This window comes from Peromyscus californicus, unplaced genomic scaffold (assembly GCF_007827085.1).
Source record: "Peromyscus californicus insignis strain IS unplaced genomic scaffold, ASM782708v3 Scaffold_5__1_contigs__length_169319896, whole genome shotgun sequence".
Classification (NCBI taxonomy): Eukaryota; Metazoa; Chordata; class Mammalia; order Rodentia; family Cricetidae; genus Peromyscus; species Peromyscus californicus.
This window is the reverse complement of record NW_026294573.1, coordinates 20,226,798-20,494,130: the sequence shown is the minus strand read 5'-3', so window position 1 is coordinate 20,494,130 and position 267,333 is coordinate 20,226,798. Positions and strand designations below refer to the sequence as shown.

Genomic DNA, 267,333 nt, shown 5'->3' with positions numbered 1-267,333 from the left:
GACAGACAACAAGCATGGGTTGATACACAGGGCGTGTACTTCCAGCCTGTTAGTCTCTGTGATCGCAAGAGAAGATCACAGGTCTTTGTTTATTTTTGAATCAGGATCTCACTATGTAAACCAAGTTGGCCTTGAACTCACAGAGGTCCTTCTGCCTCTGCCTCCTGTGCTGGGATCAAAGTCATGTGCCACCATGCTCACTCTGCCAAAGAGCCATCATGGGTGCCACAGCATGGCTGAACATACAGGCACTAACACGCATGCGTGTGCACACACACACACACACACACACACACACACACACGCACACGCACACGCACACACACACGCACATCCATGGTTTTATTCTTTAAGGTTAAAATGAGAGTTGGAGTCATTGGTGACAAATGTGTCTTCCAGAGCTGAAATTTTGAAGCAGGGTATGTGTGTGTGTGCGTGTGTGTGCACGCGCGCATGTGACCCCATTCCTAACCACAATGAGAAACAATCTGTTGTCACCCCATGCTGTCATCCTCATCCCGCTCCAGGGACCAGCGCTTCCTACATCCATCAGGGCTGTGTACCTCTCACCTCGTAGGCCTGTTGAATTGGCAGGAGCACTAGTCAGGGGACCCCCCCCTTCCTTCTTTCATCTGCTCCCCATGCTGGCCCTGCTTCACAGAGCAAGACGCCAGGCACTTGCTTTCACCAATAATGGCTTCATTAGATTGAAAGGAGACGAAAGTGACCTCAATGAAATAGACTTCCTGACCCCAGCTGACCTCTGACCCTCACCCTGACAGCCTCTAAATCTTTTCTTTCTGACACGTCCCCCACAAGAGAAAATGATGAGCACGTGATAGCCCTCTGTCCAGGGTCAGTCCTGCTCCAGCTATCCTCTGCAGCAGAACTTCTGAGACCCAGCTGGGTTTTGCCAGCTGGTTGCTGCTGCATTCATGAATCCTCACCACAACTCTAGTCCAGACTGGCGTGGGGGGGGGGGGGGGGGTTGGGGGGGGGTGTCACAGCCCATCCGGCTGTCATTCACATGCTGTCCATTTGTCTGTATCCAATGGTTGTCATGTACCGCAGAGGCAGGAGGCAGGGTGATGACCAAAGGGTGTCATTTCCTAGAAGCAGATCTTGAGCCACTCTCCCGAATCGGCAGTGATTGTTTACATGTGAGACTATGTCACACGCTCAGTGCTCACTGTCTGTTCCAGTCCTCAGCCATCCAAACGTGACCCCGGTGGTACTGGACACGACACAGCCTCAACTTACAGATCACAAAAGAAGATATATTCCTCTCTATCGAAACAGATAAGCAGTTAATGCACAGCATTCACCATCAGTTCGTGTGGGAAGAATTACAGTAAGAGAGTACCCTGGCCTAGCCACTCTTCCTTCCCTTAGGCTGGCTCTCTTTGAGCCATTTCTTTGGAGGATACTTCTGTATCTCTAAATATTATACATGGATGTCTATTCCTTGATTTATTGGTTTTAGCTTTTCTCTATTGATTTCCTGTTATGATGGATGAGATCTTACCCCCTACAGGGCCCTTTCCCTTTCCTCCCAAGTACAGATAAATCACCATTTTCAGCTAAATTGGTGACCGATGTTTACTTTCATGACTGTGGAAATGTCCCACAGTGTGTTGCCAAGACAATCCTCTCCTTATTTGGCTCCTTCCTCTCCTTGGACTCTTTAGCTGCCTTTTCCACTGATGTACCCTTCCTTACTCTCAAATCTCCAAATCTCTCATTTTCTTTTGCTGAGCCCTTTCTGGAGCCTCTTCCTGCCCCTCTCCCTGCCTGCTCTCCAGGCTTGCGTCCTGGTGCTCATCCTGGGCATTCCTCACTGCTTTTCAAGTTAGAACTAATGTTTTTGGATCTTTTCATTTTTCTTGGACAGGGACTCTCTATGTAGCCTTGGCTGACCTAGAACTTGCAGTGTAGGCCAGGCTGGCCTTAAACTCACAGAGATCTGCCTCCTGCGTACTGGGATCAAAGCCACGTATCACCATACTCAGCTCTCTGACTCATACATGAATGGGTTTTGGGTTCAGCATCAAAGAGAATATCCTCTAGTAAGTGCCCAAGAAAAGGTTTATACTGGAGTAGGCTGGGATGACAGCCTGGTGGGGAAAGTGTTTGCTATGAAAGAATAAGATCCCGAGTGGCTTCCCAACACCCACATAAGAAGCCAGGCATCACAGCATCTGTCTGGAAACCCAGTGCTGAGGGTGGAGGAGACAGGCAGGTCCCCTGTGTTCCCCAGCCAGGCAGTAAGCTTCAGGTTCAGTGCAAGATACCTGGAAGCCGGATATAGTGGTACGCTCAGGAGCAAAGGCAAATGGGATCTCTGTGAGTTCAAGGCCAGCCTGATCTATATAACAAGTTCCAGACCAGCCAGGACTGCATACTGAAACTGTCCCATTTCCCCCTCCCCACCAAAAAAGGAAAAGCTATTGAGGAAGACCCTGAGTGTTATCCTCTGCCCTCTATACACAGACAGACAGACAGACAGACAGACAGACAGACACACACACACACACACACACACACACACACACAAAGAAAGAAAAAGAGAGAAAAGATTCCTGGCAGACCTTTCATGTCCAAGCTTGCTCCACTATCCTTTGTTCCTGTGTTTTGTTTTCCCAGAGCCTTGGACATCCTTCGAGGAGGCCAGTGCTCAACTGCTGAGCTGCACCCCAGCCTCCTCCCTTAGTTTATGATTAAAGAACGAGTGTGTTCTTTAATACCGTGCTCGACACACTGTAGCTACTGAAGGACACTCTGTGGCTCGCTTTGAGGACGCTGAAGTTGCAGATGTCTTTTCCAGATTCTGAGTTGTCAATGGAACAAAACATATGACTGCTAGCCTTTTTGAAGGCTCACCATTTGAAGGGCCAGGCAATGTGCCAAATGCTGTACATAAGTTATCTCCTCCCTCCCAACAAGCTGGGCAAAGTGGCACAGCCCTTGCATCCCAGCACTCAGGCGGCAGAGGCAGGCAGATCTCTGTGAGTTCCATGCCAAACTGGTCTACAGAGAGAGTTCCAGAACCGCCGGGACTACACAGAGAAACCCTGTCTCAAACAAAACAAAACACAAACCAACCAACCAAACAAACAACAACAAAAGTTAACCCTACCAACAAATTTCTGAGCTGGGCATGGCTAATATTGCCATGTTACTAATGAAGCAGGGAGACGCACAGGTTAATTGGCTTACTCAAAGTCGTGGAGGAGGCTAATTGGTTGGTTCTGGAATTGTCATTTTGCGTCAGCACTCTCTGCCTCTTCCATTAGAAGAGAGTTAAAGAGCCTAGAGAGAAGGCTCAGCAGTTAAGAGTACTTGCTGCTCTTAGAAAGGACCCATGTTAGGTTGGGTCCCAGCCCTCAGGTCAGGTGGCTCACAACTGCCTGTAACTCTAGCTCTAGGGGACCTGACAACCTATCCTGGCCTCCATGGGTCCCCCACACACACGGCATAGACTAACACAGACACATATATACATAAACACAAGTAAAAAGAATTCTCTTCAAATAAGAGGAGGATTGTTAGAGTCGTGTGTAGTGTACACAGCTGAATGAGCTCCAAATTCAGTAATCCCAGCACTCGGGAAGTGGAGGCAGGAGGATCAAAGGTCAGGATCAACCTGGGCTATGTGAAACCCCATCTCAAAACCAAAAAAAAAAGGCTTGGGTCTCAATGTTGTTACACTGTCTCCCCTCCCCCATTTAGTAAATGTGGAGATGGCCTGCTCTCTCCAAGTCACTTGATTGAGGTCTCAGCCAGTAGACAACTAGAAGTAGACATCAGGTGTTTCCCGTGGGGTATCCTCATCTTAGAGGGATATTGTCCTAGTCACTGTTCTATTGCTCTGAAGAGACACCATGACCAAGGCAACTTGAAAAAAGAAACATCTAATTGGGGGCTTGCTTATAGTTCAGAGGGCTAGCCATGGTCGTCATGTGGGAAGCATGGTGGCAGGCACATATGGAGGTGGACAGTAGCTGAAACCTTACATCCAATCTGCAAGATGGGAGCAGAGGGAGACTGGGCCTAGCATGGGCTTTTGAAATCTCAAAGCCCACCTCCCGTGACACACCTCCTCCAACAAGGCCACACCTTCTAATCCTTCCTAAACAGTTCCACCAACTGGGAATCAAGCATCCAACTATATGAACAATATATGGTTACAATTCTCATTCAAATCTTCACAATGTAAGATCATATTCACATTCTCCCCTCTGTGTTTAGTAGGGTTAAAACTGGTAGAACAGACAGAAGGATAAACACACAAACTCACCAAATTGTGATGGGGACACAGTAGAAGCTCATATGTGTTGTGTGTGATAGCAGACTTCAAAGAGGGGTAGCATTGAGTGAGACCTTGTATAGAGTTGGTTAGGTTTTGCTTTTTTTTCCTAGATAGGGTTTCTCTGTGTAGCCCTGACTGTCCTGGAACTCCCTCTGTAGACCAGGCTCATCTTAAAACTCACGGAGATCCACCTGCCTCTGCCTCCTGAGTGCTGGGATTAAAGGCGTGCACCACTGGTATTGGTTTTTGTTTTTTTTTTCAAGACAGGGTTTCTCTGTGTAGTTTTGGTGCCTTTCCTGGATCTCGCTCTGCAGACCAGGCTGGCCTCGGACTCACAGAGATCCGCCTGGCTCTGCCTCCCGAGTGCTGGGATTAAAGGTGTGCGCCACCACTGCCCAGCCACCATTGGTATAGTTTTGAAAGCTAAGGAGGATAGAACCTTCCAGGAACCATGACAGCAAAGAGGCTTAGCTCAAGTCAAGTCATTCAAGTCAAGGCCGCCAAATTTCAGGTGTGTTAGGGTTTCTATGGCTGTGATAACACACTGTGGTGGTTTGAAATAGTGCCCCCCAGAGGGAATGGCACTATTAGGAAGTGTGGCCTTATTGGAGGAAGTGTATCACTGTGGAGGTGGGCTTTGAGATCTTTTCCTCAAGCTTCACTCAATGGGACAATCAATTGACTTCCTGTTGCCTCTGAGTCAAGATACAGGACTCTCAGCTCCAGCACCACCTCGCCTGCTTGGCACCATGCTCCCTGCCATGACAATAACTGACTGAACCTCTGAAACTGTAAGCAAACCCCTCAATTAAATGTTTTCTTTATAAATGTTGCTGTGGTCATGGTGTCTCTTCATAGCAATAAAAACCCTAAGACACATGCCATGACCAAAAACAACTGGGGAGGAAAGGGTTAGTTTCCTCTTAAGACCCTGCCCAGAGGTGGCACTGACCCTAGCAGGCTGGGCCCTCACAAACCAGTCATTATTCAAGAAGCTGTCTTGCAGGTTGCCTGCAGGCCAATCTGGTGGAGGCATTTTCTCGATTGAGGTTCCTTTTCCCCCGATGACTCTAGCTTGTGACAAGTTGACCAAAAAAAAAAAAAAAAAAAGGAAACTGGGGACTCTCTTGTTCTTCTTTTCTTTTAACCTTGGGGCATCTGTGGATCTGTGGTTTGAGAAGGATCACAGAGAAGAGGCATAATGCTGCCCACTCGTCCCTTCAGCCTCTACTGAGTGTTAACGGCGTTGTGACGTTCTGTACACTGACGTCCCGCTCCTGTCCTGTCAGGAGGAAGAGGGTGGACAGGAGATGGTCACACTCCATGGTCCTTGCAGACAAGACTTTCAGACCTCCTGCAGGTCATCTGTCCTGCCCCCATGGGCTCAGCTTGATGTCCACCATTCTCTAACAGACTTCTAGCTACAAGGAGCTAGCACACTGCTACTGAGACCTAGTCCACCCAGGGGTAGTGATCGGGAAAGTTGCTTCTTCCATGGATTGAATCTGATCTCTGGAGACTACCCACAGGCATCCTTAGGATGAGTCTTCTGCAAAGACTTGGGGTTGAGGAGCATGCTTTGTGTTCAAACCCTGGTCCTACCCTTCCTTAGTTGTATGTCTGTGCACCATGTGCATGCCTGGTGTCTGTAGAGGTCAGAAGAGGGTGCCAGACCTGGGAACTGGGGGAAGGTTGTGAGCCACCATGTGAGTGCCGGGAACTGAACCCCTTGGTGGTCCTCTGCCAGAGCACCGAATGCTCTTAATGGCTAAGCCACCTCTCTAGCCCACCTCCTTGGTTTATTTTTGAGACAGAATTTCACTCTATAACCCAGATTGTCCTGGACATTTGTGGCAATCCTCCTGCCTCAGACTTCTTTTTTTTTTTTTTTTTTTTTGGTTTTTCGAGACAGGGTTTCTCTGTGTAGCTTTGCGCCTTTTCCTGGAACTCACTTGGTAGCCCAGGCTGGCCTCGAACTCACAGAGATCCGCCTGGCTCTGCCTCCCGAGTGCTGGGATTAAAGGCGTGCGCCACCACCACCCGGCTCAGACTTCTTTTTTAAAAATTCATTGTATTAACATATCATAATTATTAGTGTGTGTGTGTGTGTGTGTGTGTGTGTGTGTGTGTGTGTGTAGGGACATGCATGTAGAAGTCAGAGGACAACTTTTTGAAGACAGTTCTGGGGACTGAACTCAAGTCCTGAGGCTTTGCGCAGTAAGTGCTTTTACCAGCGGAGCCCCCTCACGGCTCTGCTTCGTCCTTCTAAGTGCTGGCATCGCAGGCATGGGCCGCCACATCGGGCCACTGTTCAGTTCTTAGTCTTCAACACACTGTCACTCCGTCCGCCACATCTGGCCACTGTTCAGTTCTTAGTCTTCAACACACTGTCACTCCATCCCTTCGGGGATCTCTTTGCCCCGCCCCTCACCTATCCCCCACCCTTATCCAGTGTTCCTTCAGTACTGCACACTTCTGTGACAGGACACTTGTCCCACTCTGTTCTCTTCCCCATCAGCTCTTCCAATATAGACTCAAGAAGCTAGGGTCTGTATCTGTATTGAGTACACACACCCAGCCGACGACTTGGCATAATTCCTTGTTAAATGTTTGCTAAGTGAATTTGCCTACATTCCCACAGTTAATAATGGCCAAAATTCGGATCTACATTTTTAATTCCAGTAAAATCTTTTTTGCCATCTCCTAACCTAACCTTTTTTTTTTCTTTTTTTTTTTTGGTTTTTCGAGACAGGGTTTCTCTGTGTAGCTTTGCACCTTTCCTGGGACTCACTTGGTAGCCCAGGCTGGCCTCGAACTCACAGAGATCCGCCTGGCTCTGCCTCCCGAGTGCTGGGATTAAAGGCGTGCGCCACCACCGCCCGGCTCTTTTTTTTTTTTTTTTTAATTTATTTTGCAATACAATTCAGTTCTACATATCAGCCACGGATTCCCTTGTTCTCCCCCCTCCCATCCCCCTCACCTTCCCCCCAACCCTAACCTTTTTTATTATCTCAACTCCCGCCTGCCTTAGAGTCAGATGTGGACTGAGGGGATGGCCCAGCAGGTAAAGGTGCTTGCTACTAAGCTTAACGACTGGAGTTCAATCCCAGGACCATTTGGTGGAGAGAATTTACTCCTTCAAGTTGTCCTTGGATTTCCATGTACATTCTAGGAAGTGATTACCCACACACATACACATATAAACAAGAAATATAATTTTTAAAAGAATCAGATCTTTTATTCGTGAGGGACCTTAAAATTCCGGGATTCAATCCCTTGTTTTGTGGATGAGAACACTGAGACCCTAAGGTTCGGTAGCTTGCCAGAAGCCACGGAGCAGATGCAGCTGTCCCCCCTGAATATGAGTTCGTAGCTTTCCCTGTCGTCATCTGCTTTCGTAACCACAAAGTGTGTTCAAGCGAGCTCATTATCTCACTGGATTCTAGGGAACAGGAAATCGTGGATTTCCAGGCCTTTGTCTTTCGGGTGAGGGAGCAGTAAATTAATCCCTTCAAGTCCAGGTTTTTGTTCCCTGGACACCCCAAGTGCAGATATCCAAAGTCTACTGAGGCATTGCATCAGGATGGGATTGAGGAGGGCCGGGCCGCCGTGTGGGTAAGAACTTGGGGAGTTGAGGATTCAGAAAACCAGGTGCTGCCGGCCCTCACTGTCTTGGGGTCCCTCCCGCTCCCGTAGTGGCAACACAGTCCCGCCCCCGCCCTGACCTGCGGGGCCAGAGGTCAATAACCTGGGCTTTGGTATCAGCCCCCTTTAGCTCGTCAGTGACCGCGGGGTGCTCAAAAAGAACTAACGGGACTCCGGGTCATTAAGTAACTGTCACTCTCCCCAGTTCCACTCGGAGGCATAGCTGGGGGAGGGGATAAGGGTGGGGAACCGTATGGAGAGACACAAGTGTGGCCCTTCTACGTGTCCCTACTGCCGGCGGCGGGGAAGGCGACCTCTATCTCCCCTTGACCCTGCCCCTGTCCGTCCAGCGTGTTTTGTCCTCGACCCTCCTCACTCTCCCCTACATGGCTCTCAGATGCACCTCCTCTTTTGAGCCCCTCCCTCTATTCGCACAAACTCAGAGTGTATAAACTGGGGGTGTTAGAATAAGCTGACTCCTCAGGCAAAAACAGTATGTGGCAGCTCCTCATTCACCTTTGTCTAAGTAGCTCATCACATGAGTCTTTATCCACTGTGCCCCTCAACACCAGTGAGCCGTTCGTTCCTATGATTCGGCCAGACTTTCAGTATTTCAGACTTCCGTTATTCTTTCAGTAGGTTCTTGTCTCAAAATAAATAAATAAATAAATAAAAATAAAAAATTAAAACAACCCACTACACCTCCAACCCCAACCAACTTCACATACTGCGGCCCCTGTGTCTCCCCCACCCCCATCCCAGTGCCTCAGCCAATCACTCTGATTGATTGATTAGGGAAGAGGGAGAGCGAGGATCGATGGAGGAATCTGCTCCTATTCTTATTCAAAGCTGAAGGCCCAGGAGGGAGGGAGGGATATTAATTGTAGGTAGGATTGGATGGAGGTCACTGGAGCTTGGGCCATTGGAGTCTGCAGTGTGGGGGAGGGTGGGGATAAAAGCCAAACTATTGGGGGTCAGGACTAGACAGACACCAAGAAGGTTGGGAGGACAGTGATCGTGGAGTTGATGAAGGAGAACCGGCCTAAGTCAGGAATCTGGGCGTGAGATGAGGGTTCCCAAGACTGCGCCTCCCAGTTTACTGAGGCTGTTCTGGGCTCCTGGCACCCTGTGTCCAGCAGGGGGCGCTCTTTCCCCACGTGGCTCCTTTCTTAGCAGTTCCTTTGTTCATTCATTCATTTGAAAATGTTTGCGTGCCACTGTGTGCCAGGCACGGTGCGCCAGATCCAGTGCGCGGGCTGGAAAAATACAAGCACAAAAAGACACACAAAGTTCCAGACCTCATGGCACGTGCAGGGTAGGGTGACAGCGAATGGATAAGTATAGCGATTTAATGTCAGGGATAGGGAACCACACAAAGCTCCTGAGAAATGGAGACTTAACAGATGCCTATCTCTTGACCAGGTGGAAAGTGGGGAAGAAGGTGATGGTGATGATGATGAGGATGCGCTTGGGTGTTGGGGGTCAAGCAGAAGGAACAGTTTGCAGAGACCGGAGGCGGGGAAGATTTGGGCCCTGTGTGTGGGGCCAGGTGGGCAAGCCAGGCAAGGCTGAATTAAATTCGGCTGTGGCCAGAGACTTAACCCTTTCTGTGGCTGGGACTCCTCAGCCTCCCACCATTCCATTTTCCTGGCAGGTGCTCCCCACTCAGCAGATCTTGGGGGCTTTTCTAGGGTAACCGAGTACCACAGACCTCGTCCTCCGGGTGAGTGGATCAGAGGTGTTCTCAATGCCAGCTTTGGCCCTCCTTCCTGGGAGGGATGGGGGGGCTAGGCCTGGGTGACATTTTCATTACTACTGGAAATTTAATATCTAGGTAGATAGCCAGCAGCGAATGACTCGGAAAACAACGTAGCGATGTGCCAATCAACAGTATTATTACTGTTGTAATATTTGATAGTGCTATATATTTATGTTAATTTTTTAAATATTTATGGTATTTTCAGCTTTTAATGTTTGTCCCTTAAGACTTCTACATAAACGTTCACTCCGGACACATGTGTCTATGATCTTGAATTCTTTTCCTTATCTTTCTCAAAGGAAAAATAGTTTATCAAATGCACTGCAAGAGGCCAGCAGGCTGGGTAGGAACCAGAATACCACCCCCGACGCACACCCTGTGTGTGTGTGTGTATGGTGTCTCTGTGTGTATGTGTGTGGTGTTCATATATGTGTATATGGGGTGTCCGTGTCCGTGTGTATGTGTGTGTGTGTGTGTGTGTGTGTGTGTGTGTGTATGGTGTCCATGTCTGTGTGTGTCTCTGTGTGTGTGTGTGGTGTCCGTGTGTCCGTGTGTGTGTGTGTGTGTGTGTGTGTGTGTGTGTGTGTGTGTGTATGGTGTCCATGTCTGTGTGTGTGTGGTGTCCATGTCTGTGTGTGTCTGTGTGTGCGTGTGTGTGTGTGTGTGTATGGTATCTGTGTGTGTGTGTGTGTGTGTGTGTGTGTGTGTGTGGTGTCCATGTCTCTGTGGTGTCTGCATGTGTGTGTGTCTATGGTAGAGCAGAGGAAAACATGGGTGCCTTCCTCTATTACAGACTGCTTCACTCCTGAGAGTTTGTTTCGGAGCCTGAAGTTTGGTCAGGGAGTTCCAGAAATCCACCTCTTTCTGCTTCCCAACACTGGGGTGACAGGCACGCATGCCCAGCTCGTATGTGGGTGCTTGGGATCGAAACTCAAGTCCTCCTGTGTGCACTGCGAGTGCTCTCACCCCGGGCTCTCTCCCCAGGCCCTCTCCCCAGGCCCTCTCCCCAGGCCCTCTCCCCAGGCCCTCTCCCCAGGCCCTCTCCCCAGGCCCTCTCCCCAGGCCCTCTCCCCAGGCCCTCTCCCCAGGCCCTCTCCCCAGGTCCTCTCCCCAGGTCCTCTCCCCAGGCCCTCTCCCCAGGCCCTCTCCCCAGGCCCTCTCCCCAGGTCCTCTCCCCAGGCCCTCTCCCCAGGCCCTCTCCCCAGGCCCTCTCCCCAGGCCCTCTCCCCTTGTGGAAAATAGCAACTTCCGAGTCAATGAGGATGGACACAGCCTCACAGTGGAGCCCAGACTGACTTTGAACTGCCTCTACGTCTGTGAAACACCTTTTCCACTGAACTACACCCCAGCCTGGGTTCCCTGGGGGGCAGTAAGTCTGTGGGACTCAAGATGCTGTCCATCTGTCCTAGTTAACTTTAACTGTCAGTTTGACACAGCCTAGAGGGCTTGTCCAGATCAGATTGGCCAGTGGACATGTCTATAGGGAATTGTCTTGTGTGGCCTCTTAACCGCCGGCCGTCCCTCTAGACTTCTGTTTCAATGAGTTCTCTTCCTTTCTTCCTTTTTCTTTTGTTCTCTTTCTTTCTTTCTTTCTTTCTTTCTTTCTTTCTTTCTTTCTTTCTTTCTTTCTTTCTTCCTTCCTTTCCTTTCCTTCTTTCTTTTTTTCTTTTTTTGTTCTGTAGACCAGGCTGGCTTTGCACTCATGGAGATCCATCTGCCTCGGCCTCCCGAGTGCTGGGATTAAAGGCGTGCACCACCACTGCCTAGCTAATTGAGTAATGAGGTTTTTTGTTTTCTTTTTTTTTTTTTTTAAGATTTAATTGTTTTTATGTGCATCGGTGTTTTGCCTGCATGTGTGTCTATGTGAGGGTGTCAGATCCCCTGGAACTGGAGTTAGAGTTGTGAGCTGCCGTGTGGGTGGTGGGACTTGAACCCGGGTCCTCTGGAAGAGCACCCTGTACTCTTAACCACTGAGCCGTCTCTCCAGCCCTCAGTTAGCTTTCTGTTGCCGTGATAAAACGCAATGACTAGAACAACTGGGGAAGGACCGTTTCCGGGACCTGAAGCGGAGGTCATGCAGGAACGCTGCCCACCAGCTGCCCACCAGCTTGCTCCCCAGACTTGCTCAGCCTGCCTTTTTTCATGTAACTCAGGACCACCTGCCCAGGGGCACTGCCTTCCTACATCAATTATCCGTCAAGAAAATGTCCCCATAAACCTGCCTACAGGCAATCTGATGGAGGCATTTTCTCAGTTAGAGTTCCCTGTCCCCAGATGACCCTAGCTTGTGTCAGTTTGACAAAAACCAAACAAAACTTCCTACCAGCACACTCCTGACTAGTCCTTTTAAATCCGCGAGTTAATCGCGGGCTAAATCTATTATTCTCAATCATGGTGCTGGGGACAGAACCCAGGGTCTTGTACACACTGAGCACACATCCCGCCCCTGACCTACACGACTACTCCTTCAGTTTACCTTGTTAAAAAAGATTTGTAATTTGATGTGTTTGGGTGTTTTGCCTGCATGTGTCTGTGCACTTGTGTGTGCTAGTGCCCATGGAGGTCCGAAGAGGGCGTCAGATCCCCTGGAGTTACAGCTGGCTTGAGCTGCCATAAGTGTTGACCATCAAACCTGGGTCTTCTGAAAGAGCAGCCAGCGTTCTTAACCACTGAACCATCTCTCTGGCCCAGTGACTGTTTTTATGGTTACCAAATGGTGGTTTATTTTCCTTTTCCTCCCTCCCTCCTTCCTCCTTCCCTCTTCCCTCCCTTCTTCCTCCCTCCCTCCACCCCCCTCCCTCCCCCTTTCTCTCTCCTTCCTCCCTCCCCACTTCCTCCCTCCCTCCTTCCTCCCTCCCTCCCCCTTCCCTTTCTCACTCCTTTCTCCCTCCCCCTTGCTCTTTCCCTCCCCCTTTCTCCCTCCCCCTCCCCTTCCTCCTCCCTCCCCTTTTCTCCCTCTCCCCTTTCTCTCTCCCTCCTTCCTCCCTCCCTCCCTCCCTCCTTTCTCCCTCCCCCCTTTCTACCGCCCTCCCCCCTTTCTCCCACCTCTCTCTTTCTCTCTAGGTGTGACCTCTCTGAGTAACCCATGTTGCCCTCATATGCATAGACACAGCTTGGTGACTTCCTAGATACATTTTTCCTCTCCGTGTATCAAAAGAAGCACTTCCGGTATCAGAATGCATTCATGAGTTCCCTTTTTCAGAGGCTTATCATCTGTCACTCATCATTGATTCATTCTTTATTCATTTATTTATTTTGAAGTATGAGGGATGGAAGCCGGGGCCTCATGCGTGCTAGGTAAGTGCTCTACCACTGAGCACCACCCCAAACCACAGTCAGGCATCTGATGTTTAGACTGTCCCAGATCTATCCAGTGTGGACCACCTTCAGACTGGTTCCTGGGTCTTGTGACGTGTCCTCCTCTTCCTTTGATCTTTCTTTTGCTTCCTGTCACTTCAGGTGGTCAGGACTTCTGATGATGTGACGTGGGAACTGGATTTGGGAGGATGTGTACACACAGGAGGCACAGATCTCCACAGCATCCCTCACCTGACACAGGCCTGTGAGGGGGGGGGGGGCTCTCTGAAGCAGCTGTTGAGGAAACCGGGCAACAGCTGTAAGAAGTTAGCTGTGCTTGGCACACAGCCAGGCAGCCAGAGATGGGCACTCTTATCTTTTACTGGGTGTGACCAGTCCTGTGAACCAGTCTTGTGTGGTCAGAGCTGGACTTAATTCTCAGGAATGTGCTGTTAACGAGTTAGCCGGAGGTTTCTGCCCCGGGTAGAGGGTGGGAATGGACAGACAGAACTAAACCTGGCCTCGGTGTGCTGAGAAGGAAGCAGAGGGGAAGTCCAGAGGGAGTGGGAGGCTGGACTTGATGTGGAGGACCTGCAGGGAGGTGGGAGGCTGGACTTGATGTGGAGGACCTGCAGGGAGTGGGAGGCTGGACTTGATGTGGAGGACCTGCAGGGAGTGGGAGGCAGCAGCAGTCGTGCAGTCCGACTTCCTGAAGATGGAGAGAAGTTGCACACACAGCGAAGAAGCCCAGGTTTTCCTGGTTGTTGATTCGTCAGTTTTTTTTTTTTTTTTTTTTTTTTTTTTTTTTTTTTTTGGTGATTCAAGACAAAGTCTCTCTGTATAGGCCTGGCTCCCCTGGAATTTGCTCTGTAGACCAGGCTGGCCCTGGACTCAGAGATCTACCTGCCTCTGCCTCCCGAGTGCTGGGGTGAAAGACAGCTTCATTTTGAGGTTCATATAAAATTCCTAATCTGATAGAAGATGTAGAACCTACCACATGGGGCCTCCTTGTCTCAAGGGGAGACCATGAATCTGCCATCAGAGAACCTTCAGATGGGGAGACACAGACCTTTTGGCCCATCTGACCCCCCTGACCTTTTAGCCATTAGTCTTGCCCCCTCCTCATTCCTCTCCCTGACCCCCTCCAAACCTGGTGGACCCTTTAGACTCTGGGCATGTCCCAATCTATGTAGGAAGTCTTGTGATTTTGGACCAAGGCTGTTAGGAACTTCTGGGGGTTTCTTGGAAGTGGGGGTGGTGAGAGTCTGCTTCTGAGTGGCCACCACTCTTTCCTCAGAAGCTATTTAGGGAGGTGACACCTTCCCTTGGCCTACCACAACCCTCTCAAAGATTCCCCACCTTGCTGCTCCCACAGCTGCTCTAAGAGCTGAGGGAAACCACAGACCAGAAGCCGAACTTGTCTGCTCAGGAGAAGCTAGTGGTGGAGGGCTGGAGAATAAGGCCCCTGCTCTACAGGCCCAAGTGGGCCCAGAGTCAGGTGGAGGTCAGAGGCTGTGACTGTCCCCTGCCTAGCAGGCTGTCTCTAAGAAGATCCTGAAGAGTAGGTCTCCTTTTCCTTGTACCTATTTGTAGCACAAATTGTTAGAAGGTCTTAATAATAAAATTAAACCTGAAGCCAGGTATTGGGGTGAACGCTGAAAGATCAGAGAAGCAGAACAAGCCACAGCTACCTCACCTTGCCAGTTCCTCAGCTGATCCTGTTTCCTCAGACTGGAAGCCTCTGTGTCCTCATCCGAATGGATCTCACCTAAACTGCTGCTTAAAAGCCTAAAAGCTTAACCAGCTCTAGTTTCTGGTTTTCACGCCTTATATACCTTTCTGCTTTCTGCCATCACTTCCTGGGATTAAAGGCGTGAGTCACCATGCCTGGCTGTTTCCAGTGTGGCTTTGAACTCACAGAGATCTGGATGGATCTCTGCCTCCAGAAGGCTAGGATTAAAGGTCTGTGTGCCACCGTTTTCTGACCTCTGTGTCTGTCTAGTGGCTGTTCTGTTCTCTGACCCCAGATAAATTTATTAGGGTGCACGATATATTGGGGAACAAAATATTACCACACCTATTACGTTTTTCAAACATTTATTTATTTAGTGTGTAAGCATGTGAGGAATGTGTGAGCACACACATGCATTTGAGTGTGCCACAGAACTAGTAGAGAGGTCAGAGGACAATTTGAAGGAATCAGTTCTCTCCTTCTATCTTACAGTTCTGGGGATTGAACTCAGATCTGCAAGCTTGACTGCAAGCATCTTGTCAGCCTCTCTTGCACCCATTTGAAGATGTGGAAACCAAGCAAGTCATTTCAAGACACCCCGATGGCACATTAAGGTCAGAGAGAGACTAGAATCAGGATGTACCTGCTCTGTCTTGTTCCCTGTATCTACACCCCCAGTTGCCCCTCAACCGGGAATCCATGGACTTTATAATTTTCCAAAATGTTCCCAAGAACTTTATTCATGAAATTGGGTGCATCTCAGTCTCTTTGCCTCCCTCTCCACCCCTCCCCCTCTCTTATCCTTTTTTTGTAGATTTGCTTTATTTTACATGTATGAGTGTTTTGTCTCATGGATTTGTCTGTGGACCATGGGCATACTTGGTGCCCATGGATGTCTGTAGGAGAAAATGCAGGCATGACCTAGTGGCCAGCCTACCTGGCACACTGCACTTCTAAATAAGAAGCATGGCACAGAACACTGAATTCTGAAGTAGCCTGAGTAGCCAGTAGCTGGCCTGTGGTCCTGTGGTCTCCAGGTCTCTCTCTCTCTCTCTCTCTCTCTCTCTCTCTCTCTCTCTCTCTCTCTCTCTCTGGTTTTTCAAGATGGGGTGTCTCTGTATAGTTTTGGAGCCTGTCCTAGAACTTGCTTTGTAGACGAGGCTGGCCTTTGTGGTGATGTTGTGACCCCCAATATATTGTGCACCTTAATAAACTTATCTGGGGTCAGAGAACAGAACAGCCACAATATTAAACATAGAGGTTAGGCAGTGGTAGGTAGCACACGCCTTTAATCCTAGCATTCCAGAGGCAGAGATCCATCCAGATCTCAGTGAGTTCAAGGCCACACTGGAAACAGCTAGGCATGGTGACACATGCCTTTAATCCCAGGAAGTGATGGCAGGAGGCAGAAAGGTATATAAGGTGTGAGGACCAGGAACTAGAGCCTGGTTAAGCTTTTAGGCTTTTAGCAGCAGTTTAGGTGAGATCCATTTGGATGAGGACACAGAGGTTTCCAGTCTGAGGAAACAGGATCAGCTGAGGAATTGGCAAGGTGAGGTAGCTGTGGCTTGTTCTGTCTCTCTGATCTTTTAGAATTTACCCCAATACTCGGGCTTGTTTTTATTAATAAGACCTTTTAAGATTTGTGCTACAGGCCTTGAACTCACAGAGATCTGCCTGCCTCTGCCTCCCGTGTACTGGGATTAAAGGTGTGCGCCACCACTGCCCAGGTCCAGGTCTGTTTAATGTCCTTCTTCTGCATAGAGACCCTGATGGTATCACTGCTCACTGTCCAATCCGAGATAATGAGCTAAGCAATCACAGTGGACAGGCTTCCACTATCTAAGTGGTTGCTCATGTGCAATAAAGCAGACACTGTTCCCTGAAACCGTCTCTGGAGAGGTTCATCTCCACATCATTTCCTGACCCACGGCATTGCTGCCTTGTTGGGGGACACCCTGGTAATGGCAGCTAATGTCAGAAGAGGATATAGATCCCCTTGAACGGGAGAAACTGAGGGTCATGAGGCACCATGTGGGTGCTGGGAGTAAAACCCAGGTCCTCTGGATGAGCAACAAGTTTTCTTACCTGCTGAGCCAACGCCCCAGAGCTCTTCTTCTAAAGTTCACTGGAAAATGATATGCGTAATGAGCACCATTATACACAGCTGGTGTTGCTGTCCCTCAGCTGTCGTCTTAGGAAAGCGTTGGTCATCTCCAAGTGCCATGCCTATCTCAACTGTCACCACAGTCTCTTCAAGGCCACGTTTCCCACGGGCTGTCCCGAGGGAGGGACACAAAGACAGCTTTGGTTTTTGTTTATTTCTTTTTGGTTTGTTGATTGGTCTGGGGATAGGGTCTCGTTATATAGTCTAGGCAGGCTGGAGTTCATGATCCTCCTTCTTCAGCCTGCTGCGATGGAAGGCGTGTACTCCACATCTGCTACAAAGGCAGATTTGGGCAGTGGGCTGTTGGTTCTGCCTTAAGTTACATTATTATTGTTTTTATTATTTTGCTACTTTCTTATTCTATGTGCTTGGGTGTTTTGCCTGCATGTGTTCCTGTGCACCACATGTGTACCTGTGCACCACATGTGTTCCTGTGCACCACATGTCTGCCTCTGGTGCTGGAAGAGGGTTTGGATCCTCTGGAATTGGGGTTACAGATAGTTGTGAGCTCTTCCTCATGCTGCTCAAAAGCGATAGACTTGAGAGCCTCCTGTAGCTGGGTACTTCGAAGTCAGGTACTGCTGTGACCACAGTCAGCGCCTGACCACCCAGTCCCTAAAGGTGAACCCTCAAGTTTCGTAGGTGACCTCTCCTCTACTTCCCCCGACTCTTCCCCCCCCCTTTTTTTTTTTGTTTATTTTTCAAGACAGGATTTCTCTGTGTAGTTTGGTGTTTGTCCTGGATCTCCCTCTGTAGACCAGGCTGGCCTCGAACTCATGGAGATCCGCCCGGCTCTGCCTCCCCCGACTCTTACCTTTTCTTTTTTTTTTTATGATGTGGGAGACTGAACTGCAGTGGGTAGCCGTTCCAGAACTCAGGACCTTGTATCAGCCCAGCAACTGGTCCACCACTGAGCTGCTCCTCACTTCCTACCCTGGGGGTTTCGATCAAGAAGAAATTATTTTGTTAGCTCGACAGGACAGATACTTGCTTAAGTCTGGCTTGATGGTGCGTGCCTGTCATCCCGGGACTTGAGAAGTGGAGGTGGGAGGGTCAGAAAGCTAGAGGTCCTTCTCAGTTACAGCATGAATTCTAGTCCAGCCAGGGCTACAGGGGGACCGGGGTCAGTCTGGGGAGCAAAGCCAGAAATGGTGAGACAAGCCTATCAGAGGCAGGACTATCTTTGTGAGTTTGAGGCCAACCAGGGCTACATAGTGACATCTTCTGTGTCTCACATACTCACAAAAACAAAACAAAACAAAACAAAAACCCCCGCATGGGAGGTGTGACTTGAGGGACAGCTCAGTGGTTAAGAGCATTGATTTCTCTTCCAGAGGACCTGGGTTTGATTCCCAGCACCCACATCGTGACTCACACCCACGTAGGAGCCCAGTTCCAGGAAAACTGAAGCTCTCTTCTGGTCCCCATGGGGACCAGGCACTCAAGTGGTACACATGTAAGCAAAACACCCATACATATCAAATAAAATATCCTAAAAGCTATAGAGAGATAAAGAAATACGTTTGCCCCTAACAGTGCCTCCAATTGTCTTGAATACCCTCAGAATTTTTTTAAAGTGTACACTACCATGCCCACCTGTCACAGATGGTTACAAAGTATTCCCATCTGTGTTTTGGAAGAAGAATGTTTGAAGTATTTATTTATTTATTTTCTTTTTTGAGACAGGGTTTCACTATGTGTATAGCCCTGGCTGACCTGAAACTCCCTATGTAGACCAGGCTGGCCCCAAACTAGCAGAGATGTGACTGCCTCTACAGACTTGGTATTTTTTAAATGTTCAGTAGAAGCTTTCGGGCTTTTGGAGACACTGGACAGATGGTAGGGCTCAGGGACCCTGGACAGGGGCTGCTGAACCTGGTACACAGGTCTGTCTGATTGGCAGGAACATTGCTTTAAGTCACTCAAACTGATTTTTTTTTTTTTTTAAACATCAAGAGATGCTGAACACAGTGGTGCACACCTTTAATCCCAGCATTTGGGAGGCAGAGACAGGTAGCTCTCCGGGAGTTCGAAGTTAGCCTGGTCTACATAGTTCCAGGACAGCCAGAGCAACACAGTGAGACCCTGTCTTTTTCTGTTTTGTTTTGAGACAGAGTTTCTCTGTGTCACAGTCCTAGCTGAGACCCTGTCTTAAAAAAGCAAAACAAAGTAGGGCGGTGGTGGCTCAGGCCTTTAATCCTAGCACTTGGGAGGCACAGGCAGGTAGATTCCTGTGAGTTCAAGGCCAGCCTGGTCTACAGAGCAAGTTCTAGCACAACCAAGGCTACAGAGAGAAACCTTGTCTCAAAACCCCCCAAAAAAACCAAACCAAACCAAACCAAAACAAAAACAAAAAAACACCAATCAATCAATCAATCAATCAATAAAAAACAGAACAAAAATTGAGAGATTTCCCCATAAAAACTGTGATCGTCCTATTTTCCAGAACAATGAAGACTGGTCTCTAATTACGGTGCAGCATGGCAGTTCCAAGATCGGCCCCTGCTCCATCTGCGCTGTGCCTCAGTCCTGTGCCTCCCTGGTGTAGCCTTGACACCGAGACTGAATGCCAAGTGCTGTTTCATCTGTTTCTCCCCGGCTGCCTCACCACTCCTGGAGTTGAAGCTGTCTGCTGGACCCCCAGGCTTTGACTGCTCAGCTGTAAAATGGGACACTAATGGTTGTTACTGTCAGCTCCTTGGGGGCTGTGGGGAGATGGCTCAGTGGATAAAGCTCATGTATGCCAGAGTGAGGGTCAGCATTTAGACCCCTGGTTAGGTAATCCCAACTCAGGGAAGGTGGAGAAAGGGGATTCCCTGGAGTGAGCTGCCTAGTGAGACTAGCCATATCCAAAAGCTCTGGATTTAATTGAGGAAACCTGCCTAAAGGAATAGAGAGCAATGAGGAAGACTCCCTTGATGTCAGCCTCAGACCTCCACATATGCATTTGCACCTGCACACATAAGTGTGAACATGCATATACATATGCATGCACACCACACACATTCCGATGCATGCACACCACACACATTCCTGTGCATGCACACCACACACATTTCTGTGCATGCACACTACACACATTCCTGTGCATGCACACCACACACATTCCTGTGCATGCACAACACACACATTCCTATGCATGCAAAAGAATAGGAGGAGGATTTGAATCCCAGCACTGCGGCTTTTTGTTTCCAACCCTTGGTTGAAGTGAGAGGCTTGGTGGGATGGCTTTGGGTGTCGCTTGAAGACATGGTTGGACTTTTCCATACCCAGAAGGAATGGAAAGTCAGCGAGGGTACAGGGGAAGGATGTAAGAGGCTGCATGCCCTTCTGCAAATGTGAGAGCTGAAACACCCTATCTCAAGATCTCTTCCTCACCCTGGGGTGTGAAGTCAGGGCCCACTCAGTGCATCTGACAGACTGACAGCTGGGCTGTCCTAGGAGATAAGGAAGAAGGTGTCAGGCAGAGGGAGGAAGGTGTCAACCACAGAACTGGTGGGGAGCCCCGGGAGCCCAGTCTTTTTTTTTTTTTTTTTTTTTTTTGGTTTTTTGAGACAGGGTTTCTCTGTGTAGCTTTGGAGCCTGTCCTGGATCTTGCTCTGTAGACCAGGCTGGCCTTGAACTCACAGAGATCCACCTGGCTCTGCCTCCCAAGTGCTGGGATCAAAGGCATGTGCTACCACCGCCCTGCATAGCCCAGTCCTTAGCATCGTGTCCTACATATCTGCTCTCCCTCTGGGCCAGCCACAGTGGCAGGTCCTCTCCTGACCTGGAGTGCCAGCACAGTACCCCCCAAAAATATCCACATGGCACAGCTCTTGGAGCCATGTGCAGAGCCAGCTGGCCCGAGGCTACTCAGCCTCAGCTCTGGGTGTCAATGGTTGTGGGATAAAGGGCTGTGAGGGGGAAGCGGGGGGTGGGGGTGGGGTGGGGGATTTGCCTGTGCTGCCATGGCATCCTTTTTTAATGTGCAACTCTGCTTAGCTTTGCTCCCCAAACCCACGCCCTAACAGCCATTATGTCTTGATATCTACACCAGTATTGACTCCACAGCATCCAGCAAGTCCTCTGTTAGCAAGTCTGCAGACTCCAAGGTCTGGGCCTTATTCCTGTGGGAGATAGTCCCAGGAAGTAGTCCAATGCCTGATATCTCATTAGCAATCAAGAAAAATGTGAGTGAGGACTGGGTTAGCAGGGTGCTTGCCTAGTATGGACGAAGCCCTGGGTTGGGTCCCCAGCACCACAGAAAACCAGACCTAGCGACACATGCCTGTAATCCCTGCAGTTGGGTCTCGGGCAGGAGGATCAGGAATTCAAGGTCATCCTGGGCTAATAGAGAATTGGAGGACAGCCTGGGCTGCATGAGACCAAGTCTTAAAGTATGTGAATAAGTGAGTGGCAGGTTCTGGAGGGATACCAGATGCTAATTCCACAGCTCTGTCCATCTTGATTTTTCTGGGTGTTTTATGGTTGTTCTTTTTTTTTTTTTTTTTTAAAGATTTATTTAGTATACAATGTTCTGCCTGCATGTATGTCTGTCTACAGGCCAGAAGGGGGCACCAGATCTCACTACAGATGGTTGTGAGCCACCATGTGGTTGCTGGGAATTGAACTCAGGACCTCTGAGCCATCTCTCCAGCCCTGGTTGTTCTTACCATAGCAAACCTCCTTACAGAGCCTATATGTTCCTTCTCCTAGAGGACTTTTCAACCCTAACTTAGACCTTTATATGCATAAAGGTTTATAACAAGTTTTTTTTTTAATATTTTATTTTTTTTATGTGCATTGGTATTTTGCCTGCATGTCTGTGTGAGGGTGCTGAATCCCCTAGAACTGGAGTTACAGACAGTTGTGAGCTGCCATATGGGTGCTGGGAATTGAACCTGGGTCCTCTGGAAGAGCAGCCAGTGCTCTTAACCGCTGAGCCATCTCTCCAGCCCCATATAACAAGTTTTTTTTTATGTGTTTGTATACATACAAATTCATACAGTGAAATGATTACTGCAGTTAAATAATAGACATCAACTCACCATTAACATAGTAATCACTTCATAGTGACCTTCTCTCCAATATTCTTAGCCATCCTTCTAATTCCATCTCTAGGTGTAACTACATCTTTGTACCCTTTGGCTCACCTCAAACCCCTGCCAAAGTGCATGCCTTTAATCCCAGCACTCGGGAGGCAGAGGCAGGTAGATCTCTGTGAGTTCGAGGCCAGCCTGGTCTATAAATTGAGTTCCAAGACAGGCTCTAAAGCCACAGAGAAACCCTGTCTCGAAAAACCAAAACCAAAATAATAATAATAATAATAACAATAACAATAACAACAACCAACAAACTCCTTTCCACCCTTTGTTCTGCCTTCAAATTTGGAGTTCTGTGATGCTGAGTGAACCACTTTCTCTTGGTGAGTGTCAGTTTTCTAGCCTGTAAGAGGGGAACAATGGTGTCCATCTTGAAAGTCATGGTACTGACGGGGTGGGAAAAGCTTGTAGAAATATCTAAATATCTTACCCAGTTGCTGGCACACGATGAGGAATGCCATGCCATGAGGTGCAGTGTAGCTGAAAATTTTCCTGTGTCCCTCCTGGTCTGCATCTGCTCAGACCCAAGTAAACACACAGAGGCTTATATTATCTAAACTCTCTGCCTTTAGCACAGGCTAACTATTGACTAGCTCTTACACTTAAACTCAGCCCGTTTCTGTTAATCTATATGTTGCCATGTGTTCCGTGGCTTTACCTGTGTGATATTACATGCTGCTCTCCTGACTCAGCCTTCCTCTTCCCAGAATTCTCCTTGTCTACTTATCCTGCCTATACTTCCTGCCTGGCTACTGGCCAATCAGCATTTTATTAAACCAGTGTACAAAAGCATGATCCCACAGCAGTCGGCATTGCGCAGACTGGACTGGGACAGACTGCATTGCATGAGAGCAGTAGTCCCCTGCCAGGAAGGGGTTAAGGAACAAAGCCATAAAACAGAACTCAGGCTACTCAAGTGCATGCAGCCCTGCCCATTTGAACCCTCTAGGAAGCTGTCTTAGGCCTCTGCCTTACAAGACAAAGGGTGATGTAAAACACCAACAGCTACTCGCTCCTTCCAAGTGCTTGCTGGGGGCCAGGCCCATCCTAAAGGCTTTACACTGATTGTTTTGAGTAATCCTGGACAAAGCTCCATGAGGCAGAGATTGACAGATGAAGAAACAAGAAAGATCGGGGATTTACAAACGTGGAGTCATCCAGCTGGATGAAATCTAGCAGAGCTGGATTAACAACTCCACATGTTGACTCTGGGGGCATTTCCAGCTTCATCTCCGTGCCCACCAATAGGGAATGACATAGAGGAAGCTTCATCTCCGTGCCCACCAATAAGGAATGCCATACAGGAAGCTTCATCTTCATGTCCGCCAATAGGGGAATGCCATACAGGAAGCTTCATCTCCATGCCCACCAATAAGGAATGCCATACAGGAAGCTTCATCTTCATGTCCGCCAACAGGGGAAGGTCATGCAGGAAACACACACACTTCTGCAAGTCATACTACGAACGTGTGTGGGACAGGGGTAGGAGACTAGTGTGCTGGGGCACAGCGTGAACCAAGAGAGGCACAGTAACCGTGCTGGAGAGAGAAAGAGCAGCCGACATGCATCATATAATTACACACACATTAAAATCAAAATTTAGGGGCTGGAGAGAAGGCCCATGGGTTAAGAGCACTTCCTGTTCCCAGTGCCCATGTTGGGTGCCTCACAACCAGCTGTAAATCCAGCTCCAGGAGGGTGCTCCCGGCCTCCTCAGGGACCTATGCTTACTTGTTCGTTTGCACATATCTGCACATGTACACACACAGTTAAAAATAAGCCTTAAAACAAAACAAAAAACAAAACAAAATCAACAATGTCTGTTCATCTGTTAACTGGTTCATTTGCCCCAATTTCTGTTTAGAAATTGCAAGTTTCAGCAATGGCTGGGCCTCTGTTAAAAATGTTAATAAAAGTTTTGTTGCACAGTAATCAAGAAAAAGGCAGGGCAGTGGTGGCACAGGCCTTTAATCTCAGCGCTCGGGAGGCGGAGGCAGGCGGAGGCAGGCGGATCTCTATGAGTTCGAGGACAGAGTTCCAGGACAGCCAGGGCTACACAGTGGACACCTGTCTCGAAAAACCAAACCAAATAAAAATAAAAACAAACAAGGCAAGAAAAAGAAGGCAGTGGTGACAGTGGGGGCTGGAGAGATGGCTCAGAGGTTAAGAGCACCGCCTGCTCTTCCAGAGGACCTGGGTTCAATTCCCCACATCTACATGGGATCTGATGCTTTCGTCTGACTTTCCATGAACACGGACACGGCACACATAAGGTTCGCAGGCATCCATGCAGGCAGAACACTATACACATAAAATAACATAAAAAATATTTAAAGGGTGGGGAGGTTAAACAGCTTGGAAGGTCTGACCTGAACCCTGTTCCTTCATTTTTCTAGTCAGAGTGAGTGTCACATGGATTCCTGGTTGTCACAGCTGCAGTGGGAGAGCCTTTTGCCTCACCCTGCACAGAGGTCAAGTTCTGCAGCAGACAGACAAACAGAAGGCCAGCTGTGGAAGTGCATGGCTGCAGTCTCAGAATTTAAGGGGTGAAGGCAGGAGGATTATCAGGGTTCAGAGCCAGCCCAGTCTATAGAGGGAGTTTGAGGCCACCTGAGCTCCATGAAACTCTGTCCCAAAAGAACAATAGCAACATACTGTATCAGTAGAGGCTGGGGACAGTCACAGCCAAACTTCATACCCCAATACTGGTGTGGTGACATTGGTACACGTGCCCCTAATACCATTGCTCGGGAAACAGAGGAAGGAAGATTGGAAGTTCAGGGCCAGCCTTGGCTGTGGGAGACCCTGTTTTCTTCCTTCCTTCCTTCCTTCCTTCCTTCCTTCCTTCCTTCCTTCCTTCCTTCCTTCCTTCCTTCCTTTCTTTATTTTGTTTTTTGAGACAGGGTTTCTCTGTCCTGGAGCTCATTCTGTAGACCAGGCTGGCCTCAAACTCAATGATCTGCCTGCCTCTGCCTCCCGTGCCAAGTGCTGTGATTAAAGGCGTGCGCCACCACTGCCTGACTGAAACCCTGTTTCAAAAAGAGAAAATCCAAACAAGAAGACCATGCCCTAGAACCAAAGGGCCCTTGCAGCCCCCTCTGAACCCTCTCTTTCTTTCCTGGAGGCCTATTTAAGGCAACTTCAAACGCATTACGTCTTCCTGTCTTCTCTCACACCCCCGGGTGGCTCAGACACAGGCACCGTCTGCCCGCCTGCCCGCCTGCCCGCCTGCCCAACCTCCTTCCTTCCCAGCCAGAGAGGACTGCTGTAGGACCAGGTGAAGAGCTCACATGGCCAGCTGGTGCCTTCCAGGCCATGGTATTTGAGACCTAAGGCAGGGCTGGGGAGAGGGAAAGAGGAGGGTATTGCGGGGCTGAGACCCTGGGTTGAGGGTTTTGGAGTCTGAGGGGCATTTGGGGCTACTTAGGACGGGAGGGGTGAGGTGCCAGTCGCCTGGCTAAGTTGACCTCTGTATTGTGTGGCCTCAGAAGAAGACGGCAGAGCAGCAGGGTGCTGATTGGCAGCCAGCCGAGCACTGGGAGATCTTCTTGTCAGGGGGCACCTGGGGCCTCTCCTTTCTAGGGCCTCACCGCTGCTGAGGGAGTTGACCTGAAACAACTAAGGTTCACAAGACTCTGGTGTTTCCCAGAAAAGCTCCTGGGTGTGCCTGGATGGTAGGAGCCTCTGGTTGCTGTGGTCCTGTTCTCTATGGAAAAGTCAGGCTCCTCAATTCCCGATGGCCTCGAGGAATCTGGAATGTTCCCTCAGAACCCCCATAAGGACTTTGCTCTTCCTTTAATATCCTTTCTGTACCTTCCAGGGAAGTGTCATTGGCTTCCAGATGTCAGGACTAAGACAGCTGTCACACGTTAACTGTGACCATATCCATTTCTCTTTACTATTTTTGGGACAAGGTCTCACACAGCCTTGACCGCTCTGTGTAGCCATGGATGACCTTACAGTCCCGACTCTTCCTCTTCCACCTCCCGAGTGCTGGAATTAGTGTTCTCCACTATGCCCAGCTTAGGCGTTGCTGGGGATCGAACCCAAGGCCTCACACAGGCGAGGCATGCACAAAGGACTCCATCTCTTGTCCTTTGCCCTTCATTTCTCATAGAGAGACACTGAGGCCAGGAAGAGAGTGACCTGCACACAGCCTCATCTCAGTGAGTGTGCCTCACAGCTCACCTGACTCACCCATTCTCCCCATCTGGGAGTGGGAACATGAAGGGAAAACCAACTGCCCAGTTGGGTGGTTACCACAAGACTTCTGGGTGGTTCGGGATACTCCCTGTCCCCCAGCTTGGGCTTTCAGCTCTGTCTAGATGACCAGCTAGGGTGGGACATGCCCTTCTCTCTGAGCATGTCTGCCAAATTAAGAGGAAGGGTGAAAGCCTGAATGGGCTAAGCCCTCACCTTTCTGCTCCAGGCAGAGATTCCAGAGTGGACACGCTCTAGGGGCTCAGATTGTCCTATCGGCAAGAAGAGGGAAAGGCCACACAGAACGTGTGGATGACCATGGCCTTGAACTTTAGTGGGGGCTCAGAACCATTCTGTGGCCTCTGCAGTCTTGGATGAGGATTTTCCCCCAAGTTCACTCTGGTCCCATTCAGAACCAACACAACAGAGGAACACCAGGGCAATCGGGAGTGGGGGTGCGGAGGGAGAACGGGGCAAGTTATGTAGGGAAGAGGGGACAGTCTAAGGTCAATGAAAAAAAAAAGCCCTTGGAGAAGGAAACCTTTGGAGGAGGGAAGGGGAGCCATTTGAATGAAAGATATGGTGAGTGGGTATCCATGGCTGAGCTTCTTCCCTTTAAAAACCAAGCTGGGGTGTCTGTGCAGGAGGCTCCCAAGTCCTGGGCCCTCAGGCCTTGTCCCTGCTTCCCAGGTCTTCTCGCCTGATACTTCTCAGCCATTTCCAGACACAATGGCTACTCACGACCTGTCCTGGGCCAACTGGATGTGTCCCTTGCCACTGGTACCAGCTAAATCTTCCTTGCCGGACTGCCCACAAGGCTCAGACCTGTATCCTTATGCCCTGCAGAAGACACTCCTGAGCATGACCCCACAGGATCTCAGAGAGGATGCCTCAAACATGAGTGAGTCTGGGGCCTGAGGCTGGACCTCAGAGCTCTGTTGGTGGGTTGAAAGGGACATGGGTTTTGGGATGGGGATGAGAATAGAGTCTCAGGCACACTTTCCTGCCACATTTAGTGTTGGGGTTCTGGCCAGAGTTGTCTGTGGCCTTTCAAGACAGCAGTGTAGCAGCTGGTGTAGTCGATCATCAGGGTGGGGGTAACTGTTGGCCTAGAATGTTTGGGCTAGAGCAGGCTTTAATTCTTTTTGCATTTATTTAGTGTACAGGCATGCGCAGAGGACAGCTTACAGAAGTCAGTTCTCTCCTTCTACCTTATGGATCCTGGGAATCAAAATCATGTTGCCAGACTGGGTAGCGAGTGCCTCCTCCACTGAGCCTTTCTGTCTACATTCTTCAATATAAATGTGCATTTTTGCCGATTAATTTTTGCATGTGCATGTGTATGTGGTGTGTGTGTGCACGTGTGTATGTAATTGTACGACACATACCCATGTAGAGACCAGAGGAGGACGTCCACAATCCTACCCTCTGACTCTCGCCTTAGTCCCTTGAGCCAGGGTCTCTCACTGAACCTGAAGGTAGGCTGGCCAGCAAACCCCAGTGATCCTGCACACGGCCATGAAGGGCCTTTTATATTGGTGCTGGGATTTTTTGGAGGGTGGGGTGGGCAGAAGTTGGCCTGAGGATTTGAATTCAATTCTCCATCTTGTGCAGGAGGTACTCTTACTCACTGCTCAAGTCTTTTGTTTGCTTGCTTGTTTGTTTTTCAAGACAGGGTTTCTGTGTGTAGCCCTGGCTGTCCTAGAACTCACTCTGTAGACCAGGCTGGCCTCGAACTCACAGAGATCCGTCTGCCTCTGTCTCCTGAGCGCTGGACTAAAGGCGTGCACCATCACACCTGGCTGAGCAAGTCTCTTAAGATGGGTGACAGGAGCACTGGACGGGGCGCACAGCTGGGCCTGAGTTCTGCCTCTGCCCTTTCTAGTTCCCCGGCTTTAGGCGCCTCCACGAGTTTGCTTGTCTACAGAGGCAGGGTCTTTTTAGACCTCTTCCAGGTTTGTTGTGTGGGAATACTCTGAGACCGCCTGGAGGACAGGGACTGACCTGCTCTGTCTTTTACTTTTGGGGCCCCAGCAGAACCCTAGCACAGAACACAGAGTGAAACAGCACCTTAAAACTGATTGAGGGGCCGGGCGGTGGTGGCGCACGCCTTTAATCCCAGCACTCGGGAGGCAGAGCCAGGCGGATCTCTGTGAGTTCGAGGCCAGCCTGGGCTACCAAGTGAGTTCCAGGAAAAGGCGCAAAGCTACACAGAGAAACCCTGTCTCGAAAAAAACCAAAAAAAAAAAAAAAAAAAAAAACCAAAAAAAAAAAAAAACTGATTGAGGGGAGCTGGAGAGATGGCTCAGTGGTTAGGAGCATTGGCTGTTCTTCCAGAGGACCCAGGTTCAAATCCCAGCACCACATGGCAGTTTACAACTGTCTGTAACTCCAGTTCCAGGGGAACTAACACCTTCACACTAATGAACATAAAATAAAGTTAAATAAATTATTTTTTTAAAAAAAACTGATTGAGGGAGGCCGGGCGGTGGTGATGCACACCTTTAATCCCAGCACTCGGGAGGCAGAGCCAGGTGGATCACTGTGAGTTCGAGGCCAGCCTGGTCTATAGAGTGAGATTCAGGACAGGCATCAAAACTATACAGAGAAACCTTGTCTCATAAAACCAAAACCAAAACCAAAAACAACAACAACAACAAAACCTGATTGAGGGAGCCAGGTCTGGTGGTGCACACCTTTAATCCCAGCACTCAGGAGGCAGATGCAGGTGGATCTCTGATCTGGAGACTAGCCTGGTCTACACAGCAAGTCCCAGTAAAGTCAGGGTTACATAACAGAGAGATCCTGTTTCAAAAAAGAGTTTTTGATTGAGGATATAAATGGGGGTCCAAGCAGGTAATCAAATCCCCCTTTTGGTATTATTCCCCCTCACCCCATGCTGGGGATAGAACCCAGAGTCTCCCACATGCTGGGTAAGCACTCTACCGCTGAGCTATGACCCAAGCCCCAGGCCTAGTATTTAAATATTTATCATCCTAGCCTTACCCACCCTGCCGCTGCCCTGCCCTGGCTGTGCTCTTTTCATGCCTGGTCCTGTTCTTACCCCGAAATGTTTTCACAGCTCACAGTCGGTCTTCAACTGTCTCCTCTACCCCATGTCCTCTCTTTTTCTTGTCCCCAGTCTTCCCGTTGTGTCCTCCATCCCTTCCTCATCTTCCTTTTCCTCATCTCCTGCCTTCTTCACTCACATCCTCTGCTTTCTCCTTTCTCCAGTCCTGTTCTCTTTATCTGGAGTAGTACTGTTCAACGGACGTTCATGCAACAACGTGGATATTCCATACCCTGCTGGTCAATGCCTGGTGGCTTTTTTTCCTCACTGTATCACTCAGGCTGACTTTGAACTCATGCTCCTCCTGCTTCCTCCTCCTGAGTGCTGGGGTTACAGGTGTGTGCTACCAGGCCAGCTGGGTTCACAGGTATGTGTTACCAGACCAGCTGGGGACACAGGTGTGTGCTACCAGACCAGCTTGGGTCACAGGTGTGTGCTACCAGGCCAGCTGGGGACACAGGTGTGTGCTACCAGGCCAGCTGGGGTCACAGGTGTGTGCTACCAGGCCAGCTGGGGACACAGGTGTGTGCTACCAGACCAGCTGGGGTCACAGGTGTGTGCTACCAGGCCAGCTGGGTTTACAGGTGTGTGTTTCTGGGTACCTTACATGTGGCTAGTACTAGTACAACTAAAAAACTAAATTTGTGTGTTTGGTTTTGTTTAATCTTTTATTACATTAAACATTTTTTTTTTTTTAATTTAGTAGCAGAGCAAGGTGGTGCACACCTTTAATTCTAGCACTCAGGAAGCAGAGACAGACAAATCTCTGTGAGTTCCAGGCCAGGCAAGGCTGTACAGTGAGACTGTGTGTGTGTGTGTGTGTGTGTGTGTGTGTGTGTGTGTGCACATGGTGTACATGTGGAGGTCAGAGGACGGCGTGCAGGGTTAGTTCTCTCCTTCTACCCTGTGGGTTTGGGAGCTTGAACTCAGGTCGTCAGGGTTGGGAGCACCTTTTCCTGCTGAGCCATTTTGGGGTCCCTGTTATTTAAAATTTTTTTTTGTTCACTTTTATTGACACAGGGTCCCATGTAGCCCAAGCTGGCCTCATACTTACTGTGCAGCCAAGGATGACTTTGAATTCCTGATTCTCCTGCCTCGATATCCTAAGTTCTGTTATAATAGGCATGTACCACTATGCCCAATGAAGAACTGAATATTTTACTAAAGTTACTTTAATGCAAATTTAGTTATGTGTTCAGCAGCTGCCCCTTGCAACCCTTGTGTGACCTCCTCTTGACCCGTGGCACCCAAATTTATATATATAATCTGGGACCTCTACCTTAAACTTCATTTCATCTGTCTACACCTGACCTCTACTCCCCATGTCTAGTGGGCTGTGCACATGACCTCTACTCCCCATGTCTAGTGGGCTGTGCACATGACCCTTCTCTCTGATGTCTAGTAAACTGCTTATACAGTTTTTTCTCCCTTAAATTGTCAGGTGTTCCCTGCACACTGGTAGCTTTTATTACAGGCTTAGTAGTGGAGGGGAAACTGAGTCTCAGAGGCAGAGGGAAGTGCCCAGCCCAAGTTGCCTCATCGTCTTGCAAGTTCTTTCCCAACTCTGAACCGGGCAGGCTTAAGAGGGGCCAGATGTTCAGTCCAGACTGTGGGGGACCTGATCATCTTCCTTTCTGATTCAGAGCACCGGCCACCAGGCCTGCACGAAGACTCTATGGATAATGAGAAACTGACAACCAAGGACTCGGTGAACAGAGAAGAGATGGGAAACCAGCCAGAAAGAGGCTTCTGCCTCCCCCTCCCTCCTCACAGCAGCCCCTCCCCAGACGTCAGGCTGGACAGGAAGAGCCCTAGTCCCTTGACCTTCTGGCCCTGGCTTCCCCCCACTGTCGTCTCCAAGGAACTCCCTCTCCACATCTACCCAGTCTTCCCTGGGTACCCACTTCTCTTGCCTCCCCCTTACCTATTCACTTATGGGGCCCCACCCTCTGTCCAGTGTCCGCAACTCCTCATGCTGTCCCCAGACACCTCGTACACCACCATGGCCACATCCAGCTTGCTTACGACAGCCAATGGTGCTGGACCCCATATCACCCAGGAGAAGCCCCCGCTTCTCACCTCAGGGGCTTCCCAGAGTGCTGGACACACCCTGCACTCCCAGGTCAGGAGTCAGAGCTTTAGAGATACCTCATCCTTCTCCCCAGGACAGGCTGGTGTGGCAGCTCCTGCAAAGCGGCCAGGCTCCCAGGCTGGTGTTCTAGCCCTGCCCTACCCTCTGAAGAAAGAGAATGGTAAAATCCTATATGAGTGCAATGTGTGTGGCAAGAACTTTGGGCAGCTCTCCAACCTGAAGGTATCAGCGCTCTGGGTCCTGCTATCCCCTCCAATCTTCTAATGAGTCTCTTGCCTTTCCCCTTGCTTCTAGAATCAAGTCCTAAAACCTGGAAGCCACTCCTGGGCATCTCCTAGGGCCAAGTGGCCTTGAGGCTCACCCAGGTAGAAATACAGGACAAGCTGGGTTTGGTGGTGCATACTTTTGGTTCTGTCATTCAGGAGACTGAGGCCGGAGGATGACAACAGAAGTCCAAGGCCAGTTTGGGCTAATGAGACTACACCTGTCTTAGGGTTCTGTCACTGTGAAGAGACACATGACCACAGTGACCTTTTTTTTTTTTTTTTTTTTTTTTGGTTTTTCGAGACAGGGTAGCTTTGCGCCTCTCCTGGAACTCACTTAGTAGCCCAGGCTGGCCTCGAACTCGCAGAGATCCGCCTGGCTCTGTCTCCCGAGTGCTAGGACTAAAGGCGTGCGCCACCACCACCCGGCCAACCACAGTGACTCTTATAAAGGAAAGCATTTAACTGCGGCTGGCCCACAGTTCAGTAGTTTAGTCCATTATTCGGGAAACACAGTGACATGCAGGCAGACATAGCACTGGAGAGCGAGCTGAAAGTTCTGGATCTGGATCTGGATCCACGGGCAGCAGGAAGAGACAGTGAGCCACTGGTTAGGCTTGAACTTCTGAGACCTCCAAGCCTGCCCCCAATGATACAAGCCCTCCATCAAACCCACACCCACTCCAGCAAGGCCACGCCTCCTAATAGTGCCACTCTCCATGAGCCTATGGAGCCGTTTCCTTTTTCTTTCTTTCTTTGTTTTGTTTTTTGAGACAGGGTTTCTCTGTGTAGCCCTAGATGTCCTGGAACTCCCTCTGTAGACCAGGCTGGCCTTGAACTCAGAAATCCACCTGCCTCTGCCTCTCAAGTCCTGGTATGAGTCACCACAGCCAGGCTCTATAGTGCTGTTTTCACTCAAACTACCACACCATCTAAAAATAAAAATAAAAATTAAAAAAACAGGTATGGCAGCTTTTAATCCTAGCACCTAGGAGGCAGAGGCAAGCAGATCTCAGTGGGTTGGAGGCCAGCCTGGTCTACATATCAAGTTCCAGGACAGCCAGGGTTACATAGGGAGGTCCTTCTCAAAAAATAAAGGGTGGGTGTGTGCACCTCAAAGTCTCCTCCATCCGGAAAGATTGTCTGTGAGATCACTTTATTCAAGTTAGAACAGGACATCGAGGCCCCTAGCAGACAGGAATCCAAGGTAACCGCAATTGATTAGTGGGTTTGAGCTTGTATTTCAGTCTCTTGTCATCAACTGTTAAGTTCTTTCCCAGACAGCATCCTCTCTGGGTCCCCAGCTAAGCCTCCTCCTTACTTCTGAAGATCAAAAAGGGGGAATGGCTAGGTTTTGGAGACTCGAGACCACAGTCTTACAAACAACCTTTTTCAAGTGGGATCCCACAAATCAGGCCTGGTGCTGTAGGTGTGATCATGTACATCATCCAGCAGGGGATGGCCACGGGGGCCCTCACTGTTAGCCAAGACCACAAGCTGTGTGCAGGTTACGGTTACTGGGGAAACAGCTGTACTGGATCCTCTAAGCCTTAACAAACCTCAAACCACTCAGAGAGCTAACAAAACCTGCAGATTCCCGAGCTCCAGCCTCAGCTCGTCTAGACTCTGCATTTTTAAAAATTTATTTATTTTATATGCATCCGTGTTTTGCCATAGGTGTTAGGTCCCCTGGAACTGGAATTACAGGCAGTAGTGAGCGGCCATGTAGGTGCTGGGAATTGAACCCAGGTCCTCTGGAAGAGCAGTTGGTGCTCTTAACCACTGAGCCATCTCTCCAGCCCATAGACTGCATTTTTAATATGCTCCCAAGGTCATACCAAAGCTGCTGGTCTATAAATTGTACTTTAAGTAGCTATTCTAGGGGATATCTGGGGTACCCCTTATCTATCTTCCTGAATCTCTGCTACAGGGCAGACCAAATAATGAGAGTGTCCTGGGTATTGGTAGTGTCTGGGGGAGGTGATAGAAAGGCCTGGATGCCAGCAAAGGATCCCGCAGAGGGTGTGGGCGGAGATTTGGAGTGGACTCTGAGCCCTGTTAGATGTTCTCGGCAGCTGGCACTATTTCTTCTAGGTCCACCTGCGTGTACACAGTGGGGAGCGTCCATTTCAGTGTGCCCTGTGTCAGAAGAGCTTTACCCAGCTGGCCCACCTGCAGAAGCATCACCTGGTACACACCGGAGAGCGGCCCCACCAGTGCCGGGTGAGACCCTTTTCCCCCTCACAGGCATACTTGGAGCTGGGTGAGGAGTTCTAGGTCCCTGGAGGGATGGCACCTGGGCCTCTGTTTCCCAATCCCGAGTAAGTAAAGATGGAGAGGAGAGGGTAGAGAGCTTGTGTGTGTCTGTGTGTCCGTCTGTGTACATACTTGAGCACGGGGCGGGCCACTAGAATGTGTGGTGTTGAAGGAGAAAATACAGCGGCACGTCTGTGCATGGAGAATACTGAAGTTGAAGATCTTGGAGCATGCACACCCTTCCCGGCCTCCCTGGGTTGTTGAAGGAGCCATAGCACATGCAAAGAATCTAAATAGGCAAACAATTGGCTCAGTGCAGCTCCTTGAGTCTGCCCTCATTCTTGGGGAGGGCAGAGGCGGTGGGGGGACACTCTTCCTTTTACAGGGGCAGAAATGAGAGCAGTGTAGTGGTTCTGAGTCTAAGCGACTAAGTCAGACCGCTGTTCAAATCCTAGCTTCTCCCCCCAACTTGTGTGGCTGGCCGTTGGCTAGAGGCTTCCTTCCTCTGAGCCTCTGCTCTCTCCCTGGCGTTTAGTTTAGTCATGCTTCTTGGGAAGACTATGCAAGGTCAGTTCCTGGCTTGACCAGCTCCCCAGTAAATGCTGACCACACCCACTGACGCTGCAGCCCCTGGCATCAGGTTCCTAAGTGACTAGCCTTATTTGGTCTTCCCTAACTAATGAGGTTAGGAATCAGTGCTCATCTAGTACTGACAGAGAAAGAAACTCAGAGGGAAGTCACTCACGCAAAGTCACACGGGAACAAAAGGAGAATGCCAGCCTCAGCCTGCCAGGCTCTAATGTGCCCTGTCGTGGGTCCCAGGGAGAAACAGTCAGAAAAGCTTCTGATCTGCGTTGACAGGGAAGTGGGTTAGGGGAGGTGTGTCCAGGATGGGTGGGGGTGGGGAGGGAGGCCCTGAGCCGGCTGGAGGGCAGGGATGACGTGAGTGCCCATCGCTCTCAGATATGCCACAGACGCTTCAGCAGCTCCAGCAACCTCAAGAGCCACCTTCGCCAGCACTCGGGTGCCCAGCCGCTTCAGTGGAGCATCTGTTCCGGTCACTTCACTCCGCATGTCCACCTGAAGCTGCACCATAGGCAGCAAGCTCCTCGGGCCCTGGCCCACCCCCACCTGCCCCTCGCCTCTCTCACCTGCCTTACCCAGTGGCACCAAGGAGCACTAGATCTTGTGGCAGCATCATCAGAGAAGATGGGCTGGGATGTGGGCAAGGTCAAGGTGTCCCCAGTGTCCCGGGGAAGGCAAGGGCAGCCGGGCTGAGCAGTGGTGCACGGGTTTCTCTGGGAACGGAGTGTTGGCAATTAAAAGATTCTCTCAGTGCTGAGTCAAGGCCCCCTGAGCATCTCTGGTGGAGGGGAATGTCTCCATGCACCCTGCCAGATCCCATCCCTCACCTGGGAGCAGGGCAGGGCACACAGCCCCTGTGGGGTGGGTACATGCAGCATCTTCCTCAGGCCGGGTTTGGGTTCCACTCCCTGTCTGTGACCTGTCTGGGACTGAGCTCTCCATCTCAACTCACCAATGGACAGTGCTGCCTTTCAGGACTGGATGAAGGCAGTGTCCTCAGAGGCAAGAGGACTTGCAACCATTAGATTATTATCAACCACTTAATTGCCAGGTCTGATGGACAAAGAGCACCTGGAAGTCACCGGAGAATGAAGCAAGAATTGATTTGTGTGCAGCCCAAGCACGGGACACGCTGCCCTCCTTCCTGAACACCTCACCCAACACCTTTCCCATTGTCCCTGGGTCCTGCCTGCCACTTTCTAACTCAGTTCCTACTCAGCCAAGGGAGAGAGGTCAGCTGGTATTACCTGCCATCTCCACGGGATGGGGGTGAGAAAAGACACAGACATTCCTGTCCTCTCGTGACCCAGAATCATGATGTCCCGTGTGTACTGGGACCAGAGGGGCAATGGGGTATCCAGCCAGTTAGGACTACAGACAGGGAAGAACCGGCGAAAGAGTGGGGTAACAACCCTACCGATGGCCCATCTCCAGGGGATCCCCTTAGATGTGCAAAGTGTACCCTTTCCTCCACGCGTGAGCCAGGCGGCGTAAGGTGGGAAAGCGAACTGCCGAGGAGGATCAGGTTAGAGCCACCATAAAGGAAGGCTGCGATTAATGACTCATTTTTAGCCACTGTGAGGTTCCTTTGGCCGACTTGCGGCAGAGGGCGCCAGTCCCGCCTCTGTTGGTTTCGTGTGGCTTCCTCATCTCCATAAGAAGTGACAATCCTACTCCACGTGGTAGGTGGCTCCAAGACAGAGAGAACCCTCCTAGGGAGTCCCTCAAGCGATGGCAAGGTGGGCTTCGGCCGCGCCGGCAACAAAGGTTCGAGTTCCGCTCACCTTTGTCACACCTTTGGGGAGCGGGGACGCCAACCCCTCGGACGAGGCCCCTCCTAATTAGCAGGAGTCTACCCGCTTCCTGTCCGCGCTCCGCTCCAGTGCAGTAGCAACTCCCAGACCTTCCTAAGCTCAGTCCAGCTCCCCGGCACCAACGGGTCCCAGACTCCTTTTGTCTTTGCTCAGGTCTAGCTCCCCGAGTGCTCACACAAATCCACCTCCGACATCCCCAGAGGCGTGAAGTTGCAGGGCGGACGGAACAGAGAGCAGGAGCTCGGGAGGGGGAGGTCTGTGTGGGAGTGATCTGGACTGAGACCTGGGGTGAGCGTGATCCTCTGAAGGTGCATCTGCAGGCCCAGGGCACGGACAACATATGGATCAGGTCCCCGCCCGCGGCCCATGCGAGCGAGGCTGCTGTTTGCTCAGGGGGACGGGCCGGAGGAGGCGCTTCTCTGCTTGGACAGCGGATCCGGGTGGCACCTGCAGCCAAGCGCCCCGCCGGCTCAAGCCCCAGACCTCGATCTCGCCATGAGAGAGCCGCGCAGGGGCTTCGGGGCTCGCCTAGCCCGGCTCTTGACTGGACTAGGGGGCCGAAGGGAGCGCAGGGGCAAGATCTCAAAGGAGGCCAGACTCCCGGATAGGTGAGGGGAGATGGAGAAAGGCTGGGTGGGGCGTCCCTGGCTTAGGGATATGCGTCTGGGATTAGTGTGTATAAAAATTTAACGGGAGTTCAAATCAGCACGCGAGTATCTTAGAGCACAGAAATATACGTGACAATGTGCTATGATTTGGGTCTGTGAACTGTGGAATTTCTCCGTGGACTTTTTAATTTTCCTTTTTAGAAGATAAGGTATCCTCATGTAATGAATTGTGTATAGAGCAGCTCTGGCTTCAAACTTGTAACAATCCCCCTGAGCAATCTCCCAAGTGCTAGGATTTACAAATATGCTCCATTACATTGGACTGCCCTTGTGCCTTTTTTATTTTTATTTTTTGGAACTTCCTGTCAGGCAAGCTGCTTGCCAACGATTTTCTACCCAGTTACCTCCTCCTTCTGTCTGCTGTGGCCATCTGCTGTGGACTTTGGTTCTCACGTCACAGGCCAATGTTTCTCTGGCCTTTGTGGTCCTCTGTTGTGAGTGTGACGGGTTCTGGCACTGCCCTCAGACACCACACATGGGTTTCCCCGTCATCCTGGAATCTGGAGATGGCTCTAGGCTGTACCCACAATGAGCCTTTATATGCATGCCCCTTGCAGGAAATGAACCTTTATATGCATGCCCCTTGCAGGAAATGAGCCTTTATATGCATGCCCCTTGCTTCCTGCTTTCCCTGAATGATCTGAAGCAACCCTCCCAGCAGTCCTGTGAGGTGTGGATCCCCTGTGACTCAGATCCAGAAGTAGAGTTTCAGAGATGTGAAGTCACCTACCTAAAGTCACACAGTTGGGAAGAGGTGAAGCCTTAGCTGGCTGACTTCTGAACTCAGTTCTCCAAAAGCTCTGTTGCTACGGAGATGGCCAGATGGGAAAGCCCTCATGGTAGGCTGCTACCCATAGTTGCCTGCTGGCTGAGTAACATGAGTGAGTTCCTTCGCCTCTCTGAGCCCTTCATGGTAGGTTGTGTGAGTGCAGAACAGCCTGCCCTGTGGATGGCTGAGCCTGAGGGCTTCCAGGGGATAGTGAAGATCCGAGAGGACCCTGGAGCTCACAGGCCCTGCGTGAGCAGAGTGTGTGGGTGTGCTGATAGTACTGGGTGTTGGGTGTTTATATGTCTATGCAGTTACTGGGCAATTTGTCTAGATCTTATCGTGACACAGCTGTCTTCAGGCCCTGGCCCAGGAGGGATGAGGGCGTGGTGGGGCAGAGGGGAGGGGTTTGTATTGCTCTCTCATCCTACAGAAGGGAGGGCCCAGCCACCTTGTGCTTGGAAGCCTGAGTGCCCTGGGGTGTCTACACCCTACCTGTGCTCTGCCCACCCCCACCTGGAAGACACACCCTTCCCTTACCCTGTCTGGCAGAAACCTGCCCTATAGGCCCGATAGGTTCTCCCCACACTCCTCCACACTCAGCGAGGAGGCTGACTTGGGGTGCGGTGAGTCAGGAGTGCGGAGGGCAGGAGAAGAAGGCAGGGCCAGCGTGATGATACATGCATACTGGGTATTCAATTGGACCCCATTCTTACCAGCCGTGGGAATGGGACCCTGAACTGAGGCACAGGCCTCAGATCCCTGCTGATTACTCAGGAGAGGGGCCGACGGTTTGGTAACACACTTCTAAATCTTTCTCCCATTAACGCAATATCTAATCAAGCTTTGAGTAGGGTAGTCATGGCAACCTTATTCTAAGGCTCGCTAGCTGTGTACTCTGGAATAAGTGACTTGGACTCTCCGGGCCTGTTTTTCTTATCTGAAGTACAGAGGCACTGATAGTTTTCTGAGACCTAACAAATAGGCACAGACCCTAGGGTTGAGCCTGGCACCCAGAGGGTCCTGGTAAACATGAAACACTAAAGTCATCAAGGCACTGTTCTCTTGTTGGGTGAGTGTGTGTGTGCATGGGAGTGTGTGTCTGTGTTTGTGTGTCTGTGTCTGTGTGTCTTAGAGTGTGTGTGTCTGTGTGTATGAGAGTGTGTGTCTCTGTGTGTATGGAGTGTACATGTCTGTTTATGTGTGTGTGAGTATGTGCTGTGTATGAGAATGTGTCTGAGTATGTGAAACTGTGTGTGTGTGAAAGTGTGTATGAGTGTGTGTCTGTGTGTCATGTGTGTGAGTGTGTGAATGTGTCTATGAGAGTGCGTGTATGTGTCTGTGTATCTGTGTGAGAGTGTGAGTGTGTGTGTGAGTGTGTGTGTGTGTGTGAGTGTGTGTGTTGGGGAAGCGATGAAGGAAGCAGAGGAAGCTGTTGGTAGGCCTTCTCCAAAGGTCTGAGTGGTTCATCCTGCAGAGTTGTAGGCCCTGGTGGGCGAGGGCTGCTCGACTCAGTGGGTGTGACAGCAGGATTCTGCTGATTCTTTGCCCCTGTGCTTCCTCCCCAGGCCCTGGGGCGGCCAGAGCTGCCCTGACCTTGCTCAGGATCAGGGCAGCAACAACGATGTCAGCCTCAAGGTAGGATACCACAAAGTGCGGGAGGTGGGTATGTGTGACGGGGGGCAGGAGCTCTGGAGGGCTGGGCAGGAGGAGGAACCCAGACTTGTGGGCTCTCCCTCTGCTTCCACTGCCTTGTGTGGCCCTGGAGATCTGTCCCCTCCTCTGCCAAAGGGCACAATAACGCCTCCATCAGAGGAGGAATTCAGTAATAGATGCAGACGGCCAACGCAGGGTCTGGGTGTCAAAAACATGTGCATTCGGTGCTGGCGAGCCGGCTCTTCGGTTAAGAGCATTTGCTGCTCCTCCAGAAGGCCTTACCTCAGTTCCCAGAACCCGTGCCTGTGACATTAGCTTCAAAGAATCCAACACTCTTCTTCTAGACTCCATGGACACCTGCACGTACCTACACGCAGACACATGCGTGTACACATAATTTAAAAATAAAATCTATATCCAATGAGTAAAAGGATGAAATGTTTAAAAAATAAATAAAAGTGTACTCTGGGGTGCTAGGGGAGGCATGCAGCTACAGGGCTTGATTTCAGGGCGTCCTGCTCCTTCGGTGCCCTTGACCTTCCTTCCTCTAGGCCTCCTCTTCTTCGCTTCCTGCCCTAGCCCTAAAGATGTGATACAAGGCCTGTGGCATAATCTTTTGGATGGTTTCCCTCTCTGCAGTGGGGACCTGAGCCATGAGTAGGACAGTGACGGTCCTTTTCTCGTCTTTGTATAACTGAGTGCTCCTGTGCTTGGGGACTCCCTGCAGATTATCTTGAACCATCTGCATACCACCTCAGGAGTCGGGTACAGCTATGATCACATCCAGTTTACATACTGACATATCAGGAAGTCTACCTATGAGTCTACCTATGAGTCGTCTACCTCTGCTAGCAAGTGGTGGAGCCGGGATCCAGGCCCAGGTTGCCTCCATGATCATCCTGTCCTCTGTGTCTCCGGGTGTCTAGCCCCTGGGGAATGAGAGGCCATATCTATTTCATAAATGAGTAATTTAAAGATGATGGAATCAAGCTGGACAGTGGTGGTGCACGCTTTTAATTCCAGCACTTGGGAGGCAGAGTCAAGCAGATCTCCGTGAGTTCAAGTCTAGCCTGGTCTACATAGTGAGGACAGCCAGAGCTGCATAGTGAGACTCTGTCTTGAAACAAACAAAGATGAAGGAATCGAAGGCCCCTGCTAGGTGGGATTTTGCCCTTGATTTGGTTCTCCCAATGCCAAGGACACAAGTCCATCCTTGAAAACTAGGGGTGTGATGCCAGTGTCCATTTTGGTCTGGGTCCTTACCCTCTTCACCCTTGTTCCCACAGCCAGGCTATATCCCAGGGAAGACCAAAGACAGGTCAGGGGTTGTCGCCTTTTGGCATTGGGTTGGGGGGCTCTCCCTTGCTTCCCTCATGCCCCGTGTGTATCTCTATGCCCACATGCGTCCTCCCTGGCATAGTGTGGGAACTTGGGACTGGGAGGATTTAAGGGAAGTGGCTGCAGGCCTTTTGGTGGCTGGGAGCAGGCAGAGGCTGTGTGCAGCTGCGCCAGCTGTACCCACACATTCCCTAATCCCTAGATTAGGGCCAGAGGCTGGGGACTCTGAGAAATCAGCAACAGGGCTGTGAGGAAGCTGAAGGAAGGGCAGGTATAGCTGGGCCCAGCTGCTGTCCCTTATCCATAGGGGCAGAGTGTGGTGCCTGAGAGTAAGGAGTCCTCACCTCCCTGCTGCATGACTGTCTCCTCCAGGCCTCAGTTTCCCCCAGTATAAGATAGGAGAATAAGGGCTTGGCCAGGGTCCTGCCCCATTTTCTAGCTCTGAGAATCCTACTCAGTTTCCTGTGGGTCAAGGAGGTTGGCCCAGAATATCCAGAGGTACCTAGATTCCAGAGGGGCGATGCCGTCACTACGTCCCTCACTCTGTCCCTGCCTCTGCTTCCCACCAGGTCCAAACCCAAAGCCATTCAGAATGGGACCTTCAGGTCAGGAGCCATGGTGGTTTCTGGAGTCAGAAGCGACTACACATCTCAGGAAGACGCAGTGAACCCCTGGGGAGGCTACAGAGGCCAGCTGTGGGCAGTGCCTGTGACTTGGCCAGCTGTGGCTCGATAGAGCAGCAGTGTCCAGCATCACCAGGCTCTGCTGAAGCCATTGGTGGTCCCAGCCATATCTCCTGCCCAGAGCCTGCTCCTCCTTGTTTGAAACAGGAATCTCCAGGGTATACCAGCCAGCACCCCCAACACAGCACCTCAGAGGTTCTGCTGAGGCCAGAGCCACCCAGCAACCTGGAAGACGCACCCCTACTGCCCCGCCCGGTGTCCTTGCTCACAGAAACAGGAGCAAAGGGCAAGCCTGACACCCCAGGGCCAGCCCAGCCAGGGCCAGAGACCTTGTGTACTCGTCCCTGCGTCAAAAGGACCCGCTACCACATCACTGTCACCCTGCAGGGGTATGGGCAGACACCTGGGAAGGAAGGGAAGGAACCGGCCAGACCAGCTCCCCACCCCTGTGGCCCTGAGGAATCCAGGGGCTGGCAGGAGCCTCCCCAGGAACTCCGCCCCGTCACCAGGTGTCCAATCAACCTGCCTGAGGAGCCAAGGCTGAGTGTCCCACAGCATCAGGGAAGCGAGGCCCAGCCGGAGCTCAGAGTGGGCTGGGAAGCTGGGTCCCCACACAGCAGGTGAGTAAAGGTTGGAGCCCGAGGGACTTGATGGTGGGAGGGGTCGTCTGGTGTGGCAGCTCCCGCTTGGGTCTCTCTGTCTTGTTCCCGGGCTTCTCAGGCGTGAGGTTCCCATTCATTTGGTACCTTGAGTGTGAGCCAACTCTGTGCCCACCCCCTGATTCTATCCTTCTCTCTCCCAGGCTGCCCCCTAAGTCCCACCACGGCTTTCCTCCCCAAATCTCCATCAGGAGGGGGAAATCGATGGGCTAGTCAGGGTGATCTTCCTTTCAGCAACTGTTGTCACTCCTGGGTTCTTTGCAAGAGATGGCAGACCCGGCCTGGGAATGGGCTCCCAGCCAAGGTGCTGGGTACTGAGGCATAGGTTACTTAACCTCTCTGGGTCTTGCTTTGTTGAATGCGGATGGTAGTGAGAGGTGAGGAAGGAGGAGGTGGCTAAGGGAACATGCTTTGAACTCCACTGAGCTGGGCTGCTAAAACAGCAGGGATGCTTATTAATTACACGCCATTGGCAGGGATAATTATCCCACCTGGCTCTGCTGCAGCCACAGGAAGAGGCGCCAAGACTCCCAAGCTTAGGTTTTTATTTGTGTTGAAGTGAGTCTCCTAATCAGCCTAGTAGGCTCAGAGTGGGGATGTGTGAGTTCCTCAAAACTCACTGAGGAGGAAGGACATGGGACCTCACTAGGAAAGAGTCCCGGGCCACCAAAGGTCTCTGAGAAGCTCCTACTGATGGTGGCGGCAGCTGTCATCAATGGTTGATCTTTTTAAGCATAATTTTATTTAATCCACGAAATAGAGGCTGACCTTTCCATCACCCCCAGCTAATTAGAGCAGGGAACTGGGGCTCAGCCAGGAAAAGTCACTTGCCTAAAGCCAACTGGACAGTCAAGCCCAGGTTTGTCTATGCCCTAGTGGACTTCCCCATTCCCCCCACTCCCTGCAAAGTGGCCTCTGTGGCTATGTAGAGCTCGGCGTGGCCTGTGGTTGCTGTGTGGAACATATTGTGGATCTGATGATACCCTTAACGGAGGCAAAGGCATGGAGACGCAGGTCCCCCTGGGTAGGAGTTTCTGTGCCTGGTTCTGTGCCTAGGGAGGGGGACGTGGGTGGTTCATACTGGCCCTGAGAGCTACCAGGGTACCCCAGCATGGGAAGACAGCCTGTAAAAGGATGAGGGGGTGAGAAGTGAGCTAGGCTTAGAGAGAGGCAGGGAACAAATGGTAGGGTGGGCTGGGGAACCCAGGGCTCTGGTTGGTTGGGGTCTAGGTGAATAAAGACTGGAGTTGGAATCTAGGACCGACTTAGAGATGAAGGAGGGTGATCCCCAGAGACATTATCCTTCTGTACCCACTTTCTGCTGGAAGGTTCTCAACTATTCTGGGGGAAGGGGCAGAGAGCAGCCAGGCAGCATGTGGGAATGTGTAAGCTGTGTGTGTACCAAGTGTACATCCCTGACCCAGGGCAGTGGAGGGAGCACTTGTTTGTGGCTGTGAACTGCATGGGCACGTGCTGGGGATATGTGCACATGTGTGTTATGGTGCCTGTGTGTTTCCTGGTGGAGCATGTGGCTTGCATGCCTATTGTGCCTGAGGGTGTCTCTGTGTGCCTGTGTCTCTTGGTGTGTGCCCTTGTGTGTGGTGGTGAGTGTTCCTGGCTGTGTTTGTCTAGGTGGGTGTCTGTGTATTTTTGTGCTGTGTGATGCAGTGGGTCTTTGGCTCTGTGCATACCTGTTTGATGCAGCATGTGTTTGGCAGCATGTGGGCCTGTAGACTGGTTTGGCCTAGTTTGGGGGTGACTCACAGGTAAGCAGAGAGAATCCCAGGACTTGTTGGGTTAGATGAGATTTTTTCCCACACTCCCCCCCACTCCCTCCTCAGCCTCTCCCTTCCCATCCCCACACACCTTGTTTAGAGGTCATAGGTCACCTTGCTAGCAAGTCCACTTGTGGACTCAGGCCCTTGAGAAGAGAGGGCTCTGGGAACGAGGGCTCTGGGAATGGGCTGTTCTGTTTGCGGGGGAGGTAGCTAGGTTCCTGGGGTGTGTCTCCAGACAAAGACAAAAATGGGGAGCTATAGGCAGGCACATTCCAGCACATGTGAAAAACACTCTAGCCGTCGTGACTGTCCAGGGATGGGACAGGTGAACGATCAGGAGGTGACCTCCCTGTCCCTTGAAGTATGCAGGCAGAAGCTGTGACCACATGCTTAAGGAATGAATGGCCATCAGGGGTGTTGTCTCAGGGTTGGGCTGGGCTGAGAAAGGCATGGAGCCGATTGCTGGGAGGTCATCGATAGTCTCTGAGCTGACCGCAGCCGACTTCTCTTGAGCTGCTTTCCTGTGACTTTGCCGAGCCCATGGGACTTTCCAAACAGCTGACCATTTAGCTGTGGATTACTAGGATGTCACCGTCATAAGAAAGCTAGCTTTGGGTGAGTCTTCCCAGTGCTCGGCCTTTGCCTCAAAAAGTTAGCCCCAAATGAATGAATGGATGAGTTATAACTCAAGCTTTGCCATTCGTCATCAGTGACAAGGGATGGGGGGGAGGTAGGCGGGGTGGGGGGTGTGTGGGTGTGTGGGGGGGATGAAGGTAGCGGCTGTCCTCAGAAGTGGAGAGTGGGACTCTGTGAGGAGAGACTTTGGCAGCTGAGTGAGGGACAAAGCTCTGTGGGGGAATCCCAGCAGAGAGGACAACTCTTCAGTGAGGGTTGTGTGTGTGGGGTCGGGTTGGGCTTTTGTGAGGAGCTGAGTTCAGGTCTCAGGTGTCTAGGTGCATCAGTTTTCAACACAGTCTGGCTGGAGAAATCTTGGGGGCCATCTAAGCCTCCCCATCACCATTCACAGGCTATTAGGGGCCCCATGGGCTCTATCCTAGGCGCTGTGATAGCCACCAGTGGTCCTGGGATTGAGTCAGGCATCTCTGGGCCTCTCACCCTTTCATCTTGGCCCCTCATAAAACCTGAGTCACTGCTGGGGCCACAGGGCAGGTCAAAGTTCTGGTTTCTTCCAGTTTCTCAGGAAGGAGGGAGGTAGAGATGGGGGAAGAGAATTAGGGCACTGGACCTATTTCTCACTCAGAGTATAGCCTTCCTGGGGCTGGCTCATGGAGATGAGGTACAGGCTGGAAGATGGGGTGGCCCAGGTTAGGTGAGCAGACAGACCTCTTTGGACTCTTCAAGCCCCAAAACGGCCTTTCCATGTCGTGCTTGGAGATAAGTGGTTAAGAGTGGATTGCCCCTTAAGGTCTGATGAGGGCTCTTTTAAAGGTGAATCCCAGGGCTGGGATGTACCTCAGTTGGTAGAGTTTTTGCCTAGCAGGTATGAAATCCTAGGTCGCATTCCAACTCTGTGAAAACCAGAGTAGTGGTGCATGCGTATAATCCTACCACTCAGAGGAGGTCGAGGCAAGAGAACCACAAGTTCAAGGTCATGGCTCGGGAGATTAAGTGGACAAAGGTGGTCTGCTGTCCAGCCTGACAATTGGACCAGTCTCCTCAGTCCACGTAGTGCAAGGAGAGATCCGACTCCCACAGGCTGTCTTCTGACCTCCTCCTGTACATAGTGGGATACCTACACACACACACACACACACACACACACACACACACACACACACACACAAGCACACAAGCACACTCATTTACTGAATGTAACTTAGGAAAAAATGAAGTTCAAGATGCTCTTTGGCGACCGACATAAGGAGTTCAAACCAGACTGGTCTACATGAGGCCCTGCTCAAACAAACAAACATACCTCAAAGTGAACCCCAGTCAGCCATGATAGTACAAGCATATAATTCCAGCACTTGCTTGGGAAGCTGAGAAGGATAAGTATGAGTTAGAGGCCACCACAGTACACAACTCCTACCAGGCCCACCAGAGTTACATAGCAAGACACTATTTCAAAATATTAAAAAGGGCCAGATGTGGTGGTGCACGCCTTTAATCCAAGCCCTTGGGAGGCAGAGGCAGGTGAATCTCTTTGAGTTCCACAGAGGCCAGACTGGTCTACATAGTAAGTTCCAGGACAACCAGGGCTACATAATGAGACTCTCCCTAAAAGAATAAAAACAAACAAATAAATATTAAAAAATTTAGAGTAACCACCAAACCAGAGACTTGGTTTACCAGATAAATATGTAAACCTATATATACATATGGGGAGTTTGGAGTGTGGTTAAGTTCTTAGAATTGGGGTGCAAGTCTCCACACTCCAAGGTGTGACTCTTGGTCAGAGTTATCTGAACCTTTCAAGTCTCTTTGGCAAAATAGAAGTGTTTGTTTACAATTTAGCAATGATTTATTCTTTTAAAAAAATAATTTATTTTTATTTCATATGCATTGGTGTTTTGCCTGCATGTATATCTGTGTGAGGATGCTGGATCCCCTAGAACTGGAGTTACAGATAGTTGTGAGCTGCCATGTGGGTGCTGGGAATGTGGGTCCTCTGGAAGAGCAGCCAGTGCTCTTAACCGCTGAGCCATCTCTCCAGCCTCTATGATTTATTCTTTTTAAAGATTTATTATTTTAATTATGTGTATGTGTATATCTGTGTGTGGGTATCTGCAGGTGCCCTGGAGGCCAGAGGCATTGGATCTCCCAGAGCTGGAGTTACAGGTGGTTGTGAGCATCCACATGGGTACTGGGAACTGGATTTGAGTCTTCTGCAAGAGTGGCATTCACTCTTAACTGCTGAGCCGTTTCTCTAGCCCACACTTTATTCTTCATGATGTCCGGTCTCCCAGATTCAGGCTCAGCAGGACAACAGATAGCAAGCATTCAGCCAGGTGCCCCAGAGGGTCCCTCAACGTGTGGCTGCTGCTGTAGCTACCAAACCAGGAACCCCCGAACCCAGAGTTCAACTTGGCAGCTGTTATTCACTGCCTCTGTTAGTAAAGGGGGTAACAGAGACTCGGGGAGATGAGGGAGGGGCGTAGCAAGAGGGCCGAGAATACGACTCAGCCATAGTGTTTGCCTAGCGTGCTGAAGTCCTGGGTTTGATCCCCAGCACTACAAAACAAAAAGAAATAAGATCCGGGAGTCTGGAGGGTTGGCTCATCTGTTAAGAACACTTGCTGCCCTTGAAGAGACCTGGGGTTCGGTTCCCATGTGGTGCTTCACAACCATCTGTAACTCTAATTCCAGGAGATCCAAAGCCCTCTTCTGACTTCTGTGGGCTCCTGCATGCGTGTGGTGTACAACAGGCACATACTCAGACACACACACACACACACACACACACACACACACACACACACACACACGTAGCAGGGTGTAACGGCACATGCCGTTAATCCCAGCACCTCTCTGTGCCTCAGTTTCTCCATCTACCCAGGAGGAAGGAATGGCTTCAGGGGAGAGAGATCTGAGGCAAAGTGCGTTGTGAGGCCCAGGGCACGCACGCGTAGGGTCTACTAAGACCCATGAAGTGGTGATGGCTTGTCCTCTGACCACTTCTCATGTGAGTCACGTGCACACCTGCCAATGGATAGTCACAGACCTTCAAAGGGCCACAGGGAAGCTCAGAGCCAGCGTTAGTTTACGAAGCTAGTTTATGTTCTGTCTCTTCTACTTGATCCTGACAAGCCCTGTGAAGCATGAATTTAGTCCTCCAGGCCTGAAGTTGAAGAAAGCTTGAAGGAACAGAGACAGAACAAAGTTTGAGGAGGGCTGTTTCCTGTTTCTTATCCTTTAGCTCCCTGGGTAGAGACCCAGCCTTCCTCTATAAGCCAGTGGGCCAGGAGTTTCATCCTCTCTTCTCTCACCTTCTGGGCTCAGGCCTGAGCTTCGCCTTTTGGGGACCTGGACAGAGGCCATCACTTGGAAGTGGTTGAGATGAGCATCTAAGAGGCTCTGAGCGGAGAGTCTCACATCCATTTTACAGACACGGAAACAAATACCCAAAGGTCTTGTGACTTGCCTGAGGCTACTCAGCCAGGTCGGGGCCTGGTAGTTGCTCTGCGTTTTTGGGGATCCTGCCTTCTACTCCATAGTGCTCACCTTTCTCCCTTTTTATCATGCACAGGGAGCCAGGCCACAGTGTGACAAGGACATCTCAGGTTTTGCTGGGGCCCAACATGGAAGAGACAGCTGGGACCCCGGCTGGAGCTGAGGCCCGAGTGGTAAGTGCCACGCTGACCTGGCGCCAACGGCCTCCTGTCCAGGAAGAGACCAGACACCGTTTTCACAAAGTATCCCTGGTGTCAGGTGCCCGGATGGAAGCCCCACAGGAGGACGTGTTTGAGCATAGCTTCCGGAGAGAAATCAATGGCTTTGCTAAGAAGGAAGAGGAGACTATAAATTGCCAGGGTTCTGGGGAGGAGCCTGGGTCCGTGAACTTTCAGAGCCACGGGCCCATTTTTTCCAAGAAATATATTCCACCCCCCAAGGAGAAAAGGCCAGTGGTGAGGCTGCAGGAGGCTGTGGACTGGGGTGATGGAGGTGCCCAGGCTCCCAGAACTGAACCACCAGGCATGGGATCCATGGCTAGGACTGAGTTATTGGTGCCCTTGCCTGGGCCACGTGAGCCGAGTCCCCATCCCGGGGTGGGTGTCACAAGCGGGGGTTCCAGGAACCGTGAGGAATGGCGGGTGACGCGCACAGTGAGGACCACCACTACTGTGCTAGGAGGGCAAGTGGACCGCCGAGTGAGCAGCTCTGTGAGTGTGGGGCCGTCGATGTCCGGTGAGGCCCTGACAAGGGGCCGCAACGTGACCCGAACGGTCCGGGCAGTGGTGGTGAGCCCGAAAGCCGAGGGCTCACCCAGCCGCAGCCAGGCCCTGGAACTGCTGAGCAACCTCGTACCAGCTGAGCGCAGCCCTCCTGCCAGCCGAATCCCAAGGCTCACGGGCCTTACTTCACGGAGCTCAGCCCTGGGTGGCACGGTGGGAACTACCCTGGGACAGCTACTTGAGACTAGCGCGGCTGAGCTGAAGAACAACATAACCTTGGCCCCGGTAGCCATCCCTGTGGTTGATCACCCCACTCACAACCAGAATGTCCCTGTCGCCCACCCAGTCCAAGACCAAGGCAGTGTCTCGGATGCCAGGGCTGGGGAATTTTCGAGACTGCAGGGAGCCTCCAGTCCTGTCCTGCTCCCCAACCAGACTTCTCAGAACCATATACCAGCACCCTCACCTCCCAAGCCCCAGGCTCGTGCCTCCTCCCTGGTCCATCCTCCAGAGCAGCCATTGGTACCCATACACCTCAAAGCCCAGCCCACACCTCGTGTCCTGCCCCCTGTGGAGGAGAAGGTTGCCGGTCTCCCCATGGCCCCTGTTCTGCCCGTGGTGAAGGACAGCGTTACAATACCGGAACAGCCTCCTAGTCCATCCTCTGTGAGGAGGAAAGCTGTCCCTAGCCCACAAGGCCTTTCTGCTCCGGCTTCAACAAAGAGGAAGTTTGTTCAGGACTCTGAAAATGTGCCTGTTTCTGTTCTTACTCAGAAAGAGGTACTTCCCGGCCCTAGTGTTCCTGCCCACTCCCATACCCCAAAAGAGCTTGTGCAGGCCTTTGGTGCTTCTGCTACCTCATCCTCCGGGCCAGCCAAGGTTGTCCAGAGTCTAGAAGAAGGTCCTTTCGTCAAGAAGGAGGATGGCCAGGATCCTCAGGATAGCCCTTCCCATTCCCTTCCTCGGAAAGAGACTGTTGAAGGCCCTGCTGCCCCTAATCCCCTGACCCCCAAACAGGATGAGGTTGTCCAGGATTCTCAAGGGGACTCTTTCTCATCACCTACCCCAAACAAAAGTTTCCAGAGCTCTGCCATGCCCCTTGCTCCGTCCTCTTCAGAGGTCAATGCGTCCCTCAGTCTAGAAGGCTCTCCTGCCCCAAAGCCAGTTGGAGCAGAGGCCAGCATGGAGTCCCAGCTCATCCCAGATTCCACTGAGGGGAATGAGACCTCAGAACCATCCAGGGAGGAGGAAGAAGCAGCCCTGACTGCTGACCTGGAGATTTTCCTGGACACACTGCGGAGCATGGAGCCCCCTGAGATCCTCCGAACTCACCGATTGCCCCGGGCTCCTCGCTCATCCTACCTGGCCATGTATGCCACTCTGCCCGCCATTGAGGAGGATCAGCTGGGGCCATCCATTCCAAGACCCCAGGAGGGCCCTGCACTGGAAGAGAAAGAGGAGGAGGAGGAGGAGGAGGAGGAGGAGGAGGAGGAGGAGGAGGAGCTGGAGAACCCCTATCTGAGCGATGATGAGAAGCTCCAGCGCAGGCAGGGGAAAGCAGGGCCCAGCCCCTCTCCAGATCCCCACCCACCCAAGCCTGCCAAGGTCTCCTGCTCTCCTCTGGAGATGATGAAGAAGCACATAGCAGCAGGTCAAGGCCCCGAACCTCAGCCCAGCAACCGGCCGACTTCGCGCCTGGGAGGCAGCCTTCTCTTTGGCAATCTGGTGTCAGCCAACAAGGACACCCCTGCGCTGGAACCACTAGGGTCAAAATTATCTGCTCTGCCACCCCATGGAGCACCAGGGGTCAGGAAGGTGCCCGGTCAGTTGCCCCTGCTCTGCAGTGGAAGGCCACCACCAGAGATTCCAGCACCCACCCAGCCCCCGGAAGGGTGGGTGAGTGAGACCTTGGAGGGGCCTGGGAGGTACCCGGCTTCCCCTTGAGTGGTTGAAGAGAGTGGTGTTGGGAGGCCGGGTCCCAGGAGGCAGAAGGCTTGGGTCTGAGCTCAGTTGAACCCGACAATGCACATCACTGGGGCCTTGGTGTCCACGATAGTATAGTGGGAATGTATAGATTCCAAAAAGCTTGCTGGTTCTCACTGCCTGGAAGCTGGGGAAGGAACATCTCCCAGCTCCTAGGACAGGGTGATGAGGTCCTGGGAGCTGGGAGCAATGATGGTAGTCTCTGTGGGCTGTGTCCTTGGGGTGGAGGCCAGGAGCAGGATATGGGATTCTCAGAAGAGCAGTGTGGGGGAAGCGGTGACCCCCTAAGATTTCGAACACCCTCTCTGTTCCAGAGCCCAGCACTGAAGACCCAAGGCAAGCTGAACACCAGACCTGGGAAGGTAGGAGAATGGGGGCAAATGGAGGCTGGCAGGGGGCAGTGCCCAGTGACAGGGCCTGAGGACTCCCGCTGTGTTTTCCCAGGTGACTCTCTTCTCAGAGCCTGGCTGCCAGGGCAGAAGCAGGGAGGTCTGGGGGGACACCGCAGATGCCTCAGGCTGGGCCCCTGTGGCCTCCGTAAGGGTGGTGCGAGGCTGGTAAGTGGGTGTCCAGGAGGGGGGCACTGGCTGTGAACCTGGGGGTGAGGAAGGTGGTGAGGCCTGTGGGAGCCCCACCAGAGACTGGGTACAACCCCCTACCCTGTGACCCTTGGCTCTCTGGGCCCACAGCTGGATACTGTACGAACAGCCGGAGTTCCAAGGCCAGAAGCTTGTTCTACCTGAAGGAGATGTGGAACTCAGAGCCCTGGTATCCACTTGGAGTACCCCAGGCATCGGCTCCCTGAGGAGGGCTGTGCGGGTGAGTAGTCGGGTTCCTGGAGTGGGCACCGGGGGGTGATGGGGCAGAGGTCAAAAGGGGGTCAGCATCGAGTATCTCCAAGTTCCTGGCCTTGGAGGCACTGAGAGAAAAAGGCATTTGGGGGTGTGTAGGCAGATGGGTAGGTGGGGGCTGTGCCTCTGGGTAAGCAAGCTGGCGAAGTGTGAGCTAACGCTAAATCAGAATTAGGTCAGAGGAGCAGAAATCGGCCAGAGGCACCCACCACTCTGGGCAGCGTGCCATGGAGCTTATTTATTTACTTGTTTACAGACATTTCCCTCTCTCATGTTTTTAATTAAAAGTTTTATTAATTTATTTATGTGTTTGTGTGTGTGAGAGTGTGCGTGCACGCACCCACTTGCCTCAGCATGAACGAATGCAGAATCGAAGGACAGCTTGAGAAGGCCAGTTCTCTCCTTCCTCCGTGCGGGTCCTGGAGTTTGAACCCCGACCATCAGGCTTGGAAAGAGGCACCTTTACGTGCTGAGCCATCCTGCCAGCCCCACAGACATTTCTCTTATCCTCACTAGGTGCCCGGCTCTGTGCCAGGCAACTGGGTAGGCGGTTTCCCACCAAGATTCATAGTCAGACTCAGAGAGCCCGGGAGAGCAATAGGCTAGACTGGGGACTTACGAATCTCTACCACAGTGGTCCTCAGCCTGCCTAACGCTGCGACCCTCTAACACAGTTCCTCAACCCCCAACCATAACATTACGTTTGTGGCTACTTCGTAACTGTGATTTTGCTACCGTTATGAATCGTAATGTAAATAACTGATATGCAGGACAGCTGATATGTGACCCCTGTGAAAGGGTCATTTACTCCTCCCAATGGGGTTGTGACCCACAGGTTGAGAACCATTGCTCTTCCAGCTTCCAGGAAGAAAAATGATGATGAGATTAGAAGGGGTGTGATTTCTGGCCTAGAGATGGCTCATTTTTGTCTTTGTTTTTTTGTTTTTGTGACCAGGTCTTAGATAAAATAGATTAGTCTCAAATTCACAATCCTCCTGCCTCAACCTCCCAAGTGCGGGGGTGACAGCTGTATGCCACCACACTTGTCATTTTTGAGACACAGGTGTATGGTTTGAAAAGCCAACACAACTTGGTGTTTGTAAAGCGGAAAGGACAGCATTGTTTTCATAGCACAACTTTATAAACTACTGATACTGAATTGGACAAAATGATATTGACCCCTGGAGAGAGGCAGAGCAATGCTAGACCCTTGGTGCTGTGTGTAGGGGGGTGGGTTTTGTTTTGTTTTGTTTGAGACAGGATCTCACACTGAGCCCAGACTTAGAATTTACTACATAGCCTTGGCTGGCCATGGCCTTGCAACAGACCCTCTGCCTCAGCCTCCCACTGCTGTGCTTACAGGCCTCCAGGCCTCCAGGCATGAGCCAACACGCCTGGGGACTTTTTTTTTTTTAAGACAATGTCTGATGTTAGCCTAGGCTAGCCTCCAACTCACCATGTAGCAGAGGCTGATCTTGAACTCCTGGTCCTCCTGCCTTCACCTCCCAAGTACTGGGGTTCCAGGTGTGCGCTGCTGCACCCAGCTAGAGCTCAGAGCTGTTCTTCTCTCTCTGGTAAGGGTGTTGAGGTCCTAAAGCTCAGGACCTAGTACTAGGTTGAGAGCTGGGAGAAAGGGGCGGCAGTCATCAGAGGCTCTCCAGATACACACATGTTGGTGGGCACACTCATGGTCAGTTCATCCCTGTGTAGGAGGGCATGAGACACGGGAGACAAACAAGAGCTCCAAGGTCACACAGTACTGGAACCAGATGATTCATTCAGCACTGAGTTGGCACCTACTGTGTGCCAGGCACGTGGGAGGTGCTGGGTTGCAACACTAAACAAAACTACCCTTCTCTGTTCTCAACTGTCTGGCTTATAGGCTGCGTGATCCTGGGCATGTTTGCTTAACTTTGCTAGGCTTCACCTTCCTGTCTGTTTCTATGTGGAGAACCTCCTTTGAGGGACTAAACGGTCCCATTTAGGTAGAATATGGCCTGAGCACAATGCAGATGATTTATCATCTGATGAATGAGTGAGCAAATGAAAATGCTCCCAGTGAGGAAGAAAGACCCAGAATGCAAAGAAACCTGCCACCTCAGGATGAGACAGCCAAGGCTAGGCTGGCTATGGAGTGGGAGGAGAGGGCCAGGAATGTAGCTCATTTGGTAGGGTGCTTACCCAGCAACTGTGAATCCTGATTTGGATTCCCCGCCACCACATACAACCAGGCAGGCATATTGCCACATGCCTGTAATCTCAGCACCCAGGAGGTCAAGGCAGAGGAATAAGTCGAAGGTTGGGACTGATGAGATGACTCAGTGACTTGTCACCAGGCCTGACAACCTGAGTTTGACCTCCTGGACCCACCTGGTGAAAGGAGAGAACCAATTCCTGCAAGTTGTCCTCTGACCTCCAAACACATGCTGTGGTATGCTTGTGCCCTCTTCCCCCCACAAACAAATCTAATTTAAAAATAAAGAAGTTTAAGGTCAATATCAGCTACATTTTGAGTTCAAGGCTAGCCTGGACTACATGAAACATTGCATTAAAAAAAAAAAGCCACCCTGGAGCACGGGGTGTGGTAGAGACCTTGCCTAGCACCTGCAAGGGCGTGGATTCTAGACACAGCACCCACAGGAACAGTAACAAAAAGCCAGTCTGGACAGAGGTCAGTACTGTACATCAAGGCAGAGTCAGGAAGTGGCTATCCATCTTGCCCCCTCCAGCAAGTGGGAAGTTGGCCACTCAGAGAGGGGATGACCTTGACACTGTGCAGATTCTGGGAACTTTAGTTTTGGGTTCCAGAAGTCCAACAAGGTACCACTGAGAACTTTGGTCTGGGTTTAGGTTTGCTGGCCTGGTAGAGGACGCTCTTCTGGTTTCTGAGAACACAACCAGCAGGGCTTTTCCAAAAGCCCCGGGAGCCCCACCAGGCTGGAGGACCAGGGAAGCAGGGGGTGCCGAGAAGCGTGCAGTTTTCGCTTGAACGTCCCTTCTCCCTCTGCAGGACTACTGCACCCCGGGGATCAGCCTGTTCTCTGAGGAGGGCCTCAAGGGCAAGCAAGTGATGCTGACGGGAGACTTGAAAGACTCTCAAGGACTAGAGAGACCCCTACAGGTGGCATCTGCCGCTGTCACTGCAGGACTGTGAGTCTTCTGGAATCCCTCGACATTGACTGTGCCACATGCTGGGGACACAGGGCAGACAAGATAGACAGTCCTCCACAAAAGCATTCAGTCCGAGGCTGGGGTTCAGGGGCACAGGCCTTAAATCCCAGCCCTTGGGAGACAGAGACAGGCAGATCTCTATGAGTTTTAGGCCAGCCAAGCCTACATAGTGAGGCTCTGTCTCAAACAGAGAAACAAAAAGCTCACTCTTGGGCTGGAGAGGTGGCTTAGCGGTTAAGAGCACTCACTGCTCTTCCAGAAGGACCCGGGTTCAATTCCTAGCACCCACATAGCAGCTCACAACTGTCTGTAACTCCAGTTCCAGGGGACCTGACACCCTCGCACAGACATACATGCAGGGAAAACACCAATGCACATAAAATAAAAATAAATAAATAATTTTTAAAAAACCCTCACTCTTCTGGTGGGGACAGGCAGGTAAATAGCCAGCAATAGCACCTAGAATGTTCTGGAATGGGGAGGGGGGCACAGGGTTGCAGGAACATGCCTATCAAACCAGCTGAAGAGGTGGAGGTGGAGAGCTGGGTGTGGTCAAAGAAGCCTTCCTGGAGGAGGTGGTGCCTCAGTTGGGATGAGCTAGCCGAGAACAGAGGACAGGAATTTGTATGTTCTGTTGACCCGATCTGGTACTTTCAGAGTGGTGTGGTCTCAGTGCGTATGTTTTAGTCAGTCCTGTAATCCCGGTGGTAGAAACAGGGGTCGACCCTTAAGTACTTGTGCACTACATGATTGGAGAAGGGGTCCATCTGGAAGAGGGAACAGCATGTGAGAAGTCAGTAGTCAAAGCTACAGCTTCGAAAGTTTAGGCCCATGCTTGTAATCCCAGCACTTGGGAAGTGGAGGCAGGAGGATTGCTGGGATTTCAAGGCCACCTTGGATTGTGTCTCAAAAAAAAGGCTTGGCCTGGGGCTAGGAGTTATTCAGTGGCAGAGCGGCACTTTCAGCAAGTATGAGGTCCAGGGTCCCATCCCCAGGATCAGACTACAAAAAATCCAGCCTGGCCAGCATAACCAGTGAGGGGAAAGATAGGAGCCACCAAGGAAGGAAGATCGTGGGCCTGTGTGTAGCTTGGGGTTTGAACTACCGGGGTGTGTAAGGAAGAACTCTAACTGCCTTGTGTAAGTGGAGAAGGCCAGCCACAGGAAGGGATACCAAGGACAGGCTGTTCTAGAATGGAGAGAGGACTGGGACGTCTTCTCTAGTATTCCTGTGCAAGCCTCCTCCCTCAAAAGCCTGTCCTGCCGGGCGGTGGTGGCGCACGCCTTTAATCCCAGCACTCGGGAGGCAGAGCCAGGCGGATCTCTGTGAGTTCGAGGCCAACCTGGGCTACCAAGTGAGTTCCAGGAGAGGCGCAAAGCTACACAGAGAAACCCTGTCTCGAGAAAAAAAAAAAAAAAAAAAAAAAAAAAAAGCCCGTCCTTCCCTCTAAACCCTCTAAACCTGCCCTTCCATTCCAAGTCTGTGTCCCAAGGAGTTCAGTGGCTTCTCTGTTTTTCCCCCAGGTGGCTGCTATACCCCAAACCATTCTTTGAAGACACTCCCTATGTCCTAGAGCCTGGAGAGTACCCTACCTTGGAGGCCTGGGGCACATCAGGCCCCACTGTGGGTTCACTAAAGTCCATGAGATTGGTAAGGAGTGGGGGACACCCACAAGCCACTCTGTCCATAGTCCCATATGGAGCGGCCCTGCATCTGTGGGCAGGAGATGGAAGAATAACCATAGGTCAGTTCCTTGGAGACTCAGTGCCCCAGAGCTCCTATTAGGAATTGGACTAGAGGAGAAGGAGGATTAGCCCAAGGTGTGGGACAGGGGAGGAGATGGGCTTGCAGTTTTTAGGAGTCTAAGGATCAAGAAAATCCTGGGTTTCCAGCCTGTCTGTGTTTAAGCACTTCTGGGCTAACCTTTCAGCCATGTCTCCCTTGCAGGGCTGCCCAAGCGTGGAGAAGCCAGGCGAGCCCAAGGTAAGGGGACAGATTCAAGGTCAGAGGGTTATTTGGGATGTCTGAGGGGTAGTCACTGTAGCCTGGACAAGAGATAAGGGCCCTGTGGGGCAGAAGCTGGGCCTAAGGGGGAGGCCTGACGGGCTCACTAGACGCTGGCCTTGGTGTGTGAGTCAGGCCAGAGGCTTCAGGCTGGTGTTGTGTAGAGCTGTTCCTAGAAGGCCGGTCTCTCTGCGTCTGGGTCCAGACGACATCTGTCACCCTGACACCCCTTTCATCCAGGCTGTGGTATATGAGGCCCCAGGTTTTCAGGGGCAGAGCTGGGAAGTAAGCGGAGACATCTACAACCTTCAGCAGCCAGAGGACAGCCAGAGTCCCCAGCTGACCTCGGTGGGGTCCCTGCGAATTCTTGGGGGCTGGTGAGAACTTAAGAGATTTTTTCCATCTGCCCTGTCCCTACAGGCTTTTCCTGGAGGGTGGAGAGTGACTTAGGCTGTCTGGTGTACAGTGGACTATCTTATGCATGGGTGCCTTGCTCATCTCTCCCTTTCCCCCAGCTGGGTAGGGTACGAGAAAGAGGGCTTCCGGGGCCACCAGTACCTGCTGGAAGAGGGCGAATACGCTGACTGGTCACACTGGGGAGGCTACGATGCGTTCCTGACTTCCCTGCGGGTCATCCGGACGGTGAGCAGGAGCAACTGGCTATCTTTCTAGCTGGCAACACCCCAACTTCCCCAGCACAATCTAAGGGAAGAATTTGCACCTCTCTGCCCGTTCTTCCTGGCAGGGCTCCCCCATCCACCCCCAGAGGTGGTCTCTCTCCCTCTGAAGGCTCTTCCCCAGAACACACCTGCCCCTCACACCGAATCCCCAGGGTGGGCTGCTTCCTTGAGGTCTGGGCACTCTCAGGGGTTTGCATCAGAGTACGGCAGAAACCTGACTGTCTCTGGGGGCCCAGGACTTTGGAGACCCGGCCGTGGTGCTGTTTGAGGACATGGACTTCCAGGGGCACTGCGTGGAGGTGAGTTCCGCTTTGCCAGACGTGGAGCTAGCTCAGCACGGACCCAGCACGCAAGCCATCCACGTGCTCAGTGGCGTGTGAGTAATCCCCGCCCCAGGCGCAGGGCGGGCCCAGGAGCAGTGCCGACCCCGCCCTCGCCGACCCAAGCCACGCCCTCCCTGCAGGTGGGTGGCCTATGAGCAGGTGGGCTTCTCCGGCGAACAGTACATCCTGGAGAAGGGTGTGTACCGCAACTGCGACGACTGGGGCTCCGGCAACTGCGCCCTTGGCTCCCTCCAGCCCGTTGTGCAGGTGTGCGCCAGAACGATGGGTGTGTCGCCTCGGGGGCGGGGCCAAGACGGTGGGCGGGGCCAGGCTGGCAAGCCCCGGCTGCTTGGCAAGGCTGGACAGAGGACGGGCGTGGCCAGGAGGAGAGGGGATAGGAGGGTGGGCGTGGCATTGAGGGCCGAGACGGGAGGGCTTAGACCGATGTAGTCGCCTGTTGGACTGACTGGCCTAGGTGGAGGAAGAGGCTAGCCGTGACACTCACCGGTGGCGGGGTGAGGAGGGCGTGAGCTCTTGGGGGCGGGGCATCTAGGAGGGGTGGAGCTTGTAGCTGCAGGACGGCTGTATAGCCGCAACGGTTTTGAAGCTCAGGGGCCTAGGCTCGAGGCTGGCCTCCTCCTCCAGTCACAGCGTTAATCTCTCCCTTCAGGTTGGGGAGAGCGATCTTCACTTTGTCTCGAAGGTAAGGAGGGGGCTGTGCGGGGATCTGGTGGGATCTTGACAGCCTGCCCGGCAAAGCTCTCTTTCTTCCCTTGGCTGTTCCCCCTACCCCACTCCTCACCCTTCGCTCTCACCTCTTCATCTCTCTGTCTCCAGATTCAGCTTTTCTCAGGCCCCAACTTTCTGGGCGACCATATTTCCTTTGAGGATGACCAGGCCTCTCTGCCCGCTTCCTTCCATCCCCAGTCGTGCCGGGTCCATGGTGGCAGGTGAGCAGGAGGTGGGGTTGGAGCACGGAGTGCTGGGAGAGGCCAGGGACGGGGAGGCGGGGAGGAGGAGGGTGAGGATACACCTTTCGGATGATTTCCTTCCTTAACATTAGCTGATTAACTGTTATGTCCTGAGTCATTCAACTTTAAAACAAATAGAATAACATTTTAATACAAAATATAGCTCTGGAGATACTAGATAGTATAAAGAACCCCAAGTTGAGCAAAGGGCACATGCCGGTAATCTCAGCATTTGGGAGGTAGAGGCAGGAAGATCATTTAAAGCTAACCTTAGCTCAGTTACGTAAGGGGTTCAAGGCCACCCTGGGCTGCACGAGACCCTGTCTTAAACAACAACAAACATTTTGTTCCATTTATAACTGCACTTTAAAGAAATCCGAGGCTGGTGGCATAGCTCAGTGAGTAGAAGCAATTGCAGGTGTGATTGCCTAAATTCAATCCCAGGATCCCACGGTGGAAGGAGAGAATCAAATTCTGAAAGCCCTCTGACCTTCACATGAGTACAGTGGCATGTGCATGTCCAAACACACAGTGTCTCTTTTACACACACACACACACACACACACACACACACACACACACACACACACACTTGAAAAAGAAACCTGACCCCTTCCAAACTTTCTGAAACTTTCTGGCTGGAGACGTGGCTCAGTGGTTAAGAGCACTTGGTATTTTTGCAGAGGACCCAGGTTTCATTCCCAGCACCCTCGTCAGGCGGCTCACAACCACCTGGAACTCTAGTTCCAGGAGATCTGAAGCCTCTGGCCTCCTCAGGCACCTACACTCACATGCACATAACCCCCCCCCCCCCACCACCCACACACACCCATATACAGATAATTAAAAACAAGGGCTGGAGAGATGGCTCACATGGTTAAGAGCACTTGTTGCTACTGGAGAGATCCTGGGTTCTGTTCCTAGCACCTCCTTGGTGGCTTATGACCATCTGTGACTCTAGTTCCAGGCGATCCAATGCCCTCTTTTGACCTCTGAGGTCATCAGGCATATACATGGTGGCTGTCTGTCTTAGTTAGGGTTTTTATTGCTGTGAAGAGACACCATGACCATAGCAACTCTTATAAAGGAAAACATTTAATTGGGGCTGTCTTACAGTTCCGAGGTTTAGTCCGTTATCATCATAGCAGGAAGCATGGTAGCACACAGGCAGACATGATTCTGGAGAGGTAGCCAAGAGTTCTACATCTGGATTGGCAGGCAGCAGGAAGAGACAGTGAGCCTCTAGGCCTAGATTGAGCTTCTGAAACCTCAAAGTCTGTCTCCTCAGTGACACTTCCTCCAACAAGGCCACGCCTCCAATAATGCATTATAATCTGCATGCTAAGTATTTCAAAAGTATTATGCTCTTATTGCTCCCCAGAATGGAGCCACTGAGATCTGTGGGGGTTCCCTGTGGTTCTTTTTGTCTTTGGGACATTCTCATACAGCTACATAGTTCGTAGTAGTCAGAAAACCACCTTTTAAAGACATCTGAAGCCCATACAGTAGGACACCCCTTTAATCCCTGGGACTTAGAGATGGAGGAGGCGGAATCATGCATGTGAAGCCAGCCTGGGCTCCGAGACCTGATTTCAAAAGAGCAAAACCAAGCGGACATGGCTGAGCATGGTGACACGTGACTTTAATCCCAGCACTTGGAGAGCAGAAGCAAGAGCTCAGGGTCACCCTTGCCTGTGTTGGGAGCTTGGGGCCAGCCTGGAACATGTGGGAAAAAGAAAATCTGAAAGAAGTGTGAAATAATCTTTTTAAAAAAGATTTATTTTTATTTTATGTGTTTGAATTATTTTGCCTGCCTGTATGTTAAGGTATGTGTATCACGTGCATGCAATGTCTGTGGAGACCAAAAGAGGGTGTCAGATGCCTTGGAGCTGGAGTTCCAGGCAGTTGTTGTGAGCCGCCAGGTGGGTGCTGACAACCAATCCCAGGTCCTCTGCAAAAGCAGCCAGTGCTTCCAGCCTCTGAGCCGTCTCTCTGGCCCCTGAAATAGTCACTTTTGTCTGTGATGATGTCACAAGCCTGTATATAGTTAGATTAATTTAACATGGTTTTAATCTTTAGGAACACTTTCTGTATTTGTTTGCCAGGGTAAAGGTTGGTCCCAGGGCCTCACATATACTCGGCAAGCATCCTACCAGTGAGCTACACACCTGAGTCCTAATTCTCTGTTGTTGTTTCTATAGTCCTTTTAAGATGATAAATTTATGCAAATAAGCAGGCATGGTAGTGCACACCTTTAATTCCAGCACTCAAGGAGGCACAGTCACTGAGTTCGAGGCCAGCCTGATCTACAAAGTGAGTTAGTTACAGGACAGCCAGGGCTACATAGTAAGACCCTGTCCCAATAATTAATTAATTAATGCAAATAAGCTGAATAGTTTTATCTGACGAGCTATAATTCTGGATGCGCAGGAATGCAGGAGGAAGAAGGTCTGGAAACGGAGGGTTGCCAGCTGGTTTGGGGCTAATGGCCAAGGCCCTGAGGTCAGAAGACAAATTTCAGGCTTCACGACTCAAATCTTTTAGACTACATGAATCTGTCTAGCTGAAGACATGGCGGGGAGAGGTCTGGCAGCCTGGCCTCGCTTTGGAGAACACACACAAACACCACACACAGTTGGCAGGAACTTAGTAGTTTTTTGTTTGTTTGGTTTGGTTTGGTTTTTTGAGACAGGGTTTCTCTGCGTAGCCCTGGCTGTCCTGTGAACTCACTCTGTAGACCAGGCTGGCCTTGAACTAGGTTCTGGTATCACCTTCCCCTGTCTGTTCCCTTGCAGCTGGGTCCTGTTTGAGGAGAAGAACTTTGAGGCCGACCAGCACATTGTGTCAGAGGGAGAGTTCCCCACTCTCACAGCCATGGGCTGCCTGGCCTCCACGGTCCTGGGCTCTCTCCGGAAGGTTCCCTTGGTGAGTTCTTTATTCTGTCCCCGCAATGGCTTCCAGACTCTCAGGGTGACCTTGATTCTGAGGCTCCTAAGCCAGCTCAACTGACCAGCTGTTTACTGAACATTCACTGAAAACTTAATTAGATACGAGACCTAAAGGTGACAGTGGTGTATCCAGCTCAGTGACAGTGCTGGGGTGGGAGGGGCTGACACTCAGAGTGGCTGAGAGGGAGGGCAGGGACAGCTTTTGCCCGGCTGGTGGCCCATTCAGAGATGGTTGTCAGGGTCAACTGGGAAGCTGGCTCTGCAGCGGAGAGGCAGGAAGGGCAAGGCAGGGGGAGGCTGCCTCAGTGACCCATAATAGAGGTAATATGCTGTTCCTGGGAGGAAGCCCCATGTACACTGTGATGGTGGAAGTGCCTGTGGAGGCAGGAGAGTGCTGGCAGTTGCTGGGTGGCCCTTTTCGAAGCTTTGTAAGGTTTGTTGTCATTATTTTTGATGTGGAAACTAAGTCCCAGAGCCAGTCTGCTTTGCTCCAGGTTCCACAGCTGGGAGCGGACAGAGTAAGCTGCCTGGCTATGCAGCCTGAGCCCCTACCACCACATACACTGGGCTCTGAGGCCGGTTAAGGTAGACCTGGGTCTGGAGCCCAGACCTGGGCCTTCAAGTCCTTGGTCTCACCTTCTCCAGCCTCGGTGTCTTCTCTGCTAAACAGAGATCATGATAGCACCTGCCTCTTCGGGTTGTTGAGGGGCTGGAATGAGATTGGAAAAAGTGTTCTTCCAAGGATCTGGCCTGCAGTGAACCACAATTAAAGGAGGCTGGTTATTAATTGATGTGATTATTAGTTATCATCATTGAGATGATCTCAACAAGAGATGATGTCAAATGAGCCCCCAGTTTTCCAGCCTGGCCGTTAGTTCTTAGGGGTGCCGGCACAGTGATGCCGGAACCCCAGGACTCACGAAGCTAAGGCCTATGCTAACACGCTGGGTTCCAGACTAGTCTGAACAATTTAGTGAGATCCCTGCTCAAAAATACAATAAAATAATACATGCGAGAAATGTTTCAAAGAGAGGATTTTGGGTTGAGCAGGTGCCAGTCTGTCACGTGCTGGGACTGAAAATCTGGGGATCTTGCTGATAGTAATATCCTCAGGAGCTAGGAGGCCTGCAGATCTGGGCCTGGGGTTGGGATTGTAGGACAGAGCCTGAGCTGGTGGATTTCATGGCCTCATTTCTCCTTCTCTTGGCCCCAGCACTTTTCAGAGCCTTCCCTGTCCCTCTTCGGCCTGGAGTGCTTCGAGGGCAAGGAGATCGAGCTGACCGCGGAGGTTCGAAGCCTTCAGGCTGAGGGCTTCAATAACCATGTGCTGTCTGTGCGCGTCAAGGGTGGCGTGTGAGTGGGGGGGGGCAGGGTTGGGTGGACGGTGGGCTGGGGACCCCACTCCAGGCCAGGAAGGAGGGAGAGTAGTGTGGACTGAGGGCCTCTGGCTCTCAGGGCTTGGTTGGATGCTGGGTCCCCAAAACCCCAAATCTACTTATTAGCCTCTTCCTCCCACTGCGGGCCCTCTTCCTAGTGTGAGGGAAGAGGAAGCAGTGCTTCTAACACCTGTGCCTTGTCTGTCTGTCTGTCTGTCTGTGTTCCTCTGTGTCTCTGGCATCGGCTGGGTGCAGCTGGGTAGTGTGTGAGCACAGTGACTTCCGGGGACGACAGTGGCTAGTGGGTAGCTGCGAGATCACCAACTGGCTGACCTACAGTGGTACCCAGAGGGTGGGCTCCCTCTACCCCATCAAGCAGGTAGGTAGCAGTCAGCGTGAGTGCCTCTGGGGATGCCTGTCCCCATGTACCTCTGGGTGTTTCAAAGCTTGACATTTGTGTCCTTCTGTCACGGTTTGTCCTTAGCTTCTTCGTACATTGTCATCTCAGTAGATTCCTCTAAATCAACTTGAAAACGAAACAACTTTGTCCTTGTCCTCAAGGACCATACGATATATGCAATAGGCTGATTGACCCAGAACTGAAAATCATCTCATGTACCACTTACCAGTGGTTGGCACATTTGGCTTTGGGAAGCATGAAGCTTGCCTGTGAGGGTGCGTGTCTGTACCTGCTTGTCAAGAAGTTGACTTCATTTCTGCACACATATATTTCTAGGATATGGCTGTGGCCTGTGTGTCTGTGTGTGTGTATGCACATATACATGTGCCCATCTAAGAGTATGTCATTTGAGGTCATGCTTCTAAGTACTCTGGAGGGGATTTGTATGTTTTTGTGTGTATGGGCATGGGTGTGTGTGTGTGTGTGTGTGTGTGTGTGTGTGTGTGTGTGTGTGCCTGCTCATGCCTCTGCCTGAGAGCCTTCTGAGCATATACATCCATGTATGAGGGCATGTGTTTAGTCTGTTTGTTTACAGACTCTTAGGACAGCAATTCTGGAAAAAATCCTAGCAAATATGTCTGACTTGGGGGGAAATAAAGGCCCAGGGAAGTAGACAAGGAGTTGATTTGCAGTCTTGGGCAAGCACTGTCGCTCCAGGGATCGTGGTTTCCGTGTGTGTGTGTGTGTGTGTGTGTGTGTGTGTGTGTGTGTGTGTGTGTGTCTGTCTGTCTGTCTGTCTGTATTACAATCAGCTAGCTGTACCTGGAGCAAGCATAGGTACTTGGCACCGAGCAGACTGATAGGATCTGTGTCAGTTATGATGTATGAATGTGATGACTGCATGGACCTGTGGAACTGCTCGTGCCTTCTGTAAACTGTGCCTCCTTGCGGACTGCAAGTATATCTGCAAGGGTCCCTAGGTACATGTGTAGGTGTCTGTGGTCACAGAACTATGCACATGTGTTACACATGTGCCCTCAGTATGAGTGTGTAAAAAAAAGTATGACTTAGAAGCAGGGTCGAGAAAAGTTTGGAGGCAAGGAGGGTTTGGGGGTGTGGGTCTCCTAGGGGGTCCAGGGTTGGGGGGGGGTGGGCATCCATCCCTGGCTGCATTCAGTCTCTCAGCCTGTCTTCACCATCAGCGCCGAGCCTATTTCCGCCTCTGGAATGCAGCGCTAGGAGGATTCCTGGCAGTGCCTGACCACGTGGAAGACATGAAAGCAGGCCGTGTAGTGGTCTCTGAGCCCCGAGCCGGGGGCAGCTGCGTCTGGTACTATGAAGATGGACTGCTGAAGAACCAGGTATGATTCCGGAACTGGTTCTGCTCAGCTCCAGGTTTGCCAACCTACTTTGGGAAGTTGAAGGCCGATTCGATCCAAGATGCATGGAGGAAATAGAGAATGGGGCTCTTTTCTTTTTCTCACGCAAACTGGAGAAATGGCACACAGTTCAAAGCACTTGTTTTTGTGAGGACCTGGGTTCAGTTCCCAGAACAAAAATGATGCTTGTAACAAAAATGGAGTTAGCCATCCCTAACTCCATTTTCCAGGGGATTTGATGCCCTCTTCTGATCTCTGTGGGCACCAGGTGTATATGTAGTGCACAGACATACATTCAGGAAAAAAAAAAACACTCATAAAATAAATTTAAAAAGGGATAAAGAGACTTGCCTAGGACCACAATTGTAAAAGCAGCATTCAAAACCAGTTTATGAGCTGGGCATGGCAGTGCATACCTTTAATCCCAGAATTCAGGAGACAGAAGCAGTTGGATATCTATGAGTTCAAGGCCAGCCTGGTCTATATAGTAAACTCCAGGCCAGCCAAGGCTGCAGAGTAAGACCCTGTCCCAACGACAAAACAAACAACAACAATCCAGTGTATGAAGGATTGCTTGAGCATGGGAGGTTTCCTGTGGGGAATGCAGAATCTGATGATCTTCTGGGGCCTCAGATGGCCCCCACCATGAGCCTACAGGTGATTGGACCTCCTAGTCCAGGCTCCAAAGTAGTGCTATGGGCCGAGAGCCGCCTACCACGCCAAACTTGGAGCATCAGTGAATTGGGTCACATCTGCAGCCAGATGTTTGAAGGCCAGATCCTGGATGTGAAGGGTAACGTAGGCTATGTGTGTGGGAGGGGGCGCCCAAGGGGACTGGGGAACACTGCTGTCTCCAGCACCCTAACCACCTCTCAATCTCACCCTCAGGTGGCCGAGGTTATGACCGGGACCATGTGGTGCTTTGGGAACCTACCAAGGACAGGCCTTCCCAGATCTGGACTGTTCACGTACTTTGAACAGCTTCACTGCCAGTTTCCTGCTGCAGGAGACTTTTGCTGGGATGAGATGTTTTTTATAGATTGTTGCTGTAACATAAGCTGTTTTCTATCACGCCGCTGTCATCTCTCTTTGCATCTTGCCAAGGAGGAAGATGGCCCTCCACCCCCCTCACCCCTCCTACCCCCCCACCCCCGTTGCCCTTCTGGCCCCTCCTCAGGTTGGTTTCCCTCCTTGCACGGCCTCCCCTCATCACCAGAGGGAGCTCCAGAACCAGACTAACTGGTGTGTCACCCGGTTCGGCTTCCCTGGCTGTGGGGGCGGGGCACAACCATTAACTGAGTCCCTTTTGCCCATCTCAGAGCAGGATTCTGATGGGTGTTCAGGGCGCAGAAGTGGAAGGCTTCCTCTCTTGAAGAAGCACCCTTAGCTGACACACAGGATGAGAAGTTAGCCAAGTCAGACAGAGGAGGCAGAGCAAAGTATTCTAGGATTACAGATATGTCCAAGGGTGAAAACTTCAATGTTCAGTGTGTGAGTGGGCATGGCAAGAGATGAGGGGGGTCGACACCCCAAGAAGCCTTGTCCTTGGGTTCCTCCCTGCTTCTTCCAACTCAAATCTCAAAGCCTGAAGGTTTGGCCTTAGTCAGAAAAGCCAGGAGAAGGGGCTGGGTCCCTAGCTAGGTGACAGGTCAGGTCATCCTAGTTACCCTTCCTAGTCCTCCGTTGGCCCAGGTTCCTGGGAAGACACAGAGGCAGGAGCCTTTGGAGACCAGTCTGGGCTTCCTTCTCGCTTTTCAGCTCCAAACACCAGCCCCAGGCCCAGCAGGGGCGCATGGTTAGAGGAGCTGCTTGTCCTTCCTGCCTTCTCTGGCTGTGGGTGTGGGTGGTGACTCTTGCCTCCTCATCCTCTAGCCCTGTGATAGAAGACATGGGGGCAGGTGACTCATGAGATGCTCTTCCGTGAACCTTCCCAGATATAGGGGTGCTCCTGGGTCGACAATACTCCAGCTGGGAATGTTGAGAGAGACAGAGCCAAATAATCTATGATTTCCCCGCATCTGTCATTATGAAGACACCTAGGTCATGGGGTGGGAGACTGTCTGAACCTGAGGTGTCGAGGGCCTGAGAAGTGTGTGTGTGTGTGTGTGTGGGGGGGTGTTGGGTTCACCCCTCCCAAATACTCAGGCACAAGTGAAACAAAGTTTCCTGTCCTTGTCCCTGCAAGGTGACTCTAAGGTAGGAACCTAGGGGAGTGCCTTGGTAGCACCTTCCCTGCCAATGACCACACAAAGCTCCTAATGCTGCTGCACACGTGACTCCTGGGATCAGTAGTGACCAGTGACCACATGTGGGGTCCCTTCTAAGCATAAGCATAACTTTATTGAGCCCCAGCTGGGTATTACTTGGCCCCTTCCATTAGTACCTCCCCATTTTGGCCATTGGCCATCAATTTTAACTTCCTGGGATCTCTGGTGTCAACCCTTTCCAAGGACTGGGTTGGGGGGTCTCTTGCTACTGATGGTGGTAGCTGTTTGAGGAGCACAGGGCTGTAGAAGCGACATCATCACCTCAGCCGAGGTAGACGAGACACATGAAAGTGTTGGCGAAAAAGAAGAAGCTGCAGGCACCCACATTGATGAGTGATGGGGCTCCACCCTTTGCAGGTTTTGCAGGGAGTTTGATAGTGATGCCAGCAGCAGGAGTCGGAGGCTTCGCTTGGGTATCATTCTGTCCCAAGACTCCTGTTTGTATCTACAAGAGAATTGTGGGGCTCAGGAGGCTTTGAACCTCATGGAAAGAACTCATCCCCCCTAGTGCCTTTCCCCAACTCTAGGCCTCCAGAAAGCTTCCATCATAGGCCCTGTTGGGATGTCTGGCTTCCTGCCTCATCACAGGCAGTGATGAAGCCATCTCTGGCCCTGTCATTCTCCTATCCCCACAGAAATTTCCTGTCATGTTTCAGGCCACCAGGTTCTCCAGCACAGAGAGAAGCAGAAACCCATCCTTGACCTGAGCCTGAGGAAGGGTTCCCCCTACCAGAGACATGGGGGTGCTTCTGGGTCTGTGGTACTCCAGTGTGTCTCCTGTCAAGAAGAGTCCATCATAGCCTGGAGTGTCACATGAGCCAGGGCTGGGTGAAAAGGGCACTGACAGAGTGACCAGATGTGACAAGTTGTCCTTGATGCTTGATCGGGCAGCAACTGAAGCTGCTCTTGATGGGAATCAAACTAGTTTTGGTGCCAATCAAACTGCCCTTGATGCTTGATCGAGATGTTCTTGATCAAGAACTTGATGGCTCCATTTCCTCTATTAACCAGGTCCCTCTGGGCACACAGGTGCCACGAAGGCTGCCTCCCAGAGTGCTTCAGAGACTGACTGAGAGATTTCCGTCTCTGTAGTCCCACACACGAAGGCTTCTCCACAGCAGGGGCAGGGACCGCCTGCCTCCTGCGGTAGTCTCTCAGCCACCTCCTCACCCCTGCTAAAAGGACTGTTCCTGCAGCTCTCCTCAACAGAATTGCACAGTACCCTTTGAGGGCCTCCATGTAGCTGACATCCTATGAGGTTTCCCCACATGGGACCATGGGCTTCCCCGAGGGCAGTCTGTGGTGGCTAAGAGGAGTGGAAGGCCAGGCATACAGGCCCTCCTGGTGTCCCAGGTGGTCTCTTGGTGACCATCTAGCTCTGTCCTGGTGGTAGAAGACTAGCTCCCCCAGGGTCTTGCACTCCCTCCCTGACCCTAGCCCAGCCCATCAGTAGAGGCCTGGTGTTGGAGGCAGGGGTCTAAGGAATGTCCTTACCTGAACTGCCACCAGGAGACTGATGGTGAAGACGAGGAGGAAGCCGTTCATTCTGGATCTTCCTGGGCTCCGGTAGCAGCTTTGAGAGATGAGCTCAGGGCTGTCTGCAGGCCTCTTTGAGTTTGGATGCTTTTGAACTAGGAGGCAGAGGAGACAGGGAGGGTGAGGGGAGGAGCAAAGGCGGGCCTGGGGGCGGGGAAGGGAGCTACCTTCTTTCAAACGTGTGGGTGGATGGAACTAGCCTCAAGCTTCCAAGACTTGGTAGCTGAATTTTGACTTTTCCCAGGCAGGAGATGAGGGTGAGAAGAGGGCAGTGCACAGCGTTGCCTGGGCTTGGAACCATGTCCGGGCCACGCAAGTTTGCTTTCGTCATTTGACAACTCGACCTCAGTCTTTAACGAGAGAGAGAGAGAGAGAGAGAGAGAGAGAGAGAGAGAGAGAGAGAGAGAGAGAGAGAGCGCGAGAAGATGCTGGGGGATCAAATGCAGTGATAATCCTTATTTTTATTTATTTTTTTTATTTTTTTGAGGCAGGGTTTCTTTGTGTAGCCCTCCCTGGCTGTCCTGGAACTCCCTCTGTAGACCAGGCTGTCCTCAAACTCACAGAGATCTCCTGCCTCTGCCTCCCAAGTGCTGGGATTAAAGGCGTGGACCACCACCACACCAGTGATAATCCTTAATTTTATTTATATATTTTAAGACATGGTCTCTATCACTCTGGCTGGGTTTAAATTCAGGATCCTCCTGTCTCAGACTCCTGAGTGCCAAAATTACAGGCCTCCATCACCCTGCTGGGTGATAACTTATTTTAAAAAGAGCCAACAAGGGGATAGAGAAATGGTTAAGAGCCCTGGCTGCTCTTCTACAGAAGCTGGGTTCAATTCCCAGCACCCACATAGCAGCTAACATCTGTAACTCCAGTTCCAGAAGATCCAACAGTCTCACACAGACATATATACAGGCAAAACATCAATGCACATAAAATAAAAATAAATCACTAAGAAACAAAAAGAGACAACAAGCCTGTCTCTGCTTCCTGAATGCTGGGATCAAAGGAGAGTGCCACACTATTTATTTTAAAGAGTACTAGCCAGGCATGTGGAAGCATGCCTTTAATCCCAGACCTTGAGAGGCAAATGCAGGTGGATCTCTACGAGTTCAAGGCTAGCCTAGTCTACATAGTGATTTCCAAGACAGCCTGAGCTAAATAGTAAGATCCAGTCTCAAATCAACAAAACCCCCTGTGTAGTAATAATACCCAACACTAGAAACTGTTAAATAAATGGTAGAAAGACTGAGTTCCTGTAATATCAGGACTCGGGGAGGTAGAAGCAGGAAGAGGGATCAAAGGCAGCCACAGATAGACAGTGACTTTGAGGCCAGCCTGTGCTACTTAGGCCTGTCTAGAAACAGACAAAGGAACTAAGAGAGTGGGGTGGATACTGCCATCAGTTTTGCAAAAGCTCAGGATCACTTAGATTCAGGACAGGGTGTTGAGGATGGGTTAATTTTAAGTCAGGCCTTATTCCCTCTGGGCCTCAGGCTCTTCACCTCAAGTGGATTATTTTTCAATAAATATTTGAAAAAATAAATTAAAAAAAAGTGTTGGGGGGGCTGGGCAGTGTTGGTGCACGTCTTTAATCCCAGCACTTGGGAAGCAGAGGCAGGTGGATCTCTTGAGTTTGAGTCCAGTCTGGGCTACAGATCTAGTTCCAGGACAGCCAGGGCTAGAAACCCTGTCTCAAAAAAACAAAAACAAAAAGTGTGTGTTTCATTTGCATGTACATATGTGCATCATGTACATGCGTGGTGCCTGGGAAGGCCAGAAGAAGACATCAGATGCCCTAGAACTGGAGCTAGAGCTGGCTGTATGTAGGTGATGGGAATTGAACCCAGGTCCTTTGCAAGAGCAGCCAGTGCTCTTAACTGTTAAGCCATCTCTCCAGCCCCTTCCTGAAGTCTCTTAGGCCCTCGTGTTTTGGGATTTGGGTGAAGAAAGGAGCCAAGTTATTCATGGCACTCTGGGAGGGATGAGTGGGCACCGCCGTGAGGACAAGCAGGCAAACGCAGGCTAGCACCCAGGAACTAGGATGAGGCAGCACTATGGGAGAGTCCCCCAGACTGTTTGGATAGTGCTCTAACTTATTAAAAAAAAAAAAAAAAACAACAACAACTGCGGTCTCAGTGATGCTGGGAAAGAATTATCTCCATTTGGCTGATGAAAAAAAAATGACTTGTCCAAGTTCACAACCAATGTATCATTTGAACTTGAGTCCAGGTCTGTCTGATGCCTAAGCCATGTATGGAACTTCCAGGGCTCTTCTCGAGTGCACTGATGGAGTCCTTTTTGTGGTTTTGTTTGCCCTTTAATGTGATGCTGAGGCCCTCACACAAACTAGGCGGGTAGTTCCCAGTCCCTGATTAATTCTTGACTCCCTATCCTGATTCCTTGGCTCAGCAGCCCAGCTCCTGCCTCACCCATTCTCTCTGGCTTCGTCTATTTGGCGTTGTATTTGTGTGCCACAGGGTGAAGGGGATTCCCCTGGTCTTGTCTTATAGGGTCAGGGCCTTCGTCACAAGCCTAGGTAAAACCTGGGTGGCTTTAGGGACCTTGATCTCCTGTGATAAAGCTAAGAGGAATAAAAAAGTGAGAATCAAGCTTAAGGGAGAGAGGCAGGAAGTGGAGGTGGGGTGTGACAGTCACCCCCTCCCATAGATCTCCTTCTTTGCTCTTTACCCTCAGTCCCGAAGGTTCTCACCTGCTCTCCCAGGGAGAGGTGACTCCTGGGATGCCTGGGAGCCAAGGAAGTAGCAGGTACACAGCAGCAGGAAATCAGAGGCCCGTGCCAAAACCCAAGAGTGTCCTGCCGAAAACTGGCCACCGACTGGACAATTTTCTCCTCACTTTTGAAAAGAAGCTAGCAGGGCTGAGCCCCAGTGCACTCTTAACCGCTGAGCCATCTCTCCAGCCTGGATGTAAACTTGTTAAAAAGTATCACTGTGGGGCACACACGTGCCACTGTGTGTGTGTGGACGTTGGAGGACAGCTTTCAGGAGTTGGTTTGCTCCTTTGTACAGTGTGGGTCCTGAGGATTGAACTCAGGTCGCCAACCTTGGCGGCAGGCACCTTTACCCGTCCAGTCATCTCACTAACCCCTTAAACTTATTTATTTTTTTCTTTTGGTTTTTCAAGACAGGGTTTCTCTGTGTTAACAACTCTAGCTGCCCTGGAACTCACTTTGCAGACCAGGCTGACCTTGAACTCACAGAGATCCACCTGCCTCTGCCTCTCGAGTGCTGGGATCAAAGGCATGCACCACCACTGACTGGCTTATTTTTATTTAGTTATTTTTAATTAATAAAAACTCATTTTTATTTAGTTATATTTCCAGCCCTGGGTATTGAACCCATGATATTTGATACCCAAAGTATCCTTTTCAGATCCTGAGATGTGAGGTCTGAGGTGACGCTACCGTTGGTGGGGGTGTAATGTGGGGTGGGACGGGACGGGACGGGACATCAGGGTTCTGGGAACATCTTTAAGGGTCATGAGGGCTTGGACATGGAGAGATGTCTGCTGTCTGTCCATAACCAAGAAAAGAAGTAAGGTTTCAAACATTTCCTCTCTTGGCCTCTGAGCAGCTACATTCTGTCTTGACAGTATTTGAATAAACAGAAGACAGGTTGCCAAGCTGAGAGGGCTCTAAGAAAGCCCCATTTGACAGATGGGAAAACTGAGGGTAAGGCAAAGTTAGTGCTAGAATTACAGGCTTGACCTCCCAATAGCTGTGCTCCATCAGACACCTTATCTAGGTGGACTCCTGAGCCCTGACAAAGCAGGAGAGTCCATGCCTCTCCTCAGGGATGGAGACCAAATTCCTCAGTATAATGACCAAGCACCCCCTACCCCAGCCTTCTTCCTCAGCTTCATACCTCATTTGGTAACATCCTCCACTACCCTGTACATACATACCACTTCCTAGTTAGCCCTCACCTACCCCTGCTTGTTCTTGCCCTGGCTGCCTCAGCCTCAGGAAATGACACCAGGCATTTCCTCTGCCCTTCCCCAGTATTCACACCCAAAGCCCCTGCCCAGAGAAACTTTCCGCTTCCTCTGTGAAACTCCCTCCAAGAGGGAGGTGTCCTTTCACCTTCAAGAGCTGCTTCAGCTATCCTGAAGACTACTGTGCTCGGAAGATACTCCCCTCAAAGACCTAAGAGCTTGGTTTCCATGCCCTGCAGCACATAAAACCAGGTGTGGTGGTACAACCCTGTAGTCTCAGCCCTACGGAGGAGGAGAGGTTCGAGGCCATCCTCGCCTACATAGTGAGTTTGAGACCAGACTGAGCTACAGGAGACCCTGTCTCAAACAAAACAAGACACAGATCAATAGACAACCGCAGAAGATTGTACTGCCTTTTGTGATCTGGGCTAGGACTTGTTACCTCTCCAACCCATCAGAGGGTAGGACATGGGACTAACAGGTGTCAGGGACCACTGAAAGAATGAGTGAACGTTAAAGTGTCCACTTTCCCCCCACTGCCAAGCCTTGGCACTGACTGGTCTGGTTACTATGGACAAGCCCTGGCTCTATACTGAGGAGTTACCAGTGTAGAAAAGAATGCATGGGCTGAGAGCAGGGAGGCTGCATTTGGGATGTTTCGCTCCTGAAAGTATTTCTCTCTTCCAGAAAAGATACCTAAGAAACTGAACAGACCTAAGCAGTGGCCCACGCCTTCAGTCCCGGCATTCGGGAGGCAGATAACTCTGAGTTTGAGGCCAGCCTAGTCTACAGAGTGAGTTCCAGGACAGCCAAGGCTATACAGAGAGAACTCCTGTCTCCAAAAACCAAAAAAAAAGAAAGAAAGAAGAAAGGAGACCCAAACAAGCAGGCAAGCTCACCACTTGGCCTCTGGGTGGCAGGGTGAAGGTATGGTCTTAGCTGGGGTTTCTATTGCTTTGATGAAACACCATGACCAAAAAGCAAGTTGGAGAAGAAAGGGTTTATTTGGCTTACTCTTTTACAGAACTCACTGTTCATCCTCAAAGGAAGTCAGGACAGGAACTCAAACAGGGCAGGAACCTGGAGGCAGGAGCTGATGCGGAGGCCATGGAGGGGTGCTGCTTACTGGCTTGCTCCTCATGGCTTGCTCAGTCTGCTTCCTTGGGATGGAAGCACTCACAAAGGGCTGGGTTCTCCCCTATCAATCACTAATTAAGAAAATACCTTACTGCTGGATCTTTTTGTTTGTTTGGTTTTTGTTTTTTGGGTTTTTTTTGGGGGGGGGTGTTTGTTTTTTTAAACAGGGTTTCTCTGTGTAGCCCTGGCTGTCCTGGAACTAGTGCTCTAGACCAGGCTAGCCTGGAACTCACTGGGATCCTCCTGCCTCTGCCTCCCGAGTGCTAGATTAAAGACATGCGCCACCATGCCTGGCTGAACCTAGTTTTAATGACATAACTGTTTCCCTGGTTCCTGTTGTAGCTCAGGTTCATCTAACAGGATGCCATAAACTCTGTACCTTCAAAAGAGGAAAATAATCATTTTTGTGGTTCTTTTTTCTCTCTGCGTCCTCCCTTACTATAGAGACCAGGGCTCTGGTCTCTTCCTGTTCTTGAGTCTGGTACCTTAAACCCCTTGGTCATCCCAACAGCCCTCTTCCTGTTCTTAAAAGGACACTCATCCCATCCTGGGGCCCAACCTCCCAACCTCTTCTAAACCTAGGTACCTCCCGAAGGCCACATATGGAGAACAGAGGTTGGCCCTCTCCCTCCACCATACAGGTTCCAGAAATTGAAGTCAGCGAAGTGGGTGCCGGGATTAAAGGCATGTGCCATCACCGCCCAGCTACAGCCCGATCTTATGGAGGCATTCTCTCAACTGAGGTTCCCTCTTTGCAGGGGACTCTAGCTTGTGTCAAGTTGACATAAGATTAGCCAGCACAAAAGTGAAACAGGAAACAACAGCCCAGCCGTCACAGGGATTGAGGACAGCATGACAACAAAACAGAAAAGGACAAACATCCAAGAGGAGGGTCTAGATAATAGAATTATCAATATGAGTTTTCAGCAACTGCACCTGCACTATTCAAAGACATACAAGACAAGATAGCCGAGCTGGGCGGTGGTGGAGCACGCCTTTAATCCTGGCACTGGGGAGGCTGGGGCAGGCAGATCTCTGTGAGTTCAAGGCCAGCCTGGTCCACAGAGTGAGATCCAGGACAGGCACCAAAGCTACACAGAGAAACCCTGTCTCAAAAAACCCAAACCCAAACCAAAAAATAGCTGAAATAGAGAAAAGAACCAAATGCAGATTTCAGAACTGAGAAATACAGTGTTAGCAGAGAAAACCACAGTGGACAGGGTTAACCTCAGACTGGATACGAGTAATGTGGAAGGCAGACCACTGGCCATACGCACTGTTTCTCAACTACCTGCTGTTGCCTGCTCCTGGTGTCCGTTTAGGCTATGGGGCTACAGCAGTGAGCAAAAAGACGAGGTCTCTACTCATGAGCTGATGTTCACAGGGGGAAGACAAAAAAGACTGGCCATTTCCGGGCTCCATAAACATTGAAGAAATCAAGATGCAAGAAGAGAGAAAGGGAGAAAGTGCATCCAGATGAGTGGTCAGGACTGGACACTGAGAGGAACTGTTCATGTTCAGACTTGGTGGAGACCTGTGGACACAAAACACCTTAGATTGCCGCCCCATCCCAACTGCACAGCATTCTCTCTCAAGGGTTAGGGGCAGGGAGAGGGGCAGGAGAGAGGAGATGGGGGAGGGGGAGAATACCTCTCCCCTGCCCCTCTCCTCCTCCCCAATCCTTCTTTGAGACAAGGTCTCACTGTGTAGCCCAGGCTGCCCCTAAACTTGTGATCCTCTCCCCTCTGCCCCGTGAGTCCAGGATCACAGGCATGTAATATTATGCCACCAAGCACAGCTGCACAGTGTTCTTTAATAACTGTCCCCAGGGCCTAGCACAGGCCCACACAGAACAAGTACTCACTATGTACCTTGCTTGTCCATGATGAACTGGGATAAAGCAGGGCAGGGTGTTGTAGCACACGTTACCATGTGATCATGTGATCTGCCCTAAGATTTTAATTTTCACGGAGAGAAGTATAACTAACTTAATAGCACCATGGAACAGTCAAGGTAAATCTTTGTTGCTGCTGTTTTTGAGACAGGATCTCACTCTGGTAGTTAGACTAGCCTGGAACTCACAATGTAGCCCAGGCTGCCTTCAAATTTCTATTAAGGTAAATCATCCATCCATCCATCCATCCACCCATCCATCCATCCATCCACCCACCTTTTTGTTTACTTACTCTTCCAATCTATTGGTACTGAAAGGGAGAAATTAGCAGCCATCTTGAAAGATGTTTCTCTCCACTTCCCCTTCTTCCTCTAGAGGTATTTACTGACCAGCGGTTTTTGAATTGACCAAAAGTTGAACCTATGGGAAAGATAAGGCTGGGATAATAAATCTGTGTATCCTAGACTTGGCAAAACAAGATACAAGGAGTAATGGGCTTGATTGACCAGAAGTTGAACTCAAGAGAGTGTAGGACTGCAACAATAAATCTGAATGTGTCAATAAAAGCAGGACATAGGGAATAAAAATTTGTGTCTCTATAGATACCCTGAATCCTGTTAGCAATTAGTAACCTTATGTTTACCTCATCCCTAGCCCCCGAGATATGTAAAATTCTGCATGTGACCCTTTCCTATATAAACCCCTTAAAGTGAGTGCTGGGGGCCTTCCCTCTCTTCACCTACTATAAAGTGGTGTTGGGGAGGTCCCTGCCTAGGCTGGAATAAATGAAACCTTTTGTTCTTACATAGGAAGTTGGCTCCTTGGTGGTCTTGTTGTGGGGGGTTGCTCACTTGAGGGCATTACAGTACTCCACTAGCTGGGGCAAGATGAATGAGAAAGGGACTCTTCCCTCAGGTTTTCATAGCCACTGCCTATGGGAGGGGTCACTGTAGTTCACAAAACTGAATGGGAAGGTCATCATGGTATCAGGCTTTAAAGTAGAATATAGGTCTGCTTAAGGGCAGGGAGAAGGACCTAAGCAGGTTCCTGGAGGAGGGGCATCTGAGCAGGTTCCTGGAGGAGGGGCATCTGAGCAGATTCCTGGAGGAGGGGCATCTGAGCAGGTTCCTGGAGGAGGGAGGGTCATCTGAGCAGGTTTCCTGGAGGAGGGTCATCTGAGCAGGTTCCTGGAGGAGGGAGGGTCATCTGAGCAGGTTTCCTGGAGGAGGGTCATCTGAGCAGATTTCCTGGAGGAGGGGCATCTGAGCAGGTTTCCTGGAGGAGGGGCATCTGAGTGGACTCTTGAAAGAGAGGGATTCTAGAGGAGCAATGGAAGGTGTCCCACACTTGGGAAGGAGCATGCTGCTTGGAAGTAGAGGAGAGTAGAGGACAGGACTTAGAACATAAAGGCTTCATCGGAGGTGGTGGCTGTAGGGGTGGCAAAGAGGGGGAAGGAGATTTAGCGCTAGTTTCTATTTATTTATTTATTTAGGCTTTTTGAGACAGGGTTCCTCTGTGTAGCTTTGGAGCCTGTCCTGGAACTCACTCTGTAGCTCAGGCTGGCCTCGAACTCACAGAGATCCACCTGCCTCTGCCTCCCAAGTGCCAGGATTAAAGGCATGTGCCACCGCCGACCCAGCTGCTAGGTTTTATTCTAAGGGACTCCATAAACTTAGAATTAGACTCCCTCTCTTTGTTCACTTCCTCCCTGAGTTGCTAGCGTCCAAGAAACTTAACCACAAAGGAGCCAGACTTGATAAGCATCTTTCAGGAAATGACCTAAAAGTCAAGTAGATTCTGTCCACTCAAGAATAGAAACTCAGCCAGTGGTGGTGGTGGTGGCAGCAGCGGCACATGCCTTTGATCCCAGAACTCAGGAGTTCAAGGCCACCCTGGTCTACAGAGCGAGTTCCAGGACAGCCAGAGCTACATAGAGAAACCCTGTCTCAAAAACAAAACAAAACAAAAACAAAAAACAACAAACAAAAAAAAGAAAGAAAGAAAAAGAACAAAGAATAGGCACTCAGACTGTGGACGGGATAAAGAGGCAGCCAGCAGAGAGAGCAGTGGAGCTCCATCCCAGAAGTAAAGAGGGTATGCTGGGCAGTGTGGCAGTTATGCAGATGGGTCTCCAAGGTCTCCTAGCTCTCAAGGGTTATTTGGAGCTGACGACCTCAGAGATTTCCAGGGTCTCTAGGATGGTACACTGAGTGACAAGGGTTGGGAAAGTGACTCTGAGGAGAGCTCAGCAGTGATTCTCAACCTTCCTACTGCTGTGACCCTTTAATACAGTTCCTCATGTTGTGGGGACCCCCAACCATCAAATTATTGTGTTGCTACTTCACAACTGTAATTTTTCTACTGTTATGAATCATATTGTAAATATCTGATATGCAGGATATCTGGCATTAGACCCCCAACGGGTGCTCGATCCACATGGCTGTCCTGGGACTCACTCTGTAGCCGAGGCTGACCTTGAACTCAGAGATCCAGCTGCCTCTGCCTCCAGAGTGCTTGGATTAAAGACCTGTGCCACCACTGCCTGGCAAGAAATACTTTGGAAAACATCTGTTCGGGTGTTTTCTTAAGTACTTTGCATTAACATCACTCAACCATCCCAGCAACCCTGTCAGGTAGGCAGTATCTTCATTTTACAAGCAAAGGAAATGAAACGCAAATGTGTCCAAGGTGTCCACACTGAGGACAAAGTGTGCGGTCCTAAATAAACTGTCGCTAGTTCCTTTTGCGTCGGTAGCATTAGGATATTGCACTGGGACCCTGAGGGTATCCTGCGCGGTGCAGGGAAACATGCTGGCATGCAGGGCAGATGCAGAGGTGGGGGACAGGCAAGACACACCATGCAGGCATGGCGGCAGTGGTGGCGACAGCGACATTCATTCACAACCAAGGTGCTGCATCTGCGGGGAAAGAGTTTATTATAATAGAGAGAGAAAGAGACAGAAAGGAGAGAGAGGAAGAGAAGAGAGGAGATGAAAAGCAGAGGTGTGCGCACCTCACGGCAGGGAAGAAGGAGAGTGAAGAGCCAGAGGAAAGGGAGGGTTTTTCCTTAAAATGAGGTTTTTAATGTCGGGATGCAGGGTGGTGCCAAGGGGCGGGATTTCAAGAGTGGGATCAGAATATTAACAGTCTAATTTTATTTCTTATTTAATATTTATTTAGCATCTTTTTTTGAGACAGGGTTTGACTGTGTATGTAGCCCTGGCTGTCTCACTCTGTAGACCAGGTTGGCCTTGATCTCACAGAGCTCTGCCTGCTTCTGTGCTGGTGCCCCAGCCAGCAGGGCTTCAACAGGGTACTCGACCACCCTAAGGACGGAATGTAGGGACAGGAGACACAAAGGAATACACCAAGTCAAGATTCTGATCAAGGTGCAACTTAATTTTTCTCCAGGAGGGTTTATATAGTTCCTGCATGGTGGGGGGAGCAAGAAGCTGTTATCTGCATAGGGTGGGGCAAGCTAACAGGATGTTTGTGTAGGATGTTTACAGGGTGAAAAGGTCAAGGGCTCTGACTCAATGTCCTGTTGCTAGGCAACCTGAGTGTAAGATGATCTAGTTCCCTGCCCTTTGGGGGGGGGGGGGGTTCTGTATTTTTCCACTAATTAGAGATTCTGTCCTTGTCCCTGACATGCTGGGATTAGAGATGTGTGCCACCACCGCCCGCTTTAGTAACTTATTTTGTGTGTGTGTATGGGTAGTGTCTGTGTGGACGTCAGAAGACTACCCCCAGAGTCGTTTCCTCCTGCCATGTGTGCCAGTGATCGAGCTCAGATCTTCAGGCTTGGCGGCAAGCGCCTTTACCCGCTGTCTAGCTGTGAGGCTCAGGGGAGTGGAAACTGTTTACAAACTGGGAGTGGGGTATGTTTCCCAATTCTTCCACATAGGAACTAGAATTAGAACTTTCCTTTAGGGCATCAGCTAGTCCATAAATTGGAGGAGAAACTCAGATTTAAATATTTATTAAGCACCCTGCATCAGTCCAATTCATCTTTGCGTGATCAGATGGAGACACAAAGGAAACGTTATTCTCCCAAGATTCATTTAGCCCAATATTGACAGTGTCGGGCGTCATACCTTCAGATCCAGAGACCTGAACTCAAATCTAGGCCTTAAGGAAGCTCTCTGACCTCTGACCTCGCAGAGCGATGCATTCTGGGATCTGAAGTATCCCGGAGCAGCTCCTCTTCACCGTGGGCCGGTAGTATTCGGCACAGTCGGCGGCACCCGCTTTCGTCGCCCGCTGGTTCGTCAGCCAGCCTCTCGGAGTTAGCCAATGAGAAGTGCTCGGGTCCTGGTCGCCTGGGAAACCGCGAGACAACAAGATGGCGGCGCCGCGGGAAGGCTCGCTGGGCCCGTGGTGAGTCTCGGCTCCAGGCCTTTCGGCCCCGCCAAGTCTTCCCGCAGGCCGGAGCCCTCGCCCCGACTCCGAGGACCCGAGGCCTGCGTGGCTCGCCTCAGGAGGGCAGTGGGGGACCCCGTGGGGACCCCGCTTTCTGTGTCGGCGCGTGGAGGCGGAGCAGACGGCGGGCTCCCGGGGCGGGGCTTGGGCGCGGTAGCTTCGTTCTGCCAGCGTGCCCTGCAAGGGGTTAGGAGGTCGGCGCGCAGCCGCCCAGAGCCCAAGTGTGTCGGAGGGATGAACGCCTAGGGCAGCGCTGAGTTCAGTCCTCAAGATGGAGAGGCATAGGACACGTTTGTAACCCTCACCGGAGGCGACAACCATACCTTTACAGCCTTCATCCGTTGTGGCGGGCTGAGGCAGGAGGACTGCGAGTATGAAACCCAATCTGGGTGACATAACGAGTCCCTGGCCAATTAGGGTGATTCAGCGAGACCTTGCCTTAAATTTAAAAAAATAAAGCAAGGCCAGGTGTGGTTGCACACGCCTTTTATCCCAGCACTCGGGAAGCAGAGGCAGGAGAGGATCTCTGGGTTTGGAGGCCAGCCTGGTCTACAGAATGAGACTGTCTCTAAAAAACAAAAACCAAACAAGTAACTAAACAAAAGAGAAGGCTGGGCCTGGTGGTCTGCAGGCCTGTCTACTCAGGAGGCTGGAACAGGAGGAACACATGTTCAAAGTCAGCCTGGACTTTAGAGTCAGTTCAAGGCCATCCTGGGCAAAGACTTTTCTTTTTCTTTATATATAATTTTATATGTATATGTGAGTGTCTGCATCTGTGTATGTGCAACACGTGCATGCTTGGTGTCAGAGGATAGAGGAAAGGCATCAGATTCCCTGGAACTAGAGTTACAGGAGGGTTGTGAGCTACCATGTGGTTGCTGGGAACCAAACCTAGGTTCTCTTTAAGAGCAGCAATTGCTCCTAACCTCTGAGCCATTTTCAAGCCCAAGACTTTATTTCATTTAAAAAAAAAAAAAAAGACCTAGATATAGCTCAGCAGTATACACTTGTATAGCATGTGTAAGACCCTAGGTTCACTCTCCCATCCTGAAAAAGTTAATTAATTAAAAACAAGTTTAGGGGATGAAGAGTTGGCTCAGAGGTTAAGAGCTCCGGCTGCCCTTCCAGAAGACCCAGGTTCAATTCCCAGCAACCACGTGGCAGCTCACAACTGTCTGTAACTCCAGTTCCAGGGGATCTGACACCCTCACACAGACACACATGCAGGGAAAACACCAGTGCAGATAAAATACAAATAAATAAATCATTAAAAATAAGTTCAAGGGGGCTGGAGAGATGGCTCAGAGGTTAAGAGCACTGGCTGTTCTTCCAGAGGTCCTGAGTTCAATTCCCAGCAACCACATGGTGGCTCACAACCATCTGAAATGAGATTTGGCACCCTCTTCTGGCCTGCAAGCATGCATGTAGGCAGAACACTGTATACATAATAAATAAATAAATCTTTAAAAAAAAAAAAAAAATAAGTTCAAGGGCTGGAGAGATGGCTCAGTGGTTAAGAGCACTGGCTGCTCTTCCAGAGGTCCTGAGTTCAATTCCCAGTACCCACATGGCAGCTAACAACTGTCTGTGACTCCAAGATCTGACACCTTCACACAGACATACATGCAGGCAAAACACCAATGTATATAAAAGAATAATAAATAAATTTACAAAAAGGGGGGGCTGAGGTTATTGCTCAGTGGTAGAGCACTTGTTAGCATTTCAACTCCAAGTCCAGAAACAGCAAGAACAAATTGTCTTTGGCCCAGGGGAAAAGGCACAGCCCTGCCCAGGACAAACTACTCCCCGACTGCTGAAGGCGTTACTGTATCCCCAGGGCCCAGGGCTCAAAGGACACCACCAGACTGAATGGGAGTAAAACTAAGAACGGGGCGGTAATAGCCCCAAAGAATCTCATCCAGAGGGTCCTGAGAGGCATGGGAAACAAGAACCCACTGTGAGAGACATTGCACAGTCTAATCTGAAGGGTTTCGTAGTTGACCAGATGAAGAAAGAATAAAAGGGAGAGAAAAACAATGGGATTGGAGATGAGGTCCTATAAATGAGGGGGAAGATGGAGGAGCTGATTTTGTGGCACATTGTTGAGTTTGGTTAGGGGAGTCTGCTTTTTCTATAACAATTTACAGATAACAATTTACCCAGTCTATACATCACCCTTCACTGTATAAATTCGAGTCATTTTAGTGCTCCATTTATAGGAACTGTCCAGAATGGGCAGATCTATTATAGCCATCTAGGGTTGGCTGGGAGAAGTGGGACGAACTGGAGGATAAATGAGGGTAAGCTATTAAAGTGTACAGGTTTTTTTTGTTCACTTTTCTTTGTTTTTTTTTTGAGACAAGTGTTTTTCTGTGCAATAGCCCTGGCTGTCCTGGAACTCTCTGGAGACCACAGACCAGGCTGGCCTTGAACTTACAGAGATCCGCCTGTCTCTACCTCTCTGCTGAGACTAACGGCATGCGCCACCACCGCCGCCCAGCCCTTCATTTGTTTTGTAGCTAGGACCCCTGACTGTCCTGTACTTGCTATGTAGCCAGTGCTAACCTTGAACTCAGCCTTCCCATTGCTGCATCACAGATGTGCACCACTACACTTGGCTTTACAGGGTCTTTTGGTGACTCATGTCTGTAATCTCAGCACCCAGGAGGCAGAGGCAGGAGGATCTCTGTGACTTTTAGGCCAGCCTGGATTATACAGTGAAATATTGTCTCAAAGTAGCAAGGGGCTAGGGAGACAGGTTAGTTGGTGAAGCGCTTGCTTTGCAGGCTTAGGGACCTGACTTTGATCTCTAGAACCTATTTTAAAACAACGGGGGTAGGGTTGGTAAGACGACTCCGTGGGTGAAGGCTTCTGCTGCCATGTCTGACCACCTGAATTCCATCCCCAGGATCCACGTGGTGAAAAGAGAAAACTGATTTCTTCAGGTTATCCGCTGACTTCCACATGCTCACTACAGTGTACATGTGCCCATACACACATACAGATAAAGAAACTAATAAATACATGTTGAAAACAAAACAAAACAACCCACACGTGGCACAGGTAGGCTCTTGTCATCCCAGTGCTGGCAGAGCGGAGGCAGGGGGATCTCTAGGGCTTGTTGCTTGCCACCTTAGATTGTTTGACAAGTTCCCGACTAGTGACAAGCCCGATCTATATGTTTAAAGAAAAAAAAGGTGTGGCGAGTGTCTGAGGACCGGCACTTGAGGTGGTCCTCAGAGCAGTCTCTACCACTGGTACTCGGGAGGCTGAAGCAGGTGAGCTCTCCGTGAGTTCTAGACCAACCAGGGCTACATCCTGAGACCGTGTCTTAATAAATCAATAAGAAAAGAAAGGAAATTCTAGAGATAAAACAGTGGTGGTTGCCAGCGGCCAAGGCTAGTGAGGAGGCAGAGTGTGACTCAGGCTGCAGGAGAAAAGCCCATGGGGATGGGAAAGGCTTGCATCGTGATGGTGGTGGTTAGACCCTCTCCGTGCAGTGATCAGAAGGCACCCAGCAGTACCCACAAACTACAGAGACAGCCAGTTCCTGCTCCTCAGGCTCTGTTGGGGTCATGGAAAACGATAACTACACAGGGAAGCTGGGGGGTGGTTCTATAGGCCTCTCGGAACTGTTCTCCTGTGAATCGCTGATAATTTCCAAATGAAAAGCTGAATGATAGCCAAAGAAGAAGTAGAAGGGAAACGGAGGGGTTAGCTTGGCCAGAGGAAGGGTCTGGTTCGGAGGAGGAGACCGTTCCAGAAGAGGAGGCTGGAGAGGTGGTTCAGCCTTCAAGCCTGGGCTCACCACCAAAAGTAGAGGAGTTTGGTTCCCAGGAGAGGAGGCTAGTGCCGAGCTCTGTGCTCAAGGCATGGCTCAGCTGTCTTCAGTGCAGGGATAACCGGTTAGGGGGGGATAAGCTGAGGAGGCAGACAGGGCCAGATCACCGTGGGAATTTTATTTTATTTTATTTATTTATTTATTTTTTTTAAGATAGCATCTCACTGCCGGGCGGTGGTGGCGCACGCCTTTAATCCCAGCACTCGGGAGGCAGAGCCAGGTGGATCTCTGTGAGTTCGAGGCCAGCCTGGACTACCAAGTGAGTTCCAGGAAAGGCGCAAAGCTACACAGAGAAACCCTGTCTCGAAAAACCAAAAAAAAAAAAAAAAAGATAGCATCTCACTATGTAACCCTGGCTGTCCTGGAACACACAGAGATCTGCCTCTCCAAGTGCTGGGATTAAAGGTATGCACCACCAAGCCCAGCTTTTGAGTTTTTCAAATTCAAGGGTGTAAGGAGCCCTTGGATAGGTTTGTTCAGGGGTGTGGCATGTCGTTGTTGCTTGTGGGCATCAATGAAAGAAGCCACTAAGGGCTGTCCTAGTTAGCTACACACATTATGAGGGAGCCCAGACCCACAGAGCAATGCAGGAATATGGTGAGGAGACTGGGTGGTGTGAGGGAACTCTGGTCCCAGGCCTCGGGAGAAGCTGCTTCTGAAGAAAGGGTGGGGCGTGAGTCCCAGACTCCAGAAAGAAGGTGAGAGAGAGAGAGAAAGAACGGAGTCAACATTTTCGCGTGTTAGCCCCGTGTGTGTGTGTGTGTGTGTGTGTGTGTGTGTGTGTGTGTGTGTCTGTGTGTGTGTGTGTGTGTGTGTGAATAACAATGGCCCCACACAGCCCGTTTAGCGGGCAGGTGCCTGCCTTTGAGCTTGGCACTGGGCAGAATGCTTCGGGACTTTGAGTCCCTGTGTCCACCCTCTACCCCCATCCCCCCACACTCCCCCCCCCCCCCCCCCCCCCCCCCCCCCCCCCCCCCCCGTCACCTGCCTGGTAGGTGCTGATACCATGCACATTATACAGAGGAGGAAATAAGGTTCCAGTCAACACTGTGGGCAGCAGAGCATGGGCAAGGGCCCAGGTGCTTGACCTCCATGGTACATGACTGTGTCTTCAATGAATCCCGCCTGTGGGTAGCCCACTCTGCCTCTGAGATGATGTGGGTGGCACCTGGGTCCTGGCAGGAGGACAAGACATACCTGGGCTTTATGCCAACCATCTCAGTGATGGATCCGTGAGAGTACCAGCCTCTTCTCTATGCCCACACTCCAAGCTTGGGGAAGTTGCAGGCCCTGCACCCCACCAGGCAAGGGTTTCCATGTTCAGAACAGAGAATCAGCTGCTCAGAGGAGCCAACAGATGTCAGGAACTTCAGCCCACATTGGAGGAGTGAAGCCCGCTTCTCTGGACAGTGCTCCCTCCTCCTGACCTGAAGCCCTGGGTCTCCCCTGTCCCCAAGAACTGACTTCCTTCTTTCCTCTCAGGAGTCCCTGACAGTCCCTCTCAGGAGCTAGCCTCAAGACTGGAGCTATGAGCTCACCTCTGGCCTCTCTTAGCAAGACACGGAAGGTGCCCTTAGAGTCGGAGCCTGTGAATCCTGGGTAAGGAGCCAGCTGGCCTCTAGGTCCTTGTGCCCCTGCCCTGTCTCCTCCTTGACCCGCCCCTCACCAGAGGAGAGGGACTCCTGGTGTCTAGGGGAATACAGGGAGCAGTTAGTGACTTTGTGTCCCCCTTCCTTCTCTTTATGCCTTCTGGGAACTCTGCTTTGTGCTGACCAAAGATTGGATGGTGCTTTCTGTAAGGCATGGCCCTGTGAGGGTGCTTGTCATTCACTGTTCGCGCACTAGCTCTGCAGACGTGTTGGGCCAGCCTCTGTGCTGGGCTTTTTTTTTTTTTTTTTTTTTTTTGGTTTTTCGAGACAGGGTTTCTCTGTGTAGCTTTGCGCCTTTCCTGGATCTCACTTGGTAGTCCAGGCTGGCCTCGAACTCACAGAGATCCGCCTGGCTCTGCCTCCCGAGTGCTGGGATTAAAGGCGTGCGCCACCACCGCCCGGCCTGTGCTGGGCTCTTAAATGCCAGTGCCTTAGGTCTTGTAGCAATCCTCTTGAACAACTTTTTCTTTCTTTCTCTCTTTCTTTCCTTCCTTCCTTCCTTCCTTCCTTCCTCCCTCTCTCTCTCTCTCTCTCTCTCTCTCTCTCTCTCTCTCTCTCTCTCTCTCTTTCTTCGTTGTTTTTTCTTTCTTTTTTTTTTGGTTTTTCAAGACAGGGTTTCTCTGTGTAGCTTTGCGCCTTTCCTGGAACTCGCTTTGTAGACCAGGCTGGCCTCGAACTCACAGAGATCTGCCTGCCTCTGCCTCCCGAGTGCTGGGATTAAAGGCATGCGCCACCACCGCCTGGCCATTGTTGTTTTTTCAAGACAGGGTTTCTCTGTGTAGCCCTGGCCATCCTAGAACTCACTCTGTAGACCAGGTTAGCCTTGAGCTCACAGAGATCTGCCTGCCTCTGCCCCCAAAGTGCTTGGATTAAAGGCATGCGCTACTGCACCTGGAGCAAAGCTTTTTCTACCTCCTGTTTCCTTGTTACTCTTCTAAACACACTTAGAGTCTTGCTTAGGCCAGGGTGGTCTAGAGAGGTTAAGCAGCAAGCCCAGGCCCACTGTACTTCAGAGAGGAGCGAGGGCCAGCCTCATGGGTGGAGAATCTTGCCATCTTCCCACCAAAACGGCCCTGCAGTGCCCCTCTGTCTGTCTCTGTCAGGAGCAGTTGAGCACTGTACAGTGTGTCCCTTGGCTCACCCTGGCTAAGGGTAGCTTGGTGGTGGGGTATCTGCAGGAGACAGAGGCTTAACCTCGATCTCTTTTAGCCTTGCATGGGGCCTGGAACCTTCCCTTGGTGGCATTCCAAGAGGCTTAATTTGTATTTGTTCCTTCTTCCTGCCTGGGTTCCCAGGAGGCGAGGGATAAGAGTCTACGGAGATGGTGAGTGTGTGCTTTGCCCCGTGCTCCTCTCCTCTCACTGACCTGACCGTACACCCTTGGGGGCCAGTCTATCTCTTTCCAGCTGGGCAGCTGGGGAAAAGAGCATGCTGAGGTCTTGTGAGACTGGCCATCTGGCCTGCTCCCTGACTCTTCAGCTCTCTACCCTTTGCTCAGAGGTCTGGGCCACTCCCTTGCCCTGCCCCTCAGCAGAGATGCCCGCACTATCATAGAACTCTTCAGCCTAATGTGAGTTGGTTATGGGTACCTCGAAACTATGGGAAGACCAGAGATGTGGACCTCGGCCTTTATCTTATAGCCTTCCCTCTCTGGAGCCCTGGCCTCATCACTGACCTGACTATACACCCTTGGGGGCCAGTATATAAGCTGTTTCGTCTTGGCCAGGGACCAGGGCCAGAGTGCTTTCTGGGTTGTGGCCCCAGAGCAGTGACCTGGGCGTTCCTGTCTGCAGAAGATGAAGTGGACATGCTGAATGATGGACAAGACTCGGAAGAAAAGATCTCCATCCCTTCCTGCTATGGTGGCATTGGTGCCCCTGTGGGTAGGCAAGGTGAGTGCAGAGGGCTAAAGGGCTGTGACTCCCCCTTGCTCATAGCAGCAGGAGAGGCTCTAGAGATGGGGTAAGGCCCTGTGAGCCATGGCTCCTACCCTGCCTGCTGGGTTGAGACACTGCTCCTACTTCTGGCTAGCTGCCCTGATGCCTGTATCCTCAAACCCATCCAGGACAGGATTAACCTGAAGCTACAGGTTGGGGAGCTGGCCAAGCCCCAGGCCAGGCTGTGCCTAGCAGCTCTCCAGTCTCCAGCAAGCATGATGTCTTCGGGTCTGCAGTTCAGGCTCAGAGACAGCGAAGGGTCTGAAGGGGAGCTCAGCCTCTAGCCATCAGCTTCTTCCTCAACACGGTCCAAATGGGCTGAGAGTTCCATAGCAGGCCTTTCGCCTGACTTTGTCTCTTCAGAGACCTGTATGGAGTTGCCTACAGTGGGGTGGGGTGGGGGAGATGGGCCAAACAGGGACGGGGAAGTTGTCAATGAGGCTAGAACTTTCCACTAGCTGTGACAGCTTAAGCAACTTTAGCATCTTGCCTCCTTGTCCCCTGGGGAAGGAGAGCAGTGGGCTGGGCATGTTATAAGGATCTGGTGAGACACTGGTTGGTGGGGGGTCCCAGCTATCATACAGGGTACTCAGAGCAGTGGCCACCATTCTGACGGGCAGCAGGAGGTGCCCTTAGACCAAACTCCCTCTGTTTGACATTGGCAGAGTCAAAGGAGAAGGAAAAGACAGGACTTGCCTAGCTCGAGTCCCATAGTGACTTAATCACAGACAGGGTCCCCTACACCTAGCTGGCGACAGTAGTGGTCATGCAGCTGCCACCTTCCTTCCTTAGAGGAACTGTACATCCTTTCTCCGCTTCTCCCTGCCACATCCAGCTGGTGTGTGTCCCCACCAAGGTCTCCAATAGGACCTTCCTCTCCTGCTCAGCAGCCACCTCCCCTGCCCCCATGGCCTCCTTTTCAGAGCAGCTCTGTGCTGGCCAGATTGTTGATGGCGCCTCCGTCCGTCCGTCCGTCCGTCCGCCGTTGCTCCTAGGGTCTTTCTTCTTGCCTGCTCTCTCGGTGCCCCCTTTCATCCCCCTTCCCATTGTGGACATTGCATTTGCCCAGACTCTCCCTTCATCCACACTGCTCCAGTGAGGCAGCCGTGCTCTGCATGCGGACAGCGCGAAAGTTTCCACTTGAGTGCCTTAAGATGCTTTTGGCTCCAAGGTCCAGAGAGCCCTCACTCAGTGGCACCTACACTAGGGAGATGTGTTATCCCTCGGGCCAAGAAGTCCTAAGGAGGCAACTCCAGGTAATTCAGGGACTAGAAATAACGGTAAGGTAGAGTTCAGGTTTCCCCATCTTTCTCCTGAACCATCCTGGGCATCCGGTGTGGTCTCATGACAGTGGCTGCAGTTCTTCCTTTCCATGTAGTTAGGGTAGTTAGTGTCTGTGGGATGAAGAGGGCTTGTGTTGTTGGTTTTTGTTTTTGAGAGGGTGAGGTTTGGGACAGTCTCATGTAGATTAGGTCGGCCTCAAACTCACTCTGTGGCCATGGGTGACCTTGAACTCCTGCTCCTCCTGTGTTGGGATAAAAGTGGCACATCACCAGCCTGGCTCCCAAGCTTTATTTTGAACATGTTCCAGTGTACAAGAAAGCTCAAGTAGGAGTACAGTGTCTCCCCTTTCATAGCAACTGAGATCTCGCATGGTCACCTTCCCTCTGCCTGTCCATAGAGAGACATACACGGGCATCTCTTGGATGAGCAAGTTAGAGGTGAATTGCCGAGGTCCTAACCTTCCTGTCCAGCTCCTTTAGTACTCCTGCATCTCCTAGTAATAAGGAAACACATACTCATAGTGTTATTGCTGCACCTCTGAGCATGACTGTTAATCCTCCTAACATCTATCTCTTTTACACTCCGGACTCCTCAGTAGTTCCAAATATCTCTTAGAATGGTTTTCCCCTGACCTGGGACCTGAGAGGCTTCAACAACCCTGCAGGATTATTTATGCCTGTTTAGATTCTTAAAACAGCGACATTAACTTTTTTTATTTTCTGTTTTGAAAAAGGATTTCACTGTGTGCCCCTGCTGTCCTAGAACTTACTGTGTAGACCAGGCTAGCCTTCAACTCACAGAGATCCCCTCCCTCTCTCTTCTGAGTGTTTGGGTGCTTATTAATTAATTAATTAATTTTGTGTGTGTGTGTGTGTGTGTGTGTTCCTGTGTTCACACACAAGGTTGAGTATGTATGTGTCAAAGAACACCTCATTCTTTTCCTTCTATCCTGTGGATCCTAGGAGTCCAGCTCAGGTCACCAAGCTTGATGGCAAGGAGATGACTGAGTATAAAAAAGTACTTGCTGTGAATGCAAGAGGCCCTGAGTTCAAGTCCCCAGCCTCCATATAAAGGCCTGTCATGGCCATGTATGCCTGTAACCCCACCATTAGAGGTCAGAGACAGGTGGACTGTGGGAGTTCTCTGGCCAGCCAGCCTACCCCAAACAGCAATCTTTAGGTTAAGCATTTGCCTAACATGCATATAGCCTTAGGTTCAACCACCCCCGCACCAAAAAAAAAAAAAAAAAAAAGAGGTAGAGATCAATAGAGGAAGACACCCACATCCTCCTTCGCCTGTGCATGTGTGTGCGTGGGAGTATGTAACTATGTATACACACACACACACACACACACACACACACACAGCTTAAGTGATGTGGCCTGTGTGTTGCACCACTGATGCACACTTGGAGCAAGTTGCTGCACCCCGCCCAGCTTTACAAAGTAGCCCACGGACTTCATGGCCCACTGTGAGGACTGCACGAGCTGCTCTGTGTGAAGAGCTTCATGCGCCCCTATCACAGACGTGTTAGCTGCTGTTGGTACTGCTGTTTCTGTTCTGGCGGCCCTCTCCCTTTCCGGCCCTTCCCATGTCAGTCTCAGCTCCAGGCCTGGGCACTAGAAACTTTGTCTACTTGGCAGTCCCTGTATTCCATGACTCGGAGATGATGACCTCCATGGCCAGGAAGCTGCGGGAGCTGGAGCAACAACTGAAGGCCCAGAGTGATGAGATACTGTCCAAGGTAGGACCTGAGGCAGGAGACAGGCAGGAAGGACTGTTGCTCGAATTGAATGGCCTGTTTTGATGGCAAGCGATGACCTGGGAATGATCCAGAGGGCAGAGAGCCTAATAGAATGTAGGCTGGGTAGTTAGCAGTCTGCTGAGCAGAGGTGGCGAGCTGGCCACTGGGTCCAAGACATGGGCTGTGCCTTTCTTCACTGGTGTGACTGTCTGAGAGGTGGGGCTTAGCTGAGACTCAGGAGCAGGGGCTATACCGGAGGTTGACAGGGGCAGGTTTACGCTCACACACATGCAAAAGGTGTGGCCTGTCCCATGGGAAGGGCTAAAGCTTACCTCATTACTAGCCTGTGGGGCTCTGGGACCCACCGGGACTCACCCTGAGTCTCACTGCTTCAGGACCAGAAGATCCTGGCCCTGGAGGAGTTGGTGCAGACCCTCCAGCAGAACCAGGGTAAGAAGACCTTGGTCAGGTACCTGCTCGGGTCCGTGGATTCTGGGAGCTTGGACAGTCGCTTTGGGAATCAAGGCTCCAAAGGCATCAGGCAGACCCATGGTGGGGTTCGCACAGCTGAGACCAGAGAGACAACAACCCTTTCCCCAGTGCCTTACACCCAGACTGCACTGTCCAGAGCATGGAGAGCCACACTCCAATGGAAGAAAGGATGGCTGGCTCTTAAAAGTCAGTTCAGGCACCCCCCACCCCCACCCCAGGGTTAGGAGAGAGGGCAGTTCTCAGAGGGTCCCCAGAAGACCTTAGGCCAAGCCCTAAGGTGGCAGAGGAACCGCTCACCCACTTCTTCCCCAGGAGGCAGCGCAGCCCTGCAGAGGCAAGAGGAGCTGGAGACACAGTGCATTCAGCTGCAGCGGCAGGTTGGCGAGATGGAGGTGAGAGGTCAAGGTCGCTGGAGTGGGTGGCCAGGCCGCTTTCCCGCTCTCCCCTGCCTGCAAGGATTTGCAGTCGAGCCCCTCGTCACCCTCCATGGGCCCTGCCTGTTTCCCTGCTCTGGGCTGACCCAGAGTTTAGAGCTAGGGCAGGTGTCTGCACCATGGCACACCATTCCTTTTGGGCTGACTCAAACTCTGAGCATGCCCCCGCTCTTACTCAATGTATCCCTAATTCTCCACTTGGTTCTATTCGGCACTGCGCCCTGTGGCTAGCCCTTCTCTCCTCACACCGCTCTGCTCTGACCTCTTCACCCTTCCCTGGTCTTTGATGGACCCTGGCCCACGCTGCTGTCTGCATGGACCATCTCCTCCCACCTTCTCCTGAGAGAAATTCTCACTCATTTCCTTGAAGCCCTTTCTGTCCTGTGACCAGGACAGGCTCTTCATCCTTTGCTTTCCTAGGGCCTCATCTCTTCCTCTGTGGGACTGGAAACGCTGAGGGGTGCACGGCTCACCCTGCACCTAGTGCTCGGTGGTCCCTGACAGTGGCCATCACTTCCAGTCACTTTGCTTCACTCAGAATTGCGGTCAAGCTGCAAGGCTTGAGTTGGAAGGCACTGGGCGCTCCGAAGGGTCCAGTACCCTTGCGTGCTCAGTGCCAGTGCCTCAGTCCTCTGCAGGCCCACTCCCAAGTCCTCTCTGGAATGTCTCTGTCTCCAAGCAGAAGGCCTTCCAAAGCCCCAGCCCATAATAGCAGAGGCACCATCCAGCCCCGTGCAGGCCTGTTCACATCTGGGCCTGTGGGTGACTGCTGTGCCTGAACTACCTTCTGGGAATGTGGCAGCCCGTGGGGCAAGGCCACAGCCTCCCAGCCCAGTGCACCCCTGGCCCCAGCCCCCTTCCATGTTTATTGATTCATTACTTCCTGTTTGACACCGTCAGCCATTAGGCTTGTGTTGTCTGTACAAAATGACAAGGTCCCCACATGCACGAGGCTGACAGTCTACAGAAGCAGAGAGATGTGACCAGACAGAAGGATGAGCGTGCAGGGGATAATGAATCGGGTGACAAGAGAGACACGTTGGGGAGGGACCCACTCAAGCGGATCTGGAAAGGGGGGTAGGACTTGGGAGGGTCTGGGCCAAGAGCTCGAAGGCTCTGCCTGTCGCGTGTCTGCCTGTGGTAGAGCTCGTAGAAGAGGGGGAACGAGAGCGGCCAGGCCAAAGGGGCCTCACTGTGGGCTCTGGAGGGAGAGTGTGTGTGTGTGTGTGTGTGTGTGTGTGTGTGTGTGTGTGTGTGTGCAAGTGGACGGGCCAGAAAGGAGAGTGTGGGCGCGCTGGAGGCTGGGACCCTCCCAGGTGTGTGGAGTAGAATGGTAAAGCAGCGGCCATGTGTGTGGAGGAGGGAAATGAGCTGTGTGGAACGACGGAATGGCAACAGCAGGAGTAGGAACTGAGCCGAAGGTTTCAGTAGACGCTGACAACACTCTGTGTGGGACGCATGGGGAGGAGAAGCCGTGGCGGCCTGGATCCGGAGGAGAGCATGAGATGGGTGCCGAGGGCGCTTGGGCTGTGTGGAGGTAGCACTGAAGCCTTTGCGGTGGGCAGTACCACAGAGGAGCGGGGCGTGGAGGTTGGTAGGTAGAGGGGTGCTGCTTGCTGGGGTGGGGAGAGCTCTGGGGCAGGGTGGGGTGCAGGACCATTGGCATGAGTGGATTTTGGTGCTCCTTGGACATCTGCATAGTTATGAGTGGGACTCAGGCTCAGAGGTGAGAGCCACACTGGGTGTGGATTTGGGTTCTGTCCTTCTTACGTAGGAGTGGACAAGAGCTCTAAAAGAGAGTGTGGTCAGGGTTGAGCACTGGAACCTTGTGGGTGTGTGGGGTAGAAATGGTAAAGAAGCAGCCCTACATGCAGTGAGGAAAACGAGCTGTGTTGAAAGGAGAGCGGTGGCCGCCCCCGACACAGGCCTGTGAGCTGTGGAGCAGCGAGCTGGCAGAGAAGGGGAGAGAGGAGAGAGGGGCACAAGTATAAACTGCTGTAGCCGGGCGCACGCCTTTAGTGCCAGCACCCGGGAGGCAGAGGCAGACAGAGCTCTGAGACCAGCCTGTCTGCAGAGTGAGTTTCAGGACAGCCAGGGCTACACAGAGACCCTGTCTGGAAACAGCACCCGCCCCCCAAACAAACAAACAAATAAATATAGGTGACTCCTCCTGGGCCGGGGAGAGGGTTCAGTTGGTGACGTGTTGGCTTTGCAAGAAAAGCAGCCTTTGTTCTGTCCCTGGAACCCAATAAGAAAAGAAAGAAAAAAGCCAGGAATGGTTTCATGGAGTAGTCATCCTAGAGCTGGAGAAACAGTCAGGTGGATCTCTGGGGCTCATTAGCCAGCCTTGGATTCAGGCAAGGCCCAGTCCACTGACTGAAAACCACCAAGATGGACAGTGCTTGAGGAAGAAGGCCCCCGGCTTGTCCTCTGGCCTCCACACACAAGTGCGTGTGTACTTATGCACCTGACATACCTGGAATCACAGATGTGAACACATGTACACACACAGTCGGCGTCAGGAAGAAGAGGGAGACTCACTCCTGCAGAGCAGATGTCCCTGCCACCTCCTCATACTTAGGCCAGGCCCACTGTCCCCAGAGCTGTGGTGGCCAGGGTTACCGAGTTCTTGAGTCATGGACTGTGTTAAGTAAGTACTTGGCATGATGGTCTTACTCAGCACAGTGAAACAGCTGCTGCCATGTCCCCCTCATAGAGAAGGAGCCTGCTGCTCCAGGGGGTCAAGAGCTTCAAGGGTCACTGCCCGGAAGTGGCCAGGGCCTCCAGCACATCCTTTGTCCAGGCCACTCTGGGCTGAGGACAGGCTGGGTTTGGACTGGTAATGCTCTTCATGGAAACTGGGCAGGTGGTGCCACACCACATCTCGCTCTTCTGCCCCACAGCGGTTCCTCAGTGACTATGGCTTGCAGTGGGTGGGTGAGCCCATGGACCAAGAGGACTCAGAGGAAAAGATAGACTCTGAAAATGATGAGTGGGACTGGATGAAGGCCAAGAAGTTCTGGAAGCCAGGTAGAGTTGAGCATCTGCTCTGGCCCCTTCCAGCAGCACCCCATGGCCTGCCACTCTTCCAGAGGCCCTTTGTCTCAAGCCCTGGCCTCCCAGCATTGGGGTGGGGGTGGGGGATGCTGAGTTACCCCACACCTTGTCCCTGACCCAGGGAAAGAAAAGCCAAGGTCTCCCTCCCTGGTCTCACCTCAGTCTACCTGCTCATTTGCCAAGGGCTACAGAACCCCAGACTTACTAGATATTTGGTGCTTTGTTGTGGCTTTTCAAGACAGGGTTTCTCTGTGTAACAGCCCTGGCTGTCCTGAAACTCGCTCTGTAGACCAGACTAGCTTTGAACTCAGAGATGCACCTGCCTCTGCCTCCTGAGTGCTGGGATTACAGGCGTGCAGTCTTACCACCCAAAGCCATTGTTTAACAAACAAACAAAACAAGACTCCCCCTGGCACAGTGGCACATAGCTGTAATCCCAGCACTTGGAAGGTTGGGTCAGGAAGATTGAGAGTTCAAGGCCAGCCTGGACTGTGTAGAGATTGTGTTTGGTTGGGGAGGTGGGGTGGCATGGGTCATAGAAGAGTAAGAGCAGGCCCTCTGACTAGAAGTTCCTGTCCAGTTTCCAGGGCTCAGCCTCCTCATAGGGTCCTGCTGCAGGTTCATGTGTGAGTCCGGACATGGAAATCTGCATTGCTAGGTACAGATTTTCATGGGGATTTTGGTGGTGTTAGAGCTGTTTCTGAAACGAGGCCCATTTTCTTCAGAGTGGAAAAGTTTCATCCTTAGGCTACAGAATCTAGCTCAGACCACCATTTCTACTCCACCACCTGTTCAGGGGTGGCTTGTGGCATGGGCCAGCCACTTCCTCTCCCTGAACCTCAAGGTCATCAACCAAGTGGGGCACACCTCTCACCCTCAGGGACTTACAAGAAACACATGAGTCAGATCTGGAACCCGTGCATGTCATGCTCTTTCCTAAGCTTTGACAGAAACAAGTGCCCTGGGACCCAAAGCATCACTCCCAAAGGGACTGTCTAGAAGACATAACTGTGTTGATGTCAGAAGTGTCTTTCTGGATAAAACCCCGGATTCTAGGGCTGAGGGAGTGGCTCAGTTGGTCGGGTGTTTGCCCACGGTGCATAAATCCCTGGGTTTCTTTCCCAGCACCTGGTAAGCCAGGCATGGCGATGCACACTTTCAGTCTCAACAGCCAGGAGGTGGAGACAGGAGGATCAGAGTTGAAGACTGTCCTCAGCTGTGTAGCAGTTCTGAGGACAGCATGGGCTACAAGAGACAAACGTGGGCCTGGACAGATGGCTGAGCGTTAAGATGCTTGCTGCTCTTTCAGAGGACCTGAGTTCAGTTCCCAGTACCCACAGTGGGCAGCTCCTAACCACCTGTGACTCCAGCTCCAGGGATCCAAACACGTTACAAGCATGGTCCTATCTTCTATGTGGGCCTGGGCTTCACCCTACTCCCCTTAAATCTCAAGACACAACACTCCCTTGTTTAAAGGATATTACAGCCCATTTTTATATCTTCTGCTGCTTTCTTATTATTTATTTTTGATACAGGACTTCACTGGGTAGCTCAGGCTGTCCTGGAACTCAGTCTTGGAACTTGCTATGTAGACCAGACTGACCTCAAACTCACAGAGATACTCCTGCTTCTGCCTCCAAGTGCTGGGATTAAAGGCGTGCACATACCACCATGCCCAGCTCTTTTACAACTTTCAAAGCATTTTGAACAAACAGCCTTGGCATGGGCCAAAGGGTATTTCATTTTATAGATGGGCAGACTAAGGTAGAGTGTCTGAAGACTACTGAATAGAGGAGGCTGAGAGCCCACTGGGCTGTGGCCCCAGTCATTTGATAGAAGATGAGGTGGTGCTGGTGTGGAGGACAAGAAGAGACAGAAGAGAGATTTGGGAGATGGGTCCTATGGCCTTTTGGACTGATGGAGGGGAGGAGTCGGAGATGGCCCTGGAACATGGCTGTGAGAAGATGTTGGGAACACTGTGGCCCCAGGCTATGGGAGGTCGTGTGAGGCCTTGCTAGGCAAGATCTATGGGTCAAACCAAAGCAGCCCAGGGCATGTGCCCTGATCACAGTTCTCTAGCACCAGAGTCCACAGCAGGTGGCTGTGGGTGCTGAGGATGATGAAGGCTGAGGTTTCCTAGCCTTGCCCCTGGTGCATATAGTAAGGGGGGGGGGTTCTGCTTCATGTGGCCCTCCCGTCCTGGAGAGCATCCTGGCCCCAAGGTGTCTTCTGCTTCCTCTAGGAGGGGGTCGGAGCAGATGGCTGGTCTCTGAACATGCCTTCTACTTGTTCCGTGTACCCTGACAACCTCCCCCAACAAGCATCGTCCCGTGTTCTGTTTAGTTGGTGCAGCTCCAAGTGTGGCTGTGAAGCCACGTGCTCCCCAGCTAAAGCGGCCTGTGGAGACCACCGTCATCTTCCGTCTTGGAGCCCCCCAGGCCCCAGAGCCCTCTGCGCTTTTCTCTGGTTTTTGCCTTTCAGTGTGGGAGGGGCCTCTAGTTCTGCCTGCCAGGGGAGGGAATGCTTTTCGTTTCTAGAAGCTTTTCCTCATTGGAACTCCCTCATGTCTCAGACTAGTCCAACTCTGTCCCTGGGGTCCTCTGCTGACAGTCCTGGCTTCTTGCTGCCTCATTTCTGGGCACCTATTTTGTTGGGTATTACTTTCATAGACTGCCAATGGGCAGGAGAGCCAGAGCATCAGTTTTGGGCCAAAGGGAGTGATTAGAATGTTCTAGATCTAGAACTTTTACCTTAGGAAGATTGCCAGTTTCTCCATGAAGGGGGCTCGTAGAGGGGAAGCCTGGAAGGGGCATGATCTGCATTTGGACCCACAGCCTCTCACCAGGATACAGACGTCACATTGGTCGCAGTGCCAAGCGCTTCAGGGACAGTCCTGCTCTGGTCACAACACACAACGGGTGTTGGCCTGGGGTCGAGCACAGCAGTAGGGTGGCACTCTCCACCTCCTCTTCTTCAAACTCCCACCCTTCATGCACACGGCCAGTCTGTCCCTTGCTAGGCCCCTAATCCACCCCTAGCCTTCCGCCCAAGCCCGAGTCTGGGTTGGTGCTTCTCACATCCCTGGGTCAAGAGGCCACTGGCAGCCTGTTTGATTTGCCCTTGGAGACATGCTTCTCCCTACACTGCTTCTGTCTCAAACCCTAGCCCCTTCAGCAGACACCCCACCCCCTAGACACCTGGGCGGCTACCGTACATGTGCCGGCATCTCATGGGAAGGCCTGTGCTGGAATGAGGGGTTTAAAGGCTCAGGCTAGGTGTTCTGGGGGCAGACAGCAGGACCCGAACCCACTGTCTGTCCACCGGTGATAGCAGCTGGGAGCTTGCAGCATAGTGCTGGGCGTACAGGCCAGAGGACGTGTGCCCGTGCAAGAAAGGCTGTGTTGCCTGGTGTATCTGGTACTGTCAGTCCATTGGGCCGGGGCAGCCCTAAGCTCATTGGCAGGGGTCAGGGGGAGGGCTGCGGGCATCAGGACAAGCGTGTCCTGGTTGCAGGTGTGCTCTAGAACCACCCAGAATCTCAGAGCATCTCTCTGCTTTGGCTCTTCTGAGGAGAAGAGAGCATCCAATAGGTGGCCAGACTGTGCTAACTATGGCTTTTCCCGATGTAGGAGGCTGTGGGTGTGGTGAGGGTGTCGGGAACTGGGGCCATGTGCCTGAGAGGTGGACCGTCTGCAGACCAAAGCAACAGCTTGTCCTTCCAGCAGGCCTTGGGGCCACCACTCATTCCCGCAGTGGTCCTGCTGTGGGCTCTGCAGGACACACACGGACTCCCATTGTCATTGTTTAGCACCCTAAGGCCTCTAGGGTGTGGGCCTGGAAGAGAGGACTCTGGGAGAGTGTTGACACCCTCAGAGCCTAACAGCCACTGCCCCAGACATACTGGCAGGCAGGTGTACAGGTGGACACATGGGTTAGCACATGCTTCTAGGGCATTTACCTGGGCCAGGCTAGGGTTCAGCGCTATATCCCATGTTCAAAGAGTGCCCAGAGTAGTCGGAAGGTAAATAATCACATACAAAATGACAAGAGTGTGACGGGCCAAGGGAATGGAACGGGTTCCGAGGCTGTAGGAACCAGGCAGGAGGCCCGAGGGTTCCTAACAAGGCTCTGGGAGGAGGTTGAGCCCAGAGTAAGTTGGGAGGGACGACAGCAGCCACCCTCCTAAGACATGGACAGTTACTGTCCTCATTGTACCCAAGAGGAAGCTGAGGATCAGAGAAGCTTGCTTGCCCCAGGCTGCAGCGCTCACAAGCAGCAGCCCTGCCAGGGTGGCCCTCCGGGGCCAGGGAAGTGGCAAGGGGAAAGAGGTTGTTGGGCTAGTACTTGGGAGGAAGAAGCAGGAGGGTCAGGAGTTCAAGGTCATCCTCAGTTTTATATAGTGTTGGTTACATGAGACCCAACCAAACTCCCAAAGTTACATGAAGCCTCAAAGATGATCCCAGCACCATGGCCCTTCCTAGAAAGAGCTCAGGGAGCTGTGTCCCAAGAGCTGACACTAAGCAGCTGCCAACTACATGGCCACTGAAAGCTGAATGAGTCACGTAGGCCCTGCAAGGCTTACGTGACCTGGAGCATGACACCCCACAAGGCCCAATTTCCTCATCTGTAAAATGGGAAGGGTAATACTCTCCTCTAAGAGTCAGTAATAGGTCCACTGACTTGCTCTCGTGGCCAGGTTAGGGTTCTTTGCTGCCCATTTCACAAAGGGGACACGTCCCTCCACTGGCTTAAGCCAGACCTGCGCTGCCTTGTGTGGGAGCGCCCACCACCTCTCCAAACGAAGGCTTCTGTTGAACTCTGTCAGGCCAGTGCTCACTGACACTGCCCTGTGCTGGCCACACTCCTCCTGTCTTACCCTCTGAGCACTTCTTCCTGCAGCTGTGAGTCCTCTCCCTGGGAGCCCTACCTCCCCCTCCTGTCCATTGCACTCAGTGGCAGCCCAGCCCACCCTACCTTACCTCCTCTGCCTTCTTCCTGCCCCAGGACAGGTTTCTTTTACTTTTCTAGGCAGAAGGTAGACCATTTCTCTCTCTCTCTCTCTCTCTCTCTCTGTCTCTCTCTGTCTCTCTCTGTCTCTCTCTCTCTCCTGAGACAGGGTTTCTCTGTGTAGCCCAGGCTGGCCTTGAACTCATAGAGAGTTCCGCCTGGTTCTGCCTCCCAAATGCTGGGATTAGAGGCTTGCGCCACCCCTGCCGCCACCACCACTGCTGCCACCACCACCACCACCTTGCCCCAGTCTTGGCTATACAGATGCTCTACAGCTGCTGATCTACAGCCCCCGCCTTCCAGGCCAGCCTTCTGAAGCAAACTTTTGCCCGTTTGCCATCAATATTTCTTAGCATTCCAGGGACTCCAGTCTGTCCCCTCGCCCCACTGCCCATCCCATGTCTGTCCTTGGCCCTGAGGTAGCTTTGGACAGCAGCATTTGGCTCCATTCTGTGGCAGACCCCACTTCCTAAACTGTAGAAGAGGTACTGGACTGGCCTTATGGGGGATTTTTTCCCCTTTTTTTAGGTTTCTCAATTTGTTCTTAAGCTAATTGTAAAGGAAACAATGTCATATCATTGTGGGGCAGGGGGTATAGAATGCTTGTTTCACACTCACGAGGCTGTGGGTTCAATTTCCAGCATCATGTAAACTGGGCTGCTGTGTATACAACAGGAAAGACTGGGCAAGCCCGGAGATGGGCAGTCATAGCCCTTCAGATAGTAGCCATTGCCAGAGAGAAGGGAAGGCTGACAGAGGACCCACGGCTCATCAGATGCAGAGACAACCGGAAACACAGCCCCCTGCACCTGGACTTCCACTTGGGGGGAGAGCAGTTGAATCCCCAGCACCCTGACCCACATCCTGCCGCAGCCCAGCTGTCCTGGTGAAAACAGCTTTTGAAAAGCCCACAGTCAGTTGGGTGCTGGAGGCTTACACTCTAGGGGCAGTTAACTGGGGGCCGGGGTCCCAGCCAGTGTTCCTCTTTCCCACTACCCTTTTCGGGCATTTTCGTGGCTGTCCTGGTCATTTCATCCACACCCTCTAGAACTGGGTACAGTCATATGTGCAGGAGTTTCCAGAGGAGTCAGAGCCTTCGCAGATTCTCAAGAGTGTGCGACCCAGAAATAGTTAGACCTGTCCAGCAGCTGTCCCAACATCCTAACAGCCACCTAGCCCTGCCCCTGCCCTCCCTCTCCTGATGATGCAATTGGGTCCTGAGTCCTCTAACTTGCCAGGTGGCCTGGGATGAGTCACTTTTGGTTTTTCTGATATTGTTTCCTCATGCATAGTGGAGATTAAACAGGCCCTGCCTCCCAGCCTTGGGTTGGTCTGAGGACCATTTGTACAAGGTAGAGCTGGTGACTAGCAATCGACCGTGGACAGTTCAGGATGTTCCAGGTCAGTCCTCACTTCCTTGGCACCTTATAGCCACCCTGGGAGGCCAACACTATTGGCATCCCATTCTAGCCCTGGGCATTGTGATAAGGCCACACAGGAAGAAGTACAGGGGCTGGGATTTGAACTCTGAAAGCTTTGATCCAGAGCTGGGAGGTTTGCCAACCCAGTGCCAGGCACAGGTCTAGTATCAAACTTTGCTTTTGCTTTTAATGCTGTGCACTTCTAAAAAGCTACTAAACTCTCTGGCCTCAGTTTCCCTCTGAGAATGGGAAGGAGTGTAACCCTTACAGCATTGGATCCCTAAGTGGAGGAAGTGGGATGATGGATAGTAAGTGTCCTGCTAGGTGTGATGACACTCATGTAATCCCAGCACTTGGGATGTGTAGGCAGGAGGATCAGAAGGAGTTCAAAGGGCATCCTCACTACATAGTTCAAGGCTACATGGACCAGGACTCAAATACAAAGTTCAAAGTGAGTATCCAATAAAAGATGGCTGCCGTTGTTATCTGGTTCAGATACCCTTTTCTTTCAGGTGGCCCCTTTAGGAACTGAGGCTTCTGCTCCGAGAGGGAGGGCCCCCCAGAAGCCAGAGCTGCCAGGGCACACAGCAGCTGCAGAGGCTCATAGGCATCTATTGTTTTTTGTCAGGAGATTCTTTGGCGCCCCCCGAGGTGGACTTTGACAGACTGCTGGCCAGTCTACAGGATCTGAGTGAGCTGGTCGTGGAGGGAGAGACCCAAGTGAAGCCAGTGCCTGGTGGGGCGCAGCTCCGTACCCTAGAGCCTATCCCTCTAAAGCTCTACCGGAATGGCATTATGATGTTTGACGGGCCCTTCCGGCCCTTCTATGATCCCTCCACACAGGTAGGATGGGGCTCTGGGGCCCATGCCTGCTCACCCCTGCTTGGAGATGGTGGAGCCAGCTCACTGCACTAGCTTGCCCTCCACAAAGTGCACAGGCCCGACCCCTCCAATCTTGGAGTTCCCAATATTTCCAGAGTATGATGCTTAGGGCTTGCCAACCAACAGGTAGCTGGTTTGGCGTAGCATGACATAGCCTGGCTACAGAGGCCTGTTCACTCTCCTGCAGCGCTGCCTCCGGGACATACTGGATGGCTTCTTTCCCTCAGAGCTCCAGCGGCTGTATCCTGATGGAGTCCCCTTTAAGGTAACCGGTGGCTCCCCAGCCCACCCCTTCCCTGTGCGACTTCGGAGAGAATGGGGATAGCTGACTCAGGGGTCGGCCATCCTACGAGGGAGTCATCCACTCGGGACGGTCAGGATGCCCTGCAGGAGGGTGAGGGAGCAGAGTGAGGAGGTTGTCATGGCAAGAGGGGTCATAGTTCTCTCAAGCTGAGAGGCAGACAGTGCCCCCTGCTGGCATCTTGAAGGTACAGCGTTGGCGGGACCACTGCTCTGACACCCTCCCCTGCATTCGGGGCATCTTGACACCGTGGGGTTCCTGAGGAATCTATAATGCACAGGGGGCCTAGTTTTCCCCAGAGGCTTCTGAAACCACGTGGTTGGGGTGGAAGGCAGGCGTGAGTTGCTAACACTGGAAAGAGGCGGTGCTGGCCGGGCTTCAAGGACAGGAGGTGAGCCCCTGGGTTGCCAGGGCTGAGTGCAATGAAGGTGGCCATCATGGGGACCAGGAGGCAGCAGGCTCAGAGGTGGATTAGCTCCACGGCAAGGCTGTGTGCCACCATGATCCAAAAAGTAGTGTGAGTCCTGACTCGTGGTTTTCGAGATTTCCAGAATCTTGGAACTAACTAACTGCCTTGACAGGGTAACTGGGGACCTGCGGGGAAGGAGTCTGCCCTGCAGACTAGACAAGAGCCGGGCTCTGCCCTGTCCCGACATTCACCCCTTGTGTGACCAGCTTCCAGTGTGTGTGTTGGGGGGGTGGGCGTCGGTACTAAGGCCTCAGCTAGGATGAGTAAGAGGGGTGTGTGCATGACGGGGCCCGAGGTGGTAGCAACACGAACTGTGGTTCTCTTGTATTAGACCATTGTGCTGGAGGCCTCTGGGCAAACGGGTGGGGGTCAGGTTTCAGGGCTGAGGAGTTGGGGGTCCCTGCTTCTGTGGCCCTTCTTTCCTGCCAGGTAAGCGACCTGCGCAATCAGGTCTTCCCAGAGGATGGGCTGGGCTCGTTCCCAGGTGAGGGTCGTGTGGTGGGCCGGCAGAAAATGCGCAAGAACTCGGACAGGTTGGAGGATACTTCAGGTAAGCCGGGCCCCAAGGCTGGCTGGGGAGCTGTGCAGAGCAAACTCCAGGTGGCCTCTACCAGCACTTCCTGTCCCTCCTGGGCCAAGGTTCCCAATGCCCTCCCTGCAGGCTCCAGGATGACTGCTGAGAAATTTCTGAACAGGCTTCCCAAGTGTGTAATCCGACAAGGCGAGGTGATTGACATCCGGGGCCCCATCAGGGACACCTTGCAGGTGAGGCCTGCCCTAATTACCCAGCTTTCTCCAGGGGACTTTATCACCAACCCTGGCTCAGCCTACAGTGTCTTGCCAGGAGGCTCAGGCCTATAGGTCCCAAGTAAAGGCCAGGATGGCAAGGACACCCTCAGAACTGTATCATGTTTCTGGAGCTGGTGAGGACTCTGTGCTTTACCCCACAGGGCAGCTGGGTTGCCTACAGCTGCGGGGTGGGGGGTATGAGCCCTAGTCCAGGGCATGGCCTTGAGCTTGGTGTGGAGGCTTCTTAATTGTCCTACAGGCCTTTCAGATGCTTCGAGTTCATTACCTTCTGTCTTCACTGGTTCTTCTTCCCAAGTGTCCACCCAAGAAAGGGGTGCCAAGTCTCGTGTCTCGGACTCGTCTTCTTTGCCCGAGTTGTCTTGTCCAGTGTGGCCCTCCCCTCGAGCTCCTCCGTGCAGCCCACCACTCCAGGCTGCAGAGTATCTCACACTCACTCCTTCCGTGCTGGCCTTCCCACCTGCTAGCCATGTGCCCCCAGCATTCTTCTCTGTTGGAACTGTCTGGGGATTCTTGGAGAAAGCCAAGGTCCTTAGCCAGCCCTGAACGTCCATTTTGTATCAGTGCCTCCCCCATCTCTTCCCCCTTCCTTCAGTCTGACTTGGTTCCTTGTTTCAAGAGCTGTAAACTGCTGGCAGGTTCCCACCATATCCTCTCCTTGCAGATTCCTGTTGGTCAGGATCTTTGTGTAGGGAGTGTCCCTGCCCTGTTTCCATTTCAGATGACTGCTACTCATCCTTCAGACTCAGGTGTCTTCCCTGAGCCCAGGCTAGCTTAGGTCCCCAAGCCTGGCCATCATCTGGTGGGCTTGTCTCCCACATTGGACTGGGAGAATGATGGCGTCGTGTCCCAGAGCCCCTTCCCTTTACACAGAACATCCCAGCTCTTTGGCTCACGGGTCTCATCCACCCCTGCTCAGGAATGCGCCAGTCCTCTCTAAGGGTGGAGGAAATGATGTAGGTGGGACCTAGAGCTCTGTCTACTTCCCCTGGCTGCCTTCCAGAACTGCTGCCCAATGCCTGCCCGGATCCAGGAGATCATAGTGGAGACACCTGCTTTGGCTTCTGAGCGGCAGAGGTGAGGGCTGGGCAGAGAGGTGAGAGCAGGGCAGAGAGGAAAGGACCTGGGAGCTGGGGCGCACTGAGGGCCTCTGGACCTGCAGGAGCCAGGAGTCCCCCGACATGCCAGTGCCTCCGCTCTCCATGCTGCGCATCAAGTCTGAGAATGGGGAGCAGGCCTTCCTGTTGATGATGCGGCCCGAGGACACTGTTGGTGACGTGCGCACCCTCTTAGCACAGGCCAGGTGGGTACGAGACAGGGCTGGGGGCTGCAGGGAGTCCCTGGCCCCATGGCCTCGCTTGATGCACTCTGATGGACACCCAGGGACATGGATGCGGCCACCTTTGAGATCTTCAGCACCTTTCCACCCACGGTCTACCAGGATGATGCCCTCACACTGCAGGCCGCAGGCCTGGTTCCCAATGCAACACTGCTGTTACGGCCCCCAAGAGCCCTGCTGTTGAACCCCAGCTTTGGTACTGGCTCTGGCTCTGGTTCCGGCTCCCACCGTGGCTCAGGCTCACTTCCCTGAATAAAGTGCCGCCCCTGACACCAGGAGCTCCACAAGGCTCTCTAGACAGGACTGGCTGGAGGGAAGGCTGGGCTAGGGAGGGGGCGGTACAGACACTCAGGCCTGTAACTGGAGCCTCAGCGGGTGTAGCCACGGGCTCTTTGTCCGCTAGGTTCCTCTTTCTCCCAAGTTGTGCTAAGTAGATCCTGTGGAGGTAGTGGCCAGCCCTAGCTGGGTTGACTGATATTCTCTGTCTCACCTGGGGCAGGGGAGCCTCAGTGGGGGTCAGGCCTCTGAAGACAGCCGGATGCATGTAAATCCACATGTTCATGCAGACACTTTTTCCATTCTGTGCACAAACCCACTGCCACAACCACCCCCATGCTCTCAATCTGATACAACTGCAGCTGTACACCTCCCATGGCACCCACACCGAATCAGTCTCCAACACAGGAGGCAGCCTAGGGCAGCCACCCACTGTCAGGCAGGCAGATCAACACCAGAACCTGCATGGGAAATTGAGGGTGACTCAGCTACCATGTCGAGAAACTGCATGTCAACCATGGTCATGTGCTGCGAGACACAGCCAAACACGTGCTCCACATGCACACACAGACTCAACACAGCTGTAACAACCAGGACCACCACTGCTGCCAAGCAGGGACCTAGGACACCATAACCAGACAGACTGCACCAGTGGAATGGGCATTTAATTGTCTCTAGGATGCTCCCAGGAGAGGGACTTGCGGGGCCTTTGGCAGAGCTCTGGCTGATGGAACTAACAGAAATACCCATCAGGCAGTGCCAGGCAGGGAGGTAGCCCCATGGCCTGGCTAGGGGCAGCCAGCATTGGGGGCATTGCTTAAGACAATCTCTTGAGACCGATTGGTGAGTAAGGAATGTTGCCTCGGAAGGAAGGAAGGAAGGAGGGGGATACAGAAAGGGCTTGGATTTGCAGGGAGGGACTCCAAGGTTGGTCACAAGGTCCTTCAAGGCCTGGTGAGGAGTTGGGTAGGGATGGATGGTGGCCATCCCTACTCAGGCCAGCTTCAGGAACTCTTGCAGTGTGTTCTGTTCCACGGCCTCCACGAAGAGTTCATAGTCCTGAGGGAGAGGTAGTCACCTGAGTGCAGCAGGGGACCCTACTGCTTTGCCCAGGTCTGACCCTGGCTGCAGTCTTCCAACACCTCCCAGACCCCAAACCCCATACCCCGCAGTACTGGTCCCCGTTGACAATCTGGGGTGGGGTGGCCTTGGGGTTGCCTGCCAAGGCTCGCATCTCATCTCGAAGGGCGTTGTCCTGGGAGATGTCCACTAGCTGGTATTGGATTCGCTTCCCATCTAGGATGCGGGTCACCTCACTCTGCTGGGACTTGATCTAGGGGCAGAGGATTGACAGGGTTGGCAGGCAGGCAGGCAGGCTGGAGGATTTATGGAAGGAACTCTGGTCCGGTGTTAGCAGGAGCTTTTGTCCTGCCCACCCTACGGGGAGATTCTGACCACTAAGGGATGGGAAGGGTCCAAGGATGAGAGGGATCACCTACAGGAGTCTCAGAAAGAGAAGACGGTCAAGTTCTGGGTAAGTCAGGGAAGCTGGACTCGATCAGGATGAGGCCCTACATGAAAAACACCCTCCTCCACAGCCTCACGGTGGAGAGGGAGCGGGGATTAAGGAGGTGTGTATGGGGGGTGTGCAAGAGAATGGGTGGCCCCACAGTGGGGGATGGGTGTGGGCAGCTCATGCTGGGGATGCCGAGGGATCCCCGGTGGAGGGGCTCAGGCTGGGCCGCGTCCCCCGGACTAGACCTGGGAGGCCATACCCCGCACCTCACTGCCTCCATCGTGGGGGCGGCTCCCGGGCGCGGGTCGGAGCACAGGGAGACGGCCCGCCTTGCCCGGGCGCCGGCCCAGGCACACACTTACTTCACGAGAGCCGGTGACCGACGTGCTGTAGACGCGCAGACCACTCATGCTGCAGGAAAGGGACACGCAAAGCAAGCGAGGGCTGGTGGGAGCGGCAGCTGCACGGCTAGAAACGACGCTGCCGCCGCGCTTGGGAGCGGTTTCCTTCCTGCTCCGCCCGCGAGTCAGTGCGTTCGGGGCCAATGAGCTGCGCAGGCGGGCGAGGCGGGGCCTGCACGACACCGCCCTGCGCTGGAGGCTCCCTCCCTGCCCTGCTGTGGCCTGGAGCCCGGAGGACCCCAGTCCTCAGCGGCTGTTCCTGTTCGGCTACACTCAGCCGTCTGGCTTGGGGCTCATGTGTGGCTGGGAGGGGACCAGAGGGGGAAAAAAAAACCACAAATAAGAAGAAAAGCCGGGAAGGTAGGCCGAACGGTTCAGCTGAAAGCTTTTCCCAGTTCACCCAGGTTTTGTACATCCAGTGCCCAGCGCAGTCACCACCCTGGTCACCAGGTCCCTTAATAGCACAACTCAGCATGGAACTTTCGAAGGCGGGGAAAGGGGTTGTGGTGGCGCTGGGGAGGGGCGGTGCAGCCAGGACACTTACTTCCCCTAAAGCACCTCTCCACTCAAACAGGCTCTGACAAGAAAGGGTGGTGGCTGCAAACTGGGGCCACACCCTTCTGAAGCCAGATGGAGAAGGAGGTAAGCTGCAGGACAGCTCACTAGTGTGTAAGGCAAAAGCTGGTGTCACCACATGAAAGCCTGGCTCAAACTGGCCTTGGTAAATATCCATAGCTGGTTTCGGGGCGGTCCCAGCTCAACTCTACCTTCATGGTGCAAATGACATCCCATAGCTTTGATTATTAGGAATTCAGCTGATGAGGTGGGAAAGTCCAGACCCACCCCAATTTTGGAGCACTATCCCGCCCCCCACACCCAGGGCTACACAGCTGGCGGCCCAGGAAGCCAACCAATCCTGCCCTCTGAGGCATACTGCCTATCTGGTTATGGGGAAGTCACTTCCTCAGAGGCCACAGAAACCCAGAAGCTGCCTGCCGACATCTCTGAGGTCTGCTGCAACTTTGTAGTGATGACTGGCTGGTGGTGGGGGAGCTCTCTGCAACAGAGTGTGGGCAGAGACCTCATCTGTCCCCACGCAGACAGAGCAGAAGTGGGAAGAGATTCAGCTACCAAGCTGGATCTGCCTAAGTCGTTCTGAGCTAGTCTTTGGCTCCACAAGCCAAAGTGGGGACTGGGCAAAGGATGCTGGGAGACAACAGAAAACTGAAGCATCTGTTAAAATGTTTTATTCTGTAATCAAAATAGGCAATACAAACCAGTCGACATAACAAAGATTCATATAAATAATTTTATAAACTTTACGAAGAAAAAATACCCGTGAGCATGGAGGCTGGGCTCCCATTGACATAGGGTGGACACCAACCAGGCAGCTCTGGTTTTAGGAGGCAGGAGCCCAGAGGCTGAGGAGATAGCCAGCTGGGTGTGGCTACTCTGAAAAGGTAAGCCATCCATAAATAAAACACAAACTTATGAGAACACTTGAAAATAAGGCCACTCGGGCCTGCCCTGGAGGTCCAGGATGCTTTTAACAGCCCAGAGACTTAGCAAAAGTCCCATCATGGCTGCCTCTGCATCCCCCAAACTACTCTGCTCCTCATACACATAGGGCCCCCAGCTCCAAACTAGAGGAAGTTGAAGGGCTAGCCCAACAACCAGATAAAACTGAGACCATCCCTAAATCAGGAGGCAAGAAAAACCAAAAAGCTGAGGGTCCAAAGGCCCCAGAAAAACAAAACACTAGGAAACATTGAACACTCTTAGAGCTGACCCACACTAGGTGCTCTAACTCTCAAGGAGGTCACAGAGGGGAAAAGGAATTTCCCCCAACCTCAAACAAAGAGGCACAAATCAGAGGGCTAGCTACAGCCCCAGCCGTGGGAAGGGGTGAGTAGCTTGTGCAACCTGCAAACCACAGGGCCATCACAACAGAGGGGTCTGCACTTAGGCACCCCAGACGGGGCTACCTAGAAGGCCCGAGCAAAGGAGAAAGGCTATGCTGACCACATGCCAGGGCACCAGGGACACAGGGTAGCCAGAGTTTCCTGTAAAAGATAGCACAGCAGGCAGGATGAGGAGCCCTGCTGTAGTCCCCAAGCCAGCAATCCTAGTGGGGGACTTTACTAAGGGGTAGATAACCCTGAGGCCTGTGTGGGGAACAACAGCCCTGAGGAAGCAGGTACCTGAGAAAACCCAGAAAGCCAGCTGGGTTCCCAGGAAGGCTGAAACACGGGGCCTGAGAATTCTTCAAAGGTTGCTACTCCTACTTAACCTTTCAGGCCTCTCTTAACAGAGCATCAGCAGGACCAAGGTATGGAGTAGGAATGAACACGGGTCATCCTGGAGGATGGAGAGGGGAGGTGAGCAGCCTGTTTGCTTCTGATGTCAGGTTAGGGCTGGGAACAGTTTGTGAGGACCGTTTATCAGTTGAATCTACAAAAAGGTTAATTAGTAACTCAGCCTTTCAGAGTAAGATAACAGGTAAAACATAACCCAGTAAGGCAAAGTCAGTATACAGCAAACAGGCAGGCTTCTCATCACCCCTGGCCCCAGACACAGGCTCCCCCCGGGTGCAGCAGCAGAAGGCAGGATTGTCAGGGCAGGAACCTTCTGGCGAGGCTACTATCAGCCAGGTCCTCCCTCGCTCCTCACTGTGTGGCACAGTTTTCTCCCATGTCCTGGGCATATCTGTCTGACAGGCTGGTCCTTAAGTCCTCAATGTCACGATGCAGCTGTTGAACCTCTTCTAGTTTTCTCCTGATCACATCTGGCTTCTGCAAATCCAGCTGAGTCCCTGGGAGCTGGGTGGCTGATGAGAAGAGAATTTTAAGAGTGTTAGCAAATGAGCTGACTGAAACTTCATGAGGACAAATACGCACTTCTTAAAGCACCAGGATCTTAGGACACAGCTTTCCCCTCCAGTACTGAGGACTGAGCCAGGGTTTTGCTTATACTAAGGACTCAACTACAAGCTACAGCTCCAAACTTAGGACACACTGGTTTCAATCTTGCCCTGCCACCCTGACATAAGTGGCCACTGGTCAGCCTGATAACAAGCTGTGAGAGGAACAGAGGGCCAAGGGAGACAGTAAGACTTAGTGGTCACTGAGTGTGGGGCTGGGAAAGGTAAGAGACTTGAAGATCCAGAGCTGAAAGGCATCTTTTGCCTGTCCCCCACCCCCCTTTTTCAGATATGATTTTTTTTTTTTTTTGGTTTTTCGAGACAGGGTTTCTCTGTGTAGCTTTGCGCCTTTACCTGGGACTCACTTGGTAGCCCAGGCTGGCCTCGAACTCACAGAGATCCGCCTGCCTCTGCCTCCCGAGTGCTGGGATTAAAGGCGTGCGCCACCACCGCCCGGCTCAGATATGATGTTTTTAAAGAACAAGCTGGTGGCCAGTTGTGGTGGCGGTGGTGGCGCACGCCTTTAATCCTAGCACTTGGGAGGCAGAGCCAGGTGGATCTCTGTGAGTTTGAGGCCAGCCTGGCCTACTGAGTGAGATCCAGAACAGCCAGGGCTACACAAAGAAACTGTCTCAAAGAACCAAAAAGAACAAGCTGGGAATAGTGAGCTGATAATTTGTTGCCTAAGGCCCACTTTCTGTTTGTCCCCTATGCAGGCTCCTCTAAGGAGGCCTGTTTATGAGACACTTAATAACACTTTGACAACTCCCACATGGCAATGGCCAGGCCTATGCACCTGGTTCACAATTACCGTAAGGACAGCAAAGTTGGATGGGTGAGAGAATGAGAGCCCTTTCGATGACTCACAGTGAATGCCTAAGAGCAGAGAGAGGTTAGGGTTGTGGCCCTGGGCCCTCTGGGTCACAATGCTGCAGACAGCTTGCAGATCTTGAAGGCAAATGGCCAGTTCCTGGTGCAGCTCATCTGCCAGCTGGGCCGTGTCTGGGGAAGATGCGGATCCCGGCTGGGCCTGGCGCAAGTGCTCTTGCAGCGTCAGATTCTTCTCAATCAGGTCCTGGTTTTGCACTGAGAGCTAAGCAAACAGATGGGTAAACTGATGAAGACCCAAAGGGGGGCAAAGATCTGTGTATCTGAATGGGCATGGGTGTGAAGGGGAAATTTAGTCACACTGTCCCTCCCCACGTTACCCACACAGGCTTGGTGCCACCTTCCCCTCCCCCGACCCCTTTCCCTCTACAGATAGTAGCTCCTCCCGTGTGTAGGCTGAGCCCAGGCCCTTAGGGACCCAGCACTGGAAAGAAAACTATTCCTCAGCAGGATCTGAGTCACCAGCCTCCAGGTTTCGGTCCAGGAACAGAGAACTCTATCTGAAGCCAGTCCTTCAGCCAACTCCGTTAGCCAGGCTATTAGAGATGGCTTAACGTGAACAGTGAAATCTGAGGAGACACTGGTTTCAATCTGGCCCTGCCACCCTGACCAAAGTGGCTCCCAGCCAGCCTGATAACAGGCTGTGAGAGGAACAGGGGCAAGGGAGACAGGAAGACTGGGAAAGGTAAGAGACATCTTGTCTGTCCCCTCTCCCTGCCCCTTTTATTTTTGAGACAGGGTATCACATAGCCACGTCTGGCCTCCAACTTCCTTCATAGCTGAGGACGACCTTGACCTTCTGATCCTCCTGTCGCTACCTTCCAAGTGCAGGAGTTAAATGTACCACTACCCCTACTTTATAGCTCAGGCCTTCACGCATGCTGCAAGGCAAGTACCCTACCAATTGAGCTACGTTCCCTAACCACACTTTGCTTGTTTGCTTGATACAGGGCAGCCCTGGCTGACCTGGAACTTTTTGTGTAAACCCTTGGCTGCCCTGGCTTTGAACTTGTAGTCAGTCATCCTCTTGCCCTGCTCCAGGGAGGTAAGCATTCTACATTTCAAGCTCTCACTGTAGTACAGTTAGGCTTCCTGATACAGAGCAGCTATTGATGTAAGGCGTCTTTGCCTTCTCTCTTACAGAGAGCCCCCTCCCCATCCCCTACCTCTGGTCTCTGCCACACTGGGCCACATAACAATCGTAGTTCTGAGAGACGTCTTCCTAGGCACCTGGCCAGTGAACTCAGTGGGCCCTACTAACAACTCTATTCACTACATGAGTACCACCAAATCTTCATTCATTTTGGGGCTATTTGTGTGTGAGACAAGCTTGCCTTGAACTCGGCCTCAACTTCCCAAGTACTGGGATTACACATCCGTAAAGCCGCACCCTGCTCCCTCAGTCTTCTCGATTTCCCCCGCCTCCAATCCCACAAACCCTTGGCTGCAGGAAGACTGAGTGGGGAGGGAGAAAAGGAGGAGACCCCACATCTAAAAAGCATTCCTGGGTGACTAAGGCCACTCTAAAACAGGCTAATGCAATAGTACTACTCATTCCTTTGCTAAAAAACTCCACAGTCTCTTCCACATTTGTGTAGGGGAAGGAAAGGGGTGGGAAATGGAGAGATGAGATTTGTGGAGGCTCTTTGGACCTAGCCGATGCTTACCTCCTTCACGGCTGTACGAATCTGCTGCAGGGCTATCTCCCTCCGCTGTGCCTCCTCTCTCAAGGCCTGGCTTATTCCTTCTTCTTGAGCCAGTTCTTGCTTTAGGCTCTAGAGACCACACAGTGAGATGTTGTGCAGAACATACCCAGGGTAACAAGTCTGACGTGGATGGCATCACCTCTCCCCTGTGCTACACACTGAGTGCCACCCTGCTACACAGCTGCTTTAAGGGTTATATGAGAAGAGCTCAGGTCTGTTACTTTCCATGTAAACCAGGGGTTCTCAACCTTCCCAATGCTGTGACCCTTGAATACAGGTCCCCATGTTGTGGTGACCCCAACCATAAATTTATTTTTGTTGCTACTTCATAACTGTAATCTTGCTACTGTTATAAATCATAATGTAAATATCTTGTTTTCAGATAGTCTTAGGTGACCCCTGTTCAAGGGTCATTTGATCCCAAAGGGGCTGTGACCCACGGGTTGAGAAGCACTGATTTAAACCCTTTCATTTAATGAGCCATTAACAACTAAAACCAGGGCGGTTACACGCTCACCAAGTGCGAGAGCTTCTCAACAACAAGACCAGAAGAGGCAACTACACAGAGTGAGCTGGAAAGGCAGGTGGGCACCTTCAGCTTTTCCTCGGCGCATGGCAAGTTTGGTGTGAAAACTCTTTTATTTTTTGCATATGTCATGTGTGTGCCACATGTGTGTGTTTGTACATGTGTGAGTACACACGCGCATGTGCACTCTGTGTAGAGGTCAGAGGTTCCCGTGTCTTTTCTTGACTCCTCTCTACCTTATCCTGCATGTGACTTCTGACACGTAGCACCTACATGGGTGCTGGGGTCTGAACTCCGCTTTTCCTACTAATCCATATCCCCAGCCACCAGTGTAAAGCCTTTCAGAGTTCAAAAAACTTGAGTCAATCTATTTCACTCAAGATTTCTCGGAGAATGCAATTAATGAACACTCCTACTCTGGCCCAAAATAGGAACCAGGAGTCATGGTTGGTTCTTTCCTATTCCTCAAACCCCTGCTTCTGTCAGTCGCTGACTCCTTCTAAATGGTCTTCCATCTGTCTCCTTACATCTCTTCTGTTACCATGGGTTATGCCTCAGTCCCCATCACCTCAATACATTTTCTGCAACAGTCCCCAGCTGCCTCTTTCTAGGATGTCAGTCTTTCAGGTGAGCCTGAACTGCAAACTTCACCATACCACACCATAACTAAATGTTCTAATGAGATTCCCCCGCTAGTGGTGGCACACACCTTTAATCCCAGCACTCGGGAGGCAGAGCCAGGCGGATCTCTGTGAGTTCGAGGCCAGCCTGGTCTACAGAGCGAGATCCAGGACAGGCACCAAAACTACACAGAGAAACCCTGTCTCGAAAAAAAAAAAACAAAAAAAAAAACCAAACCCCACAAAAAACCCAAAAACAAACAAACAAACAAACAAAAATTCCCATCACCCACTAAAGATTAAAGTTAACACACCAAGGAGTTGGAGAGATGGCTCAGCAGTTAAAAACATTTGCTGTTCTTACAGAGGGGCTAGGTTTGATGCCCAGCGCACACAAAGTGGTTCACAACCATCCTAACTACAGTTTCAGGGGATCTGACACCTCTTCTGACCTCTGTGGGCACCAGGCACATACACGGTGCACAGACATACACGTAGGAAAAATAAAAGCTAACACCATAGGACAGACAAGACCTTCCTATAACCTCTTCTGCTCACTTCTCCACTCACTACCTAAATTCAAGATAGTCATGCACTGCCTAAGATGTTTTGACCAATGATGGACTGCATATAGGACAGTGAGGTCCTGTAAGACACAGTCTAGTGATGAAGTGTCTTAATAGTATACTCTAATGCTCACAAAGATGAAATCATCTAAGTGCACGTTTCTCAAAATGTAGCCCCACGGGTAAGCAGTACATGGCTGCACTTCAATAGTATCAAACTGCTTTACAGGTTCATGTTTAAACCATGCTGTTCCACATTTAAACCTTGATGTTCCTCCTACAGGATTTCCAGTTCCATCCTACTCAGGTGCTCTTTACCTGGCTAATGTCTCATCATTCATGCTCAGGATCTCCAGAAACTTGTCCTTGACCTCCCCTGCTCACACAGACTCTCCTGAGTTCACCCGCTAAGGTGGTATGAACCTGGCTCTCAGAGAACTGTGCTGAAATGTCTATCATCTGTCTTCTAAACAAGACAGGAGGTCCAAAAGCACTGTTTCGTTCTTCTTGTATACCAAACAACAAGCATACCACATGGCAGAGAAGGCAATGAAATGTTAAGCTGAATCCCAAGCTTCCATCAGTTAAGTTCTATATATCCCCCCCCCCCCCCCCCCCCCCCCCCCCCCGCACAAAGCCTCCTGCTCACCTGGACTTGAGAGTGCAGCTGCTCTATCTTCAGCTGTTGCCTCTCCACCATCTGAAAGGCAAAGTTATCAAGAAAGGCTACAAAAGCACAAAGCTGATGTGTATGAGGATCTTTGATCCAATGCCAGCATTGTAAGACCAGGGTGAGGATCGGTTAGCACGACCTACAGAAATCTAACTGGGACTCCTGATCTTCGTTGTCTACTTTCACAGCCCTGGGACTCGGTGCTCTCGTCATAACAAGTCTTACAGAGGAACTTGACAGTCCCCATGAGCACTTCTGGGGTGGGGGACCCTCACCTAATGACTGCAGGTCAGTGGAATTAACTTTATACACACCCAGTACACATGGTGGTTCTTCAGGAAAAAGGACAAATTCAGCTTTCTGAGTCTCCCTATCCAGGGCTACCATGGGTATGGGTTTAGAGATTTGGTCAGTGATCTACTAAAGGAGAGAACCTAAACTGTCTCAGCTTTCTGTGCCTCAATAGCTCACATAATCCCTGAACCATTTCTGCTGACCTGTAACCTGTTTCACCAGCAGGTTACCGGATCTCTATTATTTGCTGAGTTGAGAAACTGTCCACCTCACCGGTTACAATGTTTTGATGAACATTGTCTCTCCAGGCCCTGAACCAGAGCTGCAGTGTACCTGGGCTTCAGTACATCATTTTGGTTCATCTGATGGCATGTTGCTCCTAACTTCTGCATGTATTCCTGATAAGCAACTTGCTTGTCATAAGACTGAATAACTAAAATGCAAACTTACTATACAGGGCTGACTTCTCAGAAGAGAGAAAAGCTTTTGGGAACAGATCCTAGATGGCTTAAGACAGAATTCCTGATTCCTTCCCAGTACACAATCTCTTCTCTCCTCCCAGCCTATCCAAGCCAGAGCCCAGATACCCTTAATCACCTTTCGGAGGGAATCACATTCCTTCTGCTGGGATTCCATTTCCACTGTGAAACCTTCTCCACTGGCACCCTCCACAGACTGTTTATCTTGCAAGCTGAAAGACAATGTCTTCTTCTAGAACTATGAAATCAGAACCATTATGGCTTTAATTCTTGGTTCTGTTATTTACTATGTCTTTGGAGCAAAACAGTTCCACCTTCCTACCCACAGCTGAGGATGATGTGATACAGGGCGTCCCTGACAGACGATACTCAGTGTATTTGGTTTCCTCTGCTAGGGGCCAGAATCTATACAATATACCATCAATTCTTTTTTTTTTTTCCATTCATTTTACACACCAATCAAAGATCCCTTTCTTCCCTTCTCCTGCTCCCCCCCCACCTCCCCCTCTCAATCTTTATTTGCCAAAGACTCTTGTATTCTGTTTTGATATTAAAAAATAAAATTTGAGCTGGGCAGTGGTGGTGCACACCTTTAATCCCAGCACTTGGGAGGCAGAGGCAGGGGGATCTCTGTGAGTTTGAGGCTAGCCTGGTTTACAGAGTGAGTTCCAGAACAGCTAGGACTGTTTTTTACAGAGAAACCCTGTCTCAAAAAAACCAAATAAATAAATAAAATTTGAAGAATATACAAGAACTCTTTTAGCTGAGCATGGTGGTATATGCCTGAAATTCCAGTATGTTCTGGAAAAGAGACAGGGGGATTTGCTGGATTTCACAACAGCATTCAGTCAAGGTGGGATACAGAGCAAGACACAAAACAAAACTCATCTTTCTTTTCTTGGTACATGGTGTTTACAGCAGAGCCAGCTTCGTCCCTGTCCTAAGTTATCTTTACTTGTCACCTTGGTACAAGTCATCTTGATGTACGACATCTTAGGGGAATTCATTTAAGGAACCCTCAAAGCCTTGACTCTTCAGTTTTCTAGAGGAGATTGACTGCAGACAGTACCATCCCTAGTCAGGATGTCTTGGGCTGCATAAGAAATCAAACTTGGCTTGGAGACATGCTTCAGCCATTATGAAAGCATACTCTCCCTGCAGAGGACTTCCTGTTGCCTGCAAGATAGAGGACTCTCAGCTCTAGCACCATCTCTACCTGCACGCTGCCATACTCCCCATCATGAAGATAATAGACTGAACCTCCAAAAGAGCATACCACTCTAATTAAATGTTTTCCTTTATAAGAGCTGCCATGGTCGTGGTGTCTCTTCACAGAATAAAAACCCAGAAGTGTTTTCCCAATCACACTATGATAAACCCCACTACACCACAAAGACAAGATTTCTGCCCATAAGCAACTTTCCTATTAGTCACAATCCAAAGAAAACAAAGCTCTAAGAGAGGGGGGTTTGCACATTCACTTAAAATAAGTAAGCAAGCAGGGTAGTTAACACTGCACCAGAAGAAAACCCTCTCCTTCCCTCAAGTCTAAAGGGCATTACCTATGTCTAGCAGAGGAGAATTCTGCTTCTCTCTGTCTCAGGCTTTCCAGCTGAACCTCCTTCTCTCTGCAGGTTGCCCGGGTATCCTCCAGCAAAGTCTCCAGCTCAGCCACTCTCTCTTGCAGTTCTGTGTTCTTCAACTCTGCATCCTTAAGCTAAGAGACAGGACCCCATGCTTAGCTAAGGAAGACTGAGTGGCGATCTCAAACAGCAGTCCTTAAGCTGGGTATGGTAGGTAGCACATGCCTTTAGTCCCTGCAAGAGGCAGGCAGACCTCTGTGAGTTCAGCCAGTCTGCTCTACATAGTGAGTTCTAGACCAGCCAGGGATTTACAATGAGACCTTGTCTCCAAGAAACAAAACAAGGCTGGTGTGGTGACACACACCTTTAATCCCAGCACTTAGTAAGCAGAGGTAGGCGATCTCTGTGAGTTCGAGGCCAGCCTGGTCTACATAGTAAGTTCCAGGACAGTAAGGACTACACCAAGAGACTGTATCTAAAAGAAAAAAAAAAAAAAAATCATCCAGTTGTGAATCTAGCTGGACATGACTCCTTTGAGATAGTCCTTTCAATAAGTCAGATAATGAGAATGGCCCCCTCCCTGGCCACTCCCTGCTTGCTCCCGGTACAGCTAGAGATTGCTGCTACCTGCTCGGTCTGCTTCTGATGATCTTCAAGGGTGGGTAGGTCAGCCAGATAGCGTTCCAACGTCTCAATACGCTGCTGCTTCTCCCGGTTCTGCTCTGATTCCTTCTGACATTTCTTTTTCAAATTATTGATATGTTTATCACGGCCTTTGACCTAGTGAAAGAAATGTCAAAAATCTGTTTCTATTTATTCCTCTAAGGCTATGAACATTTTTCAGTGACTGCCCTTAGAGGTACATGTGTTCTTTCCTGAAGACAGGAAGCTAAGTAACCTTAGCCATTTGGACTGGAACATAAACTACAGAGGTAACATTCCTGAACTTTCCAGTCAAGGGTAGGGATAAAGAGCACCTAAGAGCCTGGCAGTGGTAGCGCATGCCTTTAATCAAACACTCGGGAGGCAGAGCCAGGTGGATCTCTATGAGTTCAAGGCCAGCCTGGTCTACAGAGTGAGATTCAGGACAGGCACCAAAACCAAAACTAGACAGAGAAACCCTGTCTCGAAAAACCAAAACAAAACCAAACCAAACCAAAACAAAACCAATTTAGTCGGGCGGTGGTGGCACACTGTTTTAATCCCAGCACTCGGGAGGCAGAGGCAGGAGGATCTCTGTGAGTCCGAGGCCAGCCTGGGCTACAGAGTGAGTTCCAGGACAGGCACCAAAGCTACACAGAGAAACCCTGTCTTGAAAAACCAAAAAGAATAAAGGGCTGATAGCACAAGTAGACTGAGCATCTTTCTTTGAGAAAGGGCTATTTATAGAAATCTTGACCCCAAGTGACCTGGACAGACAGCAGAAGAATTAAAATCCCTTAAATAAAAATTTATTTATGCTAGGCGGTAGTGGTACAGACCTTTAATCTCAGCACTCAGGAGGCAGATGCAGGTGGATCTCTGTGAGTTCGAGGCTAGCCTGGTCTGCAAAGTGATTATCAGGACAGCCAGGGCTGTTACATAGAGAAATCTTGCCTCAAACAAACAAACAAAAAATGCCCCCCAAAAGAAAATTTTATTTACTTTGCAATAATTGAAAAACAAAACAACAAAAGTGAAACTGGTTTCTGGACTGGAGGGAGGACTCAGCAGTCAGAGCACTGGCTGCTCTTTAGAGGACCCAGGTTCTGTTCCCAGTACTCACACAGTGGCTCACAACCATCTGTCCCTCCAGTTCCAGGGGATTTGACACCTTCCTCTGACCCCCAAGGGCACTACATGAATGTGGTGCACCAGCATACATTAAAACCAAACCAAACCAAACCAAACTGTAGCACTGCTGTAACATAATCATTTGTTTGATAAGGTAAATCTTTGAAAGGAATGGCTATTTCTATGGATTATATCCATTCTGCTACATTATCGTATTCCTAAAGCATAGCATAATGCTTGTCCCAGAAGGAACTCACTGAAGTGTTGCTGGAAGGAGATGTTTTCTTTGGCTTACAAATAAGGGAGTGAGGGGGAACAAAAGAAGAGGAAAAGTGAGGCAGAGAATTATGTGAGAGCAGAGACACCCTATTCTTCCATCCAAAGACATGACAATATCAAGTACAATCTTTGAAAATAAAAGCATGGGGCTGGAGAGATGGCTCAATGGTTAAGAGCACTGCCTGGTCTTCCAGAGGTCCTGAGTTCAACTCCCAGCAACCACATGGTGGCTCACAACCATCTCTAGTGGGATCTGATGTCCTCTTCTGGCAAAAAGTTGTACATGCAGATAAAGCACTCATATATATAAATAATAAAATCTTAAAAAAATAATAAAATAAAAGCTTTATCCCAGGTATAAGCTGTAACCATCCAGCTCTAAACCTGTAGTTCTCAGTTTAGTTTGTACCAAAATCACCTGGGATGTTCACTGAAAAATGATGATAAACCAGTTCTAGAGTAAAAGCCAAAAAGGTAAAGTGATCCACATGTAAACATAAAGTAGGCTGGGCGTTGGTGGCGCACACCTTTTATCCCAGCACTCGGGAGGCAGAGGCAGGTGGATCTCTGTGAGTTCGAGGCCAGCCTGGTCTACAGAGCGAGTTCCAGGAAAGGCGCAAAACTACACAGAGAAACCCTGTCTTGAAAAAAACAAAAAACAAAAAACCATAGAGTATTAACGTTTAAAAAAAAAGGCAGATAAGCTGGGTGTGGTGGCACATTCTTCTAACTCTACCACTCAGGAGTAGGAGACTAGTGGACCTTCTTGAGCTGAGACCAGCCAGGGCTCCACAGGAAGATAGCAAGAAAGGAGACAAAAGTATGTGTGTGGGTGTGGGAATCTACATATACTCCTAGTCTGTGTAGTTCTCAAGTGGAAGGACTGCCTCAAGTCTGAGGCCAGCCTGAACTACATGGTGAAGGCTAGATTACTCTAAGTCTTGACTATCTCAAAAAAAAAAAAGAGGGGATACCACATGGAGGCTGGGAAGTCAGCTCAATGGGTGAGAGGACTGCTCCTGCTCTTCTAGAGGACCTGAGTTTGGTTCCCAGCACCCACATCAGGCAGCTCACAACCACCTCTAACTCTAGCTCCAGGGTTACCCAGCACCCTCTACACACACACACACACACACACACACACACACACACACACACACACACACCACACACAAAATAAAACAAAAAACAAAGAAAAAAAAAACCCTCCAAAAAACAACCCCCCCCCCCCCCACACACACACACAAACCCAAGAAACCAGGGGCTGCTGAAATGGCTGGGCAGTTAAGAGCACCCATGTCAGGCAGCTCATAACCTCCTGTAACTCCAGTTCCAGAAGAGCCAAGGCTTTCTTAGGGCATCTGCAGGAACCTGCACGTATGTGGCATATATTCACACACATAAATGTAATCTTTAAAATAAAATGTATATGATATTTTAACATGTTTTCAAAGTATGCAGAGAGAGATAAACCACTCATGGCAGAGGATTTAACCTTCATGGGAGTTACAGACCACTCCCATGAGCTTCTGTTCTTAAAGCACCAGGCACCTCTGAAGGCAGGTCTTCTCAGTTACAGACCTGAAAATTCAGGGAATTCATTGTTAATTTCAATGCAAGTTAACCATCCCCATGGAGGCTTTCCCAACAAGAAACTTGAACTATATACACCTGAGAGATCAAATGAGAGGCTTGAAGACCCACAAACATTAATCCTTGGCAAGAGACAGGGTGCAGTATAGGGCTGAGAACAAGTCTAAGTAAAAATCTACGTACAACGTCAAGACTCTAGATCCTGTTGGCTGTCAGCACTGAGAATTCAAAGGCCAAGCCTGTCTCATTTTTTGGTGACAGGGTCTCACTATGTAGCCTTAGTTAGCCTAGAACTTGCTGTAGAGACCAGGCTGGTCACAAACTCACAGAAATATGTCTGCCTCTGCCTCCTGAGTGTTGGGATTAAAGTCATGCATCATCATGCCTAACATTCCTTCCCTTTAACCTTATTTTATTAATTATTGTGTATGTGTATGCTATGTATATGTGGGCACACATAGAGAATAACTCTCAGGAGTTGGTTCTCTCCCTCCCTTGTGGGAACTAGGGACTGAACTCAGGTCATCAGGCCTTTCACCCACTGAGCTAGCTCACTGCCCACCACAATTTAACAACCATGTGGTTAGTGCTGTCCACTTGACAGGATACAGAACCACTGAGGAGAGGAGCCTTTGCCATCTGTGAGGGATTTAACTAGATTAGGTTACCTGAGCTGGAAAGACAAAACCTATGTGGTTGGTGTCACACATGGGCTGGGGTCTTGGACTGAATGCAAAGGCAGAAGAAAGCCTAGTGTGGCAGAAGCAGGTGATTTTCTATGAAAACAAGGCCAGTCTGGACAACACAGTGAGATTTCCATTCCCAAAAAAAGCTGGTGAAATATCTCAGTGGGTAAAGGCACTTGCCACCAAGTCTGAAGACCTGAGTTCAATTCCCAGGACCCACAGAATGGAAGAAGAGAACCAATTCCCATAGGTTGTCCTCTGTGTACTTGCCCCATAATAAACAAATGAGACTTTAAAAATGCACTGTTGTAACTTGTTTTGATACAAGTAGCCTAGAGCTAAATTAGTCCCCCAAGAACATTTTAGAGAAAGCTGTGAATTGGAGTACCAACAGAACCCCAACATTTTAAAAGATCTTCCCCAATGGTGAGCAATTTTCTACTAAGGAATTCTAAGAACACCAACCAACTCACAATCTAGCTGCAATCATGACATCTTTCTCTTCTTTCCATGAGGATGAAGAGAAAGCAGACTGAATGGAGTTAAGGTTACCACAGGCACTTAAACCTCTTGCAATGTGCAATCTGACACAACTGCCCTGGCTGGTTTCCCTCCAAAAGACCTTGGGCTAGCGAGGGACTGTTCACCTCTCCCTGACTTGAGTAATCTTGGAGAAATGAGGCAGGAAAGTAGAGTTCCATCTCCAGACTGGTGCTGGGTGAGAAGCCAATGGGGAGTCCCACCTAACTGGCTTCTCTGATTCGGGGAACAGACTAGAGACTATTTGGCAAAGAAGACCGACTACCAAACTCTCTCGTGGGTTAGAGCCATCAGCTTCTCAGCTCACCCTTTCTTCCTGTTTCTTCCCCTCCTCCGAATGCTTCTGTAGTGTCACTTTGAGAGATTCCCTGATGAGCTGAATTTCAACTTCTGAAGCAGAGAGTTTCTTTTCAAGCTCCATCTTTTCTTTGCTCAAGGCTTCTGTCTTCTGTGCAAACTGTGCCCGTAAGAAAGTGTTCTCTCGCTGCAACTCCTGCCAAAAACATTCTTAAGATGTAACTGGTTCCTTGTAATTACACATTTCCCATCATGCTCTAGGTCAAGTATCATCCTCCAGTGTTTCTTCAGGCATGCTTCTCCAGGACCAAGAGTCAGTATCACATGTTACTGGAATCTGTTAAGTTTTGGAATCTTACTCATTGGTCCACTGAATCAGAAATACTAGGGACAGATTCTAGTAATCTGTGCTGTCAGCCCTCCAAGTGACTCTGATGTGCGATCAAGTTTCAGAACCACTGTTTTAACATCAATACCTGGGGGTAGAGATTTGGCTCAATGAGTAAGAGCACTGGCTGCTCTTGCAGAGGACCCGGGTTCAGTTCCCAGCACCCAAACAGCAGCTAACATCCATCCACCTGTAATTCTGGTTCCAGGAGATCTGAAGCCCCCTTCTGACCTCCATGGGCACCAGGCACACACATGGTACACAGACATACAGATAGACAAAATACTCAAAAGACATAAAATAGAAATAAAATTAAATCAAAACAAAAAACTACAGTAATATCCAAGGATGTATGCCACAGAGGAAGGACCACAAACAAACCACAAGACTGGTTTAAGGCCTAGCTCTCTCTACTCACACCTGTTTTCATCAGTAAATCAGAGAATATTCTAATGCTGTTAGATCAAACAGGCCTTCATACTATAATCTAATATTCATCACTCAAAAGCACAAACTGCATAAATTTAGTTGACAAAGCAGATTCTTTCTCAACCCTACTGGACACTGACCTTAGTGAGAATATGGTTTTTCTCAGTGAGAATATGGTTCTCTTTAAACTGTTCCTAGATATGAAAGAATAAAAATAAGAACAGCTCTAAATCTCCCATGGCCTCTGCCGCTCTTTATTTGGCCAGGGCTGGCAGACTGAGACTTCTAAGAATGTCTAGTAGTAGCTGTGCAGTTTGAGGCCAGCCTGGTCTACAGAGAGGAGTTCCAGGACAGCCAGGGCTACAACAGAGAACCCCTGTCCTGAAAAAACAACAAATAAACTGGTGATATTGTGTTCCCCAAAATATTATGCACCCTAATAAACTTATCTGGGGTCAGAGAACAGAACAGCCACTAGATATAGAGGCCAGAAAATAGTGGCACACACACCTTTAATCCTAGCATTCCAGAGGTAGAGCTCCGTCTGGATCTCTGTGAGTTCAAGGCCACACTGGAAACAGCCAGGCATGGTGACACACGCCTTTAATCCCAGGAAGTGATGGCAGAAAGCAGAAAGGTATATAAGGCGTGAAAACCAGGAACTAGAGCCTGGTTAAGTTTTTAGGCTTTTGAGCAGCAGTTCAGCTGAGACCCATTTTGGATGAGGACACAGAAGCTTCCAGTCTGAGGAAACAGGATCAGCTGAGGAATTGGCGAGGTGAGGAAGCTGTGGCTTGTTCTGTCTCTCTGATCTCCCAGCGTTCGCCCCAATACCTGGCTCCGGGTTTGTTTTTATTAATAAGAACTTTTAAGATTCGTGCTACAATAAACAAACCAACTAAATAAAAAGACTTCTGAAAATAAGGCTGTAGAGATGGCTCAGCACTGGATGCTCTTCCAAAGGACCTAGCTTTGATTCTAGAACCCACATAACAGCTTACAACCATTTGTTAACTCTAAATTCAGGGAGTTTATATGCCCTCTTCTGGCCTCCACAGACACTAGGCATGCAAGCGGTACATAGACATACATGTAGTCACAACAGTCATCTACAAGAGCTGGAGAAATGGCACATCATTTTAGATTACTTGTTGCTTTTGCACACCCTCTTCTGACTTCCTCGGGCATCATGCATGAATGCTGTCATAATACATGCAGGCAACACATTCATACCCATAAATAAATCTTTTTTTTTAAAAATCTTTTATACAAACAAAGATAATAAAACACAAAGACTTCTAAGAATATTATGCAATGCTAGGACCTTACTAAAGCGCTTTGCCTTCCTTTCCTCCCCAAGTATCTTCGATACCAAGACATCTGGTCTCTCACCTGGTGTTCCCCTGAAGCCTTTTCTAACCTCACCAGAGTCCAGGAAAATTTAAGATGTTTACTCTTTAAGAGCAGGGCACCTTTGTTATCTTGATTCCTTCTCTATTTCCTGGATATCTAAGCACAGGGAAAATACTAAATTATAGTAAGAAGAGTGCTACCCTGGGAGCTATATTTACCTGGAGCCTCAATAAGCAGACATCTCCAAAAGGGGCAGGACGACCCAAAAGGGCACTGTGGACTTGTAGTTCACTCTCTCGTACTTTCTGCTCCAACTGAGAGATATGTTTCCTCTGCCTGCAAAAGCCAACAGTCAGATCTGAGATCCCGACATTAAACTACTTTACAGAATAAGCCCCTTTCCTTAGATAGAAGGGTAACAATCCTAGACCTTGATTCTAGATATCCCATTTTGGAAGGCAGCTATGTGTGCTACACCACAATACCACAAATGTATGATGGACATTATATTTTGCTGAAAAGGTAGGATCAAATGAGAAAAAAATTAAGGGGAAAAATGAACAAAGATTTGCAGTAAACCAGTCATCCCCTGTAAGTCCTCCACAGAGGCCCTACAGAGAGACTGGCCTACCACATTAATAACAGGCAAGACTAAACTGCCCTTCAGCCAGGCTCTACCTTGAGGCAAAGCATGGGTCTAAACAAGGGTTAAGTAAAGGGGGGGGGGGGAGAGAGGCATAACCTGCCCTTGGAAGACCTCATTAGGCACCTCCCTGGGAGACCCAAGAGCAAAGCCTGGTCTTGCAGCAGCACCCCACCATCTTACTTGTCAATGAGGAGCTCCTTTTCTTTCAGAAGATGTTCATTACTGTTCAAGATGCTAATCCACTGTGCTGGCTCTAAGGTGGGCAGTAAAGGAGCAAAAGCAGCAGGATGGTGACAGACGGCTCCATTCTGAAGCTGGAAGACAAACAGGCCAGCCGGGCTTGAGCCTGACCACAGGTACCTGGGAACACCTCAGCAGTACCCAGTTAGAATTGGAAGTCAAGGTCTAGTCTGGCTCTGCCTGATAAAGTCAATGTTTTTAAAATAATTTTAGCTCTGATGCATGACTGGGAAGAACTTGCCACGGGGGATGTCTGCCAACTAAACACTCTGCTCAGGAAGTCTCTAGTTTCTAAGGTCAGTTATTAAATCAGGAGCTCACAGACCAGAGAAGGAGAATATACCATTTCCTTCCTTCTCACTCTTTAGCAGCACAAAGTGGGGTTGGGGTGTGGTAGGGCTTAACAAAACAAAAACAAACAAACAAACAAACAAACAAACCCAAAACAAAACACCAACCAAGAATTCAAAGACATTCTCTATTCTGACACTGCTGGGTTGTTTTTTTTTTTTTTTTTTTTTTTTTTTTTTTGAGGCAGGGTCTAGCTAGACACACAGTCCTAGTTAGTCTGGAACTCACTATGTGGATCAAACTGGTTCCAATTCCTGCCTCTGCCTCCTGAAACAGGCATTCGACACCACACCCACTTCAAATGTTGATTGTGAGTGAGCGAGTGTGTGTGCGTGTGCGAGAGAGAGAGAGAGAGAGAGAGAGAGAGAGAGAGAGAGAGAGAGAGAGAGAGAGAGAGAGAGAGAACAAGCAAGAACATGTGTGGATGTCCTGGAGTCTGGGGATGGAATTCATGTTCCAGGCTTGTACAGCAGTGCCTTCACCCGCTGACCAATCTCACTGGCCCCTCAAAAATGATCTTTAGGGCTGGGCATGGTGGCCTTTAATCCCAGCACTGAGGAGGCAGGGGCAGGTGGATCTTTGTGAGTTCAAGACCAGCCTGGTCTACATAGCAAGCTCCAGGACAACTAAGACTACATAGAGAAACCCTGTCTCAAAAACCAAAACCATGATCTTCAAAGCTTAGTTCTGTCACTTACCTTTGTTGTGACCCTGAGCAGATTCAGTCTACAAGCCTGTTAAATTTCTACCATTAGCTGATCAGGTACTATAGAATTAAGTACAGCCGGGCGGTGGTGGCACACGCCTTTAATCCCAGCACTCGGGAGGCAGAGGCAGGCAGATCTTTGTGAGTTCGAGGCCAGCCTGGTCTACAGAGCCAGATCCAGGAACGGCGCAAAGCTACACAGAGAAACCCTGTCTCGAAAAACAAAAAAGAATTAAGTACAAATCTGTACGTGAAAGGAACCAGCATATGAGTATGTGATTGGTGTTAGTGTTCTAACTTTTAAAGCTTTCCCTCATAATTCTCTACTTTGGAGAACATATCTGGTCTTTTATCAGACTACCAACAGATTTAAAGGCCACGAACTCACATTTTCATTTCCTGTCTACAAACATCATCTGTTCTCACAAATGTTTTCTATAGAGTTAAAACTTGTTAAGGACAAAGCAGGCTGGAGAGATGGCTTGGCAGTTAAGAACATATACTGCTCTTCCAGAGGACCTGAGTTTAGTTCCTAGCACCCATGTCAGGTGGCTCCCAAACTGCCTTAACTCCAGCTCCAGGGGATCCACGCCCTCTTCTGGTCTTCTTGGTCACTTCACTCACACGCACAAACCCACACTCAAATATTCACATATAAATGTAGTAATACAGCCAGGGTTACACAGAGAAACCCTGTCTCAAAAAAACCAAAACAAACAAAACCTAAAACTTATTAAGACAAAGGTTATGAGGAGGAACACAAGATGAAAAATTCAAGAAATGGTTCTCTACCTGCATTTGTTCCATCTGTAAACGAATCAATTCCAACTGCTGTCGACAAGTACTGAGCTCACAAGACTGTTCTCCAGGATGCCAAGGGTCAGGACTTGGTTGCCACACCTGAGAGGACAGTGACTTGGAAAGCCCAGGAGCAGGCTGGAGTCCCAAAGGGAGCACTCCACTGTTGCTGGCATGTGGTCCATTCCGTTCAAACACTGCACCACTGCCTGGTGCCTTCTTGGATTCTGGCAATACTTTGTATACATCCTTATTTGCATCAGATCTTGGGTTAGGGAAGTGGACTCGGTAATGTGGATCTGAATATAACGTCTCTACGATGGCAGGCTGGTTAAGGGTAGACTCCATGTTAGGAATATCAAACTTCCTCATCTCTCCCTCTCTTTCATGGCCGACTGCTGGAAACCAGGACTGCTGAATCCCATTCTCTCCAGCAGCACTAGGGAGATACATGAAATCTCTTGACAGGCCTGGAGAACGCTTCACTGCACCAAAGTCTCCATTTCTTGTCATCCCCACACCTTCAGCCAAACCCGACAAGGGGAGTTTAGAGGAAGAAGGCCCAGAAGGTGTAGAATTTGGTTTGGCAGGAGAGGCCCCCAAAGTAGAAGGCATTACATGGGCTGTTGGAATGGTTATGTGGCTTTTGATTGGCTGGAAAGAAGAGCTGCCACTTGAGCTGCAAAAATCTGTGAAGAGAAGAGTGTTCCATGAGTCAAAATTAAAGCACCAAGTTTTCTTGTTTGGCTGCTAGGCCAGATGCTGTATCAGAAGAAGCAGGCAGGAGTTGGAAGTGGTGGCTCACCCCGGTAATCCGCTAGGGAGTCAACTTGGGAGGTTGAATCACAAGGACTAGTATGGGCTACCCTAACAGTTCTGGGCCAGCCATGGCTAGAGTACCACCCTTGCTCCCTAGAAAAGGAAGAAAGAAAATCAAGCAAGAAGACACAATAACTTGAGAAATGTGTTCCAGTATCTCAAATGCTATGATTTTGAAGATACGCCAACAACAAAAGACAAGGATGGCTTCATTTTTAACTTGTATTATGTCCATTGTATCTCAATAAACTCTTGGTGGTCATTAAGCAAAGCTGAAAACAACATTTAAAACAATCCCTTACTTTAAGGGAAATGGACTAGGCCCACTCTTCTGGAAGCTGGACAAATCTAAATTACAATCTAATCTAATAAAAATAAAATTCCTTCCAGGGAGTGCTGAAGCCCTCTGACCTCCAAAAGCTCCTCAGTGAAAGTGAGCAACGAGTCCAAACTACCTGAAGACAGGAGAGAGACGTGCTGCTGGGGATCCAGGGCAGGAGCACAGCATCTGAGTCAGGACTGCTCTCTCCCACACCCCAGAGCCGACTGCCTGGACATTCGAGGTTATTCTTAGTAACTCTCAGGTTTCATCCTTGCACACTGAGCACGCTCAAGTGGGTAAATACAGAAATCTTCTATTTTGTATTTTGTTTTCCACTTACCCACTTGTCTGTACTAGAATGTGATTTTAAACTTTTTTAAAACTTTTCTTCAGACTAGATTTATATTTATTTGAAGCCTACCCAGGCTACATAGCTAGCTGAAAGCCAACTTGAGGGTTTTTTCTTTCTTTCTTTTTGGTTTTGTTTTTTGAAACAGGGTTTCTCTGTCTAACAGTCCTGGCTGTTCTGGAACTCTCTGTAGCCCAGGCTGGCCTCAAACTCACGGAGATCCACCTACCTGCCTCTGCCTCCCAAGTGCTGGGATTAAAGGTGTGCACCACCACCACCCGGCCAGGCTTAGTTTATAATAAGACCCTGTCTCAAAATAAAATGTCTCCAAAATCAAACAAGTAACAAAAACCAAACACATCTAATCCAAGTTATCCCTTGTAATTTATGTGAAGTATCCAACTTCCTATATTCAGGTTATCCTGGCAGCATATAAAAGACTATACTAAAAACAAAACAAAACCCCCAAAAACTAAGCCTAGAATGGGTGTACACCCCTATAATCTCAGCACACCTAGGAGGCTGAGGAAGGAGGACTACAAACTCAAGGCCAGCTTGAGCTACATATAAAGCTCTAGGCAGGCTAGGCTATGGAGTCAAACCGTGTCCAAACCAAACAAGCACACAGAATTCCTCCGAAAACCTGAAGAAGCTCTGGTAACATGCTGTAAGTCTAAGACCACTAGGCAATCGGTCTGACAACCTTGGTATCAGGCTGGATGATGAGAGCACCATCCTACAGCTCTCCTAAGGGCCGGCCACCCCCACCCCCACCCACCCCCCGTCCTGTTCCAACAGCAATGGTACTGGAGGAGGACAGAGACTGGAAGGGCTGCTAATACAACCAACTCAGACCCACGCTTTCAAATACTAAGTCCACCTCAAGTCTGATTGCCTTTTAGGACATTTTGAAAGAGAACAGCAATACTTATTTTCAAATGTGCCCTATATTCTATGATTTTCAAAGGTATTCCAGATTTTGTTTATATATAGACAGCCATGGTTCCCCAAATCATGAAGCCTTTGATAGTTCAAAGGTATAATTCTAAATCTCTTAAGTCACATCCTGTCCCCTCAAAAAGCAGTCTATTCTTCCCAGCAACCCTCCTTTCATGGAATGGAGTCAGCTATTGCTAAAATCAATCAGTTCTGACCACATTCCACACTGGTTATCAAGGATGCTAGTTTGAATCAGCCCAGCAACTACAGGTTGAATAATTCTGTTCTAAAGCAACCGAGACCAAAAATGGTGTAAATGTTGGAATGGAACAAGGATAAAAATGTGACTTTGGGATATTTGCACAGATTTGACTGATTGGGCATCCATAACCCAAACTCTGAAATCTAAAAAGCCTAACTAAAAAATCGAGGACTGGATATAGTAAGGAGTGCCTGTAATTCCATCAGTTGTCTTACTATCTTTGGCTACACTGTGACTTCAAGGTCAGCCTGGGCTATTACATGAGACACTGCCTCAAAAATCTAAAAAAATTAAAACCTCATGGCATAGGACTGGGGATATAGTCCAGTGATAGAACATTTGCCTAACATGTATGCAAGTCCTCAGTCTGATTTCTAGCAACACATACAGTAACAGTATATAAACAAAAATGGCAGAAAAGTAGGCTGGGAGAGATTGTTCAGTTGGTAAAGTACTTGCTGTGGAGAATATGGAATCCTGAGTTCAATTACCAGTACCCATGTTAAAAAAAAAAAAAGGCTGAGCAAGATAACAAAAGCCTTTCATCCTGGTGCCAGGGAGACAAGAGATAGGAGGATTCTTGAGTCTCGTTGGCCAACCAGTCTGAGTCAGTGAGCTCTAGGTTCAGTTGGTGGACTGCGTGTGCTTGTCTAGCATGCAGAGTCCTGGCTGGGTTTGATCTCTGACACTGCTTAAACTAGTATATGCCAATTTTCAGAAAGTGGAGGTAATCTCAGCACTTAGGAGGTGGAGGCAGAAGTTCAACGTCATTCTCAGCTACATAGCAAGGTGGAGGCTAGCCTGAAATACATGAGACTGTCTCAACAAACAAACTGATCAACCAGAGCCAGTGAGATGGCTCAGTAGTTAAAGGCACTTACCCCCAAGCCCTTACTGCCAAGTCTAACAATTTAAGTTCCCTGGGACTCATATGGTAGAGAGAACTGACTGTCACAAGCAGGCCTTTGACTGCCACACTGTACCATGGCATGTGATCACAGGTATAATACACACACACAAAAAAAGAAGAAATGTTAAATACCATATGTATTATGAAGCTTTTCTGTTTTGCTGTTTTTTATTATTAACTTTGCTTAATATTTTGAAGGTTCATCTAATACTTCATTTGTTTTATTCTTTTTTTTTTTTTTGGTTTTTTGAGACAGGGTTTCTCTGTGTAGCTTTGCGCCTTTCCTGGATCTTGCTCTGTAGACCAGGCTGGCCTTGGCCTCGAACTCACAGAGATCTGCCTGGCTCTGCCACTGCCCGGCCATTTGTTTTATTCTAAAATTTTTATATGGACATACAACATTTTTTTAGTTATCCATTCATCAGCTGTGAATGTGTTTCTACTTTTTGCTTATTACGAATAAGGCTGCTATGAACATTCATGTTCACATGTTTTCATTTCTCTTGGCTATAAACCTAAAAGTATAATTATTAACTTAAAAGTTATCTTCAGGAGGATATATCTCAGTTGGTAGAACACCTGTCAAGCATGCATGAAGCCCTGAGTTTAATCCCTAGTATCATGAAAATCAGGCATAGTGGCACATCTGTAGGAGAATCAGAAGTTCAAAGTCATTCTCAGCTATGTAGGGAGTTTGAGGCTAAGCTGGAATACATGAGACTGTCTCAAGGAAGGAAAAAAAAAAAAACCTTTATATTTAAATTGCCAGATTTTTTTCCAAAGCAACTACAATATTTTACATTCCTACCAGTTACATACAAAGATTCCAACTTATCTACATTTTTAGTCATACACACAGAGTACTTTTTTTTATTTTTTGAAACAGGGTCTTGCTATGTAGCCCAAGCTGGCCTTGAACTAGTATGCTACCATTAGTACTTCATTATATTTTTTTATTACTAGCTGGCCATGGTGGCACACACCTGTAATACAAGCACTTTGAGAGATAGACGCAGGAAAATAGGTTATTCATGACTACACAGCAAGTTCAAAGACAGCCTGCTCTACATAAGACACTGTCCCCAAAACCGAAAAATAATATACACACTTAAAAAGGTTTCTTTTATTTTATTCGTGAGTGTTATGTCTGCATGTGTGCATGTGTACCACATGATTCCCTGTAACTTCAGTTACAGATTGTTGTGAGTTACCTGATGTGGGTGCTAGAAAATAAACTTGGGTCCTTTAGAAGAGCAACAAGTGCCGGGCAGTGGTGGCACATGCCTTTAATCCCAGCACTGGGAGGCAGAGCCTGGCAGATCTCTGTGAGTTCAAGGCCAGCCTGGTCTACAGAGCGAGATCCAGGACAGGCATCAAAACTACACAGAAAAACCCTGTCTCAAAAAACCATAAAAAATAAACAAACAAAACAAACAAAAAAGAGCAACAAGTGCTCTTAACTGATGAGCCATCACTCCAGTCTCCTAAATGGTAATTTTTTGTTTGTTTGCTTTTACGAGATAGGGTCTCACTATGTAGCTTTGGTTATCCTGAACTCAGTAAACCAGATCCAGCTGGCCTTGAACTCAGATCTGCCTGCCTCTGCCTTCTGAGTGCTGGGATTAAAAAGTCTGCAGCCCATAAATAGTAGTTCTTACCACTAGACCTCCTGCCCTCTAAGCTCCATCTAAATGCCTTGCAAAGTATTGACTGGTAGTTGGTATGGAAGTGCAAAAACAAGTGGCAGAGATATTAAAGATACAAAAATGTTATAAGCAAAGGGCTCAGTAAAGGAAAAGGGATGGAGAGAGCCTCGTAGGACAGTCACAGCAGTAAAACTGGCATAGCTAGTAGAAGCAACTAAAGATGGGAACAGCCCAAAGAGGCCTAGATAAAAGAAGGAAAAGCAACAGACAAGGGTCCTGTCTGACTGGCAGAACACCTGCCTAGCATGTGTGAGGAGGACCCAAGAGTCAACCTCTAGGACCACAGAAACAAACAAAAATCAGGTCTGTGTACTCATGCCATAGTAAGAAACAAACTTGGTGATATTAAGAAATAAAAAGTAATTATTCATGATTATTCAGTTCCATAACTGAACAGCCTGACCTTATGATCATTCTGTAAATGACAATACATATGGAATTCAAATTGAAAATGGCAGCATATGTTGACAATAGAATCCAACCTTACCCTCTGCAATGTCTGAGCATGAAGTTCCAATGGCTGTGTCCCCACTGTCAGCGATGCTCGAGCAGCGGCTGAAGCGGCTCCGAAAGGCCTCTGAGATAACTGGTGTCTGCCATTCAGTTCCCAGAGAACTGCCTTTTTGAATCACACTGGAACCTGTAATAAGAGACATTTTTCACTTTGGTGTGAAGCACCTGATGAAACTCAATGAAGTACTTTGTGTGTGTGTGGGAGGGAGGGGGGCTTGGCAGTAAAGTCAGTAAATTTTCATTTAGGGGATTTCAGATGTAATTCCTTCACTGTCCATCCACGTTGCTGAAGTTCATGATTTCTCAAGATAACCCTTTTTCAAATAATTGGTGATGAATCCAGTTGTGTTATTAGTCCTGGATGACAAGAATATGGAAGTAATCAACGAAGCACCTGGAGCTTACGTTCTACCTTGGTTAGACCTACCTACATTACAACACCTTATTACCTTATAGAAAAATTTATAATAGATCCTTGCTCTAAGCATGTACTATAGTGATAATTTGCAATGTGGTTCTTAAAAACCTCATCAGCAATAAAATGTTCCTGACAGGTTGTCTACTAACAAAGTAGTATATGGAAAACCCTAGGGAGTTTTCTTAGATTATGCCCACAGCAAATGAGAAATTGCATTCTAAAAGCCTGGTAACAACCATTTCAAAGAACTTTTTTTTTGTCTAGCTTTGTTTTCGAGACAGGGTTTCTTTGTGTAGCCCTGGCTGTCCTGGAACTCTCTGAAGATCAGGCTGGCCTCAAACTCAGAGATCCGCCTGCCTCTGCCTCCTAAGTGCTTAAAGGCATGCACCACCATCGCCTGGCTTACATGGTTTGTTAATGGGTGTTGTTAGCATTCTAAACAAAAATATTCCTCAATGTATAGCCTATGTAGTCTACACATCATAGAATGGTTTAATATCATTGGCTTCTACAAACAATACCAGCAGCAACCCTCATTCAATCACAATGATGTGTGAATTATCCTACATGTTCCAAGGCTGCACAAAGAAACAGATACTTGTTAAAAACTACTGCTAGTCTGAACCAGGGTATCCTCAACAGGTCAATCCAGATAAATTTTGAAAGTCAATCTAAAAAGTTTAAGGTGGGTCTGATGTGGTGGTGCATGCCTTTAATCCCACACAGAAACAGGTCTCTTTGAGTTCAAGGTTAGCCAGGGATACAGATCAAGTTCCAATCTAGCCAGGGTTACATAGTGAGACCCTTTCTCAAAAAAAAAAAAAAAAAAAAAAAGTTACCTTGACAGCAATACAAAGGGGCTGGAGAGATGGTTCAGCAATTAAGAGCACTGGCTGCTCTTCCAGGGACCCAGGTTTGATACCCAGCACCCACATGATGGCTTACATCCATCCTTAACTCCAGTTCCATGGGATCTGAACACCAGGCATGAACTTGGTGCACAGATATACATGCAGGCAGAACATGCATACATACAAAATCATTAAAAAAAATTTAAATGTAAAATATTAAACCACTTCAGTTCCTGAGCAGGTAAGAAAAAGCAAGACTAAAAGAATATGCCTTCAAAGCTTGTTGTATGTACTAGTAGGTAGGTTAGATTAGGATTTTTAAAAATTAACAGTCATGGAAATGGCTCAGTGATTAAGAGCACATACTGCTCTGAGTATCCAAGTTCAGTTCCCAGCACCTGTGACTTCTGCTCTAGGGGGAATTAATTCCCTCTTCTGACCTGGCCTAACACCTATACTCATGTGCATACACCCACACATACACTTAATTTTTTTTTTAATCTTTAAAAAATTTATTAACATACTAGCAAAGCCAGTATTTTAGCCAATACAAGAAGATGTTCCCAAGTTTGAGGCCAGCCTGGACTACATAGCAAGCGCTTGTCTACAAAACCAGTAAGAAACAAACAAAACACAAAGCAAGTCCTAGAAAGACTTGAATCCAAATTATTTTGGTTTTTGAGACAATATCACCTATGCCTTCAAACTCTTGATCCTCTGCCTTGGCCTCAAGTGTGTGTGCTACTGGCTTGTTTTTAATCATTTGTTTATCATTGTTTTCTTTCTTTAGAAGAGTCGTGGATGTAGTTCAGTGGTAGAGTTCTTGTTTTGCATCTACAAAGCTCAGGGTTCAAAGCTTAGCAATACCAAAAGAAAAAATATATTATTTCTCTTCTGAGGTAGGTTCTGGATGCACACACAGCCCAGGATGGCCTTGAAGCTTTGATCTGCTTCTGTCTCCCAAGAGCTGTGTGTGGGATGCACTACCATGATCTAGAGATAAATTCCCACAGCTGGTATCCAAGAATTCCAATCTTTGTGGAGAAGTACTGTGAGAACTCACAACTGACTCAGTTTCCCAGTTTGAATCTGAAGTCTATTCTGAATCAATAGAGTTCAAGCTTCTTGCTTGCTCCAGGGCTGTGAGAAAGTCCTGATTAGCCCACAGGAAAAAATACACTAGACGCAGGCTGCTGATGCCAGCCGGAGGTACATTGAGATAGAAAATGGAACTGCCTGCTCCTTGACGCAAGGCAGGATAGATAGTGGTTGAATGCCTGTGCTGTGCATTGTTCTACCTCTGTCCTTCAAAACTGTATATAAGCTGGCTGTGAAAAAAACTTGGGGCTGTCCGGCATACCTCTCGACTCTGTTCTGTTTCTTCATTGTCTCTTCAATCGGCACGCCTCTACCCAGCTACCCAGCTGACTGTCGGCAGACCCAGACATAGCACGTGAGTAGAACATAGTGATTCATGCTGGTTGTTTTCCCCTATTTCACATAGAACTATGTCTCATAGTCAGACATAAAAGTTAACCTCTGGACTCCACATGCACAAGGGAGCATATCCGAACACACTTGTAACACACACACACACACACACACACACACACACACACACACACACACACACACCCACCCCAGAAGCCAAAATTTAATACAGAAGGCTTCTTACCTGGTGAAGTAGCATGAGAAGACCTGTCATTTGGATATTTTTCTTGCATGGCCATCAGTTACCTGAGACAACTGCAGAATGAAAGAGTAACTAGTCAGAACTTTCTAGTATCTTTAAAAATTATCTGTAACTCAGTTCCCACTGGATGAAACTAAAACAAAACAAAAAATCATAATCTTGATATAAAAATAAACAAAATCAGTTTCCTCCTAACAATATGCTTCTGACATCAGACTGTGTGTGTGTGTGTGGAGGGGTATTCCAACTGCCCCACTTTCAATGTCACCCTAATTCCCAGCTTGTTTCACCCATGCTTCTTTTTTTTTTTTTTTGGTTTTTCGAGACAGGGTTTCTCTGTGTAGCTTTGCGCTTTTCCTGGATCTCGAGCTGTAGACCAGGCTGGCCTCGAACTCACAGAGATCCACCTGCCTCTGCCTCCCGAGTGCTGGGATTAAAGGTGTGCGCCACCACCGCCCGGCTCACCCATGCTTCTTATCAACTAGCTATAAATCAAGGGTCCCATGATTTCCTCCTAGAGTTTGATTTATTTGCTAGAGTGGTTTACAGAACCCAAGGAATCTTTACATTTACTAGTTTATTTTAGTTACTAATTTTATTTTTTGGTTTTTTTTCGAGACAGGGTTTCTCTGTGTAGTTTTGGTGCCTGTCCTATATCTTGCTCTGTAGACCAGGCTGGCCTCGAACTCACAGAGATCCGCCTGCCTCTGCCTCCCGAGTGCTGGGATTAAAGGCGTGCGCCACCACCACCCAGCTACATTTACTAGTGTAGATCACGCAGACGGTAATAGTTTGTAATTCCAGCACTCAAGAGGAAGAGGCAGGAGAATTACCACAAATTCAAGGCCAGCCTGATTTACATAATAAATTCCAGGTCAACCAAACTACATACCCCGTTTTCAAAAAATAAATAATAGCCAGGTGGTGGTGGCACACAACTTTAATCCCAGAACTTGGGAGATAGAAGCAGGTGGATCTCTGTGAGTTCAAAACCAGCCTGGTCTACAAAGTAAGTTCCGAGACAGCCAGAGCTATTACAAAGAGAAACCTTGTCTTAAAACACCAAAAGAGAGCCGGGCGGTGGTAGTGCACGCCTTTAATCCCAGCACTCGGGAGGCAGAGCCAGGCGGATCTCTGAGTTTGAGGCCAGCCTGGTCTCCAAAGCGAGTTCCAGGAAAGGAGCAAAGCTACACAGAGAAACCCTGTCTCGAAAAAACCAAAAACACCAAAAAAGAAAAAAGAAAAGAGAAAAGAAAAATAACAGGTTTATTATAAAGATATTAAAGCAGGTGTGGTACTGCATGCCTATAATCCTACATTTGGGAAGCTAAGGCATAAGGATTACCACAAATTTTGAGGCCAGCCTGTGCTACAGAATGAGACTCTGTCTCAAACAAAATAAAAACAGGAAAAAAGATACTGCAGAGGACAGATAAAGAGATGCATAGAGTAATGGCAAACAAGAAGGGGTGAAGAGCTTCAAAGATCATAGCCCCTTGGGTTTGCTACAGATGGAGAAGGTAGAAATGATAAACTGATCTTGTAATGGATTTACCAATAAACTTGGTTAGGAAAAACTAAGTTACACAAAAGTAGAATTTAGCTAAAGGAGTACTGCTTCAAACTGACTGCAAGATAAAAGTAGCATACTAACCAGATTTCCTAGAAACTATAGAAAGCTAAGAAAAATAGAGCTGTACTTCGAGGAGTTTGGCGTACTGAGAGTATTATTTCTGTAAAGGTTTGCCCACCAAGACTGCTGCTCTATTGCCATATCTAAAGGAGAATTCCGCCAGACAGGCAGAATAACCCTGGTTAACACCCAAAAGAAGAATAAAAAAACTACCCAAGGGCTGTCAGTCAACAAGTCAATTTATTAGCATATGAAAATATAAATATCTTGAAGGTTCTAAGGCTATTTTATTAGTATACAACAAGGAAGAAAAAAAAATAAATACTTATATTACAATAGCATACAATATATTCAGGTATTCTCCCTTATTTTACTTTGAAGAATATTTTAGCACTTAGCTTAGCAGTTAAGAATACGGGCTGTTCTTTCAGAGGACACAGGCTTGATTCCCAGCATTCCTTTGGTGGCTCACAATAACCTGTAACTTTAGGAATCCAACACCCTCTTCTGGTCTCCGATGGCACTAAGTACACATGCGGCACGCGTACACAAAACCATCCAGACATATAAGATAATGACAGAAACTCATTTTTTAAAGAGTATTTTAAAAAGCAAACCATGAGCTTGGTTAGCAGCAAAGGCCTTCAATCTCAGCACTCAGGAAGCAAAGCAGGTAGATCGCTGGGTTCAAGGCCAGCCCAGTCTATACAGGGAGTTCTAGGACAGCCAGGGCTACAAAGAGTGACCTTGTCTCAAAAACAAAAAACAAAACAACAACAACAAAAAAAAGCAAATCATGGGGGCATGGTGACACATATGTAGTCCCAGATACTCAAGAGTCTGAGACAGGAAAACTGCTAGATACTATAAGTTCAAGACCAACCTGGGAAATACATAGCAAGATCACATTTCAGAAAACAAACAAAAGGGGCTGAAAAGACGCTCAGTGGTTAAGACAGTGCACGACTACACTGGAGGACCTGGGTTCAAGTCTAAGCACCCATGTCAGGCAGATCACAATCCCCTGTAATTCCAGCTTCAGGGATATGGGCACCTGTACTCACATCTCACATGCACATATAATTAAAATTTTTGCCGGGTGGTGGTGGCACACGCCTTTAATCCCAGCACTCGGGAGGCAGAGGCAGGCGGATCTTTGTGAGTTCAAGGCCAGCCTGGTCTACAAAGCGAGATCCAGGAAAGGCACAAAGCTACACAGAGAAACCCTGTCTCGAAAAACCAAAAAAAAATAAAAAAATAAAAAATAAAATTAAATTAAAAAAAAATTATTTTTTTAGCTAGGAGGTGGAGGCACATGCCTTTAATCCCAGCACTCAGGAGGCAGAGGCAGGTGGATCTCTGTGAGTTCGAGGCCAGCCTGGTCTATAGAACTGGTTCCAGGACAGCCAGGGCTACAGGGAAAACTTGTCTCAAAAAAACGAAAAAAGAAAAGTCTATCTGTATAGCCTAAGCTGGCCTTCAATCTGCAGTGATTTTCCTGCCTCTGGCTCCCCAACATGCAGCAAAAATTCAAAGCAAAACAACAAAAAACATAAATAAATAATTGAACTGTACCAGGTGGAACACTCCTGTGATACCTGTATTTTAGAGACACAGGTTATGACTACTCTGGGCAACAGTCGGTCGAGTATAGCTTTAATCCCAGCATTTGGGAGGCAGAAGCAGGCAGATCTCTGTGAGTTCAAGGCCAGCCTAGTTTACAGGACTGGGACTAAAGGCGTGTGCCACTGTCGCCCAACGGCAGCTAGAGTTAAACAGAGAAACCCTGTCTCAGGGAAACAAGAGACTATGCTGGCTACATGAGACTCTACCCCACAAAAACTAACGAAATAAAGAAAAGGAGAGAGGGAAGGAAAGAGAGGAGGATGAAGCCAACTGTCAATGTTAGGCCCTTCACTCAAGTAAAGCCAGACCTTTGGCTAGGCTGCAGGAAAGAGTTTCAAGACCATTCAAAGTGAAGCTAAGCTGGTGAACTTATTAAGTATTTAGACAGATGTACACAAGAAAGACACTGTATACATGCGGGCTATGGGTATGGTCTTCTCAACAGGGCTGCATTAAGGTGTCCTTACAACAGTTATACTATAACACTGTGGCTAAGTCCCAATGCTCAAAGTATGTAATTTATAACAAGAGTTACGATTAAGCAACATTTAAGATTTCAGTAACAAAGCTGGGCGGTGGTGGCGCACGCCTTTAATCCCAGCACTCGGGAGGCAGAGGCAGGTGGATCTCTGTGAGTTCGAGGCCAGCCTGGTCTACAAAGTGAGTTCCAGGAAAGGCACAAAGCTACACAGAGAAACCTTGTCTCGAAAAAACAAAAACAAAAAAAAAATTCAGTAACAAAAGAAAAGTTAACATAATTAGTTTTCTTTCTTTTTTTTTTTTTTTTTTTTTTTTTTACAAAAGTTTGTAAAAAAACTTCTCTGTGTAGTTTTGGAGCCTGTTCTAGAACTCTCTCTGTAGACCAGGCTGGCCTCGAACTCACAGATATCCTCCTGGCTCTGCCTCTGAGTGCTGGGATCAAAGGCGTGAGTCACCACTGCCCAGCATAATTAGTTTTCTAAATAATTTTTTCTTTTTCTTTTTTTTTCAAGACAGGGTTTCTCTGTGTAAAAGAATTTCCTTTTGTAAATAAAATTTTGTAAGATGGTTTCATGAGGTGCACTGTTTAGACTCAAGACTACAAACATACCAGCCCTAAGTACACAATTATCTGTTGTTTTTAATGCCTTTGTTTAACATGTCATTGGGAAAACAAACAAAAACCTTGGGGGAGGGGCACAACAAGAATTTAGAAACTCTGAATTTAAGAGTGCCCAAAATAATTTGGGAAATACACAAGATACAATTCTTAGAGGTGAAAATCAATTCTGAAAGGGCAAAAAAGGTGATTATATGGTACTAATGTACTTTACTGACCTCTACAGTTTTTTCTTAGCAACAACAACCCAAATGGTCATCACCTCACCGTATGCAATAACATAATGGAACCAAACTCCAAAACCACACTTCATCAAAGTGTCAACTTAGCACCCAGGAAGCAGAAACAGAAAAGACTCTAAGTTCCAGGTTAGCCTGAGCTACACAGGAGACTGTCTCCAAAACAAACGGGCTGGAGAGATGGCTCAATGGGTAAGAATACTCACTGGTTGCTCTTTGAGGGGACCCGGGTTGGATCCCAGCACCCACACAGTGCTTCAAAACAACCAGCTTTAATTCCAGTTCCAGGGGATTCAACATTCTCTTCTAGGCTCTTCAGGCACTGAATGCATATGGTGCACAGACATATACACAGGCAAACACCCATCACAACATAAAATAAAAATAAAAACCAAGGGGCTGGAGAGATGGCTCAGAGGAGAGATGGCTCAGAGGTTAAGAGCACTGGCTGCTCTTCTAGAGGACCCAGGTTCAATTCCCAGCACCCACATAGCAGCTCACAACTGTTTGTTAATTCCAGCTCCAGTGGATTCAACACTCTCATATATGCATACATGCAGACAAAACACCAATGCACATAAAATAAAAATGAATACTAAATCATGTAAAAAAAAAAGCCCTCAAAGAACAAAACAACAACAACAAAAAGCTTCAACTGATGGCTAGTTATCATCAATCATGGCTAGCCATTCAACTACTGGCTAGTGAGACTGAAAATGTACTATGAACATGAGAACTGTATCTATACTGAATAGTTATCTGACTTGTTCTCATCATTATTTCCCAAGCAATATAGTACAACAAATATTTACATAACATTTATACTCCAATAGGAATAATTACTCTAGATGTGATGCTTTGTTTTTTTGGACAGGGTCTCAGTATTGCAGCCCTGGTCTTGGACTCCTTGATCCTCCTCCTGCCCTTCACCTCCCAAGTGCTGGATTACAAGTGTGTCACTATATTCAGCCTGGTGGGTTGTGTGTATGTGTGTGTGTGTGTGTGTGCTAATCTTGCTGGTTTGTCCAGGCTGGCCTTAAACTCCTGGGCTTAAGTGACTCCTTGTGCCTTAGCTTTCTAAATAGTTAGAACTATAGGAGTGGATTATTACCTAGTCTCTAGACATGATGGTTAAAATGTACAGGAAAACTGGTTCAATACGCAAAGAACATCAATGGTATATTCAAAGAAATGATTATATATGTATTCACTCAAAACTTTTCTCTGAATGTCCTTAACAGCATTATTTACAAAAAGTAAATAATTATATATCAAAAAGTACAAACAACCCTAAATCCATGAAATAAGTATGATGGATAAATGTGGTATAACTATAAAACTGGGTATCTTTTAACAACAAAAGGAATGGGGTGAGCTAGAGACCTTAGCTCGTTAAGTGCTTGGCTGCAATCATGAGGACCTGAGTTCAAATCCTCAGAACCCATGCAAAAGCTAGTGCATGCCTGTAATCCCAGATCTAGGGAAGCATTGCCATGAGGATCCCAGGGGCTTGCTGGCCAGCCAGTCTAGCTAAACCAGAGAACTAGAGATCCTGTCTGGGGGTGGGGAAGTAGGGAGGGATAGACACTGTGCAAAGGCAGAAACATGATGGTGAATATTGGTGAAATTATTAAGGCTACTCCATGTAGTTAAAAGGAGATTTATTTAATGGCGTAACTTACAAATTAAGGGATAGGTAGGTTGCGGGGCCTGGGGAAGGTGTATCACATCAACCTCTAACCTCCATGCACATACATGTGTCAATGCACCCACATATACAAAAGGAAATGAGAGGATCAGGAGAATAAAATGCTTACTATGCAAGCATGAGTTCCCAAGTTCCATCCCTAGTATCTACATAAAAAGCTAGGCATGATGGCACATGCCTATAAGCCCAGCATTGGAAAGGCAGAGATAGAAGGATCCCTGTAGCTTACTGACCAGCTACCCTAACCTCATCAGTGAGCCTCAGGTCTCAACAAGTGGATGACTCTGAGGAACAACACCCGAGGCTGACCAATGGTCCCTACATGTACCTGCACACATGTGCACCTAAACAACATGCTAAGTGAAACCAAACACCAATAGCTACATGTTACATGGTCTCATTCATATGAAATGTCTAGAATAGCTAACCCTATAGAAATAAGAGCTGAACAGGCAGGGAATAGAGTAACTACTAAAATACATAATCTTTCTTTTCAGGGTGATCAAACTATTTTAGGGGTTAGATGCTACAGTTGAATATCCTTGGAACATACTAAAAACCACTGAATTTGTTACCATATGCAATCATAGTCCTCTCAAAAACTACAATGGCTACACAAAACAAATGTCTACTGTATTTCAGGCTTTTTTTTTTCCCCCCTTGGGGGTCTTGTTACATAAACCAGGCTGGTCTTGAACTTGCAGTGATCCTCCTGTCTCTGCCTTTAGCTCCATCCTCCAGAGCAGTAGTTCTCAACCTTCTTCTTCTTCTTTTTTTTTTGTTTTTTTTTTTTTGTTTTTCGAGACAGGGTTTCTCTGTAGCTTTGGAGCCTGTACTAGACTAGCTCTGTAGACCAGGCTGGCCTCAAACTCACAGAGATCCACCTGCCTCTGCCTCCCGAGTGCTAAGATTACAGGCTTGTGCCACCAGCGCCCGGCAATTCTCAACCTTCTTAATGTTTTGACCCTTTAATACAGTTCTCATGTTGTGGTGACCCCCAACCATGAAATTATTTTGTTGCTACTTCATAACTGTAATTTTGTTGCTCTTATGACTCATAATGTAAATATCTGATATGCAGGATATCTGGTATGTGACCCCTGTGAAAGGGACATTCAAGCCCCACAAAGGGGTGAGACCCATAGGTTGAGTACTGCTGCTCCAGAGGGTTAGAGGCTGAGACAAAAGGCTTATTACAGGTATGTACAACAATGCCTGGCTTCACACCCCCAACCCCTGTGTTGTTTTGTGTTGAGGAACAGTCTCATGTAGCCCTAGCTGGCCTTGAACTTATTATGTAGTTGAAGCCTGCCTGCCTCTAGATCCCTAGTCTGGGATTAGAGGCTTGGGTTACCATGCCATGTTGTATTTCGGTTTGTTTGTCTGTTTGTTTTTTAAGTATCCCCATAAAGAATACAAAATAAACCATATAAAATAAGTTATTCTTGACTTTTTCCTAATAAGCTCGGGATCCAATGAGCAACTAGAATTTTTTTTTTTTTAGCCCGAACATAGCAGTGCACCCTGTAAACCCAGCACCACTATCCGGAAGCTAAACAGGGGATCTTCAGCCTCGACTACACAGTGTCACCCCGTATTAAAACATCAAATCACGGCTAGAGAGATAGGTCAACAGTTCAGAGTGCTTATTGCTCAGAAGTTCAGTTCTCAGTACCCATGTCAGGCAGCTCACAACTGCCTGTAACTCCAGCTTCAAAAGATCCAAGATCCTCTTCTGATCTCTGTAGGAATTTAACATGTGTGCACACACATACAAATCAATCTAAAAAACCCAAACAAGAAAAAGTGTTTTGCACTGGGGAGACAGCTTAGTGGTTAAAGCACCTACAAGCCACTGGTGAGTTCCTGAGTGGAAATCTCCAGAACCCATGGAAAGCCAGGCACAACAGCTCATCCGTAATCTCAGTGCTCCTACAACTGAGATAGGAAGCACAGACAAAACAATTCCTAATGGTTCATGGGCCAGTTAGTTTGGTGCATATAGCAGCAAAAACCTTGTCCCAAACAAAGCTGAAAAACAAGGACTGACTGGTGAGGCTGTCCTTTGACCTCTATACACATGCCATGCCACAAGTGTGCCCACACTCACACAGATAAACACACATACCACATAAAATATAATAAACTTCAAAGACATTTCTTAAAAAAGATTTTTAGTACCCACTGAAAGATACTCTCTAAAAGTAAAACAAACAAGTATACAAGAAACAACACAAATAACCAACTATGCAGCTAAAGAGATACAATTGAATAAAGGTAGGAAGGAGGTAAAGGCACCCAACATAACTGAGCACTCACACTACAAAAATGCTCATTCACCTAACAAATTGAACATGTCTACAACACTTCCTGTCTATTAAGCCCTGTGCTAAATAAATACTTTATCTAAGTACCATGTGTCACATTTAATGCTCCTATCCAATTCTGAGACAGTTACTATTATCGTATTCCTTTTACGGAAAAGAAAATAAAGGTTTAGATTGAGAGGCTGGGGAGATGACTGAGTAGTTAAAATGCTCACACATAAGCATGAGGACAAAGTGCAGACAGCAGAACCCCCGTAAAGGCCAAATGGGAGTGGGAACCTGTCTGTAATCCCAGCTTCAGAGGGCAGAGACAAGAGGATCCCCAGAGTGAGCGGGCTAGCAAGACTAACTACACTGGAAAGCTCTAGGTTTGATAATCCTGTCTCAATGAACAAGGTGGAAATTGATGATGATTACTGCCATCAACCTTCTGCATGTGTATGTGTATGTGTGTGTGTGTGTGTGTGTGTGTGTGTGTGTGTGTGTGTGTGTGTGTGTGTGTATGCATATGTACACTCAAGTCCTTAGGCTTGGCAGCAAACACTTTTATCCATTGAGTCATCCTCAAGGCCCAACATACATTTTTGTTTGTTTTGTTATTCAAGACAGGGCTGCTCTGTGTAGCCTTGGCTGTCCTAGAATTCACTTTGTAGACCAGGCTGGCTTTGAACTTGTGAATCTGCCTGCCTCTGCCTCCCAGAGTACTGAGATTAAAGGTATGTACCGCCAGGCAGTAGTTTGAGGCCAGTCTGGTCTACAAAGCGAGATCTAGGACAGGCACCAAAACTACACAGAGAAACGGGGGTGGGGGGGTGGGGGGTGGGGGCCGGCCGGTGCCACTGGCCAGCTTCAGCACACAACTTCTTAAACTATGGGTTGATAGGTGATACAATGCAAAGTGGACATTGTGAAAAATCTAAACAGGTTTCTGAATATACAACAGTCAATTGTCAATTCAAAATCAAACACATGAACAAATCCAAAATGTTTCTAGCAATGCTCAACTGTTCTGTATTGCTTGACTTCACTCCAGCTGTGGTTATGAACATATGATATGAACACTTTACACTATGGGTGCTCCCAAGCTATACAATACCAACTGCCTCAACCACCTTGGCTCAGCTTTGAGGCCATTGTAGGTCATTAACTACACATTTTTTTTGTTTTGTTTTTAGAGACAGCATTTCTCTGTGTAACAGCTCTGGCTGACCTCAAACTCAGAGATCTGGCTGCCTCTGCCTCCCAAGTGCTAGTATTAAAGGCTTACACCACCACTGCCCAGCTCAACTACACTGCTTTTACTGTGCATTCAAAGTTTTCTGCCCTTATGAAAGCATTCAGTTTTACAAACAAAATAGTTTTAATATTTCCCTATCTTTTTTTTGTTATTATCAAAATAGCTTGTGTTTTGGATGATGTATGCCTGTAATCCCAGCACCTGAGAAGTGGAGATAAGGACTATGAGTTTGAGGCCAGCCTGGTCTACAGAGCAAGATCCAGGACAGGCATCAAAAACTAAACAGAGAAACCCTGTCTCAAAAAAACCAAAACAAACAAACAAAACAAAATAACAAAAAACAGAAGGAGGCAGGCATGGCAGCACACATCTTTGAGTACTTGTGAGGCAGAGGCAAAAGGATCTCTATGACTTTGAGGATACCCTGGTCTACACAGGAAGTTCCAGGCTAGCCAGGGCCAAGTGAGATCTCAAAAAGAAAAAAAAAAAAAAAAACAAAACAGAAAGACAACCAAAAAGTCTAGGGATGTACCTCACTTGGTAGAGTACTTCTCTAGTGTACACAAAGCTCTGAGTTTGGTCTAGAGTACACACAAAACTGAGCAGGGTAATATACGCTTATAATCCCAGCACTACAGAGGAGGCGGTAAGACCAGAAATTCAAAGTCATCCTTGGCACATGAAGCTTTATATAGTGTGTGCATGTAATATATGATGTTCAAATATTTGATGTGAAAGACTGCTGACAGGCTGATGAGAGGGCTCAGCGGGTAAAATGACTTGCCACAAGCCTGATGACCTAAGTCAATCCTTGGATCCTGTGGTATAAGGAGAGAACCAACTCCTGAAAGTTATTTGTCTCTCTCCCTCCTTCTCCCTCTTTCCCTACCTCTCTCTCCCTCTCTCTCTCACACACACACACCCCCCTAATTAATTAAATTAATTATTTTAATATTAATTAAAATATTAAATGGCCCTAAACACACCTGCCATTTTGTACTCTGTATTTATGGGAAGCAGTATTCTCAATACTGATGGTGATAAAATCAAATATCAACTCTGAAAAATGTTGAAGATGGTCTGTATCCTGCAGTATCAAACACTCAGCCATGATTTCTTTTGGTTTCTGAGACAGAGTCTCATGTAATCCAAGCTGGCCTAGCATTTGTTATGTAGCCAAGGACTACCCTCAAAAGCCTCTAACTTCCAAGTGCTGAGAATACAGGCATGGAACACCATCCCTGGCAATACTGGATTATAAGCACATCTACCTCATTAATATGCATATTACCTTTATCTTAAATAAATGGTAAAAATTATACACAGACCAAAGAATTGTGTTTTGAGTTAAAGTCTTGCTATGTAGCCCTGGGTGGTCTAGAACTCAATATGTAGACCAGGCTAGTACTGAACACCTAGGGAATTCTCCTACCTCAGCCTCCTGAGTGCCTGGATTACAAACATGAACCACCATACCAAGCTCCAAAATAACTGTAAGCGTCTTTATTACTTATAAGCAAGTGTTTGATTTTTATGCAATCAAAATCTCATAAGAATTTTCCAGGCAAATTTGTATATACTCAAGGTCTCGTAAAATTTTCCCAAGCCAATAAAAAGGGGTCAAGAGCAGCAGTTTAAAAAGTCCTACCTGGATACTGTAGTCATCAACCCACATTTACTGAGCGCCTACTATTTCCCTGGCTCTGTGCAGGGAAAAACTACTGGTTGTGTTCAAGCCTGCAATCTCAACACTATGGAGACTACGGCAAAAGGTAACAAAAACTCAAGACAGCCTGCGCCTGATATGGTGGTGCATATCTTTAATCCCAGCAAGGGAGGTAAAGGCAGGAGGATCTCTGTGAGTTCAAGGCCAACCTGGTCTACATAGTTGAGTTTCAGGTCAGCCAGGACTACATACATAGTAAGACCCTGTCTGAAAAATCCAAAACAACAGTAACAAAAGCCCAGCCTGGGATATACAGCAATTCCAGGCCAGCCTGGACTACATAGCAGGACCAAAAACCAGAAAGAAAAGAGAGGGCAGAGGGCAAAGGGCTTATTTAACGCTCGGTATTTCAACAGCAACAAAGAACCCAAAACAGCCACGGGCCGACCTTCCTGATTTACTAAAGTCAAGTGCTTGAATGCTCTGTGAGACAAACTCCAAGACACCGAATGTTCGGCTCATCCCAAGCCTCAGACCCGGTTCCTCAACTTCCACACCACTGACCTCGGCTTCAGCTAACTCGGGGGGGGTGGGGGGGGGGCTGCCCTACGAACAGGAGTCCCGTGGCATCTCCCGCTTCTTCCCGGCGCGGGGTCTCGCCCCGGCGCCCTCCGCCCCTCGGCGTCCCGCTCCCAGACGCCGCCACCCCAGCGCCTTCCGTTCCCGGCCCCGTGGGAAAGGTCTCCACTCGCCTCACGTCTACATCCTGCCCCGGGTCTTCCCCGCGGGCCGTGGGCTCTACGAGGGCGGGGGGGGGGGGGGCGTCCGGCACACAGTGTGGCTACTGCTGTGGAGTTAATGACACGGGGAAAGCGAGGCGCCGAGGGGAGGCGACTGGGACGCAGGGGGCGTGGGGGGGGGGGTCGTTATCCAGGAAACCCGGCCGGTGCTGAGAAGAGCCTGGGCCGGAATTACGGCTCGGCCCACCTGCGCATGCGCCTCGCTCTCCCGGCATCCCCCCCCCCCCCCACACACACACACGAAGGTAGGTCTCGAGTTTCCCCGGTTTTCCCGGGGCTACGGAGTGAGGCACAGGGACTGCCGCCCCGGCGGGAGCCCCCAAGGAGAACTTACACGGGCCTGAGAGCGGGCGGCGAGACCCCTCACCCTGAGGTACTGACGGCGGCCACCACGTCTGCACGAGCAGCGAATCCGCTCCTCAGGTCGCCTAACGGCCGTTACACGCCCTTCGGCCCGCACGCCGCCCGAGCGCGCGCTGCCCAGCGCCGCCCCCGCCTGCCGGCCGCTGACCAATAGAAAGTCGAGGCGCGTGGCTGTCCCGCCTCTCCCCCCCCCCCCGCCTACCTTCGACCAATAGGGACTCGGGCCGCTCTGGTGTCCCGCCCCCCTGCACGGTGCCCTCGGTTGTGGGCGGGTGGATCACTGCGTAGGAGGCGCTGGACGGGTGGACCGCTCTGCGCATGACCCAGCGGCTACTTCGCTCCGACTCCTCGCTCCTTACCCGGTCCTGCCTCAAGGTGGCGCTGTGTCAGCGAGGCTTAGCGGGGCTGCAGGGCTTTGGCAGGGGCGGAGACTAGAGGCCAGGCCTTAGCGAATCCCTCCCAACCTACCTCACCCCCCTCCCTCCAGAAGGAGGAGGTCAGAAGGTGCCAGTGACCTACCTGGGTCACTGCCTATGAATAGTTAATGGCTATTAACTATTAGCCGGCTCAGCGGCTAAGAGTGATTGCCGCTCTTTCAGGGGTCACAAGTTCGGTTCCCAGCTCACAACTCTCTCTCTCTCTCTTCTGGCCTCCACCAGCGGACACACGCACACGCTGCATTCACACATAGACACACACACACACACGTAAATAATAAAATTTAAAAACATATAAGAATAACAAATTGATGGATGTGGAACCTGGGAGTGACTGATGAATTTAGAGAAATTTCTCTGAAATTAGGAACATATTACCATGAATGTTAAGCCTGGATGTCTAAAAATAAAACTTTGTGAACTAATGAGCAGAAAGTTGAGTTTTCCCAGTTGGTGGCTTCTGTTTCTTTTGTGGGGAAGGAGGAAACAAGGACAAGAGTTGGACCAAGGAGAAGAGCTGGTCCTGAAAAGAAATGACTTGAAACGGTGGACATGTTGGAATTTAAATCTACAAACGGCGTACATTTATGAGCTGGGGTGATGCAGTAGCCTGTAATCACAATTCAGAAGGCTGATGCAGGAGGATCAGGAGTTTGATGGTAGCCTGGGCTACACAGTAAGACCCTGTCTCAAAAAAAGAAAGTGTGTTTGTACAGCCCTTCTCTTCAACAAGGTCTTGTGTGGTGGTATTTTGTTTGTGCTCTAAGAGGGTAGAGCTAGCCATTAGTTAACCATAGAGGTCTGGAGGTCTGTATAGACAGGAGACAGAAAGTGACATGGCCAGGCAGAGAGAGGAATACAAGGTGGGCAGAAACAGGAGCTCGGCCCCTTTTTTGGTCTGAGGAGTTGTGGAGGTAAGAGGTGACTTTGGCTGCTCCTTCTCTGGTCTTTCAGTATTTACCCCGATATCTGACTCTGGGTTTTTATTATTGACCAATTAGAATTCCCGCTACAGTCTTGCTATTTGGCACAGGCTGACCTCAGACTCCTGATGCTGCTGACTTTGGCCTCCTGAATGGGTTCTTGTACTTTTTTTTTTAACTTTAAGGTTTATTTTTATTATTTGTGGGGGGGGGGGGGTGCGCCGCATGCGTGCACCTGTACCCTCAGAGGTCAGAAGGCACTGGATCCCTTGAAGCTGGACTTACAGGCATTTGTGAGCCATCTGATATGGGTGCTGGGGTCTGAACAGTCATCTGACAGAACTCAATTGTTCTTGACTTCCCCTTGTTTTGTTTTTGACTGGGTTTCATATAGTCCAGGTTAGCGTGGAGCTGGCTTTACAGCCAAGGTCAGCTTTGAACTAATCCTTCTGCATTTATTTCCCAAGTGCTAAGATTTCAGGTGTGAACAAATATACCTCAGTTTCCCTCTATAGTTTAAAAATAACTCCATCATGTGATAACTTTCATGTGAAAATTAGTCCTCATATTTCAATAGTCTTTAGGCTCTCATTTCAGAGAATATTCATCGTTTTAAGTATGCATAAATCTTCAGTTACTTTATTATTATTTGTTTGTTGACACAGGATTTCATGTAAACCAAGCTAGCCTCATGCTCACTTTTTAATTCAGGGAAACCTTGAACTCCTGGTTGTCCTGTCCTACTTCCAAATGCTATGGTTGCTTCATTAGTTTTAAAAGACTTGTTGCATATTTAATAAAATATATTAATGGAAGTATACCAACTAGTATGATTAAAAGTAAAAAGACTAGATTTGGGACTGGAGAGATGGCTCAGTGGTAAAGAGCACTTGCTGCTCTTACAGAGGATTGGGATTTGGTTCCTAACACCTACACTATAGCTCCCAACTGATTATAACTCCAGTTCCAGGGGATCCAGCTCCCTCCTTTGGCCTCTGCAGGCACCTGTAGTGATATGTAAGTAAAGCCTTTATGTCTGGCTTTAAGTGAAATGTATAGTAAAGCCTTTGTGTCTGTCTTAGAGAGAAATGTTTCAGTAAAGCCTTTGCTATGTTTTGATTGCTGATAACCTAGAGATATGTCAGAATAACAGCAGGTGGCAACTAATATTTAAGGTGTCAGCCCTCCAGAAGTTCAACTCTCTGATGGGATTGTCTCCCTGGAGATTGAAGTTTCTCGATCTGACCCAGTCCCACCTGGACAGCAGCCGTTTTTATAAAATAATCACTCAGGCTTAATATTAATTACAAACTGGTCTATGGCTCAGGCTTCTTGATAGCTAGCTCTTTCATCTTAAATTAACCCACTTCTATTAATCTATGTATGGCCCCGTGGCCGTGGTCTTACCAGTCTGCTGGTATGTTGCTCCTTGGGCAGTGGGCTGGTGTCTGCCCTAACCTTTTTCTGCCGCACCATTGGCCAAATAGCTTTATTTATTAACCAACAGTAGCAACACATATTCAGAGCATACAGAAAGGCCATCCCACATCACTTCCCCTTTTCTGTCTAATCAAAAAGGAAAGTTTTCATTTAAATATAGAAAATTACATATAATAAAAGAGTTATCAGGCTGGAGAGATGGCTCATTGGTTTAGAGCACTGACTGCTCTTCCAGAGGACCTGGATTCAATCCCCAGCACCCACATGACAGCTCACAACTGTCTGTAACTCCAGTTCCAGGGGACCCGACACCCATGTGCAGGCAAAACACCAATGTACATAAAACAAAAATAAATAAATAATAATTTAAAAAAAGAGTTATCAAGCAAGAATTATAATGACAATATCTAGTTTATTTGTATTTAGCAAAATTAAAGAAAATATTCTATCATCTATCCTATATTTGTGAGACTAAAGTTTCATATCTAATTTACCTTTTATTACAACCAAGGAAAACTATAATTATAACTATCTAGTCTTCAACTCCATCAAAGACCCCAGAAAGATATAATATTACATAAGTAAATAGGAAGTGAATTGTAAGCAGCTTCCAAAATTCTAGAAATGACAGAGACATCTGGCTACCTGGACAGCCACCCAAAGTTCCTCTGTAACATTGGGGCATCTATCTTCACCCTACAGACCTAGAGTCTCTGGTATACTTTTCAGTGAAGCAAGAAATTTGAAGGATTGTCTTGCCTATTGACAAAGTTCATCAGTTGCTTTTCTCTGTGTCCTGAAGGATGTCTGGCAGTTTCTTCTTTGAAGCAGGAGGCTGAAGGACCATCTCACCCTGTTTTGGCAAAGTTCAGTGGTCATTTTCCCATGGGTCCTGCATGTCCAATTTATATAACATATTGGAGCACAAATCTTAGGTCTTATTAATAAAAACAAACCTGGAGCTAGGTATTGGGGTGACTGTTGAAAGATCAGAGAAGCAGAACAAGCCACAGCTATCTCACCTTGCCAATTCCTCAGCTGATCCTGTTTCCTCAGACTGGATGCCTCTCAGCTGAACTGTGCAGCTCAAAAGCCTAAAAGCTTAATCAGCTCTAGTTCCTGGTTTTCATGCCTTATATACCTTTCTGCCACCACTTCCTGGGATTAAAGGCGTGAGTCATCATGCCTGGCTGTTACCAGTGTGGTTTTGAACTCACAGCAATCTGGATGGATCTCTGCCTTCGGAATGCTAGGATTAAAGGCATGTGTGCCACCATTTTCTGGCCTCTGTATCTAGTGGCTGTTCTGTTCTCTGACTCCAGATAAGTTTATTAGGGTACACAATATTTTGGGGAACACAATATCACCACAAGCAGTCCAGGCGAGAGCAGTTTCTTGCCCAAATGGTTAGCCTTTTCCATATTGTAAGCAAACTCTATAATGAGTTTCTTCAATGCCCATCATCTTCTTTGAAGTAATTGGTGCTGCCAAGAGCAGACGTGTCTCATTGTCCAGAAAAGTCTAAGTTCTTAAAATATTTTAAATGCCATATTCTGTATGTCTTTGAAATGTTTGGAGATTACCTACCTAATTACAATATATCTTTGTATATCTAGAAAACTAACATGACTGTAAGTTTTATTATCATAGATGATGAACTGTTAATCTGTATTTCTTAATGATATATTACAATTTTAAATGAGTTGCATAAACATAACACCTTAAACAAGAGTAGAAATATACATACAATATAACAAAATTGACCTTAAATTTGTATCAATAAATCAAATGCATATCAATGTAAAGTATTTTGAGATTAACACTTGTTTTTTGGATCAAAGTAGATTCAATAATCTATCTTTTTTTATCATTTCGATATCATATCCCCCTTTTGTCTTTAGAAAGAGATTGCATTTATAATCAACATCCTTTAAATAAAAACAAACATTCATAAACAATATTTTGGGAATTTGGGTATAGCTTTTCATACTACTTCCTGCTGATTGGGGGCACTGGCAATATTATGGGGATCCTGAGAAATTTTAGAATTATGGTTAAATCTTGGCTGTAGCACTCTGTGAGGCTGCATCATCTTAGCCAGTTGCCTTGAAGATGTTCTGGATGTTAGATCATCTGAGCCATCATTCCCATTGGGGACATCTCAGGGGGTCTTCCTTGATGGAACCCTATTAATCTGGAAGGAATCCACAACTTCTCATCTTCTGTGGAAACAACAGCAGAACCTCTTTTCCAAAGCAACATATCCTTAGACACAAATTTTGAAGTCAAGATACCTTTAAGATATATATGTTAGTTTAACTTAGCAGCCTTTACAATCAAATGTCTTTTCTGCAGTTAGCTCATTAACAGTCAAAAAGTTCAAAGAAAACACAATACTATACATAATCCAGACTTTTTATTTCCCATCTTTACGTGGCTTATTTCTTTTATATTACTTTTACTGTCTCTTTAAAGACTTTGTTTTTTAAAACTATTTATTTCTTTATATAGCTGCCTATACTCCTTTTCCTTTCTCTTCCAAGCCTATGTACATTTTTACACACATTGTAAACTGTTTAGAGATTTTTTTTTCCATCTAAATCTGTCCTATTGCTTATCTGTGATCTTTTTCTGACCAGGAGAGTTTTTAAATTGTTAAACTGTGTGGGTAGGACCAAAGCTGTGGTTTTGGCTGATGGCTCGGGCTCACTCAGTTTTTTGACATAGTGTAGGTATGTTTACCATCAGCTCTGGGAGCTATGCTTACCACCAACTCTGGGAAGCAGTGGGTCTATGCCTCCACCACAAAGTGTGTAGCCCAGAAACCTTATAGCAAAAGCTAAGTCTGTGCTGCTTGTCTTGGAGATGTCTCTGTGTACCATGGCGAGAATCTGCCATTATGTGCTCAAGCTTGAATGCCGCATGAATGCCACAGAGTCTCTGTACTGAGCCCCACATGACAGACATGAACTAGGAAGCTGCTCTTGGCTCTGTTTCTGTGCATTCAGAATCTTTTTAAAAGGTTTTTCAGGTCTATGTGGATCAATGCCCCACCGTGGGCGCCAATTGTAGACTGAAGTTTCTTGGTCTTGCCCAGTCCCAGCTGGGCAGCAGCTGTTTTGATACAATAATCACTCAGAGGCTTAATATTAATTACAAACTGTTTGGTCTATGGCTCAGGCTTCTTGATAGCTAGCTCTTTCATCTTAAATTAACCCACTTCTATTAATCTATGTGTTGCTGAGTGGCTGTGAGGTTACTGGTCTGCTGGTATGTTGCTCCTTGGGTGGTGGGCTGGTGTCTGCCCTGACTCCACCCTTCTTCATCTTCAGTTTGAATGTACGACCTAACCTCATTCTGTCTCACCACTGGCCAAACAGCTTTATTTATTAACCAACAGTAGCAACTCATTCACAGTGTAGAAAGACCATTCCACAGCTGCTATGGCCTATGGTAAGGCAGAACAGTGCGAAGTGGGAAATTCAAGAGAGATACAGAGAGAAGAGGGTGGAGTTGAAGCAGATGCTAGCCACTGCCAAAGGAGCAACATGCCAGCAGACTGGTAACTCCATGGCCACATGGAAATATATAGATTAATAGAAATGGGTTAATTTAACATGTAAGAGCTAGCTACCAAGAAGCCTGAGCCATAGACCAAACAGTTTGTAATTAATATTAAGCCTCTGAATGGGACAGAGAAAAGTGTCCACCTACATCTTGCTCAAGAAAGGTTTACAAGAATACAGACTCCAGAATTTATTTTGCTTCTGTTGTGTTCCTGTATGTTTGCTGCTACTATGTATACGGTGTGGAGAGTCTCCCACTGCCTATATTATAATGTGTTCATCTCATGAATATAGTCCATCTACTGGGCACATTTATATCTGTGGATGGTCAAGAAGATGATTTCTCCTTAAGCTGTATAATTTTGATGAATAAAAATAGTACTAGGATATGTTTCATGACCAGGCCTGTTGTTCCACGAGAACCGTGAGACACTTATGGCCTGTTTTATATCATAGCTCAGGCTGGCATAGGAAAATGGCTGTACCGCCCCAGCGCTAAGACAGCTGTATACCATTAGCTGATTTAAAGCTTCAAAGTAACTTCGGATTAGGCCAGGTGCCTTGCTAATGGCTTTTAAGGTGAACATTTCCCAGAAAAAGCAGTCCAGCTCACAAAGACATACTGAGCTACCTGGCTACGTCGTAAAGCCCGATTGTTGCTAGGGGGCAAATGATTTAGTCCTTGCACCGTTCTTCACCTCGACTTTGAGCGTCGATTCTGACTAGTCAAGGCCACAGAAGATAACTTGACTCTGTAGTCCCTAATGAGGGCTGCAGATACTTTTAGATAATTAAAAGTTACACGCAGGACAAAAAAATATATTTTGGGGTTGGGGATTTAGCTCAGTGGTAGAGCGCTTGCCTAGCAAGCACAAGGCCCTGGGTTTGGTCCCCAGCCCTGAAAAAAAAAAAAAAAAAAAAAAAAAAAAAATATATATATATATATATATATATATATATATATATATATATAAGATTTAAAATGCTTTTAATGTCACTATGCCTTGGAACATGCTAAGTGGACTTATATTAGAATATTTAAGGTAAATCTGAGTTCCAACCAAAGCATTTATGACAGAGAATCCAAGAAAGCCTGGCATTTCTATTAATCACAAAACGTTTGTTTAAAATGTTACTACAGTTAGAAATAGAGGATATATGCACAAATTCCTTATTTTTCTTAGACTCCTCAAAAGTTTAGTTTTATGAAGCTATCTCTCTATAAAGATAGCAATGACTGGTTCTTTCTTTGAAGCGGCAGCCCACCACTTAGGAAGCTAAGATTTATTACGTGCATGTTGTCAGGATGACTCTGTTTTATCAAATGAGATGTGACCTTAAAATGTAACTCCTATATTCAACATGAAAGGGTCTGTTGGATATATATAGCTGTAAAGAACAAAAGAGATTCAGAGCAAAGAGAGAGGATTTAACATGAGACTAAAGAAGGTTGCAGTTAGAACCTGTGTGTTCCTTTCCTAACCCCTCAGATTATAAAAGCCTTTTTTTTTTTTTTTTTAAACAAAACCTGCATTGTTTGGAGGCTGGACCTCCAGGACAGCAATATCTGGTTAATCAGTAGAGGCTGAGAAATTGTTTGGAGACTGTGTAAACTTTGAAGAGTTGTTTCTCTGGAGAGTCTGCGCTTGGTGTTACATGAGAGTTTGCAGCTGCACTGACCTTGGTCCTGAGACACTCCTGGCAGACCTGGAGTGCTTACTTTTGATTATGGCTTGGTAGATTGCACCTTTGGTGTGACTTTGGTAGTTGGAACCTTTCTCAGCCCCTGTTAACCTTGTATATGTTTGAATAAAGTAACAGGAGTGAGCTAGCTGAGTGTCAGTGTTTTCCAAGAAGCCTGTGTGGTTTCAGAATATTACTTTAACTATGTAAAAATACATTGCATTTGTTTATGCTGCATTTGTTTAGCGATGTAAAGACGTGTTGCTTTGCCTGCCTAAGGCACCTGATTGGTCTAATAAAGCTGAATGGTCAACAGCTAGGCAGTAAAGGGATAGATGGGACTGGCAGGAAGAGAGAATAAGTAGGAGGAGGGATCTAGAAGGAAAACCAAAGGGAGGAGAGAACAAGGGAGAAAGAGAGGGAGATGTCTGGGGCCAGCCAGGCAGCTGCCAGCCTGCCAGACATGGAGGAAGCAGGAAAGTAGGACATGCAGAATGAAAGAAAGGCAAAAAGCCCCAGGCAAAATGCAGATGAGGGGAAACAGGTTAAAACAAGTTATAACAGCTAGTGGGACAAGCATAAGATAAGGCTGAGCATTCATAACTAATAATAAGTCTCTGTGTCCTTATTTGGGAGCTGGTTGGTGGCCCAGAGAAAGCCTGCGACAGTGTCCTCTCTGCTTCTTCAGAAAAAGAAGGCTTAGCATCTTGGTGAGCTTCTGTCTCTACTGCGGCACCTAGGACCCAACATCAAACAATAGGCACCAAGCACACACGCAGGCCAAACACTCAGAGGCAGGCAGATCTCTGAATTTGAGGTCAGCTTTGTCTATATAGTAAATTCCAGGACAGCCAGGGCTACATCAGGAGACCTCATCTAAAAACAAACAAAAACACTCATACTCATAAATGTTTTAAATGTTAGATTCAGTTAAATACAACGTTCTCATTTAACCAGAGAGAACGGGAAGAGTCAACTTCAGTGGTGCAAGCTTGCGATGTTCACACTCAAGGTTGAGACAGCAGTATAGCGAGTTCAAGCCCAGCCTGATCCACATAATGAAACCCTGTTTCAAAAGGACCTGAGAGGAATGTCCAGACGGCTCAGTGGGTAGAGCACTCTGTGCAAGCCTGACAGCTGATTTGACCCCTGGGACCCACAGAACGGTGGAAGATAACTGACTCCACCTATTTGTTCTCTGACCTCCAGGTGCTGTCCTGTGGCAAAACTACCCACGTTGTGCACGCACGTGCTTATTCTCTAAATAAATAGAAAAAAGAATGCTGAATTGAACTTCATTGTTTGTTTTGTGTTTGTTTTTTTCAAGACAGGGTTTCTCTGTGTAGCCCTGGCTGTCCTGGAACTTGCTCTGTAGGCCAGGCTGGCCTTGAACTCATAGAGATCCACTTGCCTCTCCTACCGAGTGCTGGGATTAAAGGTATGTGCCACCACTGCCGCCCAGCTTTCAATACTTCTTGAGTTTGCTATTTGAGGCAAGGTTCCCTGAAGCCCAGGCTAGCAAACTCATTATGTAGCTGAGGATGACCTTGAACTCCCGATCTTCCTAACTCCCACTCCATCTCTCAAGCGCTGAGATTACAAACAGGCACCATGGTACCTAGCTCCTATTTTCTGTTTTTTTTTCTTGGAGTTTGTATGTATGTTTGGGATTCGTATGACTTTATTGCTGTTTTGGGAATCAAACTCAAGGCCTTGTCTATGCTGTGCAAGTGCTCTATCACTGAGCAACACTTTCAGTCATTTTGGGGTGTTTTGTGTATATGTCTGTTTATTTATTTGAGACAGGGCCTTGATTATATAACCCAGGCTGGGGTCAAACTCAGAATAATCCTCCAACCTCAGTCTCCAGGAGGCTGGGATTCCAAGTGCACACAGCCTTGCCCGGCTTGCCTGTCTGTTAATGTCTAAAATGGGTCCTGTTTCCTGGTCCACGGTCTACTTGCACCAGTTGTCCACCCTGTCTTTAAGTTTGTCAGTGAATCCCCGGGGTATGACGTGGTCCTAGGGAGAGTCCGGTTTGGGACGACTTCATGAAAACTTCACGAACACTGTTGCTCTATCACTCTCACCTGGGAAAGGAGGCCTAAGGAGGCCAAGAATAACCAAGGCATGGGAGGAAAAGGCTCGCACACTGTTATATAAATGCATTTAACTCTCATCCTGGAACTGAACAGTCTGGGCCATTTTGCAGGAAAAAAGAAAGAGAAAGTAGGGTCAGCTGACTAAGGACTTCCTGGGAATGATTCCCCTGCTGAAGCAGAGGTCATCTGGTCAAACACTTTCATTTTACATGTGTGGAGATGAAGCCTCAAGGGGATAAAGTGACTGTCAACGTCCCCCACCCCCTGCCCCCTGTCTCCCCTCCCCCCCCACACACACCTCCCCACCCTTTCCAATCCTTCAGCCCATTGACCTGGAGCACTGAAGCATTGTGGTCAAATTATACAGATGGATATCAGAAAAAAGTAGAATTCCTTGTGTTTATTGGCCATAAACTCTCTACTTTCCCCCATCATATTGAGCGGTCTAAACACACACCCTCCCGTAAGAGTTGCAGAGCCAGGCCACGTGATGAGAGCACACCACACTGTGCAGCGGCCACATTCCTCCCAATGTTGGGCTGCACACTGATCCACGCCCAGCTTCTGTGGTACCTAACAGAGGCCACGCTACTTGCCTCTCCTCAAATCTTCCACTGCTCCACCCTCGGCTCAGGCAAATGAACTAAACTCTAAGCAGTCGTGTTGGAGTGCGGAGGCTGGACCAGGTTTTAGTCCAGCATCCAGCCTATCACCATCAAGAGCAAGATGGACATCCAGGCTCCTGCTGGAAAGAAAGCAATGGTTACAAAACAGGACTGAGGGGCCTGGAGAGATGGCTCAGCAGTTAAGAGCACACCCTGCTCCCGCAGAGGACCTCAGCGTGGTTCCCGGCACCCACGTCGGACAGCTCACGATAGTCTAACTTCAGTTCCGGGGCGGTCCTGACACCTCTGGCCTCCACGGGTGCCAGCACTCATGTGCATATCCTACACACACATATACCCATAATTTGAAATAAAGTAAATGTTTAAAAATGGGCTTTGAGGAGCTCTCAGAGTGTATGAGACCTTTTAAATTTCTTTTGATTACATTTATTTATATTATTTATTTTGTGTGTGCATGTCATGGTGTCCACATGGAGGTCAGAGAACAACTTTCCTGGGTTCTCTCCTTCCATATATGGGTACCAGGGCTGAAACCCCTCATGTCATCACGCTCAGCAGCGAGCACCTTTACTCACTGAACAACCTCAGTTGGGAGTGTTACTGAGGACACCATGGTTTTTTCTTTTTTTCTTCGAGACACATAGTCCAGGCTGGCTTCAAACTTGCTCTGTAGCCAAGGATGGCTCTAAACACCTAATTCTCCTGCTTGCATCTCCTAAGTGCTGGGATTACAGGGTAAGCCACCACATCTGGCTTTTGTGTTGAGTAGGATCTCACTATCTTGCACAGGCTGGCTCTAAACTTCTGGGCTCAGGCATGCTCCACTGTGCCCGGTGCATTTGAAACCTTCGACCCTCACTCTGAGTCATTTCTGGGTAGTTTCAGATTTTTGAGGCCAGATAAGGCAACAGTCTCACAGTTACTCTGCCATATACTGCAGCTGAGACTCGGAGAGATTAATTGACTTCTTGGTCACATAGCTCTGAGAAGAAACAGTATCCAGAATTACACCAGCCTGAGTTGTGTAACATGAGAACTTATCTCTACAGCAGTCCCCTTGTACTGACCTGCTCCGCTCCTGCTGCTGGAGGCTCTGGGTGCTGCAACCACATGAAAACAGAGATTGAGTTCAAAGTGCCCCTCAAACCAGACGTGGCCAGCACTCACCCACCATTCCATCGGGACTGGACAAAGGAGGCGGGCTGATTTTGGAAGCTGGGACTCGGAAGGGGGAGATGATACTTCTGGACTTCACCTAAAGCGTGGGGTGAAAGGACTCTTACAGAATAGAGAGGAGAGAGTGTTCCGGGCCACGAAGAATGACCCAGTAGAGGCTGGCAGGAAAGACAGCCTGAGAAGAGTGAGTTGATGTGACAGGAAAGGAGACAGAGTGCCTGAGGGGCTGGAGCGATGGCTCAGCAGTCAAGAGCACTGAATGCTCTCTCAGAAGAGGCAGGTTCGATTCCCAGTGCCTACATAGTGGCTCACAACTATCTGTGACTCCAATTCCAGGGGATCGAATGCCCTTTTCTGGCCTCAAGTCGACACCAGGCACACATGTGGTACACAGACATACCCGCAGACAAAACACCCATACACATAAAATCTTAAATTTCTTTAGAGAGATGCGAGAGATGAAGATAGCTCAGACTTAAATGAGTGGCATGATTGGTTAGTGTCAACCCGGCAGAATCTAGTCACCTGGAAGATGGATCTCTGGGTATGCCTGTGTGGGAGTACCTTGATTACATTAGTTGATGTGGGAAGACCCATCTTAATTAACTGTAGGGAAGCCACCAGTTCTCTGGGCAGAGGATCCTGAGCTGCAGAAGATGCACACAGTAAGCTTGAGCACTGGCATGTGTTCAGGCTCTCTGCTTCCTGGCTGCAGATGTCATGTGACCAAAGCCAGCAAGCCCCTGCCTCCATGAATCCCTGACACAATGGACTGTACCCTTGAAGCATGAGCCACAGTAAACCTGAAGTTGCTTCTGCATGTGTATTTTTTCCCACAGTAACAGGCAAAGAAACTACGGTGAGTGAAAGCAGCCCGGGGTGGTTGCAAGGACTTGCCTCCCGCCGAGGAGAATGTGGGCTCAGGGAGGAGACTGGGCTTAGGGGAAGAGTGGGAAGATATCAAGGTGAGGGGGACTCGGTGAAAGCTCAGGGTCCCAGAACAAGAGATTGGGAGGGTCTTGGCAGAGGAGCCGGGGAAGCCCCACAAATGATCCGTCCATGTACCGCTTATTCGGAGAGGTCCAAATACGATCCACTTGCTATCACCATCTTCCAGACGGGTCTTAGCCCGAGAGGCCCAGGGTGAATTTCTCCTCCGAGGATTCTTCCCACTGCAAGACTGTGGGTGACAAGACAGGTGGGGACTTTCCCCGGCACCTCAGACTCGTGTTCCACTGCCCCACAACCCACGTCAGTTCACCCGTTTCCATCTACAAGATCTAGGGCTTCAAAGTCCACCTTTAAATCTTCCCCCAAGCCCAGTCCCTGGAGAACGAGACCAGCACACAATCACACCGCCCTTGGTCCAGTCCCAGCTGCATGGCTGGGCTTCAGGAGCCCCACTCACCGGTTGGCATGGGCGGGACGCTTGCTTGTCACAGAGGGTCACTTGGGCATGTAGGTAGAGTGTGTCACTATTCAAGAATCGTGACAGAGTGAAGGCCAGTGTCACTTGTGTGGAGGCCCCGTTGCTCAAGTCCTGGAGCAGCCGGCCCTGGACTGGACAGCTGCAGGGAGAAGGCCTGGCATGCATCTTTGGGACCCAGGTTTGGGGCCCAAGGGGTCAACCACAAAGGTTGGTTTCTGTCACTTTCACTTGTTCTCTGTAATTGTGGGTGTTGGGTCTCCTATAAGAGCTAACTTTACATCGATTGTTTAATTTCATCCCCACATCCGTATTCTGAGGGAGACCATGCTTTTGACTGCTCCCCATTTTTAAATGTTTATTATTTTATTTTACGCCTGTCGGTGTCTGACTGTATGTGTGTTTGTGCACCACGGGAGTACAGTGCCTACAGAGGTCAGAACGGGGTGTTGTTCCATCCCCTGGAACCGGGGTTACAGATGGTGGTAACTTCATGTGGGTGCTAGGAACCCAACCCAGGGCCTCTGCAAGAGCAGCTGGTGCTTCTAACTGCTGAGCCATCTCTCCAGCCCCGAACTTCCCTGCCCTTTCTTTTTAAACAAGGAGGAAACTTAGGTTCAGAGAAGTTAGGTGGATCCTCAGGTTTGGAGCAGAGGGAAAGCTAATTAATTACACACAAGGAAAAACGCAGCAGTGTGTTCTGGGGCCAGACTGAGCGTGAGCAGTCCTCGGACAAACTCTGAGCCCTCTGACCTCTCACCTGTGCGGTGGAGGAAAGGATCCTTTGTGGGACTGTTTTGTGAGTTGTAAACTGATGAGTAACCCACTGTGCTTCTACAAAAACTGTTGTCAATATTAATGAACTGTGATATACAAGTGAGAAGCCTCTCTCTCTCTCTCTCTCATTTTGAGTCAGGATCTTAGGTATGCCCAGGCTGACCTGGAATTCTCTATGTAGCTGAAGCTAGCTAGCCCTTAATTCTCAATCCCCCTGCCTCTACCTTCTGAGTGCTTAGGTTACAGCCATGCACCACCATACCAAGTTTTTTATTTAGTTTATAATTATTTTCTTTAAATAGGGTCTTGCTGTCTTACTTGGCTAGCCTGATACTCTAGGTAATTCCCCTGCCTCAGCCTCCCAAGCACTTGGATTTGGGGCAGAGGCCACCATACCCGATACGAACAAAACCTGCTCTTCTCCTAGTGTGCTCAACACTTGACACCTCCCAAGCACTTAACGGAGCCTCAGTTTCTCCTTGTGTAAGATGGGAATCAAAATATAACTATGTCATAGTGTGCTATAAGATTTAAATTAACTGATAAGTATGATGTGACTCAAACTACACCTGGCATGAAATAAATACTATTATTTATAAATAACTAAATTATTAGCTGTTGTTAGCTATTACATGTAATGTACTTCAATACACAGCATAGCATAAGGCACTCTGACATGTTAATGTTACTTTTTTTATTTCATCATAAGCCCTCAATAATTGTTTGAGGAAAAGAATAGAAGAAATGAATGTCATCTATTAGCTGTGAGATCTTGAGCAGGTTTTAATTTTCCCAAGCCTCAGTTTACTCATCTGTAAAATGGGGCTGAATGCATTCACTCAACAAACATTCACCGATCCCTTCCTTCCTCCCCCATTTTGTTTGCCAGGGATACAGAAAAAAATGAGAGTCTATGCTGATGGGAACAAAAGTACCTGTAAGAGTCACAGTCCAAGAGCTGGGGCCTGATTGGTCCTTACCTTCCCTTCACAAAATGATATGTGGCTTTAGTCACTGTGTTGGAGGGATCAGTATTGGCAAAAACCTCATTAGCCACCAGGGCAAATCGGTTAGGATCACTGTTGGTGGACTTGAGGACCACATAGAGGGGCATGCCCACAGGAGCTGTACTGTTCTTGAGTGGAGCAGAGAGATGAGAGTCTGTGAAGATGCTCAGGGTGATGACGGTCTCTCCCGTACTGGGGATGTGGATGGTGCTATAGCCAGAGAGGAACAAGAGTGAGTCCCTCACCAGGAAACCTCAGAGGGAAGGGGGTGGGTAAGGTACTTTACTATATACAGCATGAAGACTTGAGATCCAGCCCCATAACCATGTTAAAAAGCCCAGGCACAATGACATGCTTGTGATCTTACTACTGGAGAGACAGGCAGACCCCTAGGGCTTGTTGGTTGACCAGGCTAGTCCTATTTGGTGAGTTTGAGGCCAATGGGAGACTCTGCCTCAAAGAATAAAGGAGGGGACTCTGTGATACAGCTTCCACGTGGTCACCATCTGTGGTAGGATGGGACTTTATGGTGAAGTAGTATTTGGGGGTCACCCATGTTCTTTCTCAGAATAAAGTCTTTTAACTACTGGCAGAGAGGAGAGTTTGGGTCTTGGAGAACACTTAAGAGTGTCCGCCACAATCAGGAAAAGCGTTTGCTCTCTGCACCCTGGGACAGAGGCCCAGGAGAGTTGCTCTCAGAAGGAGCAAGGTGTGCACAGAGGAATGTGAGCAGTAAGACAGGCCTGTTACAGAGCCTTCTATAACTTCAGACTCACTCAAGTCTGGTGGCTTGGGAAACAGGTGAGAATAGGGTCAAATAGACTATTGCCCCGAGAATCTATTTCCATGCAAAGTCTTACTTTATAGTCGATATAAACCTATAAAATCGGACTGGAGAGATGGCTCAGCAGTTAAGAGCATTGGCTGTTCTTCCAGAGGTCATGAGTTCAATTCCCAGCATCACATGGTGGCTCACAACCATCTGTAATGAGATCTGGCACCCTCTTCTGGCCTGCAGGCAGAACACTGTATACATAATAAATAAATAAATAAATCTTTTTTTAAAAAAAAACAACCTATAAAATGTTCCAATTAAATAAATAAATAGGGGCTGGAGAGATGGTTGTGAGGTTAAGAGCACTGGATGCTCTCCCAGAGGACCCAAGATCGATTCCCAGCACCCACAGGGTATCTCACGATGGTTTGCAACTCCAGTTGCAGAGAATCCATCGCCTTCTTCTGTCCTCCGTGGGCACCAGACACACACTTGGTGCACAGACATGCATGCAGGAAAAAGACTCATACGCATAAAATAAAAATAATCCAAAATTGAATTTAAAAATAAACAATCCGGTGTGGTAGCACACTTCTTTAATCCCGGCACTCAGGAGGCAGAGGAAGGTAGCTCTCTGTGAGTTCGAGGCCAGCTTGGTCTACATGGTGAGTTCCAGGACAGCCAGGGCTATGTAGAGAGACCCTATCTCAAAAAACGAAAGATAAATAAATAGATAAATAAATAAGGTGGAGCATGATTAAGGAATACCAGAGGTTGTCCTCTGACCTACACACACACCCACATACACACGGACACACATGTACATGAACTAGCACACACTGTACAAACATGTACTAAGAAAGAGAAAAGAAAAAGATGAGTCATGCCTCAGTGGGTAAAAAGGCGCTTGCTGCCATGCCTGATGACATGAAAATAGAGACCAGACTCGTGCACGTGACCCACACGTATGATAAACAAGTATAAAAGAAAGAAAAGGGACTGGAGAGATGGCTCAGCGGTTAAGAGCACTGGTTGCTCTTCCAGAGGTCCTGAGTTCAATTCCCAGCAACCACATGGTGGTTCACAACCATCTATAATGAGAACTGGTGCCCTCTTCTGGCCTGCAGGCATACATGCAGGCAGAACACTGTATACATATTAAATAAATCTTTTAGAAAAAAAAAAAAAAAAAAGAAAGAAAGAAAAGACGGCCAGGGGAGGAGCAAGCCTGTTAACGTCCTCATGGACGACACAACAGTTGAAGTGCCAAATCGTAGGGCCCCCGACCTCAGCAGCTCTCTGACTCCATGGCCGTTTACATAAGCAACCCATAACGCATCTCTTCCCAGAAGTATCTTGTTTCTCCCTCCGTGTAAGAGGTGCTTACATATGATGGGCGAGCTTGAGGGCCGATTTCTCGAGAGTGTTGAGTCTTGGGCTAGATTAGAGGTAGCAATGAGAACTCAGGGGTGGCCTAGGGCCTAGCTGCAGAGACAGTGGACCTAACTGTCGGAATGGACCTAACTCACGGAATGACTGAGTGGACCTAACTCACGGAATGGAGGCCTCCTGGTAGGAGACAGGCTTGCTGACATTCACCACCAGGGGGTATGCGCAGCTGAAGTGGAGCACTCTGAAGCCAGTGTTGGGAGAGCCAGGGAGAGCCTGTTCAAAGTGCACGTCCAGAGAGTGCAGGGCATGGCTGACGTTGGTCTAGAAAAGAGAGGTAGGTGAGCAGACATAACCCATAAGTCCCTGGGGTAAACACTTTCTCCCATCCTCTCTGGCAACAAGGTGTTTGTTTGAATAAAAGCAGTAGCTGAAGTTCTTTGAGCTTGGTACTGTGGCTTGAACACAGTCCTTCCTTATGGGCCCCACTTATAAAAGAGTAAAATAAGGCTCAGAGAGGTTAAAGGATATCCAAAGCAAGTGACTGACAGACTGACTCTAGGGCCCATCACTTTAACCCCCATGCTGTGGTTCTAAGATTCTTTTCTTGAGATGTAGACCAGTCTGGTCTTTGTGACTATGTAGCTGAGGATAGTCTTGAACCCCTGACCTTCCTGGTTTCACCTCCCTGGTGCCAAGGTTAACAGTTTGTGTCACAGTGCCCAGTTTATACAGTGCTGGGGACTGAACCGAGAGATGCCAATGGAGGTTCTTACTCCATGGTTCTTAAGTGTTAATAGTTATTTTATTTTACTTTATTTTCAAACAGGGCACCATGGAGCCCAAACTAGTCTCCAACTATGTAACCAAGGATGGCCTTGAACCCTCTTTTGCCTCTGCTTCCCAAGTGCTGAGCTTATCTGCACGCACCACCACATCTGGGCTGTTTTTCTTTTTGGTGTGGTAGTGTGGTTGTTGTTTAGAGAGCATTTTAAAGGCTTATTTTATTTTAAAAACCATGCACACGTGTGTATCACTCTACTGGTATATGCTTGACAGTGCTGGTTCCTGAAGAGGGCAACATGTCCTCGGGAGCTGGATTTTAAACAACTGTGAGCTGCTGGCGCTGGTGTTGGAAGAACTCAGGTTCTCTGCAGTGTGGACTCTTAATTGCTGAGCCATCTCTCCAGCCCAGGGAGAGCCTTTGCTCTGTAGCCCAGGCTGTCCTGAGACTTGCAATCCTCTTGCCTCAGCTTTCTGAATTCTGGGCTTACAGGTGTCAATTTGCATTTTGGAATCTCTTGGAAAGAAGTAGGATCCCTGAGCTGTTAAGAATTCTACGTCTGGGGCCTGGAGAGATGGCTCAACGGTTAAGAGCACTGACTGCTCTTCCAGAGGGTCCAGGTTCAATTCCCAGCATCCACACAGCTCACACTGTCTGTAACTCCAGTTCCAGGGGACCTGACACTCTCACACAGACATACAGGCAGGCAAAACACCAATGCACATAAAATAAAATAAATTATTAAAAAAAAAACAGCCGGGCGGTGGTGGCGCACGCCTTTAATCCCAGCACTCGGGAGGCAGAGCCAGGCGGATCTCTGTGAGTTCGAGGCCAGCCTGGTCTACAAAGCGAGTTCCAGGAAAGGCGCAAAACTACACAGAGAAACCCTGTCTCGAAAAACCAAAAAAAAATAAAAAAAAAAGTAAAAAAAAACAAAATTTTGAAAAAAAAAAAAAAAAAAAAAAAACAGAATTCTAAGTCTGGCCAGCTGGTGGTGGCACACACCTTTAATTCCAGCACTCTGGAGGCAGAGACAGGCGGATCTCTGTGAGTTCGAGGTCAACCTGGTCTACAGAGCTAGTTCTAGGACAGCCAAGGCTACACGATGAAACACTGTCTTGAAAAACCAAAAGGAAGAAAGGAAGAATTCTAAGTCTGAGTTGGGTGTAATGATGTATGTCTTAAACCCCATTACTGGGGAGGCAGAGGCCAACCTGTTCTACATAGAGAGTTCCAGGATACCCAGGGCCCAAAAAAAAAAAAAAAAAAAAGGTTCTAAGTCTGGACAGGGTGTGGTGGCACTGGGAGGCAGAGGTAGGTGGATCTCTGTGAGTTTCAGCCAGCCTGGTCTACATGGTGAGTTCTGTGCCAGCCAAGGCTGCATAGTGAGACTGTCTCTAAATAAATAAACAAATTTTGAAAAGGAATTCCAGCTTCTAGGGCTGGGAATGTATCTCAATTTTAGAGTGTTTGCCTAGCACACATTAAGTCTCCCTAGCACTGGAAAGAAAGAAAGAGAGAGAGAGAGAGAGAGAAGAAAGAGATGAGTTCTGACCAAGAGATCTGGGGCTTTAGGCACACTGTTGTTATTTGAGGGCATTCTATTATTTATGTGAGTTATGTTTTGCTTATAAAACTAGTCTCTGTATGCTGGTGCAAGCATGCAATCCCAGGATTCACAAGGCTGAGGCAGAAGGATTACCTCAAGTTCATACTGCAATTTGAGAAAATCCCTTAACTTCTATGAGCCATGGATTACTCATCTTAATGAGAACCTCTCAATATTAGAACCATTAAAAATGAATTGATAGACATGGCATTTGGCCAGAAATCAATAAATAACTGTTTGTGGTTTTTATTTTAAAGTGTTTCATGGCTGACAGTTTGGGAACCTATACCCTAATCCAGCAAACACAGCACGTGTAAAGGCATTCCCATTCTGGGGACAGCTTGGCCATTTTCTTCAACAAGACTGGTGATTTGAGTCCACCCAAGTCAAGAGTTACCCAACCTCTCCTGTCCCAGTTCCGCCCCCAAGCTTCTTAGCCCCGCCCCATAGCTTCCCAGTCCCGCCCCCACAGCTTTCCCCTTTCCCTTGTGGGTCAGCTTACAGAGATGTGGAGTCCACAAGTCCCTTCCTTCTTCTCCAACTGGAAGACCTGGACCCGGCGACCCTGTTCTATGGTATTGATACTGAAACACCTGGAGAAGGCATCGTCCTTCAGGACCCAGTGATGAGTCTTCAGGAAGCAGCTCCTCAGAACCACCTCAATGTCCTGTGGTCTGCAGCGCAGGATCCCTATATCCCTGGATAGTTCTGCAGGGGAACAAGAGTCAGGGGCGGGGTCTCCTGAGGATCCTGGGATGATGCCATGAGAAGGAATACTATTTCTCAGGCGGTTGAAGATGAGAGGCGATATTGGTCCAACTCATAAAGACTCCCTTAAACACAGCCAGCAAAATGGCTCAGTAGGCAAAGGATTGCCGCGGAGACCTGAGTTCAATTCCCAGATCCTCCATAAAGGCGGAAGGAAAGAACTGACTTCACAAAGTTGTCCTCTGAGCTCCACATGTATACCATGGTATGTGTGCCCCTTGATACACACACACACACACACACACACACACACACACACACACACACCATGCACACACAATAGTTGTTAAAATTGTAAACATATCTGGGTATGGTAGTGCATGTCTTTTATCCCAGCACTCCGGAGACAGAGGCAGGAGGATTTCTGTGAGTTTGAGGCCAGCCTGGTCTACAGAGTGAGTTCCAGGACAGCCAGGACTACACAGAAAAACCCTGTCTCAAAACACCAAAAAAAAAAAAAAAAAATTAAATCTATTTAAACACAGATTCTCGCATAAGTGGATCCCAAGGGCCATCCCTTGTGTTGTGGGATCCTGATTCCTGGCCCTCACAAGGCCTTAGAGTCTCTTCTCCAGGTATTACTACCTGGGTCTCAGAGCTAGTGTGGGGGCTGAGAATGTAGCTTCATTGGCAGAGAGCCCGCCTGCCATAATTTGGTCCCCATGCCACATAGATAGGGCATGATGGCAGATGCCTATAATCCCAGAATTCAGGAGGCAGAAGCAGGAGCATCAGGAGCTGAAGCGCATCTCCAGTGACCCGAGCGTTCTGGACTAAGAGACCTTGACTCAACAACAAAGTTTGGAAGGTGAGGTTGCTGCCTTGGAGCCAGGTGGACCGAGAGTTGGGCCAGTGGACAGAGGACTAGAAGAAGTCCAGAGGCAGAGCCGGAAAGGTAAGAAAAGAAGGAGGTGGCTCCTCGTTCCTGCCATACTCTTCAACTTTAAGTCCCCAGGGAACCAAGGAAGCCTGGCCTGGGCATCAGTGAAACAGATTTACTTTGGTGAAGGCAGCTGGTGTCTCTAATTTGTCTGGCAAGATTGGGGTTTTGAGGGGTTAATTTGTTTATTCTCCAATTTTTCTCTCATTCCAAGCTGGAAGCTAGACCCTGGTGTGTGTGTGTGTGTGTGTGTGTGTGTGTGTGTGTGTGTGTGTGTGTGTGTGTGTGTGTGTGTACAAAGCTGGGCATGCCATACAAGCCTGTAATCCCCATCATTATCTGGACAGCAGTTCAAGTCCTGGGTTCTGGGGCTGGGGCTGGGGCTGGGCTGGGGCTGGGCCAGGATGGACCCTCTCATCTGCTCAGCCACCTCTGGATCCACTCATCCCATACTCATGTCTCACCATCTCCTTTGGTCAGGGTTCCTCTGGGCCTTCTCAGAGTTCCATGACCTCACTAGCCCTTGCCACTGTTTATCTGGTTTGTTCACATGCATGATTCATGTTATTTACATGTTTACATCCATGCACATAAAATTAAAATAAAGGAGAAAGTGAAGAAGAAGCAGAAGAGGAAGAAGACGAGGAGGAAGAGAAGGAAGAAGACGAGGAGGAAGAGGAAGAATAAGAGGAAGCAACAGCAGCAGCAGCAACAGCAGCAGCAGCAGTAGACTTCCTGGAATGATTATTCAGACTTACCCAAGTGGGAATAGTAGCTATTATTGCACATACAACCTCTGGTGTTGTCTGGATACTCATCCAAAGCACAGGCACCACCATCCAGACCACTACTCTGGCTAGAGTTCGGGGGTGCTGGATTGGTCCCAATCATAGTGGAGGATTTGGTTGTCTCTGAGGACCTAAGGACAATAGCTGTGGTTGTGGGGGTTGTTGCTAGGGATGGGGGTACAGTTGCAGTGTTCTTTTCCTGAGTCTCAGCTGTTGCTGTGCCTAAAACAGTGGTCCTCGGGGTGGTGGCTGTGGTTGGTGAAGAGGTGATTGTAACTGTCATAGTTGTCATAGGTAAAGGTTTGTTTGTGTCACTGACAGTGTCCAGTGTTGATGAGGGTGGAGTTAAAGCTGACTTCTCAGGAACAGTGGGTGTCCCTGTTCCAGATGATGGGATAGCATCCTCTGGGGTGCTTAATGCCATTGAAGGTGTCATCAGGGTCCTATCGGTGTCCCCGGGGCTTGGGGACACTGATGATTCTATTCCAGTGTTGGTGGACTTTGGTGGTGATGCGGTTGTCTCTGGAGTCATGCTAACATCAGAAGCCATCTGTGCTGGCTGGGAAGGTGCCTGTGTGAATGTGCTGTGGTGTGTGTCTGGTGGCTTGCTGGTTGTGGGGGTTGTTGCTAGGGATGGGGGTACAGTTGCAGTGTCCTTTTCCTGAGTCTCAGTTGTTGCTGTGCCTAGAACAGTGGTCCTTGGGGTGGTGGCTGTGGTTGGTGAAGAGGTGATTGTAACTGTCATAGTTGTCACAGATAAAGGTTTGTTTGTGTCACTGACAGTGTCCAGTGTTGATGAGGGTGAGGTTAAAGCTGACTTCTCAGGATCAGTGGGTGTCCCAGTTCCAGATGATGGGATAGCTTCCTCCTGTGTGCTTAATGCCATGGAAGGTGTGGTCATGGTCCTATCTGTGTCCCCGGGGCTTGGGGACACTGATGATTCCATTCCAGTGTTGGTGGACTTTGGTGGTGATGCGGTTGTCTCTGGTGTCATGCTAACATCAGAAGCCGTCTGTGCTGGCTGGGAAGGTGCCTGTGTGAATGTGCTGTGGTGTGTGTCTGGTAGCTTGCTGGTTGGGGGAGTTGTTGCTGGGGATGGGGGTACAGTTGCAGTGTCCTTTTCCTGAGTCTCAGTTGTTGCTGTGCCTAGAACAGTGGTCCTTGGGGTGGTGGCTGTGGTTGGTGAAGAGGTGATTGTAACTGTCATAGTTGTCACAGATAAAGGTTTGTTTGTGTCACTGACAGTGTCCAGTGTTGATGAGAGTGGAGTTTGACTCAGTTGTGGGGTCTCAGCTGAAGTGGCCAAGCTGAATAAAACTGTGGTTTTGGGTGTTCCTATCGATTCCTTTACTGTAGAGGTCACCATGGAATCTGACAGTGACATGTCATTAGTGATTGTCATGACAGGTGTGTGTACAGTTGAGGTCATCTGCTCAGTGGGCCCTGTTGTGCTTCTGTTCTGGGGTGTTGCTGGAAGAGTAGATGATGTCATCTGATCTTGGGACTTAGATGTGGATGTTTTGGTCATTGAGGAACTGTTGGGTTCTCCTTTGGAGTTTTGGCCTTTCATATTGTGAGGCAGACTTGAACTTGTAGACGGGCAGGACAGTTTTCCATTAAGCAGAGGACCACTTGTGGAAGACGTGTCTGAGGCAAGCACCCAGACTGAAGCTCTGCCTGTAAAAATGACAACAGCAAAAAAATAAAGTCACCCACCTACCATTCCTTCCTCTTCTCCGACGCTCAGGCTCCTAGTCTCCTACTAAGGAGATCTAATAAACATAACGGCAACAGCACAGCCAGTCCACACAGCAGGCTCACACTCGCCGTGTGCCAGCTCTACCCGATGCATTTCAGATGCTGGCTGGAGAGTCTACCGCTGCCTGCTTCCTGACTGCCTTCTAAACACTCACTCTCCTGGCCTAGCTCTCACTCATCAAAGAAGCTTTTTATGCAGCAGATGGACACCATTCCAGAAGGCCACAACTGGTCAAAATGCAGAGAAGTGACCTTGGAGTGCCCAGTCCCAGCTGACGCATCTGTAACACACCCCCTTCGCCCAAGGTTCCAAGAGGTGGGGGTGGGAAGATCTTAAGTGCCGGAGGACTAAGAGATCTGCTTCGAGATAGTGCCTTCCAAAAAGCAGAAGGAGCACACAGAGTGAATGAGGAGAGGCCTAGGAGGAGCTGGGGGGAGGGGAGGTGATGGGTTAAATTCTCAAAAATTAAGAAAACTATTACTTTTTTTTAAAAACTGCTTCATGCCAGAGAAGAGAGAGGTTGTAACTCTGCAGGGCACTGTCTCATTCAGTTAACATCTGCTCTAGGGTGGGTGAGAATCCAGTTAGCAAAAAATGGAAACCAGTTATGCTTTATTTTTCCAGTGCTGGGGGTCAAGTTCAAGGCCTTGTGTACATTGGACAAGTGCTTTTCTTTTTTTTTTCTTTCTTTTCTTTTCTTTTTTTTAAGTTGAGATAGAGTCTCACTAGGAATCCCTATGCTGTAACCTGAACTGGCCTGGGATCTGTGGCCACCCTCCTGCCTCTGCCTCCTAAATTCTGGGATTATAAGTACTTAGCACCATGCCCAGCTTTATTGGGTGTTGTTCTTATAGCTTGAACTCACCTCCAACTTTCCCTACATAACCGAGGGTGACCTTGAAATTTTTGTTCCACCAGCCTCCACTTTCCCAGTCCTGAGATTACCAGTGGGTGCCAATCACACATCTTGCTTTATTTTCTTATTGTAATTATTTTTTTTAAACTTACTCAGTGTGTGTATGTGTGTGGGTGCCCCTGCACATGGGTGCCGTAGTGAGCATGTGGAAGTCAGAAGAACACCTTCCAGGAGCTGGTCCTCTCCCCCTAACGTATGTACATGGGCTCTTGGGTTTGAACTCAGGTTATCAGGCTAGGCGGCAATGAATTTATCCACTGAACCATCTCCCCAGTCAACTCCTACTTTGTATTTAGTTATTTATTTATATATCATTTGAGACAGGGTCCCTCTATGTAACCCTGGCTGGCTTCAAACTCTCTATGTAGACCAGGCTGAGCCTCAAACTCATAGAAATCCACCTACCTCTGCCTCCTGAGTGCTGGGATGAAAGGTGTGTGCCACCACACCCGACTTTTTTTTGTGTGTGTATTAGTGTTTTCCTATATGTATACGCACCATGCGTGTGCCATGCTCTCAGAAACGAGAAAGGGGCATTGGAAGCCCTGGAACTGGAGATACAGACAGTTGTGAGCCACCATGTGGGTGCTGGGAATCAAATCCGGGTCTTCTTCGAGAGCAACAGTGCTCTATGATGACTCAGCTGTCTCTCCAGCCCTCTGTGCTATTTTGTGCTGGATTTATTTCCTTACTTAATGTATAAGTGTGTTTTACCTGCCTATGTGTTTATGCAACACATGTGTGCCTGGCTGGTGCCCTTGGAGGTCAAAAGAGGGTATCAGCTCCCCTGAGACTAGAGATACAGGCAGCCGTGGGTGCTGGGAACTGAACCCAGGTCCTCGGGAAGAGCAGCCTCCATGCTCTTAACCACTGAACCATCTCTCCAGCCCTGCTGTGTTTTTTTGTATGTTTGTTTTTGGATTTTTGTTTGTTTGTTTCATGTGTATAGATGTTTTGTTTGCATGGTACTGTGTACATGTCTGGTGCCTATGGAGACCAGAAAAGGGTGTTGGATCACCTGAACTGAAGTTACAGATGTTTGTGAACCACAAAGTGGATGCTGGGAATCAAACTCAGGTCCTTTACAAGAGCAGCCAGTGCTCTAAGCTGCTGAGCCATCTCTTTAGCCTCGTATTTTGTATTCAGGGCTAGCCTTGAACTCACTGTGAGCCCAGGGTGGTCTTAAATTCCCAATTGTCTCACTCAGCTCCTTCTTTTGCTCTTATGTATTTTAGGCTGGCCAGACCTTGAACTCCTGATCATCGTGCATCTACCTCCTGAGTGCCCCCCAAGACTGGCTTTCGTTGTTTGATTTCCTGCTGCCTTGTTTGAACTTAGTTGAACTAGTATGTTGTGTGATAATTTGTTTGTATTCTGACAACTAAAGCCTACCTTGAGATCAGAGGGTGGAGCTAGCTACTAGTTAATCATAGACGCCAGGCGTGATGGCACATACCTTTAATACCAGCACTTGGGAGGCTCACGCCTTTGATCCTAGCACAATCAGGAGGTGGAGACAGGGTCTCGGGTCCATTTGGTCTGAGGATTCATAGAGATAAGATGTCTCTAGTGGCTGCTGCTCTGCTTCTCTGATCTTTCAGGTTATTACCCCAATATCTCACTCCTGGTTTTAACTGATAAGACTAATTAGGATCACACTTCACTAGTGGCTCAGTGGTTAAGAGCACTGGTTACTTTTACAAAACATCTACATTCAGTTCCAAGCACCTGCATGGTGGTTCACAACCATCAATAACTCTAGTCCCAGGAGAGCTGACACCCTCTTCTGAATTCTAAGCGCACCAGGCACGCATGTGTACATACATACATACATACCTTCAGGCAAACACTCATGCACATTAAATAAATAAATAAATCTAAAACTAAAGTAACATGGGGGCTAGGGAGACAGTTTAGCCACGAAGAGCACTTTCTGTTCTTGCAGAAGACTTGGATTTTGGTTTTCAGCACTCATGTGGTGGCTCACAACTGTCTGGAGCTCCAGTTCCAGAAGATCCGATGTCCTCTCCTGGCCTCCAAGGGTGCCAGGCACTCAGGTGGTGCACAGACATACATTCATGCAAAATACCCACCCACACACAATTCAAAACAAAAATGAAAATAAAGATACAAAAGTGTTTTTGCGCCATAATAAATAAATGAAAGCAGGCTGGGGACACAGGTCAATCAATGGTAGAAAGTTTTTTGTTTGTTTGTTTTTTGCAACCTTGAGGCCTTGGCTTCAATCCTTAGTACCATACACCAGTGGTTCTCAACCTTCCTAAGGCTGCAACCCTCTAACACAGGTCTTTATGTTGTGGTGACCCCCAACCATAAAATTATTTTCATTGCTACTTCATACCTGTATTTGTTACTGTTATGAATCATAATGTAAATATCAGTGTTTTCTGATGGTCTTAGGTGGCCCCTGTGAAGGGTTGTTCGACCCTCTAAGGGGTCACGACCCATGAGTTGAGAATGCTGACATACACAAAAAGCCAGATGTGGTAGCAGATGCCTGTAATCTGGTGCCTGGGAAGCAGAAGAGAAGTACCTTGCAGCAAGTTAGAGGGCAGTCAGGGCTACATAGCAAGACCTTGTGTCAAAAACAAAACCCCCAACAACCTACGACATTGAGAACATGGTATAAGCCTTCAATCCCAGCATGGGGAGGTAGAGGCAAGTAGATCTCTGTGAGTTCAAGGCCAGCCTGATCTAGGGATCCTGTCTCAAACAAACAAAGCAAAACCTCCAACAATTTTACTTCTTAAATTTTTTTTTTCAAAGCAGCATTGGTAAGATGGTTTATCAGGTAAAGGTGCTTGTCACATAGAGCCGGCTACCTGAGTTTAATTCCTGGATCCCAGTCGAAGAGTCACTCCTGAGGTTTGTCATCTGACTTCCATCACCGTGGTGCACTCCCACCCTAACACACACACACACACACACACACACACACACACACACACACACACACGGTGGGGAGTGATAACGATAGTAATAACAATATTTTTGGTTTTTTTTGTTTGTTTGTTTGTTTGTTTTTTGTTTTTTTTTTTTTTGGTTTTTCGAGACAGGGTTTCTCTGTGTAGCTTTGCGCCTTTCCTGGGACTCACTTGGTAGCCCAGGCTGGCCTCGAACTCACAGAGATCCGCCTGGCTCTGCCTCCCGAGTGCTGGGATTAAAGGCGTGCGCCACCACCGCCCGGCTTATAACAATATTTTTAAAAAAGCATATCACCTGATAAACTTCCATAACTGAGCCATAATGCTCTCTCTCTCTCTCTCTCTCTCTCTCTCTCTCTCTCTCTCTCTCTCTCTTTCTCTCTCTCTCTCTCATACACACACACACACACACACACACACACACACACACACACACACACTGATAATAAAAATAAACTTGTTTGAAAGCACTGGTGGTTACGGATGCTCTTGACATCTTTCACTCTCATTGGTCTAGAGCAGAATGATCCGCTGTTTTATTTCTACATACCAGATCATGGAAACTAAGGTTGAATCAGGTCAAAGGCCACACCCCAAGGAAATGGTGATCCTGCACTTGACACTAGACCACCAGCCCCCTCAGTCTGTTTTCTCAACTGCACGGTGAAGCCTTACAAAAACATCACTTGATTTCCAAGGCTGAGCTAGCCACTCTCCCTTGGGAGGAAAGCCCTCACACATACACTGAACTGGGTCCCCAGGAAACCTTGTTCTTTCCCCCTGGGCAATGGGCAGAAACAGGCCTTCACCTGATGCCCTGCTCTAGATTCCTAGCAGAGGGCTGATTCAGAGGCTGACGGGAGATGACCTAGCATGGCCGAAGCATTCCTTCCCATCAGTATGCAGAAGAGTCACTGGCCTTGGCCAGATCCCCTCACCTGCTGTGTCCATTCCTCCTATACGCTAACATCTTCCTTCTGTACAGAGCTGAGGGGTCGTAATAGGGTAACAGCCGCCTGGAATGCTTGCACAGAGTAGGGAGGCTTGGGATGGGGGCTGGTTCTAGTATTTATTTCTGGTGTGACCCTGTGGAAGCCCATCCCTTGCTCTGTTCTCCATGTCCCACTCAGTATAGTGAGATACTTGGGCTCAGTATTAGAGGAGGCACAAAAGCCCAGACTAACAGGGCAGGTGGTGTGTTTTTATTTGCAAGGAAGGCTAGCTCCATCGACTTGGATGGCATGCTTTATTTTCTTTTTTCTTTTGGATTGTTTGAGACAGGGTAGTCGAGGCCAACCTTGAAATCCAGATCCTCCACTTCCCCAGGGGTGGGATCCTAGGCATGTACTACCACACCTGATCTGACTTTATACTTTTTCTAAGTGGTCAACCAGTTGCTCTGTCCCTCTGCGGGAGTCCGTCTTTCCCCTCTGGTTTATCATGCCGAGCTGCCATTCTGCGACCAGCGCAGCTCCATGCTGTCTTTCAGTTGGCTGGTTTACTTCTGTATCACGGCACTAACACAATGTCAGTCTACTGTCTCTTTAAAGGAAGTGTCAGAACTTGGCAGGCTACGTCTCCCCTCACCTCTACCCCTAGTCTCCCATTCTGTCCTTCAAATTGGGAGGGCTGGAGCAATAGCTCACAGTTAAAAGCACTTGCTGCTCTTCCAGAGGACCCAACTGCCATTCCTAATGCCCATGTTGCATGGCTGACAGTGGCCTGTAACTCTGCCTCCAGGGGCTCTGACACTTTGGGAAGAGTTTGGGCTTTCAGTGGGCTGAGGGCCCAGGGCTTTGGACCCTGCCACCTCCCCTACACTTCCCTCTTTTCTACACGATCTGATGCCTGGCCCTTCCACCTCCTTGGGGCTGGAATCACAAGCATGCATCACCACACTTGACCTGACTTCATGCTTTCTCCAAGGGGCCAAGCTCTTCAGGCTACACACACACACACACACACACACACACACACACACACACACACACCACGACACACACAATATCGTGGATGTTGTTGGCCTTTTTTCTTTCATGTTTTTATTTATTTTTTTCTTTTTTGGATTCTTTTGAAACTGTAGCCTAGGCAGACCTTGAGTTTCTGATCCTCCTGTCTCCACTCCCCAAATGCTGGGATTACAGGTCTGTGCTACCAAAGTCAGCTTCCTTCTGCCCTTCCTTAAGAACAGGAGTCATTTTTAGACTACAAGCCCTGATTGGGATTTTAGTTGGAAATAGGCTGAAATTTCAAATTTGACGAAAATCTTCATGGTCATTGAGATTCCCTGCCTTTAGCAATGGAGTGTGACCTAGACTCTGGAGTCAGACCTGGGGACAATCCCTACTGTGTGATTGGGAGGACACGGAAATCCACACGTGACTCTGAGCCCCAGTTTCTAGCACTGCAAAGCTAATAGTGCCTACTTCCCTGTGACCCTGAGCGTCTTAAGGCAACAGATGCCTTCACAGAGTGCTTGGCACAGGCAGGCAGGAACCTGCTGCTGGAATCATTCTCTCCTACCCCGCTGCTGCTTCCACCACACTTACTAAAGTGTGCTTCTTCCTTGCTTTATCGAAGAGGCTCCTGTCCCTGGTCAAAGTCATAGACCTGGGGTGCTGCTGACACACAGCATCTCCCCTCATACTGACCTAGGAACTCACGACCCAGAATGCCTTCCTTTCTCAAACTGTGAGGCATCAGATGGCTGATCTTGTTAGAGAAGGGCCAAGCCCCAAGGTCGGAACACCTGAGCCCTCAGCCTGCTGAAAGCCCAAACTATTAACTCGCCGCAGATGGGAAGGATAGACGGAAAGACAGATGAGCAGACAGACGAGACGGAGCAGGCAGGCAGACAAAGATAGCGCTCTGGAAGGGATGCGTGGGAGAGGCCAGAGGGGCAGAGGTTTTCTGTCTTGAAAACTCCCTGGTGCCTCTACCCCATACCCTGTAGACAGCAGAAGAGGTTAGTTAGGGAGACGCTGAGCTTCCCTTAGCGACCGGAGAGGTATTACCTGGATTTTTGAGCATTTTCTTCCTCCCTCAGCCAGTCAGAAAAGAAGCCACACGTGGAGGATAGAAAGGGTGTTGGGTACTTACTGGGCAGGTTGAAGGCTCTGTCCCTACTTAGGAGCAGCAGCAGCAGCAGCAGCAGCCAGTGGCTGCCCATGCCTGTGCTGATGGATAGTTTTGGGGGTGTTAGGATGGAGCTCTGGCCCGAACACAGGGACAGACTGCAAGACAGCATGGTACCGTTGTCACCAGTACCACCTCTCTGCCTGCTGAGCACTCTACCCACTCTGTTGTCCACACTCCTGTGGGCCTCAGGGGGCTTTTTAGAGTCAGAGCCAATACTGATGCGGAGTCAGGGGCAGGGGTGAGGCAGTGTTTCCCATCAGCTGCAATCAGTGGACCTCTGGGGACTGCAGTTCCAACTAGTGAGTATCCCCAGGGCCCCTAGTTGTCAGCCTTTCCTGAACAGTAGGGCAGAACTCTGGGCCACACAGCTTCCCGGTCACCAACAGCAGAGTATCTGAGTGTCAGGGACATTGGTCTTCCACCTTCTGGGTTTCCATTGACACTTGAGAATCCAGATCTTCTGCCTGTGCTGATCCAGATTTTTCTGCGGTGATTTGAATGAGAACGGCTCCTATAGGTTCATCTATTAAGATTGGGAAAGATTAGGAGGTGTGGCCTTGTTGGGGGAGGTGTGTTGCTGGGGGTGGCTTTGAGATTTTGAAAGTGTAGTCTGGCAGTGAATGGTAGCGCACGCCTTTATTCCAGCACTAGGGAGGCAGAGGCAGGTGGATCTCTGAGTTCAAGGCCAGCGTGGTCTACAGAATGGGCTCTAGGTCAGCCAGGGCTATACAGAGAAACCCTGTCTCAGAAAAAAAACAAAACAAACAATCAAGAAAGAGATTTCAAAAGCCTCCCCCACCCCCAGTAACTCTCTCTGCCTCATGCTTGCAGATCTTGATGTAGCTCTCGGCTACTGCTCCAGCCACAGGCCGGAAGTTCTTCCACCAGACTTCACTTGACCACAAAATCTTCCCACGTCCTCCCAGCAAGTCTCAGTGCTGCTGTTCTCCAGAAGACCTTTGGGGACTCCCGCTTTAACCAGCCACCCTTTGGTGTCAAAGGGTAGAGTCACCTGTACAGCTAGGTCAGTGGTGACCCTATCAGATAAGGACTCCTCAGGGTGAGGAGCAGCCGTCACCTTCAGACAGGGATAGAGGAGAAGGGAGGGACTCTTTTATCTTACAGGGCTCCCAACCTGAGATCCAGAAACAGCACCCCAAATTTAGGATTCTGAGGTCAGGGATTCTATCTCTACCATTAAAGTCAAACTGATCAGGGGGTAAATTTTACTCTGTCACTGTATCGGAATCCCCTAAGGGGTTCATCAGACCAACCCCGAGACGAGATCTCATTTCGAAGCCCAGGCTGGCCTCTGGCTCTTAGGAAGCAAGATCTATCTCCCCTAGCAGACCAAAGGCAAGAGTGTGAAACAGGTTGAGAACAACCAATCAGACACATTGATTATAACATGAAATTTTATTTTTGGTGCACACAGCCTTACTGACCTGGCTCTTTTCAGTGCTGGGGTCCACCCAGGACTCATCCCGGAGCTGGAGCAGAGGTCAAGGATAGTCACCGGTAGGTCAAAGCCTGGCTACCCCTTTCTGTGCTCATCCTTGCTGTGGGGCTTCCATTCTCATCCAGAATCCTTCATCCTGACTCCTCTGGACCTCAAGCTCACAGACATAAGCCATGCAGATGCTGCCACCATCCCAGTCCCTGGCCCCTGCCACCCAGGTGTAAGGGAGAGGAATGGGTTCCAGGCGGGGATGCAGGACGATGCAGCAGCTGGTCCCGTGTGAGCACAGGCCCCTTGGCGCCCATTCTGCTTCCTCAGAGGCTGAACTTGTGTTTGCTAAGTATGTTTGTGCTAGAATCGTGAACCTGCAAACCAAGGGGTCCTTTCGTCACTCTGCTTACCTTGAGAGGACAGACTACCTCTTCCTCTTCCTCCTCCTGTCTCAACAGCTGCCCCATCTGAGTAATTCCAGCATGGGTAGAACCCACTCAGAACTGGGGAGCTCAGGCATTCCCAAGACTCCATTCCACTCCAGTCCCATGAGATAAGAGGCACACACACACACACACACACACACACACACACACACACACACACACAAACACTGCTTATATGCACCCTAGTTGGATTGACAGGGGACCTTTTTCCAATGTGGGACTGTTTCCAAGGGAGAGCCGAGCTGGCAAAAGCCACTCTAAGAAAAGATAAGTCTGTAGGTGCTGGGGGGCGGGGGGGGGGGGGGATGGCTCCTAGGGTGGAGATTGATGGGAGGAGGCTTGGCCTCCCTGAGAAGAAAATGACTAGACTTGACCGAACGGGGTGGTGCCCTCTGAAATGAGTGGGGATTTTAGAGGGTCGACAGGAAAGGAAGGACATCTTGGCCGTAGTACCTTGGGGACTATAGTGTGTTTGTGGGGGGCGGGGGGGGGGCGGTAGGGAAGGGAATGCGCACCTTTTCCCTGCTGACCAGTGCAGAGATCAAGTCTTGCTGGGTAGCCACCTCACGCATATCTAAGGAGGACCCGCTCTCCAAGGACAGGGCTTTGGAGGCATGCCTGTGTAACAGCTCCTTTTCCTGCTCCTGGTTGTAAAGGATGGAGCGCACCTCCTCCACGATCCTGGGGTAGAAGAGACGTTGTATTCCTTGGCCAAGCCCTTCCATCTCTCCCCTGGTGTGCACCCTCCCCTTCTCCCCTTTCCTTCTTCCCTCACTGCTTCTGAAGCATCCCTAAGGGAGACCCAGGTCACACAGGGCCCTCCTGGGAGAAAGGCACACCCCGAAGGTCAGGACACCAGCTCCTGAGCTGGGAAGCATGAACTATGGGCGAGTTCCTTAGAAAATGGGCTCAATGAGGCCAGGGCCTGCTCTGCCTCCCCAGTACCCTCCCCTACGTGTTGAGCTCCTCTCGGATCTCTTTGTACTCCGCCAGGTTCTCCTGTATTGCCTCAAGCACCAGGCAGAAATTATCGCAGGTCTTTTCTGTGAGGTTGCACAGGGGACCCCCAACCAGCGGTTCCTGGGGGAGGCCAGAAGTCTCCTTGCGGGCCTCCATACAGTGCACCAGTGGCAGGTCATCAGCCCAGTCCTCTTCATCTTTGCCTGTCTGGGGACAGTCGATGGAGAGGGATAGACAGCTCAGGGTCATGTGACTTTAGAGAGGATGCCTCTCTTAGGACATGCCCCTTTTAACCGTATTTGGTATTATAACATTTTATGTTATTTTATCTGTGCATCCTAGGGATGGAACCGAGGGCCTCCAGCCACCTAGGCAAGCACTCTAACACCGGTCCTCAGCTCCAGTCAATTTTAGCCTCCCTACCTTGCTGTGATAACTCCATCAAGCGCATACCATAAGGCCCTCTCAGATCCCTTTAGAAATTCTCACCCCAGCAAGCCTTTAAAGCCCCTACCTACTCTGAAGTGATGATGGTCTTGGCCTTCTGACCTTTTCAAAGGTCCACTTTCTCCTTTATCTTTTGCAAGTTCTACCAAGTAAATACTGGGTAGCCAACATTTAAGTTCTTTTTTCTTTTCTTTCTTTTTTTTTTTTTCCTTCGTTTTATTTTGTTTTGCTTCTCAGGACAGGATTTCTCTGTAGCCTGGCTTGAACTCACTCTATAGACCAAGCTGACCTCAAACTAAAAGATCCATCTGCCTCTGCAGGGATCAAAGGCATGTACCACCACACTCAGCCAAGATTTATTTTTATTTTATGTTTATGAATGTGTTGTCTGCATGTGTGTAAATAAGTGCACCATGTAAGTAAGGGCACCATGTACATGCGATACCTGTGGAGACCAGAAGGTGGCTATGGATCCCCTGGAACTGGAGTTACAGACAGTTGTGAGTGGCCATGTGGATGCTGGGAACCAAACCCAAGTCCTCTGCAAGAGCGGTAAGTACTCTTAACCACTGAGCCAGCCCTCCAGTTCATTTATTGAGCTCTTACTTAAAAGCACTCTTCAGACCCTATATGATTCTCATGAAAGTCTTGGCAAGCAGGTACTGTTATCATTCCCATCATAGAGAAGAACTTCAGGATGCCTTGGGTAAATGCCCTAATGACACCCCATTGCTCAGCTTTGAATTATTATGGCACATCTAGGGATCCATACCCAGCCCCCGGGAGCTTCAGTCACTGAGTGGACATTACAGATACGAAGGTCTTGCCTCCAGGTTTTGGAGTTGGCTTTTTATGTGTGTGTGTGCAACACACACACACACACACACACACACACACACACACACACACACACACACACACACACACAAAGTCACTCATGCCCACGCTCTCCTCCCTGCGGTCCTCCCCCATCCCACGCACCTCACTAAACGTTATCTGACGCTGCTGTCCCTGCTCTCCAATCTTCATCATCTGTTCCAGATTTGTGGTCACGACGACGACAAACAAGTTGAGGCCGATGAACGCTCCGATGGTGATGAAGATAGCGAAGTAGATGGCACCTCCGACTTCCATCGCGATCTCCCTGTCCTCCATCCTGTGGACGGCAGTCGGGAGCGCCATCATTTCCCTGGCCCTTTAAGCCTCGGTTTCCTCTTCTTTCAAACAAGGCAATTCTATTTCCCACTCCTGCTGGTGGCAGAAGCAGCTCTTTACTGAGACCTGCTGCATGACCCGACAGCAGGGCCAACTCTAAAACCAGTCCTCCAAGGAGATCTGAAGTCAGCACTGTCAAGTGCAAGCCATACTTACATACACCGTAAGTAGAAGCGCTCTACGCCGCACTGCATTCTAGAAGAATGCTACCGAGTTTTCTAGACTGATCCCCATGGCACTCTATGAGGCAGTCAATATTGCACTGTAGTCTCTAATTATGAATTAGTAAACTGAAGATCAGAATCCCAGCACTCAGGAAGGAGAGGTAGAAGATCAGGAGTTCAAAGCTAGCCTGGGCTACCTGAGTTCCGGTCTCAAAAACAAAACAAAACAAAGCAAAACAAAAAACAAGACTGGGAGGGAAGCTAGGTTGGCAGTGTTGGCCTAGTGTGCACGAAGCCCCAGCACAGCATAAACGGGCGTGGTGTGCCTGACTGTGATCTTAGCGTTGGGGAAGTGGGAAGAGCAGGAGATCAAGGCTAGCCTGGGCCACACCAGACTCCACTTCAAAATAAAACAGACAAAACAAGCCCCTCCAACTTTTAAAAGCTAGAGGTTGGAGCTATAGCTCAGTAGTAGAAGGCTTGCTGAGCATGCTTAAGGCCCAGAACTACAAGAGACATACGTAAACAAATAAATAAACTAGTCTCCATGGCCCACATCTGTAATCTCAGCACTTAGGAGACTAAGGCAGGAAGATCACTTCAAGTCTGAGGCCAGCAGTGGAATAGTTTGTCTAATGTCACAGAGCCCGTGCAGAGGAAAGTACTCAAAAGGCCGGCGCAACTTCACTGTGTAGTCCATGTAGCCCAGGCTGGCCTCAAACAGAGATCCACCTGCCTCTGCCTCCCCAGTGCTGGGATTAAAGGCGTGCACTACCAAGCAATGGTGCTCTGGGTTCTAACACCCCAGCTTTTGTTACTGCTTTTCATTTGGTTTGCTTTGGTGGTATTTTTAGGGTTTTTTGTTTGTTTGTTGTTTTTGTTTTTTGCGACCAGGTCTTACCATGTAACTCTGTTTGGCCTGAAATTGACTATATAGACCAGTTTGACCGAGTACTCACAGAGATTCTCCTGCCTCTGCCTCCTGAAAGCCGGAGTTAAAGGTGTGCGCTACGATGCCAGTTTTTTTTTCCTTTTTTCTTTTTTTTTTTTTTAAGACTGGTTCTCAAGTTAGCCCAGGCTGGCCTCCGACTGTGTAGTGTAGGTGAATGGCACATATCTTGGTTTTTGTAGTTCTGGGGATTGAACCCAGGCTAGGCAAACACTCTACCTACTAAGCTCCATCCCCAGGTGCCTTCCTTTACACCCCACCCCCCTTTTCTCTTCTTTGAAACAGGGTCTTATTACAGCCCAAGTTGGCTATAATTAACTTGGACTCCTGATTCTCCTGCCTCTGCTTCCTGAATGCTGAGGTGTCTACTACCTGGGACTGCAGAACCCCTTTGCCTGCTTGGCTTCTACTTCACAAAGGGGAGTGGGATGGAATGAAGTTGGACTTGAACCTCCAAGAAGCAAAGACTAGAACACAAAAATGCCCTTGGGGAGCAGGTCTGAGAATGAGTGCTTTGAAACCCAGACTTTCCAGGACTCTAGGAGGTTTGTGGTGCTGCTCTACTGCAAGCTGGAGACCTCCTCAGAACCTCAGGCACAACCTCAGACCTGTTCCCTGGCCCAAGGTCGAGCCACACAGCTCTGTAGCATAGCAGAAGTCTCCACGAACAGGGTCAGGCGGCCCTGTGAATGTGTGAAGCTTCTGTGGGAACAGGGTTCAAGTACCACAGGGCCAAAGGCCCTGCCCCATGATTTCCTTGTGTATTCACTTCCTGTGAGGCCAGTTTCATCGAAGTCCCAGGAGCCCCTCTCAGTTTCCCTCACCTCCAGGAACTCCAGCCCTGCCCTAGCCAGAAGGAGATGAAGCCCAAGACTCATCTGTCCTCACTGGAAGTCACTGTAGATGTCCAGCCATCCATCCTGGGTGATGCAGATGAAGAGGGTGTACAGGGCAACCCCCATGTTCTGGAAATGCTTGGGCACGAATGCACCAAAGAGTGTGACCCCAAACACAGAGAAGACCTGTCAAAGAGACCAAAACCCACCTCACTTCACCCAGTGGCCTTGGAGCTTGACAAGACCTGCAAATTAATGCAAGTAAATGCTGCCAGGGATCCCCACAAGGATTCAGAGCCAAGCCCCTTGCTTCCCTAGGCATCCATCTCCACCCTACAGGTTCTATTCAGGGAAGGAGATAGGCTTGGGGCCTGGGAGACACTGACCAGCATGAAGAAGAGGATGAGGGCCACAACGTTGGCCAAGTCTGGCACCGACTGCAGGATGACCCTGATGATCTTGGCTAGGGGCTCCACCGCCATGCACACATGTACCAGCCGAAGTGCCCTGTGGCAGAGCCTCTCAGAGGTGCCCTTTGACCCTTCCAAGAACTTTTCCTTCTTGTTGCCTCCCTCCCACCAACCTCCCCAAGGGGAAGAGCTGAGCCCCAGAGGGTACCGACTTCCCTTTTCACTCCTGGGATCCGAACAGATACCCCCCTTACCTTCGGAGCTCCCCACTCACCTGAGAGGGTAGGTGATGGCAACTATGTCAAGTTGTTTTATGAAGAACCCCATGAACAAGAGAAAGACAATTGCGAAGTTGAGGATGTTCCAGCCGTCCTGAATGGGGGAACAGCCCAAAAAGGTCTATCAAGCCCAGCCCATGGGAGCATCCCGTCTGCCCTAACACAATGGAAGACTCAATGTTCCTCTAAGAACAAAGCTAGCCAGCTGCCATCTCCTGGTTGTCACCCCTGATGTACCACAAACACATACAATCACAGTCCTATGCCTATGAAAACAACCATTCTCAGAGACTCACAGAGAAGACACACACACACACACACACACACACACACACACACACACACACACACACAGACTAGCTCCTTAGCCAATGATGATCTGTATAGTTAGGTGACTTCAAAACTCCTGGATGCTCCTGCCTTAATGTGAAGTGTGACATACACTATAATTAATAAAATTAAAGTAGCTAGGCCTGGTGGTACATGTCTTTAATTGCAGCACTCTGGAGGCAGAAGCAATTAGATCTCTGTGAGTTTGAGGCTAGCCTGGTCTACAGAGGGAGTTGATACCCTGTCTTAAAAATAATAAATATATAAATACAAAAGAAGTTGAAAACAATGAACGTGCCCAGCAATAAGAGACTGATAGAATAAGCTACTGTACATTCATCATGTACTAATATAGAAAGATTACCAGGATCCCATACGTACCAACTAATCGCAAAGCATTGTTTGTGGTAGGCTACCGTCAGGAAAGGGAGCACTAAAAATACATGCCTATTTGCCTAGGATTTAAAGCAACAGCTGAGAGGATAAACAGGCTCTAAGAAGATTACCTAAGAGGCGAACGGAGGCAAGACAGGGTGAGGGACTGGATCGGATCCAGGACTGCGTGGCTTTCTATAGAGTTTTGGTCAACGTGTGACTGAAGTAAATGTTCAAAAAGAAATCCATATTTTAATGGAAGATGCTCTTAAATTTGGGAGGCAATCCAACAGACTCAAGACTTCCTCACATCTTAGAGTCTGGGCCACAACACCGCACACACGGAGACACAAGTCTGCCTCTCTCTGTGGAATCAAGGCCTGTAATCCCAGCCACTTAGGAGACAAGGGTGCAGGTTGGGGGTGTCACAAGTTCAAGGCTTGTCTGGGCTACAGTGTAAGGGCCATCCTGGAAAACTTAGTGGGGCCTTGTCTCAAAGTAAGAAGAGGGCCAGGGAGTGGGTGAGTAAGTAAGCCTAGTGTGGTGGTCTGAATGAGAATTGCCTCATAGGCTAATCTATTTGAATGCTTGGTCACCAGGGAGTGGAACTGTTGGGAAGGACTAGGAGGTGTGGTCTTCTTGGAGTAAACATGGCCTTGTTAGAGGAGGTGTGCTGCCAGTGTCTCTCTCTCTCTCTCTTCCTGCTCCCTGTGGATTCTTGTGGATCAGGATGTAAAGCTCTCAGCTACTGCTCTGGCACTATGCCTTTCTGCCTGCCACCATGATGATCATGGACTAACCCTCTGAAACTGTAAGCAAGCCCCCAGTAAATGGTTTCTTTATATGAGTTGCCTTGGTCATGGTTTATCCTCAGGGCAGTAGGACAGTGACTGAGGTACCTGGTAAGTTTGAGACCCTTGGTTCACTAGGAGTTAAAACAAAAAGCCTAGCCAAGCTGGGCTACACATCCACCAAGTATTAAGCTCCTGCTGTATGCCATATCTTGACCTGTTTTCTGAGGATACAAGGTTTTGCCATGCTGGGCTCATAGACTCTTTTGAGGGAGGTGGACAGAGAACACTCTTTAACTCTGCCAGAGAGAGTTTCTAGAACCCAAGAAGGAGAGGCAGAGTAGCAGAAGCCTAGCCTGGGAGAGACCTCCCAAAAAGAAGACATCCCAAGGAGCCAGTTCATGATTTTAAAGTGAGGGGAGAGGGAAAATCAGAAGGGAAACATGAAAATTACACAAAACTCAAATTGCATTGTCCACACGTGAGGCATTTTCTTTGTCTTCTGGGGATGGTGTCCTACTATCTAGCCCAGGGAGGTCTTGAACTCCTGACCCTTCTCCCTCAGCCTCCAGATGGCTGGGATTATAAGTGTGCATTACTGTGCTTGGTGCAAGTGGAGTCTTACTGGACTAGAGCCGATCTTAGTCCAGTTCAGTGAGAGGCTGAGCCAGGGATATCGCTAGAGCTCAGGAGTGTGGGGTCTGGGCGACATAGTAAGACCCTCAAACAAACACCTCATCGACACACCTGGGGGCAAAGCTATGCTGGAACACAGCCACTCCCGTCCATCTGTGTTCTGGCTGTGCTGTGTGCGGCCTCACAGAGGTGAGTTGTTGCAACAGGGACTAGAGCCTATAAAGCTTAGAATACAAATCACTGAGCTGGGCAGGGGTGGTGCACACCTTTGATCCAGCACTCGGGAGGCAGAGGCAGGCGGATCTCGCAGATCTCTGTGAGTTCAAGGCCAGCCTGGTCTACAAAACTAATTTCCAGGACAGGCAGGACTACACAGAGAAACCCTGTCTCAAAAAACCAAACCAAACAAACAAGTCCCCCGCCCATAAAACAAAACAAATTATTGCATTTTAGAAAAAGTTCGTGGAGTCCTGATCCAGAATCATGTAAATTAAGACAGATACTCTCAATTCCTTGATTCCATCTCCAAGATACAGAAACCTGGGTTTGCATAAATAGAGAGAGCTTGGGAGGCAAGAGCAGTGGTTCAGACACATGGACGGGGCACTTCCTGAACTACATATATTCTGCCCTATTACAGACATACCTGAAACCTCCCTCATCCCCTCACACTGATACACTCTCTCTCCATATAAACCCTTTATTTTGCTAGGCAAAGACTTGATGTGCTGCAGCCACGGGGTGGGGGTGGGGGGTGAGGGGACAGTAATGACAGGAATTCCCGGGACCTTACCTTCCAGAAAACGCAGAAGCCATTGATCCAGCCGAGGAGAACCTCACACATAAGAATCGTCAGCACAATGTCGTCTACGATCGAGAAGAACTCATAGTGTTTCTATGTGGAAGACAGAGAAAAAGAGGGTGAGCAGGGTCTGCGCCAAGCTGGAGAGAGGGGGTGTGGGTGAGGGTACCCCGGCTACTCTTCCTCCTTAGCATCTCTATGGTTTCCTTTAGGGGACACTTTTTGCACATATGCCAAGCAGTGCTAAGACCCTTCACATATGGTGTCAAGCGACTGTCAACACTATTTTGAAAGGTAGTTTTCTGTTCTGTCACATCTCACAGATGGGGAATTAGGAACCTGGGTGCATATGACTGGCCTTCACCCCAGCCTCTAGAGTAGGCTATTTGGGAAAGGGAGGTGAGGAAGAGCTAGACAAACTCCGGTACTGAAAACAACAACAACAACAACAACAACAAAAATAATAATAAAAAACAAAAACCAGGCATGCCCTCCGCCAGGAGCAGCAGGACCCCAGACCTAGGGAACTTCTCAGCTACTCTGGTCCCAACTACCCCTGTGGCTGCAGCATCCAAGTTGTCTGGGCCAGGTTGGAGGTGCCCTCCCTCTGTAGATCCAGGACATGTACCTTGGGTGCATCAATAGGTGGATGGATAATTAGGGTCTGTCCAAAACCAAATCCACTTCTGCCCAACCTCCACCTTGTACTCTTAGCGTCCTTATAGCCGTGACCCACTCCCCATAACCGGCAGTCCATGGAGTCCACCCCAGCACACCAGTCACCTTGCCTCTTTCTGCACTCCAGCAGCCAGCAGAGTCCCTGTCCCTCATGGGGGCCTCCTGCTACCCACACTCCCTTCTGCCCACCCACGGCCTTCTCGAGTCTGATCTTCATAGTCACAAACTCCACACTAGGGTTCCAGGCTTGGCTTTATTTTTCCTGTTCTACTATATTTTTTGAGACAATCTCATGTAGCCCAGGTTGGCCTCAACTATGTAGCCAAAGATGTCCTTGAATTTCTGATTTACTAACTGAACTACATTCTTAACCCTTATTCCAGCATTTTCAACCGAGACCCATAATAAGAGCTGGGTTTTTTTTGTTGTTTGGTTTTTTGTTTGTTTTTTGTTTTTCGAGACAGGGTTTCTCTGTGTAGCTTTGTGCCTTTCCTGGATCTCGCTCTGTAGACCAGGCTGGCCTCGAACTCACAGAGATCCACCTGCCTCTGTCTCCCAAGTGCTGGGATTAAAGGTGTGTGCCACCACCGCCCAGCTAAGAACTGTTTTTAACACTTTACAAGGTGGTTCTCAGGGACTGGCAAGATGGCTCAGTGGAGAAAGATGCTTGCCTTCAAGTCTGACAGCCTTAGATGGATCCCACAGCGGAAGGAGAGAGCTGACTCCTGCAAGTTGCGCTTTGACCTCCATATTCTTGCGATGGTACATGCACACATGCACGCGCGTGCACACGCGCGCGCGCGCACACACACACACACACACACACACACACACACACACACACACACACACACACGAAAGAGAAAAAACTGTAATGCTGCCCCCTCTGTGCCCTCCCCGCTCCTCTCCTTTTATCTCCCAGCTCTATTTTCGCTATCAGAACGCTGGACAATGAACTCATAACCCAACAATGGCTTGTGCATGAACCTCCACTGTCCTCGCTGTGCAAGCTACGTAGGTGAGTTGCTGCCATCCACCTGCTCTTGGGGAGGCCAGGCGCACTAACTCTGGGGACTGTCTAGTCTTTATTAGGCCTACTTCTCACCATGGCTTGTAGCAGGAATCTTAAAAGGTTCTTATAAAATCAAACCTGAGGCCAGTTATTGGGGTGAAATACTGGAAGGTCAGAGAGACAGAACAAGCCACAGCTAACCTCACCTGGCCAACTTCTCAGCTGGTCTTGTTTCCTCAGACTGGAAGCTTCTTTGCTCTCATCCCAATGGCTCTTAGCTGAACTGCTGCTAGAAGCCTGAAAGCTTAACCAGCCAAATGCTTGTAGTTTCTGGTCCTCACGCCTTATATACCTTTCTGCTTTCTACCATCACTCCCTGGGATTAAAGGCTGCTTTCTGGGATTAAAGGCGTGTGTCCCCATGTCTGGCCGTTTCCAATGTGGCCTTGAACTCACAGAGATCCAGAGGGATTTCTACCTCTGGAGTGCTAGGATTCAAAGTGTGTGTGCCACCATTTTCTAGCCTTTGTATCTAGTGGCTGTTCTGTCTCTGACCCCAGATAAGTTTATTAGGGTGCACAATATTTTGGGGAACACACCACCACCACAGTGGCTGGCCCCTACTGCCTGCTTCTTTGACTGTCCTTTCTTGACTGTCACTCTCCTGAGCTCCCAATTTGCCACCGATCATGCCTTCTCAGTCACCTTGCCAGCTCCCCCTCCATTCCCACCCGTTATTGGAAACACGTCTTGGCTCTCTCCTGCCTTCACTCACACTCTGCATGGCATTTCCATTCAGCCTTAACCCCTGTCCCTTAGACACTGGCAGCTTTGAAGTCTCCATCTCCGGTCCTGTGCACCTGCAGTCTTTCGATCATTTGGGTTTTCAAGACAGGGTTTCTCTGTGTAGCCCTGGCTGTCCTAGAACTCAGTCTGTAGACCAGGCTGGTCTCGAACTCACAGATCCACTGCCTCTGCCTCCCGAGTGCTGGGATTAAAGACATGTGCCCCCATCACCTGGCTAGCACCTGCAGTCTGTTAGATCTATTGACTCTTCTTGAGCTCTCAAAAAATATGGACACTTCATAGCCCCTCAAATGTCCTGTACTGACCTCTGCACTCTTCTCTAAACATTTTTCTCCTGCGTCTCCATGTCCCAAGCATAGCACCAGCCCCGACACTGTTGCTCATGCCACAAACTCAACCTCCTGCAGTCTCTTTGTCTACACGCATAAAATGAGGATATGTAGTAACAGAAGGTGGCACATAGCAAAGGCTCACTAAATATGAACTAGCAATGTAAATCATCAGAAAAGTCCATGGGGTTGGGGACATAGGCTAGTGGTATAATGCTAGCCCAGCATGTGCAAGGCCCTAGGCTCAATCCAAGTACCATGGGGAGGAAGCAGAAGAACCCAGGGATGTGACTCAGTGGCTCTTCTCACATACTTCCGTTGTCCTGGTCGAGATCACATGCCTTTCACCTGGACATCTTTCACTCATTTTGACCCATCTCCTCTCAGTCTTGGCCCTCTTCATTGCCTTGTCCACACTGTGCCTTTTTATAGGATTCTTTTCTGGGGGCTGGAGAGATGGCTCAGCAGTCAAGAGCCCTGGTTGCTCTTCCAGAGGACCTGGGTTCAATTCCAGCACCCACATGGCTGCTCACAACTGTCTGGAACTCCAGTTCCAGGGGATCTGACACCTTCACACAGACATGAATGCAGGCAAAACACCAATTCACAGTTTAAAAAAATCTTTTCTTTTCTTTTAAAAATATGTATGTTGTGTGTGTTAGTTTGTCTGTATGTGTAGCACACACATGTAGATGCCCTTGGAGGCCAAAAGAGAGCGTCAGATCCCTGGAATTTATGTTAAGCTGCCTAATGTAGGTTCTGGAAACCAAACTCCTGTCTTCTGCAAGAGTAGCAAATGCTCTTAACCACTGAGCCATCTCTCCAGCCCCCAGCCAGTGCATTTTCTAAAACGCACATGGTCATTTCACTTCAATGCTGTTTTAAATCCTTTCCTGCCTTTTCAATGGTGTAGGATACAAACTAGCTCCCTTGACATAAAGATCATATGTGATCTGGCCACTGACCACCTTTCTGAACTCATCCATCACCACCTGCATGGACATGCGTGCGCGCGCGCACACACACACACACACACACACACACACACACACACACACACACCTCATAAGAAATCAAACTGCACTTAGGTCTTAAGTCTTAGGAGGAAGCTTCAGGCTTTCAAATTTGTCCTCAGCTATATGTACAGTGAGTTGTAAGACATCTGGGTCTATATGAAGCCCTGTCTAGAAAAACAAACAAATGAAAAAGCAAATTAAACCTCATCAGGCATGGTGGCATATACCTGTAATCCTAGCACTCAGAACCTTGAGGCAGGAGGGTTGTAAGTTTGAGACCAAGCTGGGCCTCATAGTGAGATCCCTGTCTCAAACTAACTAACTAGATAACAAACAAACAAATAATAAATAAAACCTAAAACAAAACAAGAAATCTATCAAGTGTGGTGCACATCCGCAATCTACGTACTTACAGGGTTAGAGCTGGACTGCCATGAGTTGGGGGGCAGCCAGGGCTACATGGCAAGTTTGAGGCAAACCTGGGCTCTCGAGTTGGACACACACATGAAGAATTCTCTCACTGTTTCTTCTTTTCTCCTCCTCCTCTTTTTCTTCGCCCCCCTCCCTCTCCCCCTCTGCCTCTCTCTCCCTCTCCCTTTCTGTCTTTCCCTCTTCCTCCCTCCCTTCCTTTCTTTCTTACACAGGTATCATAAAGTCTACTCTGGCTTCAGATTTACTATGTAACCTAAGCTGGCCTTGTACTAAAGACACTCCCCCGCCCCCCCACCCACCCATTTCGGATCCCTGAATGCTGGGAGCCTCTGTGTAAACCACCTCAGCAAGCTCCAATGTTCTGTTCCTTTTTCTTTCCTTTTCTTCCTTTTTAAAAACCTCTGTATGTATGATGTGTGTGGGTGTGCAAGTGCGTGCCTGTGTGCTTGTGTGTATGTGTATGCAGACCTGCCTCAGTGTGTGTATGGAGATCAGAGAACAACCTTAAGAGTATTGGTCTAGCTGGGTGGTGGTGGTGGCGGTGGTGGCGCATGCCTTTAATCCCAACACTTGAGAGGCAGAGGCAGGATCTCTGTGAGTTTGAGGACAGCCTGGTCTACAGAATGAGTTCCAGGATAGCCAGCGCTACACAGAGAAACCCTGTCTCGAAAAAAAAACAAAGGGGGAAATTAAAAGAGTATTGGTTTTCTCCGTCCACCTTGAGGCAGGGTCTCTCTTGCTGTTTGCTACCATGGTGAGTACTCCAGGCTAGCTAGCCTGAGAGCTTCGGGGGGATTCTGCTGTCCCTGCTTCCCATGTCCACACAGGAGGACTAGAATCACAGACCTACACCAAACCATGGCAGCCAGCTTTTATTCGGGTTCTGGAGATCCATACTTGGGTCTCCAAGCCCAGGTCCTTTGGAAGAGCAACAAGCACTCTTAACCACTGAGGCATCTCTCCAGCCCAAGAAGTCTTTCTTGACATGCAGATCCTATGCAAGGTCGATGGAAACAGACTTTTTTTTTATTTACTTATTTGAACATAATCTCACTATCTAGCCTGCCTAGCCTGGAACTTGCTACACAGACAAGGCTGGCCTCTAATTCAAGAGATCCAGCTGCCTCTGCCTCTTCCTCCCTAGCATTGGGATTAAAGGTTTGCTATACCAGGCCCATTTGGTGACCAGACTTTTGAAGAACATCCAATCCAAACATCATACACAGACAAGGAGCCAAGGACCTGAGAAGGAAGCACCTTGTCCCAGGTCAGAGCGAGTAGAGGGAGAGATCAGGCCAGCATCCCACCTGACCAAGGTAAGAGTTGGTACGAATAGCAATGGTGATGGCGTTGGTCACCAGCAGCAAGGCCAGCAGCAGCTGGAAGGCAGGATGTCGGAGCAAGTGCTTGACACACAGTGTAGTGATGTACTCCTGCACGTCCCAGGCATCCTGGAAGGGGATGGAGACCTTCCTTTGACAGGTGTCACCAGGGGTGGCCTCTACCTGGACTCTTTACTCCCTCTTCCCTGTGAATTGCAGGGGGAGGGGAGGCGGGGGGGGGGGGGGGGGGGCGGGGCGGGGGACTGCCCTAGAGGGTGATGCTGTTGCCTGAGTTCATGAAATGCTGGTTTCCATGAAGAAGTCACAACAAATGATCATCAAGAGAGGGTCACTACTGGGGACCTTTGGGGGCCTTGGGGCTCTGCTGGTGAGTGGCTATCACAATATAGGGGTTCCTATGAGAAGCCGCCTCCACGGGCATTAGCTCCTAGAGAAGGTCCTCAGGGAGGACCTTTAAAGGGTAGAGAGCTGCAGAAGGGAACTCCGGGGTGGAGGTCACCTCAGTCTCCACTCTGCCTGTCCCTACCTTCCTCCTTTCCTACCTTCTTATCCATGACGTCCCTCCGGTTGATGAGCACCTGCTCCTCATGCCGGCCCATGCCTTCATAGGTGTTTTTCTACAGGGGATAGGAGCAGGCCTTCAGTGTGACCACGGCCCCTGCCCAACCCAGGATGCCAGCTTAGTGACAGCGCCAGGCAGGGGCTCCCTACCGTAGTGCCCGAGGGTTTCACACTGCCGGTTTCTGGCCGATGCATCCCCCATTTTTGGTTTTCGGACATCTTTGCTCTGATCCCTTCTCCTCAAAGCTTTGCTGCAGGCCGTCTCCCTTCCCCTTGTGGTGAGATCACAGAGGCAGCTGTTACCACACCCTTCTGTGTTCCACCAAGACATTCCAACCTGATTTAAAAAAAAAAAAAAGCGAGGGAACCAGGTACTCCGCCACCGGCTTCAGGATGGGGTCAGAGGTTAGAGGCTGGTGGGAATAGGTCCAGACTCCCACGGCATCTGAATATAGTAAACCGAGGTCCCCTTTCTGGATCCAGGTGCTAGAGGTGAGGCTGAGTGAAGGGGAAGAGATGCCCGGGATCCCTTGCCTTCAGCTACCTGTCCCACAGCTGCCCAGCCGGCCCTTCCAGAAAGGTAAGTTTTCTTATCTACTAAGTGAGTGTCCCTCCCTGGGGCTAGGATAGGGGAGCAGGTCTGACCTCCCAGGACTAAGGCAAAAGGATGCATGACCACAGAGCCCAGCACCCTGGTACAGGAGCCTTGAGTGTATACCTCAGGGTAATGAGCTACACAGGGAGCTTGTCACCCACCCTGTGACAGACGGCACTCACTCTAGCCGGACAGCTCTTCACCTCTGTGTGTGTTGTGGGGAGGGGATGTCTGTAAGGGCGGTGCGGATTCCCACTTCTAAAGCAAAGACACATGGGTTCATTTTGGAGAAATCAACTTTATTTGGTGGAAAAGCATCTCTCATGTAAAATAAACAGTCATCCAGATCTACTCTGAGAAACCTTTTTGAAGGACCCAGGGAGGCAGGCAGGTGTGTCCAGATCTGAGGATGGGTTAGGGGATTTCTACATCACAAGGAGGGGGGCTACTCTCCTTCCACTCTGGGGGACACATGAGCAGAAACTGTGGAAGCCCTGGATAGTGGGATCAGTTTGGGGGTAAAGTCAAGGACTAGCACTAATTCCAGCCTAACACAGACCCTTGGGCATGTTGTCTTAGACATGACAGAGGCTGGGGATGAAGTCGTCCTCGGGATCAGAGGTCAGGAGCCAGGCACTAGCCAGGGTCAGAGGTCAGGAGGTTGGAGGCTGTTCTCTGGGGTCAAGGGAAAAAGCTGGGAGGGTTCCTCAGGGTCAGAGGGCAGGGGCTGTGGGGACTGACCCCTGGAGTCAGAGGTTGGGGCTGGGGAGCTGTTCTGGGCCCGCATCCCTCCATGGGTGCTCAGGACCTCCGAGTACAGCTCCTGGTTCTGTTCTTTCCACCGACGGAACTTTGCTCCGGTGAGCTCAGGGTCACCCAGCACTTCTTCCAGGGCCTGCAGTTCCTGCAGCTTTGCCTGAGGCGAGAGCAGGGGGCAAAGCTCTCTGGTGATCCAGGGAGGGATAGAACCCAGAATTAACTTTAAGTCCTGTGCCCACACCAGGGTACCCTGGCCCAAGAGCCTGGGTGAGTAGCTGATCTCTGCACACAGAACCTTCTAGAACTTGGCTCAGGCACAGTTGAGCCTTGAATCGAGTATGGAGGCCAAAACTGGGCTCCAGAATCAGAGAGCCAGGGCTTAGAGCCTTCAGTCTACAGTCTGGAGCTCACAGTAGAGCTGAGAACCAGTCACCAGGGCCTGAGGCCCACAGCCTCATCCAGTCTTGCCCATGCCCGTCGCTCCCAGCTCACCTTGAGTGTGCTCTGCAGTGCCCGCACACGGTGCACTCGCTCGTTGAGATGAGGGTCACGGTTGCGCCGCATGAAAGAGCTCCGCCACTGCTCGTGGGTCAGGGGCTGTGGCTGCCCCAGGAGGGACACACCCCCCTGCCTCAGCTCCTGCACCATGCCTTCCAGCACCCTGTCGCTGTCTGTGAGAGCAGGATGCAGGATGAGAACACGTGAACATAATCGGGTCATCTCCGCAGCCCAGGAACCCGCTCCCAGGATAGCACCTGCTGAAGAGCCGAAGGAAGTCCTTGGACTCTGCAAGGGTGAAGCCATGGGGGGGGTGTCACTCCAGGCTGGAGCCGGGCCAGGCTGTGTCAAAGCAGAAGGAGAGAGAGGATTAGCCTGAGCCCCCCACATCCCTGCTAGGCAGCCCCTACCTCCTAATTTGAAGTGACTGTACTCACTGAAGCTGAGCGGGACCCAGCCTCCTCATCAGGGTCTTCCGCTTCTGTCTCACTGTAGCAGTCTAGGGTGAGGAGTTGGAGAACCATGGAGTGGCTTTGGAGAGGCCAGGGGATTGGAGTTCTAGCACCCAGCCTGGGAAAGACAGGAGCTCAGTGATGTCCAGACCCCTTCTCTGACTTGGTGATACACTCACCTTCCTTTCTGGCAGAGGGCACCTGACCCGGAGTTTGGTACTTGGAAATACAGGTAATGAGATGACGTACCCACCTGTAGAGGAGCACATGGGTTGTGGGGTTTCCATTCACTGCAGCCCATTTATATCTGAGCTTTTCACCCTTGACCTACATCTTTTAATTTATTCCCCCTGAACGTTTTTGTATGTACTGGAGCCTGAGTGTAAGGAAGTGCTCTACACTGAGCCATATCCTCTGTTCTCTTTCCTGTTTTCTTGAGACAGCATCTATACGGCTCTAGTTGGCCTGAAACTCACTACGTAGCCCAGGCTGGCCTCATACTTGCAATCGTCCTGCCTTAGCTTCCTAAGTGTTAGAATTAGAGGGGTGAACCACCATGTCCCAGACCCATAGATCTGATCCTCAAAGAGTAACTTAGGTAGGAATTCTCCTTTACCCATTCTGCAGATGATGAAACTGAGGCTTTCTGAGGGCTGGGTTTAAGTCCGGTCTCCTGAGCCCAGCTCTTTTTTTTATTTTGTGTACATTGGTGTTTTGCCTGCATGTATGTCTGTGTGAGGGTATCTGATCTTAGAGTTACAGACAGTTGTGAGCAGCCATGTGGGTGCTGGGAATTGAACTGGGGTCCTTTGCAAGAACAGCCAATGCTCTTAACCACTGAGCCATCTCTCCAGCCCCTGAGCCCAGCTCTTAAGCATGTGGAGGCTGGGGACTCCATGGGAGTAGGGAAGAGGAAGCGGTACTCACATGCTCAGATCAGTCAGGGTCTCAGCAGCAAAGACAAAGGGCTTGTACATGTCATGAGTCAGCTGGAACACACTGCCAGCGAGCAGAAAGAAGTCGCAGTCTCCTCTGGGCATGCCCATCCAGAACCCAGAGAGAGGCTGGATCAGGAATCCCAGCCACCTGCCCCATGTCCACCCCATCCCCCACCCTTCCTCTCCCTTTTTTCCCCCCATCCCATCCCATTCCAAGACTTAACTATTTTTTCTTCTGGTCATGTCCACTCTCCAGGCTGTAGTTGGAGATGTTGATGAGCCCTTCAGCCTTTTCATCCTGGGGGATCACAGTGCAAGGGTCAGCATGGGACCTCCAGGTCGGCACGGAGCCCTAGGTCAGACAGCCTAGGTAACTCTCTCTGGGTTTCTGGAGCTCAGGGCAGAAGGTGTGGCCAAGAGGCACCTCTGAGCAGGAAAAAGAGAGCAAAGGCATCCAGAACAGGCAAAGGGAGGAGCTTGCTCAGACAGGCCCTCTCCCAGGAACTGCTTCCTGTCCCAAAGCATTTTTCCCTTCCTGGTTTCCCTTTTCCCTTTTTCCCTGACAAACATCCAAACACCTTTCCAAAGAAGCTTCTAGACTCCTTGGACTAGATCAGACACCTCTGCTGGGCTCCCACACATCGCCTGGGAGTTCCTTCATCCTAGCACACTGTCCTGAAGGATGTGTTCAGCCCTTTCCCTCATGGGCCTCTAAGTTACAAGAGGGGCAGGGTAATCTTCCCTGTTCCCCCAGGGCTCTAGAGCTCAGGGCTGGGTCCAGTAGGCACCTGGGTATCTACTGAGTGAATAAGGGACTGAGTGGCCATCCCCAGTAACAGATTATCAGAAGAGAAGAGAGAGAGGGAGAGTAAAAATGATTGCCCTACACTTAAAAAATGTTTACATTTATATATTTAGTGTGTGTGTGTGTGTGTGTGTGTGTGTGTGTGTGTGTGTGTGTGTGCATGCCCACCCCCACACGCCACAAGACACATGGAGATCAGAGGCCAACTTGCCAGACCATGTGGGTTATGGGTATTACACTCAGGCCATCAGGCTTGGTGACAAGCACCTTTACCTACTAAGCCATCTCACTGGCTCTTTTTTTCTGAGACAGGAGTCTCACTGTGTTATTTGGGCTGGCCTGAAACTTGCTATGTAGCCTAGACTGATGCATGTCTGTGCACCACATGTGTGCCGGGCACCCACAGAAGTCAAAAGAGGGCATTAGATCCCCTAGAACTGGAGTTACAGACGGTTGGGAGCTACCATGTGGGTGCTGGAAACTAACACCAGTCCTCTGCAAGACTAGCCAGTGCTTTAACCATTGACCCATCTTTCCAGTCCCCCTATAACCTTTTTTTTACACATGTATGAATTCATTTCTCTACCAAGAGCCACTCACACTTTACAAATGGGAATCCTGGGGCCTAGGAAAGTATGGGGTTCTCCTGTGTAAAACAGAGATAAGAATGGTGGCCTTAGGTTACCTTGTGTTACCTCTGCAAGTGTTTATGGGGTCTCACCTGGGGTTGGCAGTACCAGTATAGGGTATGTCCCTTGAGCACAAACCAGCAGCGCCGCCAGCGTGGACCCATAAAGCCGCCGGGTACCTTGCGTAGTAGAAGCCATCCATCACAGTCCGGCAGGCCCAGCTCCCGGCAGGACACCCGCCGGCGACTCAGCCTTGTGGCCACACCTGCCTCAACACAGCAGACCATGTTGACGTGCGGCCAGCGAGCATCCTTCCCGGAGTCTATCTGCCCCCAGGGGAATCCCCAGTACAACTGTCTGAACTCATACTCTGGGCTCACAATATCACAAATGCCCTCAGGTGGAGTGACTTTAAAGAAGCTGGGCATATAGCTTAGTGGTAGAGTGCACAGCTCTGACACACACACACACACACACACACCAGGAGATAAAACTGATGATCAGTGGGTACTTTCTCACAGTCTCAGAGCGAGCAAGAGGCCCTGGTGAGAAGCAAGGGTCCAGGGTTCCAGAAAAGACTGTTGTGTAGGAAGCATGTGTGTGCACTGAGGGGTCCTGCCCAGCCCTGTAAGATTTCTGAGACCCCACCCAGTCAGGGATGTTCATACCTTTTGATTTCTTCCGACCAAGGACGGGACTCTGAAAAGACCATGAAGAGCTTAGAGGAGGGTCCAGATCCAGAACCCAGACCCCTCCTTGCTGAGCCCTTGAGTTTACCTTGTCAAGGTGTCCCGAAGTCTCCAGAGGCTCTGCTGTTTTTTCTGGAAGTGTGCCTGGGGCTTCAGGGGAAGTGGGCCGGGACTTAGCATCAAGGGAGGTAGAGTCTGTCAGGCAGGGAGGAGAGAGGGAAAATCCATGAGCTTAGGCCCAGGCCTGTGGGTAGGAACGTCCGCATGGAGAGTCTGTTGGACACTCAGATGCCTTGTCCAGAGCATGTGCCGCCTGCTGGGGCTGTGAAACTACCTGTCCAGGCGGGGCTGGGTCCAGGACTCCCATCTGCAGACAGGTTGAAGGTAAAAAGACCTTCAGCTGGAACCCTGTGGAGAACAAGGGGACATGCGATGTGCCCATGGTCCCCGCTTCAAGACATACCCACAGCCGGGCTTAGGTGGCACACTCCTTTAATCCCAGCACTTGGGAGGCAGAGGCAGATGGATCTCTGTGAGTTTGAGGCCAGCCTGGTCTACAGAGCGAGTTCCAGGACAGCCAGGAACTACATGGCTACAGAGCCAGTGGGCAGGACCTCACACCGGGCACCAGGACTCTAAGGTAGACAGCTACACAGAGAAACCCTGTCTCAAAAATCAAAGCCAAAACCAACCAAACAAAAAGACACCTAGGAGATAAAGCTTGTTACCTGGGAGACAGTGGGGTCAGAGGCGGTGATTGGCTTAGCAGGTGAGGGGAGTCCTGGGGTGTCTGGAAAACAACCAGAAACAAAGTGATAGAGCTAACAACTGGGAGTGTGAAAGCGGGTGTGGAGGGCGGGGGACAGGTACCTGTGACGGGGTCTTGGGCACTGGAATCTTCTTCAGCACTAGGCTGACACTTGCTGGCTCCTTCAGCAGCTCCCTCACCACGTTCTTGTGGGGCCAGCCCACCTGGGGGACAAGGACACTGAGTGGGAGGTTCTTAAACTGCCCTGCAACTCTTCCCTGTCAGAGCTCCCTGCCAGGTCTCCACCTTCAGGGAGCCTCCAGGAGGCCCTTTAACTGAGCTCTGTGGGAGGTCAGGCTAGCACCCAAGTGAGATCCCACCCACCAGCAGTCACCCTGAGACCTTCCTGTGCTGGCTCATGTCATTCGAGGCAGCTCCCACAGCCCTGGTCTTCACAAGGCGCAAAACCCTCAGGTGACTCTCCTGCTTCTCCCAAGCCTCCTCAGCACTCAGCACCCTCACCTCCACCTTGCCCTCCCCATCACTCACCACCACCTGCTCATTGATCTGGACAATCTCATCTCCTGGCAGGATCTGGGAGCTGGGGGAAGCCTAGTGTGAAGAATGAGGCCCAGAGAATGAGGCTTTCCTGGGGCCTGAAGCTGGCATGGCTGGCAGGTGAGAAAGCCTTCAGGGTAGACGGGGTGGCGGGAGTGGTGAGAGGCTCTTACCTGGACACCTACTCGGGACACAAAGTGCAGGCAGTTGCTGGTGGTTTGAATTTCTAGACCCTGTAGAGACAGGAGCTAGTCAGTAAAAGGGGTTGAGCAGAGCCAGTGGGCAGGACCTCACACCGGGCACCAGGACTCTAAGGTAGGCAGAATGGGAACAGAGCCTCAAGATGGCATTGTCCTAACTGCTGTGTAACTTTGGACTTGTTGCCACCACACACACACACACACACACACACACACACACACACACACACACCCCACCACTACCACCACCACCACCACCACCACCACCACCACCACCACCACCACCACCCATAAGGCCACAGGGAAGCTGTGTCACTGATTTCTGAGGTAGCAGAGTCTCAGAAATTTCCTGAAGGGAGACAGGGGATGACATGGGGTAGGGGACAGGGGGAGAAACTCTGGTTCTCTCTCTCTCTCTTTCTTTTTTTTTTTTGAGACAGGGTTTCTCTGTTGTAGTTTTGGTACCTGTCCTGGATCTCTCTCTGTAGACCAGGCTGGCCTCAAACTCACAGAGATCCGCCTGGCTCTGCCTCCCGAGTGCTGGGATTAAAGGCATGCGCCACCACCCGGCAACTCTGGTTCTCTTAACTGGTCAAGTTTAAAGCACAAGTGTTCCCTCTCATCTCTATTAATCCACCCAGAACCCTGTCAGGACTGGAATGTGTCACCCAGGCCCCTCTGGCTTAGGAAAGGTGCCCAGCAATGGTGAGACTCCAGGTAGGTCCTCTGGGACTCCAATTAAGCATCTGTACACAACAGACTTAGCAATACAAGATGCTGGGACTCCCGGACCATGTTTCAGGGTTCAGCCAAGGCTGCCAGGGGTCTGCAGGAGGAGGTGAGAGGTCAGAACTCACCGAAGGGTCGTCCAGCTGCACCTGCTCCAGCAGAGCCCTCTGCTCCAGCAGCTCCTCTGGGGTGCAGCTCAGGATGTTGTGGCAGATCCCGGCCACATGGCTGCACTGGGGGAGCAGGGCAGGTTGTCTGGACGAGTCTGATTCCATACCCTGCGCCTCCCCACCCCAGCCCCGAGACTCACAATCCTCAGGATGCTGCTTTCCTTCTCTGCTTCTGGACAGTCCTGAAAGCAGAGAGCACAGGGGCCCCCTTTTAGAAAGGGGTGGGGGCCACTTCCCCCTGAGGACACGGGGTGGGGCTGAGAAGTCCTCTGATGGCCCTCCCTTGCTTTTTCTACATGGGTCTCCTTGCCAGAACTATAATGGTCTCAGTGTTTCAACTCCAAGGTTTCATTCCTCTCCCATGACACCTGACTCAACCATTACTACACATGTCCTCTCCTACCACCCTTCCCAAACGCCACCTGAGCTTCTGCCAGGGACATCCCATGACCCACCCCATTGCCTGGTAGCCAGACCCAGGGACAGGGCTTCTCCTACTCTCTCGCTCTCCCCTCCCCCAGCTCTCACCCCCAATCTTGGTCTGATTCACAGGTTATAAAAAGCTCTGGGGCCTGGCCTGGCCTGGCCCCTGTCCTCCTACCTCCTGCAAGACCTGGCCCAGCTCCCCGCACAACACGCCAATCTCTTGGCAGGCAGAAAAGTCATTTAACTGGGAGAAGAGGTACCTGGCCGGAGGGACAATTAAGACACTGTGTTAGATATAATTCCTCACCTGAGAATTGGAGACAAATTCCTACTTTGGTGGGTTCTGCTCAGCACAGGACTATTTGTCCCGTATGTGCCAGGTCCTATTGTAGGTACCGTGGAGACAACCATTAAACAGACAATGATCTGTAAGCGACACACAGGCAAGGTGTCCCTAAGGAGGTAACATCTGAGGCAGGACACGAAGGACAGACAACTGCCAGTGAAGGGGAAGCTCTCGTCCAATAGCTGTTGAGGGACTAGGGAGGTTGTTCATCCCTAAAGGCGCTTGCCCCCAAAGCTGACGGCCTGAGTACCTGAGTTCACTCCCCGGGACTCACACGGTGGAAGGCGAGAACTGATTCTTACAATGGATGCTCTGACCTTCGCACACACCCCTGTGCGTACACATACACACACACACACACACACACACACACACACACACACACACACACACACGTCAAACAAGCAAACAAAAACTCAACTGTTGATAAAACCATTGAGATGACAAGCTCCAGGGTGGGGTGGGAAGCAAGGCGGCCCCAGGGTCCCTGCACGGACAGACTCTTGGACTTGTCTGACAGATCTGATTAAGAGCCAAGTACTGTTTTTCAATCCCGGGCCCTAGAGGAGACCAAGGATGAGAAGAGTCACTAGTTACCCCATCCCTAGTACCTGTTGAGCCAGGAAAGGAGGGCATGGGCTTCCCGCACCAGCTCTACAGCAGCGGTGAGGACATCGGCAGGAGTCTCAGCACAGCTTCCCAGACGGCCTTGGACCAAGCTCTGAAAGGCCTGGGTCCTTTCTAGCAGCCCCTGAGCCAGGCTCTGCAGGTTTTCTGTCTGTAGCTTGGAGCCCTGCATCAAAAATGGGCCTATTACTGCCCCCTCGACAGCCAGCCCACCTGGGCAAACCCCTAGACTGGTGGGTGCTACAACTATTGCAGTGGATACTACAGCCATGTGGCCTGTGCTTACTCACCAGGGCCCGGAGCTGCTCCACCCCATCTAGAATGAGCTCCTGGTGGCCCAAAGGCCACACAGTCAGAGCCTTGAGGCTTTGGGGACAGAGCTGCAGCAGGTACTTTCCAGGCAGCTTCCAGTCCTCAAAGGGATAGTCCTGCAGAGCATCATCAAGGCCTGGAGCAGGGGTGGGGGTGGGGGGCGCAGGTGTCATTGTCGTTCTGAGTTCTCATCACATCAGAACCCTTCCTCCCCTCCTGCCTGTCTCTAATGACAACCCTGAGACCCGGGCTGGCTTCTGCCTGTCTCACAGCTGATGCTGCTGAATTGAGAACCATACACAGCAGCGACTCTAGCAAGTGTGTCCAACCTACTGACATTGCCATCTACCAAATCATGCTCGAATACCTTGCAATCCAGTTACCAAAAACTAAAAGAGGCTAGCGAGATGCTTCAGTGGTTAAGAACAACACGTACTGCTCTTACAGAGGACCTGAGCTTATTTCCCCGGCACTCACATCCCATCCACCTGAGCAGGAGCTAACACTTAAGATATCTACTAGTTCTGTGCTTAATCTCTTCACTTTTAAAACAGGAGAGATGGGGCTGGGTGGTGGTAGCAAAGCCTTTAATCCCAGCTCTCAGGAGGCAGAGGCAGGCAGAGCTCTGTGATTTCAAGGCCAGCCTGGTCTACAAAGCAAGTTCCAGGATACCAGGGCTGCTACATAGGAGAGATGGCTCAGTGGTTAAGAGCACTTACTGTTCTTGCAGAGGACCCAGGTTCAGTTCCCAGCACCCACATGGTAGCTTATAACCATCATTCCTAAGCACATTTAGGGTACACACATATAAATGCAGGCAAAACACTAATACTCATAAATAAAAATTTAAAACTAAATAAAATAGGAACAATGAAAGCACCTGCCTTGTAAACACATGTTTTAGATGACTGATGTGTGCCAAACATGTGGTCCGTAGTCAGGCAGTAACAGCCATCACATTATCGCCAGGCTGTCTACCGTGACCTTACTTTGTGTGAGGCAATGTTTTAAGAACTTTACCCATAGTCAAGTGTGGTGGCACATGCCTTTAATCCCAGTACTTGGAATAAAGAAACAGGGGGATCCCTGAGTTCGAGGCCAGCCTAGTCTACAGAGTGAGTTCCAGGACAGCCAGAGCTACACAGAGAAACAAATCCTGTCTCAAAAACAAACAAATAAAAAGAACTTTACCCATATTGGCACATTTGATCTTCACATTTCTAGAAGTTGGGGACTATACATCATCCCTGATGATGTCATCGGGAAAACTAATGGAGGGAGAGATAGTGCCTTGCTCCCACCCCACCAGCCAGACTGTCACCGGAGAATGTGTGTGTCATTAGGTGTTCCTCATTCCTCCTATAGCATCGAGTCCTGACTGGGCGCTCATTAAGCCAGGGCTACTTGGACAACTTCCTTCCCACGTTGAATGTGTTGGGCTGCCTCCACCCTCCCAGGAGACACCAACATGGAGCCACACATGCCAGTCACATTTTGTCCATGTCATGCTAGAGAAACTCAGACCTGTGGTCACAGACCTGGTGAGTGGTAGTGCTGGCCCGGGCCCCAGTCTGGGAGTGTGACTGCAGCTCTCTTGGGCTGCTCACACTGAAAAGGCCTCCAGCAAGCTCCAGCTGCCCCTGTGAGAGCAATGAGTGGCCTCCTCACTCCCTGATGCAGCTACAGAAGGCTCTCAATTCTCTGAGTCAGCCTGTGTTTATGTCTCTTGGTCGCCCGGTGAGTGATCCTCACTCTGATGGAAACCCCAGGGTGGGGCTGTGTCACCCCTTCAGAATGGCTGGGGTTTCTGCTTCTCTCACTGCCGACCTCGGTTTGAGGAGAGGGGAATATGACACCAGGGCCGGCCCTGTTCCAAGACTGAACAAATCACTTCCTGGCTCTCGGCCTGTTTGTACTTCCGAAAAATGGGCTTAATAAACAGCTCGCAGGGCCCTGGGGCACAGGGAAGATGTCGGAGATAAAAGGGGGCGTGGGCCACCAGGGCCACCCTGTTTTGCATATTACTGCACCTACTTGTCGCCACCCTGGCGGCTTGAACATACAAAAATATGAGAAGACCCCTTCCTGCGTCTTAGGGCCTTTGGTGTCGCCTGGCCTATCTCTGCCAGCACTGTGCCTGTTCAGGGGACCTTGTTACACTGGTACGTGGCAGACGCTCTATAAATACCTGTTGACTAATAGACTCAGGTTCTTCTCCTTTTCCCCTCCCTACTTTCTGCCCAAGGGACACCACGCTATTCCCTTCGATCCCACCTCTGCCCCCGGCTCACCAACCTCTCAGCCAGGCTGCCACCTTCCCGGGGGTCCAGGCCTCCACGGGCTCCATGCTGAGCTCCGCCCGCAACGTCCAGCCCCTGCAGGAATTTCCGCTCCCGGACCGAGCCCGAGCCCGCCGGGCTGGGCCAGGGCGGGGCCACCGCATACCTGGGCCCACGTGGCCACCCAGGTGAGGCCCTGCGACGGCCATTGGCCCACCGTCTGTCTTCCTCCTGCCCTGCCCCTTTGGCATCCTCGGACTTTGGCAGCTAGGCAGCCGGGCTCCGGGGCTGACGCCGCGGGGGTGTGACTCCGGCTGTCCGGAACTGACATGAGATTCGGCCCCAAACTGGCCTCACCAGGAGGATCCCTGTGAGTTTGACGTTAGCCGGGTCTACATAGAGGAGTTCCAGGCTAGCCAGGGCTGTGTAGGGAGACTTTGTCTAAAACAACCACAAAACAATCAAACAAAGAAACAAAAAACTGGCCCCATATCCCAGCCCGGGATTCTGACCTCAGCACCTAAAAACCAGAGTGTCTGATGAGGGTTTGGCGCAGAACCAAAGCCCATGGCTAGCCCACCACCCTCACCCCGGGGTCCCCATGATAGCTCATTATTGCCATCTGGAATTGCTGCAGCGACAGCTGACCTAACTCCTGGTGCTCAGTTCTAGGGCATAATAGTCCCTGCTTCATGGGACATTTGTGAGTATCTGGGCAAATGACTTTATTTAGAACAGTGGGTCATGGTGTCTCTTGCTTGTAATCTCAGGACTCTAGATGCTGAGCCAGTGTGGATCGCTCCAAGTTCAAGGAGGACCTGGACTACAGCGTGAGCCCCTTCCAAAAACACAAAAAAGCCACAGCAGAAACTAAAACTAAGTAAATAAAAACATTGAGTGTGGGACTCTGTCCCCTTTTATTTTGCATCCTTTGACAGTCTGTTGAGAATTAGAGGTGGCCAGGCGGTGGTGGCACACGCCTTTAATCCCAGTACTCAGGAGGCAGAGGCAGGCGGATCTCTGTGAGTTCGAGGCCAGCCTGGGTTACAGAGTGAGTTCCAGGACAGGCACCAAAACTACAGAGAGAAAAACCCTGTCTTGAAAAACCAAAAAAAAAAAAAAAAAAAAAAAAAGATAGAGAATTAGAGTCCCTTTCTCAAAGTAAGACTTTTCATTAATTCAGCTATTATTTATTTTAGGGCACAAACAGCCTTTATTGGTTGCAAATGAAGAGGAAACACACCAACCATTCCCCTGGAGAAACATTTGCAGACATGTTAGCTGCCTTCTGAATGCACTTCTTATTCTTGCTACGATTTTTGAGATGCTTTTCATTCTTGCTATGTTGCTCAGACTGCTCTCCAACTCACGGGTTGAAGTGATTCTCCTGCTCTGGCTTCCAAAACCAGTGGACCACAGTTTGTATCACAGAATCAGCAAGAATAATGTTCTTAAAAGCACAGCACAGCTGGGCTGGAGAGATGGCTCAGCAGTTAAGAGCTGGCTGCTCTTGCAGAGGACACCAGTTCAATTCCTAGGACCCACCATGTCGACTCAAAACTGTAACTCCAGTTCCAGGGGATCTGATGCCCTCTTCTGGCCTCCTCAGGAGCTGCATGCACATGATACATAAACATATATGCAGGCAAACACCAGTACACACAAAACTTTTTTTAAAAAGCACAAAACAATTTTTTAGGATTACACCTTTAATCCCAGTACTTGGGAGGTTCTAGCCTCTGAGGTCACCAGGCATGCAAATGGTACACAGATATAAATTCAGGCAAACACTCAGACACACATTTTTTTTTTTTAAATTTTAATCTCAAAAAATAGCCAGGCAATTGGGGTTGGGGATTTAGCTCAGTGGTAGAGTGTTTGCTTAGCAAGCGCAAGGCCCTGGGTTCAGTCCTCAGCTCTGATAAAAAAAAAAAATAGCCAGGCAGAGATCTGCCTTCCTGCCTCTGTCTTCTGAGCGCTGGGATTAAAGGCATGCACCACCACTGCCCAGCTATTTATTTATTTTAAAGAACACTAGCCAGGTATGGTGCACAACTTTAATCCCAACATTCCTGAGGGAGAGGCAGGCAGATCTCTGAGTTTGAGGCCAATGTGGTCTACACAGTGAGTTCCAGATCAGCCAGGGTCACATAAGACTCTGTCTCAAAAATAAATAGGAACATTGAGTGGGAGGAGTGATGTAGTTTAACACTTAATACTTTTTGTGGTGCTGGGGACTGCACTTTGGGCCTTACATCCTGGGCATGTGCTCCAACACCAACCCCACCCCAGTCCTACCCTGTTTGAGCAGCAAAGAACTAAAGAGAGAGAATGCAGAAATATGATGGAAAAGTCTGCGTCACCAGAGTGAGAACAGGTATAGAGTGGCCATTTGGCCCTCTAAAGTCTGCTAGACACAGATGTCATCCTAAGCAATGGTGGCCACATGGCAGGTGGCCTGAGACAAAGCATGCCATCGGGTGTAGGTAAGAGTGAGCTAAGGACCACCAAGGGTTTGAAATAGTTGTAAGTTGTTACTTTGCTTTTCAGGCTTAGGAATCCCAGATGGCCTGAACTTCCCTGTATGCCAGAGGAGGACCTTAGCCTAGTGGTCCTTCTCCTGAGAATTGGGGTTATAGACCTAAGAGACATTTGGTTTATGGGGTGCTGGGGATGGAAGCCCAGGGCTTCACACATGATAGGTGCAAACTCTGATGAGTTTCATCCTGTCTTCTCCATATTCACCTCTGTATTATTTGTCTCTCTTCTTGTTTTTGAGACAAGGTCTCTCTTTGTAAACCTGGCTGCTCTGGAACTCACTATGGAGACCACGCTGGCCCCCAATTCACAGAGACCTTTCTGCCTCTGCCTCCAGAGTGCTGGGATTACAGACTTGTGCCACCAAGCCTAGCTAACAATTTTTGGCCTAGTTCTTTGTTTGTTTTTCAAGACAGGGTTTCTCTGTGTAGTTTTGGTACCTGTCCTGGAACTCACTCTGTAGACCAGGCTGGCCTCGAACTCACACAGATCCACCTGCCTCTGCTTCCAGAATGCCCGGATTAAAGGCGTGCACCACCACTACCCGGCCTAGTTTTTCTTTTATCTCTTCTTTTTTGTGATGCTAGGGACAGGCACTCAGTCACCGCACTCAGTCACCGTGCCACACCCTCTGCCCTCTCACTCTCTATACAGATATTCTACACACTATTCTGAAAATCATCCTTTTTGTTATTTTCAAAGACAGCAAAAAGCTGGGCAGTGGTGGCGCACGCCTTTAACCCCAGCACTTGGGAGGCAGAGGCAGGTGGATCTCTGTGAGTTCAAGGCCAGTCTGGTCTACAGAGCAAGTTCCAGAATGGCCAGGGTTATGCAGAGAGATCCTGTCTCAAAAAAGAAAAAAAGAGAGATAACAAAATACACAGAAATTTCTTGTAACAATGACACAGAGACCATTTTTCAATTAATTAATCTTTTAATATGTAGGCTGTCAAAATGGCTCTGTGGGTAAAGGCATTTGCTGCCAAGCCTGATGAGCTGAGTTGGACACCCAGGACCCCCTTGTTGGAAGGAGAGAACGCCCTCAAGTTGTCCTCTGACCTCCATGTGTATGCCATCACACACGTATGTCGTCACACACGTGTATACAAACACATGCACATATACATAAATAGATGTAATTTAAATTTAACAACACATTATGGACAATTTTATCTGCATAAGCAATTCTCTTTTAAAGCCCACACAAGAGAAGTTCTTGTGGAAACTCCATCTTGGGGAGAAGGTGAAGTGTACCCTCCAAGGTAGTTGAATTTACAGAACCCAAACAGAAAAGTGACTAACAAGTCACCTGGCCTCTTTTGCCGAATGCTGACTGGTACATTCACTTATCCAAGGTAGGAGTATGGTGTGGTGATATTTTGTGTATGCTCTAACAAATAAAGCTTGCCTGCAGATCAGAAGGCAAAGCCAGACATTAGTTAGCCATAGAGACCAGGCAGTTGTGGCACACACCTTTAATTCCAGCACTTGGGATCTCATGCCTTTGCTCCCAGTACTTGGGAGGCACACATGCCTTTAATCCCAGCACTAGGGAGGTTGAGACAGGTGGCGGGCCACAGAAAGGAACATAAGGCAGGAGGAGACAGGAGCTCAGTCTTTTTCGGCTGAGGAGATGGTGAGGTAAGAGGTGGCTGTGGCTTGTTGCTCCTTTGTCTCTCTGATCTTTCAGCGTTTACCCCGATATGTGGCTCCAGGTTTTTATTAAGACCAATTAGGATTCGTGCTACAGTAGTGTCCAGATCAGGGATGAGGAAGCCTGCCCCATACCTGGTTAAGGCCTGGACTCCTTGGCACTGCCAGCCAAAGCTTTGCCTACATGCCTGGCCTGGCCTCTCTGGTGAATGGGGGAGGAGCTGCTACTCAGGCCTGATGCTGATCTCTCCTGACAGCTGCCCCTAAGGCTGGCAAGCAGGGGGGAAGGGACCAGATTTAAAGATCCAGCTGCCCCACCCCCTGCCAGACCTGGGCAAGCCAGCAGCGGAGAGCATCCTCTGAACACACAGTGCCCAGGCAAAACAGGTCAGGGACTCCTATGCCCTGGTTTCCACCTCTTGATACCCTGGGAAATCTAGTCTTCATTTCTGCCCCCACTCCACAGGACAGGGAGACCAGTGCCCCCAACTATGAGATTTCGCCGCCTGACCCCTGGCTACTTCCGGGTGCTACAGGTAAGTACATCTAAATACTGGCTTTCTGTACCACCTCTCCCTCCCCCTCTCACGGCGGGGCTGATACCCCCAACGGCCAGACTGTCACGTTCCCTGCTGCCTGACTAGCCAGGACCCAGATGGGCAGTGAGGCGAGAGGGATTGGGGTGGAATCTCCCTGGGGCAGAAATGGCGTCCATATCTTCTCCACCCAGCAGCACCATCTTATCCGCTTCCTACCCAGAAGTCTCCGTTGACCATGTATGTACACCCTTTGTGTTCTCCCAGATGCAGGTGGCCGGGGAGCTGAAGGCAGAGCCCCGGAGTCCGCTGGTTGGGATTGTGGCTACGACGCTGGCTGTCCTCGGGTTAGGTGGCTCCTGCTATGCCGTGTGGAAGATGGTGAGGCAGCGGCAGCTGTCCAAGGCGCCCTGATGAGGCCGGTAGCCTCTCACCCAGGCTTGCAGGTAGGCGACTCAGGGGAAGGGTCTGCAATTTCAGAAACCCATGTTTTCCCCCCTGGGGATCAGTATCTCTGCCATTGCCACTAACACAGAATAAACCTGACCCTACTCCCCAGTTTTACACTGTACCTGGACTCCAGCCCAGATTCAAAGAAGGCAGGCAGGGGTACGGGTTCCAAAGCTGGACCCAATGAGGAACAGACATCTTGGCTCAGAAACCCTTGCAGGGCTGGACTCTGCAGGACTGGAAGGGAAGTTAGAATCAGCTGTACACCCTCTTGTCCAGGTCCTTTATTTTGGGCACAACACCCAGAAGAGATCATCTCCCCAAAACCCAAAGTACACACTCTGAGACTAGCACTGAACCACTGTCCATGGGCAGTTTCTCTGCCCTATATCCTCAGGCCCCTCAGGTGGATGTGTCCATCTCAGGGATCTCAGTGGACACTTCTGTGGGCACGCCCAGGCGCTGGGGGGGCACATACGAGCCCATGCCCGCTGCCCTCTCAGCCTCTTCCTGACTGTAGGGTTCGATGCTCAGCTGCTTCAGCCTGGGAGAAGGAAGAATAGGTGTTTGGAGCTGATCAGATGCAAGACATACCTGCATGATACCCATTCACCATCTCCTGACCCCTTCATACCTTTTCTTGTGGTCTTTGGATCGGAAGTGGGTCTTCAGGTTGGCGGAATCGATGAAGTACCTCCTGCAGGGATGTAGGGTGAAGGGAAAGAGTAAAGAGGTGGTGAGGCCTTTCAGGTATGCCTACCTCCCTGGTCCTAACTCGTCCCCGGACACCAGATTCCGAGCCCGAAGAGATGGGAGGCGGGCTGACCCACGGGTCCCAAGACAGGAGATCCCGCGAGCCTCGCCGCCCGGATCTCACCGCAATGGGGCTGGTACCTCAAACCCTGCTCGGCCCCGGGCTGGACTCACGCGCAGGCCAGACAGCGATGCAGGCCGCCCCCTGGCAGGTCCGGGTCGGGCTCGGCGTCCAGCTCTGGCTTGGGCCGCGGGAGCCCCTGCGGCCGCAGCTCGCGGTGAATCTCATCCAGGTCTGGCCGCCGCTTCTTGGCCTTCATCTGGCGGGCTAAGGAATGTGCTCGGTGCGCGCCGGTCCTGCGGGAGCGACCCATGATCAGTGACACCAAGACCAAGGAGCTGGGAGTAGGGAAAGACCCACACGTGTTGGCGCTTCCGGGCCGCTCAATGACGTCACGAGAGGTCCGCCCGGGGGCGGAGCAAGAGTGCCCAGACCGCCTCTGATGACGTCACGGACGGGCTGGTGGCTGGAGCGCCCCCCGGTGGCCGTGGATGATAGTGACTGGGCTCTTGAGGGGCGGTGGCGTGCCTGGGGGTAGCGGATCCTTCCACTCTGCCGGTCCCATCATCACTTCCCGGTTTCCACACCTCGGATTTCAGTTGGAGAGGATACTTTCAACGTCTCTGGAAAGCACTGATGTTTGTGCCGTGAATAAATTACTTCATAAATGAGAATAAGTTTGGAATCACGGATGGGGCACCCCGAGGGCAAAGGGCCTCTTCTTGCCTCTCCCCCGTTATTTTCTTGGGTCTGTGTCTCTTCTGTCCTCCCTCGACTCCTAGGCAAATTCATGGGGCAAAGAGTGGAGAACTGTTTCCCAGAGAATCTAGCACCTGGGGAGGTGTTCCGTACTTGAAGAGGGGTCAGTTTTCCTGTTTTTTGTTGGTTGGTTGGTTGGTTGGTTTTTCAGTGCTGGGGATGGAACCCAGGGCCTCACAGATGCCAGGCAACTGGTCTAACAGGCGGACTCCATCCCCTGCCCAAGAGGAAATGTTGCTAGAAGAACCCTCGTCTCTGCTTTCTTTCTCTATGCCCAGGCTCCTAGGAGAGGGCTGGCAGGAAAAGGGGAAATAACCAAGAAGTGTGTGCTTAGAGTAAGGAGAGGGCCAGGGGGCCTTTCTTCGCTCATCTTGGCCTGGTGCCGCTCAGGCTGGCCAGAGCCAACTCCACCGTATGGGGCCAGAGGATCTCAGCAATAATTCAGGGTTCCGACTCTTTGGAACCAGTTGCCAGGAAACAGGGAGACGGGCACGTGCATCCCTGGGGAGAACAGGTTTCTAGGCCAGACAAAGGAGTGAAATGGAAGCCCAGAGTGCTCACTGGAGGTGGCCTGGGGACCTTCCCACTCCAGCTCTTGAAGGCTGAGTAGAGACACAGGGCGGGGCCCCGAGGAAAACATGACTAGTAGGACTACAATCATAGCATGCACAGGTGTGGGCCCTGGACTCAAGATTTTGAGTGGAAAACTTTTTCAGCAGCTATTCTAAGAGCCGAACAACCACCAGTATTCCTAAGTGCAGGAAAATGGACTCTCCAAAGAGCTGTCTTCCTTAACTTTGGCCAATATGGGTCAAGACAAGGGGCTGAGGTGGCACAAGCCTGCCCCAGCCTCAGAATCACTGGGATCCGGTTTACCTGCTCGGCACTGTGCCAGCTGGGGATAATGGTGCATCTTTCATGAAGTCACCAGATCCCTGGGACAGGCTCTTGGTTCCTCCAAGTTTCTGGAGCCAGATCCACTGGTGCCCATTAAGCTACCACCTTCTGTGTTTGGGTGCCAGGCCCCTCTCCCCTGCAGCCATGAACCAAACTTTCTGGAAAGCTTACAAGTCCAAAGTGCTACAGACTCTGGGTGGAGAATCTGAAGAGGACCTGGCGGAGGAGGTGGGTACTGACCATGTTTTCTAGAACAGAGGGACAGCAAAGGCAGGGTTGGGGGGGGAGTATAAAGAGCATTAAATAAGCTGGAGAGGAGACAGATTCTTTTATGCAAAGATTGTAGGCACATTCAGGGATTACAATCAATGATGGAGATGTTAAAAAAAAAAACACAGGAAAGGGGAGAGCTGGGGCATGGGCGAAGCAGGCGCTGACTCCAAGGATCTCGTGAACTGCCATAAGATAAAGATTGTTCTAATGCCACGTGGCAGTAGCTACAGAAGTCCATTAAGCTCGTCATAGCTTTCTAGTAGACAAAGCTAAGAAGTGAGACGGTTTGCCTGGAGAGGTATGAGCTCCTGCGTGTGGGAATAGGGAGTAAGTAGTCCTTACGCTCTGTGGGCCACAGTAGCAGCATTCCATCAAAGCCATACTTAGACCATATTTAGTTCCGAGGGGGAGGGCAGAATGGACTTTGAACCTAGGAGTTTATGTCTGGAAGTTGCGATAAGTGGCAGCCACACAAATGGGTGTGGCAGGGGCGGAAACTAGCCCCATGGGGTGGGTGAGAGGGGGGCTAAGCATATGCCTAGACATGCTGGTGTCCAAGGCTGGGATTCTATGGACATGTCTGTAGGAAAATGCTACAGTTGGTGCCTCCGTGGAAACTCCAGTACAGCTATGAACTGGATTTAGTGATTTTTGTATGGATATGCATTTTAAGCAGGATTCTGTACCTGTATGCTTTCATGGAGGCATTTGCAGGTGTTGCATTTGGTTGGTAGAGAAATTCTGACAACTCTGCATAGGCCTCTGTTTAGCTAACTGCCTGCAGGAATGGGTTGTTTAACCACATGAGTGTCCTTGTGTGACTGCCTAACGCTCATACATCTGTGCACAGGAGGAAAGGGGTAGCCACAAAGAGGCATGCTCACGTACAGGTGTGTGTCTGCAGTCGTGTGCATAGTGTACCCTGGTCCACTCTATGTGTGTGTGTTTGGGTATGTGTGGGAGTGGGCGAGTGTATGTGCTTAAAGGTATCTATAGAGATTGACCATGCAAACCTGTGTATTGACCAGAGGCATTATGTAGTCTACCTGTGAGCATTCCCATGTGCCCTAGCGGAGATGCACAGTGGGTGTATAAGAGGGTGTGTGTGCACTGGCTAGCAATGGGGCTTCTCTCATGCTGGCTGGGTGGGGTCTTGTGTCCCAGAGGGAGAACCCAGCATTAGTGGAGTCTGAGGCGGCAGAACCCCCGGAGGAGGCCTTCAACCCCATGTCACAGCTGGCCCGAAGGGTGAGTTCTCCAGTCTTCCACCCAGCCCTGGGAAGCCTGGCAGAGGCTGTGGTGAAGCCCCAGGAGGCTTGGTGGCATGCGATCCTGACTCTCAGCTCTTTCCTCCCAGGTTCAAGGGGTTGGGGTGAAGGGCTGGCTGACAATGTCATCTCTGTTTAACAAAGAAGATGAGGACAAGCTGCTGCCACCAGAGCCCTGCGCTGATCAGTACGTGTGGCCTCAGGAGGCTGGGCGGTGAGGGACAGAAGGATCCTAAGATCCCTCTTCTGCCACGCTGGCTCTCTGTGCTCTGTTCACCACCCCTGTATGCTCTGTCCTCTTATCAAAATACAGCGGGGTTAGATCTCTTGGGACAGAGGTAACGGGAAGTCCTTATGGGTAGCTCCTCCCTCTTCCTCAGGACGGCCAACTCCCTAGAACCCAGGACAGCAGAGAAGGCCTTTTTAGGTGCCTGCAGCAAAGGGTGGTCTAGATGGTAAATCCTCACCCTCCAAAGCAGCGGTGACCAAACATAGGTTCCCTTCCTCTGATTCTCTTGGTGTACATAGAGACCTGAGGATCCCAGAGGACCCCCCAAGGCACACCGGTTTGGAAAGCACTGTTTTATAAGGTCTTAGATGCTGAGAGCAGACCTAGGGCTTCATCTCCGCTGGCCCTGTCTCCGTACACCCACCGCATCTCTGCCTTTTCCTTCAGCCCTGCGCACCCACATCACATTCCCTTCCGCTCTGCCCACCCCCATCCATTATTCTTGTGGCCGAGGTTCCTTTCCTCCCCACCCCCTAACCTCCTCTGCCTGCCCGTCCCAGTCCTCTGAGGACTCTTCCAGAGGCAAGGCTCCTTCTTCGGCGTCATCATCCCTCCTTGACAGCCCTTCCGCACGCACGTTGCTTCCACCTCTTCGTCCCTAAGCATCTGTGCTAGGATTTCCTCCACTTTCTCCCGCGTACCCAGTTCCTCTTCCCTCAAGCCTAGAGGATCCTAACCACTTTGCTCGCCTGGCTCTCCCCGCCTCCCGCGGTGTGTGTGTGTGTTGTGGGGGTGTCCCTGCTATGGGGCCTAAGCAAGCCCACCCCACTTTCTCTCTCGTGCCCTTCCCTTCTTAGAGACCCTCCCTGGCTTTCCGGACCTGGCTTGTTTCCGTTAGTCTATTCTTCTCTGCACCGGAGTTCCTTCTCCAAACTCCTGACCGCTCCACCCAACTCGGGGATCCCGGGTCCCCTCTGCCCTCTCCCGTCCTCCCCTGACCCTGTCCCACCTGACGGTTTTCCCCCCAGAGCCTCCGAACCCTCCCTTTGCTTGCAGGCCCTGACCTTGCCCCGACTGCCCCCTGACCGCACCTCTTGTCCCTTCTCCTGCCCACTGTCCCCTTCCGGGACCCCGGGCCAGCCCGCTGACCCCCGCCTCTCCTGCAGCCCGCTGGCGGCGCCTCCCCCGTCGCAGGCGGCCGCGGCCGAGACGGAGCCGCGCGGGCCGGGATTCTGGGACGCGTTCGCCAGCAGATGGCAGCAGCAACAGCAGGCGGCGGCGTCCATGCTGCGCGGCGTGGAGACCCCCGCGGAGCGGGACCCCGAGCCCGGGGACAAGCCGGCCGAGGAGGCCGCGGAGTGCCCCGAGACCCGGGAGGTGGACCCCGCGGCAGGCTTCAAGTGGGGTTTCCTCACCCACAAACTGGCAGAGATGAGGGTGAAGACCGCGCCCAAGGGCGACTAGCCGGCGCCCGCCCTTCCCTACCTCCCCATAAAAACTCCCGGATCGACACCCCGTGTGACGGTGTCAGTTCTTTCCCGACAACAGGAAAAGCTACTTTTCGGTGGGCGATCTCAGGGTGGCGGGGTCTAGCTAAAGCTTTCCTCGCCTTCTTTCCCGACGGAAGTGCCGAAACACTCCAGGTGACAGGATGGGTGGCCTTAGATTTAAGGTACAGCTTTCCAGAAAGCCCCAGGACGCGCTCCACTGCCCTGTCCCGCTTCCTTTCATTCAGCAAACCCTGCTGGTGGCCCAACGGCAGACGCTGGTTCAAAATGTGTGAAAATCTGGAGTAACGAACGAGGCAGCTCTCCACCAGCCGGTCCCAGACAAGGGTTTGCTGAGGAACAAAACGCAGCTGCCCGTGTGAGCTCAGAGAGGATGGGGCAGACCGGGTATTTTGGGGAAGTTTCCTGGAGGAGACTGTGAGTGTGATCTTCCAAGAATACAGTTAGGGAAGGAAACCTATGGCAGAGGAGGGGGATCCTGAACAAAGGCTTTGACAGGAACCTGTGAAGAAAACCTGCGACTTTGAGTGGTCTGGAGCGGGGGTGGGGGGGTGGGGGGGTGGGGGGGGTGGGGGGGATCTCTGCTGGAAGTATAGCTCAGTTGGTAGAGGGCTTGCTTGCCTAGCACATGAAGCCCTGGGTTCGATCCCCGGTTATCACATAAACCTCAGTGGTTGCTAGCAGGGTGAGGCTGGCCTGGGACGGACACACACACACACACACACACACACACACACACACACACACACACACAGCAGGTTACAGATGGCAAAATCCTGACCCAAGGGTGCCCCAGTCTTAATGATCTCCATTCCGGACCCTCCAAAACTCAGACTTTCTTACCTCGGGACCATGGGGGACGGAAAGGGGACGCTAAGCTCCAAGAATCCTAGGTGGCTCAAGCAAGCTACGTTTATTGAGCACTTTCTATATTCCAGGCACGTTTGCCACGTGCATTACAACTACTCCAAGACGCTATTTACGCCTTTAACAACCGAGAAAAGCGGAGTGCTTGGCCAAGGTCACACTCAGCCTGGAACCCACACTCAAAACACTCAGCCACGCAAACCAGTCCTCCCCTTTCCCCAACCTCTGCCCGCTGAGCCACACTCACGATCCTTTTATTAAATAATATTTTAGCTTTATTCAGTAGTTCGCTCATCTCCCACCCACCCCAGTCCATCGCTGCTCACCTTCAGCCTCCAGAAAGGCTACGTGGCCCCCGCCCCACCCCACCCCTTCCCTCAGTCTGCGCCTGGCCCTCGTGGTCCCGCCTGCTCAGGGTGCAGATGGGGAAACAGATCTAGGCAAAGGGTTTGTTCACGGACGAGGCGAGCTCTCCGGGAGCCGTCTCCCGTGCCGTGATGCTCACACCTCGGACTCGCGCGGCGGGGCGCGCGCGCGCTGGCAGCCGTACAACCACTGGATGACGCGCGCGTTGCGTTCCACCACTGACACCGAGGGGCGTCCGTCCCGCGCGGACCCCGCCGCCTCCGAGCCGCCGCCACCGCCGCCTCCCGCACAGTCCGGGCTGCCCGCGTCCCCGTCGCTGGATGTCCAATCGCTGGTGTCCCCGGAGGCCGGCGGCGGCGACGTTGCGACCTGCGGGCTGTGCTCGGCGCCCCAGCTCTGCGGGGAGAAGCGCTCGGCGCCCAGCACCTCCACCAGCGCGCGCTCCAGGCCGCAGTAGTTGAAGAAGCGCTCCTTCTCCGACAGGGGCAGCGAGCACGTGGGACACAACGCTCTCTTCCCTGTCGCCTCCGGAGCATCCGGGGACCCAGCCCAGCCCGCAGGAGCCGCGGGTCTCTCTGTAGGTCCCGGGCTGCTCGGGGCAGCATCCCGGGGGGCGCCCAGGAAGAGGCGCCGTACTAGCCCCTGGCCCTTGGCGTTCTCTTTGTTCACCGAAGCCTTGCAGTCCCGCTTCTGGCGGTAGAAGATGAGGGAGTCAGGCCTCGGCTGTCGCCTGCCGCTACCCCGGCGAGCAGGCCCAGGCGTCCTGGGCGAGGCAGAGGCTCCCAGCTCATTGCAAGGGTGTGGCGTCAGCGGTCCTGGTCCCCCTCGCAGGGCTGGCTCCTGACGACGTACGATCACCTGCTGCGTCTTGACGTACTTGGCTTTGTCGGCCTCCAGCCTCTCCACGGCGCTGGGGGTTCGTGCCCTCGATGGCGTGGAGGGAGAGGCCAGGAGCATCTTAGTGGAGCTGGGCAGGTCAGTGCTCCATACACAGTTAGGGATGCACAGGTAGCTGAGGAGCAGCGAACTGTTCTCTGGAGTTCCTGCGGCCTGCAGGGAGAGAGGAACTGTCTGGGAGAGGGTAGGCTGTCCCTGGCCCTCTCCTGCAGGCATTCCTGGGTAGAGGATCATCTACTCACCCCTCCCCCATCAGCTGGTGCGATGCCCGGGGAGCAAGAGCCAGACCTCCTTAAGAGGCATTGGATAATTTGAGGGGAGGGGATTTATGCCCCTTTGAGAGTACTCTGATCTGGCCCCTGGGCCACGCATGGTACAAGCAAGCAGGACACTTGGAAAGGAAAATCAGGCGGGCCCTAGCTCAATTCCCGAAATCGGCTTTAACCGGAAAAAATACCTCTTCCCAACAGAGCAACTTCAAGCCCAAGACAAGGAGGTTCCGCAGCCACAGGCTGCCTGCAGCCGGCCCACCCTTCCCGCCCCCAAGCACCGAGGTCAGGGACATAACCATAGGGTAGAAACCTCTAGGAACTGCTGCCAGCTTCCTCGCCCAGGCCCAGCAGGGCTATTCAGGAAGGAGAGGGAGGTGGTCCCCAGGCCGCGTCAGTCTCTACTGCCAGTCACTGTGTGCCCTATGCCAAGGGGACTCCAGAAAAACTTAACCGGTAAACACCACCTCGTCCAACCCCCGCACTTCCATTTCAGACGCCAGGACAATGGCCAGAAGAGGAAAGGGCTTGTGTGGGTCCTTTTGAGAGTTAGGGTGCCACCTGGGACCCAGATTTCTCGCCTTATCGTGCAGATCTAGACCGGCTTGGACGCCGGCTTGCCGGTCAGAACTACTCTGGTGTTTGGGTTCTGCTTCTGATGCTGTGGACCCCGGCAGGAACCCCAGTCTCACTAAGCAGTTCCCTCCACTGAGTCTGCCTAATAACCTGCACACCCAGAAATCTGCCCTCGGGGTCCTGCCGGCTTCTCATCCAGAAACCTCTGACCCTTCTTCTTCACCTCCCTTGTCCTGGGTAAAAGGGCAGGAGGGACAGTAAATCAAGAGCTGACAGTTTCCTTGTTAGCTCACAGAATGGGCCACCCACATGGCTCTACACACCCACCCCTGTCCTCCCATTTCCCGTTCCCACACAGCTGAAAGAGACTTATTGGTTCTGGGGTCTGAAGGACCTTGCTTCTGGAGGCAAAAAGGCACAGACTAGGCAAGGATGTGTGAAGAAGGATGTGCCCTCCACCCTTCACAGAGGCCTTAGAGCAGAGACCCTGGTCACTTCAGCCCAACCTGTTAAACTTTCCACACACTACTCCACACTGCCACCTAGTATGTGGTGAATGTGTCCACTGTGACTGAAACCTAGACAGCAAGGACAGCCTGCCAGTGTCCCGCTCTGTTCACTCAGGGACTATACTGGGTCAGATGCCAAGGTCCCAGGAGGGCACTGAGCTTGTCTGACCTCATGGACGGCCTCTGTCCCCTCCTTCTCTCTTTAGCCTTGAGCAAGGAGGCTATAAAAAGTCCCTAAACACAAGGACCAAAATAGTCTGCTGTCCCCCGCTTCTTCCCTGTTTTCTGGGCTGCCTTTGATGTTTGACCACAGACGGCCCATGCTAGACTGGTAGTCAGTCTTGTCCTCTCTGTCCCCGTTACCTACCCTCTCCCAGCCCTTGAGTTAGAAATTCCAACTCTGTCCACGTAGAGGCTTCAGCTCTCAACATTGGCGCCTCCAAGTTTAGTAGCTTGGCACTAGCCTCCTTACCAGCAGCCCCAAGGTACCCTCCTGTCCTCATACCCTCCCACCCAGATGCACTCACCTCCGTGTGGAGACACTGAGTTGCAGGGGTCCCTCGGTAGGCCCAGACTGAAGGCTAGAGGGACAGCGGGGACCAGGGAGTAACTTTGGTGGCAGCCAAGCCTTACTCTCCACAGGAAAAGCGAAGAGCCTCCACCCCCTAGGTTAACCCTTCCTGACCCAGAGCTCAGACTCAATTAACTCCTTCCTGACCAGTCTTGGTGCTGACAGGACCTGTGAGCCGTGTCCAGCAACTTTACAGATGGTTAAATCAGTTCTGTTGCCATGGAGCCACCGTAAACTTGGGCTGAAGTACCATGAACCCAAACGAGACCTTCTACTCCCCAGGCTCCTTCTGAAGTCTCCATGTTCTGACTGGAGGACGGAAGAGGACGCTATGCCATTTGCTTTTTCCCCTCTAGCAGGTATAAGCCTGTTTTGATCCTGGTTCTGGAGTGTGGCAAGCCTGCTCTCCCTAGAGATGAGCCTGGCATCTGCAGCCTAAGGATGGGTGAGGGTGCTGCAGGTGTGTTGAGAGCCTGTCCCAGCAAGACTTAGCATGAGGATTGAGCAAGAACTCAGTGGTCCTGCTCTGTGATGGCAAACGGGAAGGCTGTGATGAAAGAGGCCTTCCAGGGCTAAGCCTCCATCCTTTGGCCTCCTGCCTGGGATCCCTAGCGGCCCAGCAGACTCTTCTCTGACTCCATTTATCTCCAGGGGAAGCCCTAGCCACGAAGGAGCCCCACCCCTCTCAGTAGGTCAACTCCTTAGCACTAGAGTTCAAAGGCTGGGGCTTGGCTCTGCCTCTGTTTCTCTCCGGGTTGCGCCCACCCCCTACCACCCACTTAGCATAAACCCCCTCCCTCCCTTCCTTCTAACACTTTTAATGATTGCAAGGCACATTCCCATCTATGCCCTTGATCTCCCTTGAGCCTCCTCCCCTGGAGCCTAGATAGGGCTCGGCAGGAATAGTAACCCCACTTCATGGGGAGGAACTGAGTCAAGCAGGAGGGACATGTGCAGACCCCCAAAGCTCTCTCTCTCCTCTGCCCCCATGTCTGTCTGGCTAGACCCAGAGTCTGTCTGAGAACCCAAGGCTCATCACCTGTCCAGAAGATGCTGTTACCTTCCCTAGGCCTGGAATGGGATGGGAAGACGCTGGGACACACAACATACCTTGATGGAAGAGAGGGGTGGAGGAGGCTCCTCTGGCTTCCTACCTGGGGAGCCTGCCAGATTTCCCCAACCCTGTTTGTACGAAGGAGAAGCCTTCCATTGGAGTGTTACACTCTCCACAGGTGAACGCTCCATCACCCAGAGTTCAAAGGTCAATGCTTGGACCCGGTCCCCCTCACCCCTGGTCCCTGACCTTCTGTGAGCCCCTGGATCCCTGTCCCACTGTTATGAAGGGGAGGAGGGGGGTATTTATTTTTGTCCATAACAACAAAATTGTTTTGTTACAGCATTTGACAAAATACTTTCAGCACATTGTCACAATTCGTCTCGAAGATAATCTTTAGGGTTAAGTTTTATCATTTTTCCCATTTAGAGCTGAAGAGACTGAGGCTTAGGGTAGTGAAATGACTTGTCCAAATTCACACGAGGATGGCTGTTTGTTTTGTTTTGAGAAGGGGTGTCAAGTAGACCAGGCTATCCTTGAACTTCTGATCCTCCTATCCACCTCCAGAATGCTGGAATTACAGGCATGAGCCACCATGCCTGATTTTGTGCAGTCCAATGCTGGGGGTGGAACTCAGGCCCTGTGTATGCTAAGCAAGCCCTCCACCAACTGAGTTACATTTTCACCCCAACAGGTGACTTTTATTGAGGAAGATATATGTGCTAAGGGCCATTCTTGTTACTTCACATCGTGATCATATATTTAATCCAGGGAAACGGTCCCTTCTAGTTTGGTAGATGCAGGTAGGGTCCAGGCCAGTAGCCCTGTAGCCTGAGCATGAAGGGTTAAACAGGGGGGAGACCGGGCGGGGGCCCAGCTGGGATGCTGTCAATGGCAGGAAACCTGGCCTGCCAGGGGGAGGATGGGGCCTAGTGTCTCACTGAGGCCACCCCCACTCCTTTGCTTTTAAAGGAGCATCCGGGTTAGGTGGAGGGACTGGCAGGGGCCCCTTCACAGCTGTGTTCTGGGGATCAAGAACAGATGCTAGACTACTGGAAGGGGAACCCAGGGGGTAAGAGGGGGGTCATCCTGATTGGATGTCTTGTTTTCCACACTTCTGAAGTGAGCCGGCTCCCCCTCGGTACTCAATCAGAGGGCAGAGCCTTAGAGAGCCCTAGTCAGAGGGTAGTGCCGCTCTTGGGGGTCTTCAGTTGGAGGGGTGAGAGTCTGAGAGCCTTGCTCTCAGGGGTTCCCAGTCTGAAGTGTCAGTGCCTCATGCCAGGATGCCAGTGGACAAAGTGTCTAGGGACAGACACAGACCCAGGAACACACAGCCTGAGCAGGCGCACACAGGAGAAGGCAAATGCTGAGGGACCCCGAAAGAGCTGGGGGAGTAAGACGGACAAGAAACAGAAGGATGGGAGGCCATATATCTGTCTGTCCTAAGAGGATGGAGGCCCACATCCCTCTATCCAGAGGCCCTCAATTCGCATGGGGCACTCAACAAGGGCCAGATCCTCTCTTTCTGGTCGTGGGTCCCCAGGGAAATCTTTAAAGTGGCTCCTTCCTGCCCGCTAGCCAGGACCTGGGGGAGGGGGAGGTTAAGTCTGAGGGCTGTTTCCTTCCTATGTCCGACCTCAGACCTCATTCCCGGAACACCTGAGCTGGGAATGGGCCTGAGTCAGAAGCGGCTCCTTTCAGGAGAGGGTTGACAGGCAGACTGGGAATAGCTCTGGGCAGTGTCGGGAATAGTGAGATAGGCCCCGAGAAGCCTTCAGCTCTGGCTTCAGACCTCATGCCTGCAGTCACAAAGGAGACTCTTGTCTACATCTCCCCAGCCAGCCACAGCCCCCAAGCCACAACCATTCACACTTTAGCCCTGCCTTGATTCCAATCCTGACTCTCCACTCTTTTTTTGACATTGCCTCCAACAAAAACATAACCTCTCTGGGCAGCCCTTCTTGTCAAATGTGGATGATGAGACAGGCTTTTGTGTCGTTTGAGGGTGGGCTGAGAAGTCACGAGCACCTTGTGGCAACCCAGGAATGGTGGATGGATCTGACCTCTCCTTGGGCTCTCCACCAGCCTTGGACCTGTGGCCTAAGCCTTTTCTCCCTGCACCCGCCCCTCGCCAGCCTCCCTCTAGGCTGCTGGCAACAGATCATTGGGGACACTTTCCCTGGGCTGCGGGGTCAGCAGACGGGGGTCACATCCTCTTGAGGGACTCATGGGGAGGTTGGCGGCAGAGGTGGGGAGCAGGGGGACCACAGAGGAAGACTGACCAGCTCTGTTGCAAGGAGACGAAGAAAGCAGATGATGGGGGTGGGGCAGGGGCGATTTGTTCCGCTTGGATGGGGTGGGGAGCTTCAAAGAGGGGATTTGAGCAGGGCCTGGGGTGGGGGGGATTGTTGTTTGGGCTAGGGGTGAAAGAGCCCTGGTAGCCTCAGGGCAGAGGACAGCAGGAGCTGGGGTCTCAGGGAGGGCAAGAGGCTTAGAGAGAAGGTGGGGTGCAGAGAATGCAGCATTGAGAGGGGTGCCGGTTTGCGCCAAGACAGGGACTCGGACCTGGAAGGAGGCCCCCCGATGGGCTGGTGACCTCCCTCAATTCCTGAGAGCGGAGCCAAAGCTCCTCTCTAATTTGTGGCTTTCCATTTGGGGAAAGAATCTTAGCCACAACAATAGCCTGGCCCTGGCGGCTGCCGCTCCTAGGGGTGTGGCTCCGGGCAGAGCCTGGCCCCTAGCACCGCCGGGACACGACCCACAGCAGGGGTAGTACAGAGGGAGATGCCACTGAACCTTTGTTCTTCCGAGAACCTACACAGCTAGTGAGCAATGTGTACAAGACAGATAAGATGCCTGCTCTCTTAGTGCCGATCACCTAGTTAGAATAGCAGACCAGCTACAACCGATGAGTGTTTCCGGTGCTAGGTACTGCGCAAAGTGCTTTATACTCAGTACCCCCTTTACATACAAACTCCTGTATAAAGCAGGAATTATTATATTATCCTAACTTTTTTTCTTCTTTTGCGCCCCCACCCAGGCAGAATTAGGTGTAATACGTATCTCATAGCTGCAACAAAATATCTCACAAAATCAACTTAAGGAAAAAATGGTTTATTTTGCCATTATGGCAGGAAAGGCATGGTACCAGGAGCAGGAAGCAGCTGATCACATTGCAGCTGCAGGCAGGAAGCAGAGAGAGGTGGATGAAAGCTGCTCAGGGCCCCTTTCCCCTGTTCACTCAGTCCAGGACCCCAACCTATGAAATGAGCTACCCACAGTTAAAGCCTGCCTCCACTAACTTAGTAGAGATAACCCCCCACCGACATGCCCAGAGGCTGGTCTCCTAGGTGACTCTGGATCCTGTCAAGCTGACAGTATTAACAACAGCTTGTTTGCATATATATGCATATGTATGTGTGGTGCTGCCTTCAGCTAGCTCTAGGACTCACTGGAAGAGGAGGGGGTTCATTTTCCAGCCTTTACTCTTGTGTAAGTGTTTGTAAGTGTTTTTATCACTTTGCCAGCCAGATGCCGCCTCTCTCCTGAGTGGTATTTAGATGCAGCAATGTTTTTAAAGGATGCTGAGCCACAAGAGAATATGAAGCTGCATTTGCTTGTTTCTGGAGCTGCTTGGGCCATAACATTGATGGTGGGTTTTTTGTTTAGCTTTGAGACAGGGTCTCTCTTTGTAATCTGGTTGGCCTGGAATTTGCTATATAGACTAGGCCGACCTCAAATTCACAAAGATCCTCTTGCTTCTGCCTCCCAAGTGCCAAGATTAAAGGAGTTTGGCACTATGCCTGACCTATTTTGAGACAGGATCTGAAGTAGCCCAGGTTGGCCTTGAACTCTCTACGTAGCCAAGGATGACTTCGAACTTCTGATTCTCCTGTTTCTGTCTCCTGAGTGTTGGGATTACAGATGTGTGCTACCATCCCCAGTTTTATGGAATGCTGGAGATCAAAACAAGGGTTTTCTGCACATGAGGCAAGCACCCTACTAACTGAGTTACAACTACAATCCCTTTTAGGGTAATCCCTCCTTTACATTCCCATGCAATTCAGCACCAAGACCAGCCAGTTATCTTCAGAAAACATGGATTTCTATGGCTTCCTATCCTGCTCCATTCCTACCACCTCAAGCCAAGTCATCAATATCTCTAAGTTGCTGAGGTGGACTCTGCAGAGTGTCCCTTCTGCTAACCTTATTCCTTGGAGTCTGTTCTCAAGATGATGATTCATCAGCCCTTCAAAAATACACACCAGACACATGCCGTTGCACAGGTATACACACACACACACACACACACACACACACACACACACACACATGCACATACATACATACAATTAAAAATATACATGAGAGACTTGGCTTTCAAGAGGAGCTGGTGCTATTGGCTTTGTGTGCTGTGCTGTGAGCCCTGCTTCAGGGAGTTGAGCAGAGAGCATGGCTGACCTAGGAAACCATGACAAGCCTGCGGCAACTACCCTAATTGTCATCATAGAACCTTCATCCAGTAACTGATGGAAGCAGATGCAGAGATCTACATCTAACTACTGGGCCAAACTCCTGGAGTCCAGTCAAAGAGATGGGGGGGATTAAATGACCAAGGGGGTCAAGGTCATGATGGGGAAAACAACAGAGACAGATGACCTAAGCTGGATGTAAGGGTCCTCATCTGGTGCCTTCATACGTCATCAGCAGGAGACTGCATCCCAGCCTAAAAGCCAGACGTGCACTCCCACGTGCTCTCTCTCTCTGTGCTCTCTCTGTCTCTGTCTCTCTCTCTTTCTCCTAATAAAGCTCTAAAAGGTAAATATATATATATATATATATATATATATATGAACCCTATGGCTTTTCTGCTCAAAACCCTGAAAAAGGCCTTATATATCACTCCAATAGAAGCTAATGTCCAAGGGGCTAGGTTGCTGAATATGTTCCTGTCTGTGTGGCAATATGCACACCAGTGCAGGTGACCTCAGAGGTCAGAGGAGGGCATGGGATTCCCTGAAGCTGGAGCTACAGACGGTTGTGAGCCCCCTGGTGTGGGTGCTGGGAATTGAACTCTGGTCCTCTGCGAGAGCAGTAGGAGCTCTTTTTTGGGGGGGGGGGGGGTTTGGTTTTTTTTCGAGACAGGGTTTCTCTGTGTAGCTTTACGCCTTTTCCTGGAACTCACTTGGTAGCCCAGGCTGGCCTCGAACTCACAGAGATCCGCCTGGCTCTGCCTCCCAAGTGCTGGGATTAAAGGCGTGCGCCACCACCGCCCGGCTTGCAGTAGGAGCTCTTGACTGCCATCTTCAGTCCGGCACCTCACACTGGTCCATAGGAGCTGAGTTGAACTACAAGCTATGGCTGCCTCCTGGGGTTCTCTGAGCTCCCATGTCCAAGGGCTAGGGGGTGGAGAGAGGAGAGCAGTCTTTTCTTTCTCCCTTCCCCTCACTCCCCGTCCCCACCCGAGATAGGGTTTTGCTGTGGGATGTTCTGTCTGGCAAATGTGTTGCTAATTAGTCAATAAATAAAACACTGATTGGCCATTGACTAGGCAGGAAGTGTAGGCGGGACAAGGAGGAGAATAAAGCTGGGAAGTGGAAGGCTGAGTCAGGGAGACACTGCCAGCCACCACGATGAGAAACAGCATGTGAAGATGCCGGTAAGCCACGAGCCATGTGGCAAGGTATAGATTAATGGAAATGGATTAATTTAAGCTGTAAGAACAGTTAGCAAGAAGCCTGCCACGGCCATACAGTTTGAAACCAATATAAGTCTCTGTGTTTACTTGGTCGGGTCTGAGAGGCTGTGGGACTGGCAGGTGAGAGAGATTTGTCCTGACTGTGGGCCAGGCAGGAAAACTCAAGCTACAGGGTTTCTCTGTGTAACAGCTCTGGCTGTCCTGGAACTCGCTCTGTAGGCCAGGCTGGCCTCGAACTCACAGAGATCCACCTGCCTCTGCCTCCCTAGTGCTGGGATTAAAGGTGTGAGCCATCACTCACTGCCCGGCTAGAGACAGGATTCTTGACACCCTGTCTTATCGGGCATCTTTGACTCTGGTTGTAAGTAGGGATAGTACAGAAGTAAGGCTTCTGGTACAGAGCAGGGGTGAGGAGCAATGTGTGTGGGTCCTGGGTGCTTCTTGGAGCCCCTGTGCTGATAATTGGTAATTGTAAACAGACAGGTCATGCCACTCCGGCATCAGAAGGTGCTCAGGCTCTCTGAGAGCATGAGGGTCCACACCGGACCACGGAGGTTTGAAGAAGTGGTGGGAGGGGACATGAGAGGGATTGTCACACTAAGCAGCGGAGGAGGGAGAGCACTGTATTGCAGGCTGTGGGGGGTCCACCCACAATCCTTTTCTCCCCCCAGGAAGAGCCACTGGGACCCAAAGAGGCTTCTCACTCAGTGCGGATGGTGGTGTGTGAGCAGCACCAGTTTTCAGGGTAGGGCTCGCCGTCCACACATGCCCAGTGCTCTGAGCAATGTCCCTTCTTAAAGTCCACCTCGGCTGCTGCTAAGGTCACTGGCTTCCCGAAGGGCCTGGAGTTGATGACTGAGGGAAGTCGAGTACAAAGGTCAAGCCACTTGATGTCCCATCCTGCCCTCAAACAGACTGGGCTTGCGGCTCATTGGTAAACACTTGCCCTGTATGGGTGAGGCGCTGAGTTCAGTCTCTAGCACCCAAACAAACAGACAGACAGACAAACAGAAAAGAGCCATCAAGTGAGATGCAAATCATGCTGCTCCCCCTTGGAGGTTTAAGAAGTAGCCAGAGAGGCTGCCTCTACCACTGCTATTGGCCATCAGGAGACAGCAGCATCTCACAACTCTTGATTAACTACACACGATAAATTGCCACAATGGTATGCTTCCAAAGTCATCCCATTGTACCTTACAAAATCCACAGGCAAGTTCTTGGAACTGGAGCGGTACAGACGCTCTTTAGGGAGTGGTTTGTGCCTGGACACCCCCAAAACATAGCATTGTCCACCAGGGGGCAGGCTGCACCAGGCAGGAAGCTTTCCTGTACTTCCAGGACCTGTCCACATGGCTGCCTGCAGATATCCTTGACTCTAAGCCACATGGAAGGACTTAGACGTTCTTGACGCTGACACTAGGTGCTCTGTAAAGGTAGTTAACCAGCAACCGCAGCAATTCCTGCATTAGTGCCCCTCCGGGGAGGTTAGGAAATGTCTTTACATATGTTATTCTCATTTAGTTAGCAAAACAATTTGGAAAAACAACGCATGATTAAAGCCACTCCTCAGAGGACTAAGTGGCTGGATCAAAGTCACACAGTAAAGCTATTGCCGCTGCTGCCATTGGTTAGTTAACCCCTGACATTTGTTAAGTAATAAATATGCTCTTACGCTACTGTGTGACAAGACTCTTCCTGGGGAGATGCCACACACATGTCTACTCACCCAGACAGGGAGCCCAAGACAGACCAAAGCACAGATACCATCAAAGTCCAGCTTGGTAAACCAGTGAGTTTTATTGGGGTCACTTACAGGAATATGGATGAGGGGTTACTTACAGGAACAGAAATTACTCAAAGACTGTAAACAGATGTTTCCTGTCCTGACTGCCTGGTAAAGGACCGACTCAGAGGCTGAATATGAATTATAAATGCTCAGCCGATAGCTCAGGCTTATTACTAGCTAACTCTTACACTTAAATTAACCCATATTCCTTATTTACACCTTGCCACGTAGCGGTACCTTTATTAACATGACACGATCATTTCCTGCTCCCTCTGCGTCTGGTTGTCCACTGCTGTGGGATGGTCTGTATGTCAAATTGCTCTGATTGGTCAATAAATAAAACACTGATTGGCCAGTGGCTAGGCAGGAAGTATAGGCGGGACTAACAGAGAGGAGAAAAGAAAGAACAGGAAGGCAGAGGGGTCACTGCCAGACGCCACCAGGACAAGCAGCATGTGAAGATGCCGGTAAGCCACGAGCTACATGGCAAGGTATAGATTTATAGAAATGGATTAATTTTTTTTTTTTTTTTTTTTTTTTTTTTTTTTTTTTTTTTTAGGTTTTTCGAGACAGGGTTTCTCTGTGTAGCTTTGCGCCTTTCCTGGATCTCGCTCATCTAGACCAGGCTGGCCTTGAACTCACAAAGATCCGCCTGCCTCTGCCTCCCAAGTGCTGGGATTAAAGGCGTGCGCCACCACTGCCCGGCGAAATGGATTAATTTAAGATATAAGAATAGTTAGCAAGAAGCCTGCCACGGCCATACAGTTTGTAAGCAATATAAGTCTCTGTGTTTACTTGGTTGGGTCTGAGTGGCTGTGGGACTGGCAGGTGAGAGAGATTTGTCCTGACTGTGGGTCAGGCAGGAAAACTCTAGCTGCAGTCTACTCCTCTGACTCTCTTGACTCTGCCCTTCTTCCTCCTATCATTCTCCCTGTGTCAAGCTGTCATGCCCAATCTCTTCTTGCCCTGCTATCAGCCAAGCTGTTTTTTATTAACAATGAGCATAATACATAGCAAAAGACAGCTGTCCCCAAAGCCAATCCCAGCAGCAGCTCATAAAAGCTGGGACACACTGCACAGCCTTCAGGCAGCTCAACATGCTTGGAGAATGAATGTCCTTTCCAGGTGCCTCTAAATTTAGTTGGTCTAAATCTTTTCTAGGCAGCTCAGCTGGTTTCTGCGTCTTCCAGGCAGCTGGTTTAGTCTCAGAGTCTTCTTAGCAGCTTACCTGGTCTGGGAGTGACTTTCAGCAGCTTGCCTTGTTTACTCTTGGGAGGGAGGGGCCTAGTGAATCTGGTCAGTTTTAGGAACTTCCTGAAGCTATTTTGAGTTGTTTAAGGAGCTTCCAGGTAGGATGGAATGTTTCAGTCTCTAAGAAAACTGCTACAGAATATGTGCCAAGGTTGATACTGAGGAACCATCATCAGGCAGCAGGTGCTACACACCTAAATATCCCAGCACTTGAGAGTCTGAGGCAGAAGGATCATGAGTTTGAGGTCAGCCTGGATTCTATAGCAAGACATTGGGGGTGGTGAGACTTATTTAATTCTATAATAATTGGGACAGTAAATTACTGGATTGACGGGATAAACAGAATACTGAAATATGATAGAGGTTATTAATTGCTCAGTTCAACAATATGTACATAAGCTTTTCATTTTGTTTTCTCTTTCCCATTCTCAGTCTTGAATCCAGGGCCCAGGGCTGGGCAAGAGCCACCACACCTAGTTTGCACCCAGCTTGCTCACCCTTTTCTTGTCTCTGCTGAGGATTGAACCCAAGCTCTTGAGCATGCAAGGTGTGGTGGTCTAAATGAAAATGGCCCGAATAGGCCCATAGGGAGTGGCATTATTAGGAGGTGCAGCCTTGTTGGAGGAAATGTGTTTTGAGGTTTCAGACGCTCAAGCCAGGCCCAGTGTCTCTCTCTTCCTGCCTCCTTCTGATCCAGATGTAGAACTCTCAGCTACCTCTCCAGCACCATGTCTGCTTGCATGTCACCATGCCTCTCGCCATGACAATAATGGCCTAAATCTCTGAACTGTAAGCAAGCCCCAATAAAATGGTTCCCTTGACAAGAGTTGCTGTGAGCTGGGTGTGGTGTCAAACACTTTAATCCCAGCACTCCAGAGGCAGAAGCTGGGGAATCTCTGAGTTTGAGGCCAGCCTGGTCTACAGAACAAGTTCCAGGACAGCCAGGGCTACACAGAGAAATGCTGTTAAAAAAAAAAAAAAAAAAAAAAAAAAAAAAAAAAAGATCCCCATGGGCATTCGCCATTGCATGTGGTTTTATTCAGTGTTGGGGATCAAACCCAAGTCTTGATGCATGCTAGCAAGCACTCTACCAACTGAGTCACAGCCCCAGATTCTCCCTTTTTTCTTTCCATGTACGACTTGTGTGTCTTCCTCAGCTGAGGGCAGGATCTATGTGGACTTCCTTTGTAACTATCAGTAGTAATTTTCCATGAATGGGCAGAATCTCTGGGTTTCACAGCAGGAGCTATACCCAGTTCGTTGACAGTGATTAACTATTACAAAGACCCTTTGAACTCTTTGGATCCCATGCACGTAAAGGAAATCCTGATGCCAGGAAGTTTCTCCTCTAAGGCCTGGGCCTGGCTGAGATGTAGGCCTAGATAAACGTCTGATTGAGTTCCAAAGACGTCTTCTCCCCGCCAGCCCACTATAGCACACCAGCATTGTACTTGTGACTAGTCAAGTGTGGCCCCCAGCAACACTGTTGATGAGATTGAGACACAGGGCAGAGGCCCCACAGGTCTCTCAGCTTTAGGAAACCCATCCCCTGAACTGGGAAAAACAGGGCCGGGGTGGTTAGTCCCCTAGCCAGCTGGAGAAGGCCCAGCACCTTGGCTAAGTCCAGTAATTGTATTCCAATAGGTGGACTCTGAGGAAAAGGATCGCCTCCCAGGAGATGGCCTCTCTGCTCCAGGCCAGTGAAGAGAGGAACTAACCCATAGGAGCCTTACAATTCCTCCGGAAGTCTCTCCTTCCAAGCCTCTTGGTCCTGGCCCCAGAACACTTATGACAGATTCATGGGCTCTTTCAGGGATGAGTCTTTGGAACTGCTGGTTGAGTGTGATGGTGCACACCTATATTCCCAGCATTCAGGAGGATCAAGAGTTCAAGGCCAGCCTGGCCCACAAACATACACTCCTAAGTTTTGTTTGTAATTGTGGTGGATCTGCTGACCACACTGGAGTCTCTCCTTGGAAGCCAGCTTGAGAGGTCCTGAAGTAGAGAGCAGTGAGGCGGTGGTGGGTAAAAGTGGAGGCAAGTGAAATGCACACACATTATGTACATGTACAAAAAGAATGTGTCATGATGAAAAACAATACAATGCTGAGTAGACTCGATAGCCCAGCAGGTAAAGGTGCTGGCCACCAAGCCTGATGCCCTGAGGTTGAGCCCCCAGACCCACACGGTAGAAGAAAAGAACCGACTCCTGCAAGCTGGCTTCTGACTTCCACATGTGTGTCCTGTCATGCCCACACCCACACGTATTCACACAAAATAAATTTAAAAACTACATCTTTCTTTTTTTTTTTTTTAACGCTTGAAAGAAAGTCCTGCCCTAGAGTCAAATGCCCCAGAGGGACAAGTTTCAACACCTCTTACTGCCCCACCTGTAACATGCCATAAAAAGAGTCCCAGGGTGGAGATGGGCTCCCAGGCGGGGCACTAAAGTGGGGTCTTTTCAGCTACTTGATGGAGGTAAGTGAATTCCCCAAGCTGCTATCTTTTTTTTTTTTTTTTTTTTTTTTTTTTTTTGGTTTTTCGAGACAGGGTTTCTCTGTGTAGCTTTGCGCCTTTCCTGGATCTCGCGCTGTAGACCAGGCTGGCCTCGAACTCACAGAGATCCGCCTGGCTCTGCCTCCCGAGTGCTGGGATTAAAGGCGTGCGCCACCACCGCCCGGCTGCTATCTTTTTTTTAAGACAAGGTTTGTCAGTGTAGCCCTGGCTGTCCTGGAACTAGCGCTGTAGACCAGGCTGGCCTCGAACTCATAGAGATAAGCCTGCCTCTGCCTCTCCAGTGCTGGGATTTTACCACTGCCCAAGACACATCTTTGCCTTCTTCTACCTGTCCCTCTGTCTATCAGCTCGGCTTCTTCTGCATCTTTTAAAAAGACGTATTTATTTTACGTGTGTGTTTTCCCTGCTTGTACGCCTGTGTAGTCGTGTGAGCCTGGTGCCTGCGGAGACCAGAAGAGGGCCTTGGATCCCCTGGAACTGGAGTTACAGACAGTTGTGAGCTGCCACGTGGGTGCTGGGAATTGAACCCGGGTCCTTTGGAAGAGCAGCCATGCCCTTAACTGCTGAGCTCATCTGGAGTCATCTCTTCTGGTTGTTGTCTTGTTTGTTTCTGGAGCTGTGGAGCTCAAGCTGGTCCTTGAACTCACCATGTCTTCCCCGCCTAGAATGAGGGGAGTACCGGCAGGCGTGCACAGCCGTGTCCTGAACGGAGTGTCAGAAGCAACATTTTACCCTCTTTTCACATTAGAATATTGTAAAATATTAGTGTAAGGGCTCCACCTACTGAAATTCTGATGGCTGGAACTTGGTCATCAGGGTTCCTTTGTTTTGGTTTTAGTTTAAATAACTTTATTGGACTATAATCAACACAAAAAGGATTTTTTAAAAAAACACTTAATATATCTACAGCCCCCCAAAAGTTCTTCATGTAGGTTGGAATCCATGCTATACCTCTGCATGCTCAGGTAACCACTGATATTTTTTTTTTTTTTTTGAGACAGGGTTTCTCTGTGTAGGTTTGGTGCGTGTCCTGGATCTCGCTCTGTAGACCAAGCTGGCCTCGAACTCACAGAGATCCGCCTGGCTCTGCCTCCTGAGTGCTGGGATTAAAGGCGTGCGCCACCACCGCCGCCCAGTCATTGATATGCTTTCTATCACCTTACTTCTACAACGTTCCATGAATGCAAGCATATAATATATACTTTTGGGGCTGAGGATCATAGTTTATTTTACAATATTTGATGGTTGTTTTTTGTCAACTTGACATAAACCCAGACATATCTGGGAAAAGAGAATCTTTTTCTTCTTTTCTTCTCTTTTTTTTTTGGGGGGGGGGCTTTTTTGAAACAGTGTTTCTTCTGTGTAGTCCTGGCTGTCCTGGAACTCACTCTGTAGACTAGACTGGCCTTGAACCAGGAGATCTGCCTGCCTCTACTTTCTAAGTGCTGGGATTAAAAGTGTGCACCACTACTGTCTAACATGGAGGAAGAGGGAATCTTAGCTGAGAAAATGCTTCCATAGTATTGTAGGCAAATTTGTGGAGTATTGTCTTGATTAATGATTGGTGGAGTCAGGGGACTCACTGTGGGTGGTGTCACATCTGGGCAAGGGGTCCTGGATTGTGTAAGAAAGCAGGCTGAGTCATGCATGGTGGCACACACCTTTAGTCCCAGCACTCAAGGTGCAGAGGCAGAGGCGGGTAGAACTTTGTGAGTTTGAGGCCAGTCTGGTCTACATAGAGAACTTTAGGCAGCTAGGCAGCCAGCTCAAAATATAAAATTAAATGTAAATAAATAAATGAATAAGAAAGGCTGAGCAAGCCAGTGATCCTCCATGGCCTCTGCTTCAGTTCCTGCCTTGACTTCCCTTTGTGATGAACTATGACCTGGAAGTGTAAGATGAAACAAATCCTTCTTGAATTGCTTTTGGTCATGGTGTTTTTATCACAGCAACAGAAACCCTAATTAAGATTGACCAATGAATGGTTGCCCATTCATTCACGTAAGACCGTATCAATAATTTATTCCTTCTTATTGCTAAATAGTTACAGGAGAATTTAAAAGTAGTTACAGGAGATTTAAGCACCAGGCAGTGGTGGTGTACACTTTCAATCCCAGCATTTGGAATGTAGAGGCAAGTGAATCTTTGTGAGTTTGAGGTCAGTTTGGTCTACAGAGGGAATGCCAGGACAGCCAGGGCTACACAGTGAAACCCTCTCTCAGAAAACCAGAGAGAGAGAGAGAGAGAGAGAGAGAGAGAGAGAGAGAGAGAGAGAGAGAGAGAGAGAGAGAGAGAGAATTTAAGCAAACTGCGTGCACAATGTGAGAGAAGAGCCCCCACAGGCTAGGGAGATGGTTTAGCCGGCACAGTGTGAAGATCTGAGTCCAGTCCCCAGAACACCTGTAAACCAAGCCCAGAGTACATGCCAGGAATACCAACGGTGGGGGGATGGACATGGGAGGGTCCTCGGGGTTCACTGACCAACCAGTCTGCTGGAGAGCTGGGTACCAGACTCCATGAGAGACATTGTCTCAAAAAATACCCAACAAAACAAAAAAAGATGGTGGTAGCTGGAGAGATGGCTCAGCAGTCCAGAGATGTCCTTCTCTTGCAGAGGACTTGGGTTCAGTTAAATTATCCTCTTACCTCCACATGTGACCATGCACATGTGTTACACACACACACACACACACACACACACACACACACACACACACAAATAAACAGATGTAATTTAAAAACCAGTGATTAAGGAACACACATTAACCTCTGGCTTCCACATTCATGTTCACACACACACACACACACACACACACACACACACACACACACACGCGCGCGCGCGCGCGCGCGCGCACACACACACACACACACACACACACACTTTTGATTGCAGTCTGAGGGCTTTCTCCTGTTGCCAATATGCAGAACTCCAGGAATTTTTGTGACTCAGTTTCTTCTTAGTTGAGAAGGCCATTTGAAGCTGCACATTAACAACTCTGTCTCCTGTCACCTAAGCACAAGAAAGAAGGCTGCAGCCAGGCAGTGGTGGCACACACCTTTAATCCCTGCACTCAGGAGACAGAGGCAGGTGGGTCTCTGTGAGTTCGAGGCCAGCCTGGTCTACAGAGTGAGTTCCAGGACTGCTAGGGCTACACAGAGAAACCCTGTCTCGAAAAGAGAGAACAAAAAAGAGAAATCAAGCAGACTGCTCAACAGCTGCTTGTATCACTCCCATTTTCTGTGATGTTACCCATGAACTATTAGGTTAACACACTTTTTCAATATGGAGTCATTGCTACACCCTCTGATGATCTCTCAGGCATTGGCGAGCCCATGACCTTGGACCATGAGCCTCAGCAATGTGTCTCAGTTCCCCTTCCCCTCAGGTAGTTTCGGATGTCTGGAAGGGTCTCTGGGCTATTTCCCTTCTCTCATGTAGGTTGTGTTCAACCGATGAAATCCCCGCAGGTTAGCCTCCACTTGGATAAAATGGTTTCTCTTCAGGGTGTGCTGAGAACTGATGCTCAGCATGTTCAAGGTTCCTTCTCCTTGCCTCTGCCAGAAGAATGAGTCCATTTTTCCTCTGAGAGGACCTGCTAGAGCTCCTGGAAGAAAATCTCATGCAAGTGTATAACAGGGCCCCAGACCTTAGCACAACCGACTCCATGATGGAAGTGCCATTCAGGTTGTAAAACTCAGCACATAGCACCACCATCTGCCAAAATGAAAACAAAGCCCTAATCTATCAAAGTCCATCATTCTGGGAAAGTCTCTAAATGTACTGACCTTGCTTTTTGGCTTCTCTAGTTCCACTTCTGGATAACTGTTCTTGTTAACTGAAGTATGTCAATTTAGAACATGGTTTTTGTGCTTAAAAGTTCACCCCAGAAGGCTCAGAGCTATACTGGGATCCTGAGCACCCAGTGTGGTCACCAGCCTGCCAATAAAGGCTTTTTATTGGTTTAAACCTGTGTCCGAGCAGTTTTGTCTGGTGACTACCTTACAGCATGTGGAAGGGAGGCTGGCTGCCCCTCCCCCAAACAATTAGCTCTCTCTGCTGCCTGCTTGAAGCAACTCTGTTCAAGTGTGGGTTTTCGGAGCTGTTGGATGTAGCTCAGTTGGTAGAGTGCTTGCTGAGTGCACTAAAGCTCTGGGTTCACTCTCCAGATGTGCTGGTGCACACCTAGAACCCCTGCCCTGGGGAAGTGGGGGTTGGTGCACACCTAGAACCACCCCTGCCCTGGGGAAGTGGAGGGCTGGTGCACACCTAGAACCCCTGCCCTGGGGAAGTAGGGGCAGGTGCACACCTAGAACCCCTGCCCTGGGGAAGGGGAGGGCTGGTGCACACCTAGAACCCCTGCCCTGGGGAAGTGGGGCTGGTGCACACCTAGAACCCCTGCCCTGGGGAAGGGGAAGGCTGGTGCACACCTAGAACCCCTGCCCTGGGGAAGTGGGGCTGGTGCACACCTAGAACCCCTGCCCTGGGGAAGGGGAAGGCTGGTGCACACCTAGAACCCCTGCCCTGGGGAAGTGGGGGCTGGTGCACACCTAGAACCCCTGCCCTGGGGAAGGGGGGGCAAGAGTGCAAGGTCGTCCTCAGCTGTACCTAGAGCTTGAGGCCAGCCTGGGCCGCAGGAGACCACCTTGTCCTAGACAGAGTTAGGTTTTTCCTAGCCCAGCCCTGGTTCCCCCAAAGTGTTTGCATTTGGAAGCTCTCTGCATCTGCTGTCTCTTTCTTCAACTCTGGGGACAGCAGCAGTAGCATTTGCCCTGTGACCTTTCTTTCTTCTCTCCCTCTCCCCTGCCCCCTCAAGTCCTACACTGTATCCCAGGCTGCCCTCCAACTCATGCTGATCCTCCTGCCTCAGTTTCCCCAGTGCTGGCATTGACAGGTAAAAGCCACCACACTTGGATGACCTCACCTTTTTATGAAGAGTTGATTTTTTGGCTCCTTCAGCTTTTTATCTGGTGGGGTGGGGGATGGTGACTTTCTTTCTGCAGTGTCATTGATCAAACTCAGGGCCTCACAATGTAGCCCAGGCTATCCTAGAACTTGCTATGAAGACCAGGCTGGCATCAAAATTCCTATGTGCCTGCCTCTGCCCTGGTACTGGATTAAAGGTATGCGCCACCACGCCCAGCTCTGCCTAATGCTTTTTAATCGACTGAATTGACAGACACTACAATTTCTTTTCAGGAGAAGATGGGAACATACTCCCCTACTACCACAAATGACAAAATTGAGTTTCCAGAGTGTGGAGACGTTTCAGGGGTCAGCGCACCTGGAGTCCAATGGATGCACATTACCCTGGAAAATCGGCCTTCATCATGGCAGCTCTGCCCTTCTAGGTAAGCATATTACAACCTTTCTGTTCTTGAGAAATGGGAAAAGTTTGAAATAGTGAGATGATTTTGAACTTTATTCAGTGCTTCGATATTTTTTTAAAAATTACTTTTAAGCCAGGCAGTGATGGCACACACCTTTAATCTCAGCACTCGGGAGCGAGAGGCAGGCACATCTTTTGAGTTCCAGGCCAGCCTGGTCTACAGAGTGAGTTCCAGGACAGCCAGGGCTACACAGAGAAACCCTGTCTCAAAAAACAAAAACAAAAGCAAATAAACGAACAGCTGGGCCGACAGACCCTGTGAGGGATTTTTGGTTACTTGGATCATATGAAGTGGGAAGACCCACCCTAAATCTGGCCTCACCTTTTCATGGCAGCCTATATAAAGGACAGAGAAGAAAGAACCCTTCGCTTTTGGCCTGCTTGCCCTCTCTCTCACTGATAAGTTATGTATCCAGCTGTTGAAGCGGTCTTCACTGGCATTAGAGCCTACTTCTTTGGGATTCTCTCTCTCTCTCTCTCTCTCTCTCTCTCTCTCTCTCTCTCTCTCTCTCTCTCACACACACACACACACGCACGCACGCACGCATACTAACGACCAGCTGAGACATCCAGCCTCTCGGAATGAACAACCACTGGATTCTTGGACTTTCCATCATGAGATGGCCATTGTTGGACTTGCTGGACCACAGCTGTAACCACCCTGACATCCCCTTTCTATCCCTTAGTAATTCCCTAACACCTGTGTCTGAGAGAGGGCCAACATCTTGAATTATACTACCAGAGGAATGTAGGTAGGACAAAGGAGACCCAGACACATCTGCAGAGGGCTGTAAAGCAAGGAGAATGACTGGACATTTCAGTCCTGAACTAGAAGATACCAACCTCATTGCTGAGGTAAAAATGGAACCTAACTTCAATAAAAAAAAAAAAAAAAAAAAAAAAAAAATCAAACAAGCCAAACACCCGATGTTCATCAGCAGTGCCAATCAGCAGTAGGAGCAGTTTTAAACCCCTTCCTGTCCCGGCAGCGGTGACAGTCGTGTGCTCCATACATCTCTGCATCCAGAGTCTTGCAGAGAACTGTGAGTAACAGGATTAAGTATTATCTCTTTGTAAACTCAGAGGGCTGAGCACGGTGCTGCCTGTCCATAATCTCAGCATCCAAGAGGCCAAGGCCAGCCTGGACCACAGAAGTTACACAGGACCAGAAAGATAAAGGGATAAAGGGATATTCCTTTTCCCTTTTCCCTCTTCTGTTGATAATCTCCTGTTTCCAATCACAGTTGATAGTTTCCAGTCTGGTGCAATTATTTTTTCTTTTGTTTTTGAGACAGGGTTTCATAATGTAGCTCTGGCTGGCCTGGAACTCACTATGTAGACCAGGCTGGCCTCAAAGTCACAGACAACTCCCTGCCTCTGCCTCCTGAGTGCTGATGGATTAAAGGCATGCTCTACCACACCTGACTTCTTTTGCTCTTTATATGTGTGATTTGGGAGATGGAAGCCATGGCTTGGGCATGCTAAACAAGTGCTCTACCACTGAGCCACACTCCCAGCTTCATATTTATTTATGTATTTATTTATTTATTTTTAAAGATTTATTTATTTATTATGTTTACAGTGTTCTGTTTGCATGTATTCCTGCAAGCCAGAAGAGGGAGCCAGATCTCATTAGAGATGGTTGTGAATTACCATGTGGTTGCTGGGAATTGAACTCAGGACCTCTCGAAGAACAGTCAGTGCTCTTAACCTCTGAGCCATCTCTCCAGCCCCACATTTATTTTTTAATTAAAAACTTTACTGAAATAAAGTTTTTAATGGGATATGGTTCAGTTGGTAGAGTGTTTGTTTGCCTAACATGCCTTAGGTTCAGTCCTCAGCAATGCATAAACTAGACAAGGTGGTGCACACCTATAACCCATGCACTTGGTTTGGTGAAGACAGGAGAACCAGGAGTGATCAGAGTTCAAGGCTATCATCAGCCACATAGTTTCAGGCCAGTCTACGGTAAAGGAAACCCTCTCTCAAATTTTTTTTTTTCAAAATGTTTTTTAATTGAAGTATAATAATGTATCTAAGGTATTAAAATCTTAAGTGTTAGAATTAGGAGCACTTGCCTTGCACATGGGAGAACCTGGGAGTGCTGCCCAGAACCACAAAGTCAAGTGCAGCTTGATGAATTTATACACAGTGACACACCTGTGTAGCCAGCGCCTAAGTCCAGAAACAAAATCTTGCAGCTTTGCTAGAATCCCTGGATGCATGGACTCTTTGAAGTTAGGGGTGCTAGCAGAGAGGCACTCTGGGCACCTAAAACACAGGATTCCCCAACTCGGGGTCCAGGTGGACTCTGGACATCTGTATCCCCTTCAAATTATAGGCAACCATTTTCCTGAGGAAAGGGGGCAGTTCCTTCACCAGGTTCTCACAAAGTGGAGGCCAATCAAAGCCACATCTGAAGTCTGGCATGGTGATTCCTTCCTCCTCAACAAACTTTATTGTGGTGCGTTTTGTTGTTGTTGTTGTTGTTTGAGACAGGGTCACACTATGCAGCCCTGGCTGACCGGAACTCTGCTCTTGTAGAAATTTAGAACACATGACCACTGAAGAAGTCAACATGTTGGTGCTCTGCCCGGCATTCTCTGCCCCTTATAAAACAATGAAATATAAATACCATGTTTGCTTTGCAAAATTACTTTGCCACTTACCCAATGACACACATTACTTAGGTGGCTATTCGCAAAAGCCTGTCTTCCATACCGGATCTTTCAGCTGCTAGACCACGACAGCTTCCATAATACCAAATTGCTTAACTTCAGCTGAAAACAAGCTAAGCTTGAAATACCAGGCTGAACAGGAAAGAGTGAAGTCCAAAGCCCAGGATTTTTTTTTTTTTTTTTTAACAGTTCACTTCTAACCAATGGAAACTCTTTGTCGAGGTGAAAGTGCCACCTTTAAAAGACGCGCTTTGCTGCCTAGAGGTGTGGCTCTGCGGGTTTTCTCCGGTAGGAGTTACTATCTACCCACAAACCGTCACTGCAGGGCACTTTAGAGGATGTCTACGATTGGCTGATCAAGACAGCAACATTTGAATTTAAAGGAAGGCCAGACTAAGGTTGGGTTCCTTCGGTCCGAGAGATAAAGCTTTGCTGTGGGAGGAACGCCAACTGGAGGCCGAGATTAGGCGGCAGGATGTCCCGGTGAGCCCACCGTCTCTCTCTCCGGCTGTTTCTACCTCCAGTTCTTCACTAGGAAATCAGCTGCTTCAAGTAAAAGACTGAACAGCATGTGACCGTGTTTTGTAAACTACAGCGGGTCACAAAAGTGCTGAGAGCTACAATTTACGGTGTGAATTTTCCAAAGGTAATCTCCCAGTAGAAGCAAAAGCTATTTGTGGAGGCTCTAGCAGCAGTAGGAGCCGTCTAGGGCAGCCAGGGATTCCGTGCTGCCAGTCCCTCAGCTGTCCTACTGGCCACCAGGGAGACTGTAGTTCAGGCAACCATACATTTACAAAGGCTAAATAAATAAATAAAATAAAAAATAAAAAAGGCTGACAATGACAATTTTTTCCCTGAGGTTTCACTATGTAGTCCTGGCCTAGAATTCAATGCGTAGACTCGTTGGCTTGACACTCAGCCAACTGCCTGCCTCTGCCTCCCGAGTGCTGGGATCAAAGGCGTTGGGCCACCACTCCCAGCTAAACCTATGACTTCTTTAGAAGTCATTGCCTCATGCTAACAATTGAAATTGCATCCACTTAGTATATTAAATAGAAATCATCACATCTGGATTGAATACTCAGTCAAATGAATTAGGATTAAAAAAAAAAAAATCTCTGGTTCAGTGGTTAAAAGCCCTTGATGCTCTCACGGAGGACCTTGGGTTCAATTCCCAGCACCTACATGGAGGTTCACAATCGCCTGTAATTCCAGATCCAGGCATCCAATGCCCTATCTGGCCTCCTTGGGCACTGCATGCACACAGTGCACAGACATATGAAGGCAAAACATTCATACCTAGAAAATACTAACCTTAAAAAAGAATATTGGCGGGCGGTGATGGTGCACGCCTTTAATCCCAGCACTCGGGAGGCAGAGGCAGGCGGATCTTTGTGAGTTCGAGGCCAGCCTGGGCTACCAAGTGAGTTCCAGGAAAGGTGCAAAGCTACACAGAGAAACCCTGTCTCGAAAAACCAAAAAAAAAAAAGAATCTTAAACAATACATATTCTCTCCTATATAAAGCAAAAATAGCCAGCTAGCATTATGGTATCATAGAACTTGAAATGCTTAAAGTCCTGTAAGCCAATCACTTTCCTCAGCACCAGTTTCCGAGAGAGACCTCTTTACTCCACAGGCCTGAATACTTTTCCATGGTGTACATCACTTCACACTCAGGACTTAGTGCCCTGCACAACTCCCAGAGTCACCAAAGTAGCAAGAAGAACTTCCAGGTATTTTGTTGAAATTCACTTTATTTAAAAAAACAAAAACAAAAACAAAAAACCTCATGAACAATAAATTACAATACTTTCCCCCTTTATAAATTCTTCATAAAATATATTTGACAATTTTAAAAGAAAAATTTTAAAGTTGCTTTCATTTCTGATGTGCCTATGACATCATTTTTTTGACTATTTTGTCATGCTGGTGAATTATATTGTAGCTGCTACAATAGTTTGATTGGTAACATTTTACAATTAAAAACAACAAAGAAAAAAACAAAAACAGAAACAGAAACCCAGACCTGCAGAAAGAACTATTCTGTGCTATTATTATCTGACACTGAACACTTACTTCATCCAAATGACAAAGTATCCCTTAGCACCAAGAATCTACAGAACCCATGTTTCTAAGTGACATCTAGGGTAAAGAAACATCCTAGAACTAACTGTACAACCTACAGTGACTGGACACAGCTGCCTAGAAGCTTTATTGGAAATATTTGGTCTTTTTCAATTAAGACAAATTTCATAAAACACTAGAAACCATGGCAACAGACTATGAGGAATAACTGTTTATTGAGTACCTATTATGGGCAAGGCACTGTGCACAATTTCTTGATTGCATTTTTCTTTTAGCAAATATCCAAAATTTCCAAGTATCACTCATCATCTTTATTTCTTACATGTGACCAGAGAAAGTGCATGGCTAAATGCCATTTTTTAAAAAAAGGTTTACTTTTATTTTAATTATGTGTGTGCCCATGGAACAAGAGGATACTGGATCCCCTGGAGCTGGAGTTAGGTGGTTGTGAGCTACCCAACATGAGTGCCAGGAACTGAACTCCATTCTATGCAAGAACAGCAGGTCCTCTAAACTGCTGAGTCATCTCCAGCCACCCTCCACTGCAAATCTTAAATTGTTGTCCTATCAACTAAACCTTAGTGCTGAGCACACAGTAGGTACTTAATAAATACCTCTGACTGAAAAAGAACAAAGAAAGACAAAAGAAATTACTGTCCTTTTGTTGATATCATAAGCTATTTTAGAATACAAGGACTTGAGAACAGTCTGGAAAAAATTTCCTGATCATCCCACACCCTTACAGCTAATGATGGAAAGAACTGTATTTCACAGGTAAAAATCCTTCAAAATAAATTATAACTGTGGCTAGACATGTAGCTCAGTGGTAAAGCCTTTGTGTGGCACATGCAAGGCTCTGGTATGATCCCAGTACCACTTGAAACAAAAGACAAACCAAATTACACATTCTTTTCAAGGAGACAGGATCAAACGCTATGTGCTTAGGACACCAGGGCTTCAAGTGCACAGGTATTTGTAGAGCAAATGAACTGTGGCACACATCACGAATCAATCTGATGGAGTGCCAAGTCATTGATAATACATTATAATGGGACTTTTTCTCATTTCCTGGAACTCAGTCCCCTGGTCAGATCTGTGTCAACTTGGTGTTCTAGAGGGTCAATTACCATAAAGTTCCAATACACTTCTCTTTCAGATAGAATTCTTTTAGTTAAGTCTGCAAGTGATATTAGGTGTATGTGCCTTTTTTTTTTCATTTATGAGATTTTAATAAAGCCTTTCAGTTCATGTTTTTAAACTTCCAGAATAAATCAGTCTAGAAGTTTTACATGTTCCATTTTTTGGTGTTTTATCTTTTATTACCCTCTGAACACATTTTATTTATTGACTTACTGATTTGTATGGTGCTAGGGACTGAATCCAGGGCCTCGGACATGCCAGGCAAGTGTTCTCCACTGAGCTGCTCCTGCCCTACCGTGAAGGCGTGGAGGCTCAAGAGTTGAAGAGACAATGAGACCTGCTGATGATGGCAACATGCTGGTACTCTTTTGACTTTTGCATCTTAGTGCTTTATAAAGATCCCAGAGGGGTCAGTGTCAGACTGCTTCCCTAATATGCCCAAGCCCCAAGGTTCTACCCCAGCCCCGGAAGTGGGGTCTAGTGCTTCATAAAGCTTCATCTAGATACAAGGGTAGTAGGATCTGATTCATCTCAAACTGGTACTCTAGTTCAGGAAAGACTCTTTTCCTCAGTTTCCTGCATTAGCATGAACAATCTGGAGACAAGCATGCAGTTAGAATTTCACTTCAGGAGGAGTTGGGAGTCTCTTGCTTTCTCACAGACAATGCCAGGTGACCACATGAAACTACTCGAAAGCAGTTGATGGCATAGAATTTTATCCATTTGCCAAACTCGGGATGCATCATCTCTCACTTTGGAAAAGAGCAACCAATATTTATGACAGTGATTACCAGTCCCATTATTGTCTCACAGGAGACAAGAGAAAACAGCATCAGTGCCAAAGTGACAGGGACTCCAGTGATCCAACAGGAAGCCACATCAGGGCCAGCAACTTGAGGGTGAGCTCATTTGGTTTCTTCAACTTTATGCTGAGACTTAGTACAAGTCTTAAAACTCGAAATTAATACATCAAGTATTACAGTCATGGAAAGCAATGTTTTTAGAACAGAAGAATACCATCCTCAGGTCACGGCCGATGCTTAAGCGCACACAACGTCCCAATGCAGTGGTTTAATTAGACAAACGCTCGGTTACCTAAAGGTCTGACTGGGCCACCGGGCATCCTTGTTGACCTTCTACCATGTGACTGAATGACTAATTCAACTCCAAGAGCTACAGGACCCTGGAGAGCTCAGACGTGCTCCAGCAGCTCGGACAGCTTAGCTTCAATTATGTTTAATCAGCCATTTTAGACCCTTTAAATGATGCCTTTAAAAGGAGATGTATACCGGGAAAAGAAAACAAAACAGCGAACAAACACCCTTAGCATGTTTCCCGCAGCAGCAGGGGCAGGGAGAAGATGAAGGTGGTTTTGTGTAGTTTTCATCATCAATTTCACCAGCAAACCTCAAAAACCCAAACCTCTATCAAATAATTTAAACAGAAGTGGCATTTTCTTCATGTGGAATGCAAAATGCACACATTCACATACTTACATATACATAAATATATACATATATGTTTCCTTTACAAAGCTTCAAAGGTCGCATTACCAGCATGCAAACCTCTTCTTCCATGGAAATGCCTAATACTGACAAGGAATGTCTAAAATACTTAAAGACATATTTCCAGAAAATTGGACTTTCTTCTCTGCTTGGCTCTTAAGAGAATTTTTTTCTGCCAAACTTTTACCAATGATCATTAAAAAAAAATTTTTTACACCCACATTGGTAATACACATTCAAAACATACAATAAAATGGCCTGCATGGAGTAAGAAAAACGAGAGAAAAAAATTACCCCACAGTAAAACCTAACCCTTGAGGGTGGAGTCTAACTTTCGTCTTCTTTTCGGCCACACAATGTCGAGTCACTGTTGAATCAGAAGCAGCACGTCATCGAAGATGCCTGCAAGCAGGAGGTCACGTTTCCCAGCTGCTGTCTTTAAATGCAATTTGGACTAATCTGAGTTCTAGTTCAAACGCATCCGGACGATCCTGAGGGTTTGCAGCCAGCATTTCCTTAATCAGTTGTTTCATTCGCCCGTTCATAGACTTTTTCTTCACAGGGATGAGAAGTTCCATCTTGGGATTTTCCAGAAGTGCCTCCCCAACAGGCACGATTTCGGTCCCCTGCTTTACATAGCTCCCTAGGAGCTCCTTCTTTGTCTCTGTGTCTATGAAGGTGATCCTCTCCAGCATCGCCCAGATGATAATTCCCAGAGCAAAAATGTCAGCTTTGGCTGTATAGTGTCCTTCCCATACTTCAGGAGCCATGTAGAAATCCGTTCCACATGCCGTCGAAAGGAAACACTTGTTTACACTGACAGGTTCTTCTGGGTTCTGCCCAGATGCTGAACACACTTTACTTAGACCAAAATCGGCCACTTTCAGTGTAGGTTCCAAGTCACTGGTATCCAGCCTGCTTTGAGAAATCAGGATGTTATCAGGCTTCAGGTCTCGGTGGATGATCTGGTTTTTGTGCAAGAAAGCCAGAGCACTGCTGAGCTGAAGCATAAAGCTGGTGTTAGTCTTTCGATTGGGCTTCCTGGATAACAGATACTCATTCATGTCTCCTCCGTCACAAAAATCCATCACAAACCACAAATAATAGGCGCTTCTGGGATCAAAGGCAATTTCTCCTTTTAATGAAGTCTCTACAAGCTGTGAAGAGGCAGGAGGAGGAGAAGTTGTTACAGAATTTGACTATGGGAAGGTTAAAGGGGCAGGAAATAGAGATCCGTGGCCATGAGCTTACTGCCCTCAGAGGACCGGAGCTCAGGTCCTCAGCACCCACATCAGTGGCTCACACTGCCTGCAACAATAGCTCCTGGGGATTCAGTACTTTTCTGGCCTCTGAGGCACCTGCACTGACACATATATCACCCCCACCCAAACACAATTAAAGATTAATAAATCTTTTGTTTTTGTTTTTTGAGACAGGGTTTCTCTGTGTAGCCCTGGCTGTCCTGGAACTTGCTCTGTAGACCAGGCTGACCTCGAGTTCTGAGATCTGCCTGCCTCTACCTCCCCAGTGCTGGGATTGAAAGCATGTGCCACCACACTTGGCTATACATCTTAAAAAAAAATATATATATATGTATATACACACATATATATGTGTGTGTGTGTGTGTGTGTGTGTGTATATATATATATATATATATATATTATATATATATTAAAAGGGGTGGTGGTACACCCCTTTAATCCCAGCACTCAGGAGACAGAGGAAGGCAGAATCTCTGTGAGTTTGAGGACAGTCACAGTTACACAGAAAAACTGTCTTGAAAAACCACACACACACACACACACACACACACACACACACACACACACACACAAAAGGGCTGGAGAGATGGCTCAGCAGTTAAGAGCACTGGCTGCTCTTGAGTATAAACACACACACACACACACACACACACACATACACACACACACACACACATACACACGTCAGAGGGTAACCCTGAGGATAAAAGGCAGGTTGACAGGCCTGCAACCAAGTGTCTCTACACACTGAACCATCTTGCTAGCCTAAGCTTTAACTCTTTACGTAGAAATAAGCAGGCACATTTACTTTATTTGTGAGTAAATTTGCTTCCTACTTTAATAAAAGGTAAAATTATATGTGTACCAAAGGACTGCTTTAAAATGAAGTTATTTAGGATTCATGACCAGTACATGCTTATCTGTAGGTCTGTTTTACACACCTATAGACCCAGGATCGTGCACATGTTTCTCTGGGGAGAGGTCACAAGTGGGTGGGTTAGGATGCTCTCTTCTGCACTGAGGTGAGTCCAGCCCCAGCCTCCAGCTTTAACTGGAAACCTCAGAAATATTTTATTTCATCAGCGCTTTTAGACATGCATTTAAAAAATGGCTTCCAGTACTTCAGGATGCCACCTTTGTTCTAAATGAATACAAACTAAATTTCTGAGCCAAGAAGTGACATTTTTAAGTAGCTGTATTTTGGAAAGTTCCCTAACTGGCCTATATTTTCTACATAGGTCAATTCTACCACCTTCTAGCACATCGCTTCATGAAAAGACTAAAATATAGAGGACCATTGCTTTTAAATTATTTGTTCTATGGCGTCTTTTTAGATTGGTGGGTTGAAAAGGGGAAGATCAGAGTTGAGCTGGTGAAGAATGAGTAACTGATAAGTTTATATTTAAGTTAATTACTATTACTACTTCTGGTTATTCTGGCAAAAGCCAAGAACAGCCCTTCATTCTGTCTCCCGTGGCAATGGCCTGCAGGAGTCTCCTTTTAGCCTGATGTGCAAAGAGAACAAAACACAAGTGTACTGTTTCTTTTCTTTTTTTAAAGGTTTGTTTTTATTTTATGTGCATGTATGTGTGTGTGATGATGCCCTGGAATGGTAGTTAACAGACAATTGTGAGCTGTCATGTGGGTGCTACGAATTGAACCCAGGTCCTCTGGAAGAGCAGCCAGTGCTCTTAACCACTGAGCCATCTCTACAGCCCCCATGTGTACTGTTTCTAACTGACTTCAGTTTTCTGTCTTTCCCTAAAATGCAAACTTAATAAACAGCTTTGTGTAATGCAGAATCCCAGTACTCAAAGAGTGGTTTATAAGGTAGGCATGGAGGTGCACATAATACTGGCCAGCAAGAAGGGAAATGTATAGCTCTCACCCACTTATCTAGATAATGATTGTTAGACTCTCTAAGTTTTAAATAGTTCTTTTTTAACTCCCTAAATAGGGTCTCACTCTGTATCTCAGGCTGACCTTGAACTCTACATGTAGCCCAGGCTGCCCTTTAACTCATGATAATCCTTCCTCTGTCTCATATGTGTCAGGATTATGTGCACCACACCCAGTCAGTTCATAATTCTTAAGCCACAAGATATATCAGATTCCCTATTATATGTTCCTACACCATCTACGTCACTAGTCTGAAATACACAGACTGGAGGTTACATAGTCCTTATGCTTGAAATTGAGACCTTGTCACTGTTTTACATTTTCTCTTGGATAACGATTTTAGCTATCAGGAACTGATTTAATGGTTCCAACTGAGAACAAGGAAGAATATATCTAGAAAAACATATGGAAAAAATGAGAATATATACAGATAATAAAGACCATGCACAGGAATTTTCTAGTTACATTATAGATTTGTGTATTGACTATATTGTATTGTATTCTTTAGATACAATTCTATTGATAAATATATGGTCAACTATGCTGGGTGAAGTAGTATATGTCTTTAATCTCAGCACTCAGAGGCAGAAACAGGTGGATCTCTGTAAGTGTGAGGCAGGCTGGTTTACATATTGAGTTCCAGGCTAGCCAGAGCTACCCAGTGAGACTATCTCAAAAATAAATGAATAAATAAAGAAAAATCTGGCTAACTTATAACTCCATAGAAAAGACTATTTTATTTCAACACAGGTACTTATTTCTGAGTTCTTATGGCCAAATCTTGTTTCAGCATCTCCTCTTCTTTGACAATGCCCAAATAGCTACTATGAAAGATGGATTATTTATTTCAAGTCATTCTGACAACAGAAAGTGACATAAATCAAATACAGGTCTATAAGGCTTTAAAGAGTGAATGAGATTTACTAAGAAAGGCAATTTCAATATGAAAAGCGCTTAGTCAAATCTGGTACTTCCTATCTTAGACCTCGAAGTACTAAACAATACCTAATTCTTGTTACAGTTGCTAGATCTGGACTCCGCACTAAGTCAAATGTGCTGACATCTTCACTTTTCCATCCACAGGGATTGGATACCTTTATCTCTAAAACTCAACGCAAAGTTGACAACGGTTAGGATGGGATGCAGTTTCTGTAGTGTGTTTCAAACCCTAGGCTCAATCTCTAGCACTGGCAAAAAAAAAAAAAAAAAAAAAAAGGAAAGTCTCCAATCTTTTTCGAGACAGGGTTTCTCTGTGCAGTATAACAGTCCTGGCACTCATTGTATACATTTGCCTGCCTCTGCTTCCCAAGTGCTGGGATCAAAGGCGTGCTCTACCACCGCCTTGCTCCAATGTTGTGTTTGTGTTTTTTGTTTTTTTTTTAAATCATGGCATCTTAAATACTTTTAGAAAGACAGACACTAATAAAGATAGTTTTTAAAAACTTTTAGGTTATTTATTTTGTGTATGTGTGGGTGCTACAGCAAACTCGTGGAGGTAAGACAACAACTTTCAGGAGTCCGCTCCCTTTTTCTACCATGTGGGACCTGGGAATTGAACTCAGGTTATCAGACTTGGCAACAAGGAATTTTCTGGTTACATTATAGATTTGTGTATTGACTATATTGTATTGTATTCTTTAGATACAATTCTAAAGAATTACCCTCTGAGCCTTTTCAACAACATGAAACACTTTTATTGTTATTATCTCATGTGTGTTTAGTGCTTACATGTGTACACAACACTCCAAATGTGGAGGTCAGAGGACAACTTCTGTCCTGGAACTCAGGATTCAGTCTAGGCATGTCTCGAACTTGATACCCAGGTGAGTCTGTCTTAAACTCCTGAGCCTCCTGACTCCGCCTTCCAAGTCCTAGGATTATCGGCATGTGCCAATATACTCATCTGAAGCTTCTCATGTTTAGACCTGTGCCTTCTAAAAAGAGAAGTCCGGTGACCTATGGCTGGAGTTGTTACTGACTGTGGTATCTTTCCTTGTCTTCTGTGTTTATTTTCAAAAGAATTGGTTTCCAGGAACTGAACTTTGATGCTAGTCTCAAAAACTCTCTAGTTCCCATCTCGTTCCATTCCTACGCAGACTGGCAAATACCAGGTATAACAGGTGGCTTAGGTTATTTTTAGGTATGTGCAGCACAAGCTTAAAGCAAATACCTCCTCTATCCTCTGAAGAGATCTATCTGCACCTAGCCATAAAACACCTGCATTTTCAGGAAGAAGTTCACCTGACACTTCATTTCCTCTTGCTGACCAATATTACGTCCATTTCCTATCCAGTGACACATACCTGTAAATAAAGGGAAGAATTAGAGCCGTGGGACATCTTTTGCACCATCCCATCTTTTTGCAGAATGCACTCTTCCAAGTGAATCACATTTGGGTGCTGGCTCTTGATACTGCTTAGTGCCCAGAACTCTCGAAGGGCTAGTTCAACATTTTCAGGTGCGTGGCATCGGATTTTCTTCACTGCTACTCTTGCAGAGGTCTTTCTGATGACTGCTTCATACACAACACCGTAACTACCTCGGCCTACCTCCCGTATTAGATCGTACTTGGGCTGGCTACTCACCATCTTCAAGGTCGAGGTTTCTGGAAAAATCAACAAAGTACTCTGTTGAAATGAGGTGTACCTATTGGCTTGTATTCTTATGCAGGATTTAACTAACTGTTTCACTGTCTGTGGTACTTGAAAGGTATCTAGCTATACCCTGGACAAATCTACCAACAATAATAAAGGTAAACAGACAGCACTTACCATGTATCAGGAACTATTTCAAGTACTCTATAATTGTTTTTAAAGTTTGTGTTGTCTTTGAGACAGGGTCTTGCCAAATTCCCCAGGTCTAGAGCTTGATATGTAGGCCAGGCTGGCTTCAGAAGCCATGGTTACAGAGCCATCATTCCTGACTTTTTTTTTAAATTTAATCTTGGTGTGTGGGTGCAGGCATGCCCATGCCATGACACACCTGTCTGAAGGTAACTTTGTTCTCCTGTCACTGCTAGCTAGCTGCCTGTGAACTTCTGGAGACTGTTCTGTTTCGGCCTCGCATCTCACTGTAGGACATCTGCTTTACATGGGCTCTGTGGATCCAAACTCAGTTCCTCATGCTTACTGGGCAAACACTTTATCCACTGAACTCTCTCTCCAGGCTCCACCCACCCACCCTCTTTTTTGACAAGGTCTCACTGTGTAACCGTGACTGGCCTCCAACTCACAGAGATAAGCCTACCTCCACTTCCCCAGTGCTAGGATTAAAGACTTGGGCCACCATGCCCTGCATCCAATCCTTTTTTAAAAGACAGGCGCTTGCTATTATGTAGCTCAAGATGGCTTTCACTTTTTAAAAGTTGTATTGTATGTTTTGTACGCATGGGTGTGGCTTTGTGGAGGTCAGAGGACACGATGTGGGAGTCAGTTCTCTCCTTCTACCATGTGGGTCCCAGGGATTGAACTCATAACTCATAATAACTAGTAACTTTACCCACTGAACCATCTCAACAGCCCTGGCTGCCTCTGTCTGTGGAATGATGGAATTACAGGTGTGTGACACCTGGCTAATTTACATTAAGTTCATTTAATCCTTAACCATAATCTGTGTAGTAAGGGATAGGTGCTGTAATGGTCATTTTAGAAGTGAGGAATTAAAACACAGAGAAGGTAAGTAAACAGCCAGTGGCCAGGCAGGTCTTTGGCTCAGACAGCCATGATTTAAACCACTAAACTAGACTGCTTCTTATAGAACTGCTGGAGCATGTCACTGTTAAAAATAAACCCGACACCCGCAGTAGTGGCTCAAGCCTTTAATCCAAGCACTCTGGCTTTAATCTGAGCACTCAGGAGGCAGAGGCAGACAGATCCCTGAGTTCAAGGCCAATCTGGTCTACAGAGGGAGTTCCAGGAGAGGCAGAGCTACACAGAGAAACCCTGTCTCAAAAAACAATAAGTAAACAAATAAACCCAAAATTCAACATTTTAATTTACTGATCACGAAAAAAAAAAGAAGAAATGTATCTACATCTCCTTAAGGTTGACACACATATGAAAGGTAATAAAAACAGTGAGATGCAAAAAAACCCTCACAGAAATAGAAACACCTGACTTATGCTTATGGACTGAAGTGAACAAAATCACTTTTGTTTCATTTGAGACAGCGTCTCCAATAGCTCGGGCTAGCCTTGAACTCACTATGTAGCAGAGGTTGATCCTCTTGCCTCCACTTTCCAGATACTGGGGTTACAGGCATGCTCCCGCATGTCTGGTTATGTATTTTTCACAAAACAAACACAAAGTTTTTGTAGGAGAACTGATCCTTAAAATGAAGTAAGCTGTTTAGACTAGAACTACCTTTACATTATCATTTGACATAGCTATTTAATTCTAGGTCATTTTTGCCAAAGCGGGGGTGGGGGGGGGAAGCATCTTATACATCATAGGGAATTCTCTGACAAAAGTTCTTTGGAGTTCCACCTGAATAAATCATTTTACAGGCAAGCTGGAGCACCGGCCCTACAGAGCATGTTCTTTGGAGAGTCTGCCATGTGCTCCCTCCCTCCTCAAATGCTCACTTGCCGACTGTCAGCACCGTCAGCACCGGCAGGAACCGTAACCCGAGATTGCACTTACATCGCACCATCAGAGAGACAAAAAGTGACTGACTCTGGAAGCTGGGACTCCCGGAACAACTACCTGAAGTTCACGGGCCAGATTTAAAAAGAAAATGACCGCTCCTGGGGACTGCCCTGGGCGCTACTTCCTTTAACTGCTCGCCTATCCTTCAAGTTCTCACTGTATTTCCTAATGTCAGATTTCCTGCCGCCGCCGCCGCCGCCGCCGCCGCCGGCGGACCTGCTGCCCTGCTCTGCGCGGATCGCCCGTTTCTAGGCGCTTCCACGGGGCTCTTTCCCGGGCAGCAGTCCCCCGAGAGAGGGGCACCCTCCCGGGTAAGGGAGGAAGGAAGGGGTCCATGCCATCCCTGGGATCCTGGAGGGAGAGGCGCCCCCGCGAAGCATCCTTCGCGAGCCCGTGTGCCTCACGATGGCCCCTCCCGGCCCCTCCTGCCCGCTACGGTGCCCGGTGCCGGCAGCGCCGGCCTGGACGTGCACCTGCTGGTGCCCGGGAAGGGACCAGCGAGGCCAGAGGTGCAGCCGGCGCGGACGCTCAGGCCGCGCTCACTGCCCCAGCGGCAAGATCGCTCCCGGCGGCGGTGCCCCGCAGCCCCGAGGGACCCTCCCGCGGCCCTCCCGCGGGCTCCACGGCCGCTTCAACTCGCGGAGGCTGCAGACTAGGGGCCGGGAGCCGGGAGTGGCCCGGGCGGGAACGGAGGCCGCAGTCCCGGCCGCTGGCCGGGGCAGCGCCGGGCCTTCCCGGGGATGACTCCGCTGAGAGGTCCGTGACAGGCCTGCAGGGGACAGAGGCACATGCAGGGAGCTCGCTTCTGACGGCAGGGCATCCGTGCCACGGCGAAGGGCCAGGTTTACCTCAGGGCAGCCGCCGCCGCTTCTCCCTCTCGTGAGCTCCGCAAGCCGCCATTATCGGGCAGCTCGCGCCTCGGCTGCCGCGGCCTCCAGTCAGAAGCCGGCGCGCGCCCCCGTGGTGCGCGGACACACCCCCTCACGCCGGGCCCCGCCCCCTCCGGCTCGCCGTAGCGCGCGTGCGCCGCCGAGCGCCGCCTGCTGGGCGAGCGCCGCCCCTTTGCGCGCGCCGGCCGCGGGGCTCCGGCGCCCCGGCTCCCCTGCGCTGCGCAGAGCCGAGCCTCGCCGGCGGTGTGCGCGCTGCAGGGCGGACCACTGGTGCCCTGGCCCGCAGGGGTGGCGGCAGGGGACGGTCGCCCTCTGCCACCGCAGGCGCCAAGTCCCGGGACTTCGGGGGAAGCTGTGGCCACTGTCCCCGGCCGGCAGTGCACGCGCCCGGCCGCGGGCTGCCCTCCCCGTCCCCTGCCGACCTACCGAGCGGCGACGGGCTGGAGGGCGCGGTTCGCTGCGGCCGGATGCCCGGCGCATCTTCCTTGCCGGAGGGCGGGTCTGGGCGGCGGGCCCGCGGGGTGATGCGGCCGGTGCTGGGAGGTTGCACCTTCTGTCCGAGTTACCTAGCCGTGTTTGCGGGCGGCGCAGTGGCCCCGGCGGCGACGCGGGACTGAGTGCGAGCATCTGGGAGGACGCCGTCCCCTGCCCCACCGGCGCGGTGGTATCTCCCTTAAAGAAGCCGGAACCTCATTGTTCCCGGCGCTGAGGATCGGGGTTGCCCTGCTGGGTGAAGGGGAGAGGGCGCGGCCGACCTGGCTGCGGCGCCCCGCCTCGCAGGCCTGAACTAGGGTCGGAGGGTGCAACGACACGCGACAAGTCGCCACGGACCAGGATTGAATGCAGTCCTCTGGACGGTGGGCGCTTCGGGCCCGAAGCCTTTCAAATCCCCCCAACAGCTGTCAATCATGTCCCGGCAGCAGTCGGCCTGAGCTCTACCATCAGGCTGACAGTCACTCGGAGACCAGGACCAATTGGCCGGCCCGTTAGTTACACAGATTCAGTAAGCATCTGCCCGAAACGCCCATTCTTTTCTTTTTTATTCTGCACCTACTGTTTGCTAATAAGGTTGATTCTGCGCTCATTGCGGTGTAAGGCACGATTAGAATCTGTTACTGCGCTCCAGTGATTGTCTCAGTCTTCTGTTTATGGGACTAGTATTTGGGAACTGACAACTTTTTATATAATCTGAATCTTTTTATATAATAAAAACTCCACAAGTAAAGGTTTTACTACTGACCCCGCTTTCACAGGAGAGAAAGCCGACTTCTGCTACATTTGACCAAATGGTGTCTTTCTAGAAAACGCGCCCTTGGTGTAACTACCTCCGGAGAGTTTGTCCCGAGTGCCATTCTGGTACTGGTGTCCACCAGTTTGCTGGGAATGCTGATGTCACTCAAGACTTGTTTCCTGCCCTGGAAAGCAGCGGGGCATGGGAATGCTCTGTAGACAGCTGGCTACCAGTGTGACAGGAGGACGGAATAGGAAGAGATTCTCGGTCAGAGTAGCCTTTCTGTTCACTGCAGTCATTAAATGTCACGAACTCCAAGGGACATACCTGTTCTAACTATTTTCCTATTTCTGTGATTAAAAAAACAAAACACTGAACAAAAGACCAAAAACACCTTAGAGGAGGAAAGGGTTGGTTTAACTTAAATTTGCAGGGGTTAGGGTCACAAATTCATCACCGGGGGAAGTCAGGGCAGGAACTAGGGGAAGGAATCATGGGGTAAGGCTACCTACCAACTCGCTCCCGGGTCATGGTTCAGCTGCCTTTCTAAGGGCCTGCTTAGGAATAGCACTGCCCACATTGAGGTGAACCCTCCTTTGTTAATTAGCAGTCCAGAAGCCGCCCCCTCCCCCAGACATGCTCACAGGCCAGTCTGATGGAGGCCAACTTTGTCCTCAAATAGCTGAGCTGTCAACTTGACAGCTGAAGCTAACTAGGAGACCGGTGTTTTACAGTGTGCCATCTTCTGTGTGAATGATAAACACAGTCACTTATATTTTAAACTTTTAAAAGGCCTATCATCAACCCAATATAGGAAGAATTACTCCACGTTCTTCTGCACTTTTGTTGTTTTTGAGGCAGGGTCTCGCTTTGTAGCTCTAGCCTGCCTTAAATTTACTCTGTAGACCAAGCTGGCCTTGAACTCACAGAGATCCACCTGCCTCTTCCTCCTGAGTGCTGTTATTAAAGGTGTGCACCACCACTGCCTGGCCAGCCTTTAAAACATGTATGTATCTGTGTTTGTGTGATGATGTATATATGGAAATCAGAGGAAGACTTTGTGGAGTCCATTCTCTCCTTCCACCTTGGGGTGGATTCCAGGGATTGAACTCTGGTCACCAGGTGTGTGTGTCACGTGCCTTTAATTGCTGAGCTATCACACCAGTCTGGCGAGAAAGCTTGCTACAGCATGTAATTGGAAGGAATTTCCTATGGGCTGTCAACCAGCTCCCAAATAATGACACAGAGACTTATTATAAATTATGAAAGCTTGGCCTTAGCTTGGGCTTGTCTCACTAGCTCTTTTAATTTAACCTGTTTCTATTCATCTACATTGTGCCTCTGGGCTTTTTACCTCTCTTTCACTCTGTGTGTCCTACTTTCTTCCATGTCTGGCTGGCCTCTGGCGTCTCCCTAGCATCTCTTTCTTTCTTCTCCTGAGCCTAAATTCCTCCCCCTACTTACTCTCCCTGCCTAGAATTCCTGCCTATACCTCCTCCCTTGCTATTGGCTGTTGAGCTTTTTATTAGACCAATCAGGTGCCTTAGGCAGGCAAGGTAAAACAGGCACACATCTTTGCATAGTTAAACAAATATTCTGCAACAGAGAAACCCTGTCTGGAAAATAATAGTAATAAAATAAAAATAAGTATTCTAAGGCCAGCCATGGTGGCATATGCCTTTAATCCCAGTACATTGGAGGCAGAGGCAGCAGATCTGTGAGCTCAGAGCCAGCCAGGACTATACAGTGAAACTTGTCTCAAAGCAACAAAGTAGGGTGGGGGAGATGGCTCAGTGTTTACAAGCACTTGTTACTTTTGCAGAGGATCCAGGTTCAGTTCCCAGCACCTACATGGTGGCTCACAACCATCTGTAACTCCAGTTCCTAGGAATCTAGTACCTTCCAACCTCTGAAAGCACCAGTTAAGCATGTGGGATACTGTGGGGGACCAGCCCCCACCTTTACCTAGGTACTCTTGAGGAGTGAGGGAGAAGAGATTTAGATAGGAGAGAGGGGAGAGAAACAGAAACACAGGATAGCCTCGGGAGGGCCTGGATCCTTATTCACCAGTCCAGAACTTTATTCAAAAGGGCTTTTTATAACAATGCCAAGAGGCAAGGCAAAAGACCTTCCCCTGGCTAGATACAAGCAAGTGTAGACGCTTCCAAACACCTGGTACCCAGGCCCAAGGTCCAGTCATCCTCTTAAGCAGTCCTGCTGGGTAAAACAAGCTCAGGTCTCACTAGGAAACCTCTGTGGACTACCACAGGTCCCTCTTCTTAATATTTTAAGAATGTCATTTAAAATGTCTTAAGAATTTTAAGAGCTCCCCATTAAGAACTTGCAAGTAGCTGTAACAAAACAGCGATCCCCATAGCTGCCACACCTCCCCGTGAAGGAATACAGGATAAATAAAGATGGAATGTCCTTTTTGGAATGGGTCTAAGGTGACTACAGCAGTCTTAGCCATACCAAGCCCTTTTTTAAAATCAATAAACTCCTGATGCAACCACATCAAATAAATAAATAAACTCTGGATGCAACTGCATCAAACTTAAAGACTCCCTTAACTTCATCAACATTAACAGGTTAACATAATTCTAACATAAATATTACTATACATACAATTTTCTCAAACTTATATCCAAAAGCAAACTCTTAATAGAACCATTAACACTTTAAAAACTTTAGCAAAAATACACTTTAAAGCAATCTCTTAATAGAACCATTTGCATTTCTTGCTAACAAAACATAGGATAAACTTCTGCCGCATCCACATCAAACTTAAATACTCCCTTCACTTCACCAAACTGGTACATCAATATCAACAGGTTAACATAATAACTCTAACATAAATATTACTATACACAATTATAATTCCACAAACCTACATCCGAAAGCAATATTCTCAATATAACCATTAACACTCAAAAACTTTAGCAAATATCCAAAAGCAACTTCTTAATAGAGCTATACAAAACATAGGGTACATTAACACAACATCAGTCTACTCAAGGGACAAGAAAATTTTTTTAATTAAATTAAATAGACTGAGGAATATTAACTCCCCCTGTTCTTTATAATTTTTTAAACTTTATAATTTTTAAGCCTAGTTAAAAAAAAAACACAACCAAACTTCTCCATTTAAACAGTTCCGTTTTTAACACAAAACAGTTCATGAGTAGAGTCTATATGCATAAGTAGAGTCAAAATTGTCCCATTGCAATGGAATCTCTCCTGTCCGTTTCATTTCTTAAGTCCCCAAAGTTCAAAAACCAGTTCTATTACCGGTCTTAAAGTTCCAGAAAGCTTTCTGATACCAGTTCTTCCGAGCACTTGAAATCAGGCCCGGCTCGTCAGCTGCCCTTAAGTCTTTGTACAGCTGCCAGTCATAATCTGTCTGACGCAAACAGCTCCAAATACGAGGAGTCCCAGAACCAAAACTTTTCTTTTTTCCAGTTCAAGTAAGCCTCTGAAACTTTCACTCTGGGCTACAGCTGCGCTCTGCAGTCCATAGCCTTCCCATAAGGCCATTTTTGCTCCAGGGCAAAAGCTATTAGCTGGCTCGGGCAGAGTCCTTTCAAAAGAGACTTTCTTACAGCCAGCAAACAGAAACTGCAAGGCTTTTGGCTCCTGACTTTCACAGCGTTCACAGTCTGTCTGTGCCTCCATAATCTGGCCGATCCCAGGACCCCTGTGTCCTGAGGCCCTGAGGGCTTTCAATCACCTCACACCACGTGGGCTCAAGAGGCTGCCCCTGCTGTTAGGTGTCACTGCTCTCAGCCCCCGGGGGTGGGGAGGAAACCCAGCCATGGCTGGTCTCCGCTGCTGGCCCTCCTGGTGTGCGCCCTGGGGCATCTTTCTATGGAGGCATTGTCTCTTGCACAGCTGCCATGGCACCCTGCACTCTCCAGCTGCCCACTCTGTCCTTCTGCCTCTCCTGAGTCATCTCCGCCAGGGAATGCAGCTCCAGGAGACAGACTTGCTCCTGCAACTGGGGTCTGAAGTCTTTGCTGCACTCCAAGCCTCTGCCTACGGTTCACCTCTCAGCTTTTTCACGGCAGAAAGCTTGCAGACCCTTGATGCTCACACTGTCTCTTGGGCCAAGAGGCGAGGCAAAAGACCTCCCCCTTGCTAGATACAACCGAGTGTAGACCCTTCCAAACACCTGGTACCCGTGGTCCAGTCATCCTCTTATGCAGTCCTGCTGGGTAAAGCAAGCTCAGATCTCACTAGGAAACCTCTGTGGGCTCCCAGAGTATATCTATACATGTAGGCAAGACACACATGCACATAAAAACTAAGATGAATCTAAACATAAAAAAGGAGGGCTGGAGTGACGATTCAGCAGTTAAGAGGGTTGCCAGCACTGACTGCTCTTCCAGAGGACCCATGTTCGATTCCCAGAACCTGTTAATCCCACAGACTGGAGAAAGCCAATTAATTAAAGCAAGCTTTATTCATGTACACATCAGAGCTAAATGGGTACTGTCTCTCCCTAAGGCTGGGGTTCATGAGACCAGCTCTTAGCCAGTTTCTCAGCTCCTTTTATAGGGTAAAACCATAGGGTAGCAAGTGTGGTTACCAAGTGAGACCAGATAGTTAAGGAAATCTTCCTGGAACGTTTGTTACTGACCTGGAGACACATGCCTTTAATCCCAATACCAACCATAGAAGACCTGGAGGTCTGTACAGACAGGCAGTGACGAGGCAGTCATGTGGTTGGGTTTACAACCAATGAGAAGGCAGAACTGAAAGTCTATATAAAGACTTTAACACAGGAAGTAGCTCTCTTTCAGAGAGGTAGGACCACCACAGGAGGAAGGGTAAGGTTTTAGCTCTTAGCTCTGACCTCTTGGCTTTCTTCTTTGCATTGGTTCTGTGTTTCTTATTTAATAAGAAGGTTGGTTACATCTACACTGACCATTCTATGGTTACCGGGGTTGGAGGCAGCTCAGTTCTGAGCAATAGAAACTTAGTTTTCAAACATCTGTAACTGTAGTTTTAGGGAGTCAGATGTGCACTTCTGACCTCGGAGGGTACCAGACACATACATGGTGCCCCTACATACACGCAGAGGTGAAACATACTCATAAAAACAAATAAATCTCTCTTAAAATGTATATTCTAGCCAGGTAGTAGTTGCCCACACCTATAATCCCAGCACTTGGAAGGCAGAGACTGGTAGATCTCTGAATTCAAGGTCTGCCTGGTCTACAAAGTGAGTTCCAAGACAGCCAGGGCTACACAGAGAAACCCTGATTTGAAAAACAGGGTTTTTTGCTGAATAGACCTAGAGACAGTGACCAAATCATTGGTAATTACCCTCTTCACATAGATTTAGTCTCTTAATATTTTCTAGTTTAAAAAGAAAAATTAAGAGGTTGGGTGAAGGAGACCCCTGCACAGTGGCTTCTTTCTGGAACCCAGATTAGACATAAACCACACCCAAACACCTCTTTTCACAGAGAGATCCTTTATTAAGTGGGGGAGAAAAGTGGCTGCCTTCTGACTCTGGCAGAAACCAGCAGCAAATGACCTTGCAGGTGGAATTGTTAAGAGGAGAAGAAGGGGAGGTCTGTGTTAGGATGGGCTAGGATGCGGTGGGAAGGGAGATAGGGGACCGGGAGAAGGGGAAGGGGACAATCGAAGGTGAGCAGGGGGATTTGCCCCTGGGTGAGGGGGACCAACGCCTGCCTCTGGAGGGAGGAGGTAAATGACTGTTTATAAAGGTAGAAGGGGGAAACCCATGCTAGGATGAGGTGTTTAATTTAATTGGGTGTGCTCATTGGGTGAGCCAAAGGGGGCTTTTGATTTGACCTTGGTGGTCAGCCTCAGGAGGAGGATGTGGCCAAACAAGGGAATGGACCTTGGGGGCTAGCTTTAGGAATGTGATCTAACGGTTTTTTAGCAAGGCAGAGGGAATGGGGAGAAGGGCAAGGCCTGCCAGAGCCTTGCTCGCCACAGTCAAGCTGGTCAGAATCCCTTCTCTGGGGATGTAGCTCAGTCAATAGGGCACCGACCTAGCATGTACAAGGAGATGGGTTAGAGCCCAAGCAGACATACATTGGGTATGGTAGCCCATGTCTACAATCCAAGCACTCAAGAGGCAGAGGCAGGAGGATCAAAAGTTCAAGGTTAACCCAGCAAGGTAACTCAGCAAATAAAGGCACTTTCCACCTAGTCTGACAACTTTTTTCTTTTTTCTTTTTTTTTTTTTTTTAATGTAATCCCAATGACAGAAGGAGAGGGCAGACTCCCTTAAATTACTGTTGTGGAGTAGTTTCCTGGATGGAACCATTCCATCTGCAAGGAAGCTCCTTAAGCAGGAAAATAGCTACAGGAAGTCCCTGAAACTGACCAGATTCACTAGGTCCCCACCTCCCAGATGAAATCAAGCTGCAAAGTAGACTGAGACCAGACCGGCCGCTTGGAAGAGGTTTAGACCAACTGAGTCATCCAGAAAGGACACTCTTCAACCTGTTGAGCTGTCTGCAGGCTGAGCAGGCTGAGCTCCAGGTCCCAGCTTCTGTGAGTAGGAACAATGAGCTTGGGTCCACCTTGATTCTAGAAGCCAGAGACTGCTAACTGCTCACAGGTCATGTAGAAATGACTAAGGAAGCAATCCAAGGGGCAGTGGCCAAAGATGAAACAATTTGAACATTAAAAGAGAAAGCCAGTCTTGGGGGCTCACAGTTGTAGAGGACTGCCATAAATTCAAGGCCAGCCTGGGCTATATAGCAAGAACCAGCCTCAAACAGTCCAAACACCAGGGTTGGAGAGAAGGCTGAGTTGGTAAAATGTCTGCTGTACAAGCATGAAGGCTCAAGTTGAGATCTTCAAAACCTATACAAAAGCCAGGCACTGCCGTGCATGCCTGGAGCCCAGCACTGCCGTGCATGCCTGGAGCCCAGCACTGCCGAGCATGCCTGGAGCCCAGCACTGCTGTGCATGCCTGGAGCCCAGCACTGGAGGGTGATGGAGGATGGAGACAGGTGGGTCCTTGGAGTTCATTGGCTAGCCAGCATAGCTTAGTCAGTGAACTTCCAGTACAGTGAGAAATCCTGTCTAGCGGCCTGATGTCTATCAGGTGTGTGAACACACACACACTTGAATGCACACACCTACACTAACAAGTACATGCTCCTTACATGCACAGCACAACATACCACAAAAGAAAAGAAAAAGCTTTTTTTTTTTTAGGATTTTTGTTTCCTTTTTTTGAGATAGGGTTTCTCTGCATAGCCCTGGCTGTCCTGGAATTTGCTCTGTAGACCAGGCTGGCCTCAAACTCAGAGATCCACTCCTGCCTCTGCCTCCCTAGTGCTGGGATTAAAGGCATGTGCCACCACCACCCAGCTATTTTAGGATATTTTAACAGAGTATGTAAAAACCTATTAATGTATAATATATAATACACACAGCCATATAAGCCAGGTGGTGGTGGCCCACAACTTTAATCCCAGCACTTGGGAGGCAGAAGCAGATAGATCTCTCTGAGTTCGAGGCCAGCCTGGTCTACAGAGTGAGTTCCAGGACACCCAGGCTACACAGAGAAATCTTGTCTCAAAATAACAAACAAACAAAAACAAAACAAAACACCGCGGTATGAACAGTGACTGGGGACATAAAAATTTAAGCAGCAACCTGAGCTGACTGACCAAACTTAATTACCAATGGGGTGACGCGGTGTCTCCAGGAAATATTTCTATCTAAGAAGGAATCTGAGCCTAGTTCAGATGATCTCTAATTGTCAGTTCAGCAAAAATATGGTGGGCAGACAAAGACCACAATTGTAACTCAAAATCTGGAGAGTCCTACAGGACAAGCTCCCAAGTCTTCTAGGGCATTCATAGATGAAAAGGAAAGGAAAAAAGGGGACCTGGACTAGGGAGGGTGAGGCAGGAGGAGGAGCAGAGTTCAAGGCCAGTTTGAGATGACAGTGAGACATGGCCTCACCAGCAACAAAAAAGGGGCTGTGGAAAGTTAAAGTGTACCAGCCTGGGCTACAAGAAGCCGTGCCAGTGTACCAGCCTGGGCTACAAGAAGCCGTGCCTCAGAAGATGACCCCCACACCCACCAAAATTGACATCTGTGCTAAGATTTGGCGAAAGTTTAAGTGTACTAGCCTGGGCTACATGAAGCCGTGTCTCAAAAGATGGCTCCCACACCCAGTAGATATCCATGGTAAGATTTGGGCAAGCTGGAATCTGAACGGAGAGAAAAGGGTGTTACTGCAGCTTTTGTTCAGGTGGTGTTTGTGAAGGTAAGGGGACAGAGCATTGCTGGGTTACAGATAAAAGGAGATGAGGTCTAGGACATCCTTTTAAAATACTGAGCAAGAGTCCGTGGAGACGGCTCAGGGGATAAAGTGCTTGTGGAGATGGGGTGACAACCTGGGTTAGCCCCCCAGATTCCATGTAAAGGTGGCAAGCAAGAAAACAACTCCACAGAGTTCCCCTCTGCCCTCCACACATGCAATGTCACATGACTGCATTCTCCCTTCATACCTACACACAATAATAATAAATAAAAGGTCTGCAAATAGCACAGAGAACAAAAGGAAACGTTAGTTGTTGATGAGGTTCACTGTACTATTGTGCTTGAGGGTTTTTTTTTGTTTGTTTTGTTTTTAGGTAGGGTTTCATTTAGTTCAAGGTGACTTTGAATTCGGTTTGAACTCCATGCTGGCCTAGAACTTGAATTCTTATTCCTCTACAATAATAGGCTTATAGGCATGGGACACCGCACCCTGGTTTTGTGGTACCGGGGACATAACCTCGGGGCTCATAAATGCTACACAAGCCCTCTGCCAACTGAGCTGCATCCCCAGCCCTGTACTTTTTTGTATATTTGAAATTTTCTGAAATAAAAAGAATCATGCTCAAAAGAGAAATGCATGGTTGGACAAGTGGACATTTGGATGGGACAATCCTGCCCCCTGGTGGTAGATTCTGTGAGTGCAGCTGTCAGAGGTAGTGGGTCTTGTCCTTGTAACCCTCTAGGTCTGAATTTAGACATGCCAGTTGACATCAGTTGAATTCAGACATGCCAGTTTCTGGGCTGGCGATGTAACTGGAGTTCACAGGAGCCCCATGAAGCAGATTAAACTAGCATGCCATTTTACTCCCGAAAAAAAAGGACACTTGGTGAGGAAAGTCCCTCTATCATCACTGAAATAGGTAAAATGCATGTGTTGACAGGCTACCTTTGCAGACCTGCCCTTATTTTTCAAGTCTTTTCACAAGAGGCCAAGAGTCTGGAAGACCCCGACCCTGAGCCTGATCACGGGTAATGGCTGTGTGTGTACCTTAACTGGGAGTAGCTGACACCAAGTGCTTGTTTTGTGGCAGGCTTTACACTAATACATGCTCACATTACGTTGATAATCTTCATAATTTCACCAACAACCCTGTGAAGTGTGTATTTCTACCCATTTTACAGATGGAGAAACTGGGGCATATAGAGGTGAAAGACCTGCCCAGAGTCACACAAAATTGACTGAATGACACATCTGAGTTGTGGGTGGTGATGCATATCCACAAGTTGGGAGTTGGTTGTTGGGGTGCTCTCTGTAGCATGGGTCAGTTGAAGAAAGAAGGCATTCCAAGATGAAATGTGTGTGTGTGTGTGTGTGTGTGTGTGTGTGTGTGTGTGTGTGTGTGTGTGTCTTTTCGAGACAGGGTTTCTCTGTGTAGTTTTGGTGCCTGTCCCCGATCTCTTTCTGGAGACCA

At 49.3% G+C, this 267,333-nt stretch overlaps 14 protein-coding genes and 1 non-coding gene across 26 annotated transcripts; 5 read left to right on the top strand and 10 right to left on the bottom strand.

The window, feature by feature from the left end:
• The first annotated feature begins 30,119 nt into the window (after positions 1 to 30,119).
• Positions 30,120 to 35,551, top strand: Znf683 (zinc finger protein 683). Its single transcript, XM_052715574.1, is given in 6 exon segments — positions 30,120 to 30,147; positions 30,769 to 31,577; positions 33,713 to 33,841; positions 34,838 to 35,123; positions 35,126 to 35,158; positions 35,511 to 35,551. Coding segments are annotated over 6 exon segments (1,326 nt in total).
• Positions 35,552 to 36,400: 849 nt separating this feature from the next.
• Positions 36,401 to 65,831, top strand: Crybg2 (crystallin beta-gamma domain containing 2). Its single transcript, XM_052715134.1, has 22 exons — positions 36,401 to 36,881; positions 39,276 to 39,345; positions 41,271 to 42,004; positions 48,029 to 50,570; positions 50,972 to 51,019; positions 51,102 to 51,214; positions 51,347 to 51,476; positions 54,519 to 54,658; positions 56,203 to 56,329; positions 56,627 to 56,662; positions 56,924 to 57,060; positions 57,199 to 57,325; positions 57,600 to 57,739; positions 57,827 to 57,953; positions 58,357 to 58,389; positions 58,524 to 58,636; positions 61,453 to 61,582; positions 62,819 to 62,958; positions 63,237 to 63,360; positions 64,584 to 64,742; positions 65,394 to 65,553; positions 65,649 to 65,831. Exons 1-22 carry the CDS (start codon positions 36,640 to 36,642, stop codon positions 65,735 to 65,737), a joined length of 5,661 nt encoding a protein of 1,886 aa, XP_052571094.1. The 5' UTR covers positions 36,401 to 36,639; the 3' UTR covers positions 65,738 to 65,831.
• A 62-nt stretch (positions 65,832 to 65,893) lies between these two features.
• LOC128096051 (CAMPATH-1 antigen-like) lies at positions 65,894 to 76,687 on the bottom strand. Its single transcript, XM_052715144.1, has 3 exons — positions 75,847 to 76,687; positions 68,522 to 68,658; positions 65,894 to 67,472 (listed from the first exon to the last, which is right to left on the bottom strand). Exons 1-3 carry the CDS (start codon positions 75,887 to 75,889, stop codon positions 67,290 to 67,292), a joined length of 363 nt encoding a protein of 120 aa, XP_052571104.1. The 5' UTR covers positions 75,890 to 76,687; the 3' UTR covers positions 65,894 to 67,289.
• A 3,125-nt stretch (positions 76,688 to 79,812) lies between these two features.
• Ubxn11 (UBX domain protein 11) lies at positions 79,813 to 104,915 on the top strand. Of its 6 annotated transcripts, XM_052715139.1 has the most exons (15): positions 79,813 to 79,931; positions 85,297 to 85,413; positions 86,759 to 86,787; positions 87,257 to 87,355; positions 90,328 to 90,428; positions 90,824 to 90,878; positions 91,233 to 91,312; positions 94,258 to 94,384; positions 101,468 to 101,682; positions 101,909 to 101,986; positions 102,921 to 103,041; positions 103,153 to 103,256; positions 104,302 to 104,375; positions 104,461 to 104,601; positions 104,682 to 104,915. In XM_052715139.1, exons 2-15 carry the CDS (start codon positions 85,343 to 85,345, stop codon positions 104,887 to 104,889), a joined length of 1,503 nt encoding a protein of 500 aa, XP_052571099.1. In that variant the 5' UTR covers positions 79,813 to 79,931; positions 85,297 to 85,342; the 3' UTR covers positions 104,890 to 104,915. The 6 variants fall into 6 exon arrangements, with proteins under 6 accessions (XP_052571099.1, XP_052571098.1, XP_052571101.1 ...); XM_052715138.1 differs by lacking the exon at positions 79,813 to 79,931 and having other exon boundaries at positions 85,299 to 85,413; positions 86,673 to 86,787; XM_052715140.1 differs by lacking the exon at positions 79,813 to 79,931 and having other exon boundaries at positions 85,373 to 85,413; positions 87,190 to 87,355.
• A 645-nt stretch (positions 104,916 to 105,560) lies between these two features.
• Sh3bgrl3 (SH3 domain binding glutamate rich protein like 3) lies at positions 105,561 to 106,953 on the bottom strand. Its single transcript, XM_052715146.1, has 3 exons — positions 106,792 to 106,953; positions 106,079 to 106,246; positions 105,561 to 105,972 (listed from the first exon to the last, which is right to left on the bottom strand). The coding sequence occupies exons 1-3, from the start codon at positions 106,837 to 106,839 to the stop codon at positions 105,907 to 105,909; spliced, it is 282 nt and encodes a 93-aa protein (XP_052571106.1). The 5' UTR covers positions 106,840 to 106,953; the 3' UTR covers positions 105,561 to 105,906.
• On the bottom strand, positions 105,561 to 148,887 carry Cep85 (centrosomal protein 85). 3 transcript variants are annotated; one of them, XM_052715136.1, is made up of 15 exons: positions 148,847 to 148,887; positions 135,929 to 135,999; positions 132,959 to 133,111; positions 127,159 to 127,853; positions 125,250 to 125,383; positions 124,642 to 124,759; positions 122,264 to 122,449; positions 117,713 to 117,865; positions 117,065 to 117,219; positions 115,621 to 115,714; positions 114,706 to 114,756; positions 112,306 to 112,413; positions 110,618 to 110,843; positions 106,792 to 109,657; positions 105,561 to 105,972 (listed from the first exon to the last, which is right to left on the bottom strand). In XM_052715136.1, exons 2-14 carry the CDS (start codon positions 135,981 to 135,983, stop codon positions 109,497 to 109,499), a joined length of 2,289 nt encoding a protein of 762 aa, XP_052571096.1. In that variant the 5' UTR covers positions 135,984 to 135,999; positions 148,847 to 148,887; the 3' UTR covers positions 105,561 to 105,972; positions 106,792 to 109,496. The 3 variants fall into 3 exon arrangements, with proteins under 3 accessions (XP_052571096.1, XP_052571095.1, XP_052571097.1); XM_052715135.1 differs by lacking the exon at positions 148,847 to 148,887 and adding an exon at positions 148,616 to 148,777; XM_052715137.1 differs by lacking the exons at positions 105,561 to 105,972; positions 106,792 to 109,657; positions 110,618 to 110,843; ... (1 more) ...; positions 114,706 to 114,756; positions 148,847 to 148,887 and adding an exon at positions 148,616 to 148,777 and having other exon boundaries at positions 115,331 to 115,714.
• LOC128098072 (small nucleolar RNA SNORA32) lies at positions 133,524 to 133,640 on the bottom strand. The gene has a single exon (XR_008214104.1). It is a non-coding gene; the product is annotated as a small nucleolar RNA SNORA32 (small nucleolar RNA).
• Positions 148,888 to 159,484: 10,597 nt separating the features above from the next.
• Positions 159,485 to 172,184, bottom strand: LOC128097496 (mucin-16-like). Its single transcript, XM_052718062.1, has 9 exons — positions 171,301 to 172,184; positions 170,771 to 170,931; positions 168,867 to 169,072; positions 166,138 to 166,295; positions 163,781 to 164,017; positions 162,006 to 162,165; positions 161,663 to 161,777; positions 160,489 to 160,521; positions 159,485 to 159,537 (listed from the first exon to the last, which is right to left on the bottom strand). Exons 1-9 carry the CDS (start codon positions 172,182 to 172,184, stop codon positions 159,485 to 159,487), a joined length of 2,007 nt encoding a protein of 668 aa, XP_052574022.1.
• Positions 172,185 to 181,331: 9,147 nt separating this feature from the next.
• On the bottom strand, positions 181,332 to 196,019 carry Catsper4 (cation channel sperm associated 4). Its single transcript, XM_052715558.1, has 11 exons — positions 195,975 to 196,019; positions 195,806 to 195,880; positions 195,228 to 195,371; positions 189,639 to 189,740; positions 186,710 to 186,807; positions 186,412 to 186,532; positions 186,078 to 186,211; positions 183,843 to 184,017; positions 182,410 to 182,621; positions 181,970 to 182,135; positions 181,332 to 181,382 (listed from the first exon to the last, which is right to left on the bottom strand). The coding sequence occupies exons 1-11, from the start codon at positions 196,017 to 196,019 to the stop codon at positions 181,332 to 181,334; spliced, it is 1,323 nt and encodes a 440-aa protein (XP_052571518.1).
• Positions 196,020 to 196,876: 857 nt separating this feature from the next.
• Positions 196,877 to 207,652, bottom strand: Cnksr1 (connector enhancer of kinase suppressor of Ras 1). Its single transcript, XM_052718393.1, has 21 exons — positions 207,601 to 207,652; positions 205,284 to 205,441; positions 204,978 to 205,159; positions 204,196 to 204,280; positions 203,735 to 203,776; positions 203,553 to 203,657; positions 202,669 to 202,728; positions 202,487 to 202,549; positions 202,060 to 202,161; positions 201,918 to 201,979; positions 201,524 to 201,597; positions 201,278 to 201,384; positions 201,169 to 201,199; positions 200,593 to 200,765; positions 199,291 to 199,364; positions 199,056 to 199,127; positions 198,308 to 198,381; positions 198,114 to 198,175; positions 197,934 to 198,018; positions 197,671 to 197,849; positions 196,877 to 197,335 (listed from the first exon to the last, which is right to left on the bottom strand). Exons 1-21 carry the CDS (start codon positions 207,650 to 207,652, stop codon positions 197,066 to 197,068), a joined length of 2,112 nt encoding a protein of 703 aa, XP_052574353.1. The 3' UTR covers positions 196,877 to 197,065.
• Positions 207,653 to 208,802: 1,150 nt separating this feature from the next.
• Positions 208,803 to 212,916, top strand: Znf593os (ZNF593 opposite strand). The gene has a single exon (XM_052715982.1). The coding sequence runs from the start codon at positions 212,480 to 212,482 to the stop codon at positions 212,723 to 212,725; it is 246 nt and encodes an 81-aa protein (XP_052571942.1). The 5' UTR covers positions 208,803 to 212,479; the 3' UTR covers positions 212,726 to 212,916.
• A 114-nt stretch (positions 212,917 to 213,030) lies between these two features.
• Positions 213,031 to 213,970, bottom strand: Znf593 (zinc finger protein 593). The gene is made up of 3 exons (XM_052715981.1): positions 213,689 to 213,970; positions 213,396 to 213,458; positions 213,031 to 213,305 (listed from the first exon to the last, which is right to left on the bottom strand). Exons 1-3 carry the CDS (start codon positions 213,886 to 213,888, stop codon positions 213,164 to 213,166), a joined length of 405 nt encoding a protein of 134 aa, XP_052571941.1. The 5' UTR covers positions 213,889 to 213,970; the 3' UTR covers positions 213,031 to 213,163.
• Positions 213,971 to 215,375: 1,405 nt separating this feature from the next.
• CUNH1orf232 (chromosome unknown C1orf232 homolog) lies at positions 215,376 to 218,465 on the top strand. 3 transcript variants are annotated; one of them, XM_052715706.1, is made up of 5 exons: positions 215,649 to 215,718; positions 216,104 to 216,126; positions 216,669 to 216,752; positions 216,862 to 216,959; positions 218,168 to 218,465. In XM_052715706.1, exons 1-5 carry the CDS (start codon positions 215,649 to 215,651, stop codon positions 218,463 to 218,465), a joined length of 573 nt encoding a protein of 190 aa, XP_052571666.1. The 3 variants fall into 3 exon arrangements, with proteins under 3 accessions (XP_052571667.1, XP_052571666.1, XP_052571668.1); XM_052715707.1 differs by lacking the exons at positions 215,649 to 215,718; positions 216,104 to 216,126 and adding an exon at positions 215,376 to 215,459; XM_052715708.1 differs by lacking the exon at positions 215,649 to 215,718 and having other exon boundaries at positions 216,095 to 216,148.
• A 1,283-nt stretch (positions 218,466 to 219,748) lies between these two features.
• Positions 219,749 to 222,643, bottom strand: Fam110d (family with sequence similarity 110 member D). Of its 2 annotated transcripts, XM_052716388.1 has the most exons (2): positions 222,521 to 222,643; positions 219,749 to 220,792 (listed from the first exon to the last, which is right to left on the bottom strand). In XM_052716388.1, the coding sequence occupies exon 2, from the start codon at positions 220,697 to 220,699 to the stop codon at positions 219,878 to 219,880; it is 822 nt and encodes a 273-aa protein (XP_052572348.1). In that variant the 5' UTR covers positions 220,700 to 220,792; positions 222,521 to 222,643; the 3' UTR covers positions 219,749 to 219,877. The 2 variants fall into 2 exon arrangements, with proteins under 2 accessions (XP_052572348.1, XP_052572347.1); XM_052716387.1 differs by lacking the exon at positions 222,521 to 222,643 and having other exon boundaries at positions 219,749 to 222,496.
• Positions 222,644 to 246,162: 23,519 nt separating this feature from the next.
• On the bottom strand, positions 246,163 to 256,903 carry Pdik1l (PDLIM1 interacting kinase 1 like). Of its 2 annotated transcripts, none has more exons than XM_052717328.1 (3): positions 256,795 to 256,903; positions 253,136 to 253,437; positions 246,163 to 248,826 (listed from the first exon to the last, which is right to left on the bottom strand). In XM_052717328.1, the coding sequence occupies exons 2-3, from the start codon at positions 253,418 to 253,420 to the stop codon at positions 248,086 to 248,088; spliced, it is 1,026 nt and encodes a 341-aa protein (XP_052573288.1). In that variant the 5' UTR covers positions 253,421 to 253,437; positions 256,795 to 256,903; the 3' UTR covers positions 246,163 to 248,085. The 2 variants fall into 2 exon arrangements, with proteins under 2 accessions (XP_052573288.1, XP_052573287.1); XM_052717327.1 differs by lacking the exon at positions 256,795 to 256,903 and adding an exon at positions 256,327 to 256,443.
• Positions 256,904 to 267,333: the final 10,430 nt, after the last annotated feature.

Coding starts and splice junctions, on each gene's coding strand:
- CUNH1orf232 (XM_052715706.1), top strand. CDS start 215,649: ATGGGCGAAGCAGGCGCTGACTCCAAGGATCTCGTGAACTGCCATAAG. Junction 216,127..216,668: donor GTGCCTCCGTGGAAACTCCA/GTACAGCTATGA, acceptor CTTGTGTCCCAG/AGGGAGAACCCAGCATTAGT. Junction 216,960..218,167: donor CCAGAGCCCTGCGCTGATCA/GTACGTGTGGCC, acceptor CCTCTCCTGCAG/CCCGCTGGCGGCGCCTCCCC.
- Sh3bgrl3 (XM_052715146.1), bottom strand. CDS start 106,839: ATGAGTGGTCTGCGCGTCTACAGCACGTCGGTCACCGGCTCTCGTGAA. Junction 106,247..106,791: donor CGGTCACCGGCTCTCGTGAA/GTAAGTGTGTGC, acceptor CTCTGCCCCTAG/ATCAAGTCCCAGCAGAGTGA. Junction 105,973..106,078: donor ACGGGGACCAGTACTGCGGG/GTATGGGGTTTG, acceptor CCTCTCCCTCAG/GACTATGAACTCTTCGTGGA.
- Ubxn11 (XM_052715138.1), top strand. CDS start 86,679: ATGGGGCCTGGAACCTTCCCTTGGTGGCATTCCAAGAGGCTTAATTTG. Junction 86,788..87,256: donor GATAAGAGTCTACGGAGATG/GTGAGTGTGTGC, acceptor TCCTGTCTGCAG/AAGATGAAGTGGACATGCTG. Junction 94,385..101,467: donor CAAGAAGTTCTGGAAGCCAG/GTAGAGTTGAGC, acceptor GTTTTTTGTCAG/GAGATTCTTTGGCGCCCCCC.
- Fam110d (XM_052716387.1), bottom strand. CDS start 220,873: ATGATCCTCTACCCAGGAATGCCTGCAGGAGAGGGCCAGGGACAGCCT.
- LOC128097496 (XM_052718062.1), bottom strand. CDS start 172,184: ATGTCACTGTCAGATTCCATGGTGACCTCTACAGTAAAGGAATCGATA. Junction 170,932..171,300: donor ACAACCGCATCACCACCAAA/GTCCACCAACAC, acceptor TATTGTCCTTAG/GTCCTCAGAGACAACCAAAT. Junction 166,296..168,866: donor CTTGTGGACTCCACATCTCT/GTAAGCTGACCC, acceptor TCTCTTTTCTAG/ACCAACGTCAGCCATGCCCT.
- Cnksr1 (XM_052718393.1), bottom strand. CDS start 207,652: ATGGAGCCCGTGGAGGCCTGGACCCCCGGGAAGGTGGCAGCCTGGCTG. Junction 205,160..205,283: donor TGGAGCAGCTCCGGGCCCTG/GTGAGTAAGCAC, acceptor TTTTTGATGCAG/GGCTCCAAGCTACAGACAGA. Junction 198,176..198,307: donor GCCCTCTGCCAGAAAGGAAG/GTGAGTGTATCA, acceptor TCCTCACCCTAG/ACTGCTACAGTGAGACAGAA.
- Znf593os (XM_052715982.1), top strand. CDS start 212,480: ATGGCGTCCATATCTTCTCCACCCAGCAGCACCATCTTATCCGCTTCC.
- LOC128096051 (XM_052715144.1), bottom strand. CDS start 75,889: ATGGCTGCTAATTTCTCCCTTTCAGTACCAATAGATTGGAAGA. Junction 68,659..75,846: donor AGTACCAATAGATTGGAAGA/GTAAGTAAACAA, acceptor TCTGCCTCCTAG/TTCAAAAGCATCCAAACTCA. Junction 67,473..68,521: donor GTCTCCTGGTGGCAGTTCAG/GTAAGGACATTC, acceptor ATTCTCTTGTAG/ATACAAACAGGAGTCTTGGG.
- Catsper4 (XM_052715558.1), bottom strand. CDS start 196,019: ATGCATCGGCCAGAAACCGGCAGTGTGAAACCCTCGGGCACTACG. Junction 186,212..186,411: donor TCATCCTCTTCTTCATGCTG/GTCAGTGTCTCC, acceptor TCTCTTTGACAG/GTCTTCTCTGTGTTTGGGGT. Junction 182,136..182,409: donor ATCCGAGAGGAGCTCAACAC/GTAGGGGAGGGT, acceptor CTTCTACCCCAG/GATCGTGGAGGAGGTGCGCT.
- Znf593 (XM_052715981.1), bottom strand. CDS start 213,888: ATGGGTCGCTCCCGCAGGACCGGCGCGCACCGAGCACATTCCTTAGCC. Junction 213,459..213,688: donor CATCGCTGTCTGGCCTGCGC/GTGAGTCCAGCC, acceptor ACATCCCTGCAG/GAGGTACTTCATCGATTCCG. Junction 213,306..213,395: donor TCCAAAGACCACAAGAAAAG/GTATGAAGGGGT, acceptor TCCTTCTCCCAG/GCTGAAGCAGCTGAGCATCG.
- Cep85 (XM_052715136.1), bottom strand. CDS start 135,983: ATGGCCATGCAAGAAAAATATCCAAATGACAGGTCTTCTCATGCTACT. Junction 124,760..125,249: donor AAGGAGCTCCTCATTGACAA/GTAAGATGGTGG, acceptor TGGCTTTTGCAG/GCAGAGGAAACATATCTCTC. Junction 114,757..115,620: donor AATGTGATTCCCTCCGAAAG/GTGATTAAGGGT, acceptor TTTGCCTTTCAG/ATGGTGGAGAGGCAACAGCT.
- Pdik1l (XM_052717328.1), bottom strand. CDS start 253,420: ATGGTGAGTAGCCAGCCCAAGTACGATCTAATACGGGAGGTAGGCCGA. Junction 248,827..253,135: donor ATTCTTCCCTTTATTTACAG/GTATGTGTCACT, acceptor GCCTCTTCACAG/CTTGTAGAGACTTCATTAAA.
- Crybg2 (XM_052715134.1), top strand. CDS start 36,640: ATGCGAGCGAGGCTGCTGTTTGCTCAGGGGGACGGGCCGGAGGAGGCG. Junction 39,346..41,270: donor ACAACGATGTCAGCCTCAAG/GTAGGATACCAC, acceptor GCTTCCCACCAG/GTCCAAACCCAAAGCCATTC. Junction 58,390..58,523: donor ATCTTCACTTTGTCTCGAAG/GTAAGGAGGGGG, acceptor CTCTGTCTCCAG/ATTCAGCTTTTCTCAGGCCC.